The 282,728-nt window shown below is 48.5% G+C and overlaps 6 protein-coding genes, 14 non-coding genes and 1 pseudogene across 29 annotated transcripts; 9 read left to right on the top strand and 12 right to left on the bottom strand.

Annotated features, from left to right (window-relative positions):
• The first annotated feature begins 2,177 nt into the window (after nt 1-2,177).
• Nucleotides 2,178-2,249, top strand: TRNAC-GCA (transfer RNA cysteine (anticodon GCA)). The gene has a single exon. It is a non-coding gene; the product is annotated as a tRNA-Cys (tRNA).
• A 3,769-nt stretch (nt 2,250-6,018) lies between these two features.
• TRNAC-GCA (transfer RNA cysteine (anticodon GCA)) lies at nt 6,019-6,090 on the top strand. Its single transcript has one exon. It is a non-coding gene; the product is annotated as a tRNA-Cys (tRNA).
• Nucleotides 6,091-9,628: 3,538 nt separating this feature from the next.
• TRNAC-GCA (transfer RNA cysteine (anticodon GCA)) lies at nt 9,629-9,700 on the top strand. The gene has a single exon. It is a non-coding gene; the product is annotated as a tRNA-Cys (tRNA).
• Nucleotides 9,701-14,664: 4,964 nt separating this feature from the next.
• TRNAC-GCA (transfer RNA cysteine (anticodon GCA)) lies at nt 14,665-14,736 on the top strand. Its single transcript has one exon. It is a non-coding gene; the product is annotated as a tRNA-Cys (tRNA).
• A 6,730-nt stretch (nt 14,737-21,466) lies between these two features.
• Nucleotides 21,467-21,540, bottom strand: TRNAC-GCA (transfer RNA cysteine (anticodon GCA)). The gene has a single exon. It is a non-coding gene; the product is annotated as a tRNA-Cys (tRNA).
• A 6,372-nt stretch (nt 21,541-27,912) lies between these two features.
• TRNAC-ACA (transfer RNA cysteine (anticodon ACA)) lies at nt 27,913-27,984 on the bottom strand. Its single transcript has one exon. It is a non-coding gene; the product is annotated as a tRNA-Cys (tRNA).
• A 1,527-nt stretch (nt 27,985-29,511) lies between these two features.
• Nucleotides 29,512-29,583, bottom strand: TRNAC-GCA (transfer RNA cysteine (anticodon GCA)). The gene has a single exon. It is a non-coding gene; the product is annotated as a tRNA-Cys (tRNA).
• Nucleotides 29,584-30,537: 954 nt separating this feature from the next.
• On the bottom strand, nt 30,538-30,609 carry TRNAC-GCA (transfer RNA cysteine (anticodon GCA)). Its single transcript has one exon. It is a non-coding gene; the product is annotated as a tRNA-Cys (tRNA).
• Nucleotides 30,610-34,615: 4,006 nt separating this feature from the next.
• Nucleotides 34,616-34,687, bottom strand: TRNAC-GCA (transfer RNA cysteine (anticodon GCA)). The gene has a single exon. It is a non-coding gene; the product is annotated as a tRNA-Cys (tRNA).
• Nucleotides 34,688-53,023: 18,336 nt separating this feature from the next.
• On the top strand, nt 53,024-74,318 carry ZNF746 (zinc finger protein 746). 3 transcript variants are annotated; one of them, XM_078059698.1, is made up of 7 exons: nt 53,024-53,235; nt 56,211-56,510; nt 56,639-56,720; nt 57,661-57,774; nt 69,646-69,837; nt 70,324-70,449; nt 71,567-74,318. In XM_078059698.1, the coding sequence occupies exons 1-7, from the start codon at nt 53,212-53,214 to the stop codon at nt 72,643-72,645; spliced, it is 1,917 nt and encodes a 638-aa protein (XP_077915824.1). In that variant the 5' UTR covers nt 53,024-53,211; the 3' UTR covers nt 72,646-74,318. The 3 variants fall into 3 exon arrangements, with proteins under 3 accessions (XP_077915824.1, XP_077915823.1, XP_077915825.1); XM_078059697.1 differs by having other exon boundaries at nt 53,025-53,235; nt 71,564-74,318; XM_078059699.1 differs by lacking the exon at nt 53,024-53,235 and adding an exon at nt 53,802-53,945 and having other exon boundaries at nt 71,564-74,318.
• Nucleotides 74,319-85,157: 10,839 nt separating this feature from the next.
• On the top strand, nt 85,158-113,455 carry ZNF777 (zinc finger protein 777). Of its 2 annotated transcripts, none has more exons than XM_036122616.2 (6): nt 85,158-85,257; nt 90,153-91,004; nt 91,920-92,046; nt 94,370-94,483; nt 108,777-109,028; nt 112,008-113,455. In XM_036122616.2, exons 2-6 carry the CDS (start codon nt 90,168-90,170, stop codon nt 113,162-113,164), a joined length of 2,487 nt encoding a protein of 828 aa, XP_035978509.1. In that variant the 5' UTR covers nt 85,158-85,257; nt 90,153-90,167; the 3' UTR covers nt 113,165-113,455. The 2 variants fall into 2 exon arrangements, with proteins under 2 accessions (XP_035978509.1, XP_035978507.1); XM_036122614.2 differs by lacking the exon at nt 85,158-85,257 and adding an exon at nt 85,800-86,002.
• A 14,119-nt stretch (nt 113,456-127,574) lies between these two features.
• TRNAC-GCA (transfer RNA cysteine (anticodon GCA)) lies at nt 127,575-127,646 on the top strand. Its single transcript has one exon. It is a non-coding gene; the product is annotated as a tRNA-Cys (tRNA).
• A 12,018-nt stretch (nt 127,647-139,664) lies between these two features.
• TRNAC-GCA (transfer RNA cysteine (anticodon GCA)) lies at nt 139,665-139,736 on the top strand. Its single transcript has one exon. It is a non-coding gene; the product is annotated as a tRNA-Cys (tRNA).
• Nucleotides 139,737-141,312: 1,576 nt separating this feature from the next.
• On the top strand, nt 141,313-141,384 carry TRNAC-ACA (transfer RNA cysteine (anticodon ACA)). Its single transcript has one exon. It is a non-coding gene; the product is annotated as a tRNA-Cys (tRNA).
• A 3,087-nt stretch (nt 141,385-144,471) lies between these two features.
• Nucleotides 144,472-144,645, bottom strand: LOC118554804 (U1 spliceosomal RNA; annotated as a pseudogene).
• Nucleotides 144,646-148,263: 3,618 nt separating this feature from the next.
• On the bottom strand, nt 148,264-148,335 carry TRNAC-GCA (transfer RNA cysteine (anticodon GCA)). The gene has a single exon. It is a non-coding gene; the product is annotated as a tRNA-Cys (tRNA).
• A 1,017-nt stretch (nt 148,336-149,352) lies between these two features.
• On the bottom strand, nt 149,353-149,424 carry TRNAC-GCA (transfer RNA cysteine (anticodon GCA)). The gene has a single exon. It is a non-coding gene; the product is annotated as a tRNA-Cys (tRNA).
• A 12,945-nt stretch (nt 149,425-162,369) lies between these two features.
• Nucleotides 162,370-178,711, bottom strand: ZNF783 (zinc finger protein 783). Of its 3 annotated transcripts, none has more exons than XR_013442924.1 (8): nt 178,472-178,711; nt 175,487-175,888; nt 175,277-175,403; nt 174,984-175,112; nt 168,553-168,681; nt 167,355-167,447; nt 164,178-165,491; nt 162,370-162,694 (listed from the first exon to the last, which is right to left on the bottom strand). XR_013442924.1 is itself a non-coding variant. In XM_036121081.2 (7 exons), the coding sequence occupies exons 1-7, from the start codon at nt 178,493-178,495 to the stop codon at nt 164,653-164,655; spliced, it is 1,743 nt and encodes a 580-aa protein (XP_035976974.2). In that variant the 5' UTR covers nt 178,496-178,711; the 3' UTR covers nt 162,370-164,652. The 3 variants fall into 3 exon arrangements, 1 of the variants encoding a protein (XP_035976974.2); XR_013442925.1 differs by having other exon boundaries at nt 164,363-165,491; XM_036121081.2 differs by having other exon boundaries at nt 162,370-165,491.
• A 6,042-nt stretch (nt 178,712-184,753) lies between these two features.
• On the bottom strand, nt 184,754-200,209 carry ZNF212 (zinc finger protein 212). 2 transcript variants are annotated; one of them, XM_036121129.2, is made up of 6 exons: nt 200,028-200,209; nt 199,215-199,333; nt 190,739-191,128; nt 190,248-190,374; nt 187,790-187,879; nt 184,754-186,824 (listed from the first exon to the last, which is right to left on the bottom strand). In XM_036121129.2, exons 3-6 carry the CDS (start codon nt 190,988-190,990, stop codon nt 185,965-185,967), a joined length of 1,329 nt encoding a protein of 442 aa, XP_035977022.1. In that variant the 5' UTR covers nt 190,991-191,128; nt 199,215-199,333; nt 200,028-200,209; the 3' UTR covers nt 184,754-185,964. The 2 variants fall into 2 exon arrangements, with proteins under 2 accessions (XP_035977022.1, XP_035977016.1); XM_036121123.2 differs by lacking the exon at nt 199,215-199,333 and having other exon boundaries at nt 200,028-200,206.
• An 8,372-nt stretch (nt 200,210-208,581) lies between these two features.
• ZNF282 (zinc finger protein 282) lies at nt 208,582-238,490 on the bottom strand. Of its 3 annotated transcripts, none has more exons than XM_078059696.1 (8): nt 237,440-238,490; nt 228,574-228,993; nt 221,657-221,783; nt 221,015-221,134; nt 219,373-219,492; nt 217,332-217,445; nt 215,823-215,936; nt 208,582-209,362 (listed from the first exon to the last, which is right to left on the bottom strand). In XM_078059696.1, exons 2-8 carry the CDS (start codon nt 228,976-228,978, stop codon nt 208,587-208,589), a joined length of 1,776 nt encoding a protein of 591 aa, XP_077915822.1. In that variant the 5' UTR covers nt 228,979-228,993; nt 237,440-238,490; the 3' UTR covers nt 208,582-208,586. The 3 variants fall into 3 exon arrangements, with proteins under 3 accessions (XP_077915822.1, XP_035976994.2, XP_077915821.1); XM_036121101.2 differs by lacking the exon at nt 237,440-238,490 and adding an exon at nt 231,254-231,590; XM_078059695.1 differs by lacking the exon at nt 237,440-238,490 and adding an exon at nt 231,254-231,549 and having other exon boundaries at nt 219,373-219,486.
• A 655-nt stretch (nt 238,491-239,145) lies between these two features.
• Nucleotides 239,146-266,478, bottom strand: ZNF398 (zinc finger protein 398). Of its 2 annotated transcripts, none has more exons than XM_078059694.1 (6): nt 266,282-266,478; nt 262,251-262,646; nt 254,370-254,496; nt 253,702-253,815; nt 244,552-244,665; nt 239,146-243,253 (listed from the first exon to the last, which is right to left on the bottom strand). In XM_078059694.1, the coding sequence occupies exons 3-6, from the start codon at nt 254,401-254,403 to the stop codon at nt 242,100-242,102; spliced, it is 1,416 nt and encodes a 471-aa protein (XP_077915820.1). In that variant the 5' UTR covers nt 254,404-254,496; nt 262,251-262,646; nt 266,282-266,478; the 3' UTR covers nt 239,146-242,099. The 2 variants fall into 2 exon arrangements, with proteins under 2 accessions (XP_077915820.1, XP_035976966.1); XM_036121073.2 differs by lacking the exon at nt 266,282-266,478 and adding an exon at nt 265,859-266,176.
• Nucleotides 266,479-282,728: the final 16,250 nt, after the last annotated feature.

Raw genomic sequence — 282,728 nt, 5'->3', positions numbered from 1 at the left:
CTCCTTTCCTCCCAGTGCTTGCCTGGGACCGACTGGGGTGCTCATAGTTGTCAGCTGGCCCTCTTCCCATTTCCCCATTTAGCAAACTAACACCCAAAAAGGCTTCTACCCCTCCCCAATATGGGGAGACCTTGTTCAAGCAAGTAAAGGCAGACATGCACCTGTTCTCTCTGGAGCAGCCCAGGATGAGTTCAAAAGCCTAGTTTGTCTCAGCAAACTCAGGCTTGAGGGGGTTGCAAAATTATTCCTGTCTACAAATGAAGCAGAAGACGAGAAGGTATCTTTGGACCCGCAAAGGAAAGTATCCAGGTTAGAACGTGGAAATACGGCGTTCTCCTCCAGAGATGCAGCCGAACTTTCTTGTCTGGAGATTTCCTTCATAGAAATGTACTTCTTTCTTAATTTGCTATGAGTCATTTTTTTAAGCCATGAGTAGTGAGAAAGACAGATAATTAACAAAAATCTATCTTACTATAATGCAGACTGTGAGGAAAACAAAAACAGAGCAAGGGGATAAAAATGATGGGGTACAATTTAGACAGAACCACCAGAGACAGAACTCACCAGGCCTTGCTGATGAGCTGATGGTGGGCAGAGCCCTGAGCGAAGAGAAGGAGCACTGGGAGGTTCTGGAGGGGCGCCCTTGGAAGAACAGCAAAGACCAGTGTGGCTGGAGGCAAAAAGGGAAAGAGTTAGGGGAGGAAGCAGCCAGGGCCAGCTCCTGCAGGTCCATAGGCTGCAGCATGGACTTAGATTTTGTTCTCAGGGGAGCGGAAAGCTACTGAACAGAGCGGGAAACATGATCTGACCCCCCTCTGAAACGGTCGTCTCAGTGGAAATAGAAGTAGGGGAAAAAGGCAGGGGGAGACCTGCCAAGAGAGTATGACGACGGGTCAGGTGGGCCTGGACCACAGGTCATGACCACAAGAACTGCTGAGATGCAAATACGTCTCACAGCAGAGTCAACAGGACTTGCTGCGGGCTTCGGATGCCAAAGAAAGAAGTGACCCAACAGTGGCTGGCAGGGGTTTGGCCCGAGTCGCCGGGAGAATCATACCACTTAGGTGGGCAACACGGAGTGCGGCGGGGAGCTGGCTAGGGGTGAGAAGTAATAATTCTCTTCCTCCCATCTTTGGTTTGAGGGGCCTATTAGATCTTGAATGAGGATGTCCAGTATGAGGCGCTGGCTCCAAAAGGAGGCTGCAGGTCCCAATGGAGGGTCCATCATCCATGGGCTTTTCGTGTCCTTGTTTCTCCCCAGGGTTCATCTCTGTTCTCCGTCGGCTGTGGATTCAGTGAGATTCTGCTCTAATAAATGCTTTCAGATCTTGTTCATCTGAAATGTCCTTCCTTTGCCTTCATGCTTAAATATTAGTTTACCTGGGTCCAGAATGCAGGCTTGGAGGTTATTTTTCTTCATATGTAAAAAATACTTATTTTATAATAGTATGAAATATCAATAAAGACAACTTTATTATCCAATTATTCATCTCACCAAAGCATCAAAATTTTTTTAATTTCAAAATGCCATGGTTCAAGATCTACACAGCTAAAAGGTCATGTATATCAGTGCTTAATACTTTGGATTATAATTCTCAACTACAACTTATTTTTTTAAATAACATGCACAGTAAAGGAAGGAATTACATGATTTGGAAAATATGCATTTTAAACAACCTTTAATAATTATGACCATCCTGGGTTTAATGTGAGCATATTTATGTCAACAAACAGTGCAAACTCTACATTTGAGGCTGTGGCGATCTGAGTTATGGTTTGAATTTTTTACTTTGGGGGAAAATGTGGGGGGGGAGGGGGTTCCTACTAAAATATAGATTTGCCTATTAGATCTATTTAATTTTACTTTATTTATGTATATATTTTCATTTAAATATACAATTTTTTAAAATAAGAATTTTTCCTGATTATAATAAAGCAATAAAGACGGTATAGACCCACGGGACAAATGGATGACTGCTAACTAGTTTCGCATAGACGAAAAAAAAAAATCAGTCCTGCTGAAATATAGTCTGTAGAGAAGTTTGTAGGGGAGGTTGATGGCCAGAGGGATGCGGTTCTGCAGGCTCATTGAGAATGAATGGCAGTTAACATACCGGAGGATAGCCGGCTATTGCAACATAGTAAAAAGGTGCTAGTTAGGAGCATAGAACGTGTGTGGGGGTATAGCTCAGGGGTAGAGCATTTGACTGCAGATCAAGAGGTCCCCGGTTCAAATCCGGGTGCCCCCTGTCGGTTTTCTTTCCACCCAGGGCTCTGCTGACAGATAGTGGAAGGCGTGGGAAAGGCCATCTTCTGCTTCAGGAGATGGAAAAATTGCGCGTCCAGAATCGGAGGTTTTGTCCTGACCCTCTGACCTACGTGTATGTTTGGTGATCTCTCCTAAGTCCACAGGAGGCTGGGGGCGCACCCAGAAGCAGCAGCGGCGAGACCTCATAGGTTCGGCCGCGGGGGGGCGCTGTTCGTGCGCATGTGCCCTGGACCTCAGCCCCGGGGACCCGGGTGCAGGAGGCCGGGGAGGGCGCTTTTATTGTAAAAACGACGCGTACCTCTACCCTTCCTCCTTACCCCCTCCACCCCGATGCGCACTAGATCTGACAGGCGCATTTGGGGGAGGACTACGCTGGGTGATTCTGAAGGGCGCTTGGCCTAAACGTGTTTGGTTCTCAAAGCAGGTGCCCTCGGCAGGGGCCCGAGAAGCTGCCAGGTGCGGAAGGAGGCCTGGTAGCAAAGGGGTCCGTCCCGGCGCAGCAGACCCCGCCGGTCTCAGGCAAGCCCACGGAAGACGTCGGCGACTTGCTGTGTTAGAGCTCTGGATACGGCAGCTGGGGGAAGGCGCCCTGGCTCCTAGGCGGGTCATTTGAACACACATCACGCGGTCTCTGATCCGTAATCCAGGGAGCCCCCACCGGCTGTCATTAAAAATATGTATGTTGTAGACTTTATTTCTCAGAGCAGTTTAAGGTCACAGAAAAGCTGAGCAGAAAGTACAGAGAGTTCTCATATACCCCCTCCCCCCCACACACACAGTTTCCCTGTGGTTAAGATCTTGCACTAGTGTTAAAACTGGTGATCGAATATCGATCGATACATTATTATTAACTGACACCTATAGTTTACATTAAGTTCCCAACAATTTAATGGGTTTTGACAAATGCATAATGTCACGTATCCACAATTAACTAACATCATAGGGATAGTCCCACTGTTGTAAAAATCCGGCCTGCTATACCTAGTCATTCCTCTCCCCTCCCTGCCAATCCCTGGCCACCGCCGATCTTTTTACTGTCCCTAGTTTTGCCTTTCCTAGAATGTCATCGAGTTGGAAACATACTATATGTAGCCTTTCCAGATCAGCTTCTCTCACTTAGCTATAGGCTTTTAAGGTCCCTCCATAACTTTTTGTGGCTTGATAGCTCATTTCTTTTTATGGCTGAATAATATTCCATGGTATGCACCTGCTGCCGTATTTATTTAGACTTGTTGGCATTCCAGATAACTGCCTCTTCCTGCAAGAAGGGAAGAGAGAAATTAAGAGTACACTTATCTCGATAAGCACTGAGTAATATATATATAATACTGAGTAATATACATATAATATATGGAAGTGTTGAATCACTATACTGTACATCTGAAACTAATATAATGCCGGATGTTAACTACACTGGAACTGAAGAAGAAGAAGGAGGAGAGGGAGGAGGAGAAGGAGGAGGAGAAGGGAGGGGGAAGGGGGAGGGGGAGGAGAGAAGAAGCAGATCAGGCCTTTTCCAGAAAACCTCCCCAGGCTCTGGCAGCACTATACAATTTCCCCCGTTCCTTATTCTGGCATTGATCCAGTCTCACTTATGAGACTTGCGGTAGATAATATGCAACTATCTTTCTTACACCCCCAACATTTGAAATTCCTTTCCATTTGGGGGGATCCACAGCTGTGCATGACTGGTGGAAACCAGGACCTACCTGCACTACCAAAGGCAAAAGTACCAGGCTTTGCCCTCCCACCAACCCCAGCAATGCCCTCAGCTTAGCCAGTCACACACACATGATTGAGACTTGGAACATGGAATGAGGCAGGAAGAGTTTGGAATTTATTCCAGGGGAGCTCTGACATTTGGCGGTGGGGCTGAGGGCTGCAGCCAGTGTGCAGTGGGGGCATCACCAACCCCCTAACCAGGATGCTGTTTGGGGGCAAAGGATCCTGACCCCCTGGCTGTCCTTTAATTCTGGCCGTTTTCTGAGTGTAGATCACTAGGTTTCCTTGAGTGGTCTGAGATTTTTGTCTTCGTGCCAGTCATTTCCTTGTTTGCTTCAATTAGCCATTATCAGTTTCTATTTTTGAGACGGAATGCTGGCAGTGTGAAAACTGATCCTAGAAGTCACGTGCAGGAAGTGAGGGGAACATGGCGTTGGTTATCTGGTCTGGTTGGGGCTAAAAGCAGTGACCATCCGGCCAGTTATTCAGGAATTGGAACCTGGCAGTCATCAGTCACTGACACACAGTGACAAAGCAGGGAAGTTGACTATTGACTGGGTCACCTGGAACGCAGTGCCCAGGGAGGGCCAGGCCCTGATGTACTAAGTTACCATAGAACACCAGCAAGCAGCGTACAGTAGAGTGGCTAACTCTGTCGGCACGGGAACTTAGAGAAAACGAAGTTCAAATGTGTAAACCCTTTCCTCTAGCCAGCGCCAAGTGCAGAGAGCCTTAACTCTTACCCTGGAATAACTGAAAAGGCCTCCAACCAAAAGTGGGTTACTGACTTACAATGTCAGTTAAAGGAACAGTATCCTTGTCTCATGTGTGAAAGATAGGACACTAATCAGAAAAGAGTGGGATCTTCGCACCCACTCGGCGCTTATTCAATGGACTCAGAAACAAAGGTCAAAACCAGGCATGGAGGCCAGGAGCCAGCTCCACCAAGTGGATTTCATACAGCCCGCCCCCCAAACCTGGCCATGCCAGGGAAGGGCGCCCAACATTCCAATTACATCCCCTAATAAAAAGATGGTGTTTTAGAGGCCAGGCAAGAAGCCAGCAACATGGAAGCAGGTGGATTATGTTAGAAACATCATGGATGGGGCGCTGCTTTGTTCTCACTGGAACACTTATCTTGAGTTTACACTATGTTTTTGAAGTGAAACTGGTTACCTGTGTACAAAGGAATGCTATAGGTAAGCTGCACAGGAATGAGGAAAGAATCTCCCCTCCTCTACCCTATCTTCCATCGCATAGCTCAGTGTCCTCTGCGGTCTCTGGAAAGTGGATCTCCCCAGTCTCTGATGCCCCGAAACATCCCCTTCAGTTACTGCCCTGATGCCTCGTCGGAAGGACTGGTGGGTGTCCTCACTGTGTGAATGAAGGTCTGCGAGCTGGGAGGGAGGTAGGGGGTGGGGGTGGGGGGCACATGCAGGGCCTGGGCTCTCCTGCTATGGCGCAGAGGAAAGAGAGATCTCTGACCTTATAGCAGGGACCCTTGGGCCGGGGCTGTGGGCCCCCAAACAGCAGCCTTCTAGCTTCCTCGGTTACGCTGCCGGAAGGATTCAGGTCTCGCTGGCGCTGTCTCTCCTGGGTTCAACCAAGCCCCTCGGAGACTGCCTCAGGAGGGGACTGGGCCGGTGAGAAGGGTGGGGGGGAGATGTGAAGGAAAACAGAGGGCCAGCAAGGGTGAGGCTGGGGAGGATGGGGTAGAGCCGGTGGAGCTGAGGGAGGAGGGAAGGAAGGAAGGAAGGAAGGAAGGGCGGGGGGCGGGGTCCCGCAGAAACCCGGTGCCTCCCGCAGGTCAGGCGCGGCTGCCGCGGAAAAGCGCCTAGTAGACAGCGAGGGGTCTCTGGGGAATGGGAAGGCGGCCTCATGGCCACAGAGGGGTCCCTGGTGAGTTTGTGCTGGGCCTGCTAGTTTCATAGGCCTACCAGCAACGAACAGAACTCACCGGGCGCTATGGAATGCTAGGGTGTGGCGTCACAGGTGAAGTAACATAAAGAGGAGCCAGCCTGACGCAAGGGGGTATAGCTCAGGGGTAGAGCATTTGACTGCAGATCAAGAGGTCCCCGGTTCAAATCCGGGTGCCCCCTGCTGGGCCTCTGCTTTATTGCCGAACAGGGAGGAATGGCTTCCCAGATACCACAATCTACTTAATGTCGTCGGGTGCCCTCCCTGCCACTTTTCCCCAGACCCTGTCCCGTGCCTCTTCTCCCCCGGCATCTTGAAGTGTGGTGGACCCATTGGCTGCATTTCTTCACCTCGCGGTGTCTGTGGCTTTTGCTTGTGACTTTTCCGTTTCTCCCGCACAGGTGAGTGCGCCCTGCACCCCCTTGCTCTGGGCTCGGCCATAGGTATCAGTCTGGACCAACCAGGAGACAGAACCCACACAGTAACTTAAGTGGGAAGTTTAATATAAAGAATTATTGTGTTATGAAAAGAGTAACTACAAAGGTGCAAAGAAAACTCTAAAGTTATCCGCGGGGAGAGGAACCCAAAGAAGGACAAATTCGGAAGGGGGACCCCTCCCCAAAGCTGGGATTAGACCCAGGGGGAAGGTGTGGTTGCAGCCCACTCGCCAGGTTGCCGCAACCTGACCTATCCACAGTCTCCGGGCAAGCAGCAAGCAAACCTCTTGGGCACAGGAGAGGCACCTGGGGGTGTGAGGTCTGGAGCGTGCAGCATCTGCACCTGGAGGGCTCGGGGACCAAACCTCTGCGCGGCAGAGACAAGCGGGGCTGGCTGGCGCACGCAGGTGCGTGGGCGGAGTTGGGAGGGCCCAGGGAGGTGGTCGCCGGCCCCGCCGGGGTGCGAGGTCGCCACGGGACTTCATTCTCTGGGGGCCTGGCTGGGTCCTCACACACCCACACCTCTGACCAACCATGCAACAGAGACCAAGGGGAAGGGGAAAAAAACAAAACGAAACAAAACACCACCACCACCACCACCAACACGCAGCAGAAATTAGGGAGACAATTTCCTTTTCTCCAGCAACGTCCCTCCAGCGCCCTCTACTGACAGCTGCTCATATTACAGGAGAAACGCTTACAGAAACCAGTCGGTTATTGCCCGACAGGTGTGGGGGCATGAATTTGGACCCGAGAGTCAAAAAAATTGATAGCTGGCACATCGTGTGACTTGTTTCGGCCAACAGGATGTTAGCAGGTTATGCAGGAAGGGGCTTGAGATCAACTTGAAAGGTTGGGTTTGTCCTCTGGCGCTTCTGCTATTACCATGAGATGTGTTTATCCTGTGAGCGGCTGCCCCTTCAGCCTGGACCCCAGCGTGGACACACATGGCCCAATCTTCAGCCCAACTCATCAAGAGGAGCCAAGGCCGGCTGGACCCGCAGCTTGAAGCGGCCTTACCCAGACAAGCCCAGCCCCGATCAATTGATTCACATTCAATATCCTGACCCACGGGCATGAGAATAAATGCTTATTGTTGTGGGTCACCGGTTTGGGGTGGCTTGTTTTGCGACACTATTGTGGATTAGACTGGCAAATACTAAAAGTGACATACAGAAGGGGGCTCCTGCTATAACAAAAGCCCGAAGTACATGGCATGCCTTCGCAATGAAGCAATGGGTGGCAAGAGAGCTGTTAACAATCAGCTGGGAAAATAGGAAACTATTATTGGCAGGGAAATCAGAGGCTCATGATAACCCGGAAGGCAGAAAATATGCTTGAACTTGTAGTGTTAGGGGTAGGATATTTCAAGGAAAAACATTGAATGCATGAGGTATTTTGTTACAGGCTGTGTTTGATAAGGTACTACAAAAAAAGATTTGAGTCCAGAAGAGAACTTACTGGTTTGCGGTCAGAATTTAGAGGCAATCTAGATAGCTCAGAATTGCATAGCCAGAAAAATGAAACCATTCTCTCCAAAACAAAGGTGAGGCCATTCTTACATCGCTTTAGGAAAAAGACTAACTCCAGAGCCTTCCCGTAAGACATAGCCTCAAACCAAGTCAAGCTTAATACACTCATAGTCTGAATGCACTTTATTAAGAGCACTGAAGAATTAAACTGGTACCAAGGATATCCTCTCAGTTGGACAAAAGTATTCCGAGAAAGACTAAGGGTGTGCCCAAATACTTATAATTGAGCTGGAGGGAGAGCCTATGTCAAAAAGAATTGTGATCGTGTGGCTTTTGGCACATGGAGTCTAATAAAAAGAAAACCCACACGTTGCTTGAGAGAACTGTACTGGCAAAAGCATTACTAGCTTGGACGAAAAGATGCGAAGACTGGGAAGTTAAAAGGACCTGGGCTTCCAGCATTCTACAGGGGGAAGCAAGCTCAGAAGAAAGCTCAGCCACCAGAAAGGACATATTTTCCAATGATCTCTTTAAAAAATTGCAGAGGGGGCGCCTGGGTGGCTCAGTCATTAAGCATCTGCCTTCGGCTCAGGTCATGATTCCAGAGTCCTGGAATCGAGCCCTGCATCGGGCTCCCTGCTCCGCGGGAAGCCTGCTTCTCCCTCTCCCACTCCCCCTGCTTGTGTTCCCTTTCTTGCTGTGTCTCTCTCTGTCAAATAAATAAAATCTTAAAAAAAAAATAAATAAAAAATAAAAAATTGCAGAGAAGGCTGAAGGAAAAGGAAGACTTCTCAGAGTCATGCAAAAACAGTGGACGGGGAGCTCTCCCGAGGCAGCAGAACCAGAATCTAATCATACTGAGTTTTGGGGTGGTTTGTTATATGATATTATTGTGAAAAGCCTGACAAATACTGACATTGGGATCCAGAAGGGGGCTCTGGCTGGAACAAAAGGTAAAAGCTGAGTATATTATGCATGCAGGGGAGAGGTAAGTAATTAAGACCAAGAGGGCAGACCACAGTGGATTAAAATGTTGGCCCCAGTTCTGAGCTTATTCTGTGTGCACCCTTTGCCATGAGACTTTTCAGATGCTTGCATGTTCCCAAGGAACAGATTTCCCTGCCCTTGATGTAGGGCTTGGTCCTGAGACTCGCTTTCACTGATGGGATGTTAGCACATGGATTACAAGCTGAGGCTTGAAACCTGCTCGCATAGTTGGGCAGGACGTTTTTGCATTTCTGCCATTGCCAGGAGAAAAGTTCCCCTGCTAGCTGCCACTCTTCCAACTTGGACCCGGGAATAAACGGCCTTGCAGCAAACCTGAGCCCAACTCACATCAAGGATCCAAGCACAGATGGACCCCCACCTTGAAGCAGGGCCACCAGGTCAAGCCCAGACTAGATCCACTGCTTGCCATGCATGAAAATAAATGTTTATTGTTGCATTCATCTGAATTTAGGGATGATTTGTTAGGAAGCATTATTGTGGACATAGCTAATCCAGGCATGATTCTTACACTTCCTCTCCCTTCCCCTCCCACCAGGTACTGAGTGAGGTGAGGAGAGGAGACTGCAATTTATCCAAGGAGTTCAGGTTGTGGCTACAGAGTAGAAAGGGGCTATTAGACAAGGGAGGGTCTCTGGGGAATGGAAGGGCCAACTCCTGGCCAGAGGGTGATCTCCAGCCGGTTTGTGGTGGGCTTGCCAGTTTCATAGGTGGACCAAGAGAGAATAGAATGTCCAGTGCACTAGGGAATGCTTGGGTGTGGCAATGCAGGTGAACTATGCTAAAGAGGAGTATAATTCTAGCAAGGGGGTATAGCTCAGGGGTAGAGCATTTGACTGCAGATCAAGAGGTCCCCGGTTCAAATCCGGGTGCCCCCTGCAGGTGGCTTACCTTATTGCCAAGTGCAAATGAATGACCTCATTTAGGGTCCTGCCCGTTGTAAAGTCACCTACATCAGCACCCTCCCTGAGTCTGTGGCAGTTTCCCCAAGTGAATTCTGGGGCGAGGCACATGTCATGCTGCTGTTGTTAATGATGTGCATGTGGTAGAAGTTTCTTCCTTCCCTCTTAGAGTTTACGTTATGATCAGCTGTTACCCAGCCTGTCTGCACCGGAATTACTTAGGGACCATAGTAAAAATACAGATCAGCCCTAGGAATTAGGATTTAGTAGAACTGAGGAGGTGCCTGGGAGCTTCTGTTTTGGGGAGGCACACCCCCCACCCCCCCCCCCCGCTAACTTCGATGGTAACATCCAGTCATTCCGGGTGGCTGGAAAATTATTTTGGAACTTACAACGCTATGTCATTTTAAACATTTTGGTGATAAACATCAATGATTTTTCAAGTTAGTGCCTTCAGCCCAGGACCGAGGGAATTGTAAGAGGTGGGCTATAAGCACAGAGAGTGGCCAGGGGTGCAGAGGTAAGAGAATGCGACCATGGTAGCATGGTGACAGATCACACTGGCACAGTCCTGCGAGGTGTGGTGACAGCCCATAACTAATAACTTGACTCCGCATTGAAGTTCAAAATTGAAACATACTTATTAGACAAGACCGAGTAAAGCATTTGATTGACAACCTGGAGGTCCCTGATTCCAATTCAGATGTGTTCTTTTTCCCTCCCAACCTTTGAGCCCTCTTTCCATCTTTTGAGGAGCCCCAGTTATGTGAGCCCTGGTGGAAGAATTGGCTCTGCTTGCAGCTGCAGAATTAAAGGCTATTTCCCGTTTTCTCCCCCTAGCACTTCTGGCCAAACAGGTGTTCCTGACTCACACTACACTCAGACCGAGTGACACAAATTCCAGGGTTGGCAGAGCTCAAGCACCGTCCAGCAGCTCCCTAACTGGTGCCTGAGAGCCTAGCAGGCTGAGTCCCCTTGGATCGACCCTGCCTCGCGAACCTACAAGCCCCAACCTTCCCTTCAGTGCTGCGGGCTCCCTGCCACCTGGACAATGATTGTCTCATCTTTTCCCGTAGACAGAACCAGTTTCTGTTTCTGTAACAACGTGCCTAGGCTGATACAGCATCTGGAGTCGGTTGCAGGCAAAAGACCTTAAAGAAAGTGGGGTGGATGTAGGATTTCTTTTCTGCCCTACTCGGGATAGAAGAAAGTGGAAATCCAGTGGATTCTTCAGGGCTGGAAATCTGAGAACCCAAGGGCTCTCAGTGGTAAATGAGCTGATAAATCGATCACATAGATTCAACTGACCAATGGATTGGTGGCAGCTTATCCACCTGGCAGGCATTTAATGGCTGTTTATGGTTGACGTCCATTCTGGTCAATGTCCGTGCTGTAGAGATGGCTAAATATTTTGAGTATCACCCCTTCTTGGAATAGAGTTCCCACTGGAGCACAAAACCTTCAGGGACCAGCTGTTGTTATAGAACAGGATGAAGGGCCAAGCCAAGGCTGATAGTCTAGGGAAGCTCAATGTCATACAATGGAAAGCTCAAGTCTATATTCTCTTCCAACAAGGACAGACACGGCAGACTTCCTGACCACTGCGCTAAAAACTCAGCTCGTGCTGCTGAATGACTGAGATCCTGAAACACAAAGACAAGATCATCCAATGGCGAGCCCAGTTGGGTTCACAATTGCACCCGCCTCTTGGATGCATTGCCGCTTCACTGAAGCTTCCCGGGATGTCAGGGCGCCTCCTCAAATTCCACAAGCAAGTTGCTACATCTTGCTTTCACCTTAGGCCTTATTGGGGCTTTTCCTGTTACCCAGGTAATGGTGCCGGGGAAGACAAAATACTCAGGCGCAAAGGATCTCCCTGAATGGTCAGGTAGAACAAGGGGGATGGTTACTCCTTGCCAAATTCTACCTACGTGTATGTATGTTTTTATACTTTATAATCCTCAAAGCTTTTCTCTAATATTTAACTCACGTGCACCTGCGTGCATGCACACGCACGCACAAACTTTGATATCTCCCATTTGAATGAATGTGATGGCCTAGCCTTTCTGCTTTTTAGTCAGTAATGACCTGAGCTTTGTAATAAGAGAAACAGGCCTGTTACTTAGTCAAGGGGGTGTTTAGCAGATGCGTCAGCAAAAGGTAAAGAACAGGAAAACGCTGAGCTCCTAAAGTCCCTTTCTCTCCTATGTCCAGATGTGACAACTATTTCCATGGTCAAGTACAGCGGCCATTCCTACATACCTGCTGATGCACGTGTCCCAAAAAAACCGGTGTTGTGGGCATGTAGGAATTGCTTTTGGCTTCCCAACACCCATCTCCCATCCTAGGAACATCCCAGTTTTCCTTGGATGCAGGCTGGTAGAACGGGAATCTAGGACCTTCTATACCTTGGGGGTAGGCGTGCCCTGATGCTAGCTGTCTCATGTAGATGCTGTCCTCGGGATTCCAGCCACGGACAAGAGACAAAGCACCCAGAGTGGCTGGTTCTGGATCGTGCACATGGAGGTCCCTGACCACGCTGGCCTCTTGCCATGAGTCTCTGAGGCCCACGTGGCCATGTCTTTCCCAAGCTTTATTTTCTGCCTCCTAGCAATTCTGTGATGTGTTTCCAATCAGTTCTTTTCTTAAATTAAAAAAGGCAGTTTGCTGAAAAATACCACCTGATACAACTGCCTTCACCTTCTTCTTGCTTTCTAACAATTGGAATGTGGCGTGATGACATACTTGGACTGGCCCAGTGGATGAGGGACAGAAGCTTTGTAAGAAAAATCCATCTGGTTCTACAGAAATGCAAAAACTCTCCCAAATAATAAGACCATCGGAGCCACCAAAACGAGGTCAGAGATCCTGAATCTGGATGGCCCCGTGCCCTGAGACCACCAGCCTGGACACTGGGTCCTTGATGCAATATCATCAGGAAGAGAGCAGGTGGAATCGGGGCAGTTGGGACCTGTCTCCACTGACCCATTTTGAATCTTGCTGGAATCAGCCTCTTTTCAGATAAAAGCATCTCTTGTTTAAGGGACACAGACAATTGGAATTGTTGCCTTTTTTTTTTTTTTTTTAAGCAAAACTAACTTGTGTGGAGAAAAGTAAATAGGTCATTTCAGAGATAATACGTTTATAATGTGCATATCACTTCTTACAAAGATGAAACTATTCTTCTATGATGTTTTTAACATGAAAAAGAATTGATTACTTTTTCATGCCAATAAAAAAAAGCTTTTAAGACACCTGTCCTAGTGGCTAGAGAGGATTCTTCTGTATGACTGCTATGACTGCAATTGATTTAGCCAACCTGCCTTTGTTGCTCACCTAGGCAGTTTCTGACTTCCACCATACGGACAAATCTGCAAAGGGTCTTGTTAAAGATGCATCTCTGTTTCTTACCTAGCCTCTACATGCCATGCCCATTTGGATGATTGTCCTTTCTATGCATCCTTGGGGTCTCTGTGGTCTTTTAGTGTCATAGGGGTAACTTCCAGGGGAAACATCCACAGAGGAAGGGATCCCTGGTCACAGCCCAGGAGGTAGTAGAGGCCTGAGTCTGGTGCTCAAACAGCCAGTCCTTGTATCTGGTCCCAAGTCATCCAGCTGTGCTGAGCTGATGGTGGGGGGCCAGCATGGTGCCATGACCTCTCTGGTGAGGCATCTTCCCTTAAAGCCAAGGAGTAAGGGATGAGAAGAGCGAGGGGAGCAGAGGAAGCAATGTAAGGCAGCCCAGAGAACCCCATTGTGCCGAGGATGAGCGTCAGAGTGGGACCAGGGAGGGTGGGGCTGGTGAAGTAAAACCTGAGTGGGAGGGAAGAAAAGAGGGAAGATTCCAGCTCTAAATGATGATTTGTGCCCCCCCACGGAGACTGAGGAGGTGGCAGTGCTGTGGGCAGGGAAGAATTCCAGAAGTCTCTGGAGAAGGACAGAGTAAGTTCAGAGTCAGACAGGGGTCTGTCTGGATGAGGTTAGTCAGTCAGTTCCCCTTAGTTCACCAGAGATGAGGAGTTACAGGGCACAATGGCCCACAGGTGACATGGGGCCCATCAGCAATGCCCAAACCGATAAGGGGGCATAGTTCGGGGGCAGAGCATCTGACCACATATCAGGTAGTCCCTGGTTCAAGTCTATGTGTCACCTGTTGGCCCTTCCTTTTGTCCTGACCACATGTTTGCAATCACCCTGTCCTGTGTCTGGGCTCCAATGACCATAAGTCTCTCATTCCCACTTCACTGCCTTTCCATGCATTACACCCTCTCTTCAGGTTATGTCTTCCGTCCCACACATGGAAGCACGCAACAAACAGAATAAGGGGACAAAAGAAGATAGATGAAGGGGTAGTTCATCTCCTGCCCAGTTTAGCGCAAAGAGGCCTTTAATCATAAATGTGGATTCTAGTGGTAACTTGGTCATTAAACCAAGTGTGTTTTGTTTGGGCATGATTTTAATTGCTGTCATTTTTTCCCCAGATCTATACCATGTAGGGCAAAAAGTAAATCGATAGCTCCAAAATCATCAAGAGCTTGTTAGAAACTCCCGTCGTCCCTTGTCCCCTTCCCAGAGAGTCTGGTTTAGGGGGCCCAAGAACCTTGACTTTTCCCAGCCCTCCCCAACCCTACCTCCCCAACCCTAACTTCAGAGGGTCTGTTGAGCAGCCAGTTCTGAGCCCTGCTCTTTCTAAATGAGTCCAGAGGACGTTCAAGCTGCAAACCTCAATGTTTTCAAGGCTGGGGCCTACAGCTAGGGGCTGAGGGGAGGAAGAATGCTAGTTCTAAGTAGAGGTAAGAGGCGAGGGTGGGCGTAGCAGGTGGGGCACACTTACAGGGCTGTAGGACGGCAGAGCACTACCAAGAACACATCACAAGGTGGAGACAGTCAGGGTGTGGCTCCGCAGGATTAGAGTGCTTATTAGAGATGCATATACAAGTGGGGGTATAGCTCAGGGGTAGAGCATTTGACTGCAGATCAAGAGGTCCCTGGTTCAAATCCAGGTGCCCCCTATTATGCTGGCTTTTACCCCCTATAACAGCTGTTGTGCCCCCGACATTGAAACCTCTATGAGGAAAGAAGAGATGGCCCAGGACCCCTCGGTTTCACCTCCTGTGTTTCTCAGACTCAAGTGGGCTCCACCACCCGACCCCACTGTGCTGTGCTGGTCAGGCCCTCTCTGGTGGCTGCAGGTAGGGCTTTGTGTTATTCTTTGACTGCCCAGTACCTGAACCCCAAACCAAAATAGTGAGTCTTGGTGGAAAGCCCAGCTCTGTGACCTGCTGTACCAAACAGACGTGCCAAATACTGTCACCCCCTATCCCCCTGACTGCTGGCGGGGGGCCCAGCTCAGACTTTCCAGAGTGAGCTTCATTCCAGGACCGAGGGCTCCGCGCAGCTGTTGGTTCATCCAGCGCCCCCTGGGGGCCACAGTGCCTCCTGCCCCGCATGCTACTCCGCCGTGGCTCTGGCTGGGATTCGGGCCACTGGGGTCCCTCGGAGCCTGACTCTCCCACCGTCCCTCCAGGGCCATGGGCTCCTGACAGCCTGCCAGGGACAGTCTGGTCTGTTTCCATCAGACAGAGGCACATTCTGGGTTTGCACCTGTGTGCGTGACTAGTATGGGAACTGGTACCCAGAGTAATTTGCAAGCAAGAGATCCTCAGAGAAAAGCAGATATGTGGGGATCGGGGGTTAACTGCCAGATCTCGTTGTACTGAAGGCAGGAAAAGTCCCGGTTGGTCCCTCCTGGCTAGGAAGCTAGCAGACCAGGGTTAACAGACGCATTGTTGCCTGCAGTCAGCTGAAATCAAGTGCCCTCAGAGAGCAAGAACCCCGGTGGCTGACTCTAACTCCCCAGGAATGACTAGATCATACTACATGCAGTTCTCAGAAGGACACACGGGGCTTCCGACGACCGTGCCGAGAAAATCTGCCCAAGGCACCACGTGGCAGAGCCGAACACCAGAGGCAAACTTTGATCCAGCCGTTGCTAAATTCCCTGAAATTCTTGGTCTCTTGGGTGAATGTTGGGGCATTTATCAGGGAAGAACAGTCCTCCCAAAATTATAAAGGGGATTTATGAGAGGATATGGAGAAATCAATCCCAACTCCAAATGCCACCAATCGCCACGGATTTCCTCTTATATCCGGACTGATGGAACGGCTCACAGAGGGTCCAGCACCCCTGCCCCTGCCCACTGAATGCAGAAGCTGTCCATTCACTGCGGAAACTGAAAACACCCAGGGGGTTTGCTTTCCTGTCCATCAGAATCTTTGCACTTTGGAATCCAAATAGCCTGTGGCTCCAGGAGGGGACAGTGTGGGGTCCCCTCCCAGGGAGAGGCAGGTGTGGTCTGACTGCCCTAGGCAGTGGCTCAGCCAGCAAAGTCAGAGTCTCCATGCCAGTTCAGAAGGTCTTTAGGCTTTGGTACCCCAAACAGGCAGCCTTAAAGCCCATCCCTGCCCCCTCCAGATGTGCAAAGCCCCAGACATGAGGCCTTTCAAGGCAGATGGGGCTGCTTAGCGGGACGGTGACGTTAGCCTTCCTGACCAGATGTCTCCCCCAGGCTCAGCCCCGGGATTCGGCCTTGGGATGAAGAAGGGGAAAAAGAAGAACCATCCAGCCAGTAGTCGAACAGGTGAAGCTGAGGGAGAGGGGAGCAGGGGTTAGAACAAACGAGCCCAGGAGAGGTGGAGTGAAGAGGGAAGGCAGGGGAGGCAAGAAAGTGTACCAGCGAGAGACAGAAGGAGGGGAGGGACTGGGCGGGGCAGAGGGGGCTTCAGGGCACTCAAATGAGGGTCAGTGGGAAAGGGGAGGGAGCTTATGGCCAGGAGAGGGTGAGTCAGCCGGGACATGGGGCTGGCAGGAATAAACAGAAACTACTAAGTCCTGGGGGAGGAGGGTCCCTCCCTGGGGGAGGCCACAACCATGAAATGATGTCAATTAGGAAACAATGTGAAGTAAGCTCTGGGTCCGGGGAAAAGATCTGACTGTGGGTCGGGAGGGCTACAGTTCAGATTCCCAGGCTGCTGTGAGCTCATCCTGTTTAGTCCTAGATGTGGGGTGGACATCATTCGGATCATTATTTGGGAAGGCCTATCTCCTCCAGCCCAGGCCAGCCTCGGCTACGGGGGGAAGGAAGCAGCTGAAGGCAGTGGGCCCCGTCACGTCTTGTCCCAGGTTAGGGAAGTGGAAAGAGCCCAAGAGCAGCCATGTGGGATCTGGCCCCAACCCTATGATTAATCAGGTGTGTGTGCTTGGGCACATCTCTTAATTATGGCCTCTTTTCAAGCCTGTAACATGGGGCACCAAACTAAATTGGTGGTTTCCAATTCTGACACTCCACTGGGATCATCCCATGAGCTTGTTAAAAATAGAGTCCCTTGGCCCTGCGCCCAATTATGCTGATCCAGGCAGTCTGACCTGGAGCCTGTGAGCTGTATTTCCATGAAAGCACATGCCATGGCTCTTACCATCTCACATGCCAGGTGCTGTGATGTGCCATCCAGCTGGGGACCCTTGGCCTTAGAGAAGTCCAGAGCCCTCCACTGACACAGCCCTGCTTTGACACTGACGTCCTTGGCCAAGGATGGCTGGCGTAGGCAGAGGATGGTGCAGAAGGGGATGGTGGGCAGGAATGCCTTCCACCTGAAGCAGAGCAGGTCTCAGGGACTGACAAGACATGAGGGGGTAGGTCAGTGTCTGAAGGAGTTCTGGAATTAATGACAGAGGCCAGAGGTCTTCCTGTCAGAGTGAGGTGAGCTTTTAAGGACAGATGTTGCTTACCTGTTCTTGATTTTTGGAATGCGACTCCAGCTTCCTTTCCCTCACTGGAGCCCGTGATTCTACACCAAGGACAGAGAGAAAAGAGGCCCCGGAAGGTCTCTCTTCTTCAGCGTTTCCCTCCCTGGAGTCAGTCCCACAGCGCCAAGCACAATCCTGCTCTTCCCTGGGGGCGTGGGTCTGTGAGTCCTGAGCAGGCCTCAGGGGGAGCTCTACAACCTGAGTCAGGGAGCCTCAGGCCAGAGCCTCTGGCGGGCGGCCAGCATGCTGGGTTCAGAAAACTAAGCAGCTACCCTACTGCAGGGCTCCTGCTGGCTCAGCTACTCCTGGAGGACAGGGAGCCCACTTGTGATTAAAAGTTAAAGGTGGCACCCAGATTTGAACCAGGGACCTCTCAGTCTGCAGTCAAATGCTCTGCCCCTGAGCTATACCCCCCCAGCTAAGAAGATGGTATAAGTAACACCTTTTACCTGTGTTGCTACATCAGGATTCAGTTTTGCTGGTTGGAATGTCCTGGCCAGCTCTGCTTCTCTCAGCTCTGGACTTCCTCCTGCAGGAACCCAGCCCTTCCTCTTCCTGTGTCTCTACTATATGCACCTGGCTGAGGATGCGCCTGGTCGTGCTCGCACTCTCTCCCTCTCTCAAATAAATAAATAAAATCTTAAAAAAAAAAAAAAAGAATATCCATGATAATTTGTCAAGTGAAAAAGCAGGTTACAAAACCGTGGGTCTGAATGAAATTGTTGATGATCTCAGCTTTTTTTCTGTGCTTTTATTTATCTTTCAAGTTTTCCATGTTGAGTTTGTGGCCTTTGTAAAAAAAAAAAAAAAGTTACTTAGGAAAAATTATACTCTAGGAGAGTTCCACTCCTGGGAATTTATCCCTCAGAATTACTCATGTGAGTGCACAAAGACGCGATAGGTGGAGACTCGTTGCAGCTTTTACCTTTTTTGTTAGAAATAAATTGGAAACCACCTAACTCTCCACTGACAGGGAATAGGTTACAAAGCAGTCAGAGGATGGGATATGATGCAACAGAAAAAGATAACACAGGTCCAGAGTACGATGATAAGAAGACTCTTAAACAATATCATTAAGGGCAAAAAGCAAATTGCGTGGCATGTGTATGATATGAACTCATTTGGACTTTTAAAAAGATACCAGGTATATATATTATTATATAATAAGGGGCTCCTGGGTGGCTCAGTTGGTTAAGCGTCTGCCTTCGGCTCAGGTCATGATCTCGGGGTGCTGGGATGGAGGCCGTTGTAGGGCTCCCTGCTCAGGGGGAGGTCTGCCTCTCCCTCTCCCTCTGCCCCTCCTCCCTGTTCATGCTCTGTCTCTGTCTCTCTCTCTCTGCAATAAATAAATAAAATCTTTTAAAAAAAGATTATATACACATACAAAGGTATTTACGTATAAACACATATTAAATTTTTATATATATAAAACAATTTTTTGAGAGGGAGAGAGAGAGAGGTGGGGAGGGGCACAGGGAGAGGAAGAGGGAATCTCAAGCCAACTCCACGCTGAGCCCGGAGCCTGACACAGGGCTTGATTCCCCCCACCCAGAGATCGCAAACTGAGCCGAAACCAAGTCGGACACCCAACCAACTGTGCCACCCAGGTGCCCCTAAAAATATAAATTTAAATATAAATTTTTATATTTATTTATATGTTATATACTATAGATAACATATCTATAAAATATATATATCATCTCCTATGGGAGAAAATAAACCAGACAGCTACTGCCAACGAGGGGGTGGGGGATTCTTTTATTTTCCGATTTACACACGTAATAACCCAAATGTCTACACACTCCAGCCTTGCAGGTACTGAGTGGTTAAAAATAACTGAGCGATGGGGCGCCTGGGTGGCTCAGTCGTTAAGCATCTGCCTTCAGCTCAGGTCATGATCCCGGAGTCCTGGGATCGAGTCCTGGGATCAAGCCCCGCATCGGGCTCCCTGCTCGGCGGGGAGCCTGCTTCTCCCTCTTTCACTCCCCTTGCTTGTGTTCCCTCTCTCACTGTGTCTCTCTCTATCAAATAAATAAAATCTTTAAAAAAAAAATAACTGAGAGAAAGCACTACGAATATTCTTTCCTTTCCTGCCTTCCGCAGCTGCGCGCGTCCTGATTCCTCCTCTTCCCTAGATCCCAGCCGGCCCCAAGCCCCTCCCGGTCTGTCCCTCCCCCACCACCTCTGCCCCCGTGGTGGTGACAGGCATTTGTCCTTTCTGCTGGTTTTCTGCCCCCTCCCCTCCAGCGCTGTCATCGTGGTTTCACACACCGGGCGTCCACTGTCCACCCAGCCAGGAGGCACGGTGTCCTTGGTTGGCGTGAGGACAAAGGGCCAGCCCACTGCCCCCTGGGGACCCCAGCACCGCCCGGCCCCTCAGCCACACACCGCCTCTTCCACGCCTGCCTTCTCCGCCCCGACCTCTCAGTCTCCCCAGAGGCCTCTCGGACTCCAGGCCCTGGTGCAGGGAGGGCGCACCCGACGGGCGCACAGACCGTGTAGGAGTCTGGAAATCGTGAGAGCAAAGCTCGCCTCCCAGGTCAGTGGAGACTCACAATAAAGTCAAAGGGTGACATTTCCAAAGGTAGAGAAAGGTTTTCATATTCACACTCGGAGCAAGACAATCGAGGAAGGGACAGGCCCTGGCTCAGCGATGAAAATCGTACACACAGCCTCATTTACGCAGGCTCTCTCCCATAAGAGGGAGATGGTTAAATCAGGGGCGGGGGCCACTAGGGAGCCCTCGGGAAGGGCAAGAAACAGAGACAGCTCCTGCGCAAATCCGGAGGGCCCCACGGGGAGGAGGAGGACATGGACGGAGGCTGCCACCAGAAGTCATTTTCAATATCAGAAGGTGTCATGGGAGGGCAGGGACAGGAAAGGGACAAGCCACCCGGCTCTCAGCCAAAGTTCCAAGTGTTTACGAAACTGGAAAAAAGAAGCACTGAGTCAGAAATTTGAGTCTCTCGCTAACAAAAAGGAGTCAGCTTCAATGAAAGGGAAACTCCAAAGCACATCCCTGAGGATAAAAGAAGTTTTGTTTTTTCAGGCACTCATGTTGTATGCTGATAACGGAACTCAGGATAGAGAATCTTTGCAACCCGGGGTGTCAGACGGAGAGCTCTGGGCCAGCTTACCGAGTTAGACCAAGTCTGACCACGCTGTTTCTATGTTGCTCTTTCCCGCCGTCCGGTGTGAGGGGGTTGAGGCTTTCTTGCTGTCACATAATTTATTATGAGAACCTGTTTTTAGCCCATCAAAAGTGTAGATTTCTGTTGTTGATCGAAGCCTGGAGGGTGGGGAAATGGGAGAAAGGTCATAAAAGATGATGGGTGTAAAGCGTAACAGAAATCACGGCTTGCGCTTGTGAATTCCATGCCATATCTCGGAACTCACAATGAATTCTGAGACTGTCTACCAACATGCTCAGCTGCTCCTTCTCCGAACCACAGAAAGTCATTACACACTTTAGTTTTGAGATGGGTGATATAATTCACCGGTCCCTTATGCAGAAGTTTACTTGTAAAGCTTGAATAAGATATACGATTGTCTTTAATAATTCCTCAACGTGCACTTGAACACGTGGAGAGGGGCCCTCCCTCTGAGCCACAGATCCCAGCGCTTTGGCTTGGAAAGAGAAGACCCCTTCCACCCTGTTCACAGAATGCCTGAATTGAGAAGGGAGAGTATTGAGGACACAAGGCAGAGACAGTGACTGTCCCTGGAAGATACTGTTAACATCAGGTCACCGATGATGCCCACTTAGGGATGAATCCGAGGAGATCCAGAACACAAGGTGCTGGGCAGAGCGAGCAACTATGGTATTAAGCTTCAGCATTTGATGGTTTGGGTGGGGGAAAACAACTTCACATTGACATCTAATAAGGAAGAGGAAGTTATAAAAAATGCAGCATCAATTTAAGTTAGGGATAAATAGAGGGCACCCAGATTTGAACTGGGGACCTCTTGATCTGCAGTCAAATGCTCTGCCCCTGAGCTATAGCCCCTCCTGCTACAGTGTGACTTAATTAATATTCTTCATCTGTGTAGCCACACCCAGACCACCTGTAAAGTGATGAGTAACCCTTCGGAAGGACCTCTCTTGGGAACCGCCGGGCCTGCTTCAGTGAAAACTCACCAACATGCTGCATAATAAGCAATAGGCTCCTTCCTCAAAAGCCCCACAGCCTGTGTCCTCCTGGCCTACAGCCCGTAGGAAGGTGGGAGCAGTAAAAGGGTGAGGGGGCCATCCCAGGGACAGAGTCTCAGGCCCCACACGTGGTGGGCAATCTGAAACAAGACAGTTTTGCCTAAAGACAGCACTTAGCAAGGGCTAAGCTCTTAAGGAGCAAGTGATTTGAAGACAAGAAAGAGAAAAGCAACCCCGAGCATCCACAGCCCCTGGCAGGCTGATTTGGCGTGGGCCCTGAGTGAGCACTCTTCATCTGGTCTGGAAAGCTACAGGGAGTTATTTTAATTCTTGTTGGACTCGGGTGGATGGTGCCCCGGGCTCCTGGTCAAATGAAAATCCTCCCTGAAGGAATGCACCAGGAAACAAGCTTCCTAGAACTCCCACGGGTTGGGTTTTAACAAATCTAAGTGCGAGAAGCAGCATAGCATGGAGACCCACAGCATAGACCCTGAAGGCAGAGAGCCTGGATCCAAGTCCTGCCCCAGCTGTGGGACCTCTGGCCGGTTACTTCCCCTCTCTGTGCCTCGATGCATACGCTGTAAAATGATAATAGCATATGCTTGATGGACTGGTGGGTAGATTAAATGAGTTAATCCACATAAAACACTTGAACCAGGACTGGCACACAGGAAGCTCTATGTCACTGTTTGCTGAGAAAATTTAAAAACGCACGAGGAAACTAGCTAACATTCGTGAGAGTCGACAGAATAGGAAACATGGGAACTGGACCTGCAAAGACTCCACTTATGACATTATTTGAATAAATCGAAGAGTATCTTAAGAGAGAGAAATGAAATCTAAACTGAGGAGCAAAAGACTCAGAAATGGTCACATATATTTGAAAAACTAATCAAGACATTCTCGAAATGAAAGATGTAATTAACTTGTTTTTACTTCTTATTGCAGTGTAATTTACACAAAGCACACAAATCTTAAATGTACAGCACAATGAATGTTGGCATATACACACACCCAAAACCACCACCCAAATCAAGACAGAAAATTTCTAGCACCTCGTAGGGTTCCCTTGCACCCCTTCCCAACTGCCCCCTCTCCCCAAAGATAACCGCCATTCTGTCGCCATGGATTAGTTTTGCCTGTTCTTGGATTTATTCTTTTGAGTCTGCTTCTTTCACCCAACCTCAGTTTTCTAAGACTCATGCCTGTTTAGCCTCTGTGACAGTAATGTGTTCTTTTTGATTCCTGTTTAGCATTCCATTGCATGACTGTACCATGATTTATTTATCTACGCTACGGCTGGTGGACATTCGGGCTGTTTCCAGTTGGGAGCTATTAAGAGAAATGCTGGTATGAACCTTCTTATATGTACATGTGCACTCTAAAGTATATAGCTTGGAATAGATTTACTGATTAAGAGAGCATTCACATTTTCAACTCTTAACTGATAATGCCAGACAGTTTTCTGAAGTGGTTATATCAAATTGTACTCACCGACAGTGTAGGAGAGTTACCACTGCTCCATATCCTCACAATGCTCAGTACCATCAGTCTTCTCCATTTTAACCATCCTGGTGAGAATCTAGTGGTATCTCCTTGTGGCTCCAATTGCATCTCCTGAAAGACTAATGACGTTTGAGCATCTTCTCACATCCTGATTGGTCATTTGAGTGTCTACTTTTGTGAAGGGCCTGTTCAAATCTCTTGTTCATCTTTCTATTGGGTTGTCTGTATTCTTCTTATTGTTTTGCCCAAGTTCATTATGTGTTTTGGATATGAACCCTTCATCGGCGATATGTATATATGTATATCATGTATTTACAAGGAAGTTTGGAGGGACCGTGTAAGAGTAGAAGGTTTGGTGAAGGAAATGACCTTGTTGGGAGACAGGAGAGTGAAGAGCTTTGCCATTCATTGACTAGGAAGTTGGTATACTGCCACCTTTATCAGCTAAAATCGTGGATTTTTCCACTGACCCAGCTAAGTCCTGCTAAACTCACTTTCTCTATCTGTGTAAGTTGTATTGTCCTAGAAAATTTTCCATGCCATCTGAATATTATATTTTATTGGCACAAAGTCATTCATAATATAATCCCATGATCTTTTTAATGTCTTTGGAAATTGTAGTAAGGTATCCTTTCAAATATCTCTTTTATTGGTTATTAGTGTTTTCTCTTTTTCCTTTGTCAGTCTTGTCTGGGTTAACATTTTTTATTATTTGTTTCAAAGAACAACTTTTGCTTCATTGGTCCTATCTCTTATGTATTTGTTTTCTATTTAATCAATTTATGCTTTCATTAATTCATCTTTATTACTTTCTTCTTTATTTTTCCTTTGGCTTTATTGTCCCTTTCATTTTTTAAAATTTTTTATTTTTTAGAGAGGGTGGGGCGGGTGCAGAGGGAAACTGAGAGAGAATCCCAAGCAGACTCCATGCCCACCTAGCACGTGAGTTTAACACGAGGCTCGATCTCACAACCCCAAGATCATGACCGGAGCTGAAATCAGGAGTCAGTCACTCAACCGACTGAGCCACTCAGGTGCTGCTTTACTGTCCCTTTTATATCTTTTTTGGGATAGATGCAGAGCTAGTTAATTTTCACCTTGTCTCTTCATAATGCTGTGGATGCAAGAATTTCCCTCTGCACACTGCTATGGTTGCAACTGACAAGTTTCAATATCTGGTATTTTCATCATCATGTAGTTCAAATATTTTCTAACTTCTAACTCAATTGCAATTTCCCTTTTGGCCCCTGCATTATTTAGAAGTATAGTTTTTAATTTCTAAGAAGGTGGGGATTTTCTAATTATTTGTTAGGTTTTCTTGTTATTTATTGTTACTTGAATTTTAATTTAATTTGGTCAGGATACATACTCATTGTGATTGAGATACTTTGGAATTTGTTAAGACTTGCTTTACACTCAGAATATGGTCAATTTGTGTGAATGTTCCATGAGTGAATGGGGGAAAAAATGCATGTTCTCTAACTGCTGAATGTAAGGTTCTTTATGTGTTAATTAGGTCCTATTTGTTAATCATGTTGTTCAAGTCTTTTATATCTTTCTGATATTATCTCTGCTGTCCTATCAATTCACAAAAGAGGGTTTTAAAGATCTCTCGCACGCTTGGAGGGTCGTCCATTTCTCCTTTATAATCTGTGAATTTCTGCTTCTTATGTTTTGAGGCTTTGTTTTTAAGTGCATCAAATTTAGAATTGTGGTACTTAACTGGTGAGTTGAACATTATCAATACAAAATGACCATCTTTATCCCTGATAATGATTTTTGCCTCAGCAACTATTTTGTCCGGTATTAATATAGCTACAAGACATATAGTTGTCATAGTTACATCTCTTTCTGTCCTTTTATTTTCAATATATTTATATCCTTATGTTTTCTACCTATCTCTTGTGACCATCCTATAGTTGTTGTTGTTTTTTATCCAGTTACATTCTTTGTCTTTTTACTGTGGTATTTTATACATTTATATTTAATGTTAATACTGATAATATTTTGGTTTAAGCCATCTATCTTCTTTGTCCTTCAAGTTCTAGGTTCTTTTGCCTCCTTTACTGTCTTCTTTTGGCAACTATAGGAAGAGACAGCGGGAGTTGAGAGGAGATCCCTGCACCGTGGAATGGAACTGGTAAAAATCCACAAGAGTCCAGGGAGCTAACAGATTTCTCTTGCTGATAGGATCACACAAAAGATGGTTAGTGTGGGGCTGACAGACCTGGGAACCAGAGTGTAGGCAAGGGAACCAGCAACCTTGTCTGCTATTGAGAGTGACCTAGACTCCTTGGATTGGCATTTGCCTAGAATAAAAAAGAAGGAGCTAGAGAATAAAATCATTAGCACTTTTCCTGTGCTGACCTGGGTGGTGACAAGTGTCTCTAGGGGACAGCAATTTTCTCACTGTCCACAAAAGGTGGACTCACAGCGGTGCAGAACTCGACCACAGCTCCAATAAAGCTACACCCCTCCCCACAGCAGACCCTCTGACTCCTTTGTTTCCATTACAGGCTCATCGAGGACATACCTCCTTCCCTCACTTCTTCTCACTCCAGCACAAAAGCTCGTGGCAGAAGCAGCCAGACCGCAGCTGCTTGGTTTCCTGCCACACCTCAGAGACCCCTCTCTTCACCTCTCTTCTTTCCCATTCTTCTCAAAGAAAACATGCCTCTCCTCCCTTCCAAGTAAACGACTCCATCTCTACTCTGGTCCCCACAACTGAACTGACTCAATTCTTTCTCCATCTTATTCCTTCCCCTAACCAAAAGCCTGCTCCGATGTCTAGCCTAAATTAGATTAGGCTTCCCACCTTCCCTATAGCTACTCTGTATTTCTCTCTGGACAAAAGTAATCCTCATTATCTGATACTTTCTCACACTATTGCCCATCCCGTACATCTCATCAGCCAAGTCCTGTATATTTTATCCTGAGAGTTTCTCTGGAATTCCTTTTCTCCCCTGCTTCTGCTTCCTTACTCTGTCTGTGTCACTGGGCGAGTTCTTTAACTCTGTTAGCTTCAGTTTCCTCGTCTTAAACAGGGATGAGTTTCTTGCAAATACGGTTCACTTCAGATAAACTGCCCCATGTGGTACTAGCACATAGTAGGTGCTCAAAAAAAATAATACCAGTTAAGGAAGGGTCTTTGGGCAAACTCGGTCGTGTAAGCATTCTCTGTAATGTCTCCTAAGTGATGTCCTGAAATAAAGGGACTGGCAAAGAAGTCCTGCTTCTTTGCAGTCTGAAGGACTCCCTGTGACCCACAGAACAAAGTCTGAATTCCGAAACCTCCCTTACAAACAGACTCTCCTTTGTTGAACGTCCGCATCTGACATTAGGTCACGGTCATGTGCCCTCCACCCTGTCCCCTGCATAGTCGTCGTGCCCACACACACACTTCCAACCTCCTCCAGGTACACACACACCCCTGCACGCATGGTCGCGCACACATGTGCACCCACTCTGCACACACAGGTACATACAAACATGCATACCTTTTAGACCCAGAAAAACACTCCAAACACATGGCGCCTTTGTTTCTTTGTGCATGTGCTGCCCACACACCGCCTGATGTTCACTGTCCAGACCCAGCTGACCCGACCATCTCCGTAGAGCCCTCACCGAGTCAGCCCGGAGGCGCCAGGCTCCTTGCTAGCTAATATATTTTATGTTGCAAATCACTCTTCCCCACAAGAAGGAGAGCCTCTGAAAAGAGCGAGGAAGGAAAATGTCTGACTAGATTTGGCTCACCTCTGGACCCCCAGGCCTGGCCTCTTGCTCAGCGCAAGAAGCATTTGAGGAATTTAACTGAGAGGGCTGATTGCTCTCTGGGGTTTGGTCCTGCCCAGGGAGAGAGAGAGATGGGGGAGGGGAGGCGGCAGGGCTGCGGGCAGAGGGCTCACAGGTGACCCGGGGGGACCCAGGGGTAAGGGGGAGTATGCGGCAGAAAGACAGACGCATTTTCAGTGGGCAGGCTGCCTGCTGCCTACAGGTCACCCCTGCTTATTCAGGAGGGCAAAATCACCGCGTGGCTTCAACACAGAAAAGGTCCCTGCTGGGAAGATACACTCATTCCTCTGTGGGGTGACAGGACATCTAATAGCTTAGATCTAGTACACTAGACAGGGCACTGAGAGGTCTCTGGGTCACATCTCCATGCCCACTACTCACTCTCCATTCTATTCATTGAACTCTTGTTAAATGTCAAGATCCCTCTTGTGGGTGAGCAGTGGAGATCAGGAACCTTCTGGACCAAGGCAAGCTTCCAGCTCTGAGTCCTTGTCTGACTCAGCAGTCCATGGCCTCTTCAACACCAGGCGACTTTTCTCCCAATTCCACGGCTCTCCCAGGTGGGCAGAGGATCTGTTTGAGACATCAGCCCACAATTATTCCCACAGGCTAATAGACTCAGAAGGTCCCGCAGGAGGTAGCTGAGTCTTTGGCTTTGGAAACAGGAAAAAGAGCAGCAAAAAGAGAAAAAGAGGATTATTGGAAGTGTGTTATAGGTTGACTGGGTATGTGTGAGGCTCAGAGGAGAGAGCATGGCCTTGCACCGCAGCTGTGGGAAGCCAAGACCTCCCTCACCTGGTCTCTCCCCGAACACACCAGGCCCTAAGAGTCCTAAGTGACAGGAACCCAAGCCTCTGCAGGAACCCTGAAGGAATGCAGGATGCCATAGCCCATTGCAATCCAGTTGCAATGCAAAGCCTTGGCACATAAATAAGGGGGCACCTGGATTTGAACCAGGGACCTCTTGATCTGCAGTCAAATGCTCTACCCCTGAGCTATACCCCCAGCCTATATGTGCTACATAATTAATACCTTTCATCTGTTTGGTAACACTCAGCTCTGCAAAATGAAGTCATGGCCCCTTTCCAGGACTGTCTTTCTAGAAGTTGCCAGACCTGGTTCATGGTAAGACATCCTCCCTCAGCCCTGCAGCTTCCCAGGCCTCAGTCCCTGGTGGGGTCATTAGCGAGCAAAAGAGGAGAGAAGCCGCCTGAAGAACGCCAACCCATTGCCTTTTTGGTTTAGCCCTAGAGCTGACCAACCTGTCACCAAGGACAGGTTCTGATTTGCTTCCTTGGTTTTCACCAGTCACCAGAAGATTACCCTTTCTCCATCAAAACTGCAGACCCAGGCCTCCCTGGCCACTTTGATTCGAGGGGAGCAGGCAAGGTCAGGTGTAACCACACGCTTCCGTTCCCTTACTGTTTATAGGAAGCTGTAGAGGGTGGTCTCTATCTTTCGCTCGCCCTGGAGTCCACAGACAGAAATGGGCTGTTGGTTCAAATGCTATGAGTGCAACAGAGATTCAGGGGGTTTACTACATAAATTGGGCTTATAGGAACAATTCTTTATAGACTGGAAAGAAATTCAAGTAGTATAAGAAGCCCCATGGAATCCCTCCTAGTCAGGAATCATCTTATACCTATCATAACATCTCTGCCACAGGGAACAGAGACAAGTGCCCCACTCGCCCCTGGTGGCCCGGTTTTATGAACTTCTCCAGAGGACATTGGTCCTAGAGTTTCATATCCACTGGAAAGAATAACTCAACATCCACTAAGACCAAAATCATTGCCTTTAGCAGACACTCTCCAAAATAGTTCAATAATGAAAGGACTCACAACCACCATCTGTTCATTTACCTGAGGGCAGATTTGCAGCTAATAATAACAACTGACATCTGTGTACTAGGTGTTGTTCTAAATGCTTTAAATTCTCTCTCTCTCACATACACACACCCTATGAGGTGGTACTATTATTATCCTCCATTTTATAAATGCAAAATCTGAGGCACAAGGGAGACTGAGCAACTGACCTCACCCAGTGACCCTTAGAATCAACCAGACTTCCCACAGGAACTTGAGGTCTTCCTATTGTTGCTAGATGTATGCAAGGAACAACTTATCTTCACAACTCTGAAGCATGGAGAAGTGCTTGGCACTGACCAATAGTTGGTGTTCAGTGAGCCAATGAGTATAACTGGGCACTTTGCTTTTTAACTGGGAGCCTAGGATGGAAGGGGGACTGGGAGGCAGGGGGAAGGAAGACTGAGCAACTGACCTCACCCAGTGACCCTTAGAATCAACCAGACTTCCCACAGGAACTTGAGGTCTTCCTATTGTTGCTAGATGTATGCAAGGAACAACTTATCTTCACAACTCTGAAGCATGGAGAAGTGCTTGGCACTGACCAATAGTTGGTGTTCAGTGAGCCAATGAGTATAACTGGGCACTTTGCTTTTTAACTGGGAGCCTAGGATGGAAGGGGGACTGGGAGGCAGGGGGAAGGACTATCCGAACTTGCACATAAATAAGGGGGCACCTGGATTTGAACCAGGGACCTCTTGATCTGCAGTCAAATGCTCTACCCCTGAGCTATACCCCCAGCCTGTATGTGCTACATAATTAATACCTTTCATCTGTTTGGTAACACTCAGTTCTGCAAAAGGAAGTCATGGCCCCCTTTCAGGACTGACTTTCTGGAAATTGCCAGACCTGGTTCATGGTGAGACATCCTCCCTCAGCCCTGCGGCTTCCCAGGCTTCAGTCCCTGGTGGGTCATTGGCGAGGAAAAGAGGAGAGAAGCCGCCTGAAGAACCCCCAGTCCATCTCCCATTGCCTTTTTTATTTAGCCCAGGACCTGGCCAACTGTCTCCAAAACTACCCACCCCATCGGGGATCCCAGCCCTTCGCATTTCTCCCTTCAGTGAAGACAGAAATGGACTCTAATTCAGACAGTGTTGCAAAGCTCCAATAGTTGGGGGAGCAACACTGTCCGTCTCCCTTGTCAGAGTAGCTAAGCCAGGCTTTAGACCCCAGAAGTTTGAAGCAAGTACGTGAGTGAGCTCTGGTGTGGGAAAAACCAGATCCCCAGAGGGAAATGTATATCCCACATGGAGAGAACCTAGATGCTATGATTTGTCTCCATAGGTCTCACCACGACTCCACTGTGCCAAACTGTTTTTGCCAGGAAGGAGGGGTGAGGGTGATGATTTAAGATTACCATTTACTGTCTGATCCTGGGAAGTCTGTTGTATCTACTCTGGTCTGCCCTGGAAAAGCCCAGCAGAATTCCCAGCATGCGTCCCTGCCTTCTCTTTGAAGACCCAATGGAGTGGAATAAATTAGATATATGCAGAAAGGGGAAAAAGCTAGATGCCAAGAGAAGGAGGGATACCCAGAGCATTAGTATAGGCCAACATGCAAGGGGCAATCCGCCCAGATTGCCATTGTGCAAGGGCTGACCAGTGGCTTCCGATTTCAGGAAGGAGCATAATTAGCATGGATGAAAGGAAATTGGAATATGGGCAACAGCTGTGAATAGGAAAACCAATAGGGCAGGGGGCACCCGGATTTGAACCGGGGACCTCTTGATCTGCAGTCAAACGCTCTACCCCTGAGCTATACCCCCCTGCTTATTATGGATGTCTAATAAACACCTTTCAACTTCATAGTCACACCCAGAACTCCTACAACACATTGGGAGTTTCTACTTGTCTCTAGAGAGCTGATAAAACCAGCAATTTATTCCTCCACAAACTCACCCCAGAGAGGTCCTCCCCAGAGCCCCCCGCCTTACCCCTCCACGTGCCTGCATCTCCCCCTGTTCTTCAGTCTGTGATAACTGCAGCAACCAGAAGGAGCATTGACTTTAACTACTGGAAGGGCTTTTAAAATTTATTTGTCTGTGTTTCTCTTATTCTACACCACAAAACAGCAACTTGAAGAGCTCCTGCCTAACCTCTTTGGAGATGCATGCAGTACTTACATCTGAAGATGTCTGTCCAGTGTGTGCATCTATTCATCAAACCTGGGGGGTGGGGGTGGGGGCAGCTGGGGAGGTTAGTGAAATTTCCAGTCCCGACCTGGATCAAGGCATTGTCCTAGAACCATCATGGAGACATGAGGAGTACACATAGCTTCTGGATTCCAGCCGGGGAACTCTTGAGCTACAGTGAAAAGCTCTACCCTGAGTTACACCTCCACCCACAGAACATGGATGTTTTTAATATTATATTTTGTGTTTTTTACTGAAGTATCTTGTGCAATTATTTTTAAAAGTCAAATATTGTTTTTAAAGCTTATCAGAACAAACTCAATCCTTTGTATCTCCCTCCTGCCACCCAGAGGCAACCACCCTCTACTGTTTTGTCTGTTTCTTTTAGTCTATTTGCTGCCATGATTTCAAATAATATAAATATCTCATGATATGCAATATCAAACTTAATCAAGTTTAGACATCAACTGTTGTACTTTTATGATGAAGATTATGATTTATGTGCCTCCTTCCCTTCTCAGTTTTCTATTATAACTATATCTCGACTTTTGGTTAAATAATTTTCTATGTTTCTATGTTTAATATTTTCATTGGTATTAGTTAATAGTGTTCATAGTGCTAAGTGGAACTAAGAATTCTGGTAAAACTTTTGGTTTTTCCTGAAGTTAGTAATAACCTCATGTTTCAACTGCTTAGTTTTCTTTGAATATCTAAGATTTTCCACAAACTTTAATCACTCCCTAGCTACCAGAAGAGCCAAAATGAACTCCGAAGAAGCATTCTAGTTTCTCCATCCCCACTCCCTCTTGGCTGATGGGGATGTCAGGGATGAGGAGGGCCTGCTGAAGGCCAAGCTGGGGCCTGGTGCGGGGGGGGGGGGGGGGGGGGGCGGGGCGTGGGCAGGCAAGGAGGCTGCCTAGCAATGGAACAGGCCTACTGGTGAGCTGGGAGGCACACTGAGAACAAAGGAAAAGCAACAGAACAACAAGACCCTGAGTCTCAGCTTCTAGGGGAAGAGTGTGGACCAAGAGGTCTGCTTCAATTCCGAGTGCCCCTCTTGGGTCTGGCTTAACATCCACATAGACGGTTCTGAACTTCTCATTACTTTGCACCTGCTAGGTCCTGAATCTGTGAAGTCTACAAATAAAAACCATACTGGTTGGAACCTTGACAAAGCCCACTTCAGCCTCAGAAGGATGAGCTCCTCATGGCAAATTCCCTCAGCTCCCTCCTGGCCCCACTCACGGGCCCTCATCACAAACCATCTCTCACTGTAAAGTCCTGATGAATGCAGCTTCTCAGAGACTCCTGGCTTGCTTACCTTGAAAAGACACATTTATGCATTGGGCCTCAGGAAATAATGTTGATTAAATAGTACCACCTGGTGTTCCTCTGGAGGAGAAAGGGCAGAATGGTCTGGGGTACAATGCAGTGTCTTTCCCACCAGAGCAGAGTGACCTGACCTCAGTGAGAGATGAAAATTGATGCAGAGAGCAGAGGGGGAAAAGAAAAGTCTGGAGGGCTGAGAAACGATGGAGGGTTTCAGTGGACTAAAACCAAATTCTGAGTCCTGAATATAAAGCCCTTCAACCCCTGGCCCCTGCTTCCCTTGGAGCTCCAACCCACTCCCTCTGCTCTTTGTCCCCAGGCACTTAGGACACCTCTGGGGGCACTTTATGTCCCACCTTTGTTTATGCTCTTTCTCCTGCCCTGATTGCCCCTGCCTGCATCTCTGCAAGAACCAAGGAGGCTTCCTGGAAGAGGCACCAGCTTCCTTCCACAGTCTTCAAAACATGCAAAGAAACCACCTTACCCCTTACAGCATAATGGTATTTGTTTCTTAGGCTAATATTTTATGTGAGTAAGCAGATTGTAGCTACAATGATATTATTATTGACTATTATTATTCCTTTGTTTGCGGAGGGAGCCTGCCAGGGATTATGCAGGACTGGCTTTAGATTTTTACTTTTAGCTGTTGCCTTTGAGTCTATGGAGAGGTCAAACAGAGTGAGAGGTTTCCTGATGTCCTGAATAAGAATTTCAAGTGGAATAAAACAGCAGTAAATTGACACATTGAAGTCTGATACAGCTTGCAGGAATGACTGGGCGAGAAACACCCCCTGCCATATGATCATGATGTGGGCATATTGACCTGAAATGTGAACACCCTCGAGGGACAACCGGTCCACCATCTAGATGCTGGCACAGAGTATAACTGGGCACTAATTAGAACACAACTGAAACCACTGCCTTTCCAGTCTGCCTCCGAAATTCTACCAGCCAGCATTAAAGAACTCCCTAACCAGGTTACCTTGTTCATCTTCCTGAAAAACATGTTGCAGCATACTGACCCCCAAAGGCCCTGCCTGTCTCTGCTGCTCAGATGGAAAGCAGACGTCCCACAGTGCATTCCCGGGGTCCCTGTTCAAGGCAGGTGACTGGGGTCCCTGTGTGAATGCAGGGGACAGAGAAGTAGCCCCAGGGTGGCACAGGGCCTCATGAGCGAAGTGGCTCGCAGCCCGTCATATGTAGAAGCCAGCTCCTGGCAGTCAGCGTGCTTCCCGAAGGGCCCCCTCGCCACCCTTCCTTTAGACCCTCTGCTCTGTGCACTCCCCGCAGACGCAGCTCAGGGCAGAGCAACTGGAGCCCTAGGGGTCTGCTGCGGGCACAGCCCCGCGCTCAGAAGGGATGGAGTGCATGTGAGAGGAGTCAAAGCTCCATTCTCCCCGCCACGGAGGTGGCCCTGTGTGGTAGAGGTGGGACAACTCTCAGGAAGGGTGACATCTGCAAGGCTCTAAGGGTGTTAGCAGGGGGCCTCAGTAGTCCCGGAGAAGTTCCCCTGCAGCCCCAAGAAGCAGGAGAGGCTTTCTGGCAAAGATCTACACCGTCTGGGCTCCCTTCTCTCCTTGCAGGGAGACTCAGCCCTGCAGGACCCAGCGGCAACAAGGCAGTCCTTCGTAAATAAAAACCTGAAAGGGGGTACAAGGCATGTGGTTTGAATGAGAGACCACTTGATCTGCAGGTAGACCCCCTGCCTCCTCTTGTGGCCCTACTTGTTCTAGCTGGCTCCTAAACACCTATGTCGCCCCATCAACACCTCTCTTTATTTTTAGTCAGCCCACGAGACCAGCTCTGCCAAAGACTGGATCCATTCCTGCTCACCTTCTCCTTCTCTGCCCCAACCTCCTTCCACCTGGCAGTCCTGCAGTTTCTCCTCCCCCCCCGTGCATGACGAAGACATCTAAAGCCCCTGATGTTACCCTAGAAAGGCATTTAGAATGCCCCAGAACAGCAGTTGCTAAATGTGGCAGCCCAGGAGAATCATCTAGTGTTTCTGTGATGTGGGTGGATGAAAAGAAAGAAGGGTTTTATTGAGAAATAAAGCTCTTCAGGCCCCAGCTTAGACCAGTAAACCAGACTCTCTGGATTGGGGGCCTGGGAAATGGATGTTTAACCACGTTCCCTGGTAATTCTCCTGCTCAGATACACCTTGGGTCCATATATCACCTTAACAACACAACATGGTCATGGCTCGAACTACATTCCTGGTTCTGGAACTTTCCATTGTCCCAATCGGCCAAACATCAAGCGCCAGCCTGAAGGTGCCATTTGGTTTAGGTACGAAAACTAAACTTGGGTCAGGGGGCACCCGGATTTGAACCGGGGACCTCTTGATCTGCAGTCAAATGCTCTACCCCTGAGCTATACCCCCTGCTCTGCTAGGTGTCTAATAAATACCTTTTCACCCGTTCTGCAACACCCAGCTCCCCTGTACACTGAAATTTCTATTCACTTTTAGAAAGTCTGGAAATGTGGAAAGTTTCCCTTCAGGAAATCGGCACCTTTTGGCCCTGTCCCTCCACTTAGATCCCCCCACCTAACTCTGGCTCCCAGAAACTTCTTTGCTCACAATCTTGCAGCCTCGTTTTTCTTAGCACCACTTTGAAGACACTGCTCGAAAACTCATTGCTAAGAGCTGGACCACTTCCGCCTTCCTTGCTCTCCTCAACAAGCTGCGCCGCCTTGCAACTTGCCTTCTGCACCCTCCCTTCCCACCCTCATCCCCCACAGCGCTGGATGGATCCGGGGCTTTGTTGCGCATCTCCTCTCTGCTCTGCCCTCTCACCACAGCGACCTCCTGGATTTTGGCAGCATCCCGACTGAACCCAGACAAATTACTGGAAGTATTTAGCCGGAGAGGTCGCAACCCCCATCCTGGGGCCGAGGAAGCTGCCCCAACTGTCCCAAGGAGCCTCCGACCAGAAAGTCAGCTCAGCTGGAACAGCAGAGACTGCGCCCGAGAACCAGGACCAGAGATGCCTCTGCTAGACAGACCCCTGCCCTGAGACACAGCGCTGCAGCCTTAGCAAGTGAACCTGGCTGGCCCTGGCCAACACACGGCCAAGATCAAAAGGCCACTGATCTCAAAAGTGTAGAGAAAAGACAGCCACCCAGAGGCCGTGAGAGTGCCTGGCATGTGTGCGTCAGGGAAACCAACGCTCACGGTGCACAGAGATTTGCAAAGGAAAACCTGGGGAAGGGGAGTATCTCCCCATCATTCCTCCAATCTAGTTCAGTGCCTTGGGTTTAGTCCACAGGCAGTAAGTCCTCCTTGTTGAAAAAATAAAAAGCAATGTCTCCGCATCTTTCTACAGTGCCCACCACGACGTTAAGCATAAAAGTTAACAGGCGATAGATTTATTGGACGGTGGTACGGATAGCAAACTTCACAACGGCGTCTACGGGTGGAGTAAATACAGATTATCTGAGGTGCCATCAGCCAAATGAACACCGCTGGTGTTATGGTGTCTGTTCCTTCAAACTTCGGCACCCCCGTCCCCCCGAATTGGGGCGCTCCTCTCTGTTGCCAGAGATGAGCCGGTTCATGGCCACGCGATGCCCTTCAGCTCTCCCTTGCTGGTCTCCTGGCTCTCTTAGCAATATTCTCCTCTCTTACTGAGAAGGAAAAAGGCAGGGAAGGAATCTGAGAAATCCCCAAACTAAAATTCCTCTTGTTAAAAACAAACCAAAAAAAAAAAAAAAGGAAACCCATTAGGAGGGCATCAACAACAACAACAAAAACCCACCTCCACGAATCATGATACTCAGTGGGGCAATGTTGGAAACCTTCTCTCTAGAGCTGGAAACAAGGCAAGGATTGTACCTAAAACCAGAGACGGTGTATTAGGGCAAAAAAAGGGGAGGGGAATGGAATGGAAGAAACAAAACACCCATTATTCATGGATACTAGGATTATCTTGATAGAAAATAACCTACAAATTATTTGAATATCAAGTTTAATAAACTTCAAGATAAAACATAAAGTTATCAAAATCAAATCTACTTCTATACATCAGTAATGAAGAATTAGAAATAAAATATTTGAAAAGATGCCATTTAAAATAGTAACAAAAATGCAGGATCCCTAGGAATAAATATAAGCTGTAAAAAAAACCTTTTTTAAAAAATATTTTATGTATTCATCAGAGAGAGAGAGCGTGAGCGCACTAGCAAGGGAGAGAGACAGAAAGAAGCAGACCAGGACCCCGAGACCATGACCAGAGCCAAAGGCAGATGCCCAACTGACTGAGCCCCCAAAACCTTTGTTTAGACTATTTTAAAGTTTCCTTGAAAAACATTAAAGGAGACCTAAGTGAACGAAGAAATATGCTATGTGTTTGGATAGGACAAAACAATAATTTGGTAAAGATGTTAATGCTCCCCAAATTCATCTGTAGATTTAATGCAATTCCAATCAAAATCCCAATTGTGATTTTCATAGTGCTTGACACTCTAGTGCTAAAGGTTATGCGGGAAGAGAAAGAGCTGGGGACAGCTAGGGTTTTCCTAATGAAAAGGAGCTAGACAAGGAAACTGGCCCTATCAGATATGGAAACTTATTATAAAGCTGCAAGGCAGTGTAGTATTGGCACGAGGATAGACAGACAAGACCAATAAAGCAGGATGAAGATTCCAGAACTGGAGCCATTCCATAGAGAAAAACTTGCTATATGGGGGAGGAGGCGTGGCAGGCAGAGCAGGGGGGAAAGGATGCGCTTTCCAATACTGGTGCCAGGACAACTGGACATCCGTACACAAAATAAACCCCAGGTGGAGCAAAGACTTAAATATAAAAGACAAATCTTTTAAACTTCAGAAGAAAATATAAGAGAAAAACCTTTAAGGAACTTGGCGTAGGAGAAGAATGTCTTCCTTAAGACACACACATAAAGACCATGAATAAAGGATGGGTGACGCATTCTAGTTCGCTAAAATGAAGACCTTCTCTGTACTAAAAAGTTTCCAGAAAGAAAGTGAAAAGGTGAGTCACACATCAGGAGAGATTTGCCCGTGAAAGTACAGTCAGAAAGCAGAAACTACACTGGGCGTTTCAACGGAGAGAATGTAACGTGGGGAACTGGTTCGGTCGTCCTTAGGACGCGCAAGGAAAGAGAAGGAACGACAGGGCGACGCAGGCTTCTACCCCCAGGAGCTGAGAGGAGAAAGGGGAGGAGCTTGCAGTTATCAGAATGGGGAAGCCTGGAGGCGGGGCTCTGGAGAGGGGGGGCTCCGACTGGCCAGGATGGGGTGCTGGTGCCTCAGGAGCTCCGGGGGCGTCTCCCGGGGAGAGCACTGCCCATCAGGCTGGTTCAGGAGTGCCCAAAGAAAGCCGGCAACCAGAACCCATGCTGCCCGTATAGACAGGACCAACGCTGGGGCTACCCTGGCAGGAACAAGAGGAACAAAGCACCCTCTGATTGCCTTCTGTTCCGCTAGCTTACTTGGCATTTCCTAGTACGATATAAAAATGGAATTACACTTTATGTACTTTTTCGCCTAGCTTCTTTGACTCAGCATAGCTGTTTTGAGATTTGTCCCTGCTGTCGTTGCAAATTTAGCATCCATTAATGATTCTTACCAAAATCAATTATTACACTGATGCTTATAAAATGGTGATTTGATATTTCTATCAGTCCTTTTACATTTATTAGTTGACTTTTTTGGAAAGAACTCAATAGTTCTTTCCTTATCAATAGTTCATTGCCGGGTAGTAGTCGACCATAGGGCTCTATTAACACTCACCACTCACCTGTTCTGGTCTTTTGTGCTATTTCCAGTATGCGGTCATCATAAATAAAGCTTCTTACCAACATTCATGGGTAAATCTTCGGACATATACTTTCATTTCTCTTGGATAAATACCTCTGAGTGGCGTGACTGGATCAAAATGGTGGTGACATTTTACATTTTATTTATTTATTTTTTTTATTTTAAAGATTTTATTTATTTATTTGAGAGAGAGAGAATGAGAGACAGAGAGCATGAGAGGGAGGAGGGTCAGAGGGAGAAGCAGACTCCCTGCCGAGCAAGGAGCCCGATGCGGGACTCAATCCCAAAACTCCAGGATCATGACCTGAGCCGAAGGCAGTCGCTTAACCAACTGAGCCACCCAGGCGCCCGACATTTTACATTTTACATTCTGACCAAGAACATCTGTGTTCCCTCTAGCGGTGGTTCCCCATCCTTGCCAACACTTGGTATGGTCCGTCTTTTTAGTTTTAGCGATTCTGTTGGGTGTGCCATTGTATTAGGTGGTTTTCATCTCATTGTGGTTTCAGTTTGCATTTCTCTAATGACTAGTAATATCGAGCACCTTTGCATGTGTTTGGTATAGCTAGAACTACTTCCCCAGAACCAGTCCCTAGCGTAGGTGCCAGTGAGAGTTGGCCGACAGAAGAACTTGAGTGACGTCTGGGAGGCGGAAGTGAAGCGGGAGCCTTGACGCTCGGGAAGTCGTGGAAAGTTGCGGTGGTTCCGCAACTGGGACACACAGGCTCAGGAGTCAGCACCTGTGAGGGGCACCTGGGGGGCTCAGTTGGTTAAGCTTCCGCCTTTGGTTCAGGTCATGGTCTCAGGGTCCTGGCATCAAGTCCCGCACTGGGCTACAAACTTTTTCATTCATGTAGGAAACACAAAAATGCACAAATTTTAAGTGTTCTTCTTTATGAATTACCAAAAAAAGAAATGCACCTGTGTAACCCTACATCCAGATCAAGAAATAGAACATTATTCAGAGGTGGATGGAAATGAGATGTGGACGGCTGGAACAGGGAGTGGCTCTTCCCTGAGTATACATTTTCATATCGCCTTGACTTTGGAATCATTTTAATGTTTTACATTTCAAAAATCAAAACCTGCAATAAGTATGAGGAGATAAATCTAAAAATAAATATAAAGAAAACCCAAAACTCTAATGGTATATCATTTGATAACATGACCACAAAAAAGAAAACATTCTCAGTGCTATATATTCTAAGGAAAAAAAAGAGATTGAACTACAATGAGACATTGAACTTCACTTGGTAGGTTGCTTTGGTATAACTTACAAAATCTGTTTTTGAGCACATGAGAAAATATATTGATACTTGGGGGAACCAGGGCTCTAACTATGGGGGGGCAGGGGATATTAATGTGGACTGGAGGAAGGCAAGGAACTGGAACTCCCCCTAGAGAGGGACTGGAATTGTCAGCAGCAGTGTGAATATACACACGGATGTGCACACACACGTTTCCTGACCCTGCCCTCTGAAAAGGGCTAGAAACAACGACGCGGTGGCAATGAGCACTCCTAATGCTCACATTGTAGTTACTAAATACCATTAAAAGGAACCAGGAACTAACTCTTGGAGAATTGGATGATTCCAGGTCCGGGCAGGAAACCTAAAAGGTGAACAATGCAACATCGCGTACCAGAAAAGTGAGAGAGGACTCCAACACTGGTGAGTACAAGTCAACAGAATGCAGGGCTCACTTGAAAAGACCTGGTGACAGCTCAATTTGGGACAACTTGAGCATCCAAACAAATTAAGATAGGAAAGTGTGATAGCTCATTAAATTAAAGAATCCATGAATCCATGTTAATACTTTTTTTTTTTTAATTTTAGGTGGAGAAAGGAAAGCTGTTCTTTCCAAAAAAGTCAACTAATAAATGTAAAAGGACTGATAGAAATATCAAATCACCATTTTATAAGCATCAGTGTAATAATTGATTTTGGTAAGAATCATTAATGGATGCTAAATTTGCAAGGTGAGGATGGCTGGGGAACAGGATATAGAAAAATCTGTCAAACATCATTTTAACTAAATAACCAAATTCAATCTCATCAGTAGCGGAGCCAAGTGACATCATTGCCTCTTGCTGTCATTCACGGACATAAGATAAACATATATAACACACACATATATAACACATAAACATAAACGTAAAACCTGAAAAGGACATAGTATCACTTATGTAGTCATTTTGCCAAAATATTGAACTTCAAATAATGAGGAAACAGACAAATCCTTCTCTCCAAAAGTAAACCGCTATCCTAACTGTTAACACATTTTTGGGCCTATTTATGGACTTCACATACTCTTGGTGAGATCCAGCATACTGTCATGCGTATGTTGACCGCAGGGACAGTTCTGCCAATCACCCAGCATGGAGTCTTCAAAGCTGTCAATTTCACGAAAGAAAATAGAAGACTGGAGAAGTATTCTGGATAAAGCAATCTAAAAACACTTGACCACCACATACAATGCATGAGCCTCGACTGGACCCTATGTTGGAAATAAAAGACAACTAACGATGACATTGGGAGAACTGAGAAATATAGAATACGGATTGCATAATAAATGACTGAATCATATCATTGATAAGCCTCCTGCGTGTGTTGTGGTTATGTAGAATGTCTTTGTTCTTAGAAAATCCATGTTGGAATACTGAAGAGTGCCAGGATGTCCTCAACAAACTTTCTAATGAGTCAGGAAAAACCTCACACACACACACACACACACACACACACAAAGAGAGAGAGAGAGAGAGAGCACGCAAATGTAGCAAAATGTTAGCAACTTGTGACCCCAGTAGAGTATAAAAATTTTCATTGTACCATTTTTATAGCTTTTCTATAGATTTGATATTTTTTGAAATAAAAAGTTAGATTATGTTTACAATTTCCTTTATAAACAAAAAGAAGAAACATTACCAGCAACCCAAAACCCATGTCTGTGCCTCCTCCCAGTTGTTAACATCCTCTCTCCAAAGTAACCACTATTCTAACTTCTGACCCCATCTGTGTCCTATTTTTGGATTTTACATATCTGTCTCCCTTTATTGTTTGCAATATCCAGCCGCACTATTGTATGTAAGAAGGGTTTGTTTCCTTCCATAGCTGTATAGTATTCTGCTACATGAATATTCATTATTTATCTAAGCTACAGTTGAAGAAGATTTAGGTTGTTGCCAGGTTGGGGCTATTATGAATAAGCAGCTATGAAAATTCTTGTGCCCGTCTTTGATGAACTCATATATGCACTTCTGTTAGGAGCACAATTGCTGGATCATAGGTATGCAACCATTCTGTTTCATAGTTAATCACATACAATTTTCCAGGGTGGTTGTATGTACCAATTTATTGGCCATTTGGACAATGTCTTCTGTGAAATGCCTGCTCCGCTCCCATTTTTTTCTGGGGTTGTCTGTCTTTTTTCTCACTGATTGGTAGGCATTACTTTTATATTTGGATATAAGTCCTTTGTTAATTATATGCATTGCAAATATCTTCTCTTTGACCTTCCGCTCTCTTAAAGCTGTCCTTTGATGAACTGAATCCTTAACTACAATGGTCTGATTTATCAGGATTCCCCTTTATGTTTAGTGCTTTCAGCATTCTCATTAGTAAATCGTTACATTTTCACCAAATCACAAAGATATTCTTTAAAGGTTTCTTCCAGAAACATATTGTTTTATTTTTTACATTCAGAGCTACGGTCTACCAGGAATTGATTTGGGTGTGTGGGGTGAGAGTCTAGACCTTTATCCACATGTTTTATCCAACTAACCCAGCCTCGCACACTGGAAAAACCATTCTTTCCCTCACTACTCTGTGCACCAAGCTTGTCATAAATCGCATCCCCATGTATGTGTAGATCTGTTTCCGGACTTTCTCTTTTGCTCCATTGGTCTACATACTTACTCGCCCATCATTACCACCCTGTCTGATTACTTTATACAGTATATCTGGTGGTGCAATTCACCCAACTTCGTCCCCCTTCATGAGTGTATTGCTGTTCCTGGCCTTTTGCATGCCCATAAAATTTTTGGAATCAGCGTGTCAATATCCACACAAAAAAATTACATGATTTTGGTTGAGATTATTCAAATCTATAAAGACGGGAGGAGAACTGTTATTGTTGCTATATTAGCCCTTCATTCTACTAACTTAGTATATCCCACTACTTTTTAGGTCTTTAATTTTTCTCAGGGATGGTTTATAGGTTTCTGTAGAGAGATATTGTACATCTTTGATTATTTTTATTCCTCAGTAGTCGGGTTTTTGTATGTTATTGGAAATAGAACTGTTCACAGTTTTTCTACCTTTTAAATTTCTGTCATGTAGAAATAGAATTGATTTTTGTATTGTCATCTTGTATCTAGCAACCTGGCAGATCCACTTAACACCAATGGTTCATCTGTATATAATATTCTTTTTTTTTAATTTTATTCATTTATTTGTCAGAGAGAGAGAGCGAGCACAAGCAGGGGGAGTGGTAGGCAGAGGGAGAAGCAGGCTCCCCGCTGAGCAAGGAGCCCGATGCAGGACTCCATCCCAGGACCCTGGGCTCGTGACCTCAGCCGAAGGCAGACACTTAACCGACTGAGCCACCCAGGCGTCCTCATCTGTATCTTCTTTTGGATTTTCTGCACACACAATACTATCATCTGTGATTAATGGCAATCTCATTTCTTCCTTTCTTATTATTTGTGCTTTTTATTCCTTTTTTTTTCTCCTGACTGCACTAGCCAGGGCCTTGGAAACATAGTTGAATAGAAGTGGTAACTCTGGATGTCTTTTCCTCTTTCCCAGTCTCAAAGGAAAACCTTCCAGTATCTCATTAAATGTGATGCTTATGGGATCCCTGGGTGGCTCAGTCGTTAAGCGTCTGCCTTCGGCTTGGGTCGTGATCCCAGGACCCTAGGATCGAGCCCCGCATCGGGCTCCCTGCTCCACGGGAAGCCTGCTTCTCCCTCTCCCACTCCCCCTGCTTGTGTTCCCTCTCTCGCTGTCTCTCTCTCTCTCTGTCAAATAAATAAATAAAATCTTTAAAAAAAATAAATGTGATGCTTACTATGAAAGTCTTCTAACCCCCTTTATCAGGTTAATAACATTGCCTTCCACGGAGGGCTGAATAATGGCCCCCAAAGATATCAAGCCCTAATCTTTGAAACCTGTAAATGTTACCTTATATGGAAAAAAGGGTCTTGGCAGAGGTGATTAAGTTAAGGATATTGAACTGGGAGATTATCCTGGACAATCTGGGTGGCCCTAAATGCAATCGCAAGTGTACTTATAAGAGAGAGGCGGAAGAAGATTTGCGTGGACAAAAGAGGAGAAGGCAATATGACATGGAGGCCAAGACTGGAGGGATGCGGCCACAAACCGAGGAATGCTGGGCAGCCACCAGAAGCTAGAAGGGGCAAGGAATGGATTCTCCCTCCGGGGGCCCTGCTAACACCTTCATGTCAGCGAAGTGAAACTGATTTTGTACTTCCAGCCTACAGAAGCATAAAATAATAAATGTGGGTTGTTTTAAGCCCCCAAGTCTGAGGTTATCTGTTACAGTGGCCAGAAGAACCCTACAGTCCCCATGAATAGTATGCTAAGTGTTTCTAAATCATGAAGAGATGCTGAGTTTTTCAAATGCTGTTTCTGCATCTATGAAAATGATTGTGTGATTCTCCTCCTTTATTCTATTAATGTGATGAATTATATTGATCAGTGTTAAATCAATCCTGATTTATTCCTGGAATAAATCTGATTGGTCACGATGTTTTCTCCATTAAGATATTCTCAGATGCATCTAGTTCATAAGAAAGATTTTCCTATACTAGTCCATTCTTACCTCGTCAGGTATAAATACCAATGTTACATTGGCCTCATAAAACATGTCGGAAGTAACCCCAATTTTTCTAATTCTCTGGAAGCTGTATATGTGTTTAGTATTAGTTCTTCCTTACGTTTGGGAGAATTCACCAGTGAAGCCATCTGAGCCTCAAGCTTTCCTTCTGGGAAGGTTTCTAGTTCAAGAGTCTATTTAATAGATGTGAAAATATTCAATTTTCTATTTCTTCTTGGTCAATTTTAATAAATTATGTTTTTCAGGGAATTCAACCTTTCCTTGAAAATTACATCTAATTTTTCAGATGTCTTGGTATCGAGTTGTTCATAATATTCCTCTTATATCTCCTTGGTGTCTCTGGGACCTGAAGTCTAGTCAGCTGAACAAAACCTCCAGGGTTTTTAGTACCACAGAGGATTTTTACGTCACTTATTGGTGCTAAGAGATAGTCTGGGAAATGTAATTTGGACCCTAGCTCAAGAAAAATCTGGGACAATTTAACAGATTCCTGTGGATAAAAGGAAATATCTGAAATTAAAACCGTCCAAGGGGGACGCCTGGGTGGCTCAGTGGGTTTCTCTCATTTGTCATTCCTTTTTTTTTTTTTTAAGTAGGCTCCACCCCCAACGTGCTGCTTGAGCCTGACTCTGAGATCTGTTGACTGAGCCAGCCAGGGACCCCTCATTTGTCAGCCTTCATATTATCCATATGTATTTTCTCTTGATCACTCTTGCTAATGGCTTATCGATTTTGTTAGTTTATTCACTGACAAATTTTGGCTTTGCTGATCCTATCTATGAACATTTGTTTTCTGTTCTTTATGATTTCATTCCTTCTACATTTGGGGGGGTTCATTTATTGTTCTTTTTCTAATTTCTTGAAATGGTAATTTAGATTATTGATTTCTCAGCCTTTCTTCTTTTTCTAATATGTGAATTTAAGGATTTAAATTTCTATCTAAATGTGATTTGAGCTGTAACATGAAAACTTTGCGTATGTTCTAGTTACATTATCATTCATTTCAAAGTATTTTCTAATTTCTATGAGTTATTTAGAAGTGTGTTGTTTATTTTTCCACCTCACCCCATGCTTCAGACCTTCTGATTCCTGTCTGGAATGTTCCTTCCTTAACCTTGTCTGCCTAGCAAACTCCTGCTGACCCTTCACTGTTGGGTTCAAGCTGTGTGATTCTCCTCCTTTATTTTATTAATGTGATGAATTATATTGATCAATATTAAATCAACCCTGATTTATTCCTGGAATCAAGAAGCCTTCCCTGCACCCGCCCCAGGCAAAACGTAGCACTCCTTCCCTCTACTGGGTTTGTCTCCATATTCATCCTCTTTTCACTGAACAGGGAGCTCCTTTTAGGCAGTTATGCATCTGTCATCACTGTGCTGAGCCCTGAGCAGTTGTTTACTTGCGTGCTTGTTTATTTGCATGCTTGTTTTCCTTGGACAGTTTTGGGTTTGTTTTTTTTTAAGATTTTATTTATTTATTTGACAGAGAGAGAGAGAGAGCACAAGTAGGCAGAGAGGAAGGCAGAGGGAGAGGGAGAAGCAGGCTCCCCATGGAGCAGGGAGCCTGACGTGGGACTCGATCCCAGGACCCTGGGATCATGACCTGAGCCGAAGACAGAGGCTTAACCGACCGAGCCACCCAGGCGTCCCCCTTGGACAGTTTTAATTTCAGATATTCCCTTTTATCCACTGGAATCTATTAAATTGTCCCAGATTTTTCTTGAGCTAGGGTCCAAATTACATTTCCCAGACTATCTCTTAGCACCAATAAGTGACATAAAAATCCCCTGTGATACTAAAAACCCTGGAGGTTTTGTTTAGAAAATATGGTCACCTTGATTATATACTCTTCCTGCCCAGTACCAGGCTGAGAACCTGCTAGTAACTCAGTATGGACTTGTTGACTAATTTCTACTGAGTGGATTTTGTCCCTAGCCAAGCTAGAAATAACTTGGTGTCCCTATAAAATATTCCTAATTTCAGCTGATTAGCCTTTGATGTGACAGGATCCCCCCCACAACCCTCGAAAACCATAAGGCAGTATGGTATTCATTACGAGGTCACCCAAAATTGATGACTCAAGGGTTAGCCTTATAAAACTTCAAAATCTCTCGTAAAAATGAGTCAGAATCTAGTAATAAGCTTGTTTCTATTATAATTAATAATGTCTTTGCCGGGGTGGGTCATGTTCTGCACAGTAAGTGTTCTTTAATGTACATAGTGAGAAATCTAATTTTCCTATTTTCAAAAGCTGTGGGGAACTTAGTTATGGGGAAATTCGATAACTTCAGTTATTAAATGTTTAAAATAAATCTAAAAACAAACTCTGATGCTTGTTTCATATAAGTCTGGATTTTTCCACATGTGGAGTTTGCTTAAAGTGAGGCCCACCTACATTCTTTTGCTATACTCCTCATCTTTACCAGCTCTAGGTGACCTCACTTCTGCCCCAGAGAGTCCAGGCCCAGAGCCTTTCCCTCTGCTGAGGAAGCCTGGAATGTCCTAGGGTTCAAGCCTTCATTCCCAAGGCTCAGAGCTCTGTCCCCATGGGAGATGCCGGGGCCCTAGAATGGGTCACTCTCTAAGCTGTCATCAGTCACTGGCGTAGACAAGTTCTGACATCAGCATATTAGAATAACCGAGGCTACAGAAGGTTCTAGAAAGTATGAAGGGCAATCACGGATGCCAGGGCACTAAATCTTCCTCTACACATTTGCTACATGCCCACCTTACCCCAGCTCTCTTAAACTACCTTGGAGCTGACCTCCAGGTTGGCTGAGAATGGAAACTCAGGGGCGTCTGGGTGGCTCAGTGGGTTAGGCATTCAACTCTTGGATTCGGCTCAGGTCCTGATCTTATGGCTCATGAGACTGAGCCCCACGTTGGGCTCCACACTCAGCAGGAGTCTGCTTGGATATTCTCTCCCTCTGTCCCTTCCCCTGCTTGCTCGTTCTCAAATAAATAAATAAATCTAAAGAAAAAAAAGAGTGGAAACTCAGCAGCACCTGAGACCCCAGAGCTAGCTTTCTCTGACTGAGGCATGGACCTCCCCACCACCCCAAAGGGAGGCCCCGAGTGACGAGGGGTGTGGGAGCAAGAGAGAGGTGCTTGAAGAACCCTGAAGCATTGAATCATCATATTTTTTCACTAGCCAATAAGTCCAGACAATCTTTTAAAATTCAAACAAGCATGGAAGTGTTACAAAGGCACTACAAGATTGATGTGGATCGTTCGTGTATGACAACTCCTGGCTTGCTGAGGCCACTCGGGCAGCGTCCAGACCCACGGGACACGCCCTCACTCTGTTCTGTCTTGGAGAGATGCAGTGTGGAATGCTGCTGAGGCGCTGGTCCACAGCCACCAGGTCCCGGAGGCTGGCAGAGCGTCCTGGCAACAGAGCAGGGGCAGAGAAGCTCCTCAGAGCTGAAAACAACCCCCGCCCCCCACCTCCGTGCAGCTTTCCCTGAGCTGTTCTAGGAAAGGCCCCGGCTCGGCCCAGTGGAGGAGCTCCAGAGCCAGGGGGGAGTCAGGCTTGAACAGACACCCCCTGCAGCTGAGGACACCTGCCCTCATGCCTGGCCAACCTCCACCGGGTCCTGGTATCAGTCAGGATGGGCGAGGTTAAGCTGCGGTAGCGATCGACCCCCAAATTGTGGGACTTATTACAGCAAAGGGTTTTTTGTTTTTGTTTTTTTTTTTTTAATGCTCCCGTTACATGCTTATCAGGGTTGGCTGAGGGTCCTATGCAGTGTCTCCTCCCTCCAGGATGCAGGCTAATAGAACAGCCACCTTCTCAAATACTGCTGAGCACCATCGTGGTGGGAAAGCAATCTCTGGAAGGTCCCAACTTATAATTAAATGCTCAGCCCAGAAACGACAACTCATTGACCAGACCCAACCAGAAGAGGCCAGGAAACATAATCCAGCCACGTCCCTCAGGGGAGCCAACTGGAAATATTTGGTGGCCAGCAGTAATGACTACCACAACCTTTTTGAAAGGCCTAGCACTGAGATTCTGGGCTGTGTGCCTGGTCCCAAGAGAAAACCTTAGGCCTAAGGGAGCAGCTAGAAAACTGGAGGTCCCTGCCCACCGCTATACCTGCCCCAGCATAGCAAGCCCAGCGGGGCTCCTGGCTCAGCAGCCCCTACATTTGAACCATCTGAACCACACGCTTCAGGCCTCTCCAGTCCCCTGGGTTTACAGAGGATCTCATGTTCACCCGTCTCCCCACTCCTGCAGGGTGAGCTGTAGATAATCCATGACCACCCACCTTGGATTTTTCTGGGAGGGTGGAGGTGATGGGAGTGGCCATGGGAACGGACCAGCAGAGAGTGATGAGTTCATGAGACCCTCGCTCATCACACCACAGAAAACAATCAGTCAAGATTAATACTATGGGATTACTGCATGCTCTGTAAATCTACCCTAGCGAGCACGGTAGAGGAGACAAGAAAGAAGAAATAGCCCCTGCTATCAAGAAGCTTATAATCTATGAGGCAAGTTAGGACACCGTTACCTTGTGTTATCATTTTTCTCGAAGTGTCAAATGAATGGTACCAATATTAAGTTATGAGCTTGGCCAAGGCAGAGTTCACTGCAGACTTGATTGGAATAGAAAGGCTTTGTGGGAGAATTAGGGCATGAGCTGGTCTGGGACAGATTAGGGTGCTTCATGTGGATAAAAGGAGAGGAAAGAATCTGAGGAAAGGCACGGGCATGGAAATCCTCACGCCTGCTTCTGATGCATATACGGACAGACCGCACCAGCCAGTTGGAAATGGAGGGAGAGGTACAGGTCTTGCTTTAATCTAAGGGCAGGGGGAGAGGTAAAAAAATAATAATAATAAAGTTTAAAAAAATGGGGCCCCTGGAGGGCTCAGTCAGTTGAGCGGCTGACTCTTGGTTTTGGCTCAGGTCCTGATCTCAAGGTCATGAGATCAAGCCCTGTGTCAAGTTCCACGCTTGGTGCAGAGTCTGCTTGAGATTCTCTGCCTCTCCCTCTGCCCTTCCCCCCCTCCACCCATGCTTGCTCATGCTCTCTCTCTCTCTCTCAAATAAATAAATAAAGTTTAATCTAATGGGGAAAAAAAAAAAGTTTAATCTAATGGGGGGAGGGGTCATCTTTACTCTTTTTGCAAACAGAGGCTGGAGAGCCAGCTAGGGAGACTTTGCAATGGATTCCTGTCCTAGGTGGAAGTTTGGGCCAGTCATTCTTTCCCAAACTTGGCTGTGCATCAGAGCCCCAGCCCCACCCTTGCACCCACCCCCTACTATAAGCTTGTTAAAAATAGATCTTTTTAAAAAAGTTTCCGCCACAACACTCAGGACCTAGCCCCAGAGATTTTGCTTCTGTAGATCTGGGACGGGATCCAGAAATTCATACCCTTCACAAGATTTCCCACAGATGGAGCTGGTCTGAGAATCCACTCAGATAGGCAATTTCCACCCAGAAATGGCACATGTCGAAAGTTGGATTTTTAAGTCACATTCCTGAAAACTAGCTCCTGTTTGTACTCACTTTGTTTCTATTGGAGGTACGCCACCCCCCCACCCCCCACCCCCCCCACTTCAGACGCAGCAGCTCAGCGCTTGCTGGAATTCTTGCTCACATCAACTCCACTTCCTTATTGTGTATCATTTACAGCTCTCTCTCGGTTGTTCCTTCCTCCCTGTTCCCGCTCCTGCTACATTTGGCCAGAGGTTTTCTCACCTCACGCTTGGACTCTGCAGGATCCTCCCGGCTAATCTCATCCCCCTCAACCCTCCCCACACTTCGCCTTCAGGTCAGTCTCCCTATCGGCATCACAACTGGCTCATTCACGCTCAACCCCATTACCTGAATCCAGCTCCTCGGCCTGAATAAAGTTTGTAAAGCTTATCAAAATATGGCTCAGCCTATTTTCCCCTGTGGTTTAAAGTCCTAGCCAAACGGGACCATGACCGTGTTTCTTCTAAACATGCTTTGTACCCTCCTACCCCCATTTTTTTCTCGGCTGTTCCCCTAGCTAACATTTCTACTACCACCCTCTGGTCTGAAATGCTCTCTGCTTATGAAAATGCTGCCCATCCTTCAAGATCTGGTTCAAATTTTATCTACTTTACAAGGTCTGCCCTATTTGGAAAACACAGAGAAAAGTATATATGCGCATAACACACACATGTGCATACCCACACTTCCTTCTGCCTAGCAGAAGAAAGCGCATAACACACACACGTGCACACGGAGTTGCATGCTAGGCAGTTTGCCAGCCTGGGAAAGTACAAAGATGAATGGGTCCAAGCACCTTGGAGAGGTGTGGGTGTGGCTCTCCATTCTGCTCAGAAGGGGCACCCTTTGTTGGAGGTAGGAACCAACCCAATCAGCTCCTCTCTCCTGGGAAGAACTCATTCCCGAGACACAGGCTGGCCCTGCCCCACGCTGCTCACACCCTCCGTGAGGCGGGTGATATATTGCCTCACAGAAGCCCTGGGACCCTGAGGGGCCATATCACTGTGGAGGTAACACCTCTGTTTCCTCGAAAAGGAGGAGGCCCCCTTCTCCAAGGTAATCCAGGAACTGACCAACGTGTGGTATCGTGAGACTATAAGCAAGCTATGACGCAGAGCCCAGCACAGAGGCCGCAGTGGGAGCAGACACGGCGGTCTTCAGTTGGGTCAAAGCCAATCGGTGGTGAATGGAAGGCCAGGCCCAGGAAAGTCACAGAATAGCCCCATCCAATCTTCTCACTGGACATACGGAGATCTGCACCAGCTAATGGCAGAACTTTCATAATTTCTCTGACTCCCACTTCCTCCTGCAATACCCCCAGGGCACACGTCCCAACTTAGACAGGCTTTGGTATGTTCCCATGGCTGTTTTTTGTCTCGTTTTGTTTTTTAATCAAGAACCTCACCAGGAAGCTAATAAATCTTAAGATTTAGATCACCTGTCTTGCACCAGCTCTGTGCCTACCTTTACATTTGCAGTTCTGGGAAGTTTTTTTTCTTAATAATATTCTCTAAGTCATACAAAATGCAACTATTTCAAGCCCATAAAACGTGGGTCCACCCTGGCAGAGGGAATGTGTTATTTGGGAGGGGAAGGAATCCCGTGGAAACAAAGCTAGAAGAAAAAAAAATAGGAAAAGGACCATGGGCAGGTTTAGGAACATTCCCCTACAGTGAGTGGGTCTACTATATCCTTTCAGGGACTTATTCCAAAAGGCAAAAGGGTCCCATGGGCTGCAGCCTGGCAATCCCCTATCCTTCCCCCAGCCCGTCCCCACATTTGAGGGGCAACCTTCAAGAGCTGGGGGCATGCGAAAACAGCTGGCCTAGCATCAGTAAGAAAAAAGAAAATTAGGCTCAGGGAGCCCACTCCAGAGTAAAGTGCCGCCCCCCCCTCCTGGGGAGATTCTACTTTTACACATAGAGAAGAAGGCATCCTGGATGACCCCCATTCTGTAGCTTCAGGCCAGGCTGATGGAGAGAAAGCAAAGGGCATGTGAAGACCCCTGCGTGCTAGACCCCAAAGCCCAATAGAAGTCTAGACCACGTGGGGCACCGGTTCCTCTTTAGGAAAGAGTCCCACTTAGAGGAAATTCTGAAAGTTTGAAATGCATCTTTGCGACCACATGGGGGCCCCATTCAAAGGCTCCTTCCATCCGCTAGCCTGGGTTTGCCTCTTAAGGAGTTTTCCCAATTATTTATTTAATTTTTGTCTCCTTTTTGTTTAAAAATTCTGCTCTTATTACTACAAAATAAAAACAGGAATTAAAAAAAATGTTAGAAAATGTATAAAAAAACGGCCCGTGGTCTCACTGTTAAAGAAAAAAGAAGCTACTTTGTGTTGCTCTGCATGCTTCCAAACTCGCGCGTGTGTTTTTTCTTTTACACAAAGCTGAGATCATTCTGGACAGACTTTTCCTCTTAAAATACCACGAACGTCTTCCCACACCAAGTTCTTCATCAAAATAATTATAAATATGGTATTGTGTTCATTCCACTTAGAAATATTTGTTATAAATAATAAACACATTACAGAAAGTTCCAAGTGGCTGTCTACTGGGATTTACCGAACTATTTTCCTATTGTTGGAAGAATTTATTCCATTTCAAACCAAGACAGACGTGAGTTACAGCTGTCCAAATAAATAAATAAATACATGAAAAGCCCAAATTGCCTGGCAAGGACCTAAAGCAGCAAAGGCGACGTGGCGGATGCCCTGTGGGAGAAAGCACGGGTCTCTCGGGGCTGTCGCCGCGGTCACCCTGCCCGGCCCGGTCCGGCTGGTCCCTGGAGCCGGGAGATTCCTTTTAGTAAGCGAGTCCCTTGGGGTGCGTGGGGTCCAGAGTTCGAGGCGCGGCAGGCGGCAGGTCAGGCGGGGGTCCAGGCGGTGCCTCAGCGCACGCCCGGCCCTAGGCCGGTGGGTCGGGTCGGGGGGGGGGCGGGGAGGGCGGTCTGTAGGCCCGTGGGTCGGGGGGTCAGAGGCCAGTGGGGGGGGGCAGCGTTGGTGGGGGGGGCAGTGGGTCCGGGGGTCCAGAAACCCGTGGGCCAAGCAGCATCGGTGGTGGTTCAGGGGGTCGGGAGGCTGGTGGGTGGGCCGGCCCGTGGGTCGGACAGCGCCGGTGGGTCGGTGGACCGGTGGATCCACGTGGGTCGGTGGGTAGGGAGGCCGGTGGGTCTGTGGGTCAGTGAGTCAGGGTGTCGGAGGGGTCGGCGGGCCGGTGGACTGGTGGCTCGAGAGGTCAGGGAGGCGGTGGGCGGGGTCGGAGGTCGGGAGGTCGGGAGGTCGGGAGGTCGGGCGGTCGGGGGTCGGAGGCCGGTGGGTCCGGGGGCCTGTGGGTCCGGGGTCGGGCGGTCGGGGATTCGGGAGGCCGGTGGGTCGGGGGTCGGGGAGACCCAGGGCTCCGCGGGCTGCTGGACCGGAGGGTGGGTGGGTCGGCCGGCCGCGGGGCGGGGCGGGGCGGGGCGGGGCGGGCGCCGCGCCTGCCGTTCGCCTCTCCGGGCTGCAGGTGGGGCTGTGCGGCCGCGCTGCCTCCAGGAAGCCTCACGGGCCTGCGCCGGCTCCCAGGATGCAGTGTGGACCGGCCGGGCGCTGACGGCGGCGGCGCGTCTGCGGGCGGAGCGGCGCGGGCCGGCCAGCGAGGAGCGCGGCGACGCGGGCGGGGAAGGCAGGGCCGGGCGGGCGCCGCCTGCGGAGAGGCCGGGGGCCGACCTGCGTGGAGCCGCGCGCGGCGGCGGCGGCGGCGGCGACTTCCTCCGGGCCGGGCCGGACAGTGCACGGCCATGGCCGAGGCGGCCGCGGCTCCGGTAAGGGCGGCCCGCGCGCACCGACGCGCGGACTCGGGGCCCGGGCCCAGCACACGGCGCCGCAGGCCCTGGGGAGGGGCTCTGTGGGCCGGGCCGGGCCGCCGGGCCTGGGCTCCGGCGAGCGGGGCGCGGGGTCCGCCGGGGCCTACGGCGCCCGTCGGCCGGGCCCCCCATTCGCGGCCGAGCCTGAGCAGGGCGGAACCGGCCGACCCCGCAGCGGAGGCCGCCCCACGCCGAGTTCCTGCAGCCCTCCGCGGCTTCCTGCCCCCGCCCCATCCGCTGGCCCCTTCATCTCCGCGCCCCCCACCCCGCGTCTCCTTTCTCTGCCCACCGCTCTGCCTCAGCGTTCCCTACCCCCCAGCTCCCCCCAGCGGCCTGGTGGCACCTGGGAGGTGTCCGAAGCGGCTTCGATTCCGCACACACCGAGTGCCCAGCTCGATCGAGGTCGGGGCGGAAGACAGCTGCTCCCTCTTGTAGAAGCAGGCAGGCACCAGCCCTGTTAGGCATTATTTTGTCCTCACAGCAAACCTGTGGGGTAGGTGCTCGTTCCGTCATACAAAAGAAAAACCCGAGGCCTGGAGAAGTTAACTTGCCTAGGATCGCACAGCTAGAAAGTGTGTGAAAAGATACAGTTGGTCTGTATTCAGGGACACATTGTGTGTTGGGGAAGCAGACAGGGACCCTGGTGATAACGATGCAAGCAGAAAGAGGTGAGTGGTTCTTGCCTTGAGAAAGAAAGGTGCTCTGGGAAGGCAGAGGAAGGAGAGGGAGGGTCTGGCACCCCTTCCTGGCCTGGGCTTCTGTGATTTGAGCTGGGCTTTTGAGGAAGGCTAGGATTTCATCAGGCTGAGTGGACCAGTGGAGCTTTTCCGGTAGGGAGGTCGGCTTGCGCTCAGAGAGAAGGCAGTGCCGAGCGAATTCAAGGCAGTCCCTGCTCCATGGAAGATGGTTTTGGTAGGGAGGCAGTGGGAGGGAAGGCTGCAGGGAGAGTTGGAAGGGGTTTTAATGCCTGGACTTCATCCTATGGGTGGGGAGTCCTTGAAGGATTTGGAGTTCTCTTACCATCGGCTCCTCTCAAGCATAGGGTTTCCGCTTCCCTGGCAGGAGTCTGAGGACAGCCCCATATTATCCACCACCCACCGTTTAGTAAGGAGCTGGGCCTGAGCACAAGCGGTCACCACCTCCCACTAAATAGTGCAAAGGCCCATTGAAATGGTAAGCACACTGTGTGCCTTACTGTTTATAAAGGAGTTTATGCAGGTGTCCTTTTCCTGCAACGCAAAGATTGCATTCATATGGCAGTCAAGTGCACTCGGGGGCCGAATAGGATTTCAGTAGCTGGGGAGCCTGGTGACGAAGCGAATGGAGACTTCTGGAGCAAACTCTTGGAGGCTGGGGTCAGGTGGCAGGGACTGATCAGAAAGGACAAATGGGCAAGGGAAGGAATGGCGGCTGTCGTGGAGGGTGGCCCAGGGTGCCAGCCCAGCACAGTCCCTGCAGCCTCGGGGCAGAAGCACCTGCCTCCTGAGAGCAGGAGTCCCACCCACATCCAGTTGTGTCCCTCTAACAGCTCTCTGCCCATCCAGCTCCTTCCCAGCGAAAGCCCTTCCTTCTCCAGGTCAGAGGTCATCTGGTGCGGCCTCCCTCCAAACAACCTCAGAAGCGCTAGGGTGCTTGACAGTTGTTTTTGGCCTCTGCTCGCACACCTCTCACTATTATCCCCCCATGCTGTAGTTCTTGATGACTTTCTCCAAATGAGCCCACACTGCTCCCCACTAGTCACGTCTTTGTTTTGCAGATAGTCACCAACCATTTGTTTGGGAATAGTTTCCAGAATGTTGTAAGGAAACATGCGCCCTCAGGCACAGCCAGAAGAAGGCGCAGATATCTGGACCTCCTCTCTGACCCAAGGGGGCCCACCTTCACATGTGGGTGGGTTGAGTGGTTCAGCCCCTACCCAAGGCAAAACGTGCCCTTTCCTCGGGGTCTCCAACTGCCAACTGTCAGGTCACTCAAGCTACATGTGAACTTTCCAGCAACAGGGAAGTAAGTCACTGCTTGGGGGAAGCTTTATGACAGTTGTCACACGCATAAAAGTCTAACCTTATGGCATATGTTTTACCTTCCTCCCCAATCTGTAAGGTGCGTCACTGATCCCGGAGTAGCTACAAAAATGTCAGAAAATAATTTTCCCCTTGGGAGGGGTGGGGACAGTGCGAGAAACAGACTCTCAGGGGGCCCAGTGGACCCGTGTTGATTTTGTCCCCTTGACCCACCCCTGCCACATGGGTCAAAAAGTCTAACTCTTGGCTGGTGGAGATTTGCAGTAATGGTGATTTTTAGTTTAAGGAGGAGTAACTGGGGAGGGGACAAAATCAGATGGCACTGGGGGGAGAGGGACTAGCTGTTTGATTTTTATGTTTATTAAAAAGAGAGAGATGCTTTAAAAAAAAAAAAAAAAGGCAGTTGAGCAATGCTCATGTTTGTGCCGGTTCAGTGAACCAGCTGTTTTTTTTGCTAGGTCATCATCCGTAGACAGTTCCTGTGTGATTATGATGGGAGGTGCTGGCTGGGCTCTAGTAAATCTGCAGTTTACTATTTATCCACTGAAACGCCCCAGCAGTGCTAAGTCACTGTTTATTTAGCAGAATTGCACTGAGCACCTTCCATGGGCCACACACTGCTGCAAAAAGCTGAAATACTGCCTTCAGAGAGCCCGTGCGGGCAGATGCGGGAGGTCGCCTGCCGGTGCGTGCCGAGGCCTGGAGGGAAGGCACCTGCCCGGACGTCAGCAGTGTCTGAGTTACCCAGAGGAGCTGATCCTAGGCTGAGATGGGGCGTGTGGCCCAGGGCATCCCCACTTTCATTCCCAGCTCCGAGCCTCCTGGCCCAGCTCCCCGGCACCTAGGGGAGAGGGGCTCAAGGAACACAGTGGATGGAATGATTGATGGTGGACTTCTCTTTGTTTCTGAAAGATCTCCCCGTGGACGATGGCAGCCACAATTCAGGCCATGGAGAGGAAGATCGAATCGCAGGCTGCCCGCCTGCTTTCGCTAGAAGGGCGGACGGGGATGGCCGAGAAGAAGCTGGCGGACTGCGAGAAGACGGCCGTGGAGTTTGGGAACCAGCTGGAGGGCAAGTGGGCCGTGCTGGGGACCCTGCTGCAGGAGTACGGGCTGCTGCAGAGGCGGCTGGAGAACATGGAGAACCTGCTGAGGAACAGGAACTTCTGGATCCTGCGCCTGCCCCCGGGCAGCAAGGGGGAGGCCCCCAAGGTATCCCTCAGGCACCTGGGGTGGGACAGCCCGAGGGACTGTGCCTGTAAGTGTGTGGGTGAGTGTGCGCGACACTGTTCCAGGTGCCCGTGACCTTTGATGATGTGGCCGTGTATTTCTCTGAGCAGGAGTGGGGCAAGCTGGACGAGTGGCAGAAGGAGCTCTACAAGCACGTGATGCGGGGCAACTACGAGACGCTGGTGTCCCTGGGTAAGGCATGATACTCATTCTTCTGTTACATGTGACTTTGAAAGTCCTCAAACCTCTCTCTCCATGCGGGTGGTTTTCGTCGCAACAATGTGTAAATCACTAGAAACTCGGACCATGCAAGGAGTTACTTCCTCCTCCTATTGAAGATGAGCATCAAGTGACCGAGTCGAAAGTTCCAACAACCTGGTGAAGTTCATGGGTGGCCAGACAGAGAAGGATGGTGGCGTTTCTCCTAACCAGGCACGGAGGATGGACGTCTCTGTCCTGCTGAGACAGAGTCTAAAGCCTCAGGCTGCTCTCAGGTCCAGGCTGTAATCGACCCACATTCCTTTAGCCTTTTCTTACAGAGATATGTGGCCTGTAAGATACCTGACGACACTCCTCTGGGTTGGTGGAGAATAGGGGCAGACCATGTTTCCCGTGGCCAGCACTGTCTTCGTGCCTCGAGGCTCTGCTCCCTCAGACCCTGGGGCTGCGGTCACTCTCCACATGTGGTAGCCCCAAGAGGCTGTTCCTGCCTGGGCTGCCTTCCTCTTGCGATGGTTTCTGTGTGACCCCAGAAGGGAACAGGGGCAGGCGTGACGGTATATTTCAGTTTGAAGAAATGCACTGCTTCTTAAGGGAGAGACTCTATTAGAGTGTCTTCACCTGGGCATGGACATCTGGGGCCAGATGGTTGTTTGCTGTGGGACTACTCTGTGCAGTGTAGGATGTTCAGCAGCATCCTGGCCTTGACCCACCAATGCCAGGAGCACCTCACCCCCAACCCCCAGTCGTGACAACCAAAAATGTCTCCAGACAGAATTGCCCATGGTTGGGAACCAGTGCTCTATACTAATCTAGAAGTTTCGTTTCTTGGCCACTCGTGGATTCCCAGGCTGGCTGTCCGCAGCTCTGAATGGAACCACATGGCAAAAGCTAACCTTTCCGTCCTTCTCAGACTACGCCATCTCCAAGCCTGAGGTCCTGTCCCAGACCGAGCAGGGGAAGGAGCCGTGCAGCTGGCGTCGTACTGGCCCCAAGGTTCCAGATGTTCCTGTGGACCCGAGTCCAGGTGAGGGGCTGAGAGAAGGCCAGGGACACCAGGCAGCCAGGTGGAAACAGGAAAGTAGAGGGTCAGGGAGGGCACGACCTTCTTTCCAGGAAGAGCCGAGGAGAAGCCTCAGACTTGAATATTTTAAATCTAAGCTTTTCAGTAGTTGAGTTATGACCTGTAGCCTGTTCCCCTAACGCTCCAGGAATACTGGAGTGGAAAGAGACAGCAAACCTGGTCTTTTAGAAAAGAGATAGAGCCAGGGCACACAATTAGGGGGAGAGGGAGGAGGACACTCACAGGGAAGGTAGGAGCGTGGCAAAGACTAAATGTAATTCCTTCCCGGTTTTATGGAGAGCCAGCCTTGCCCCCATCCAGGAGCCAGTCCCATTGGCCGGCCACATGTTTCAACATGATTAGAATGACAGATTTATTTAAGGTGAATCTGGATACCTGAGATCACTGCCTCGGATTTTCCTGAGCCAGGCAGCACCTCTGAAAGTTAAGGGAGGGACAGGTGGATGCGTGAGAGAAGCCAGGTTACTGAAGTGAAGCCCTCGGCAGGTGTGGGGATGCACCTGCGACAGCCCATCCCTGACCAGGAGGACCCTCCCCCGCAGCGGGCTCGAGCCTGCTTTCCGCCCAGAAGCGCCGTGTCTGTCCCACCGGCCCCGGGTTCCCCTGGCGTCCGAACACCAGTGTCACTGAAAAGTCTCGCCATGTTTCGTTTGTGATTAATGACGTGCGTCTTCCGTGTTCACTGTTTGAGCGCAAGTGGGGTTTCAGGCTGCCGGAGCGGAGCCGGCCACACGGTCGTGCCCCGGAGAGCGCTCGCCAGTTTAGTCCCACAGACGTCCTTTGAGACTTTGCTAGGCGCCAGGGACAGAGCAGCAGGTGGAGGACAGAAAGATGACTAAGCAGGGCGATGCGGAGTCTGAATGGAGAACAGGACTCTGACACGGAGCCCGGCCTCCTAGCGCGGGGGACGGTTCATCTTACTTAGATCCTCTATGCGGAGGCTTTCGGGTTCCCGCCCCGGCATTCGTGAGAGCGAAGAGGGGCCCAGAAACACGGTGGCTGCTAGCGAGACCCCCACCACGCGTTCCCCTCCAACACACACTCCACTCTGCTTCCAGCCCATCAGCAAGAACCCTGTTACCCCCCACCCACCTCAGCGAGAGAAGCCGGACCCCCAGCTCGCTCCTCATCTGCTCCGGGCTTGGGCATCCCCTTGGCAAACGTCCTCTCCACTTCTCTTCAGCTCCTAAATTCTGCCTCCGTGTCTCAGGGAACTCAGCCCCCAGCAAGACCTCACATCCTCCGGCTCTTCCCCGAGTATCCCCACCCATTCTGGTGCAGATGAGTCCTGGTTCTTCCGGGGGGCCCTGCATCCGCTGCAGCCCACCCCTTCCCCCCCCCCCCCCGTCCCTCCTAACCCAGGCACGGAAGGCAGCAGTGTCCCTGCTCCATAGGGCCTCTGTGCTAGTCTCCCCTCCTCCCTGGAAACCCCCGCCTTTCACTCAGATGCCTCCCCTCTTCCTGCCGCCTCCTGCAGACCTCATCTCTGCTCCCACCATTGTGGCTGGCGAGGGCAGCATGCACAGACGGCCCTCTGAGCACCCCAGCCTCCACTCCCTCTCCACCACCCACTCTGAGGTCATTCCCTGTTGCTGACAGTGATGCACCCCTCCCATCATCTTATTTTGAGCTCGGCCCCTCCTGTCCTTGCAGATCTCTCTTCCCAGTGCCCCGACCCCAGCATCCAGCCCTTTCACTGCCCAGCTGGTCCTGGGTGCCCTCTTTGCCCAGCCGGGGCTCTGGTCCAGGGTCACCCTCGCCCCCTCTCCCCTGTTAGTCATTGTGCTCACCCGGCAGAAACATAATCCTGGTTAAATCTGTCTGCCTGTCGTGCACCTGCTCCCATGCAGCTGCACGTGGCTGGAGAGGACCCCCCCCCCACAGCCCTCTATTTCTCACCTACAGTCCCGGGGGTGTCTCCTTGGTCCATTCAGTTGCTCAGAGGTTGGCAAACTGTGGCCTGTAGGCCAAATTGCCCACTGTCTGTTTTTTGGCCCATGAGCTTAGAATGGTTTTCATGTTGAACAAATACTGTTTAACTGAAAAAAGAAACAGAACTCACTGCCCTTCCACCCCACTGGCCTGTCTGTTCCACCCATGCCCTGTTCTCCGTGTTGGCTGCCGTGGTCCCACCTCCCACTAAAGGCCTGCTCCTCTGGGCACTAGATCCAGTCCAGGCCACCTTGGTGAGGACTCGCCCCCCGTCCTTCCCATCAGCATCTGCCCCCGCCGTCATTTGCCCGGTTTGGACACCGACCACTCGTGACCCCACATCCCTGCAGCGGCCCCCCCATTTCTGCCCTCCTCGTGTCCCGCCCCCCAGGAGCGCCCTCCTGCAGTGCCTGCTTTCTCCCATTCCTCTTCCGCTCCGGAGGCCCTTCCGTCAACACTCCTGTCAAGGCCACAGGGGCCCCCATAGCGTTAAAGGTCTGGTCTTACCATCGGTGACATTTGCCACCATTGATCGCTCTCTTCCCAGATTCGCTGCTTTGACAGGATGCCTCCCCCTCCTGGTTTCCTCCTGCCTTACTTAACACCTTCCCTTTGCTATTTCCCAGTGCTCTTTCTGGCCTCTAAGTGTCGGGGTGCCCTTCCTCCTCTCTATGTGGTGGTCTCCGCCATCCCGGCAGTGGCTGGGAGGGCTCCGCGTGCCACCTGGGTGCCAACAGTTCCCACGGTGTGCCTTCTGCCTGGCTCCTCCCTGAATTCACACCCGGCTGCCTGGTCTGTCTCCACTCGGGTGGGATAGACGTCTCATGCCAAGCACACACCCAGCAGAGCTCCTCCTCCCCTCCACCCCACATCTCCCCTGCTGCAGTGGCCAGCTACCCACCCTCCAGTTGCAGGCCGAGACCCAGGGCTCAGCCCCGGCCCTTTCTCCCACCCACGGCCATCGGGGATCCTAGTAGCTAGCACTCCCTTCGGACTCGTCCAGAATGCTGTCACACCCCATCTCCTCTACCCTGCCACCCCAGCCCATCATCTCCTGTGGTCACCTCCTGACCGGCCTCCCCCCTCCTGCGCTGATCCCCCAGAGTAGGCCCTACGCCCTTTCCTTCAAATCCACTTACTGGCTTCCCACTGCCTCAGAGACTCTGGCTCATGTTTCTGTTTGTGTCTCACTCCCTCTGTTCCCGCCATACCATCCTCCCTGCCGCTTCCCCCAACACTCTGGGCTGCCCCAGCCTCCAGCCTTTGCCCTTGCAGCACCCTCTGCCAGGAATGCCCTTCAGGTCCTCCCCAGGCTCCACCCATTACCTCCTTCAGGACTCTGCTTATTTAACATTTAAATCATCACCTTATTTAAAATTGCAGCCCCTGTCCCCACTTAGAATTTCCAGTCTTCTTTCCCTGCTTTGGTTTGTTCTACAGCAGAGAGCATCATCTATTATGTGTATTTCTAGATTGTTATATATATTTCACATTTACAGAATCGATAGAGATCTAGATATTACATGTATTTCAGAGAGAGAGCTGATAGATTTCACGTTTGTAGATTAATATATGGCCGGCCGGGCTCTCCCCATTAGGATGTAAATTTCAAGAGGACAAGCACTTTTATTTCTTTTGTTCATATGATCATTCCAGGCACCTCGAACTGCCTAGCACAGAGTAGAAATTCAACAATTATTTGTTGAATGTATGTAGCGTACGTAATTTAAAATATTTTTGTGTTATGTGTGTTAAATTCCTTGTTAGATTTCCTAGTCTCATTCCTCCCCAGGGTAACCAGTTGTCCTGAAGTGGATGTTTACCCTTTCCATCCGCATTTGAAAACTTTCATTTAAAGCTATTACATACATACGTAGCCATAAGCAATATATAACATGGTTTTGTGTGTTTTGAGAAACGGTATAAATGTCATTGTATTTATCACTCAACATCGTGTACTTCAGATTTATCTCTGTTGGTGCAGATAGATCGAGTTCATTCATTTTAACAGATGCTTAATATCCCGAAAGCAACTACATTCCAGCTTGTTCTCCACTGGTCTGTTGATTTGCACTTCAGCTGTTTCTGATTTTCCACTCTCCTGAGTGGTGCCGCAGTGGGCAGTCTTACCGCTGTCTGTCTGTCCTGCGCGGCGGCCTCTCCAGGGAACAGACTGGGGTGGACCCCCTGCATCGCTGGGCATGCTTGTCTGCACCTCCACCATTGCCATGGTTACGCAGCTGGTCCTGCTCCCATCAGCAGCCACGAGTGCCCGTTGTCTTACATCCCTGCCCTCCTTCAGCATTAGCTCCTTGCCAATCTGGTGGAGGTTGAAATGGCATTGTGTTTTAATTCGCGTTTCCCCGACTCTTAGTGAAGCGGAGCATCCTTTTCGTGTTTATTTGGTTTCTTCAGTGGATTGTCTTTTTCTGTTTTTCTACCGTTGCTTTTCACTCTCTTACTGATTCAGACTTCTGTCTGTAGGTTCTGGATCCAAACGCTTCATCTGTTATTTGCATCACAAATGTCTTCTCCCAGCCTGTGGCAGGTCTTTTAACTTTGTCTTGCTTGTACAGAAGTCTTAATTTTGGGTACAATCAAACCTACCAGTGTTTTCCTTTATGATCTGCTTTTTCTATCTTAGGATAGCCTTCTCTTCCTCACTGCAGGTCAGAAAGACATTCTTCTCCATCTTCTTATAAAACTTTTAAAGTTTTGCTTTGCACATTTAAGTCTTTAATTTATCGAGAATTAGTATTTGTGTAGGTTACGAGGGAGAATTTAAATTTTTTTCCCCAGAAGGACATCTGATTTCCCAACAAAGGCTGCTGAATATTCTGTCTTTTCTGCAATGATTTATAATGCCAGTTAGGTCATGAACCAGGTTCCCATGCATGCACTTGGTTTCTGGGCTCTTTATTCTGGTTTTTTGGTCTTTGTCTCTACGCCAACACTCCCTGTTTTAGCTTCATAAGAAGCCCTCATATCTAGAAGACTAAGCCTTCCCTACTTGCTCTTCAAAAACTTTTCAAGACCCTGTTCATGAGTTTCAGAATCTTTATGTCAAGTTCTCAGAAAATCCTGCTGGAATTTTGATTGGAACTGCATTTACTTTATCATTTTATTTCTGGAGAATAAGCCTCCTCACAATATGAGGGGGCTCTCCCCGTGGGAAGACTCACTGAGTGAAGGCTTCCGGGTGGCCTGAATAGGCTTCACGGTTTTCTCCAATCGTTGTCTCTATCGTGAATGGCATTTTCATATTAACTACATTTTAAATAGTTATTACAAGTATATAGCTCTGCTGTTGACTTTCTTTAGTAAAAGACCCCTTTTGCTCAACCTCCTTATTATTTCTAGTAATTGACTTGTCAGTTTAGATTCTCATGGATTTTGTTCTGTAGACAGTTATGCCTTCCTCAGATAACACAAAAGTTCTCTCTTCTTTTAAAATGGTTATAACCGTATTCTTCTTGTTTGGCAGTTTGGCCAGGATGTTGTTGAGTACTCCCAGAGATGGCCAGCATCCTTATCTGTGAGGTGCTTTGAAGGTCTGGGAAGTAGGGATGGTTTTTGCCATAGACTTTTGATGATACTCTTATTATAAGTTTATAGACATGGGACACCTGGGTGGCTCAGTTGGTTAAGCATCTGTCTTCGGCTCGGATTGTGGTCCCAGGGTCCTGGGATCGAGTCCTGCATCGGGATCCCTGCTCAGCGGGGACCCTGCTTCTCCCATCTGCTGCTCCCCCTTCTTGTGCTCTCTCTCTCTCTCTGATAAATAAACAAAAATCTTAAAAAAAACATACGTACAGAACAAAATCCATGTAACCCTTAGAGAATAAGAGTTGACACCCACATTCTCAATACCCCAGCATCAGAAATAGATCACAACCCAGAACCTTCCATCGCCCCGTGGTCCCTCTCTGATCCCATTCCCCTCCCTTCCTTTTACAGATAACCAGAAAATTCAGGAGATGTGATCAGTCCCTTGCTTTTCTTTATATTTTAATTCCTTATATATATATATTCCTAAATAACACTGTGAACTTTGTAGGAATGAGCTCACACCATCCATATTCTTCTTTAGCTTGCTTTTCTCACCGGCCCTTGTTTCTGAGAGTTGTCCGGTGTTGACACAGTACAGCTTCCCCTTTTCCTTTTCACCACTTCATGGTTTTCTGCTTTACGATGGCGACACGGTGCATGCATTCCTTCTGTTGATGGGCATTTGCGCTGTTTCTAACTTGTTTGCTTTTAGGAACGATGCTGTTGTGAAAATTGTGAAGCGTGTGTCAAAGTTTCTCTAGGTGTAGACCCGGGAGTGGAACTGCTGGGTTGTAGGAAAGGTGCATGTTGGGCTTTTCCAGGTCACGTCTGAGTGCTCTGTAAAGTGGCCTGCCCACGGTGCCCAGCTGCCCACGGCCCCTCATCCTCGCCAGCCCGGGAACGCCTCCCATCCTCATCTCTGCCCATCTGGAGGGAGCGCATCGGTTTAAAATTCCTATTTTAAAATGTGCATTTTCCCAATTAACAAGATTGAACATTACAGGCCACTTGTCTGCTCTTCTGTGAAATGCCTGTTTATGCCTTTTGTCCGTTTTTCTTTTGTTTTCCCTTTACTTATTGATTTGTAGGAGCTCCTTTCATGTTCTGAATATTAATCTTTTTCTCTGACGGTGTATCGCCAATATCTTCTCCATTTATGGTATATTTTAAAGAACAGATGCTTTTGATTTTAATATACTTGGATTTTACCTTTATGATTTGTCCTTTTTATGTCATAAACAATTAAGAAATTTCCCCTACCCCAAGGCAGTAGTACACCATCTCACGTTTGCTTTAAAAGTTCTGCCTTTCACATTCAAGCTCTTAGTGGCAGAGGGAGGTTGGTACCCTGGTTCTTTCTCACTAGCGCTTTGGGTCATCTTTTCCTTTGCTCTGGGGGTCATCTTCCTAATTACCTTATAACAAGTTTTGTGAAAAATCCAGCTGGGATTGTGGTTGGAGTTGCATTCACTCTCTTAATCACGTTGGAGAGAATGGACCCCTTTGCGGTATTGAGGCACGTTACTGGGGAATGTCCTAAGCCTCCTCCATGTAGCTCATCTGTCTCATGTGCCTCAATGAAGTTTTAGAATTTTCTCCAAATTTGTTGTTAGATATATTCCTAGGTTCCCTGTATTATTTTTTGTTTTTATTTTTATTTGTTTTTAGATTTTTTCCTTGTATTTTTTTTAAAATTGCTATTGTCAGTGGTGCTTTTTTTTTTTTTTTTTTTAGAGAGAGAGCTTGAGAGCTGGGAGGGGAGGAGCAGAGGGAGAGAGAGAATCTTAAGCAGGCTCCGCTCCCAGCCCAGAGCCTGAGACAGGGCTCCATCTCACAACCCTGAGATCAAGACCTGAACGTAAATCAGGAATTGGAAGCTTAACCGACAGAGCCACCCGGGCACCTCTGTGGTGCCTTTTTTTAACATGCTTTTTCTGTTTGTTGCTGACATCTGCGGGGGGGGGCTGGAGGGGCAGGGAACTCCTTTTTCCCAGTGCCTGTTCTCATGCAGAAGGGGCTCAGTTCTGTGACGTCCCTCTCTCTCTCTACCTCTGGGCATCCTTCCAGGGGGCCCACCAGGAACATACCTCATCATCAGAGAGTTTGGGAGCAGAACTGGACAAGCACAGTCCTTGCCCACCCATCCTTCTCCCCTTGGGCAGCTGGCTACCCCCAGGGGCCAGGCCGTCTCTGTTGCTCTGCTGGGGACAGGCTCCTTCACTGTGGTCCAGCAGGGGGCACTTCCTACCCTAAAGTAGTAGAGTTGCACTGACTACTTGACCCTTAATTTTCTACCTGTCTTCTCCTTCGTAATATAAACATACAAGGTCATAAAATACCCTCTAAGTACCACTGTAAATGCAGCTCACACATTTTGATAAATAATATCTTTATTGGCATCGGGTTCCAAATATCTTCTCATTTTCATTGTCATTTGTCCTTAGAGCCTTGGATTATGTAGAAAACATACATATTTTTAAATTTTAGTGCGTATGAGGAGTTTGGGGATATCTGTTCTTGATTTCTGACCTAATGTTATAGTCAGAAAATAAGGGTATAAAGTACAAATCTTTTAAAATTTACCAAAGTTCAGGGGCACCTGGATGGCTCAGTCGTTAAGCATCTGCCTTCGGCTCAGGTCATGATCCCAGGGTCCTGGGATCGAGCCCCACATCGAGCTCCCTGCTCAGCGGGAAGCCTGCTTCTCCCTCTCCCACTCCCCCTGCTTGTGTTCCCTCTCTCGCTGTGTCTCTCTCTCTGTCAAATAAATAAATAAAATCTTCAAAAAAAAAATTTACCAAAGTTCATTTTATGGTCTAGAAAGTGTTCATTTTTCCTTACTGTTCTGTGTGGCTTGAAAAACTTGTGTTTTCCTTGTCTTTAGAGTCTACTACGTCCATTTGATCGGGTTTGTTAATAGTGTTACTCGAATTTCCTATAACCTTGAGTAGCTAGATTTATCAGTTACAGGAACGGGTGCGTTGAAACCCCCCGCTGAGAAGGTGGGACTTGTTTATTTCTCCTGGAGTTTTGCTTTATTATTTTGAAGCCAAGGTATTAGATTAAACATTTAGAATTATTTTCTCTTTCTGGTCAATGTAACATTGTACAGTGACCCTTTTTTTTATTTCTATGAATATTTCTCTTTTCAAAATCTATTTCCTCTGATATGGTATAACTACATCTTTTTTAAAAATGTCTTTATTCTGGCTTTTATTCTTTTACACTGCTCTTGCATCCTTTTGTTTTAATTGCGTCTTTTGCAAACAGCATATAGCTAGGTTTCTTGTTCGGTTTTTTGTTGTTGTTGTTTTTATTTTATTTTATTTATTTATTTGCCAGAGAGAAAGTGAGAGAGAGAAAGAGAGAGCACAAGCAGGGGGAGTAGCAGGCAGAGGGAGAAGCAGACTCCCTGCTGAGCAGGGAGCCCGATGTGGGACTCGATCCCAGGACCCTGGGATCACGACCTGAGCCGAAGGCAGACGCTTAACTGACTGAGCCACCCAGGCACCCCAGTTTCTTGTTCTTTTTTAGTGTGATCATCTTTACCTTTTAAATGTCCAGAACAGTGGGCACTAGGCACATGTGGTTGTTGGTCACTTACAAAGTGCTGTAAAAGGGCACCTGGGTGGCTTAGTCGGTTAAGCGTCTGCCTCTGGCTCAGGTCAGGATCCCAGGGTCCCAGGATTGAGCCCCGTGTCAGGCTCCCTCTCAGTGGGGAGTCTGCTTCTCTGTCTCCCCCCATTTCCTGCACTCTCTTTCTCTCTTACTCTCAAATAAATAGATAAAACTTAAAAAAAAAAGTGATGTAAAGATGAAATACATAAATTTTGGACATTTTGGATATATTGGGTTAAGTAAAATATATTATTAAAATTAATTTCACCTGTTCCTTTTTATTTATTTATTTTTTAACATAACTATTAGAAAACCTAGAATGAGCTACATGGCCTACACGGTTTCTCCAATGGACAATGCCGGTCCACCCTGCTTACGCTGATTGTGTTCGCTAGCATGTTTGGATTCTCACCCACCATCTTGACTTGTGTTCAGACCTTAGACCACCTTTTCTGTATTTCTTTTTTAGTACTCTTCCTTTGAGAGTTCTTCATTTAGATTCTTTCTTCCTCAAACTATTTTTTTCCTTTTTTTTCTTTTAAGATTTTATTTATTAGAGAGAGAGAGAGCACAAACGGGGGTCGGGGCAAAGGGAGGAGAAGCAGGGACCCCCCCAACTCTGGACTCGATCCCAGAGTCCTGGGATCATGACCTGGGCTGAAGGCAGACACTTAACCAACTGAGCCACTCAGGCGCCTCTCAAACTAGTATTATTTTTAATTAGTTTGGAAGTTATATGTTCTGTTTCTGTTCTTTTAGAAGTGACTTTAGGAGTTTTTTTTTTTTTCTTTACAAACATATCCCTTAGAAGTCTTTTGTGGGTCTGTGAGTAACAGACTCTCAGTTTGTGTTCGTATAGGAGTTTTTATGTGTCTGAAAATACTCTTATTCCATCCCTGTATTTGAGGGATATGGATTCTTGTGTGAATGTTATTTTCTCCTAGCCCCTTGAAGATGCTTTGCTGAGAGGGAGAAGCTGAGAAGCCATCCAACCGTCCCGCCATTGTGGCCTGGTGGGCGGTCTGCCTTGTCCTCCGCCAAGCAGGCCTCTGACTCTGGGGGCCTGCAGTCTTTCTGCATGTCCAGGCAGGGATTTCTTTCTCTTGATCCAGCTTTAATCATCAGTAGTTTTCAACAGTTTGGGAAATTTTGCAGTATTATCTCTCTGAATATTGCCTTGCCCGCCTCCTCCCTACTTGTTTATTCTGGAATGTTTTCATACTGTCCTTCATAACGGTGGACGTCTCTTCATATTTTCAGCTCCGTCCATCATTTCTTATCTGTCTTCTAGTTAGCTCACCAGCCTCAGCTCGGTTCTTTGCTTTCTGTTGTTTTGCCTATAAACTGGATTTTTAAATTTCAGTGATTTTATTTTACAATTCCAAAGTTATATTTTCTTCTTTTTTCAAAATCTGATTGGTCTATTTGGGTAGGCTCTGATTTATCAGACTCTCCCCCTTTTTACTTTTCCAAATATATTAAACTTTATATTCGGCGTATCCCAGTATCCAGCGTCTCTGCAGGCCAGATCCTGCAGTACATGACCTCTGACCCCCTGAGGTGGCCACTTTTCTTGTTGAGGTGGTGATCTGTAGTGGTGAGCTCAGTAACGCCTGCCAGCTATGTGGAAGATGCTGTCCTCCTGAGACTCTCTGTCCGCCTCTGCTGGTCCCCGGGGCCACCACGGTCTCAGCCTGGAGGATTTCAGGCCACTTTCAGGCCACTCTGTCATGTGACCTGGCAGGGGACAGCCTTGGGCACAGGCCGCCGTGCATCAACTCCCAGGGTGGTACTTAGGTCCCCACACCCTTCGGCTTGTTCTTTTTTCTGTAGTTCTTGGGAGTCCGGCCACAACTCTCATGTTGTTTGGCTCCTCTTCTGGTTGTAAGTTTAGTTTTTTCATAGGGACCTGAGTTGTGGGGGTGTCCCTGGGGGCAGGTTTGCATTTGCCTGTGCTGGGGGGCTTCATGGGTTGTGGTGGGGGGGTGGTCAGCCAATGTTTCTGTGGATTTCTCAGCTTCTGGTCTCTGCACCGTGTGGGTGGTATGAATTCAGTGTGGGCGTGGGGAAATTCCACTTTCTTAGGGTGGCTATCCCACCCATGGCCCTAGACAGGTGGCAGCTTCCTGGTAGTGCCCTCAGGTGAATGGAATTTTTCTAGTCCCCAGCTCACTAGGACAGAGCCTCATGGCTCAGACAGCTCAGCAGGGCTCTTAGCCCTCGCTTGGGCATCAAAGCCCAGTCCCTAAGGCCTGTCTCCTGTTCCAGCGACTCACTGGGTTGCTTGGCTCCTGTTCGAACTCTTGATTGACTTTGCATTTGCTGTTTGATTCTTGTATCTGGAATCTTTCTTTTATGCTCACTTATATACAGGTGGGGGAGTAAGGTTTTGGGGGATATTTGGAGTGACTTTTTATATAGCATTTCTGCGTTAAAAGTGAGGGCAGGACTTGCCCAGAGCAGCTCAGGCTTCTGTGTGGGCCAGGGGTCGCCCTGAGAATGCCTTCCCATCCTACCCTATGCTCAATACCATGTGACCTTATGCTTTGCCCAGAAGGCCCTGCCGTCCCCTCCGCTCTGGCCTTCCATTCCCACCAGGTTCTCTTGCTTTTTGACCCCTGTAAGCCCCTGTGTCCACGTCCCTGGCTGGATGTGTGTCCGCCCCAGGCCCGAGGGGCCCTGATGCTGTATGTTCATGCCCTTTCCCTTTCTTAGGCTCGGGGCCCCCAGTTCCTGCCCCTGACCTCTTAATGCAGATCAAGCAGGAGGGCGAGCTCCAGCTCCAGGAGCAGCAGGCTCTGGGGGTAGAGGCATGGGCAGCCGGACAGCCAGATATCGGGGAGGAGCCGTGGGGCCTCAGCCAGCTGGACTCCGGAGCAGGAGACGTCTCTACAGATGCCGCCTCTGGTGAGTGGCCACAACCGAGCAGCCACCAGGAACGAGATGCAGGGACTAAGGGTGGGGTGCAGGGCAGGAGCTTCTGGAAGCACTGTGGGAGCTGTGGGCTCCTGACTCATGGAGAAGTTTCCCCACCTGAAGGCAGGGGGCCGTCCCAAATGATATTTTGCAGGCCCCGCCATGGGTTGGATGATGCTCTTGTCTTGGCTTCTCTCTGCCTGCCCTTCGTCAGCTGCACTCCTGTTCCTGCCCCCACCATTGGGCATTTAAATTGCCAGGTGCCTCACATTCAAGAGGCCTGTATGAAATAAATAACATCTGAGCTTCCTGGTGCCTCAGAGAAGGAGCAAAAGAGAACTGGGTGCGGGAGAGGCGGGGCTGTTCGCTCCCACAAAAAAGGCGGGGTCTTAGGGTCTAGCCTGTCCTTCCTTTCGCACGGGCTTTCCGCGCCCTTCCTTCCCCTAACCCATGGGCTCTCATCTCTCTTCGTTGCAGGCGTCCACTCCAACTTTTCAACCACTCTCCCACCCACTTCCTGGCAGGCGGACCTCCCTCCCCACCATCCTTCTTCAGCATGCTCAGACGGGACACTGAAGCTGAACACAGCGGCCTCCACGGAAGGTACGGGGTGGCAGAGGACGGGAAAGGGTCGCGTCTTCCTGGGAGGCCGCCTCAGCCCAGGGTCCTCACTTTTACCAGTGAACTGCCCTGACCTTTGGGCCAACAGGCCGTTAGGTGTCTGTGATGTTCGGACTCGGTACACAGTCTGTCCTTTATCTCCTTCCAAGTTCTTACACTTGCACAGCCTTTCTTGAGAATGTTTCCGGCTGTCCCTTTCTCATACGGTCCGGACCAGTCAAGCCTGGTAAGCCGACCCGTTGAGAGGATGTACCTCCTGCCCAGGCTCAGCAATCCTGGCTCCTGGCTGGCATTGAAAAACCAAAAGCAAACCGGAACCGCTTCTTAGGTATCAGCGCTACCAAAGACAGGTGTCTGAAGGCCAGAATCGGGAAGAACAACTACCGAATTTATGTACTGGCTTTCTTTTCACTTCGGTTTTGAAGGCCAGTTGTCTGTTACTTTAATCATTTCTGTCATATTTTATCCCCCCCCAAAATGTGCTAAAAGCCTGCGTCCCTGATCTAAAACTTCAGGATGTGAGATTTAAGTGCGTTTATATAAAATCAAAAACATTTGTACTATTTCACTAATATTTTTATCATTAGCTAGCTGGCCACATTTACTGAATGCTTGCTGCCTTCCAAATAGCGTGCTAAGTGCTTTCAGACGTGACGTACAACCCTATGAAATAGGGTATTCATAGAGGAGCTGTTGGTCAGAGCGCTACCTGAAGCCCACAGCTGGCCTGGGGGGGCCGGCGGGGGGAGCACAGTACAATGATAGATCGGCCGGAGCCCAGCACTGGGCTTCTGCCCCTTGGCTACTTGGCCACCAGTGGTCAGCTTCAGGATAAACGCATGATTAGTCTTGATAGCCAGCGTGAACACGGAACGTGGTGAGCGGATACGTTGGCTTTACCTGTGAAGGGCCTCACCCACAGGCTGAGGCCGCCCCAGGCCCGCGGGGAGGATGCCCTGCTGAGCCGGATCCTGAGGCGGGGAGAGTAGGGCTCAGCGGTGGTCGGGGAGCTGAATAGCCCGATGAAAGTATCAGGCCTTCCTCCTCTAAGCAGGTACCGGGACAGAATGATACGGGGTCTTTCTGTCTTTCTCAGCAGATGTAAAAATTGTGATAAAAACAGAAGTCCAGGAAGAGGAGGTGGTGGCCACACCGGTGCATCCTACTGACCTAGAGGCTCATGGGACCCTGTTTGGACCCGGCCAGGCCACAAGGTTTTTCCCTAGTCCTGTCCAGGAAGGAGCCTGGGAGAACCAGGGCAGCTCCTTCCCCGGCCAGGACCCCGTGCTGGGGCTGAGAGAGCCTGCCCGGCCTGAGCGGGACATGGGTGAGCTCAGCCCGGCCGTGGCCCAGGAGGAGACCCCCCCCGGGGACTGGCTCTTTGGGGGGGTCCGGTGGGGCTGGAATTTCAGGTGTAAACCCCCTGTGGGCCTGAACCCGAGGACTGGGCCCGAGGGGGTGCCCTACACCTCCCCTGACAACGGAGAGGCCGTGCTGGACCCCACCCAGGCCCCGAGACCCTTCAGTGACCCCTGTAAATACCCCGGCCGGACAAAAGGCTTCGGCCACAAGCCAGGCCTGAAGAAGCACCCCGCAGCCCCTCCGGGAGGGCGGCCCTTCACCTGCGCCACGTGCGGGAAGAGCTTCCAGCTGCAGGTCAGCCTGAGCGCGCACCAGCGCAGCTGCGGGCTGCCCGAGGGGGCGCCGGGGGGCGCGGCGGCGGCGGCGGCGGCGGCTGCGGGCGGCGGGGCGCGGGACGGCAGCGCGCTGCGGTGCGGGGAGTGCGGGCGCTGCTTCACGCGGCCGGCCCACCTCATCCGCCACCGCATGCTGCACACGGGCGAGCGGCCGTTCCCCTGCACCGAGTGCGAGAAGCGCTTCACCGAGCGCTCCAAGCTCATCGACCACTACCGAACCCACACGGGCGTGCGGCCCTTCACCTGCAGCGTGTGCGGCAAGAGCTTCATCCGCAAGGACCACCTGCGCAAGCACCAGCGCAACCACGCGGCGGGCGCCAAGGGCCCGGCCCGCGGCCAGCCCCTCCCGCCCCTCCCGGCCGGCCCCCCGGACCCCTTCAAGAGCCCGGCCTCTAAAGGACCCTTGGCCTCCACGGACCTTGTGACCGACTGGACTTGTGGCCTGAGCGTCCTGGGACCCAGCGATGGCGCGGACCTGTGAGGCCCCCCCCCGGGCGGGCCGGGGCGCCCGGCCCCCTCGCCCCCACAGGCCGCGCGTGGCCGAAGTCCCACTTGCAGACGTCGGGGTGGTGGTGAAAGCGGAGGCGGGAACGGAGCCTGGGGGAAGCCGATTTCCAAGTTGCTGAACTGATCACTGGAAAAAGAGAAACTATCCGGCTTCCACCTCTAAACAAAGTAGAACTCTCTGATTGTGAAACTGAGCAGCATAGAATTTTAAGTAATTTAATTATGAAAACTTTTTTTTTTTTTATTCTTGACGAAAAAAGCTGGAAAATAGTCGTAGCACCAGTTTAAACTTTATAGCGTACTTTTGGTTTCCGGAGCGTGTTTGTGTGGGCTGTGTCCTTACCAAGTCTGACGGTGTGTGTGCCCGGAGTTGGCCGGCTGGGGACACAGGCCCCACTGATGTCTAGGGATGGGCTGGTGGTGGCACAGAGTTGGGGGGAGTTGAGACCACCCCCCCCAAAGCTGTGCTCAGCCTGGGGCGGGGCAGGGCTGCAAGCTCGTCCCATCACCACCTGCTCTACAAGGTGGAAACCCCCCCACTTCGTGTCAGCTGGGAGAAGGACTTGCCCACCAGCAGCCAGTCCCATTTCCCAGCTCTCCTCCATCTGAAAAGGCCCCCAAACGGGCTGGCCTATTATGGGCCATCTGTCACCCCTATCGAAAGGGGTCTGGGTGGTGTCACCCTGTTAGGTGACTCAGAGCCTTATAACAGAGAGTCATCTGAAAACCCAGCGTTAAGGCTGCAGAGGTGAGGCAGCTGAGGCGGGCAAGTGGAACCCTTCGATGTCACATCCCAGCAGAGCCAGGAACAAAGCCTGGCCTGCCCACCCCGGAGTGGGGCCGCTTTCCACTCCAGCGAAATGCCTCTCTTTCCTTTTCTCTCTGTGTGGTGTTTCTTCATTGTCAAAATGCCTTCACTTTGCATCTCATTTGATTACTGTGACCTTGTGAAGCACGCAGGACCAGTATGCTTTCTTGTTAGAGATGAGGAAGTAAATTCCTCAAGGGGGACACATCCCAGCCTCGCTCGGTGAGTGCAAGCTGCCGTGCCCGCAGTCGAGGAGGGGCCTCTGATTAGACACGGCTCATCCTCCTGGAGCATCAGTTTTGGGGGAGGGAAGGTTTTCGTCTTTGCCCTCTTAAGATTTGTGCATCTGCCGGAGCAAAGTCGTCAGGCGTCAAGATGTAGCTGAGCGCCGGCCCCTCCGGTGTGCGTGCTCACCACCCCCACCCGCACCCCGGGGGCGCCCGGTGGCAGGTCTGAGAGGCTGGGCAAGGGCCGAGCGCTTGCTCATTCCCCGTCTGACATCTCACAGGTAGAATTAGAAATGGCCCAGCTTTCTTGATTCTACCACAGTGCTGTCCCTCCCACACGAGTGTCCATCCCGTTTTGTTGGAACAGCCACTGGACTGGTTCCCTTCCCCCAAATGGGTCACTTGTTTCCCCTGAGGAGCAAGAGACCATGGCCTCCGTTCAGTCAGCTCCCTCATGCGTACTTTTATTAGGCAATAGACTAGTTAAGAAAATTGTTTCTATGTACTGTATATTTTGTACCTGTTTACACTTCTAATATTGATATAACTGATATTTTGAAAAACAAACGAAGAGGAAACATCCTGTTAAAATAAAACCTAACCAGCACCAAGGCGCTTTGGTCGGTTCCATTCTTAGACCCGTGCCTCGGCACCGAGGCCTCCAAACCCCTCTTGCTCGCGGGCTTTGTGGCCAGCTTCCTCACGCCCTCCGCCTGCGCTTGGTCACCTCAGACCCAGGGAGGCCACCGCCCCTGAGAGCTAGGAGTGGAAGAATCCAGAGAACTTTGACACTGTGGAGGGAAAACCGTAGCGCGTCCCGTCGCCGGGCTTCAGAATGTAATCATGGCTTGTGTAATTTGGCTTTATGTAATCTGATGTGATGTACGTGAAGATAGGTCTGGGGGGAAAAGGGCAGAATATCAGAAAACAGCGGGTGCTGGATGTTCTCTCCTCGCATCTTGGCTGGGCAGGGGCGAGGAAAGGACTGACCGTGCCTGGGGTGGTGGTTTTCCCAGGCCGGGAGTGAAGTCCGCCCGTGGCGTCTGAGCCGGGCTCACACCCACGTTCCCATCAACCAGAGTTAACAGTTGTTAATGTTTTCTCTCGTGTGTTCCGTCTCTTTCACATTTGGATCTTTGTCTTTTTAAGAAAATGAAAATGTAAAATAAAATCTGCGTAAAATTGCCCCAAGGGCACGGGAGTGGGACATGGAGAAAGAGCAGAAGTGGGTCTCAGCCAGGCCCATCGTGATGATGGCGTCACTCGTGACGGGCAGCCCTGACTCTCTCACGCACTGCTTGCCTACCTCCCCGCTCCCCCACTGGCCGTGTCTCCAGTCCTGGGCAATCAGCAAGGGACCCTTCTGGTGTCTGCCCAGCTCGCCATGCCTCCAGCCCAGCGCCGCCCTCGGCCGTTCCCACACGCTCTCCTGCCACACGCCCTGCGTGCGGGAAGCCCGGGTATCATGCCAAAGCCCCCAGCCAGAGTGGTTCACTCAGTGGCCGACTCCCAAGGCTCTGGCTTGGGTGCACTCTCAAAACAGAGAACGTGGGGAGGACAGGGTTGGGGGGGCGGGGGCTGGAGCTCAGTATCAACTTCCACAAGGGGCACCTGATCAGCAGTTAGGGCGACCAGGCGAGCGCCTTGGGCTGGGGACCCACTGCTGCCCCGAAGCAGCCTGCTTAGGCCAAAGCACAGCGGTCCCTTCTTGGTTAGTGTCCTCTTGCTGCTATGACAAATGACCACAAACTTGGTGGCTTAAACCAGTACAGATTTGTCTTATGCTTCTAGAAGTCAGAAATCCAAAATGAATCTTAGGGAGCTAAAATCTAGGTGTCAGCAGGGCTGCGTTCCTCCCGGAGTCCAGAGGAGAATCCATTGCCTCGCCGTTTCCCATTTGTAGCAGCCACCTGTGTCTCTTGGTTCGTGGCCCTCATCTTCCGTGGGAGTCACTCCAACCTCTGCTTCTATCATCACATCATTTTCTGACTTTAACTCTCCTGCCTCCCTCTCGGAATATTGCACAACCCTGGGCCCACCCAGATAACCCTGAATAATCACTTCATCTGAAGATCCTAATTTAATCACACCTGCAAAGTCCCTTTTGCCATGTGAGGTACCATCTTTTTTTTTTAAGATTTTGTTTATTTCAGGGAGAGAGTGCGTGTGCAAGAGAGAGAGAGTACAAGGGGGGGGGCCGGGCAGAGGGAGAAGCAGACTCCCCAATGAGCAGGGAGCCGGATGCAGGGCTCGATCCCAGGACCCCTGGGATCATGACCTGAGCCAAAGGCAGATGCTTAACCAGCCACCCGGGTGCCCCATGTAAGGCACCACATTCACAGGTTCTAGGGACTAGGATGTGGACATCTTTGGGGGGACCATGTTTGGCTTACTACACGTTCCAGCTCCCAGGCAATCCTCACCTCCTGTCTGAGGCCAGGCCAAATCCTCCGTGGATGCTCCTATGTTCTGGCACCAAAATAATGTGCTTGAGTGAGAACATTTGAGGTTCATCATGCTCATCAGCCACCCTCTGCTGCCCATAGAAAGGTACCCAGCTTATGTCCACCTCCTCCTGACATCTTTCTTTACCTTCATCATTCTACAACTTCTGTTCTATTCCTGATGCTTCCAAAGATGGCCCCCATCCCTTCCAACTTTACATTGTTCTGTAGCAGTGCTATGTATCTTTGTCCTGTTCCCAGGCAGACTTAAGACAAGAGGGTCAACTGTGCCGTAACCATTTCAACAGCAGCAAGACCTGTGAGGGTTGTGCTGGCCCCTTTAAATATTACTCTATTTCATCTCCATTCTCGGGAAGATACCCCTCCTCCTCTGAGGTTCCTATAACCTTCTCTCTCTCCTTTTCTCTGTCGTTCGTCAGTCTTATTCCACATCATTGAAGGCTTGTCAGAGTCCTCCTGGACCTCAAGGGTGTAACTCCCAGCCCATCCTGCCATCCCTCATACTGACCCAGGGTGACCTTCCTTACTGGGAAATCTGAGCACTCTCACTCCCTGGCTTAAAGTCCTTCAATGACTCCCGTCACCTACTGCTGAAAATCCAAATTTTAGGCCTGCATAGCTGACCCCTCATGAGGTGGCTCCTCCCTATTTTCATCTCCTTCCTAAACTGAACTGCCTGTCTTGCTGAGCACCATGCTGTTCCATGTCTCTGCACATGCTGTTCCCGCTGCAGCAGTGCCCCACCCCCCAGCTCCCCCATGCATCTGGTACACTCCTTAGCCCTCAGGTCATGGCTCAGCATCACCCAGCTGTCCCTGGTCTCTGCAGGTGGCACTGATGTCTCCCCTGTTTCTCATAGACCCTTGCTCGGGTTCCTTCTGTCTTCGTATTAGGCTCTCCCCTAATTTGTATATAATGTGTTCCTGGAAATGTGTATAAAGGTGTGTGTATAAAGATGAGGCATTACACTTACCCAAATCCTGAGGCAGCCTTCATTCCTGGACAGCTATAAACAAGATTCCTGATGTGACGTAATCATCAAGCTCCTTTTAACCCCGAGTGTTGTGCAATTTATACATGGTTATTTAAACACATTAAAAGCGCAATTTAGACATTAAACATATATACTTAAATAATCCGTCTTTAAAAATAGGGCAAAAAGGAATAAATGCAAATATTGTGGGTTGTATAACCTGATATAAACATCTGGAAATTCCAGATGGGATATAATAAATATAATTTTAAATACAGAGCTTAGAAAGGAATAAAGGGAAATCCTAGTGTACCAGAAATGAAGACAAAACAACACCCACGTTATAAGCACGTGAACAGCTGCTGCATCTAAGAGGGTGGGTATATAAGAGAAGGGTATATAGGCCTTGGGCTTGTGAAGGTCAGAGTTGGAGCTGACGCCTCCTCCAGAGAAAGTCCCTTGAAGATCTCGTCTTCAGAAAATACATGGTTCAGAAAAAATGCACCCCAACACTAAAAGATGATAGGCTGGTTGGGTCCTCAGGAAGCAGATGCCAAGTCACAGTTTGAAGTGCAGGACGTTTACTGGGGAATAATGCTATAAAAGGTAAAGGCAGGAGGAAGCAGGATTTTGCAGGCAAAGTCTCAGAACAGGACACAGACCTAACATCCATGAAAGGGAAGAGGAGTGCAAGCAGGTTTGGGCAGCAGGAACAGAACATACTGTGGTTCTGACAGAGTTTGAGCCAACCAAAGGATTCTAGAGCAAATAATTCCTGTTAGAGGAGTCCTGTGTTGAGCAGAAATGCCCAGGCCCTTGGACCCCACCTGCTCCCTCACTGGCTGGGGCTGCCCGAGAACAACGTGAACTTAGCTTGAAAGCCAAGGCATTTCCCGAAGGCGTTAGTGACCACAGCTGTCAGCTAACTGCACTCCTTATAGCTGAATGGTAAATTCTGGAAGATCTGAGTGGCAGAACGCCATGGCCGTCACAAATGACAAAAAGCTTATGCCTCAGGCTGGGCTTTGGGTGATGGCAGTGGGCAGGGTGATATATTCCTTAAGAATCTAAAACTACAGCTTGTATGTCATGGAGGCTGGGATTCAAATTTACATTACCCACAGGGCTGACCAATTGGCAAAAACTGGGGCCAATGGGCCAATGAGAGCACTTGAGGTTTCTGGCTGAAGGAAACCCCCAACCAGGAGGAACTATCCCACAATCCAGACCACGAGCCCGGCTCAATATAAGCTCATAATCGCAAATTGCAAAACCCACAAGGACATAGTCCGCCATTAGGGAGAATACAATAAACAGCAGGATCAAAATCCAAGAACCTGAATTCATGTACAGATCATCCAAAATAGAATGTAACAGGAATAGTTTTATAAGGCATAAAGCTAACAGAGGGCAGAAAGTAGAAGAAACAGCATGGGAAAAGCCTGGCAAATAGAAACAAATCGGACCTGAAGAAAAATCAAGATACTGTTAGAAAGAAAGTGACATTTGAAAAAACAACAAAATTTCTGGAACTAAAATAGTCACTGAGATTAAAAAAATTAAACGGACTGGTTAAACAACTTACCTGGACACAGCTGAAAAGAATTAGGGAAATGAGCTACAGATAAGAAAAATACCCAAAATGAAAGAGAAAATCATGGATGAAGAGATATGATATGTTTAAGAGCATAGACAAAAACACCTACCATACACCTATCTAATCAGATTTTCTCATCTAGAAAGAGATAATTAAGAAATTAGGAGGAAATACATTTTTAAAAGAATGGCTGACAATCTTCAAGACTTGATGGAAGACATAAATCCTCAAATTCAAGACGCCCAAAGGTATAGCCACACTTAGAAACATCGTGGTGAAACTAAAACCACCAAAAACAAAAGGAAAATCTTAAAAGCAGCCAGAGAAAGAGATTGACATGAAAGGAAAAGGTGTCAGAGAAGACCATAGGCTCTTCCAGGATGACAATAGAGTCAGAAGACAATGAGCTAACACCTGCAAAGTGGTGAGAGGGAATACTGTCAACCTAGATTTTGTACCCTGCTCGATTATCACACATGAGCAACGCCAAATAAAGACGTTTGTCAGAAGATAAAGACTGAGAATGAACCAGTTATAGATCCTCGCTGAAAACCTGCTGAGGACTGTCTTTGGGAAGAAGAAACTTGAACCCAGTACAGAGGAGGAGGAATCATAAGGAGAATCATGAGGGGAAAAAAATAGTAAATATGGGTGAATATTAACATATGTGGACTTCATAAGACAATAATAAAGATAAATTTGGGAGATACAAAACAAAGTATCTATGACACTAGACAGTGGGTAAGAAGGACGGAGCATGATGTCAGTGAAAGCATCCTACGGTCTTTGTAATTTCCAGGCAAGGGCAATCATACATATTTGTAAGTCAATCATACAAACTTAAATGTTCATCATAGCCTCTAAAAGAATAGGAGTGGCTCCTAGCAGAGGGAGGAAAGGTGAATTAGGAAAACTTGATTCATCTAATAGAAGGTGGGAAAGGGGGGGAAGGAGCAAAGTATGGTAAATAAAGATCACAAAATAAGGTGACAGAAAAAAAACAAATAGTTCTTGCTATTCACTATGAATAGAAAATAAGCTCTTTGGTCAAAAGACGCATTGTCAGATTATAAAACTAAACAAAGATCAAGCTCTATGCATTGAAGTTTTAGTGAGAAATATTCCTTGGGGCATAAATTTTCCTTTCTCCAAGACTGCCCCATAATCACATTATGTCAACCCTCCTCTTGCTGGGTGTTCTGTACCATGATGACATGTTGTCAAAATTCCAAAATGTTTCATCACTTTCCCTCACCAGAAAAGTCTCATTCCAGCCTCAGTCTGAACCATACTTGAACGTCAGTGGCAAACTCAGTCGGACCTTGTGTCCTCTCCACTCCAGTTCGGGCTAGATCTGTCTGGGGCCCCAGCAGCTTGGGGTGGGGCGAGCACAGGGTCTGCTCCTCAAACCCTTCCTCCTTTCTCTCTCCGGTCTTCCCACACTTCCTTCACCCAGACTCCAACTTAGGACTGCACAAAGCCTCACTTTTGGCCAAAGCGTGGAGAGTTCCAAAAGGACATGAAGGAGGATGTGCTCATGTGTGTTGGCATAGAGACTTCGTCCAGCTTGGCGCCACCTGGGACTGTGGGGCCCCTCTGGTACAGTGGGTTCCAGGAGTGGGGGATGTGAGGTTGTCTTGGGGTGGTTCTCAGCTTTACCCTGAATTCCTCTGACATGGAGAAGCATTTCCTGAGGGCTATCAAGAAATGTCTGCCCCTAACTCTTCCCAGGAGTAGGAACCCATTATGTGGCCTGTGGCATATGAGCACCCCAGGGGTCCCCCGCCCCCGACCTGCTGTGCTCCTATATAAGAGGGCAAGGAAACTGCTTGGGTCTTATTGCACCATTGGGGTTTGAGGGTTCGAGCAGGGTGGGAGTAGCCCCTCCTTTTCCCTGTGATGTCTTTAAGCCTTCAGAAATCTCTACATTAAAAGCCACCTGTGGGGGGGGGGAGCAGTGCCTGGGTGGCTCAGTCGTTAAGCGTCTGCCTTCTGCTCAAGTCATGATCCCAGGGTCCTGGGATCGAGTCCCACGTCAGGCTCCCTGCAGAGCAGAGAGCCTGCTTCTCCCTCTCCCACTCCCCCTGCTTGTGTGCACTTGCTCTCTCTCTCTCTCTGTCAAATAAATAAAATCTTTAAAAAAAACAAAAACTTTTAAAAGCCATCTGCTTCCATGTACCAGCATGCTCACAGACTTCAGGGGATACGTAGCAAGTGCTTCTCTTCTTCCCTATGACAGAAGAGGGAGCCTGGAAAGGACAATGAGCGAAGTCCTGGGCTCCACAGAGGACACTGAATGGTCTCACGTGGCAAGGGGAGGATGGCCAAGAACCGCCTTCTCTCTAGTCCTCTTTGTATGTGTGCGTGGGGAGGAGGTGTCAGCTCTGAGGGCGCGCTTCCTGGTAAAGCTCCTCAGGTGAGTGACTGTCCCAACTCCTTCTGGCCACACGGAAGTAAATTGTGGGGCCTTTGGTCCCAGCTTACGCCTTTGGTCCTCAGCTCTGGGCCTTAGCCTCGATCCCCAGACATGGACAAAATGACACTTGACATCTTGTCACATGCTGTTTACAAGAGACGTGCCTAAAACTTAAAAGTACAACATGGTGCAAAGTAAAGAGTTGGGGGAGAAAAGCTATACTAGCAAACACTCATCGAAAGGAAATGGACTAGTAAATACCTTTAGACAAAGCCGACTTTAATGCAAGAAGCATTACTAGGATAAAAAGGATCACTGTATTATGAAAAAAATAAGGTACAGTAGACCTAACAGCATGGACTCATAACATATACAGCAAAAAATGACAGAATTATGAGGAAAATTTTGAAAAAAAAATCACAAAAGGAGATTTCTACATACCTCTATTTGATAAACAAAAATTAGTAAAAATCTAGAATATTTGAAGAGCATATTTAACTAATTTTATCCAAACAATTAGAGATTTTATGTTCAAATACATGAAATATTTACAAAAACCGGCTACAAAACAAATTACAACAAATTCCAAATACCAATTTTATTCAGACCCCTTTTTATAGTCACAGCATAATAAGTTAGAAATAATAAAACAATATACAAGATGTTTGTAAAAGAGAAGAACCATTTAAGAAAAAAAAAACACCTTTTGATCACATTTTTAAAAAAAGATTTTATTTTTAAGTAATCTCTACACTGAACATGGGGTTCGAGCTCACAACCCCAAAATCAAGAGTTGCATGCTCTGGGCTGCCTGGGTGACTCAGTCAGTTAAGGGACCCACTCTTGGTTTCGGCTCAGGTCATGATCTTCCGGTTGTGGGATCCAGCCCTACGTAGGGCTCCACGCTGAGCAGGGAGTCTGCTTCAGATTCTCTCTCCCTCTCTCTGCCTACCCCCCACCCGCACTGCACACATGCAAGTGCATGCTCTCTCTCTCCCTCTCTCTTGCTCTCTCAAATAAATAAATAAATCTGAAGGGGAAAAAAAAAGAGTTGCATGCTCTACAAACTGAGCCAGCCAGGCGCCCCAGCTCTCATTTTAACACGGCTTTACATGTTTGGTTTTTGGGGGTGCCTGGGTGGCTCAGTGGGTTAAGCATCTGCCTTTGGCTCAGGTCATGATCTCGGGGTCCTGGGATCGAGCCCTGCATCGAGCCCTGCATCAAGCCCTGCATCGAACCCCACATCAGGCTCTCTGCTCATCGGGGAGCCTGCTTCTCCCTCTCCCTCTGCCATTCCCCCCACTTGTGCTCTCTGGCTCTATCTCTCTGTCAAATAAATAAATAAAATCTTTTTAAAAAAATACATGTCTGGTTTTTGGAACAATTCCTATTGTAAAAAGTTTATAGCAAAAAATTTCAGCTGACTACAGAATATTTAATATTAATATATCAAATATGCAACTAGTAATCTTGAGGGGGGAATATACTGAGAGGATATACAGTTATAAAAGTAGCTTCATGTTAAACATGTCAAATGGAAGGCATATTTTTATTTTTCCCTTTTCACATACTCTAGAAGACAAAGAAAAATAAATTCAAATCAGGTAATTAACTCTTCGGTGGTTGAAGTCTTTCATTTTATTTTGGTAACAAGAAAATCTAAAATTAATACTGAATTTCTCATCTTACATTCGTCTGAAAAAGAATGATCATATATTCATTCATCTAGGTGCTTCTCCATGGGATATTAGCTGATTAGTTGATTCCTGGGCCCCATCAAAATTCTAGCTGGCTTAGTTGCAGAAATTCACAAGCTGGCCCTAAAATTCAAAGGGAAGTTCAAGGCATCCCGAATGGCCCAAAGCAATTTTGAAAAAGAAGAGCAAAGTTAGAGGACTCACGCTTCCTGCTGATAACATTTGGAAACATAAAATGTATGCTACCAATAACACAAAGGATGGTGAGTAACCTGCTATTAGATTAAAGCACTGTACTGAGGGGGTGTAACTCACGTGAAATAGGCTATTAAAAATTAAAGCTGTATATTTTAAAACTTAGGGCAACCATTAAAAATGAGGTGTAACTTGTAAGTGTACAATGAAAATAGAATTACTAAAAAACAAATACTCTATCCAAATGCAGGCAAAGAAAGAGAAAGAAATTATCGAAGACTTGGAACACAAAGAAAACAACTAGCAAAACGGTAGATGAAAATGCAATCCTATCAGTAAACACATTAAGTTTGGTGACAGGGGTCATATCCACAATATGTTTTTCAAAAACACCTATAAACCGGGGCACCTGGGTGGCTCAGTCGTTAAGCGTCTGCCTTCAGCTCAGGTCATGATCCCAGGGTCCTGGGTTCAAGCCCCACATCAGGCTCCCTGCTCAGCAGGAAGCCTGCTTCTCCCTCTCCCACTCCCCCTGCTTGTGTTCCCTCTCTCGCTGTGTCTCTCTCTGTCAAATAAATAAATAAAATCTTAAAAAAAAAAAAAAAAAAACCTATAAACCAATAAGAAAAAGACCTCACAACAGAAACACTGGCAAAGGATATGGAGAGAAAATTTGAAGAGGGAGAAATCAAATGTCTAGTAAATGTGAAAAGATGTTCCATTCTCTTAATAATCAGGGAAATACAAATATCAACACAAAGTAAAATAATGAACTATCATTGCAAACTCATTGTGTGGACAAGGTTCCGAGTCCATTATCAGTAAGTGTTGGCAAGGCTGTGGAAACAGGACCGCACGCAGGGCTGGTGGGAGTGTCGCTGGGCACCATCTCACTGGTGAGCGATTTGGTGAACGTAGGGAAGAGGAAGGCGCCCCTGTCACCCACTCTTCTGTGTCTTGGGGTCTCTCCGAGAGAAACTCAAATATGGGCAATCAGACATGAATGCAGATGTTCCTACCAGCAGGTTTGTTTTCATTCCCCCGGGGAAGGGGAAGTAAACTGGAGTTTATTTATTCAATGAAATACTATACGGTGGTTAACATGAATGAACCAGATATTCTTGTTTAAACAGGACTATCTCTCAAAAACAATGATGCTTAAAAAAAAAAAAAAAAGCAAGCTGCAACCTGATATGGAGTGAATTACATCATTCACATAAACATTTAAAATACCAAAACCAGTGGTATGCACTGTTTACTGGTGCACGGTAGGAAATGCGCCAGGACATAGGTGGGATCTCCAACCTCTGGGAAGGGAAGGAAATGGATTGGCGCTGGCCTTATCTGTACCCATAACTTTCCCTTTTTAAAGAGACATCGGAGCTGACAGCATACGGAGTCCTGCTCCTCTTGCCTTCTAAGGCAGTTCCACCCCTGGCCTCCCTGGGGTCCCGTTAGCTGAACAAAGATATTCTACTTTTCTCCCCCACCCCCTTCCCCGCCCCAAGTTAGTTCCAGCTGGGTTTTCGGCACTTGTACCCAGGAGGCCTGTCTATACTTTCTTTCTTTCTTCCTTCCACCGCCCCCCCCAATTTCCTTTCTAGTTCTTGCCACCTGGTAGGTATTCCACAAATATGTGTATAAGTGAACCTGTCCAGGAAAGGGAGCCGCCAACTCTAAGCTCTACCATTTCTTTTGGGGTATCCCTCAAGGTTAGAAAGAGCATTCCTACGGGGACTGGAACTGCAACTTGGGGTAAACAAGTCCCTTCCCACCCGGCCTCAGTTTCCTCCCAGATGACGGGTCCGGCCCCTTCCAGCCCTAGCACTCTATGATTCTCGGAACTGTGTCCTTTCATGTCGAAAACAACACTCGGGCATTTCACAAAAGCACCCAACCCCCTTGCTACCCTTGGAACCACAGCCCGCTTCCCTGGAACCCGGACTGCACAGAGCTGGTCACATGAACTCGGGCTTTCTTTGGTGTGACGGGTTTCTTAGATCCCTTTGTGAGCGCAGGTTTTGAAAGGGAACGACCCGGGTTCTGGGTTTGAGAGGAGCAGGGGGATCCGGCGGGAGGAAGGCTGTCGGAGCCAATCAAGCCGCCTCCAGACCCCAGCACGTCGCCTCGGCTGCGCGCGGCTGCTCGTGCCCGGCTCCCCCGCCTCCGGGTCTCGCCCGAGGCTGCCCGGGGCGGCGAGGACCCCAGGTGAGAGGCCGGGGGGCCCGGGGGGGAGGCCGAGCGGTTCGGCCCGGGCTCCACGACGGGCTGGCCCGGGGCTCAGGGCGTGTCCGTCGCCGCCTGGCTGCTCGCTCGACACTGTTCGCTCCTACCGGCTGTAGATGGAGCTGTCTGGGTTCCTGCAGCCTCCGACGAGCCTCGGAGTGTTTCTCTTTAAACGGCCTGAGAGGGACATGCCTCCCAGGATGCAGTTTGTATCAACATGGCAGCTGCTGTGCAGCTCCCCTGCTGAAGAGGCGCCGGGACGGCAGCGCAGCTCGCAGCCGGGGCCGGGGCCGGAGCCGGGGTCGCAGCCGCGGCCGCACAGGGGCCGCGCGCGGGCCGGGGGCCGGTGCTGAGGGCCGGGACCCAGCTCGCGGCCGGGGCACAGCCCGCCCGGCCGCCCGCACCGCCGCGCGCCCCGCTCCGACGCCGCCGCCCGGCTCGGCCGCTCCGTCCCCGCCCGCCCTGAGCAGGCCGGGCCCGACGGCCGCGCGAGCCCGGGCGGGGAAGGCAGGGCCGGGCGGGCGCCGCCTGCGGAGAGGCCGGGGGCCGGCCTGCGCGGGGCCGCGCGGCGGCGGCGGCGACTCCGGGCCGGGCCGGACAGCGCACGGCCATGGCCGAGGCGGCCCCGGCTCCGGTGAGGGCGGCCCGCGCGCGCACGGACGCGCGGACTCGGGGCCCGGGGGACGGCCTGCGCGTCCCGGGCTCGGCGGCCCGGCCTGGGGTCTCGGTAAGGGACAGAAACGCCGCGACGTGGGGGGCGGGGGAGGGGGGTGCCGGAGGGCTCGCGCGCCCCTTAACGGGAGAGGGGGGTGCTGCGGGATGGGAGCGGGCCCGAGGATCCGGCCGCCGTCCGGGCGAGGCTGCGCGGACGCCGGGGCCTGGCACGCTCGCGGGCCGGGAGGTGGGCGCCCGGGGACGGCGCACCTCGCTCCCTGCGGAGCGGGCGCTGCGTCCGTCGGGGTTGCCGCCGCACGTTTTCCGCAGAGCTCGCCCCCGCCGAGCCTCCCGCGGCCGGAGCGCGGCGCTGACGCGGCTCTCCCCATTTCGCAGAGCGGAGACACTGAGGCACGGACACCTGGCGGCGACCTGCCCGGCCTGCCCCAAGGTCACGTAGCGAATCATCCGTGGCCCGGTGCCCGCGTCCCCAGAAATACCAGCCTTCCTGGGCTGCGGGCCTGGACGGGGAAGGGGCGGCTCTGGCGGCGGCCTCCCCTGGGTTAGGGGCCTGGCCCGGCGCGCGGTGGACGCGGCCCGTCGGGGGGGAGGTGACGGCGGGGTGAGAGGCTGGGCAGCGCCCAGCCCCGCGGCTGCGTCGTGGGGAACAGGTGACCCTCGGGCTCGGGCGCCTGGGCCTCCAGCCCCTTTCCTCTGGAGGGCCCCCCTGCCAAATTTTGGGTGTCCAGACGGATGGGGTCTGGGGAGCGAGCTCCTAAGGGTTTAGTGGCCGATGGTCCTGTTTAGTGGGCCATTATTTAAAAATCGGCACTAAGATCTCCCCGCAGACCTGCTCTTTGAGATGCAGTGGCTTGCGCTGGGGAGCAGGATTGCTGCATGGGGGTCAGCGCCTGTGAGCCTCAGTTTACTGCTGTGTGCAGGAGGGGGTCGGGATATATGCTTTCTAAAGAGCCTCCCGGTTCAACAAAAATAATAATCATCTCTTGGAAAAATAAAATAAAATGGAGATTTAAAAATGCCTACCTCTGGGCTTCGGTCTCCAGGGCCCCTGAATGGTATATAATTCTGAGTTAATCACACTGGGTCCTACAAGAAAATGGCACGGCTTTCTTTTTTTATAAGTTGATATGAATGGTTATGTATTTTTTCTGCTAAGGTGCATGAGTCCTGGAGACCCCATCCACTTGGGATGCGTGAGGTAGGGAGGGTCATTTAAATCCTGTGATACACAGTCCAGAATCCTCCCTCTGCCCACAACAGTTTGAGAAGGCAGGCTTATTAATCTTAGATACTATATTTACAGCTCCATCACTCTCTTGATGCTTAGGGTAAAATCGAGCCGTGGTTTACTGGTACGGAGGACATTATAGCAAGGGGCTTTAATTTGGGGGTAGAGGAGGGGTGTGTTCCTGGGGCCCCCTCATCCCTCTACAGTCCTCCAGATCTGGAAGTGGAGAGAGCCAATCTAGTAATAGCAAAGAAATGGCACTTTCCTTTGAGCTCTGATTAGACTAGTTGGTAAAGGTATCTTACTCTGCTGGCTTTCGGTACTGTACTGGAGCTTTTTTTTTTTTTTTCTTCATTGTTTTAGTTAAACCCCTGTATTACTCAGGGAGACTAACTTGGCCCCCGGGGATTTTTCCCTTCTTCCTATTAGTTGTAGGCAAATACCCTAATCCCCCTCCAAGGACAGGGCCATAATGTGCCTATTGTGTTGCGTTTTGCTAGTCATTTTCCCTGCGTCTGAGGCTCCTATGTCCTCTCTGCCCTTACCTGTGAAGAGAGGTAGCTTAGTTGTTGACGAGTCTTCAGGCTTAGGGGTCTGTGAACCCCTTGAAAGCGTTTGCAGAATTTTGTATGCACGCCCACATGTGGTTTTTTTGTTTTTGTTTTTGTTTTTTTTGAGGGAGAGAATCCACAACTTTCATCAGGTTTTCAAAGGGGTCCCTGAAATGTCTTTATGGACAGGGCCTTCCCCACCATAGAACCTCCCACAGGTCTTTGTTTAATCTCCAGGCCTCTGAATTTTAGAGGTAGAAAGGATTCAGAGCACTTACCTGACCTGCTGCCTCAGTTGACAGATGAGGCCCGGAGGCATCCTACAGCGCCCGCTGACGGCCGGGGCTCTGCGGCCAGCCCGCTTTGTGACCTTGGGCAAGTTGGTTGGCTTGGCCTCTCCAAGCCTCGGTGTCTTCATATGCTAAGTATGGGTAACAGTTTTCAGAGTCCCTATTTTTTTTTTTTAAGATTTTATTTATTTATTTGAGAGACAGAGAGACAGAGCACAAGCAGAGGAAGCTGCAGGCAGAGGGAGAAGCAGGCTCCCCACTGAGCAGGGAGCCCGATGTGGGACTCGATCCCGGGACTCTGAGATCATGACCTGAGTCGAAGGCATTTCATAGGGCTTCCTGAGGATGATGTGAGATAAGCCTTTAAAATGCTTAACACAGTTCATGGCGCACGATAAATGCTGACTAACTGTTAGCTGTTATCTGACTAATTAGCTCTCACATCTGGTTAGCTGCAGAGCTATTGGATCATACTACCTTCAAGAACATTCCGCCTGAACAGGCCTTCGGTTTTCAATTCTTGGCTTCAGAGTGTGGTGCTGTCTCAGTGAAGGCCCTCGTAAGTGAATGAATGAACAAATAAAGGAAAGAAAGCGGTAGGAGATATAAATAGGTTTAGATGGCTCTGATAGATGACCGAAGCCACGTCATTCTTCACCCTAACATTTTTTTTTCCCATGACCCAATAATTTCTACTGTTCATTCATTCAGCAGACATTTACTGAGCACATACTATATGTCAGACTGGACCCCAGGGAGATGCTCCCTTGCAAACAAAGAGAATGGGAATTTCAAGTTATATTAAAGATCACTTGTACATGGCACAGTGATGGGTCATTCAACAGATTCTCTGAAGGAAGATTATGAGCAAATGGACAAACATGTTATAGAACTTCAGTTCAGTTCCAATAAAGCTATTGATTGTCTGGATAAGTAAACCCAGAACTGGCCACTCAGAAGACCTTTGCTTCACCTTCCTAGTGACACAAGAATTCTCTCAACATGAATGTGGCAAGGTGGGGAACAGGGAGAGAATAAATAATGAAAATCCTCAAAGGAATCAGTCTTTATTTGGTTCTCATCCCCCTGCCAGTCTTGACGTGAGTCACAGAACTGGCTGACTTCCGCTCCATTTCCAGTCCCTCCAGGCCTTTGCTCCTCATCGCCCACCTCACAAACCACAAGGAGGAACTCAGACCACCAGCGCACACCTACCTCAGTGGACCATCTGCCCTGGGGACTTTGGCTCCCTTACAAGGGGCAAATTGCCGTCCCCTAGCCTGGCTCAGGCAGGGTCTCTCCTCTCTCTGGGGAAGCAGAAGGCAGCCTGGAATGCCCAGAAGCCCATTCAGCCTCTCCAGGAGGGGCTGGGTCCATGCAACATGTCTCACTATATACATACTCTGAGAAATTGTATTGATAAGTCCACAATTCAGCTTTTATCAGAGTCTGGGAAACTGAAGGTATTTGTGTGTCCTCGCCACTGGGGGACGTGAGGGAAAGACAGGGAGCACTGGGACTGCCTGCTGACACAAGCAGGAGCAGTGGGGCCAGATGTCAAGTTCACCGTCGAGGGAAGTCCTTTAACAGCGCCGGCCCCAAGAGTTGCCTCCCGCCTTGCTGGGAGTCTTGGGGTAGTAACAGTGCCCGGCACTGACAAAATTCTGCTCCTTCGTTTTACGAAGTCTTATTTGATGCTCAGTGCTCAGACTCAGTGAGGTGGCAGGCGTGTTAGATACTGTCTTTGTGTTATGGGTGAGGATACTGAGAATGGGGAGGCCCAGTAAGCCGGCCGCCGTCAGCGTGGACGGGACTGAGAGCCGAAGCTGGTATGCTTTCCCCTCTCGTCCACTCCTAGTCCTGGGTGGTCCCTGGGAGATGCGTGTTATGAAGAAAGAGATGGTTCTACCAACGCGGAAGGTGGCATGGCCACCTTTTCTTTGTTGTTAATAATAGTTTTATAATTGATGTCTAAATCAGCGCTAGGTTCTTAAGAAGAGACTCAAGTCCATGCAATGTATCTTATTGCCGGTAAACCCGCAACCCTTTTTAGGTGGGTGCCTATCTTTGGCATTTACTTTGCCAGCTGGAGCCTGTGGCCTTCAATCCTGTCCTTTCTTTCCTTGAACACAGGTCCAGCAGCTGGACATGGAGACCCAACGCTCATCACCTCCGTCATTCCCCAATGTTCTGCAAGAAGAAACTCCACGTCAGGCCCCTGCTGGACTCCCCCGAGAAACTCTGTTCCAATCCCGTGTTCTTCCCCCCAGAGAGATTCCTTCTTCGTCTCCCCCCATTCCCCAGCAAGGCTCCCTACCCCAGACTCCCAAGCTAGAGACCTCTGGCCGAATGCCGCATGTTCTCCAGAAGGGACCCTCACTCCTGTATCCTGCCGCTTCTGAGCAAGAGACTCATCTCCAGGGTCCCATGACTTCCCAGGAAGAGACCCAATATCCACCCCCAGCTGCTGCTGAACAAGAAATATCACTTCTCTCCCACTCCACCCCCCACCAAGAAGCCCCACTCCACTCGCCGGAAGTTCCTGAGAAAGACCCCCTCACCCTTTCCCCCACAGTTCCGGAGGCTGACATGGACCCCCTGCTTCAGAGCCCCGTTTCCCAAAAAGACACTCCCTTCCAGATCTCTTCTGCAGCCCAGAAGGACACACCACTCCCTACGGCGGAGATCACCCGCTTGGCCGTGTGGGCTGCCGTCCAAGCGGTGGAGAGAAAACTGGAGGCCCAGGCCATGCGGCTTCTGACCCTGGAGGGGCGGACGGGGACGGCCGAGAAGAAGCTGGCAGACTGCGAGAAGACAGCCGTGGAGTTCGCAAACCACCTGGAGAGCAAGTGGGTCGTGCTGGGGACCCTGCTGCAGGAGTACGGGCTGCTGCAGAGGCGACTGGAGAACATGGAGAACCTGCTGAAAAACCGAAATTTCTGGATCCTGCGCCTGCCCCCGGGCAGCAATGGAGAGGTTCCCAAGGTAAAGCTATCCCAGCTGGGGCTTCCTGGGGAGGGATCTGAATTGGCATGTGGTTTAGGAATTTCATATAAAAGAAAGAAGAAGAGCTGGTTAAGAAGGAAACAAATACAGTGATACCAACATCTCTTCACCAAGCACAAGATAGGCCAAAATCACATGATTTGTCCTCTTGGTAAAGCCCTCTTAGTGATCAGGGATGGTCAGTTTGGAAGGGTGTTCAGTTCACAAGAAGAGTGACCTAGCGGTTCACTGTCAAGGTGGACGGAGACCTTGGTGGAAGGTTCCGGGGCTCTGTCCTGCTCCACAGTTTTATCAGTTGACTTACAAATTATGTTAATGCCAGTAAAAATGTGATTTCAAGCGGTATCCTAAAAAACGAGAGATAGTTAGATTTTAATATTATTTCCCAGAAGATCCTAAAAGAACTTGAATGTGGACTGGTTTTCTTTCTGTTCTTTTGTGTGTTGTCCCCGTACACAGCCTTATGTAGGGACGAGACTTGGACTTTATTCTGTAGGCCAGCCCTTCTCAAATGTTAGCGTGGCGATCTTACTAAATGCAGACTCTGATTTAGTGGGTCTAAGATTGGGGCCTGGGGGTCTGCATTTCTAGCAAATTCCCTGGTCTGCAGACCATGCTTTATAGCAGCAAGGATAATCCCATTAGAAAACAGACTAGACAAAACAAGGCCCTTCTCCGTGGGGGCCAGGACAGTGGCTGAAGTCAGGCCAGATTTCTAAAGAGGTCCGTGGTGAACACCCACCACTGTGCCTTTGGGCCTTTCCCACTGCAGTCCTAAGAAGAGGTGTTTGAGCCAGGGGCCGGGGCTTAGAGCCATTCGTTGCCTTGGGATTTGGCAACTGAGGGCCTGTAACTGCCATCCAGTTGGTCCAAGCCGAGCTTGTGTGGTTTCAGGTCCCTGTCACCTTCGACGATGTCGCCGTCCACTTCTCCGAGCAGGAGTGGGGGAACCTGTCCGAGTGGCAGAAGGAGCTCTACAAGAACGTGATGCGGGGCAACTACGAGTCTCTGGTTTCTATGGGTAAGGAGAAGGTTCACCCACGCTGGGGGGGCTTCCTTGACACTAGCCTGAGGTTCATTTGAAAACGTTGGGAGTTTTGAACTCCAGTCCTACCAATAATCAGAAACAAGGAAAACCGAATTTTAGAGCACACAACCAGTTAGAACAAATGCCCCCAGGCAGCAGAGATGAGGACAGCTCGTCAACAGCACGGCTCTGCTGAGAAGCCTTGGGGACAGGTGGGAAGAAGACAGACGGCAGGGTCTCACCTCTACATTATTTCCCCCCTGGCCCTGTATGTATATATTTAATGAGTTTGTTCAGCAAACAATTACAAAGCAGAGTGTGAAGGGCTTTACGAGAATCAAGTTATTTAATCCTCCACCTCTCCCGTGAAGGCGCTGAGACAGGTGTTAGTGCTCGTTCCCCTTCGCCCATGCAAATGACTGAGCACTGTCACTGTTGGAGGGTCCCCCGGGGTGTTGTTTCCGCCATGCAGAGAGGAGGCTGTGACCCAGGAGTTTGATGCTCATGCTGGGTCCCACCAGCGAGTCACAACAATCTCACTGAGGACTCTCTTCCCCCAAAGTCTGTGCATTCTTGTTGTTTTCATTTAATAAGAGTATTTAAGGAGGAAAACCTGGGAAATATACTTTAGTTTTATGTGTATCCTTCTGTCTGGTATGGGGAACTCTTTGGGCACACAAAAAAAGTTAGAAAAACATTTACATATGCAAGTTGCGTAGAAACTTTGATTCTTGCTAGAATTGTTCATTGAATATACATATACCTCCCCATTAAGGCAACTTTTTCTTTTTAACTCATTTTTTCTTTTCTTTTTAAAGTATATACATAATTGTGAAAATTTAGATTTATGGCATAAAGAGCAATGCCCACCCTCCCACCAGTACTGCCCCCCAGAGGTAACCACCATGAACCCTTCGGCCTGCATTCTTTTTTCCTTATTTGTGCACATGCAAACATACACACTTGTGCACACGCCGTCTGTGGCTTGCACAGATGGGGTTGGTCACTTACTCTCCCGAAGGGTAGGCCCTAGACAGCCTTCCACGTCTGCACAGGTAGGCCTGCTCAGAAGGATGGTGCGGCATTCCAGATGAGCCACTGGGCATTTGACCTTTCTGCTGTTACTGAGCAGCACGCTGACCCCGACTCCTGCCTGTCACCGAGGGCCGTGATCGGCCTTGTGCATCCGTGTGCGCTTGCACGAGTGTTTCAGGAGGACGGCTTCCAAGGAGGTCTGCCGAGCGAAGAGGACGCACACTGACCATATCACGGCCACTTCCTCCAGAAGGCTGTGGACGTTCACGCCCCAGGGCGCGGCAGTGCCGTCCCTCCATGCCCAGGCCCGAACTGATGTTCTTCTGTTTGAAATATTTGTCTTTCCTGATGGGTGAAAAATGACGCCTCATTATTTTCATATGTATTTTTTGATGATGAGTGAACTTGTGCATCTTTTCCTGTGTTTACTGGCCATTTGCATTTCTTCTATGAATTACCTATTTATATTTGCTTTTTTATTTTTTACTAATTGTAGAGGCTCCTTAGATATAATAATGGATGTTAACCATTTACATAGAAGCTCTGCCTTCTAGACCTTTCGGCCCTCAGGAGGCCCAGCCTGGGGTGTTGCAATCCATAGTAGACCCCCGAGGGCTGTGTTAGCAAGCTGTGTGCAAGAAGGAAGCCTGCAGGTGCTGGGACCTGCCTGACGCCTCCTTGACCGCCCCCCCCAACACACAGTGGCCCAAGTGGCTGAGAAATAAGAATGCCATTGGGTTCATCGTCTTGGGGAGTTTCTGACATGACCCGTGCCTGTGCGCCACGTGCGTGTTTCCTCCGAGTTTCTTCAGCGGGTAACTTTATTTCCAAAGAGCTTTAAACTTTTTTAAATGTGAAGGACACTCTAAGTATTCAGTTTTTTAGCTTCTGGATTTTATCAGGATTTGTTTTTTACTCTATAAAATTTCAAATGTCCCGTGTGCCGCTGTCATGAGAAGCCTGAGCGGCCATTGGCAAGCCGTGAGTGACGGAGGGTCAGTTCCCGCTGGTGGGCAGGTGGCCCTCTGGCTCCCCCCGCGTGGGAGGCCGAGGTCGATGCAGACACACGCACGCGCCCCGCCCCCACACGCACGCGCGCACCCACAGACCCACACACGGCAGGGTCCCGAAGGAAGAGGGCTGGGAGCTTGGCCCACTTCTTTTCCAACACTGCCACTGGTCAGGTGGCTCCTCCTCGTGTCCCACTCACACAGGTGACACCTTTACAGCATCCAGTGTGACCTCACCACATAGTATGTCTTCTTTCCTTCCTTCCGCCCAGACTATGCAATTTCCAAACCAGACCTCATGTCGCAGATGGAGCGTGGGGAGAGGCCAACCATGCAGGAGCAGGAGGACTCTGAGGAAGGCGAGACGCCCGCAGATCCCAGTGCTGGTGAGTGGCTACTCGGTGGCCCAGAGCTCTGCCTTCTAGACCTTTCGGCCCTCAGGAGGCCCAGCCTGGGGTGTTGCAATCCATAGTAGACCCCCGAGGGCTGTGTTAGCAAGCTGTGTGCAGGAAGGAGGCCTGCAGGTGCTGGGACCTGCCTGACGCCTCCTTGACCGCCCCCCCCCAACACACAGTGGCCCAAGTGGCTGAGAAATAAGGATGCCATTGAGTTCATTGTCTTGGGGAGTTTCTGACATGACCAGGTGTCACCTCACTCTTGGCGGGAAACAAAACCGGAACTGAAAGAAACGTGGTCACTTGTCAGGGTGCCAGTGATGGTGCCTCGTGGAGCTCTCCAGAGAAGGGCCTCACCCCTGCTCCTGCAGCTGGTCAGTGGAGGGATAGGGACAGACAGACTTGACGTGAAATGTTGTGCGACGTGCAGAACAGTGTCTGGACGGGGCGGTTTGACGGAGGCAGCAGAAAGGCGTGTGTCTCAAGTGCAGACCCCAGGGTCAGGCGCCTGCACTCGAGTCCCGGCTTCTCGGCTCACTGGCGGTATGATTTTGGTTGACTCAGCCTTTTGGGAAGCTTATTTTCCCCATCTATGAGATAGGACTGGTCCTAGTCTCTAGGGCCTGATGGGGTGACTGGGCTGTACCGGCGGCCCAGTAAACACTAGCTGGTGTCATTCTGCATGGGTGTCGTCCCTCGCCAGCCCCATGTCAGTAGCCCACGTGCTTGCCCTGCGGGTGCTCTTGTGCGTGGTCTGTTTGTGGAGCTCCTGCTTTGGAATTGCCTTTGGACTTGAATCATCTACCTTGAAGGTCTGTGGTGGAAGCCGATCCTTGTCCTTTGCAGCCAGACATCATGGGTGATCCTATCTTTTGAAAAAGGATAATCTAGCTGGAGAACTCACCGGAGCCAAAGGCCAGGACTTGTTATGAAGTAATGTCATTGGTTCTGGGACCTATCAGCTGGCTCCTAGCAGGAGGTCCAGAAACATCTAGAGTAATGTCAGCCCCATGGATTGAGAGCTGTAACTGACAGAAGAGACAGAAGCCTCTGGAAAAATAAATGCTGGCATCTCGCAGAGCAATCCAGCATCCTTCCTTCCTAGAGATTTGCTAGAGATTTAAATTGAGGGTAGAGGCTGATCTGAGTTCATTCTGGAGACAAAAAAGGTGATTTAAAAGCAGGTGAGACTGGGGACTTGGGGACAAAGAATGACATGTGGCAGAAGGTCCTTTTGTCCACAAGGTTTGAGTGGCCACAGCCAAAAACAAGGGTCAGGTGGAAAGAAGAGAGAGATTCAAAGCAGAAGAAATAAGGAAGCAGGGGGCGCCTGGGTGGCTCAGTTGGTTGAGCGACTGCCTTCAGCTCAGGTCATGATCCTGGAGTCCCTGGATCGAGTCCCACATCGGGCTCCCTGCTCGGTGGGGAGTCTGCTTCTCCCTCTGACCCTCCCCCCTCTCATGCTCTCTGTCTCTCATTCTCTCTCTCTCAAATAAATAAATAAAATCTTTAAAAAAAGAAAAATAAGGAAGCAGGCCTGGGAGGCAGAGAATGAGAATCTGGGCGAGTGGTTCACGGTAAATACCCTAAAATCCAGCCTAATGTCCCAGTGGGGTTCTGTGGCCTAGGTGCTGCTCCTCACGCATTGTCTCGTGCACGCTGGGACCACAGCATCCATCCCCTTCCTCTGTCTGCTTGTTCACAGCCTCCTCGCAGACGGGCCTCCCACACAATCAAAAGCAAATAACCTCAGCCCACTCTGCCTCGGGCCGGGTTCCTCCCGGCACACGCATGTCCACGGCCTGAGCGGCTGTGGGAAGTGGCAGCCCCCCCAGAGGCTGCCTTGTGTGGCTGGAACGTGCATTTGCTCCACGGACCATCTCCAGCCGCTCAGAGCCCGGACGGAGGGGAGCACGGGGAGCACAGGGGCCCCCGCCACACAGGGCTGGCCGTGAGCTCGCACCTCTGTTTGAGGCCAGGGGTCCTGGCCGCTGGAGAGCAGGATTGTTCTGTGAATCGGCCCTTATCCGAGCCCCAGAGCTCTCGCATCTTCCTAGAAGGTGGCTGCAGAACCAGCTCTGCTACGATACTGACAGGGAACAGCCTAGCAAACTGAGAGTTCTCGTAGTTCCAAGTACACTGAACATGACAATTTTATGAACTCGCTAAGTGAATGTATTCAATCAACTATTATTTATGGTTTGGATCCCTAAGGGCAAGGAGATCCAAAAATGATTCCGATATTGACCCTGCTCTCAGAACACTTAGAGCAGGGGCTCCCATTCATGGCCCTTGAAGGGGGGTAATGGAGGTCTGGGGAAGCCAGGTCCCATTTTCACGGAACAAATTAGCAGAGAGTAAAAACAAACCAGAAGGCATGGCTGAAATCCAAGATCTCAGTCTTTTTGAAAAGCAATTTGATATTTTTTAGTCTTAAAATATGTTTTAAATATTTAAAACGTTCATATACTTGACCTAAGAATTTCCTTTCCTTTCTGAGAGTCTGTAGCATGGAAAAGAATCCAAACGATGGATTAAGATGGACAGATCCTATATTACATTGTGATAAATTCTTACACAGCCGCTAAAATCATCAATGAAGTTTTTATACCGTATGTTTCATTTGTATGTTTATTATTTAGGTCATCAGGCTTTTTGTTTTTGCTTTATTTAAAATTTTTATTTATTTATTTGAGAGAGAGTGAGAACCTGAGTGGGGAGGAGGGGCAGAAGGAGAGGGAGAAGCATGCTCCCCACTGAGGAGCCTGAAGCAGGACTCAATCCCAGGACCCCGGGATCATGACCCAAGCCGAAGGCAGACGCTTAAGCAACTGAGCCACCCAGGCAACCCATCAGGGTTTTTTTTTTTTTTTTTTTTTTTGTACCAAGTACTATGTCAAGAGACCGACAGTAATAACTAACCCCCCCCACACACACATACAATATTACAGTAAGGGAGGTGGTAGTGCTATGAAGGCGAGCGTCCAGGCCTGTGAGAGACACAGCATGGAGGACTTCACTGAGCTAGGACAGCAGAAAAGGCCTCTTTGAGGAAGTGGTGTTTTTAGTGGGAACCTAAAGGGCAAATAGGAGTTCCAGGTGCCCTGAGGAGACTCACTGGAGGGAAGAAAGTCTGGAAGCTGGGAGACCGGTTGGAGACTTTGTAGTCCAGGCAGATGACATGGCATAGGCCAGGAGAGAGGTGGGTATCCCCAGGGACCGGTTTTGGCAGTAGACGCTTGGAAGGACCTGCGATGGGCGGTGTTGACAGGGAGGTTCCCCATCTTGTGAGCGCAGTGAAGTGCTGGGGGAGGTGGAGGACCGCAGGAGGTGCAGACCTGGAGAGATGACAAGAACAGGTCGGGCTGGAGGCCCCCGGGGGAGCTCCAGTGTTGAGAAAGTGGCTGAATAGAGTTAAAAACCAACCGAGATCTGAGCTAGAGACAGACATCTGGGCGTTGGTAGCATAGACCCGGTCCGGAGAGGGAGAAGGGAAAGAGCACAGGCCATGCCCTTGGGAGCCCTGACTTTCAGAGCAGATTTGGAATATATTGGTCTGGGTAGGGGCCCAGGCACTGGTAGTCTTTAAAACGGTGCCAAGATGATTTTCATGCACAGCCAGGGCCGAGAACCACTATTGTAGGATTTGAAGAAGGAAGGAGGAAGCAGAGGAAATGGAAGGAGTGGTCAGAAAGGTAGCAAGACATGAGAAGAGTTGGGGCACCTGGCTGGCTCAGGCGGTAGAGCGTGCGAAATGAAGATAGTGCGTCAAGAGAAGAGTGTTTCCAGAAGGAGGGAGTGTGGTCAGCCATGCCGAATCCTGCAGTGTGGTTTAGTAAGGCGAAGACCCACGTGTCCCCGGGATGCGCAGCTGGGCAACACCAGTGACCTCGGCAGGAGAAGCACTGGTGGTGCGTGGGGTGGAAGCCGGTTGGAGCGGGCTGAGGGGGGAATGGGGGGTGAGGGAGGCAGCACCTGTCATCAGCTGTTTCAGGTTTAGCTGTGAGTGGGGAGTGGAAATATGGGGCGGTAGCTGGGGGGCAGCTGTGTTTGCCTCAGATGGGGATTGCTGACGCCGGTGTGAAGCTGATCGCGGTGATCCAGTCGAAAGGGCAAGTGAATGATGTAGAAATGGAAAATGGAAATGTAACATCAAGTCCGTGATGTAAACAAATGATAGGAAAAAAAAATTGAATGGAAACATAACGAAATCATATTTCTCTATGCTTTGTAGAAATATTCTCAAGTATTCTTATTCAGTAAAAATAATTAAAAAACAAACAAAAACAACACATGAAGAAAGGCTTCGAGTTAAAGATGGCAGGTTGAACATGTGTTTACTCCTGCCTCCCAGAATCCTTCTAAAGCAAGAGTGAAGGGGCTTTTTAAGGAATGAACAAGGAGACAACAGCAAGTACGTTCTGGAAGCCCGAGAGCAGATGGCTGGGTGATCACTGATTTAGAAAGCTACATCCAAAATTGATACTGGGGAAAGCAGAAAAGAAACTCGATCTGCACTCCACCCCCATTCCCTACTCCAGACTCGGGAATGAGCAGTACCGGAGACTCTAGGTATCTCTGGAGATGGGGGCAAAGGTGGGCTTAAAAACAGAGGATGGGTCAGACATCTTTCACCTCCCCTCCGCGGCCTCCCTCAGTCCCTCAGCCGGCATCTGCCTCTCCCAGCCCTGGTGGACAGCCAAGGCTTCTTCTCTGGAGAAGATGAACAAAACGATGTCTGAAGGTGGACACCGGGCACAGTGGAGGTGGGGCACCATGCCGACTACAAGACGGTAAGTGAAACATGACATGCAGATACTGAGATCTGCAGCCTTCCTCCCTAACCTGGCTCCCAAGCAATGTGGACATCCAGGATGAAACCCCCAGGCAGCATACTGGACGAGTCTTGCCTGGAGACTTTGGGGACCAGCCCAAGGGATCTCCCCAGGAAATGACTCAGCCAAGCCATCCTGTTGGGAAACGCATCATAGCAAGCCCTACTTAAAGGCACCAACCTTTCAATCTCTTTTGAGTATTCTACTTTTAATTATAGATAACCAAGACCACAGACATTTGGGAAAAGCCTCTAATATAGAGAGACAAAAGGAAAAGAAAGCAGAAAAAATAAATTTCAGAGAAACAGAGATCATGCAGAGAGATTTAAAAAACTATGTTTAAATACATATGTATATATTTATATATAGTTATGTAATATATATAACATATATGTATTTCACATTCCTTAAGGAGATAAAAGAAGTGAATACATCCATGACACAAAAGTATAATGCTTATTGGGGTGCCTGGGTGGCTCAGTGGGTTAAGCATCTGCTTTTGGCTCAGGTCATAATCCTAGGGTCCTGGGATGGAGCCCCACATTGGGCTTCCTGCTCGGCAGAGAGTCTGCTTCTCCCTCTGCCTCTGCCCCTCCTCCCTGCTTGTGCGTGCTCTCTCTCTCTCTGTCAAATAAATAAATAAAATCTTTTTTTTTAAAGTATAATGCTTATAAAAAAAAAAAGAATGAAAGGAACTCTTGGAATTTAAAAATAATACAAATTAAAAACTCAGTAGCAGTGTTAGAAGATAAAGTTGAGCACGTGTCCCGGAAAATAGAGCACAAAGGCAAAAAAGAAAATAGTGAAAGAATTTTAAAAAGTAAAGGATGAGGGGCGCCTGGGTGGCTCAGTCGTTAAGGGTCTGCCTTCGGCTCGGGTCATGATCCCGGGGTCCTGGGATCAAGCCCCCCATCAGGCTCCCTGCTCGGCAGGGAGTCTGCTTCTCCCTCTCCCACTCCCCCTGCTTGTGTTCCCTCTCTCACTGTGTCTCTCTCTGTCAAATAAATAAATAAAATCTTAAAGAAAAAAAGTAAAGGATGGAAGTCAACATCCAGATATTAGGAACATCACACACACACACACAAAAGCATAGCAAAAATAGGGAGGAGGGAATTAGCAATGAAATAATTCAAGGAAAATTCCCAGTACTGAAAGACATGGTTTTCCAGATTGAAAGAGCCCAGCAACTGTCCAGAACAATGGATGAAAACAGACCCATGCCTTAGATACTTCAGCAAGAAATTTCCGGGCAACTGAGGCCAAAACGATCCTACAAGTCTCCAGAAAGGGGGAAAAAAAAAAAAAAAGGTTCATAGAAAGGAACAAGAATTAGGATGGCTTTGGACTTTCCAACGATATTGGAAGAAGACAGTAGAGCAATACCTTTAAAATTATCTAAATTTCGGGGCACCTGGGTGGCTCAGTCGTTAAGCGTCTGCCTTCGGCTCAGGTCATAATCCCAGGGTCCTGGGATCGAGTCCCGCATCGGGCTCCCTGCTCGGCGGGAGGCCTGCTTCTCCCTCTCCCACTCCCCCTGCTTGTGTTCCTGCTCTCGCTCTCTCTCTGTCAAATAAATAAATAAAATCTTAAAAAAAAAAAAATTATCTAAATTTCAAAATTGGAAAATATTTTCCAACCGTTCTAGAGTTTTATATCAGCCAGACGATTCTAATTAAATGTGAGAGATGAAATCAAAACATTTTCAAGGTCTCCTGTGCACCCTTCCTCCAACTGGGGGAGGCGCTTTGCTGAAATGAGGAAGTACACCAAGAGAGGTGTTAGGAGCTCCAACAGAAGAGAGGTGAGGGGGATCCCCGGGATGCCAAAGGGGGATCCCGAGAAGACAGCTGTGCCCCTGGAGGCAATCAGTACAGACTGGAGCACATCAGAAGGTTGTAAAAATTTTCCTTCAAGTCGATGAAATTGAGAAATACCCATTATGTCCGAATGTTTTGAGGAGAGACTTACAGAAGAGGTCGGGGAGTTTGGAGCTGACTTAATGAAAACCGTAAGCTAAGCCAAGGAAAAAATTATAAATGCCAGGGAAAGCAAAAGACACAGACATAGAAAATAACTGTAGTATACTCCACCGTTCAATGTTACATAACATTTATGTAATCTAATACTGTAAATGCCCAATATTCATCCAAACAGAATTGCAAACTAAACTGGAAGGATCAGGGATTTGGAAAAGATTTGTCTGGATGGGGAGAGATGGTCCTCACCTCCAGCTCTTGGAAGTCATCGGGTGATGTTTACATTGAAAATTCAAGGGACTCCTGGGTGGCTCAGTTGGTTAAGCATCTGCCTTTGGCTCAGGTCATGATCCCAGGGTCGTGGGATCGAGCCCCGCATTGGGCTCACTGCTCAACGGGGAGCCTGCTTCTCCCTCTGCCCCTCCCCATGTGCACATACGCATGTCTGCTCTCTCTCTGACAAAATCTTAAAAAAAAAAAAAATTCAGGGAGTAGCAATAGGAGTGTGTTCCTTAGAGATATGAAGGGAAATAACAGAAGAATTAGCTCGAAGAATTGGAAGTGTTGCCTCTGGGGAGCAGGAAATATAGGTGGGGAGTGGAGGAGAGCTTTTTAAAAACAAGTTTTGAAAAATGTTAAAGCTTTCGTAATGTTAAAAAACTTCCATGTAAAAACAATACCATGGATATTAATGACAGAGTAAAGTTTGTGTGTCAAGGTTCGCTTTCAAATTTATCACTAAGAGGAGGATTAGCTTCATTACCTGAACTTATTTTTCATTATCCTAAAATGATAAAATAAATCCAAGGAGACCATAGCAGGCTTAAATTGATGTTACAAAAGCAATTCCTCTGTACTAATTTTGCAGTTCCTCTGTAACTCTAAAAATATTTCAAAATAAATGTTTATTTAAAAATATAAATAAAAATAAAAACAAGTTTTGAGAAACTAACCCTCAGCCTGTGTGCATATATAACTTTCTTTGTTAAGATTTTATTTATTTCAGAGAGAGAGGGAGAGAGATTACGAGCGGGGAGAGGGACAGAGGGAGAGTCTCAAGCACATAAATTGGAAGGAATACACTGAAGAGAATTATATGGGGCTTTCACTCTGTCTGCATTTATTCTTTTTGAATTATGCTGATGAAACTTTAGTTTTTCTGGAAAGTAAAACCCAGTGTTGCCCCATTAACCTTCTTCACCAGCTCAAAGCAGAGAAATCATGGTTGACTTGGCTTTCCAACATCTTTATGGCTGTACTTTCTGCTAGATTTTTAAAGCTTTTGGCATATTAATTTTTAAAGTCTTTCTTAATGCATTTTTCAATGTTTTATTCTTTATTTTTTTAAGTTTGTTTATGTAATCTCTACACCCAACCTGGGGCTCAAACTCAGGACCCTGAGATCAAGAGTCACTCGCTCTTCGGACTGAGCCAACCAGGTGCCCCAATTTTTAAAATCTTTTTTAAAAAGCTATATATGGGGGCGCCGGGGTGGCTCAGTCATTAAGCGTCTGCCTTCAGCTCAGGTCATGATCCCAGGCTCCTGGGATCAAGCCCTGAGTCAGGCTCCCTGCTCCGTGCAGCGTTTGCTTGAGACTCTCCCTCTGTCACTCCCCCTGCTCTCTCTCAAATAAATAAATCAAATCTAAAAAAAAAAAAAAAAAAGCAAATAGACTTTCTGGGTCAAAGGATATACCCATTTAAAAATTTGATACATATTTTAAATGTCCCTCAAAACAATTGTGCCAGTTAATACACCTCCAGTTTATACACAAACATGAGACTACCTCTTTCCCCATACCCATGCCGATAGTAGGTATTATTTATCTTTTTATTATTTGCCAAAGTGATGGGTAGAAAAGACAGTATTTTGATGCTTTCATTCAACTTCTGTAAGAGTGATGTTGAGCCTATTTTCATACCTTTATTGATCACCAGGATGTCTTATTTTACGAATTATCTTCTGAACATTGTCCTTTTGGATTATTCATCATTTTATTATCGATCTGTAAAGCTTTTTAAAAGTTAAGGATATGGGGCGCCTGGGTGGCTCAGTTCGTTCAGCATCTGCCTTCGGCTCAGATCATGATCCCAGGGTCCTGGGACGTGGGTGTGCATGCTTGCTCTCTCTCTCTCTCTCTCTCTCTCACAAAAATAAAATCTTTAAAAAAAATTTTTTTAAGTTAAGGATATTAGCTCTTTTCCTATGTATGCGGATATATTTTTGAATATATGGTTTACCTCTGTATTTAGTATTTGTGTGTGTGGTATGTTCAGATTTTATCAGTTTTAAGTTTCTATGTATTCAAATTTACCCATAACTTTCTTTATGGTGTCTGGGTTTCATATTAAGCATAGAAATACTTACTTAGCCCCTTTTATTCAGTAAACGTGATTACAGGTCTTGGGCCTATGAGGTTTTTAAAAACCTCTAAAAATATTTGAAATCTGAAATAAAATATTTCTTGCTCCAGAAAACAAAAAAAAATTTGCAAAACACAAATAGTTAAGTATTTTCACTAAGTGTCTGCAAATATAACATCATATCAGCTTCATTAACTATTAAATGTAGTGCTCACAAACACAGAATACATTTGGAAACAATTTGTAGGGTTGATTTTTTTTTCCCCCATCTTGCAAGAGTTCTCAGGAAGAAACATAATTGCAGAGATCACAAACCAAGCACAAATTAAATCAGTTCCTTGTCACCAATGTCAAGGCAAAGCTACAGAAATTCTTGCAAAAAAATGTACACCTAAAAATGAGAGTTGGTATGTGCTGGGCACACGTAATGTCTGCTGCGACCGGCCAATGCCTCCAGATCTGAAGTCCCAGGGGGCTAGGAATAGCCTGTTGCTCAGCTCCCGGTTGTAAAGAGAGAGAGAGAGAAGGAAAGAAGCTGTTTTTTTCTAATACTAGTATGATTTCATTATTTGTGTCTAAATTGTTGTTTCATCAGTGATTTATTTTAATGGGAAGACTGTTTTCTTGTTGCAAAGCAGTTGTCCCCCACTCCATTATTCCCATTCCATTTATTTAAAACTTTTCCCCACTGGCTTGAAATTCTCCCTTTGATCATAGCCTATATTCCTGCAATGTACGTGTCTTTAACTTTTTTAATGGGAGAACAAATGACTGCTTATAAATGCAATCTGGTTGTCAGTACTCTTTCAGAAGTTGTTTAGGGTGGGGAACCCTTTTTGGTAGGAGCCCACTGGTTTCCCAACTGTCTGACAAATGGAGGAGAGGCACGAAAATGTGTAAACACAGCACCTCCCAAAGGGAGAAGTAAACGCCCTGGAGGGAAGCACAGTTCCGTTCGGCGGAGAGCATCGGAGGTTTGGCGGAGCGAGGTGGTGAGGGAGGGGCGGGTACTGAAGGCAGTGATCTTGGGGCTAGAGGGCCAGTGCCCCGGGGTTCAAGGAGACCTCCCAAGAGGGACGTGGCATAGATGGCTTTGAGGGCTCAGGAAGTCCTTAGTCGATCTGTCTCATTCATAAATCTCATCAGTGAGAGCACACAGCACATGCAGCCCCTGCCATGCTGCTCCTCATCAGCCACACCCCTCACCCGTCCCCATCTCCTGAGGGAGCATTTCTCTGAAGTATAGAAAGCCCTCTGGGTTACAGAGACAGTCCAGAACGGAGGGGCACAGGACCACAAGTGCGGCGCCCTGGGGCCTGGATGGCAAATTCTTTTGCAAGTTAGATCACTCGCAATACTTTGCTTTCAACAAAATTGAAAGAGAACCTAATTAAGTTGTCAGCTAATAGGTCATTAGAAACAATTTTTGATGATCTGTTAACCATGTGCTTTCACAGCATTATAATTCAGAACAAATTCGGAGAATCAAGTGATGATTCTATAACAAAGCTCCTGCCAGCCCATCTATATATCTATGTAAATGAGCTTTGCCAATGCTTGTGTTTATGAAAATGAAAGATAGGAACAGATTTTATTCTGAACTCTTAAATCAAGTAATAAGAATATTCATTCTCAGATAAGCAAACTAATTGGGGGAAAAAATTCCTCCCCATCCTTGTAAGAGCCATTTCCAACAAGTTTTTAGTTTTCTATCTTGAGTAACTGTGTATCATTGTACAGTAATAATAACGAAGGATAACTTAAGCCAGGAAAACAGTCAACACTTAGAGCCCTGTGGTTATTAGAAATGAAAGCAAAATTAATCTTTCAATTGACATACACATTTTTGTGGCAGAGTGGTAGACGAGGAGATCAGTAAAAGGCTTCGAAGCATAAAAATATGTTTTACTGGGATAAAATTCTGTGGGCAAAGTGGGAATGGAAATAGAAGTTCAAGGTGAAAAGGAATGATATAAAAATTTCAACTATCAAAGAAGAACTTGTTCATGTATTTTTTAAGTGAATAATGGTGGGTTGAAAATTGCCGGCGTTCTCAGATCCCACTGGCGACATTCAAGAGTGACGGAAGAGTTTATTTTAAACCATCAATATTTACAGTACTCCAGAAATGACATCTTTTGCAGTTACTGAAGCATTTTATATGTTTATTCAAAAAAGTGCAAAGGGGTGCTTAGTTTTTAAAAACTGCTTTAGGGAGGAGGCAGGCAAAATATTTTCAGGAGTTTGTGAAGTCAGGGAAGGTATTTTTCTGATGCTGGGGTCACGGTCATGCTCGTGGCTCCAGCGCAGAGACAAGGGTTGCAGAGCGAGAAGCGGGTGCCGCTGGGGGTGCGTGTGGCCCCAGGAACGCAGCGGGGCTCAGGCAGCGAGCAGTCACCGTCTCCCCAGGTGGGAGACAAAGGGGGAGTCAGCGGGTGACTTAGAGCTAGAGCAGGAGCGAGGCAAGGATGTGAGGGTGGGTGACTTCATCTTTGTTGTGAGACCGAGAATAGGAGGAAGAGGTTTGGGAGACTTGGTTGTGGGGGAAGGCAGGCACGTCGGGGTTTAAGGCTGTGGCCCCGAGGCGTCGGGGACCGTCACAGCTGCTTTATATTCTGCTGCCCCACACGGCTGGCAGGAGATGGTTGGCTGCTCAGATGAGAATGAAAGGATTACTGGGCACCAGAGAGAACCCGGGGCATCAGCTGCCGGCCTACTGGGTGGGTCTGGTTTCCCGGCTTTTAGCTTGGGGATCACGAGTGGGTGTGGTTAACAGCGGGGAGGCTTCCCAGGGGCACAGACTCTTGGCTTTGTTTACCAGGTTCCCGGTGTCTTTTCTCTTTCCACAGCACTTACCACCCTCTGGCATCCCATATAATTTATTATGTTTCTTGCCTTGGGTAAGGTGTATGGGGGTTGGGAGCTCTGTTATGTGCACCGATGTATCCCACGTCATTAGAATACCCCATCGCACCTAGTTGGTGCTCGATAAGTAACCACTGAATAAATGAATTAAATGAAGGAATAAATGCATCTGTTGATGCATTACACATCTATAATTTCCTTAATTAACAACGTGATTTTCAAGCTGGGAGGGAGTTTCTGCTGGCACAGCTCTCTCCATAGGGGAAGAAAGTAAAGCTGAACCCCTACCTCACACTCTACACAAAATAAAAATAAATTTCAGATGGAGCAAAGACCTAAATGTAAATAATAAAGCAATAAAAACCTTGAAATAAACTCCAGGAGACCCTGTGAACCATCCAGGAGCAGAGGAGACCCTCTTAATTAAGAAAACCCAGAAGCCATAAAAGACAGAGGGACGTGTGTGACCATGGGAAGACTTGAAGAAAGCGGTCTGATAAGAGATGGCACAGAGTCAACAGACAAACGCTAGATTTGGGGACTGTCTGAAATGCTGATAAGAGAAAACGGGTTATCTTTAGCACAGGAACCAAAGGACTCTTACCAGTTTGACAAGAACAGAACACAGTTCATACGGAATCAACTTGAAAAAGCCAATAAGGAAAAGACAACGATACTCAGATGACCCTGGTCGGGAAAGTGGGATTAAAGTATCAGAAAATTATCAACTTACACCCATCTGACCGAGGAAAATATGAAAGAGCAGTGGTGTCAGTCTCTGGCAGGGAGGTGGGGAAGAGGCTGTGCTCCCGCAGGGCTGGTAGAAATACGAATTGTCACAGCCTTGTTCAAAAGCAACCTGATGACATCTATCAGATTAAAAATAACCACACCTTTGACTCTGCGGCCCCACGCCTGGGTCTCGCGTGGAAATCAAACCCCTGTTTTACAGTGGGACATGTAAATCCACCTGTGATTGTGGGATAGTTCATCATGCAAAACAAAAAAAAACACACGTTCCTCGGAGGGGGAAGGGCCGAGCACGCGGCTGTCCTGGCCCCGGGCTGCCTGCAGCACTTAGGACGAAGGCGGTGGCTCTACAGAAATTGCTTTCAGGGGATTTCTGCAAGACATCTGAGGGAGAAAAGGAATGGAGAGGACTATGTATATGCCAGTTTTTTTTTTTTTAAACCAATAATGGCCAGAAAATAAAAACAGAGAAACATAAAGGTGTTGCCATAAATACCTACATAAGTGTAGAGAAAACTACTAGGTTACTTACAGGGGTGACCTGGGGAGGTCGCAGCTGTGAAATGGGAAGGGAGGGGAGGAGGAAGGCCAATCAAAAGAGGAAAAATACCACACTAAAAGATTATGTGCTAAATCCCATTTATGCAAAATGATGCCCGTGTGTGTGTGGACATTCGAAATTACCTGCAGATCTATTGGCAAGTTAAAAAAAAAAAAGGGCAACGTGTGTAATCAGATGCTGTTTAAAAACAAAGCTGAGAGCTCCAAGTGTGTGCGTGTGTGTGTGTGTGTGTGTGTAACTGGGGGCCGGGAGGGGGCTCGGGGGTGTCTGGTCTGTCCGCATGGGACCCCGGGGGGCTGGGCTCAAAAGGTGTGCACGGTGAGGAGGTGATGAGCCTTTTCATTATTCAACTTGACTGTGAGGGAGGGAAACTGTCTGTTGACTTTGACTGGCCTGACCCAGGAAAGGGAATTAAGATCTCATTTGTTCAAAAAACAAAAAGCAAAAAAACAACCCTGACAATACTATTTTTTTTTTTTAAAGATTTTATTTATTTATTTGAGACAGAGAGAATGAGAGAGAGAGAGCACATGAGAGGGGGGAGGGTCAGAGGGAGAAGCAGGCTCCCTGCCGAGCAGGGAGCCCGATGCGGGACTCGATCCAGGGACTCCAGGATCATGACCTGAGCCGAAGGCAGTCGCTTAACCAACTGAGCCACCCAGGCGCCCAGACAATACTATTTTTAAAACTGTAGGGGTCATGGAATACAAACTCCACATCTATTTTAACTTTACTGCGGTTGGTACTGATGTTCAAGGCTACAGGATGTCCAGAAACTTCTGTGTCTGCTCACTCAACCCCACATTATCTTTCCTCATGGTCTCTAAAATGAGAATTTTTGAAATGTAAATCCCAGGCTGCAAAAACCTCGTGCAATGAACGTGTTCTGGGTTCTTCTGTCCTCTCCCCCCAACCCCTCCCTACCTTCGCAGCACACGACGGGATCGTGATCAAGATCGAGGTGCAGACCAACGACGAGGGCTCCGAGAGTCTGGAGACGCCGGAGCCCCTCATGGGGCAGGTGGAAGAGCACGGCTTTCAGGACTCGGAGCTGGGAGACCCGTGTGGCGAGCAGCCGGACCTGGACATGCAGGAACAGGAGAATACGTTGGAGGAGTCCACGGAAGGCTCCAGTGAGTTCAGCGAGCTCAAACAGATGCTGGTGCAGCAGCGAAACTGCACAGGTCAGTTAGAGCGGGTGCGGGCTGGGGGGAGCCGCTACCATGAGTGAGGCCTGCAGACGGGCCCCTGCCTGGTGGGAAAGCTGGGCTTCCCTTCAAGAGGCTCGTTTGACCTCGATGGGTTGACAGGTGTGACAACCCCAGGCACGGCCTCGGGGACGGGTTTCCTGCCTCTGGATTTGTACGAATCAGTCTCCAGGCTAGGAAGAGGGTATTACAGCCAAAGACGAGGTCAGATGTAGGCCCGAAGGGATCTCAGAGATCACCTCTCCAACTCCCTCCGTCTACAGGCAGAGAAGGTCACATAAATTACCCAAGGTCATGCCATTGTGGTGCGGCCAGAACTTCCATCTCTGCTGTGTTCTTGATAGTTCTTAGGTCACACTAGAAGCTTCAATGACCCAGAGGTCTCAGCCCTAGCCGAGCATGTTTTTGAAAATAATGGATGGCGCTGTCTCTTCCTGGGATGATCTAGCCATCACTTGTGTTTAATTATAAAACCTCTGGGTCACCCTTCTGCACACTCTTGGCTCCTCGTGAGTTCAAGAACAGTGAGGAAGTGGCCTCAGGACATCTTTTGTGGCTGATTGTGTGATGCTGAAAAGCCCGACTGTCATCTGGTGTACTTTTTACATACACCATGAAACTTAGTGAGCTGCTATTTATTCAGGGGCTTTTCAACTATATTCGTAAATGAAATCAGCCTGATCCCTCTTGAATCATCCTCATCTAGTTTTGGAAATAAGATTATACTCAACTTATGAAGGTGAACTGGGCAGCTTTTTCTCTTTTTTTTCTATATTCTGAAAATAATGTATAAGATAGGAATTAAGTGAATTCTGCCAAATTTTTAAGGAACACACTTAGGTTTTGGTTTTTTGTTTAGATGTTTTACTTCTGTGCCAAAGAGCCAATAACTATCATAGCAGTTTCTATACTACTTGTACTTAGAAATGTATCCACATCCATTTTATTTACTAGGTTTTTAAAAGTATTGTGCTGATGATTTTTTACATTTTTTCATTTTGCCTGTAGAGAATCCCTTTGCAATTGGCCTTTTCGCGCTTCGTAAAATATCACGGACATCTTTCTTGGTCAAAAGATGTGGATCTAACCCCTTGCTTTTAAATAACCGCATGATATTCCCAAAAACATTTTAATCTACAGGCTGTCTCTATAAAACAGTGGAAGGTGCAGGGCAGACCGTGAGGCTGGGCTGCAGTGGAGCCTCGAACTAGAAACGCCAGCCTGCCCACTGGGCACTCGCACTCACTCTAGTGGGAACCTCAGGAAAGTTCTGCATGGTACTTGGGGGGACTTTGCATCTTGGATTGCATCCCTTGCTGCTGAGAATCCCAACAGGGCCCAGGCAGCACTGGCCATGACAAGAGGCACACCTGTGTCCTAACTGTGACCCTGCTGTTTCCTGGGTTCAGAAGGGCAGGAGGAAGTGCCAAGGCCCAGCGGTCACTACCGGCTACTTTGTAAGACCTGGGCCAGCTCACGCACACAGCCAGCTTGTTTCCCTGTCAGTTGAGGGGACAGACTAGATGGACCCTAAGTTAGAAGCTCTGAAGAAGTCTGGCTTTACTTACTTTATTTGGAACGATCACTTGGTATCTCTGGGCTTGGATGCCCCACATCTGTGAAATGGGGATAAATTCTTTCCTGGCTTATCCCATAAGAGATTGTGAATAAAAAGACAAGCTCTAAGGCGAGAACTTGAAAAGTTCTCGTTTGTTTGCTGTTAAGAATTCTGCAAATGCAGACTGTTACAGCAGCCCATCTGACAGGTGGGCTCAGAAAAGCGAGTGGCTTTCTCCTGTCACACAGTGACTAAAAACAGAGCTCTCCAAGTAACAGTGTTTAGGGAGTACCTAAGTACAAGGCATTTGAGAAAATGCAGACAGGAGTCAGAGGGCACTCCTTTTCTCTAGGATTAACATTCTCAGGGAACACACTAGAACACCGTGTAGAACAGCTAATATCTTGGGCCCTAAAGGGCCAGCCTAGAGGATGGAGGGCCAGGGAGGAGGAGGACATCCTACAGTTGGGGTGTTCGTGGAGCCCTTCCTGGGCCAGGAGGGGGGGGTGGGGGCACTGCACACCAGAGCCTGGCGGAAAGGCAGGAGAAACCCTGGCCCTAGCTTCAGGCTTGGTGAGTCACCCACCTGTGTGGGGGTCGTGCTGCAGGAGAAGGCCGAGGTCCTAAGCCCTGGGCAGGCACACCAGAGTGCTGCGTGCCCAGGAGGGTTTGAGGGCCGCAGGTTGGGATGGTCAAGGAAGGTTTAAGGGCAAAGACAGGATTGGAGCTGGGTGGTATGTGGCCCGCGTGATTTGGAGGCGTGGAGAGGAGGGGCAGATCGCTGGAGGAGGGTGAGTACAGACACCTAAGGAGAAACCAGCAGGTGCCTTCAGGAAAGCGGCAGAGCGGTGAGGCTGGGGAGTTCGGGCGGAGGCGGCCTTGGGGCCCGGAAACCCGAGCCTGAGGAGTCAGGCCCCTTTCCATACAGGTGGTAGGAACCCAGCCCTCAAGTAGCTCCAGTGGAAAAGGGAAGGTCCGCGTCAGGTGATAACTGGTAGGCCCACGAGGCTGCCAGCTTCCGGCACCCTGAGCCCGAGTGCCCCCTCCCGGGGAGGGGGGGAAACCCTGCGGGCACCTGCCCGCCACCCGCTCGGGGAGATGCGCGCAGGCAGGGCCGGCGTGCCCCTTCTGGGCCGCAGAAGGTTCCCAGAGAGGGTTCCTTGCTGAACCGAGCCCGAGGCCCGCCCGGGTTACACATCCAGCCCCGCGGAGGCGGGGGGCCCGGGCAGCAGGGAGCGGAAAGGAGGATTCCCCCAGAAGGCGGCCCCGGGGGGGGGGGGTGACGATACACGGGCATGTGGGGGCGAAGGTGAAGCCACCTGCCCGGCCTCCGTCCAGGGTAGAGGCCCTGGGCAACGGCTGACGTCTGTCCGTCTCTCTCCCTGTCCCTGGAGCAGAGGGGATCGTGATCAAAACGGAGGAGCAGGGGGACGAGGAGGACGAGGAGGAGGAGGACGAGCTGCCGCAGCACTTGCAGGCCCTCGGGCAGCTGTCCGGGCGCTACGAGGCCAGCATGTACCAGACCCCGCTGCCCGGCGAGCTGTCCCCCGAGGGCGAGGAGAGCCCCCCGCCGCTGCAGCTGGGCAAGCCGCCGGTGAAGAGGCTGGCGCCGCCGGCGCACGGGGAGCGGCACCTGGGCGACAGCCGCGGCTCGTCGAGCCAGCAGCAGCGGAACCGGCGCGGCGAGCGGCCCTTCACCTGCATGGAGTGCGGCAAGAGCTTCCGGCTCAAGATCAACCTCATCATCCACCAGCGCAACCACATCAAGGAGGGGCCGTACGAGTGCGCCGAGTGCGAGATCAGCTTCCGCCACAAGCAGCAGCTCACGCTGCACCAGCGCATCCACCGCGTCCGCGGCGGCTACGCGTCCCCCGAGCGCGGGCCCGGCTTCGCCCCCAAGCACACGCTCAAGCCGCGCCCCAAGTCGCCCAGCTCGGGCAGCGGCGGCGGCGGCCCCAAGCCCTACAAGTGCCCCGAGTGCGACAGCAGCTTCAGCCACAAGTCGAGCCTGACCAAGCACCAGATCACGCACACGGGCGAGCGGCCCTACACGTGCCCCGAGTGCAAGAAGAGCTTCCGGCTGCACATCAGCCTGGTGATCCACCAGCGCGTGCACGCGGGCAAGCACGAGGTCTCCTTCATCTGCAGCCTGTGCGGCAAGAGCTTCAGCCGCCCGTCGCACCTGCTGCGCCACCAGCGGACTCACACGGGCGAGCGGCCCTTCAAGTGCCCCGAGTGCGAGAAGAGCTTCAGCGAGAAGTCCAAGCTCACCAACCACTGCCGCGTGCACTCGCGCGAGCGCCCGCACGCCTGCCCCGAGTGCGGCAAGAGCTTCATCCGCAAGCACCACCTGCTCGAGCACCGGCGCATCCACACGGGCGAGCGGCCCTACCACTGCGCCGAGTGCGGCAAGCGCTTCACGCAGAAGCACCACCTGCTGGAGCACCAGCGCGCGCACACGGGCGAGCGGCCCTACCCCTGCACGCACTGCGCCAAGTGCTTCCGCTACAAGCAGTCGCTCAAGTACCACCTGCGGACCCACACGGGCGAGTGAGCGCGCGCGCCGCTGCCGCCGGCCGGGGGTGCCGCCCGGCCCGCCCCCCGCCCCCGGACAGGTGCCTGGGCGCCGCGAGGCCCGAGCCGGGCGGGCGGGGCCGGGGCGCCCCAGCCCCTTTGCTGTGAGCCCCCCCCCCTCCTTTCGTCCCTCCTCCCAAGGACTCGGGGGTAGTGAGACCAGGTCGCTTGCTGCCGTGTTTACCGGGGGCCCCGGGGGAGGGTGAGTGCGCGGACCTGGGGAACCCCTTCGGGCTGTTAATTTCCTTGACAATAAAATGGATGAAACCAATCAGCACGGGGGGAGTGATTTGGCCGCCGGCCACTCGGAGGGGCGGTGCAGGGCCACTTAGTTGGGGAATAGAACTTTATAATTACCTTTTGGATACTGTGGTTCTATTTGATAATAATAGAGTAATTTTTAAAAGATGAGCGTTTCCTGTTTGCCGTTTTTGTTTGGTTTTGAAGGGGAGGGGTTGAGAAGGTGGCCGAGGGCTCTGTGCCTAGTGTCAGTTGCCAGGTTCCGTTGAGCCCGTCTTCTGTGCTCGTTCCCCGCGTTGGGCGGCGGAGGGGGCGCAGATCCCACCGACCGTAAGATCGAGAAGGAGACGGGGCTGACGAGCTTGAAGTAGTGAATTGGTGTGCGGAAGGGCAGACACGCTCCAGGCTGCGGACCCTCGCGAGGGCCGGGTGCGGGGAGGACAGGGGGCGCTCAGGGAGGAGTAGGGCCCAGTTGACGAGGATGCTCAGAGTTGACAGGTTTGGAATGCGCTGGAGAGACGGTTATAGGGCAAATCTACGCGCTTTGCCCAGGGCCACGTGGACTTCCCGCCCAGCTTGAAATGCAGCTGGCGGGCGGTGGCAGGGCCAGGGGTGCAGGGAGGCACAGGGAGGGCTAGGGAAGGGGTGCAGAGGCCCCTGGTGCCAGTCGTTGGGGAAACCACAAAAGGCTCCAGTCAGACCCTTTTTTATGTGTATGTTGCAGCAAAGCTACTCTCTTTGGATTTGTTAAATGCAGGAATGCACCCTCAGTCTAAGGATTCATTCGTTTCCAATGGCCGTCCAATGAGGCAGAGAAAGAGAAACGGCAGGCGCATTACATTGGCCACAGAGCGGCTTACTCTCACCCTGCTCCCGGGCTTGGCAATGACCCAGAGAGAATTCAGGCAATCGGAAGGGACAGCTCCTGGAAGCTAGCGCAGGGCCGGGCTCAGCCCCGGAACCTAGGGAGGCCAGACTTGGGCCGAAAACAGAAGAGCCGGAGAGACAAGAACTACTGAAGGGAGGTAGATTAAGTCCTGAGTCTGAGGGCAGAGAGGAGCGGACAGTGTACTTAAGTGGTTCAGAGAAGGGAATTTAAGAGAGAAGTTGCCATATTATTGACTCTGAAGAGACCAAGAGGTCACCAACCCCCTCCTTTATAAAGACGCACAGAAAGGGGAAGTGATGTTCGAGGTCTCACATTTGAAAGGATGAGACTTTTCTGTTCACCGAAAATTGCAAGGCTGGGAGGACATCAGAGCGAGCAGCCGGAGGAGGGGCGGAGGCCAGGGCTGGGATGAAGGGCTGGTGAGGGCAGTCTGGGTCCTGGGCTGCAGAACCCAATCCGGGAGCAGGTAGTTACACTCCCGTGCAGTAAACCTGAGGTGCCAAGCGCAGGAGTGGTGCTCTGCTCACCACAGAAGGAGGAGCCTGGGTGGGGTGGCATCATCTGGGCTGGGGAGGATTCCACAGATGAAAAAATGGGCAAGGCCTTCTCCATGCAGGGATTCTTAAAGGGGGGAGTGTGGAAAATGGGCTCCCATGTTAAGAGGCAGTAACTAATGAAACCCACGGAACTGGACAAGGGGTTTGTGTAGAAATCCAAGGTCAGGAAGGTTGGCTTGAAGCAGACTCGGCATGCAGAGGGGGTCTTGGATCTAGGATCTCTCACGACTGAGGAGTTCGTTTTGATCGTGTATGGTAAACCATTGCTGAGCAGGGGAGAGGCGTGAGGCAGTTGGGGGGCAGGAGACTGAGGCTGATGGGCTGGAAACCTGCCATGGTCAGCCATCTGGGTGAGCCAACCAGGTGCAATGGGCAGGCCACAGACCGTGGAACTGGTGGCTGGAGGTTGCAGGGATGAAAGAGGAAATGGGCCTTTGCCACACGGGGACATTGGAAGCCTGGAAGAGATGTCAGCAGAGGTATTTTGGAGATACTTGGTGGAGGGCCATTGCTGCCCAAGACCTTTACTAGTCCGGGAATGTGAGGACCAGGGAGTGCTGGAGATGTTCAGACTTGAGAAGGAGACCACGGTGGTCTGGGGAGGCTCAGAGTGACTTTGTTTGTTATACACGGTTACCAGGACATCCTCGGGGCATCGTGGGCCACGTGGGAATGGTAAGCCTTTCTTTTCCTAGGAAATCTGGTTATAAAGGATTAAATATAGTCAGAGACTGGTACTTGTGCGGAGCTGGGCTGCTTTGGGCTCCCTGTGGCTCTACCTTCCCTTCCTTGGCTCTGACCCTCTTCATGCCTCTCCCCGCCTCCAGGGGCCCTGTACGCCAAGGTGTCCTCCGCTCATCCCGACTCCCTGGCCCCGTGGTGATTCTCACTTCCCATCCACCATAATCTCCATGGCGCGAGGCCAACACCTACCGGAGGATGGTCACTAAAGCGTAGGCCGACTCTGGGTTCAACAGATGTGGATTTAAGCTTGACAGTTGTAGGCCTTGAACCAGTTAATCAACAGAATCTCAACTTCGTCATCTTTTCAGTGGGGATAATAAGCTTTCCATTGTTCTGAGGCTTCAATAACATGCAGAATAAATAGCAAAGACCTTGGCACATACTAAGGTCTCGATCAAAGTTTGCTAATTTCATTATTAGATCACAGTTAAAGACGACTTCATTTAGTGAACACGGACGTTCAGGTGGGTAGTGGGCTAGGGCTGCATCCTGAAAGAATGAATCTCTGAGAAGGAAATTTCCCCCACAGGCAGAAGCAGAAGGTATTTCGGTGTGAGGACGGTCAAAGCCACGGGCAACTACATCTTGGTCTCGGCATCAGAGCGGACAGGGATTTAAACTCACCTCTCAGCCACAAGCCAGAGTCGGCAGTGGGCGGCACCCCACCTTTCTGGGGCTCGGTACCTTTCACAGTGCTTTCTTAGGGTGCCCTTGATTTAACTGGAAGGCCAGACTTTCACACTTGTATTGCCAGTTACCATTGGCCCCCCCAGAGCTGTGTACCAGAAAGGGTAATTGCCATTAACCAAATGCTCCTTACTTTTATAGACATGACGTTATACTCATTGTATAGGTGAGCAGCTTGAGGCTCAGAGAGGTTAAGTAGGTCCAAAGTCACACAGCAACCAAATGGTACAGTCAGGATTTGAACTCCGATCTTTTTGTCTCCAAAACCCATGTGCGTCACTGCAACATTCTTTCCCTGGGACCTGAATGGTTACTGGAAAAGGAAATCAGCACTTCTTTCAAATTGCTTCATCTTATCCTCTGATTTAAGACAACATTTGAGGAAACCGTAGATCTACTGAGCAGAATGTGCTCTGAGCCATATATTTGCCAACATTATGAACATAGCAAGAGAATAAAAAAGAATTTTAGAGGCAAAAAAGGCCTCAGGGTCAAATCTGTGGCCTTGCAGCTGGAGAAATGGTTGTGCTGCTTCCTCCCTCAGGTATTTGTTGGGGGGACGGGGGATGCGGGCAGCCCAGGGAGCAGGGCCTGGGTCCAGTGCCCTAGGGGATGCTCATTGTCCTACAGCCCCGGGTACTTAGGAAGTAACACTCGTGTGCAAAGCGTGGTGCTGGGCTCCAAGGTGAAACGGGGGGATTAGGAAGCCATCTACCGCCCTGACAGCGCTTAGAATCGGGTGAAGACTCTGCGGCCTAGTCCTCTAGACCAAGCCTGTGGGGGTCTGGAAAGCTGGGACCATCACAGACTCATTAAGGCAGAAAGCAAGAGCCCCACCTCCATCCCTTCTCTGTCCCTCCTGTCCGCCAGGGCAGCTCTAACCAGCCAGGTGTCCGTGGGAGACCTTTCCCGAGGCACAATCGCGGAGGCTCCTCAGATTAAGGGATCAGGGACGAGGCCTTAGGCCCTACTGTTGCCAGGGCAACGGTGAGTCAGGCCAAGGCCTCTCCTCCAGCTCTGGAAAGCCGTTTGGCTACTGAAGCCTCTCACTGCTTCCCAGGCATGGTGGGAACGTCTAGATCTCAATTTTTAAAAAATCAGTTCTGCATTTACCACTTTTAGTTGGGTTCCTTGACGTGAGTATTGTTAGTTAAAATAGAATCTAACGCTTTTAGTTCTACTTTCTACAAGAGGTAACTCTTGGTTAAAAGGATTTTTTTTTTCTTTAAAGAAAGAAAGCGAGAAAGGGAGAGAGAGAAGAAAGAAAGGAAAGAAAGAGAAAAGGAAGAGAAAAATTAAAGCTAGCACTGACGGTGGCCTTACACGGGAACTTCCGGTCCGTCATGAGCCCCAGCCTTGAGTTCATGAGGGACGATTCATTGGGTCTTACCGTGTTCCGGGCACTGCGCCAAGTAAATGCTTTCATTGAATCTTATCCTGTGACGACCTGTGAAATCGGTATTCGTCCCCCGTTTTCCAGACGAAGTTCAGAGAGGTTAAGCAATGAGCCCAAGGTCACATGGCCAGAATTGAAACCTAAGTGTGTGGGGCCCCAAGTGGCTGCTGTTAACTGCTCCTACACACTGCCTTCCAATTTCTTCATCGTGGATCCTTAATAAAAAAAGGCAAAGAGTACTATTTCTCTCTGATTTGCAGCTCGGACTGTCCCGTGGACACTGCGGAAGTTCTGCAGATGGCTGAAAGCTGACAGCTTGCTGGACGGCCAGGCCCAGCCCAGCCCGGCCCAGCCCAGCCCAGGCCCCCTGGGAAGGCCCCGTGCACCTGCCGGCTGGTAGGGGCCGGTTCCTCCGTGGCTGGGCCATCCAGCTAGTCCCCGTTTGTTTGTTTTAATTTTTTTTGAAGATTTTATTGATTTGTTTACTTGAAAGAGAGAGAGAGAGAGCACAAGATGGGGGAGGGTCAGAAGGAGAAGCAGACTCCTCGCTGAGCGGGGAGCCCGATGAGGGGCTCGATCCCAGGACTCCAGGATCATGACCTGAGCCGAAGGCAGCTGCTCAACTGACTGAGCCACCCAGATGCCCCTTTTTTTATTTTTTAAAGATTTCTTTATTGGGGCGCCTGGGTGGCTCAGTCGTTAAGCGTCTGCCTTCGGCTCAGGTCATGATCCCAGGGTCCTGGGATCAAGCCCCACATCGGGCTCCCTGCTCAGCGGGAAGCCTGCTTCTCCCTCTCAGACTCCCCCTGCTTGTGTTCCCTCTCTCGCTGTGTCTCTCTCTGTCAAATAAATAAATAAAATCTTAAAAAAAAAAAAAAAAGATTTCTTTATTAACTTGAAAGAGAGAGGGAGAGCAAGGGGAGGGGCAGAGGGAAAGGGAGAGAGAGAAAAAACCTCAAGCAGACTCCACGCTGAGTGCAGAGCCCGACATGGGGCTCAATCCCATGACCCTGAGATCTTGACCTGAGCTGATATCAAGAGTCTGCTGCTTAACCGACCGAGCTACCCAGGCGCCCCTAGCCCCTGTTTTTAAAAATGAGCCCCTCGGGCGCCTGGGTGGCTCAGTTGGTTAAGCGACTGCCTTCGGCTCAGGTCATGATCCTGGAGTCCCTGGATCGAGTCCCACATCGGGCTCCCTGCTCGGCAGGGAGTCTGCTTCTCCCTCTGACCCTCCCCCCTCTCATGTGTTCTCTCTCATTCTCTCTCTCTCAAATAAATAAAATCTTTAAAAAAAAAAAAAAAAAAAAAAAAAAATAAAAATGAGCCCCTCTCCTGCTTCAGGCATTTGGGAAGAGAGAGCTGTGTGTTAAGGCCAGGGGCTCCCCTTCTGTTTCTGAAGTGGGGACCTAACAAGCCATTTGCTTAACAGAGAAGGAGCTGGGTGAGGGAGATTATTACAAAGAAAACGCACCTGCTAATAAAATCACACTTTCATCTTCCAGGCCTACACCACCTCTTGGTTCTCACCATCCCTTCCACCACCACCATGAGAACGAAACTCCCTTTTTCTTTGTAAAATAATATCCAGGTTCTCAAAATAACTCGAGTATAAGACGGGAGCACCACCACTGTCTATCAGCTAGAGTAATGCAAAGTTGAATTTTAATGACAAAATATACCAAGGAAAATTTCTATCCTCATTAGTAATTTTTATTTAAATAATGAATATCAGGATAACAAACTGTTTGATTTCAGAATCGGTATAGTCTAAGTATACACCCTCCTTAAGAACTATATTCAATCAGTTCTTTATTTACAGGATACACAAATACTAAGGTTGTGCCCTCAAAGAATTGAAATTGATTGGATTTAAGCTAAATTCAGCAGAAAATTAAACAGGTTATGAAATGTGACTTTTGCCATTCTCCCACTGAAGGTATGATCCAAGAGCCACACGGTTCCACGATCTGATTTTCTGCAGGCAATTTATTTATACAGATTCTGAAATCTAAGGTGTTAAAATCTAACATAAAATGTTTATGTGTGTATTGTCCTACTTGGATTAATCATCATCCCTAAAAGTCACATTAATTTTGTCCAAAAGCAAAAGCAGTAAATTGGTTTCCCTTGAACAATTTAATAACAAATACCCAACTAAAATTATTATTATTCCCTTCCCACTTTAATGCGGTGGTTTCCTTAGCTTATCTTGACTTAATTGATGATTTACTAAGCCAAAGGTTTGTAATATATTTTGAAATAGGTTTGGAAAAAAATGAAACCAACATTTCAGAGCACTGCTAAAAAAGCAAGTCAATATCCAGACCAAATTACACCAATCTCTCCAGTATATTTAATTCAAACAGTAGACATATTGAGAAGAAATAGACACATTTTTCTTGCCCGAATCTGTGCCAGCTCCTTAGAGTCTTGGAATGAGCATAAACTGCATACAAACATGCTTGGGTGTTCATTTTACCAAAAAGATGAACTCTCATTAGTATGTAATAATCGCATAATAGAATTTCAGAATTTAATTGAAAACCCTTCTCTCCCAAAAGAAAATAGCATTGTTATATTTTTCTGTGAAAGGAATTTCTGAGTCCCAACCAATAAAAGTTTATCTTAAAATTGACTGAGCCCTTTATTTCTTCAAGAGAAGGTATCAAGTCTTGTCCGTAAATGTAACAGAAGAAATCATTTCATTTACCACGCAGTATGAGGACGTTTAACCATCTCCACACCTGGGAAATGAAGCCATTTCTTCCTTGGAAGAAACTAAATAGGTAGGAACGAAATCTATAATATTTTAGAATCTCAGATTAAGGACACAACATCTTCATTAAATTTACCATGATCCGCCAAATGCTCTGTGCTTCATCCGTGTTTTCAGGCTTTTGTTTTTAGCCCCAGAATCCCGTTTAAATAAAACCATCTTCTGAAGGTAAACAAGTGAAATACCTGCAGCCGGGTGCCAAGTTGGAGCACCAACCCGAGGGGGGTACTAAGCCCACCTGCTCAGCCCTCTCCGGCCCTGGGGCTGCCCTGGGGGTCTCTAACCACCCTTCTCCCTTACTTCTCAGTTCAATCCAAACTCTGTGTGTTTAATGTATCCAGCAACTCATCGCACACTTACTTCGTTCTCTGATAGATCAGGGGGGTTCTTAAGTTTCTTTCTTCTTTTAGGGGGTATATGCATTTCTACTCTCTAAAACCTCTCCATCACTGGGCAGATGTTCTCATCAGACAGTGGCGAGTCATGGTGAAATCTAGGGAGGTGACACTCTCCAAGAATCCCTGGAAGGCGGGGTGTTGGGGGGGGGGAATAGCACAGATGGCCAGAAAAGCCCTGTCAGAAGCTGCAAGGATCCCCAAAGTTATTTTTACAGCAACAGCCTACACTGGGACGGCAAGAGGAGATCCAGGTGCAAGAGGCGTCTGCAGGACCCTCGGCCACACAACATGGCTGCGTGCAGCCTGGAGGGTCCCCCGGCTCCTCGGGGCTCCCCTGGGCTCCCCTGAGCGCCCCGGGCTGACCCAAGCGAGGGACTCAATGCATGTTAAGTGATGGGGTGAAGGAGCCACGGGTGACTCTGTGCAGGAAGGAACACAGGTAAACCACCCCCCCGCCCCTGCCCAGTCTCTGCCCGCTTGGGATGCAGACTATTTTCTTCATTAAAGCTAAGCCAAACCCTTTCAAAGATATGTATTTTATCATTCCCTCCGATATTTCAGCCTCGATATTAGGTAGAGCCCCCGGGTCACTGCCCAATCCTCCCACCGCAGTCGCGGGGTGCCCGGGGCAACGACAGGAACCCTCTGGGCTGCCCCCGCCTCGGGAGGAGGGTCACCCTAGTCCCTCCTGAGCCCAAGCCTGAGCGGAGCTGGGCTGCGGGGAGATGGGGCCGTTGGCGTCTGCCCGGCAGCCGGGAAGCCCTCCCACCCTTCCGCGGCCGGCTGCGAGCTGTCCTTGTCGTCCGTCTGTCTGCGCAGGCCCGCGGCGCCGCCGAGCCTCTCGGGCTCCCAGTCGGCCGGCTCCGCGGCGCCGTCCCGCTCTCGGCGGCCGCACGCTCAGCCCCCGCACGGCCGACGCGGCCCCCCGCGCCCCGGCCCCGAGCACCGGCCCCCGCCCCGCCCCGCCGCGCGCCCAGTGCCCGCGCCGGCCTCCGCTCCGGCCCTTCCCGCCCGCGCCCTCCTCGACTCCCCGGCAGCCCGGGCCCGAGCGCGCCCCTGGGAAACGGGGACCGGCGCGGCTAGCGTGCTGCGAGCGGATGGAGCTGCCGGAAAGCCAGCTTTTTATTTTAAAAAACGTTATTTCTATAGATTTATTTTAAATACATGTATATATGCGTTTTGTACATTTAATATTTAATAACTCGAATTTTTAAAATTGCTCGGCCGGACCTGCCGCCCGCCCAGCCGCGGGAGGCGCCCAGCGCCCCCGGGCCGGCCCGGGCCCTCGGCCTAGCTGCCCGCGCCCCCGCCACGTGGGGCGGTCGCGGCCGTGCTGCCCCCTGCCGGCCGGAGCCCGGAGCCGGGAGCCCGGAGGCCGCCGCGCGCACCTGGCCGCCCGCGGCCGCTCTAGGAACGCGGGCCTCTCGGTGGTGGCGCGGGCGGCCGCCGCTGCCCACCAGGGGGCCGTCCCCAGAAGCCCGGGGTGTCTGCCTGCGGGGCGGCCCGGAGCCGCGGCCTCCGCCGCCTGGGGCCAGCCCTTTCCCGTGTGCTCGTCTCCTCGCGCGCCCCGCCTGCCCGGCCCCGTTCCCCGAGCTTCGCGGGGCCCGTCCTTTGTGCAGATCGGGGCGCGAACACAAAGGCGAGGCCTCGGGGCTCGCCGCGCGGCGGGGGCGCAGACACCGACCCCACCCGGAGGGGCCGCGGGAAGGGAGTCGCGGGGCGCGGCGGGCGGAGGCCGGCCCCCAGCTGCAGGCCGCAGGGACGCGCTCGCGGGCCGCGCTTGCTCTGCCCGCTCTCCGCAGGCTCGGGGAGGCCGGAGGCTGGAGGCCGCAGCCCGCGACGGGGACCTCGAGAAGCACCCTGCCGAGGGGCTGCGCTTCTTGTCTGTTCTTTCATGCGTGTTCAAACATTGGTCCAGCTATTTCCGGGCGGTAGAACTGCCCTGGCACGGGGTGTGGACTTTTTCCCCTAAGGCTTTTGATGCGTGTTGCCGGACCTTCTCCCGGAAGGCCCACCGGCTCGTGCTTGTCCGCGGGACGCAGATCGGGAGTCGGGGACCGGGCGGGCGGCCGGCCGGGCTGGGAACCGGGAAGGCCGGCGCCTGCGGGGCAGGGGAGGGAGGTGAGCAGTCGCCTGGCATTTGAGGAACAGCGTGTGTGGTTCCGTGTGAGCCGGCAGGGCTTTGGGGCCGTGGCTGGGTCCTTGTGGGGCCCGATTCCCGACGCTCGATGGATTTGGATGCTTCGAGAGCACCTGGAGGGATCCTCTGAAAATGAGATTTGACCGTGGTCCTCTTTTACTTGTCACCCCCAGAGCAGTGGTTCGCCATTGCTCTGAGGGTAAAATCCAGAGTCCCGACGGGCCCACCAGGCCCTGCCTGGCTCTGCAGCCCTCCGCTGGGCTGTGTACCAGTTTCCCAGAGTTGCCCTAACAAAGTACCGCAGACTGGGTGGCTTTACACCCCAGAAGCTGAGGGGGAACCTGTTCCTCGCTTCTAGCTTCTGGCGGCTGCCAGCAATCCTTGGCACCCCTTGGCTTAGAAACGCTTCACTCCCATGTCTGCTTCACTCCAGTGTCTGCCTCTCTGATCACATGGCACCTTCCTTGTGTGTGTGTCTTCGTGGTGTTCTCCTGTGTCTCCATCTGGGTGTCTCTCCTTTTATAAGGACAACAGTCGGGTTAGATTAAGGACCCACCCTAATCCGGTATGACCTCATCTTAATTTAACTAATTGTATCTGCAATGACCATATTTCTTTTTTTTTTTAAGATTCTATTTATTTATTTGAGAGAGGGAGAGAGAACGAGCACAGGGAGGGGCAGAGGGAGAGGGAGAAGCAGGCTTCCCGCTGAGCAGGGAGCCCGATGCGGGGCTCGATCCCAGGCCCCTGAGATCATGACCTGAGCCGAAGGCAGACGCCCAACGGACTGAGCCACCCAGGTGCCCCTGCAATGACCGTATTTCTAAATAAAGCCACATTCTGAGGTTCCTGGGAGCACATGAATTTGGGGGGACCCCTTCAACCCACAGGAGGCTGTCTCCCCTGACTCGGGCATCCTGGCCTTCCCTGCTCTTCTGGCTCAGGCCTCTACCCGAACTGCACGGGGTCCTCGGGAACCACTCGTCTCCGCCTAACTTCCCTTTCTCCCGCAAGGTGAGATGGAGAAGCCCTCCGGAGCCCCACAGACTCAGGTCACCCCGCCCCATGTACGGGCTCAAGGCCATCATCACAATCACCTCTCAAGGAGTGCCTGAGTGACAGTGTGTCTCCTGAGGGACGGGTGTGCCTCCTCCACTAGAAAGTTGCCCCCACGAGGCCAGGAGCCAGATGGACTGAAGCAACAATGACAAACCTAAGTTCATGGCCAAGGGGACTTACAGACTGACACGGGGACGCCTGTTGCAGTGGGACTGGCCTGACACGGCAGGCCCTGGGCTGAGTCCCCTGCAGGGAGCCCATGAGAGGGTCTCAGAGGCGGGGGCCGCGGTCCATGGGCCGAGACAGTCTGCCTTCAGCCGAGGCTCCGCCCTTTCCTCGGTGGCCCGAGAAACAACGGCCACTGTCTGACCCTGTCCCGCCTCGCTGCCCTCTGTTTGAACCCCTGTCCCACACCGTCCCTTGGCTGCAGCCACACGGGCGCTGGTCACACTCCCCCCGTCCCGCCGAGCTCGTCCCTGCCTCAGAGCCCCGGCAGGTCTGTACCCACAGCCGGGAAGGTTCTGCGTCCCCATCTGACCCACTGGCTTATCATCCAGACTGGGGCTCGAATTGTCGCTTCCCTGAGCACTCCACTGCGCCCCATCATCTTCCATCACATCACCCCGCTCCATGTGACGCTCGTGCTTTCCGTATCTGCAATGATCTGCTTCCTTTGTGTTCTTGGCTGTCACCCCACACCTCTCAGAACATAGGTTCCTCCAGGGCAGAGACCTTGTTCGCCTTGTTCGCTGCTGAGGCCTCGCTCGGTGCTAGACTGGAACCTGGAACGGAGTGGGTGCTTACTAAGTATTCGTTGCGTGACTGAAAGTTATTTAAAACCCTCTAGTATTCTATTTCTTCATCTACAAAATCGGGGTCATCTTAGCTACTTCACAGGAGATAATAATTGTACCCACCTCAAAGGGTCCTTGGGAGGGTTAAATGGGAAGAGGTATGAGCAGGGCCTCGCATACTAAACACTCAACATATCCAAGCCATTATTAATATCTTAGGTTGACGCACCTCCTAACTCGCAGGGGGGCAAGATGGCGGCTGAGGTGGTAAGTCTTAGAGACCCCCAGTGAGCCCACCCTCAGGTTCTTCCAGTTACCCAACCGTTACCACAAACGGATGGAAGAAGTGTGGTATCATGGAAATAGCCACGGACTTGGACCCGGGAGGTCTTGAAATTGAGTCTCTTGGAAACTTTCTGAGGCTGTGTCCTCATCTTCAAAATGGAAGAAACTATTCCTACAAACCTAAATTATAATGCATATTTCCCAAATAAGTATTCCATTGATTCTTTTGATCTTAAAGCAATTACTTATTAATTATGTCAATAGGAAATTATATTGCTTATAATTACTAGAAGGGAATAGTTTTGTTTTTGTTTTGAGAGAGAGAGAGAGCACACGTGATTGGGGGGCAGGGGGGTTGCAGAGGGAGAGAGAGAATCCTAAGCAGGCTCCTCACCCAGCACAGAGCCCGACATGGGGCTTGATCCCAGGACCCTGAGATCACGACCTGAGCCCAAATCAGGAATTGGACACTTAACCAACTGAGCGACCAGGAGCCCCTAGAAGGAAATTTTTTTTTTTTTTAAAGATTTTATTTATTTGACAGAGAGAGAGACAGCAAGAGAGGGAATACAAGCAGGGGGAGTGGGAGAGGGAGAAGCAGGCTCCCCGCTGAGCAAGGAGCCCAACGCGGGGCTCGATCCCAGGACCCTGGGATCATGACCTGAGCCGAAGGCAGACACTTAACAACTGAGCCACCCAGGCGCCCCTAGAAGGAAATATTCTTAAATTTGTAATATTTATTGGTTTTTCTGATTTTGAAAGTAATACATTTTATTGTAGAAAATTTTTTTTTCTAATTTGATGGATGTAAAATATTATAATGTTTTAATTAGTATTTCTTTGGTTTTACTAAGGTTTATTCTGATTTATTGAGACTGAACACATCCTTGATGACTTTTGTCATTATATGTGGGCTCTTTACATGTGAAGGATATTAATTTGTAATATTTTGTCTATCATAAATGATGAGAATATTTTCCCAGGTTGCTATTAACCTTTTGATTTTGTCCACCTACTTAAACTTTTAATGCTTATTAGCCAAATCTATTGCTATTTTCTGTTGTGATTTCTTCCACGGGACTGCTTTCCTTGCTGTTCTTAAATCAGTTAGATATTCATTTATACTCGTTTGCTTTTATTTATTTATACATCATGCTTTTTTTTAAAGATTTTATTTATTTATTTGACAGAGAGACACAGCGAGAGAGGGAATACAAGCAGGGGGAGTGGGAGAGGGAGAAGCAGGCTTCCCGCTGAGCAGGGAACCCGATGCGGGGCTCAATCCCAGGACCCTGGGATCATGACCCGAGCCGAAGGCAGACGCTTAATGACTGAGCCACCCAGGCGCCTCTATATGTCATGCTTTAATCCACCTGGACTTTATTTTGATACACAAAGAGAAGCTTAGTTGCTACTTTAATAATTTTTCCCAAATGGCCAACTAAATTCTCCCAGCATAATTTACATAAATGGCCTTTCCTTTCCCTGTGCATTTGGGACCGCGGTTGCTATCAGGCAGTGTATGGCGAGGTGAGGTATGTGGGCGAGCTCGACCGCCTGGGTTCGCAAGCTCACTGACTAATCATTGCACGTTAGATTACTTATGGAAGATCTGGGCACCTCAGTTTCCTCATCTGCAAAATGGGGGTAACAATCACAGCCCCTATGGAATTGTCCCGAACATAATGACGGCTGGATAAACATCTGTGGTTATTTTATTACACTGTGGCTTTACATTGGCGGTTCCCCAGGTCTGGGATTCAGGTGGTCTGTCTGTCCTCAGGCTGTTTTCAGTCGTGTGCTTTAGTAGAGGTCTTCTTATTTACCAGGACGAGCCCTCCACGAGCCCTCCAGTGTTGCTCCTGTTATTTTCACAGTTCTCGCAGCTTGGGTCACCGATTCCGTTGTATTTACTGGGCCTGGTCTCCCATTCACAGCGCAGGCCAGGAGTTAGCTTGGGGGAAGACAATCTTGATTTAGTAAGGGCCCACGAGGTCTCGGCGGCTAGGAGAGGAGAGCGGAGGGGAAGGCCCTGAGTGACACCAGGGAATGGGCCGGGGGAGGAGAAGGGCAAAAGGGAGAAAGGACCCCAGGGGGGCAGATGAGAGAAGATGCTAGATGGAAAAACAAACAGGTGGCCCGTGCTCTCAGACCCCGTGCAGGGCGTGGAGAGGGGCTCCAGGAGGCCTGGGTTTTGGCGTCTAGATAAGGAGAGGTTCCCCGAACCTCTGCTGACTCCGGCTGTGGGCGTCTGACCCCTCGATCCACCTAACTCCAGGGAAGAGAGCAAGCTGGTGTTCAGAGCAGAAAGGCCAGTTCGGAAGGAAGCTGGAGGCGGGGAGGCCGCGGAGGCTGCAGAGGCCGGCAAGACCGGTTGCAGCTGTTGTGGGTAGAAGAGTGTGCGTGAGACAAGGCCTACATGCCTGGGGGTATAGCTCAGGGGTAGAGCATTTGACTGCAGATCAAGAGGTCCCCGGTTCAAATCCGGGTGCCCCCTGTGTGCACTGTGTATTTTATCCTGCGTTCTGGCTGCAAAGCTGATTTGCAACCATTCCCCCATCCTCTCTTGCAACCATTCCCCCATCCTCTCTTGCCCTCTGCCCACAGCATTGCTGAGAGCAGGCTCCCAAGAACCAGGACCAGAGAGAGCAGAGAGAAACTCACATCCTGAGCTCTGGGGTCCCAGGCGAGGTCAGCCTTGCCAGCCCCAGAAATAGTATGCAAGCTAACCACATTAAGTAAAGTAAAAAAAAGGGTGGGTGAAGAGTGTCAAAAGGTACAATTTCCAGTCATAATTAAGTCCTGGGATGTAAGGTACAGCATGGTGGCATAGCTAACAATACTGTGTTGTGTATTTGGAAAGTTGTTAAGAAAGTAGATTTTTTTAAAAGATTTTATTTATTTATTTAGAGAGAGAGAGAAAGTAGGGGAAGGGGCAGAGGGATAGAGAGAATCCCGAGCGGACTCTGCACTGGAGCTGATCTCACCACAGGAGATATGAGCTGAGTGCCCGACCAACTCAGCACCCCGGCTGCCTCTAAGAGAGTGCATCTTGGGGCACCTGGGTGGCTTAGTCGTTAAGCGTCTGCCTTCGGCTCAGGTCATGATCCCAGGGTCCTGGGACTGAGTCCCGCGTGGGGCTCCCTGCTCGGCGGGGAGCCTGTTTCTCCCTCTGCCTGCCCTCCCTGCTTGTGCTTTCTCTCTCTCTCTCTGACAAATCAATCAATCCATCCATCAATCTTTAAGAGAGTACATCTTAAAAGTTCTCATCACCAGGAAAAAAATATATAACTATATGAGGCAATGGATGTTAACTAGACTTATTGTGCGCTCATTTCACAGTATATACAAATACTGAATTATTATGTCGTGCACCTTAAACTAATACAATGTTAAATGTCAATTATATCTCAACAAAGGTGGGACATTTTTAAAAATATAAAGTAAAAAGCAATTGGTGAAACTGATATCCGTATTTTTTTAATTTTTTTTTAAAGATTTTATTTATTTATTTGAGAGAGAGAATGAGACAGAGAGAACATGAGAGGGGGGAGGGTCAGAGGGAGAAGCAGACTCCCTGCTGAACAGGGAGCCCGATGCAGGACTCGATCCTGGGACTCCAGGATCATGACCTGAGCTGAAGGCAGTCGCTTAACCAACTGAGCCACCCAGGCGCCCTGATTTCTGTATTCTAGTGCAGTAGATCCAAAACATTATCATTTCAACGTGTAATCAATATAAACATTTCTAAATGAGATATTTTATGTTTTGGGGGGCTTCTGGACTCCTTGAAATCTGGTGAGCACTTTCCTCCTAAAGCTCCTGTCCATCTGGACCAGCCACCTGTAGATGGTGGGCCCTCCTGAGCGGCGGAAGCCTCACCGGTTTCTGGCAGTTTTGAGGGGGTAGGTGGGTGTGCAGGTCAGAGTACAGAGAGGCTCCTTTTGCTCCCCACAGTGTGGTGGGCTGCTCCCCCAATTACAGGAAAGAGACGGCGGTAGGCAGGTGGCTCTGGGAAGGTGCAGGAAACCCATGGATTTCCAGGTCCCCGGACAGCCACCTTCAATTTGCTCTGCAGCCCATAATATATTTAGTGAAAATGCTCTGATACCAGTGCTGAGGTGACTGGTAAGCTCGGAGCAAAATGTGCTAATTAAAGAGTATTCTTAGTGCTGATTTTTTTTGTATTGCAATATGTATTTTGTTTTTTTTTGTTTTTTTTTTGTTTTTTTTTAAAGATTTTATCCATTTACTTGACAGGGAGAGACAGCCAGAGAGGGAACACAAGCAGGGTAAGTGGGAGAGAGAGAAGCAGGCCTCCCTCCGAGCAGGGAGCCGGATGCGGGGCTCGATCCCAGGACCCCGGGATCATGACCTGAGCCGAAGGCAGACGCTTAACGACTGAGCCACCCAGGCGCCCCTGCAATATGTATTTTGGTCACAAGATTTTCATAGGCATTGTCTTTTGCATTCCACTCAAAGCACATTTCTTCCACACAATATTTATAAGACAAATATTTCCACCAAAATACTTACAAGACAAAGCTCTGCAAATGAGTATGACGTATGAGCAAAGTGGTGGCTAGCTCTCAGTCTGTCACTTACTCTGTAATTTGGGACAAGTTGCTTTAATCCCCTGTGTCCGTGTCATCCTCGATGAGGATGGTGATGGTGGTGGTGGTGATAATACCACCAAGACGGTTTTTAAATCATATCTATATCTATATATATGTATCTATATTCTATATATATATATCTCTCTTAGAATAGTTTCTCTAGCACATTAAAAGTGTTCGATAAACATTAAGTCTAGTTCTCCCAGGTGTCTTGGGTGTAGCTACCAAAATGTGAAGATCTCTTTGCTCAGGCAGGGAGCGTAGCTCAGAGGTTAGAGCACTTGGCTGCAGATCGCAAGGTCCCTGGTTCAAATCCAGAAGTCCCCTGTAATTACCCGACAGTTCCCTCCAGCTGGCTGCTGTCTCACTCACAGCATGGCATGCACGCAGGGACTTTGAGTCTCTGACTCTGGGGTTTCCTTTCTCCTAGGGCTAGGAAGGGGTGAGTTCTTATTAATAAAGTCCAAGAGAGCCTATGCATTAGCTACATGTAGACTGGAAGACTGTAAAAGAAACTTAATCTGGCTTTCCTCCAAGCATCAGAAGAGGGAGGTTTGTCAGATGAGGAAGAGGGAGAATTTTGACTGCGTACCTTTTTCACATGTTATTCTTTAAATCTATTTATTTATTCTTGAGATTTTATTTTTTTAGGGGGCACCTGGGTGGCTTACTTGGTTAAGTGTCTGCCTTTGGCTTAGGTCATGATCCCAGGGTCCTAGGATATGATCCCAGGGTCCCGGGATGGAGGCCCCCATGGGACTCCTTGCTCAGCGGGCAACCTGCTTCTCCCTCTCTCTCTGTCCCTCCTCCCTGCTCATGCTCTCTGTCTCTGTCTCTGTCTCTCTCTCTCTCAAATAAATAAAATCTTTAAATTAAAATTTTTAGGGGCGCCTGTGTGGCTCAGTCAGTTAAGTGTCTGCCTCTGGCTCAGGTCATGATCCTGGAGTCCCGGGATCCAGCACCACATCGGGCCCCCTGCTCAGCGGACAGCCTGCTTCTCCCTCTGCCCCTCACCCTGCTCGTGCTCGCTCGCTCTCACTCTCTTGCTTTCAAATAAATAAAATCTTTTTAAAAAAAGATTTTATTTTTTTAGTTTTAGGTTTACAGCAAAATTGAGAGGAAGGTACAGGAATTTCCCATATACCCTTGCGTTCCACCCACCCCCAGCCGCCCCCGCTATGAACACCCCCCACCAGCGTGGTACGTCTGCGACCGTGATGCACATCATAATCACCCATGGGTTTGGACAAATGTACAATGACACGCATTCATGATTACAGTATCATGCAGAGTACCTTCACCCCCCGCTAAAAATCCTCTGTGCTCTGCCTGTTGATCTCTCTTCTCACCCCCAAAACCCCTGGCGACCACTGAACTTTTGACCATCTCCATAGTTTTGCCTTTTTCGGGAAGCCATACAGTATGCAGCCTTTTCAGATTGGCTTCTTCACTTAGTAATAGGCATTTAAGATTTCTCCACATCTTTTCCTGGCTCGTGAGCTCATTTCTTTTCGGCGCTGAATAATATACCTTTGTCTGGATGCGCCACAGTTTATCCATTCACCTCCTGAGCGACAATTGCTTCCAACAGCATATTTTTTGTACCTTTTGAACACTGTATCATATGAATTCTGTGAGTTCGGTGTTTATCTTTTTAAAATAAAATATACAATTTAAAAATAAATCATATAAGGTCTCACCCACCAAGACTGGTGGGGAATCCAGCATGGGTCTGTTTGAATGTCCTCCCCCTTTCTGCTGTGTTTTGCCAGAATCCCCAGTGTGGACAATCTGCACCGAGGCCCATCCTCAGCCAGGTCTGCTCCGGCCTCTTCCAGGCAAGCAGCTCCTGTGGGGCTTCCCCCCGCTAAGGCCTGAGCCCTTGGCGCTCCCCGGTTCTGCTGGAGTTCTCTCCCAAGACTCTGTGTTCTCTACCTGTCCTTCCCATCATGCTCCGGAGCTCCGGCCAACCCTTCCCCTGTGAGGCTCACCTTCCTCCACCTTGCAGACAAATACAAGTCCATCTGTGTGATGGGGCTTGATGCCTACTAAAGGCAGCCCACCCAGCCTGGCAATCTCATTTTGCTTGTGCAAACACACACCCTCACACTCACCCACACAGAAATTCTCAAAGACTAGTAGAAGCATGGTAAGTGGACATAGGAGCCAAATTAAACAAGTGCCCAGTGGCCAAAGGTGGGATTATTTGAAGATCAAAAAGAAAAATTAGTGTAACTGATTGAAACACAGAAAACATGCATTTAAAAATCCGTTAATCCATGAGGATATGTATATATATTTAAAGCTCTCACTGGTCAAATCTGGAGGTTGCTAAGGCATGGATTCATTATTCTGAAAATTCATAAATAAAAGGAAAGAATCAAGCATTTGTTCTATACCTTTGCTATTAACTATATTCCAGCAGAACCAAATAGCTGGTAAAGGATATCTTTCCTTATAAAAGAATTTGAGCTAATGAGGTAGAGGATGGGAATAAAACCATTTGCAGCTCCTAATGACATAAGAGATGTAAGCAAGTATCACCAATGCCTGCTAAAGCCATGAGATAAATGTTCGATGGGGAAATTGACGAGGTTAACAACCCCTCAACACACCACTTAGTCCCAATTCCACAAAAAGAGAAACAAGCAGACATGAGGAGCATCCTTATGCAAAGGAAGTACACAGTCCTTCCAGTGACATCTTCTTGCCAAAGGTTGAACTCTGGTCAAGCCTCTATCTCTAATGAGCTTGGCCATGTTGAAAATATGATGGTTAATTTTACATGTCAACTTGACTGATCACAGGGCACATAGATATTTAGATAAACATTATTTTGGGGTGTGCTTGTGAGGTATTTCCAGATGAGATTAGCATTTGGATCAGTAAAACCTAAGTGAAGCCAATTGCCCTCCCCAATGCCGATGGGCATCATCCAATCCATCGGGGGCCTGAATAGAAGGAAAAGGCAGAGGTGGGGCAAATCATTCTCTCCCTATTTGAGCTGGGACATCGGCTTCTCCTGCCCCAGACTAGAACTTACATCAGCAGCTCTCCGGTTCTAAGGACGGGAGGCTTGGACTAGAACCACATCACCAGCCTCCCTGGGTCTGTAGTTTGCAGGTGCGCGATCACGGGACGTCTCAGCCTCCACAATCACAGGAACCAATTCCTTATCATAAACCCCTCTCTCCCTCCACCACCATCGCCTCTGTTGCTTCTGTGTCTCTGTCTCTGTGGAGAACCCTGACCAATAACTGAATGATGGATGCCACTACTTTTGTATATATTTGAGATTTTCCATAATAAAAAAATTAAAAATCCCTTTCCCATAGTAAGTATTTTTAAGTATAACAGAAGGAAATTACACTCCCCAATTTAAAAAAAAAAAATACTATTTTCGTTTTCTGGTTCTGATGAGGGTTTGTATCTTACATTAATCAGCCGTGCATCCGTGTGTGAGGACGACAACTCTCTGTATTCCCCTTAGCACCATGGAGAAAGGCTGACTTCTAAGGCAACTTCACTGAAAAGCAAGGAGAAACAAAGAAGCATGCTCACAGAACCAGTTACTATGCTTTCGGGCTCATTGGTGGCATCAGGAGCATCACGAGCAACACAGGGTGAGGTCACGAGTGGATGGACGGGGCGATGAGTTCTAGCTGCTTGGTGTTCCTCCAGCCAGCTGGGCTCGCACCTCAGGGATTGGCGAAATGACTCAACTTGCCCAGAGGTTTGGGGGGTGGGGGGGTAGTGCTTCCCTCCAGCTCCTAGGACACGCCCACTTTGGTTTATACGCGGGCTGGTGATACCCCTAAAACGTGAAGATAATATTGCCCCGTGAACATGAAACTAGAATCAGCACGCAACAGATGGGATTGGCCACCAGCAGAAGTGACCCCGAGAGATGTGTTTTTGAGCAGGCGCACTCAAAGGGACTTCTTGAGACGGGAATATCGGTAAAAGGGAGCTATGACCTCACTAATTGCATCATAGCCTAATAGCCTACAGTATCGGGCGACGCACTGTTATCTCTCAAATATTTCAGAAGAGAAAGCACACAGTAAGGAACTGGCTGGTGTTTCATCTTGTCCTGCCACGCAGAGACCCGATTCACTCTGTGCGTTCGAAATTGCAACATGGTCCACAAGCTTTAGTCCCAGAGTTAGACTGTCTGGGCTCCTGAATTTCTCTAAGCCTTAGTTTCTTCATCTGCAACTTGGGGATAATAATTGTGCCCAGCTCAGGGGTGGACGTGAAGACTCAAGGTGACAATTCACAGAAAGCGTTCAACGCTGACTCGCAGGAAGGCCCCTGCGAGAGCTGTCTTGTAAGGATGGAGGGCCCTGGGGTCAGTGGAGGGGAGACAGGCAGCTGAGTCTTCCCGCAGTTCAGGTGCGGCCGGTCACAGTGGAGATGGTAACTAAGATTTCCTGCGCCTCTGGCTCCTATCCCCCCCCAGCCCCCGCCCCCCAGCCAGCCAGCCAGCCAGGGAGAGCTTGCGTCCTTAATACCAGGGGGAAGGGATGAGCCTGTCAATGCAAACTGTCAATGCTCAGCTTTCACGTTCCAGCCATCTGGGCGCTGGGGGATTCAGACCACACAGACTGGCACCTGCAGCCAACTCCGTCCCAGCACGGAAGGGCCACATGGGCATGGTGGCAAGTACCAGGGAGCCAAGCAGAAGATGCAGACAGGACCAGCATGGGATCAGAGGGTCCCAGTGCTCACACTGGGGTCAAGACCAGGTGGCAGACTAGACGCCCACCCTCCCCGACAGCTGAGGTACTCCGAAAGCCCCTTCAGAATTTAGGCACAGCACAGGGGAAGTTGTGGGGAACCCCAGAGTTGAGTCATTCAATTTCTGTCATTCAGCAGGATGGGACACAAAAGAGAGATCAAGCTGTTTTGTAGAAAAATGAAGTGACGTATCCTCTAGCCCTCCGTTTGTGAACCAAGACTCGAACACACTTAGCAGGTCGGAGAGTGGAGACACGAGGCGGGGAAGGGGTGCATGCGTTCAGGACATGGGGTGACAGGACTCAGCCACCTAGTAGGGGCAGCCGAGGACACACTGAGATGCCCACTCTGGTGGGTGTGAGTATTCTGGCCTCCAGAGAAGGGACAGTACTTTGGAATGGGAATAATTCATGAACAACTTCTGTGGCCTGAGCAGAAAACCCTCAAGAACATTCGATTCCATTTGCTCTGATTGCAGCCTTACTAAGCAACCTTCTGACAGCTAATTTGGTTTCCCGGGGAACCTGGAGGGCGTTCCGGCTTACTGGATCTGTATTTTTTTTTTTTTTTAAAGATTTTATTAATTTTTTGACAGAGAGAGACACAGCGAGAGAGGGAACACAAGCAGGGGGAGTGGGAGAGGGAGAAGCAGGCTTCCCGCGGAGCAGGGAGCCCGACGCGGGGCTCGATCCCAGAACCCTGGGATCATGACCTGAGCCGAAGGCAGACGCTTAACGACTGAGCCACCCAGGCGCCCCACTGGATCTGTATTGAGAGGCGGACTGGGGAGGTGTTGAGAGCCGGGTCAGATCAGGGGGGCCTCTTTGCATTCGGGGTCTGGCATGTGGGTCTGGGAGCCGAGCTCCATACCGGGACGACCACAATGAGGTTATGCCGGTTGGGGATTAGCAGACCCCGTTCCGAAGCGGATTGTTAGCACCCTGCTGAGGGGCAGAGTCTGTGTTGAGACCTGGGGGGACCACAGGGGAGGGATGTGAGGGGGGGACGCGTGACAGTCGCTGGGAGGGCCACGTCACTGAGCCACGTCCTGAGCCTGACATTTCACTTTGAGGAAGCCATCATAGGGAAATCAGGAGAAGTGGGCAACACGTGCGCTTATGTTCATCGAAGTGTTCATAATCCTGGAAAAAATTCATCCACTTTCCAACGCTCTTGACTCTTTTTTTTTTTTTTTTTTTTTAAAGAAAGGCGGACTGCCGAGTACAGCACCTCATCTGCTTGTGTCTGGAGTCTTGGGAGCTTGACTGCCTACATCCTCTACAGATGGACCCGAGAGCTTGTTTGGAGGGTCTAGCACAGGGAGCAGCTACTAGTAGACCCTCGAGCAGGGAACCATCCTCCTCTACCAGGGAAGGCCAATCTCACTTCAGAATCCTCTCAATACAAGAGCAGAAAATTCTATCCAATAGTACAGGACAACATAACCAAGAAAGATTCAACAGAAATGCAATAATGGCTCAATATTAGAAATGCATCACCGCCGAGCAGGGGCTCTTTGAGAGCAAGCACCCCATGCCCAACCCCGGCCCTCCCGCCTGCCGACACCTGGGCTGGTCCTTGCCCACTCCCCTCCCCCCACAGTTTGGGGCTGCAGCTTTCTCTGCCTGCCGGAGGCCGGGTGCCTCCCCTGGGGTAAGCCCTGAGAAAGCCTCTGATCAGTCCCAGGTCTTAGTCCCTGGGAAAGGAAAGCAAAACAGAGCGGGAGAGGCAGAAAAAGAAAGCAAGCATCTTAGATGTGGAGGGAATGGGTAGGATCTCTCCGGTACCCGGTAATCACTACCAGCATCATCATCACTGGCATCACCTGGGAAGAGGGGTGTTCACGCGGACACAGGTGCGCAGGCGGGAGGTGGAGAGCAGCTTCTGACAGGTGTGGAGCTGCGTGCCCAGAGAAGGCGCTCAGGCAGCTCCCCAGGAGGCCCACCGTGGGAGCACAGCTTGGCAAAGACTGGAATTATGGAAGTATCTTATTAAAAGGACAAAGGGAGGTGGGGGTACAGCTCAGGGGTAGAGCATTTGATTGCAAACCAACAGGTCACCAGTTCAAATCCCGATGCCTCTATGTGGAGGACCTTTCACTCCAGTGGAAGGACAGCTCCTTGCTACCCCTAGGCCCAGCCTCCCGGGATCTAGCTTTCCAACAAGTAGTGAAGACTGAGTGTGTCATGTTTATCTCAGCCATACTCATTTCCTGAAGGGATAGAGGAAACCTGCCCTAGGCTTTCTCAGTGTTTCCCTTGTGCCTAATTATTACCATCCTGATTTTATTTGTTTATACCAAGCTTGCTTCAAAAAAAATTGAATCTGAGGCAGCTCGCAATAAAAGATACATAAAAGTCCAACCGATCAAACAAGTATAAACAGGGCTGACTATATGAGGTTGTCAAAATTATGGTGACAGAAAGCAGAAGGGGGGATGTCAGGGGCTGGGGGCAGGGGGATGGGCAGTTATTGATGAACAGGGACAGGGTTTCAGTTTGGGAAGATGAAAAAGGTCAGGAGACAGATGGTGGGGATGGTTGCACAGCCATATGAGTATACTTAATGCCGCTGAATTGTACACTTAAACATGGTTAAGGCAATACATTTTATGTTATGTATTGTTTACCACAATTTTTTAAATTGAAAGGGGAAAAAAGGCAAGGACTGAGCATTCAGAGAGGAGGTAAATAATTATTCCTGAGAGCCCAGGTTAGGAGAAGCTACTATTGCTGAATATAAAACTCATCTCTGAGCTTCCTGGTAATCAAACAGGAGTGGAAACATACCTATTTATCAAAGGAGTGCAATATCTCATTAGCTCTGAGAAACAGCAGGCATTCATATGATAGGTCTTTATAGATGGAACACTGGAGAGATGGTTATTGACAGGGCAGCCAGGTACGGATGCACAGGTTGTGCATTATACAACTCCACCAGTTACATAGTACCCTGCAGTTATGCAGTATACTGACCCTAGATACTAGCCACATTTTCCCCCTTTACAAAAAAAAAAAAAAAGTAGAAACTGTGCAACACACACATATGTATACATGTGTGAGTGTGCGTGTGAGCGTGTGTGTGTGTGCATGTGTGTGTGTGGAGGGGGCAGAGCTCACCAGTTAACTACCCAATATACATTCTTCCCTCTTCCTTAGTAACAGAACCCTGATTTTATAGAGCAGTTATGTCCACCCTAAAGACCACATTTCCTGGCCTCTCTTTGGCTAGGGGAGGCAAAGAGGGATAAGATGCAGTCATTGGACAAGACTTCTGGGAAAACTTCAGAGAAGGACAAACACGACATGTCCTTTTTTTGGCCTTTACTCCTGCTTCTTACTTGGAGCACAGATGTGATGGCTGGAGTACCAGCTGCCACCTTGGACCATGGGTCAACCTTGAGGATAGGACCCACATTTCAAAAAAGGCTGACCAGAGAGCTAAAAGGAACCTGTGTCCCTAAAGACACCCTGGAGTGGCCATGCCAGTCCAGGTCTGCTCATCCGCACACACCCTTTGCAAAAGAAAGGTGTGTGTATCTAGCTTGTTTACACCACAAAGGAGATGTGTTTACACCACAAATCAACATGAGTCAGAAGGCTCCTGTCCTTTCCCCATCAACTACGAAGTATCAAGGACCTAGCTCAGTAGGTCTGAGTTACTCATTAGAAGGAGGCTCTTCTAAGAAGGCTACTTCCTTGACCAAGAAACTCCCACTGTTACAGTCAACTGAGCGCTCCTGAGGTCTTCCTAGCTCCCCCTATGACAATGTATAGCAGTGCAAGGAAAGATCCTTCTACAGGTGCACGTTTTGTGGGGCACCCAGCTCCACCTGGTCCAAGCCCACCTCTCTGTGGAATGAAGAGAGCTCAGGGCCCATGTGCATTTGGCTGCTTCCTTGCCTGTAAGCACCCCCAGGAACTTCCTGTCTTTCCCACTAGAAATGCACAGCACAGTAGTGAGCGAGTCTGCCCCCCCCCCCCGCCCCCCACACAACAGCACTCTCATTTCTGGTCATTTCTGCATTCTTTAAGTGAATGCAGTTTCTAACTGGTGGAGTATGACTCGCCTGCTGGTTGGAAAAGGTAGTTCTACAGAGGGCTTGCATGACTATCTCAACAGATAGTAAAGTCATCCCTCTATTCCGGAGGAGTTCATTGTCAGCTTGTCCTCGAGCCTGGTGCCCTTCAGTAAATACGTCGCGAAAGCAAGCACGAGCCTGGTGCCATTCAAAGTGTCGTCCATGAGCTCTCTGTCAATGCTTAGAAATTCTACAACAGTCTGACGTTAGCCAGCTCTGGTGTTGGCGGCAGGGGGCGGGGGGGGGGGTGGTGGTCTCAAAGTCCGCAAGTCTGATGCACTGTTATTGAGCCATGACAGAATTTTGGAAAATAAAAATAAAGCTGATCCTTCACTGCAGAAAGTTGGAAAAGCTTTGCTCGACTTCATCCCCCTTGGAGATGCATTTGTCAGCAGCGTGGAACATAAGGCACTTCAGGATTTAGCGCGCTGTGGCAGTCAGAGCCCTCGGGTCCAGCAACGGAAGCCAGATGGAGCCTCAAACGTTTATTACAAATATATATCTCACCAGGAAAGAGGACGGGGAAAGGAGACTCCAGGCAAGCTTTCTAGGAACAATGCCCCAAGCCGAGCTGCAGACCTGGCGTGCTGAAGAAACACCCACACCCACCGCCAGCCCCAGCGCTGGGGGCCAGTCTGTTTCCACCAGAACCAGCACACGCACCGCATCTGTCCCAAACACTCAAGGCACCATCCCGACGCCATCCTGACACCGCCCCCAAACCATAAACTAGAAAGGATCAATTTGCTTATATCAAAAGGTAAATTCGTGCAGGACTAACATGGAGAAGCTGACAATGAACATTCTAGTCATCGTTCAGTGGGCAGCACCTTACCCCGGGGCTTCACTTTCTGCCGGAATACCAAGCCGGGTACAGACATCGTGGTCTCAGATGGAAACTTCAGGGATCTTCCAAGCTGGTGCCGAGAAGGGATGGTGCCTTTTTGGAAAAGGAGGATAGTTATGGCATGTGAGGCCGCGTTTATAGTTGCCCAGACCTAGCAGTTCTGTACTGAGTCCGAATGAGCAGCCTGTGTGTGGAAGTGTAAGCTTATTAATTACACTTTCTTTAACAGGAGGGGGTATAGCTCAGTGGTAGAGCATTTGACTGCAGATCAAGAGGTCCCTGGTTCAAATCCAGGTGCCCCCTTCAAGAAGCTGCTTTTTCCTCCCTCACCTGAAATGACAAAATTGAGTTGAATAGCCACTGTCCTCTAGTACCCCAGACAGGACGAGGCTGGCTTGAGCCTACGATCCAGCACACTTATGGTCATTCCATAGACTCAGCACCGCCTTGAAGACCAAGGACAAGGCCGAATCCATCCCAAATGTCCTTTTTGAGGGTCTGTTTCCCCAGAGCCGCAATGGTCCCAATTTCAGCATCATCCAGGGACCAGTCCAGAGGCAAAAGCTGCCTCCGTTATTTTAGCAGAGAATTTAATATAAATAATCGTTAACGAGTGTATCAGTTTCCTAAAGCTGCTGTAACAAAGTACCACAAGCTGGTGCTTCAAACAACAGAAAGGTGTTGGCGCACCGCTCTGGGGCCCCGAATCGGAAATCAAGGGGTTGGGGCAGGGCGCACCCTCTCTGAAGAGGAGGGTCCTCCCTGGCTGTCGTCTCCCTGTGTGTGTCTCTCCTCTTCCTACCAGGACCCGGTCATACTGTGCCCCGATCCTCTCCACCGGGACCTCACCCCAGCTAGCTGTCTCCCCATGGCCCCATCCAAGTAAGGTCGCATCCTGCGGTACCAAGGGAAAGATTTCAGCAGATCTTTTTGGAGATCTGACCCATAACAACCAGAACGTGGAGAACTGACGGACGAAAAGGAGGGACTGAGTTTCACGGAGGGGGTAGCTGTCAGAAGCGGCTCGGGCTCCGGGGCCGGGGGGAACAAAGAGAGGAGGAGGAACTTGGGAAATCTCACGGGCGTGGGGGGGATTCTCTGCAGACCCTGGCCTCGGTTCCCTAAGGAGGCACTGGTGTCCCCGAAGAGTCGTGGCAAGGTGGGTCCTGCGAGCACCAAACTGCAGGCGGCAATCACGGCTGCTCCTGGGACGGGCTGTGGCTGCTAGGTGACCCCGACAGGAACCACCGCAGGCAGAGCAGGCTCCCACCTTCCCGTCTCCCTCCCAGAGCCCTACGGGGGACCAACCGGGAAGCCACCTGGCAAAGGATAAGCGTGGTTTACAGAGTCCCAGAGCCAGCATCACAGGGCAGAGCCCAGAAAGGGGGACTTGGAGCCTAGGGACAGTCATTTCTTCAGGTGGCTCATCTCACCCAGCAGTTTAAGGGTTGACTACGTGGAGAGCTGAGGCGATGAGAGAGGGCTCTGGCTGCATCCGAGGGTGTAGCATTGTGTGGAGGGCTCCGACCCACCGCCAGTCCGTGTGTCTTCTACCCTTCAAGTGGTGCGCATTCTGGGCATTCTGAGTCTGTTTTCAGGTGCTCAGCACAAAAACCACAATACAGATGTTACGACAGATCCTTCCAGCTGTCAGGGAATGCTTCCCAAGTTACTGCTCTCGCACAGGACCTGAAGATGGAGAGGTTGCCCAGCTGGGGGAGAAAGCAACCTGCTGCCGCTTCTCCTAAAGCAGGGAAATGAGTTAGCAGTAAAGCAGGTCCTGCAACTCAGCCTCCGTGCTGAAGGGGCCATCCGGGGCGGGAGTTCTGGGTGTGGCTGCGCAGGGAAAGGGTATTAATTGGATCTCCCTGGTATAGCAGGGGGTATAGCTCAGGGGTAGAGCATTTGACTACAGATCAAGAGGTCCCCGGTTCAAATCTGGGTGCCCCCTGGCATTTTAGCCACTAGCGGTGGTGGTGGTGGTGGTGGTGGTGGTGGTGGTGGTGGTGGTGGCGGTAAGGAAGTTCCAATTTCCTCTCCTCTTGCTGAATCTGGGTTCTGAGTTTTCTTGCAAAGGGTGAAGAAGCAGAGATCACACCCAAGCCGGCAGCTCTGCTCAGGTGGTGTGTTTGTCCCCTCCTCTGATCTCCCCACACTCCCCTCACCTGGTCCCTGCACTCACCAGTGTGTACTTGGTCTCCTGGCCGAGGGTGAGGACTCTGTCCTTTGAAGGTAGCCAGAAGGAAATCTGAGATCATCTATAAAAGGACAATATTTCAACTGCTGTATGACTTACCAACAGTTGCAAAGGAAGCCAGAAAGCAGTACAATAACACATTCCATATGTTGAGAGGAAATCACAGTCAGCTTTGAATTCTATTCCCAGCCAAACTATTCTTCAAGAACAGACAAAAGCTGAGAGAGTTTACTGCCAACAGACCCTCACTAAAGCAAATTTTAAATATATACTTTAGAGAAAAGAGAAGTGATCCCAAAATGGGAGATCTGAGACAAAAAAAGGAATGTTGAAAAAAGAAAATATAAGATATGTAAATAAATCTAAAAAAATCATTGACCATATAACACAATGCTAATGTATAATTTATAAAGTTTTTTTAAAAAGATAAAACTGGGGTGACTGGGTGGCTCAGTCGTTAAGCGTCTGCCTTCGGCTCAGGTTATGATCCCAGGGTCCTGGGATCAAGCCCCGCATGGGGCTCTCTGCTCCGTGGGAAGCCTGCTTCTCCCTCTCCCACTCCCCCTGCTTGTGTTCCCTCTCTCGCTGTGTCTCTCTCTGTCAAATAAATAAAATCTTAAAAAAAAAAAAAAAGATAAAACTAAAATACTGGTTAACAATAACATACAAGGAACAGAGTGATAAGAGTTAAAGTATCTTTATGTAATTTGTGAGGAGGATAAAACTATTGATTAACATTAGAACTTTAAGATTTGAAAGCAGAAATTTCTAGTGTATCATTTCAAAAGTTGTGATTTTGCCAGGCAAAAGGGGATAAAAGAATGCAGGGTATATGCTGGTAGTCTTGCTAAACACTCATTAATTCTAATAATTTCTTTGTTGATTCTTTTCAATTTCTTATGTATATGCTCATACCGTCTAAGTAATTTGCAAGTTTATTTCCCTTGTTCCAGGCCTTAAGATTTTTTTTTCTTACCTTATTGTACCGATTAGGACCTCAAGTGTAATGTTGAATAAGGGTGTTAATAGTAAATATCTTGACTCATTCTGATTTCAAATGAAAAGCTCTCAACATTTTACCATTAAGTACATATCGTGAACTATACTTTTTCTAAGTGATCTTTATCAAATTAAGGAATTTTTCTTCAATTTCTAGTGTGCAAAAAAAAAATTTATCATGGATGTGAAATTTTATCAAACCCCCTTTTTGCATCTATTGAGATAATCATATGATTTTTCCTCTTTTAGTCTATTTACATGGTGAATTACACTTATTGCTTTTTGTAAAATTAAACATACTTTGGATTCCAGATATAAATCCAACTTAGTCATGAAGCCCTATCCTATATCTCAGATATATACATATATATTTGTCAATTCTGTTAGATAATAATTTAATTTTTTGTACCTATGTTTATGAGTGAGATTGGCCTATGCATTCTTTATACTGTCCTTGTTGGGTTTTGGTATCAAGATTGCGCTAATCTCGTAAAAGGAGTTATAGAATGTATATATCTTTTCTATTCTTAGATTTTTATGTAAAAATAGTTACTGTTTATTTAAGGATGAGACAAAACTCACCAGTAAAACCATCTTACCTGAAATTTTTGTGAAAAAGTTTCAAATAACAGTTTGAATAAAGTAACTACTTAAAACTTAGAGGACTATTCAGCTTTTCTATTTTTTGTGTGTGTCAGCTTTATTAAGTTGTAGTATTTTTTAAGTTCTTGCTCAATTTCAGCATAGCATGGTAGCAAAGTCTTTGGACGCTTAACACATAATATGTGGGTTCAAATTCTGGGCTCTGAGTGGACTTAGTGAAATCGATTAACTACCTTAGCCTCAGTTTTGCCATATATAAAAAGGGCATGATTATAGAAATGAGCACAGTGATAATGCCTCATTTGTGGAGATGTAATGAAAATTAAATTAACATTAATAAAATAAAAATTAACATTTTTAAAGTACATAAAATCATGCCTGCCACACAGTTTAAGTTCTTTGTTCATGTTTGTTAGATTTTTTAATTTTTTGTATATTGTTTTTCATAATGTTAAATAATCATTATTTTAAAGTCTAAAGAATCTGCAGTTTTGCTTTTTAATTTCTGATATAGGTTTATTTGTTTCTGTTTATTTTTCTTATCAGTTTCACGAAAGGTTAGTCAATCTTTTCTTTTCAAAAACCAACTTTTGGCTTTGTTAATCCTGTCTACTGTGTGCTTGTTTTCTATTTCATTAATTTCTGCTCTTTTCTTTCTTCTCTCATAGTGTTCTTTTATCCAGTTTTTCTAACTTCTTGAGATGGATTTTTAGTTTATTTCTATTCTTCTTTTCCAGCATATTGCTCAAAGCTACAAGTATTTCTCTAAATGCTGATTTAATGTCCATCAATGGATGAATAGATGAAGAAAATGTCACACATACACACACACACAGTGGAATATTATTCAGCCATTAGAAAGAAGGAAGTCCTGCCATCAGTAACAACATGGATGAAACTGGTGGGCATTGTATTAAGCAAAATAAGCCAGGAACCACCCCCCCCAAACAAGGTAAATACCGTATGGTATCACTTATATGTGAAAAAAATTTTTTTTAAGTCAAACCCAGAAACAGAGAGTGGATTGGTCATTGCCAGGGGCTGAGGGGTGGGAGAAATGGGGGGATGTTGGTCAAAGGGTAGAAACTCAGTTATAAGGTGAATAAGTTCCAGAGATCTAATGTACATCGTGGACACTATAGTTAATAATACTGTATTGTAAACTTGAAAGTTGCTATGAGAGTAGATCTTAAGCATACACACACACACACACACACACACACACACACAAGTAACTACGTGGGGTGATGGTATGTTAACTTTTTTTTTCAGTCCCCTCTACCACAAATTATGCAGTCGAGTTTCCCACATTTGGGGAAATCACAGGGGTCAGCACATCCGGATTGCAATGAATGAGCCTCACCCTGGAAAACCACCTTCATGATCATGGTATCTCCCCTGCCAAGTAAGTATGGGTGTGTTAATTGACTTGATTTTGGTAATCATTTCACAATGTATATGTAAATCATATCATACATTGTACACTTTAAATATATTACAATTCTATTTGTCAATTGTATCTCAATAAACCTAGAGGGGAAAGAAACTAAAAATTTTTATTTATTCATAATGTTTTTGTCCCTTCTGTTAATTAATGAGAAAGGTTTATAAAAATTTTCCACTCTAATTCTAGGTATGTTTATTTCTCTTTGTTATTCTGTCAAGTTTTTGCCTTGCATATTTTGAAGCTATATTACTAGAAGCATAAAAATCAGGAATTTTTACATCTTCCTGTTAAATTCAGCCTTTGGTTATTAATAATTTATCTTTTTATCTCTAGTAATATTTCATGTTTTAAAGACTATTTTGTCTGATAGTAAGCTACACCTGCTTTCTTTTTGTTAATGTGTTGCCAGTCATTTATTTTTTCATCCTTTTACTTTTCAATCTTTCTGTATCCCAAATTTTAGATGATGTCTTTTGTAAATAGAATATAGTTGGTTGGTTTTAACCCCAGTATGATAATCTCTGTCTTTTAAACTGGGTCATTTAATTTATTTACTTTTAGTGTAATTGCTGATGTATTTGTATTCAAGTCTACCTCATTTTATGCTTTCAATTTATAGTGCTTATTTATGTTTTTCTCTCTTTCTCCCCTTTTTTTTTTTTGACTGAGATTTTTATAATGCTATTATTTTTCCCTACTGGTTTGAAAAATATAAATGCTATTTCTTCTATTTTAGTGATTATGCTACAAACTCCATATGCATAGTTATTTCTCAAAGTCTGTGGTTAACCAGTGGATTTATCTTCTGCACAGGTAATACAAACATCTTAGAATACTTTAAAAAATTTGTTTTGTTTACAATTTTTTTAAGATTTTATTTATTTATTTGACACGGGGCGGGGAAGAGCAAGCACAAGCAGGGGGAGCGGCAGGCAGAGGAAGAAGCAGGCTCCCCACTGAGCAAGGAGCCCAATGTGGGGTTCAATCCCAAGACCCTGGGATCACGACCCGAGCCAAAAGCAGCCACTTAACCAACTGAGCCACCCAGGTGCCCCAGCATCTTAGAATACTTTTTTTAAAATTATTTATTTGACAGAGAGAGACACAGCGAGAGAGGGAACACAAGCAGGGGGGTGGGGGAGGGAGAAGCAGGCTTCCCGCTGAGCAGGGAGCCCGATGCGGGGCTCAATCCCAGGACCCTGGGACCATGACCTGAGCCGAAGGCAGATGCTTAGAGACTGAGCCACCCAGACTCCCTTTAGAATACTTTCAACTGCACTTACTTTCCTCCCAACTTATATGCAGTTTTTGTCTTTTACATTATTCCATAAGTTGTGTTAACCTCATTATTGTTATTTTTTATACAATGTTCACTTAAATTTATTCAGATATTTACTATTTCTTGGCCTCTGTCTTCCTTACTACATCTGTCCTTCCATCCAAATCATTTCCCTGCTGCTTAGAATATACCTTTTAGAATTTCCTTGAGTGCATGCATGCTATGGATGAGTTATTTCAGTTTTTATTTGTCTGAAATTGTCTTTATTTTACCTTCACTCCTGAAGGATATTTTACCTGAGTACAGAATTTTACGTTAACAGTATTTCAGTAAATGCAATTCCACTGCCTTCTGGTTTTCATTGTTACTCTAGAAAACTCAGTTGTGAATCTCATTGGACCTCATTGAAAATAATGTGTCTTCTTTTTATGATGCTTTGGAGTTTCTTGTCTGTGATTTTCTGCAGTTTTACTACAGTAACTCTGGGTATGGATTTAATTTTGTTTCTTATGTTTGAGATTCACTGGGGTTCTTGAATGTCAGCATTAATGTCTTTCCTAAGTTGCAAAATAGTCTTAGCCTTTGTCTCCTCAAATATTGCCTCTACTTCATTCTCTCATTTTCTCTTCCAGGAGTCCATTTAAATGTACACTAGACCTTCCTACTGTATCCTCTAGATTTGTTACTCTCTATTCTGTGTTTGCTGGGCTTTTGTCTGCATGCTTTATAATGGATGTTTTTTCATCCCAATGTTCTAATTCACCGATTTTCTCTTTGGCTGAAATCATTCACTGACTATAACATGGACATACCTATTGAATTTTTAATTTAGTTATTGATTTTTAGATACAAAATTTCTTTGTTCTCTTTTCACATCTTCTTAGTTATTTCTTATGCTTTCCAGCTTCCTACTGAAATTTTCAAGCTTGTCTTTTATCTTCTTAAAAACAGCAAGCATTGTTTTTTTTTACAGTGTGTTTCTGGCAGTTCTAATACAAAAAGTCCCTGTGTTTAGTTCTGTGGTCTGTTGTTTCTATTGATTTTCATTGGTGGTTTTTGCCTCATTGTGTACATAGTTATTCTTGACTACATATTGAACACTGTATTAAAAAATGTATTTGTAGAACTAATCTGAAGCCAGGTGGAGATGATAGTATCCTTCATTTGCTTTTTCCGGGTATCTGAGTGGCTCTAGCAGTCAGGATATCTTAATATAATTTCAAGGCTTGAGTTTTCTGGGCCATCCAGATGTCACAAAGACCAGCCCCAAATTCTTTCAGGGACTGTTTTTGTTCAGTTCACCCTTCCTCCTCAGGGTCCTAGCCCAAAGCCAGAGTTGGTTTTACCCATGTCCCTATTCTAGGCGGGCCCAGAATTCTGACTTCTATCCCCCTGGTCCTGAGAGACTTCCAGAAATTCACTTAGCCTCTCCGCTGCCTCTCTTGGACTGAAAACCATGGTCAAGGCCAAAGCAGCCTCTCATGTGGAGCTTTATCTTTCTGTTTCCCATTTGTTCTGAATCTCCACTTTGTATTTCCTATCTAACTAGTTGGCCCTCTGAGGCTTTTGATGAGATGTTTGTAATATTTTCCCAGCTTTTTTATTTGTCCTCATAGGAAAGATTGGTTCAAATTATCTTCTTCATTAAGGAACATGGAAATTCCTCTGCAGGATTCTTTATACCATTATATGTTTTAAATCTTTTGACTAAATTTCTAAAAATTATTATATAAATTAGGGTCTACTTCTAGGCATTCTCACCAAGGAAATACTGATGCAGGTTAAAAAAGAAAGAGTGGTAAGAGACAAAAGAGGGAGAAGGGAGAATCAAGTGGTCTAAGTGTGTGGTGGAGGCAGCCTCTCTGAGAGATTCCCAGGGGGAGGACAGACGCTCTGCTTTTGATATGCTAACTCTCACAGTCACTTCTGGGAAGTAGGAAGATGTATATCCACACTTCACAAGCGGTAGCAGTAAGAACGAAGAGATAGTCTTCTCTCTGGAGATTATAACAAGGTTGAGAAAATGAGACATTAAGAGAAAGGAAGTGAAGTCTCCCCACAGGCCATGAAGGGCAAGAGTCTCCAGGTAGGTAGGAGGGGACTGAGCCAACTTCATCAGCCTCTTCGGTGAAATGTGACCCCAGTAGCTATTGTCTGGATGATGCTTAGGGTAAGATTCTGGGAGCTGGTCCTGGTGCAGATCCTGAATTTTTATCCCAAGACAAAGAGCATTCGTTTAATGGTTCTATGTGGGGAGAAGAGGCAGAAATGCCAGCACCCGCTTCAGTAATTTAAAAAGTAAGAAAGGGGGCACCTGGATTGGAAGCAAGGGCCCCTTGATCTGCAGTCAAATGCTCTACCCCTGAGCTATACCCCCTCCTGTTTATTGCTTCTCATTATCACCTTTTCACCCACGCATTGCACTCAGGACCTCTGTGTCTATAATTTGCTGGGTTTTTTCTGCATGTCCCAGGAGGTGGCAAGTCTCCTCCACTGTAGTCCACTTTCCTGTCTTCCCCTCTCAACCTTAACTAGTCCCCCTCTCTCTTGCTCTCTTCCCCAAGCAGTAGCAATGGCATCAACCTTCACACCTGGAAAGATCATTCAAGTCTGTACTAGTCTTTCTGCCGAGGCTGGCACATAGTCATCAGAACAACAGTGGTTGCTTCTGGGCCTTAAGTGAACCTCACGCTCAGCCCAGGGAGAGCCTCCTCCATACTCCAAGTCCCAGGAGGGTGCTCATTGTTTCACTCATTCATTTATTCACTCAACAAACCCTCTTGGAGCATGATAGGCACCAGGCTCCGTCATCCATGTTGAGGACACAGACTAATAAAACATTATCCCTGTTCCTCAAAGAGTTTTAGTCCAAGCAGGAGACAAACCCATGAACCAAAGTATTTCCACAGAGTGGCAGAAGTCCAAGCAGAGAGCTGTGAGAACAGGGAGTAAGAAGCTATGCTGCTAGGAAGTCAGGAGGGGCTTCCTGGAGGAAATGGACAAGCAGGACCCTGATAAAACGAAGAAGCTAGGGAGGCCAAGCAAGAATAAGGCCAGGGGAGGAATAAGAACCAAAATGTTTTTAAAAAGTGGGTCAAGTGTGTCTGGAGATCAGTGAGGTTTGAGACTGAGATCACAAGGAAGGTGTGTTCATCAAGCCAGGAAACATTTTGGAAGTCTGGATTCCTACTAAGGCAATGAGGGTCCTCCCAGACATTGGTGCTGGGGAAAGCCTGTGACACAGCATGACAGGCTTGACCTCAAGGAACCCTCACAACCACCCTCCCTGTTGTCCACTCCTAGAGATGAGGACAGAACAGGACCCAGGCACAGAGCATCAGAATTATTTGCCTCCTTCTTATTTACTACTTCACAGCCAAAAGTGACTTTAGCAAGGGGGCACCCGGATTTGAACCGGGGACCTCTTGATCTGCAGTCAAATGCTCTACCCCTGAGCTATACCCCCAAGCCTGCCTTTAAACCTTAATTGCACCCCCTGAACTGCGCAGTTGCCTTGTTTCTGGACTGCTACAGACCAGTTCCTGGAAGCAGGCAGCCTGCCCCACGACAGCCCCGCTCTCCCAGTCATCACTCACTCATTCATCCACATATAAACACCTACTAACCAGCTTCTACAGGCCCGGCTCATCCCTCCCTCTCCTTCCATTTCCTCTTCCTCGCCCTCTGGCTCACTTACCTCTGCCACCCCTGTTCCGTCTTTGCCGTGGTGGGCAGTCATTGGCTTTCCCATCCGAGTAGAGCCTCGGTCCTCTCCCCGCTCCCTGCACTGCGGTGCTGAGGAGAGAGGTCTCTGCACGGATGGAGGAGCAGGTCTGGGACAAGAACCTGGTCCTGGCACCACACCCGGAGACACAGGACCCCCTTTCTCCCTTTCCACCATGTGCTCATCCACTTAACCTGCTGAATACTGTGGAGGAATCAGGTGGACCAGTTCCAGATTCCTGCTCAAGGAGAAAACCCAGCTGAGGAGGGGTGGAACACTGTGATAGCTTGCTTGTGAGCCCCAGGCGTGGAAAACGGTGGCTTCCAGGACTCCCCAGCAGATGTAGGCAGCTCTGTGTGCTGTGAGCAGCGGGGAGTGAGGAGGTGGCCCGGCGAGGGGCTGCACTGGTGGGGGACACAGCCCAAGGAAGCTCCTCCCACCTCAGCCCCACCCAGTGATGGAGAAGCCAAAAGAGGGTCTGAGACCGTATCAACCCTTCCCAGTGCCCTCCCCGCCCCCTCCCTTGTCCCCTAGAAGCAGCCTTCCCTATAGTCTATGCGCTCACAGGACTCTAGGGAAGTAGCTCTTTTGTTCAGAAATACTGACGAAGGCCCTAGAGCCTGGGCTGCTGCGCCAAGTCACCTTGCACCTGAAGTGATTTCACACTTTTTGAGCTCTCCTCCTTTCTCCAGGCCGCCGGGACACACCAAAATTGACCACAGGCTCCTTCCAGTGGGTCCACTGGTCCACTGACCCAAGGGGGTGATATTTTTAGTTCCGACTGACTGGAGGGCAACGAGGTGGCAACCAGCGAGCAGGACCTGGCCCCTGACTGGTCCCTGCCCCCGGCCTCGGCGGAGAGCTTGTGTGAACCCAGGTGAGCCCGGCCTCGCGGGCTCCTTCCCCTGACAGAAAGCTGGTGTGAGGCTGCTGTCTGGCCCTGCTCCACACGGGCTCCCGGCCCTCAGGCTCCTCTCCCACACCCATGCCGCCAGTCCACCACTCCAGTCCCCTCTGGGAAGGAGACTTGTTTGAGCAGCCAGGCTTGGAAACAGGCCTGAGACGCTGAAGCCGCCGAGGGTGTGGGCCTCGGGGCTGGCAGGACAGGGGTGCGGGGGAGAGAAGCGTCTTGCTGGGCTTGGCCCCGTGGGAGGTGGCCAGAAAGGGAGACAGGAGAGAAGACTCTAGGAGGACAGTGTGTGGGAGAGGCAGGACTGCTGAGGCCCGGCGCTGGGAAGGGACGGTTCCCCGACACTGTTCTCATTAACCGTGGTCGCTAAGAGAGAAACCATAAGCAAAAATAGCCAGAATGTTACATTTCTCAGGAAAGCAAGAAATGTGCCGTGAGGTCAACGTGATGAAGTGAATTCTGGCAGAACGGGGTCACAGCAGCAGCGGGGAGAGAGGACAGGACGAGGGGCTCCCTGACCCGTTTGTTACACACGGTGTTCAAGGGGCACTGCTCCTGCTGCATCGTGTCGGGGAAGGGCTGACAACTTCCTCACTGTCGTACCGAAAACCAGAAATATTTGGGCTTTTACATAGAAAATTTCATAAAGTTTTTACTGATGTGTCGTATTGCCAACATTAAAGAAAATCGGTTTCCTTCTGAGATTGAGAGCTGGTGGCGTGACTTCGAGTTAGGCGAAAATTTCTTAAATGTGACACCAAAAGCTCACCCGATAAACTGGACTTCATCAAAATTAAGACCCTGTGCTCTTTGAAAGACACTGTTAGGACAAGGAAAAGGCAAGTCACAGACGGAGAGGAAGTATTTGCAAGCCACTTATCTGATACAGGATTGCACCAACAGAACCTTCAAAACTCAACCCTAAGAAAACGAACAAGCCAAATGAAAAAGTGGACAGAGGATCCGAGAAGATACTTCACCAAAGAAAACATACGATGGCAACAAGCACATAAAAATACCCTCGACATCGGCAGTGATGAGGGAAATAAACATTAAAACCACGATGAGAGACTACATTGTGCCAGAACGTAAGTCCGCAAGACGGATGGTGAGCAGTGTTGGGCAGGGTGTGGAGCGGCCGCGGCCACCCTGGGGAATCGTTTGGCAGCTCCTTAGAAGGCGAGGCGTACACCTTCCATACGACCGAGATATTATACTCCCAAGGACTTCCCGGAGAGAAATGAAGGCGCTCAGTCATGCGCTAGTGCATGAAGGTTCGCAGCAACTTTATTTCTAAAGGCAAAAACTGAGACCAACTCAAGCATTTATCAACAGGTGCAAGGATAAAGGGCGGTGTGGGCCTCGGATGGAATACTTCTTATGGATAAAAACGAAGGAGCTATTAATACTCAGAACCGTAGGGGCAGATCTCAAATAATTATCTTGAGTAAATGAAGCCAGACCAAAAACAAACAAACAAAAAAAAAGGGGGGGGGGGAGTACATATGCTCTGATTCCATTTATATATAATTCTAGAAAATGAAACCTGGTCTGCAAACACAGACAGCAGGTCACAGGTTGCCTGGAGTGGTGACAGTATTTTAACGAACTAGTGGCTGAGGGGTGCGAGATTCCGGGCCCCAGCTCGGACACACCGTCTGTTTCATCCCTGTCCCACCTTACGCTCCCTTCCCAAAGCTCTGTGGCCTCCATCAGCCCTCCGGGGGCGGCACCCCCTCGCTCTCCCCCGGCAGAGATCATTCGCTTTCACACTTGGGAGGGGTGTTCGCTGCTCCTGGACCACTCGTCTTCTTGTCCGGCGAAACTGAAGAATGCACAACTGATTCATCCAAGCCCCTGGAGTCAGTGGCCGTGCTGTGATCCAGTCCCCTCTCCCTCCTTCCCATCTCCCTGAGTCTCTTGGGAGTGCTCTGAGCAGCTACCACCAACAGCCCTCTCCTCTGACTGCGTGTCAAGCTACGTGTCAGTCTGCACATCCCTCTCACTCCCAGGACACGACCGCCACCTGGGGTTTTCCTTCTGGCCGTCCCGCTGTCTTTAAACACGGGGGAGCACCCCCTTGTGCAACCTCATGGCCGCAGCTGTGGCGGCCTCCAGGATGCTTCCCCACCAGCCCTGCCGGCTTAGGCCTCTGCTCCTCCGTGCTCTGCCTGTGCCTGGAGATCTCTGCGTCCATGCTGATGAGCCTCCCCCGTCCCTGGTCCCTCAGTGCCTTGACCTCGACTCCTCTTTGGCCAGAGCGCACCGCTGGGACCTGGTTATCATTAGAAACTGCCCCACTGGGTGGGAGGATGGGTTAGCCTGGTGATGGGTATTGAGGAGGGCACGTTCTGCATGGAGCACTGGGTGTTATGCACAAACAATGAATCATGGAACACTATATCTAAAACTAATGATGTAATGTATGGGGATTAACATAACAATAAATTTTTTTTTAAATTTAAATAAATAAATAAATAATAAATAAATAAATAAAAAAGAAACTGCCCCACGTCCACAAGTGTCCCATCCTCAGGGTGATCTCTAACTTCCCCTCCAGCACATGTGCACACCGCCCTCTGCCCTTCTTCCCTTTCCCCGCAGCTGCTCAGCTCTTCCCCGCCTTTCACCCTCCTACCCAACACAGATGCCATGCTTCGCCACTGTGCTGGGCTTTCTTGGCTGTTCTCACGGGGTCCCAGAGGGCTCGGGCGGTGGGGACCAAGGCTGCTAGAAGCTCCGGACTCTGGGAGAGCCTGTATTCATCATATTTTTTAATTTTCTCTACAGGCACATCTCATTTTATTGCACTTTGCTTTATTGTGATTCCCAGATTGTTTGTTTGTTTGTTTTTTATAAATTGAAGGTTCAGGATGTCCGTGGAGGAAGTGGAAACAGCAGGAGACAGAACGAGGAGCGCGGCCTGAAGCGGGGACCGACGTGCCGCAAGCTCGGGAGCACACGGGACCGGCCGAGCAGGTGCTGCTCCGGGACGAGCCAAGCACGGGGGTTCCCGAGTCCCCTGCCGGGGGGACAAAGGATCCGGCGCGTGACAGAAGCTCAGGTGATGCGGCGGCGGCGGCGGGGCCCGAGAGGGCCGACTCCCATTCCGAAGGCAGCGGTCCTGGGGGGGAGACGCGCCCGCCGCCGAGAAAGCGCGCTGCCGGGCGAGCCGTCGGTGCGGGGACCTGCACGGTTGTCCGGGGACCCCGCGCCCGGCACCCGGGGGGCTCAGCGGCCGCCAGCGCCGCCCCCACCCTCCAGCGGCAGGAAGACGGCCCCGCTGAGAGCTCCGGGGGCGGGGGGCCCGTCCGCAGGGAGGGCTCTTCCAGTGCGGGCCTGCTCGTGGTCGTGGCGGACGCAAGGCTGCCGCCCAGCCCGCAGACCACAGCAGCGCGCTCGTAACCCCCGCACTGGGAACCAGAACATTCCTGGGACCCGCTTTCTGGCACTCTTAACTTCCCCGCGGGGGTCGGAACCGAACCCGCAACGTCTCCCAGATGCGCCTGTGCGAGGGATTTCTGAGGTCAGAGACGGGTGTCGCGGTGGGAAGAGCCCTGGCAGGTTGTCGGAGAGCCGGGGAGCTCGGCCCACAGGTGACAGGCCGTGAGCGAGGACAGAGGCTGTCAGGCTGTCCTCCAGCACCACGGACTGCCTTCAAGTCACAGAACATTTGGGGCTTTTTGCTGAACATGCGACCACCTAAACAGGACCACGTTTCCAGGCCTCCCCTGCGAGCAGATGTGGTTGTGTGGCTGGTTCTCTTCAACGGGGTGAGAGGCTCTGCCTCCTAGGGCTGCGTTAAATGGGACAATTTATTCAGCCGCTCTGCGCCTTGGTCTCTTGATCCGTAACAGGAGTAAACAAAAGGTTGTAATGAGGCTTCAGTGGGTCAATACTGATAAAAAAAACATAAGTACTAAATATGCGTTAATTAAATAAGAAGTAAACACACGTGCTGTCCTTAAAGGGAAAGAGCACCGCGCCCCTCCTTGCCTCGCTCTGACAGACTCCGGACGGTAGCAAGCCGTCTAGAACCATGGCGACAAGGCCCCATCCTGGGAAGGGTAGAGCAACAAGCTGGAAGGAGCCTGGGTCTGTGCCACCAAGAGCCTGTCAGGGGAGAGCAAGCACTCACCACTATCATGTTGAAGCTACTAGTTCATTACTTCATTTTGTTTGTTTGTTTTTTTAAGATTTTATTTGTTTATTTGACAGAGAAGAGAGAGAAAGAGAGCACAAGCAGGGGGAGGGGCAGAGGGAGAGGGAGAAGCAGGCTTCCCGCTGAGCAGGGAGCCCAATGCGGGGCTCGATCCCAGGACCACAGGATCATGACCTGAGCCGAAGGCAGACGCTTAACTGACTGAGCTACCCCGGTGCCCTCATTACTTCGTTTTGTGTTTTCTCAGTCCCTGTTCTGGCAGCCAATCACATATCCTACGTAACATAGGGAACATGAGTCAATGTCCTTCAAGGGCTAAGTGACCTCCCCAAAGGCACCAATCTCTAAGAGCCCTCTTAAGAATAGGGAATGATCACTGCTCCTCCTTCCTGCCTCAGCCATCAGGGTAGGCACGATTCTTGTTAAATCAATGAACAAATGGAGAATATTCCAGGCCACTAATATCTAACGGCTACCCACATTGTGCAGCACTGAGCCAGATTCTGTCCCTAGGATGATGAGGGCTCAGCGTGTCCCTTTCTGCAGTGCCTGGAGGCACCTGTATCATGGTCATGCTGGGGAGACAGCCTGCCCAGCCCCCTGTGCCCGGTTCCCACACACCAGGCTGGCTCCATGATGAACCCGGGTCCTGGACACCAAGTTCCTATCCTGTAGTCAGCCCAGGCTCCCGGAGAGGGAAGTGGGTCAAAATGTGCTGAACCTTTACCTAAAGGTTCTTAAGACTTATTGTCAGGTGCAAACAACAAGCTGCAGGATGATAACGTGCACTATGGCATTCATGTCCTTGCAACCCTGTATTCTTCCAGTTCCCATGTGTATGAAAATGCATGAGAGGAGCCTGAAATGTCACATGCCACAGTGACAACGTGGGGACCCTCGGGAGGGTGGCCTACAGAGAGAAGCCTTCAGCTTCATCTACACCTTCTACATTTCATGGCGCAAATGTACTCTTGTAAGAATATACTTGCAGAGTCAAAATGCAAACCCTTTCAGAGGGTAGAGGCTGGTTAGTCTCTGTTCAGAGACATTGCCAACCTTGGTTCTCAAACGTGGACCTGCCCAGGGTCCCCTGAGGAACACCAGGGGAACATCCAGATTGAAACCCAGACCCCACCCAGACCTACTGAAGGAGAACCCACATCTACACTTTCCCTAGGACCCCAGGAGGAGGAGCCTGCCTGTGGAAGCATCCGGTAAATAAAGCGTCTCTGGGGCCTCTGTGTTTGCAGCAGAGGGTGCAGAAACAGCTCCTGGAGTAAAGCCTGTCCTGGGGACAGAGCTCTCTCCTGCTGAGTCTGGAAAAGCTTACAGAGAGGGGGCAAGGCAAGAAAGTAACCGTGAAAACAGCAGGGATGTCTCAGGCCACAGGACAGACCCCAAGTCCTCTAAGGACCTCATTCCCCCACCTCCCAGTGCTCGCCTGAGCCCAATTCAGGAGGAAACCCCAGCTTCCCAGCAAAGCTGAGCTGGGGTTGGGGGCCTCTGGCCCGGGGGCACGTCGGCCCAGAACTGTGGTGCCTGCCCTGGGCGAGGAACAGCCCAGTCCTGCCACCCCTGCCGCAGGGGCCCAGTCTGGTGGCCACAGGGACCCTGCAACAGCTGCCTGGGCTCCTGCCCTTCGAGCACTCACGGTGACACAGCCTCCCGCTCGCTGCCTCAGCCTGCTGCCCGGGGCCCCTATACTAGGCCTGCCCTTGGTTGTCTTCTGTGCGTCACTCAGCACCCGGTCAACACCCACCTTCTTTCAGCTCTGAGGTCAATGTGACTGCATTCACACACCCAAAGAACTTGCTCCAAAAGTAAGCCTTTCTCCCCAAATAAAATGTCTGAGTCTAGAAAACAAGGAACAGGTGTCTTGGCAGGACGTGTGTTCTGAGAGAACGTGTCCCTTGCTTCAACCAGAGTGGTCCTGCTTTGCCCTGTGTTAGAGGTTTCCAGCTGCCATTCAAATAAAGGGTTCCTCGCCTAAAAAAAAAAAAAAAAAAAAAAAGGCTTTGAAAACTGCATGTTGAAGACACTGCTACGATCTGAGAAAGACACCTGAGCTACTGTTGTTCATCATTCATCTAATTCTCCACAGGGCCGGGCGGGGTGGGGGTGGGGGCGCCGGGGCACTGGGTCTGGCCCAAACGGCAGCTCACTGCCCCCTTCTCTGTCTCTGTTTCTCCAAATGGGGGGACTCCTGACACCAGAATGCCCTTGCCAGGCGAAGGCGGAAGGCTGGGCCTGCACTCATCTCGAGGGGACAGGCTCTGGGGGCTCTCACCCTGCCCTGCCGCCTGCCTTGCCTCCCCTCTCCACTGGGGTCTGGAGCTCGGGCCCGGTGGTGGCGCAGTCTACGAGGGAGGAAATGGGCCTGGTCTGCCCTAAAGGCAGTGATGGGGCTCGGCTCTGCAGGCCTTGAAGGGAAAGGGTGCCTGCCAGGCGTTTAGAGTAGGATCCACCCCCCTTCAAGATGTGTGGAGGACAGCACTGAGTTTGGGGTGAAGCAGAGCCCCCCGTGCTCCCCAGGCAGGCAGTGCGGGTGACCAGGCCAGGAGGAAGGCATCCATCCTGCTGCCCCCACAGGGGACAAAGTGGAATCCAAGAAAGGCAGGAAGAACCCAAAGTCACCTAGTCCGGCCACCTAATTTGACAGATGGGGAAGCTGAGGCCCGGGAGAGGGAGTTTTTCACGCATGGAGGTCGGTTGTCAGTTTGTGCATCCTGCAGCGCAGGGCTCCCGCGGCCCTCCCTTCCACGTGCCCCCCTGCTTCCCCGGAGCCTGGCATCCTCCCTCACCCCGTGGCCTCGCAGCACACCGGGACCATCTTCTGCAAGAGAAAAATTGGTGGCCAGGCAAAAGGAAGGAAGGCACCTTGCTCTGGGCTTCAGCCTCCCAACTGGGGAAGGTGGACAAAAAGCTGACTGCTGAGCTCCTCAAAGCAGTGGGAGAACTCAGGTGTGCAAGCTGAAATGGAATAGGAGTGTGGCAGCTACAAAATCTGTTTAATCATGTCTTACACAAACACGCAAGTGCACACGCCCTGGCTCTTAATCCACAGCCTGAAGAACTTCCTGTTCCAGGACTCAACCTCCTTTTATGGCCCTGGGGCACCTTTAAGAAGATGCCTACAATATATCCTTCGTTCAGCAGTTTCTGGAGAACTCACAGTGTGCAGAGTACAGCTCAGTGAGTCCTAGAAGTGCAAATATAAATTAGGGGAGGCCTCAGCTCACCAGAGATAAACAGGCTGGCAGGTGAGAGAAGATGTGTGCGTAAGAGTTGCCCCTGGTACCACGGTAAGAGCAATATAGTGAGGAGCGGCTGCCAATTCAGTCAGTCTCCATGAGACCTTGGACAAGTCATTTAACCTCCCTGTATTTCATTTCATTTCATTAAACCTAAACATGGGAATTAAGGATACCTTCTACCTGCTTGAAGACAGCTGATCAAAGGATCTCAAAGTGCTTTCTGTTCTCAAATCCAAGAGGCTCTTTTGATTCAATAAAGGAATAAAGCCAAGGACTCTGGGCCTCGAAGCCCCCAGGAGCCAGCCTCTTACCAGGGAGACCAGACTCTCACGGTTCCCTTTCATGTGCTTACAGAGCTCCTTCTGCATCTTCCAGGCTGCTCCACTCCTGCTCGGAGTCACATGGCCACATCTTCTGTCGTCAGAGACACCTGGAAGTATAGGTACCCCCACACCAACGTGAGTCACAGCCATTTCAGAGAACAGTTAAAACCAGCTCCAGTCTCCTCTCCCTGCCCCCAGACCAGAAGGCATCACAGAGTCTGCTTGGAGATTCTCTCTCCCTTTGCCCCACCTACCCCCATGTTCTTTCTCTCTGAAATAAATAAATAAATCTTTTTCTTAAAGATTTTATTTATGTATTTGTCAGAGAGAGACAGAGAGCGCGCGCACAAGCAGGGGGAGTGGCAGGCACAGAGAGAAGCAGGCTCCTCACTGAGCCAGGAGCCCGATGCGGGACTTGATCCCAGGACCCTGATATCATGACCTGAGCCGAAGGCAGACGCTTAAACGACTGAGCCACCCAGGTGCCCCAAATAAATAAATCTTTAAAAAAAATGGGGCGCCTGGGTGGCTCAGATGGTTAAGCGTCTGCCTTCGGCTCAGGTCATGATCCCAGGGTCCTGGGATCGAGCCCCATGTTGGGCTCCCTGCTCAGCGGGAAGCCTGCTTCTCCCTCTCCCGCTCCCCCTGCTTGTGTTCCCTCTCTCCCTGTGTCTCTCTGTCAAATAAATAAATAAGATCTTCAAAAACAAAAAAAGCCAAGAGGTCAAGTTTTGGCAGACATGGCACCCCCTCCACTATGAGTCTGAGGACCCTGCTGAAGCCAAGCAAGCCCTCTCCACCCCACCAAGTTCCTGTACCTTGGGGGCCTCTCCCTTGCTGCCCAGTGGCAGCCTCAGGACCCAGAAGTTCCCATTTCTCCAGCCGCCTCTGCAGCAGCCCGAACTCCTGCAGCAGGGTCCCCAGCACGGCCCACTTGCCCTCCAGCTGGTTCTTGAACTCCACGGCCGTCTTATCGCAGTTGGGCGACTTCTCAGCTGTTTCTGTCCACCTCTCCTAGCTCTGAGGTTGGCTGTCCTGGGACTCCATCATTTCCACAATCTGAACGGCGTCCAAGATGGCCAGAAGAGAGACCTCTGCAGACTGGATCTGAGCCTCTCATGGGAGGCCAGTCCCCATATGCCATTCCTGCAACTAGACACAAGGAGGTGAGTCAACCACCAGGAGAGAGGTACCAGAGCCATTCCCAGCTACAGGGTCTTTTAGAATGGGGGAAACTTGTTCTGGATGCCAGAAGACCTTACTGGTCAGACCCCCAAACAGACCCTTGCTGGCAGACTTTCAAAGACAGCGGACACTGGACACCACAGAGCCCCCAAGGGAAGAATCTTGAACCAAGACCCAGGGGCAATGGAAAATGAATAACAAAGCATTACCATCATGAATGGACAGAGTGTAATGGATTCGAATCATAGCTCTACCACATAATAGCGATATTAGCTTAGCCAATTACTTAACCAAACTTTTTTTCTGCATCTGGGAACACAGCCCAGAATTGAGGAAGTGAGTGGTCCAGAAAACTTCCCAGGAGACCAATGCACACTCAGAATGCCATTTCAGTTGTCGAGTATTCTAGAGCAAACCCACCCCATTACTCAGGACTCAGAGGTAAGGTTCTGTTGTTCTGGCTTTGGTATCTCTAAGGCCCTTCCACCCCGACATTCACTGGCACGTGACCTTCTGACCTATTAGGGCCTTGTGACCCAGGTGCCTTGTTTACCAGCCCCAGGGTGCCCTTCACACTAGGAGGCCAGGTCCTAGCTGCCAGGAAATGGAGCCAGAGAAAGTTGAAAGCCAGCACTTAAGAGTAGTCAGAACAAGAAAATATTTCAAAAAATATCCTGCCCCAGGACATGGAAAATTTATCGTATATTACTAGAAGTAATAAAATAAGAAATTCAGGAATGCCTCCCTGGGGACAGCCGAGATATAATGGAAACATTCCTGGAAATGGAACTTAACTAGAACTTGACTCAATACCTCCCCTGCCATTTGAATCTTGCATGTTTTGGGGGTAGTTGTGAGGATGAAGTGAACTAAAGGTGTGGAAAAGCACTCAGTGTGTATTACTGCCCTTGGCACATGTTATTATTACTAAAACAAACATAAAAGCTGAGGGCCGATAATCAGAATGTGTTATGAACCAAAGACTGATAGCCCAATTCTGTGTAACTGAGGTTCCCTCAATACCTCCTCCAAAAAGCGCTTCGCAAAATGTCCAACACATACTAGTACTGGTCATCAGACACCTGTCCCTTCCTTTCTTTTTTTTTTTTTAAGATTTTATTTATTTGACAGAGAGAGACACAGCGAGAGAGGGAACACAAGCAGGGGGAGTGGGAGAGGGAGAAGCAGGCTTCCCGCCGAGCAGGGAGCCCGATGTGGGACTCGATCCCAGGACCCTGGGATCATGACCTGAGCCGAAGGCAGACGCTTAACGACTGAGCCACCCAGGCGCCCCAAGTCCCTTCTTTTCTTCTCTCACAGGGCAATTGTTCCATCTCTGAGTCTGGCCTCTGATCAGTACAAGGTGTAGCCTGGAGGAGGAAGATCTGGTCTGCACAGATTAAGGATGAACATCTTCTAGTCCTGTAATGCCCTGTAACAAATCTGGCACTCAGGGATGTATCTAAAACCATTTCAAAGCTATTTCTAGGGGCACCTGGGTGGCTCAGTCAGTTAAGCGTCTGCCTTTGGCTCAGGTCATGATCCCACGGTCCTGGGATCGAGCCCGCATCAGGCTCCCTGCTCAGAAGGGAGCCTGTTTCTCCCTCTCCCTCTGCCTGCCTGTCTGCCTACTTGTGATCTCTCTCTCTCTGTCAAAAAAATAAATAAAATCTTAAAAAAAAATAAAAATAAATTTAAAAAAAAGCTATTTCTACCGGGAGATGACACCTCTACCTTCGGAGATGTGGAAAAATCTCGTCTTGACAGTTCTTGTCATGCAGGCCAGGGACAGACTAAGTCAAACCTGAGCCTGAAGGTCTCAGATTTGAGAGGTCCTCTATAACACAGGTCCTCTATAACACAGACCCCCTCCCAGCAGCAGTAGGAAGGACTTCTTGGGGAACTTGGGAAAAGAGCAAGCAGGCCCTCAAATGCATCCTGACTGAAATCAGAGTTCACGCCTAGAAGAGTTTTAGGGGATCCTCACAGCCAGGTGCAAGACTGCTCCACAGGAGGAAGGCGAGGGCCTAGGTTGGCGGGAAAATAACCTCCCAAGACAACAGCAACTGGTCTCAGTATGGAAAAGGGGGTGACAATGGGGTGATGGTCTCCCTAAGATGTCAGTGCAGGGGGCGTAGTGGGTGGGCTGAAGGACAAGTCCAAAAAAGGAAAGCCCTGAAGGCTCTCTGGAGTGAACACGCTCACGGCCCATCCTCCCCCTCGCCCCGACCTCCCGCCCCCTCCCCCGACCCACAGAGCTGGCTCGGCCAATCGTCAGGGCCGGCGGGAACCTCGCAAATCTTGCGGCTAAGACCGCAGACTAGCAAACTGCAGCCGAGAAAGGAGAAGGTACTGTATCGTTGACCTCAGACAGCTCCCCGTGGCCGCTGTGGCCTCGAGCGTCCCGGTGGACATCATCCCCCCCGCTCTCCAGCGGCCGTGCGTCCCGGCCTGCTCTACGAGCGCGGAGCGGCGGACACGCCGCGGGCGAACGTGGCGTCGGCGTCGCGGCAGCCGGGGCAGGCGGCAGCTCTGCCCCGAGTGGGACCCGCCCCGCGTCCCGAAGCCGGTTCCTCATTGGCCAGCCCTGGAAGCTCCGCCCCCGGCCCGCGCGTGGCGGGTCCCCGCGGCCGGGAGCCGGTTTCCCACTGGCCGGGCGAGAGGCCCCGCCCCCGCAGCGGACGCCCAGAGTGGGCGGGGCCGGCGGCCGAGGGCGTCTGGCGTCGGGGCTGCTCTCGCGCGCCGCCGCCGCCCGGGAGTCCCGGCCTGTGTGGGGCTGCGGGCCCGCCTGCTGGACGGGCTCCCCGAGAGGGCTGACTCCCGGAGAGCAGGAAGGTCATGAGCACACACTCCTTCAGTTCAACATATTTATTGAGCACCGATGAAGGCAAAGGACCGCCACCGTCACAGTTCTTAAGAGCCTTTAGCACCAGGACCCCACCTTTCCTTGTTTACAAATGAGGAAGCCAAGACGCAGAGCTAGGAGCGAGTCGAAGGCCAAACCAGGTTCTAGCCTCCAGGGTTCTGGAGCACCGCTCCGCTCCGGCACCACGATGCGTACGTGCCAGGTAAACTCACAAGGCCTGGTAACCAGGAACCCGGCACACTGAGGGCTTTGGAAGAAATGGGAGGGCCTGTGTCCAGCGATCACTCCTGGCTTGTGCCGTTGCTGGAGTACCTGCGTTTACACAGGACATTAAGCATTAGAAAGGTCTAGGAACTTTGAGCCTTGAGGCATCCCCAGGAAACACCTGAGACTAGCTCTTAAAGCGAAGCGGTAAGCTCAGAGCAGCTCCATTTGCACCATATCCTGCCTGAACACTTGCTGACAGCCCAGCCCCGACTGGTGGGGCCCCTGGTGACGGTTGGGGATGCCAGAGCAGACAAGTAGAATGCACAGCAGGGGAGGGTGGCAGCTCTTCTTCCCAAGCCCAGGGGAACTTGGCTGGGCTCTCACCGACTTGCATACTCACTCTTGCCCCAGAGATGATGGTAACGTTCGCATCTGCCCCCAACTCTGTTTATGACTTTGGGAGAGGGGTGAGGGTCAGAGGGGCAACAAGAAGTGGCACAGCCAGGGACCCAGGCACCTGGAAGCAGGTCTGAATGCTTGCCACTTCACATAGTGCCAAGGCAAATACGACAATCAAAATAGCCGAGGACCCAGTACTCCAGTTTTAAATCACCCAAACCAAGGGTTGGTCTCTAGGCAGCACCCGAAGTGGTGTGATTTAAGAGGCACAAGATGCTAGCTGCCATCAAGACTTCTCCAGGAGGCCTGATGCTATTGCCCGAACTTCTACGGTTTGAACCTCACTGCTTTGGTAAGAATTTGTTCCACTGAAATACAAAGGGCTCCCTGGGGATATAGCCCAAGGGGAAAGTCTCTCCTCACTCTGCACCCAAGGGACCTTCCACTCACTCTAGAAAAGAAAGGTCCTTCCTGAGGGATTCTGACTGGGGCAAAGGGCTGGAGATGAACATGGGAGAGAAAGGGGGGGGGGGCTGAACTAGAAAAGAAGGACAAAAACCAGGCTTCCTATTTGGCCCACTGCCTCTAAATCTTTTATGACCCTGAAAACCCTAAGGTGAGGTAGGATGCACTGGGGTCATTACCCCCTTTGACAGGTGAGGAACATGAGGCTGGAGGTGGTTAAAAAAAATCCTGGCCTAACTCTGCTACCAGCCCCAAATTCTTGGAAACCAACTGCTCCTTTAACGACAACTCAGGCGTGGTAGCTCAGGAATCCAGCTTGGCTGAACGGCCTCACCCACATCGGGATCTTCCTCTCTGCGAGGAGCTTCCTGGGCTGGGTCTGCGTCTCCCCCATCCCTAAGGTGTTGTGCGGGGTCCAGTCCATGCAGCGTGCATACCCATAATACTGAGACCTTGGGGGAAGGGTCAGCCACTCCAGGCCTCAGTTTCCCCCTCTCAACTAATAACCAAAATCAATCACGGATGTTGGGATATTGGGAATCATTCTGGGCCAAAGAACGCATACCCAGGAAGGCACCTGATGTCCAGGGCAGCAGCCAAGCATCCCCCCACACCCGGGCTGATCTGGACAGCCCCTCTACCATCCCCACAAACAAGGAGGTGGCAGAATAATTCCTGACCCTCAGGGCTCCTGGTCCCCTTTGCAACCACACTTAACACTTACAAAAGCACTAGAAAAACTCCGTATGGAGGGAAAAAAAAAGTTTCAAAATAACACAGTAGGAAACTCAAATTTCCAGTGCCTACTCTTCAGACTGTCCACTCTGCTGTGACCTGCGTGGGCAGTAGCCCCGTGTCTCTGTCGCCCCCTACTGCAAGGGCCTCTATCTCCAGTCCTCTTGCTCTCACCGAAAGTTGGCATCCTCTAAGCCTTAAGGGATCCTTTCTAAGTCAGGAATGTAGAAGAGGCGGCAAAAAGTGACAAACTTAGGAAACAGGAAATTGAGGCATCTGGTCACACACACACTGTCACCAAAACGGCCGCTGCTTCCCATCTGAATGAAAAAAAGTTCTCTCCAAAGTTATTCCGGAACGAGGCACCGGCGTCAGGCACAAGGGGAAAGGCCTGCAGGCGGACAGGAGTCCTGCGGGGGGTGCCCCAGGAGAGCCGGAGGGTACCCCTGCACGCTCCTGCCGGCTCAGCCCTCCTGGCTGTGGCTGGGCCGGGGCAGCGGGGGACTCCCAGGGAGGGCGGAGGAAGCAGGGAAGTGCGGGCCGGCCTGGCCTCGGGCGTGAGTCTGCATGTGCACGGCCAGGTGGTGGTTGCGGTTGAAGGCCCGGCCGCACTGGGGGCACTGGTAGGGCCGCTCGCCAGTGTGGATGCGCTGGTGCCGGAAGAGGTCGGAGGGCCTGCGGAAGGCCTTGCCGCAGTAGGGACAGGCCGGCCAGCCCTGGCTGGTGCCCGTGTGCAGGCGCTGGTGCAGCAGCAGGCTCTTCCGCTGCTGGAAGAAGCGCAGGCACTCGCTGCAGTGGTACACCTTGCTGGTCGCCGGCCGCCGCCCCAGGCACGGGCGGCCTGCCAGGGAGCGGTGGCCTCCGGGCTCCTCGGGGAGCCAGCGGATGACAGGGCCCGGCACCACCACCTCCCCCGGCTCCAGAGCGGGGTGGGCCTCCCCCCAGCCCGGGGGCGGGCTCCCCGGAGTCTCCCTGTGCTCCTCCTCCACGTGGGTCCGCTGGTGAATGGTCAGGTTAATCTTCAAGCGGAAACTCTGCCCGCAGTCAGGGCAGGGGAAGGTCCGCTCTCGCCGGCGAGGAAGGATGCGGGGCGGCTCCCCCACGGCCCCTGGCGGCCGCGGGTCCCCCGCCCGCACCCGTGGCACTCCTGCGGCATGAAGCCGGCCAGGGCCCCCGGTCCTGCTCCTGGGCCCCTTGGGCATTCTACACACGGGCTGGCTACGGGACTCCCCCAGGAAGAGCTGCTCAGGCATCATCTCGTCCTCAGATTGGGCTTCTGTCTTGATGACCACACCACCACCACCTGGAGAAAGGAATCTCCATTGATTTCGAGTGGGCCACACTAGCCCCCCACCCAGGCCACTCCCCCCAGCCCTGGCCTCCAGCGCATCCCGAGCCACATCTGCACCCACCCTGCTCCTGCTTTCGCGGAGCCCTTTCTCCTGCAAGTGCTCAGAGCACACATCAGGGACCCCGTTCCCTTGGCCCTACCGAGCAGGCACGGCCTCCCAACATCATCCAGTCTGTTTATTGTCACGTGGCCCAGATGTTCCAGTGGCCCATTCCTGGAGGCCAAGCTTGGAGACAGGAGACAAAGCCGCAAAACCAGGATCCAGGGACCCGGGGGAGTCAGAGGCCAGATGGAGTGAAAGACAACAGGTGGAGGATGCAGTGGAGACCCTGGACCCTGAGATACACTGGCCGCACAGGATCCCCAAGAATTCTGATAACATTAGTTCCCATCAATGAATGACAGTGAGCCCTGGGGCCACTGGACTAGGTGAGAAGCCTCAGGCCTGGAGGTGGCGGGCGACTTAGCCATACTCTGAGTTACTCATCCACATAACAAATCAACACTGAGCATCCACTACCTGTCTCGCACCTGCTCTCAAGGGACAGGCAGGACGCACGAGGACCGAGGCTCCCTGGCTGGACCTCAGTGTGAGTCACACTTGACTCTGAGGTGGGGCTTAGGCATAGGAACTGCCAGGACATCGGAGAGAGGGGGGCTCTGAGGCAACACAGGGGTCCCTGATGCTGGGAAGGAAGGTCCGGGCCACAGGCCCTACCTGGAACACTGTGCATTCTTCGAGATCCTTCAACTGCTATTCCCCTCTGGGCTTTTCTGGAATCAGCCCTGACTACTGGCTTCTCTGACCTCCCCCAGTGCCCAGCAGCTCAGCTGCTGCAGCCCAAGGTCTGCTCAAAGGCTGACCGCGAACCTTACCCACTATTAAAACGAAATCTTTAGCCCCTTACCAGCAATTTCTATTCTTGCTGAAGCATGAACTTAAATCCCATCCCAGGAGACTGCTGCTAACTGCTGAACCTTCTGGACCAGCACCTGATGTCAAGACCTCGGGGTTCTTACTCAGTGCAGCTTACCGGCAACCCTCACAATAACTCCAGACAGAACTTTTATTTCTATGTTGGAAATGACCCAATGGTTTGTAATTTAGTCCTCCAGCTACAGAATCAGTAAAGAGTCTATAAGAATCATCTAAACTTTGCATCTAAACCGTTGCATTCAATGGGCTACCATGGTATTCCTAAACTTAGGGATTAGTGTGGGTCTCAGGCCCTATTCCATGTGAAGGCCAAGGTTCCCAGACCTCTTCATGTGAAGCCCATCTCCAGCTTGGACTCCCACCATGCCACTACCCCAAGGTGGGCCCAGATCTCACCTCTGCCTCCCACCAAAGCCGGTACCAGGATGGAACCAGGTGAGAACTGGATCCCTTTCTATTAGGACAGAAAACCACCCCAAAGCCAGAATGGGCGATAATTGCTTTCTTTTTTCCTGCTCATCAGGGTGTAAGCTGAGTTTTGTGGCCTCTAGGCGGGGGACCTAAATTTAAACCGTAAGCCACCATGTACAAACTGCAGGACACTGGAGGTTGTGCACCTGAGCCACTTCACAGGGTCGCGTGAGGCCTTTCTGTCACCAGACCGCAGACCTGGTGCGTGCAGATTGTGTTCAAGCAGCACGTTCCCACCAAGCCAGACGTGATGGGGGAAGACCAGGACCTGGATGGTCTGGATCGCCAAGAGCCCCAGGGCAACAATACCTGGGGATGAGGAAGGAACCCCTCTGGAAGAAGCCCCTCACCAGGGCCCACTGCACCAACTCCCAGCCCACTCCCAAGGGCCCCCTCCCATCACTCACCTGGCCCCATGCCGGGCAGGCTGTCCCCGGGAGGGGAGGTTGGAGACTCCCCACCTGAAGATTCTTCCTCCCGTTTAACCGAGGCTGGAGGCCCTGTGAGAGAGACACTGTGAGGGCCTTTCCCGACACCAGGCTCGTGCAGGACGGCACAGGCATCTCTGAGCAGACCCCGGACATGCTCGAATGCCAGCCAGGAAGAGGGGGCCCCAGGGCTCTGTCCGGAGGACTGCCCACTCCATGGCCTCCGCTTCAGAGGTGAGAGGAGAGCGGTGAAGGCCACGCCCCCAGTTCCCATCTGGGCCAGTGCTGACAGCTCCGTCACCCTGATGGACCTCCGAAGGACAGAGGGTTTGGGGAGCCTCTGGGGCACAGTGCCAGGTCTGCAGGGGAGCAGGGGCAATGAGAAGGTCCTCTCTCCTTACACACTGGCTGGGCAGCAGGGACACTGGGGAGGGAGGGAGGATCACCTCCACCCCCAGGGAGCTCATATTCATTGGGGGAGAGACACAGAAATTACTGGAGAGAAAGCAACCCACACTGAAAAGTCAAGCCCGCGGGAAGGAGGGGGAAGGAGGAGGCATGGGAACAGGAGAAGCCAAGCTAGCAAGGTGCAGTCTGGAGACAGACAACAACACTCTGGATTATATGCCACGTGTTATGCCAAATGCCCTCTGAGTTATACTTCATTTTTGTAAAAGGATGGACAGGAACTTCCTTTACACACAGGCAGACAGTTATCACTGGAAGGGGGACTGAAGCCACAGAGCCCCTCACGGGCCTCTAGAGAGAGGACATTTACTGAAGAAGGCACATGCCAGCACCGTGCTATAGGCATATAACAGACTGTCCGGTTAACGTGACCGTGGTCGGAAGCCTGAGGAGGCCCAGGACCCACCTCTGTGTGTCCCTCCCCTCACTCCAGCCAGGCCAGAGGGCCTGGCCCCCAGCAGGCCTCAGGGACCCACACTTTGGCTCAGACCGTTTTCTCCTGTGGAAAATGCCCTTCGTTCCCAGCCCAAATCTACCCTTCCTCTAAGGCCTGTCTCAGGGGTCCCCTTCCCAGGAAGCCCGTCCAGCTCAGCCAAGCCTGGTGCCCACCATCTGTCCCACCCTCACGCTTTAGCACTCGTTCTCAGTAGCACCTGTCTGGTCCTTGCTGAGATGCTGTTCACACGGCTACCTGGTGGCCCTCACTCACCCGTGGTCGCTCCGGGTACAGTTGCTCTTGCCTCTGAGTCTTGCTGGTGCTTGGGGACCTGCCCTTCTTTTGGCTCCTCCCGGGCAGGGCTGACGGGGCTGAGGGTGTGCTCTGGGTGTGGAGGGAGGCCTGGAAAATGCAACTCAGTGACACCAAGGACAACACACAGATCCCCCCGGGGGCAGGAGCCTCTGAGGAAGGGCTGACTGTAGTCACTGGGACTGACGGTGGGGGCACCAGGCCAAACACAGGCTAGTGGACTTCACTGATCCTGAGAGGCTAAAAAAGAAGGAAAAGGTATAGCACAGGAACATCTGATCGTACCAGACAAGTCATGACACAGCAGGGCCAAGGATGTGGCTTGTTAGGGCCTCCCAGCTCAGAACAACACAACAGTGCCTTCCAGTCCCGAGTCCTATACCAGGCTGATGTATAAGGATCCCCTTGGAAGCACCCCAAGATTCTCATTAGTAGTTCTGGGTAGGCCTAGGAAGTATGCATTTTTTGAAAAAGATTTTATTGTATTTATTTATTTTTAGAGATTTTATTTATTTGAGACAGAGTGTGTGCACACGTGCACACACAAGCAAGAGGAAGGGCAGAGAAGGAGAAGCACACTCTCCACGGAGCAGGGAGCCTGACATGGGGCTTGATCCCAGGGCCCCGGGATCATGACCTGAGCCAAAGGCAGATGCTTAACCGACTGAGCCACCCAGGAGCCCCTGCAGTTTTTTTTTTTTAAAGATTTAATTTATTTGAGAGAGAGAGAGAGTGTGCAAGTGCAAGCACGAGTCGGGGGATAGAGGGGCAGAGGGAGAGAGGGAGAGAGAAGCAGACTCCCTGCTGAGCATGGAGCCTGACACAGGGCTCAATCCCAGGACCCTGAGATCATGACCTGAGTCAAAGTCAGAACTTAACCGACTGAGGCACCTGTGCACCCATTAGTATGCATTTTAAAAAAGCTCCCTAGGGCAAAACAGATGAACAAAGAGTTCACAGAGTAAGAAATTTAAATGGCCCATAAACAAATAAAAAGATACTCAACCACACTCATGTAAGAGAGGTACCATTAAAAATATACTGTTGGGGTATGTGGCTGGCTCAGTCTGTTGGGAGTCTGCCTTTGGCTCAGGTCATGATCCCGGAGTCCCAGGATCGAGTCCCAGAGTCCCAGGATCGACTCCCACATCAGGCTTCCCGCTCAGCAGGGAGTCTGCTTCTCCCTCTGACCCTCCTCCCTCTCCTCCCCCCTCTCTCTCAAATAAAAAAAAAAGAAGAAAAAAAAAGAAAAGAAAAAACCCCTGTTCCCAGGGTACCTGAGTGGCTCAGTCATTTAAGCCTCTGCCTTCGGCTCAGGTCATGATCCCAGGGATTGAGCCCCACATTGGGCTCCTTGCTCAGTGGGGAGTCTGCTCCTCCCTATCCCTCTGCCACCCCACCCCCTCATGCTCTAATAGATAAATGAAATCTTGAAAAAAAGAAAAAGGATTAAACACCATGACCAAGTGGAGTGCATTCCTGGAATGCAAGGTTGGTTCAACATATGAAACTCGAACAATGGAATACACCATACTAACAGAATGAAGGGAGAACACCCCATGATCATCTCAACTGATACAGAAAAAGCATCTGACAAAATTCAACACCCTTTCTTGATAAAACCATTCAACAGACTAGACATAGAAAAAAACTATAAGATACCACTTCACGCTCATTATGATGGCTACTATTAAAAAGAAACAACAGAAAATATTAAGTGTTGGCAAGAATGTGGAGAAACTGGAACCCTTGCACACTGTTCGTGAGAATATAAAATGGTACAGTCACTGTAGAAAACAGTGTAACAGTCCTTAAAAATTAAAAATAGAGGGCGCCTGGGTGGCTCAGTCGGTAAAGCGTCTGCCTCCAGCTCAGGTCATGATCCCAGGGTCCTGGGATGGAGTCCTGCATTGGCTCTCCTGCTTCTCCCTCTGCCCCCTGCTCTTGCTCTCTATCTCAAATAAATAAATAAAATCTTTAAAAAAAATTAAAAATAGAATTACCATATGACCCAGAAATTCCACTTCTAAGTATATACTGAAAAGAACTGAAGACAGAGTCTCCAAGAGGTATTTGTATATCCATGATCATAGCAGCATTATTCACAATAGCTAAAACATGGAAACCCAAGTGTCTGTCAACAGCTGAATGGATAAGCAAAATGTGGTAGGCACAGACAACAGATTATTTAGACTAAAAACAGGAAAGAAATTCTGATACCCGCTACAACACAGATGAATCTTAAGGACATCACGCTACGTGAAATAAAGCCAGTCACGAAAAGACAAATGCTGTGTGATTCCACTTCTATGAGGTCCTTGGAGTAGACAAAATCAGAGGGACAGAAAGTAGTACTGTGGTTGCCAGGGGCTGGGGCAGGGGACCCAATGAGGGATTACTGTTTAATGAGTATAGAGTTTCAGCTCTACAGGGTGAAAGGAGTTCTGATGGGATTGCATCACATTATAATGTATTTAATACCACCAAAAAGTACACCTAAAAATGGCTAAGATGGTAAATTTTATGTTATGTGTATTTGACCAGGATAAAAAAAGAAAACAGAAATGAAATATTGATACACAGTACAACATGGATGAACCCTGAAAACACTATGCTAAGGGAAAGAAGCCAGAGTCAAAAGACCACGTATTATAAGATTCCATTTATATGAGATGTCCAGGCTGGCAAATGTATAGGTATAGTCAGGAAGACCGGTCATTGCTTAGGGCTGGGGGAGCTGGGAAGGGGCCTCTTTCACAACACTGAGGGAGGTGCAAATGATACAACCTCCATGGAGGGGTATTTGGTGATAAATTCTCAAAAATTTATGTGTTCATTTACCTCTGACCCAGCGGTGCAGCTTCTAGGAATCTATCCCAAAGATGCACTGGCAAAAATATGAGCTGCCTTATGCACAAAGTAGCCTCTACAGCATATTTATATCAGCAAAATACTGGAAATACCATAAGTGTCCACCAGCAGGGACTGGTTAAACAAACTATGCGATCTCACACCTTGGAACATTCCGCATCCACAAAAGTAAAGGAGGAAGGTCTGTGTATATATATACATATGAAGTGATCTCCAGGACAAATTGTGTAAGACAGGGATGGGGGAAAGCAAATATATCTGTTACTGATCTTTTCGAAAGGAAACACCGGAAGTATAAACAAGACGCTAATAAAAATGGTTATCTATAGGGAAAAGGAGGGGACAAGAATGGAAATAAGACTTCCCTGAATGTATCCTGTTAAACCATTTTGACTTTGCAAACGTAACATGCCTTACATATTCAAAACGTTCAATGAAAAGGTAAAAAGAACCATTTCTAAACATCTAAAAATAGGGGTGCCTGGGTGGCTCAGTCGTTAAGCGTCTGCCTTCGGCTCAGGTCATGATCCCGGGGTCCTGAGATCAAGCCCCATGTAAGGCTCTCTGCTCAGCGGGGAGTATGCTTCTCCCTCTCCCTCTGCCCCTACCCCTACTCGTGGTTTCTCTCTCTCTCAAATAAATACATAAAATCTTTTAAAAATAAATAATAAAATAAAAAATCTAAAAATAAATAGAAATAAATGAACTTAACTGTGTATCAAGTTGGTGACATAACCCCATAGAGAAAATAATTATTTCAAGTGACTTAAAAGGCATTACTTTGTCTATAAGTCCTGAATGGAATGCGTTCGGAGGACAAAAAGAACTGCAGGGCGCCTGGGTGGCTCAGTTGGTTAAGCGACTGCCTTCGGCTCAGGTCATGATCCTGGAGTCCCTGGATCGAGTCCCGCATCGGGCTCTCTGCTCGGCAGGGAGTCTGCTTCTCCCTCTGACCCTAACTCCTCTCATGTGCTCTCTCTCATTCTCTCTCAAATAAATAAAATCTTAAAAAAAAAAAAAAACTGCAAAAAATCTCAGCCTTCATTCAAAAGTCTAATTGTTTAAGATTTCCATGTAAAAAGAAAGTGATATTCAAGTATAAGAACATTAAATTTGAATGAGAAATATCACTATGAGCTCATGATTTTTTCCTTTTCAAAAACACATATTTTCTCAAAAAAAAATACATATTTTCTGAAAAACCTAGAAGTAATGTCAAAAATTAGCAACTACTAGCACTCATATTGTGGTCTCCAAATATCATTTGTCACTGAAAGGAATCAAAACTCCTTGGAGAAATTTGCATTCTAGGTCTGGGGCAGGAAATACACTAGATGATTCTAGAACATTTTATGGTATCTGAGAGCCACTGAATTCACATCAAGATGACCTAAGAGCCAACTTGAAAGGGCTCCCACGAGCTAAAGATGGGACAATTTAAGCACAAAAAATAATGGCTGCAAACGATTGGCATATATAAAATATTCAACAGTCTCTAAAGTCATTAAAAAGTAAAAAAAAAAAAAAAAAAAAAAAAAGCCCAAGTAGTGGTCACCTTTGAAGGCTCCTAAGGCAGTAACTCTTCACTCTGAAAACAGATGAAGGAAAAGAATTAAGCTTCTATCCTGCCTTTTCTGTACAGACTATATTTCAGGGAAACTAAGAGTTGATTAGGGAAATTATTCTTTATAAAAGAATTTCAGCTATGCAGTGCATACGTATGACAGACTCTCACTATTTTGCAACCCCTAATGGAATAACAAATCTGGGCAACACTGGGCAATGACTACTGAGAGGATCGAGCTCAGGATCAGCAGAAGGCAGGCGGACGGAGCCTCCGTGCCTCGTGCCGTGGCCTGGCAGGGAGTACACAGCACCACCTCTGAAGCCATGCTGCCCATAAGGTTGAAACTGAATCTGAAGAAGCCTCCTGATCTACCAGTTTATAGGAAATGGAAGCAACAGAAGAACAATAAATGACACCAAATCCAGAATACGGGAAAGGATGGCATTTAAAAAGATAAATGACATTATGGGGCGCCTGGGTGGCTCAGTCGGTTAAGCGTCTGCCTTCAGCTCAGGTCATGATCCCAGGGTCCTGGGATCGAGCCCGATGTCGGGCTCCTTGCTCAGCGGGGAGCCGGCTTCTCCCTCTGCCTGCCCCTCTCCCTGCTTGTGCTCGCTCGCTCTCTGATATAAATAAATAAAATCTTAAAAAAAAAAAAAAAGATAAATGACGTTAGAATGTCAACAAAGAAATGATACTAAAGAGGGGGAGGCGAGGATGGTCCATCAACCGAGGAGCGGAGCACCAGAACGTGGTAACGTGTGCATCCACAGAGGTCCTGACACAGGCAGGGTGGGTAAGGCTGGAGCGCGCGCTCAGTGAAAGAAGGCAGTCACTAAAGGTCCCACACAGTAGGACTCCATTTCCGTGAAATGTCCAGAAGAGGCAAATCTAAGACACAGAGAGGAGATGAGAAGTTGCCTAGGGCCGCGGAGCAGGGGGAGGGAAACAGGAAATTAACGCCCACAAGTACAGGTTTCTCTTTGGTGGGCAAGGAAAGTTCAGATTGTGGTGATGGTCACAAAACTGTGAAGAGAGTACAAACAATGAGCCGTATACTCTAATCCAGGAATTGGCTGGTATGTTAACTCCATCACAATAAGGCTGTTAAATGCGGGGCGGGGGGAAGCTTTCACAGGCTTTTTAACAGACTTTTTATAAATCGAATGCAACAGGTGGACGTCGGTGTCCCAGCATTAGGGACCCAACACCTACAGAAAACAGTTTTGAGATAATCGGGGGGGAAAAGAGAACATGGACTCGGGATGAGATATTAATCTGCTGGGTGTGACACTGGTATTTCGGTTACATTCAGAGAAAAGGAAGAGACAGAGGAAGCCAACGTGGCGACTCCTGATCACTGCTCCACGTGTGCGACGGTCACTTGGAGGTTTGCTGGACTCTTCTCCCTACTTCCGTTTATTTTCTTAAATTTTATTTAAAAAAAAAAAAAAAGCCTCCCAGACGACTCTGATGTGCTGTCAACTCCGGAACCACTGTCCCTTACCACACCAGCTCTGGGGACGAAGTCGGGGCTGCTCCTCCAAGAGGGCCGTTTCCACAAAGGGAAGCCAGTTCACGACAGGCCTTAGAGCCGCGGGTTCACGTCAGGGAGCAGAGGTGGGAGAGGCAAGCAAGAGAGGCAGCAATATGCTGCTGTGAGCAGGGTCACCCGCGTACACAGCACTCGGCAAGTCCGCGCTGACGTCCGCCGCGTCCCGGAGGCCGCACAACACCCAGCCACACGATGCTAGTACCGCCGGCCCCTCACTCAGAAGCAGAAACCGGGCGGCTCTAAGACAAAAGCTCTGCGCCCCCCCTGACCAGGCGGGCCTAGGACACAGTGGGCCCCACTTCGCCTTCAGGGCCTGTGCCCCTTCCTGGCCTCCCAGCACGTGTGGAAAGCCCAGGAGAGCAGCGTGCCCCACTCACTCCCCGTCTCGCTCCCACTCACCAGGGCTTGGCCTCCTTGGGCGTGCCGCCTCCCTCTTACTTCCCTCCTCCTGGCCCCACGGGCCTTCAGGACAAGGCTCCTCGCCCCTCTCCATCCGGGTCAGGATGTCTGGTTTGGAGATGGCATAATCTGCATACAGAACGGAAGGGGAGCTGGGTCAAGACTGGACACCCGCCACCCAGCTGCCCACAGAGCTGGAGAGACGTGAGAAGAACAGAAGTCAAAGCAAAGACACAGACTGCTGGAGGCCAATCTGCGGACACAGACCCAGATCCCCACCTACGCAGCCTTACCCAGGGACACCAGCGTCTCGTAGTTGCCCCGCATCACGTGCTTGTAGAGCTCCTTCTGCCAATTATCCAGCTTGCCCCACTCCGGCTCAGAGAAATACACGGCCACGTCATCAAAGGTCACGGGCACCTGGAACAGTGTCGCGCACGCTCACCCACACACTTACAGGCACAGTCCCTCGGGCTGTCCCACCCCAGGTGCCCGAGGGATACCTTGGGGACCTCCCCCTTGCTGCCCGGGGGCAGGCGCAGGATCCAGAAGTTCCTGTTCCTCAGCAGGTTCTCCATGTTCTCCAGTCGCCTCTGCAGCAGCCCGTACTCCTGCAGCAGGGTCCCCAGCACGGCCCACTTGCCCTCCAGCTGGTTCCCGAACTCCACGGCCGTCTTCTCGCAGTCCACCAGCTTCTTCTCGGCCGTCCCCGTCCGCCCTTCTAGAGAAAGCAGGCGGGCCAGGCAGGAGTCCACCTTCTTCTCCAAGGCCTGGATGGCGGCCACCACCGTCCACAGTGTGATCTCCGTGGAGTACAGGTAGGAGTTCTTCTCAGCAGCTGGTGGAGGCGACAAAGAAGGTGTCGAAGGGCTTTCGTCCTCTGTCTGCTTGTCCCTCTCTGGAGCCTGTCCACAAGAAGAAAAAGGGGAGATGGTATCAGAATGACACCATCAAAATGCGTACTTCACAAAGCCTCAGAGTGACACCTGCCCAGGGAAAGCCCCAGCCAGGATCCTACGGGCCAGTCAGGCAGGTGTGGGAGGGAGGCAGGGACATCAGTGAGGGACAGGAAACACTGGCTGGACCAAGGAATTAGCAAGTGGAAAACGGGAGGAAACACATGGCCAAAGACAGAAAGCATCTGCGGTTCTCAGGTGGCTTCCATCTTGGATCTTAGTCTCCTCCTCCTCTGCAAATGAAGGGACAGGCTTGGAAGCACAGAGAACATGAGATCTGCTGCCAGAGAGCCCAGGTCCAAGCAGCAACCCCGCCACTCCCAAGCTGGCTGACTTTGGGCAAGGTTTTTCACACAGCTTTCAACTTCACTTCCACATCTAGAAAATGGTACTCACACAAAAAGATTGTGAGAACGAATGACACAATCTTTGTTGAAAGCACAATGTCTAGCATGTGGTAAATACTCAATGCACACAAGCCCCATGTTGATTCAGCTAAGATGATAATGATAAGGATGTTGACGAGGCTGCTGCTGATGGTTCAGGCTCAGGGACGCAGCAAGAAGCAGTTCCCATGGGCTTTTTTTCTCCACCTTTTTCATTCCATTGTCCTTTGGCACCTTGGAAAGAGCTTCTAGAGTGCCTCAACTCACCCTGGTGCCTGAGGCATGAGCCGGAGCATGTGCAACAGCCCAGTCCCAGTACCTCGTGCTAAAAGCCTTGCTGGGGGGTGCCTGGGTGGCTCAGTTGGTTAAGCGTCTGCTTTGGCTCAGGTCATGATCCCAGAGTCCTGGCATCAAGCCCCGTGTCAGACTCCCTACTCAGCTGGGAGTCTGCTTCTCCCTCTCCTCCCTGCTTGTGCTCTTTCTTGCTATTTCTGTCTCTCTCTCTCAAATAAATAAATAAAATCTTAAAATAAAAAAGAAAGAAGAAGAAAAGAATCCAGGACGATTCCATGCATCTGCCTGGGTTTTGGTTTGTTTCCCCCAGAACATAAGTTCCCCGAGGGTGTGTGTGATTCGCTGTTGTATTCCCAGCTTCTAAAAGAGTGCCTCTCTCACTGCAGACGCTCAATGAATACCTACTGAATGAATGAATGACCACACAATTAAACAACCTTCATTCAGTAACAACTACTGACCACCTGCCATTGTAAAGGTGCAATGGGGGAATGCAAAAAAAAATTATGTGGTTCTTCCTTCTCCAGGAGAAAAATTCTGTATAGAAAGAGTTGGGGGCAAATCCGTCCTGTTTGACTCTCAGGTCCTGTAAGCTGGTAGAGGGAAAGGAGTGAGCGGATAGAAATGGTCAGAAAAAGTTCTGAGGGAGTGGCTCCGGGTTCGGTGGGAGCTGGTGATGTCACCACCGCAGTTACAGAGATGCCTTGGAGGGTATTCCCCGGGGGACAGGGCCACAAACCACAGTATTCCCACCCCTTTTCTCTCCCTTGCACTCAGGGACTCCTAAGGGAAGCACCAAACTCATTAATGAAAGGAGAGGGAGGGGAAGCTCCTACTTTAAAAGGATCCACAAAAATCAAGGTTTCAAAAACTTCACTAAGTGGCGCCTGGGTGGCTCAGTTGGTTAAGCGACTGCCTTCAGCTCAGGTCATGATCCTGGAGTCCCGGTATCGAGTCCCGCATCGGGCTCCCTGCTCAGCAGGGAGTCTGCTTCTCCCTCTGACCCTTTTCCCTCTCGTGCTCTGTGTCTCTCATTCTCTCTTTTTCAAATAAATAAAAATAAAATCTTTAAAAAAAGAAAAATTTCTAAGAGATATTAAATAGTAGAAGCCACTTACTGCATTCTGTTTGCAAGAGATTTTCTGGTGTGTCAAAAATAGCCAGAGGATTCTTTTCTCCGAATTGGGCATACTGCACATTACCGACCAACATTCCAAAATAATCCAAATAATCTAATTCAACATGCTAAACTAATCTTTAAAAAAAAAAAACTACCTACCATCCCTCTCGTAAACAGCATTCCATACCTTTCTCTTAGGTAAAAGTAGAACCCTGGGTACCTTCATGGGGGTGGAATTCCAAAATTCTGGCCTAGACCTCGGACTACGGCCTCGACTAGGTGAGTGACCTTGGGCCGGTCCCTTCCCTGAGCCTCAGACTCGGGTTGTCAGAACCGCACGGGGCTGGGCGACCCTGTCCTCCCTGCGTGCCACCAACCAGACAATGGACGGGGGGAAACAGCCACTCCGTTTCAATGCAAGGCCTGTCATCTGAAGTGTTGCTAGGAAGCCTGGCCTGTCCCCCGCCGTCGGGGCCGCCCCGCCGCCCCCGCCGCCCCGCCTGCCGTTTGGGCCGCCCGGTCGGTCGGCCCGAAAGCCCGGCCCGGACACGAGACCGGGGTGGCGGGCGGACCGAGCTGGCACGACGCGGCAGGCGCCAGCCTGGGCGGAGGCGGCGGGCCGGGAGGCCGCGCGGCGGGGCCGCTCCACGCCGGCGGGGAGGAGACCCTCGCGGGCCCTGGCGGCGGCGGCGGCCCCGGCCCGTCTGGGCGTCCGCGGGCCGGCGCGCTTACCCGGGCGGGCGCCGCTCCGGCCATGGCTGCTCGCGTCCCTCTCTCGGCGGCTCTCCTCGGCCTGGCCTGTCGGGCCTGGCGCGGCGCGCAGGCGGCGGCGGAGGCGGAGCGGAGCCGCCCAGCCTCGGAGCTCCTGCCGGGCGGCCGCGAGCTGCGTCCGAGCCACGTGCCCCGTCGGCCCTTTAAACAAGAGCTGCGCTCGCGGCCGGGCCCGAGGGTGCGCACAGCGCCCCCTGCAGCCCGAAGGACCGCACGCCCGCGGCCCGCGGCCTTCCGCGCGCGCCCGCCCACCCTGGCGGCCTCGGGGCACCCGTGGGGAGGCCGGCCGCCCCCCCCGGCCTGGGCCGCGGGAGTGGACGCCGGCGGCGGGCTCCCCGCGGGCCCCGTGCAGGGGCAGCTTGCTGGGCCCAACCCTGGCCCCTACCCCCACCCCCCACCCCAGGACGTTAGGGCCCCAGCGTCCCACTTGGGAGAATCGAGTGCAGGAGCTAATGAAGCAGCCGTGCAGGACACTAAGAAAATGTGGGAATTCCCCTCTGTGTGGGAGAAGAAGGGCAGTCCTTGCCGGGGAATCTAAAATATATGTAGATTTACCGGTTTAACGCCTCTAAAGGACCCAAAGTGACTTAGTTTGAGTATACACGATATGCCCGGCGGTGGGGTAGGATGGGACAGATAAAGGTTTTAAAACTACTTGTTGGGGCGCCTGGGTGGCTCAGTCGGTTAAGCGGCTGCCTTCGGCTCAGGTCATGATCTTAGGGTCCTGGCACCGAGAGAAGTCTGCTTCTCCCTCTCCTCCCTGCTTGTGCTCTCTCTCGCTCGCTCCCTCTCAAATAAATAAAATCTTAAAAAGTAAATAAAACTACTTGTTTAGTTTTCCAGAACAAGTACACCTCAGGAAAAATTTATTTCATTAAAAACAAAAAAAACCTCTCTCCCCCTTCCCCAAATCCTCTTTGGGAATCCTGGGTCTCCTCCTCCTTCCCCAGCTGACACTCTGCTCAGGGATGCTTGGCAGAGTCCTCTGGAGCCTTCTATGCCACACCCAGTCTCCACTCGCCCACCAGCCACCAGGCGGGGACCTTCTGTAGCTTTGGCTCCAGGCTGGGAGTGCAGCAAGAGTAAATCCAACACTTAATTCAGACCCTCACACATCTCGAATAAACCACTCAAGCTGGGACCCAACTTCCTCATCTGTAACCCAAGAGCCTTACTTTGGAAAACCAGAGTTAACCACTGAATATAAAGTAAAACGTGCTAAGTTTTATCTTCTATCTTTTCTAAATTTCTGTTCATCCTAGTCTTAAGAGCCTAGAGCCTACAAACTCTTCCCAGGAGAAATTATTCTGCAGTTTCTCCTTTTTAGTATTTTCTCTTTTTGGAGGAAGGGAAGAAAATTATTAGCCCATATATTTGATGCAAGCAAAAGCGTGGTCAAATGACATATAATAAACTGATACCTTCTCCAAGTAAGGTGCACCCTAGTCTTTAGGGCAAGCTTAGGAAGTTTACTTTAAGAAATACAATCAATATATAGCATCATTCACTGTGGAGATCTTTGTTGAAAATAACCCAACCTAATAACTTGCAAATGTGTGCTGAAAGCATTAAGAGCATCCTTAGGATCTCTGGGGGGTCGATCAGACCAAAATATTAAGGATTATAAAATACTGGTTAAGTTGTGAGCTTATAAGATTTAATGCCCAGTGCAAAGAGTCTGGAAAATGGATTGGAGAGGAGGAAAACATTAGTATTTAACAAGCTCTATTCAGAGGGAGTGCTCTAATTTTTGACAGCTGTCTTAGATTTTTTAGACAGTTTTTGTAAGTCAGTGGTACTCAGACTTGAGTGTGCATCATGCTCCCCTGGTGTGCTGGTTACAACACAGACTGCAGGGCCCCTGTATCAGAGTGTCCAGGTCTGAGGCTGGAGGGGGTGGCAGTGGCCAGAATTTGCATTTCTAACTAGTTCCCAGGTGATGCTGATTCTACTGGCATGGTGATCACACTGAGAAACACTGTGTTCATCAGGTTCCTACAGCTGCCTCCCATTCCCATGCTCTGATTTTATATTTTAAACAAAAAGCACAAAACCTTTACACCACGATGTGGTTTGCTGAGCAGACCAGCCTGGTATAGCTCGAATATAAACTACGATTACCTGCATCCTTATTTATAAATGTTTCCTGTGTTTGCTCTTTTTCGGATAAGACCTCCTGAGCCTGAATACCTCTCGGTGAGCTGACACTGGATTACCAAAGTGGAGGCGCAGACCCTGGAGGAATAGGAGTGACTCCACCAAGGTGCAGGTCACTGAAACAGCCCATCATCAAGCCTCTCCTGCAGAAGGTGGTATCATTAGAAGTTCAGGGTCAAAAAAACACCACCTAGGGTCACTCAAGTGGGATCAAAATACTAAAGCACTAGTGTCCCCACCAGCACATTCTCAGCCAAGAGACAGGGGCAGCTCAGAGAAAGAATGCCTAGGACACCCCTCCAACCAATTTCCAGGCATGTAATTTAGATTAGAAAGTGGACCCACCCAGAATTATAAAGCATTAGGAAGGGAAGTCTTAGCAGAGGAAGACCAGAAGTATAACCAAGTCCCTCTTCCTCCATGGAGCTTTTCCTAGTTCAGACAATCCTGAGCTCCCTATTCTGTGAATACCCATTATACATGTTCATTCAACAAATAAGGTGAGCATCTATGTGCAAAGCCCCAGTGCGCAGAGCTGTGGAGTCTGGTCCCTGTTCAAACAGCATCACATCCTGTTGATTCTGCCTTGGCGGTCTTGTCCATCCATCCTTGTCCGTGGCTCTCTTCCCACTGCAGCTGCACCCAATCAAGTACTCATTGGCTCTTGTTGGTCTCACTCAGAAACCTCCTAACATCCCCCATCCCAACCAAAAACAAACAAAAAACCCACATGATCGAACTCTCATTAGGTTACTATTCCCAAATCACAGCTAGAATCAGGTCACCCTTCTGCTCAAACTCTCAGCTCCCCATTACTAACTCAATAAAACGCAAACTCCTTAGCCTGATCCCAATCTATCTTTCCAACCACATCCCCCACTACGCCCCTTCTTGCATCCTATCCTCCAGCCAAATCAAATGAATTATTTGTATATGCCCCACGTCTCCTCTCTTGCTCTTGTTGCTCCAACTACAATGTCCTTCTTCCCATCCTTCCCATCCTTAAAGGTCCAGTTCAAAAGTCACCTCTCATAGTCTTCCCCAACACCTCACAATTAAATTTAATTGTTCTCTGAATTTCGACCTGTTTAGCCTCACTTGGGACATGTAATTTTCTAATTGTATTAGATTCCCTTAACAGCCTGTAAACCCAAGAGGAAGATCTCGGATTTAACCATGTACTCCTCGGTAGACCTTGCACGTGGGGGCTACTCAGATACTTTTGAGTGCACACACACTCAAACAGAATGGAATCTTCCACTAGTCTGGGAAAGGGTTATGCAAACGTGCAGCACAGGGAAGAAACAGATTTTGATAGAATATAAATTCAACTAGGGCAAAGATCTGTTTTGTACACCTATGTATCCCAAGTATTTAAAACAGTGCCTAGGGTGCTGCCTGGGTGGCTCAGTTGTTAAGTGTTTGCTCAGGTCATGATTTCAGGGTCCTGGGATCGAGCCCTGCATCAGGATCCCTGCTCAGCGGGAAGCCTGCTTCTCCCTCTCCCACTCCCCCTGCTTCTGTTCCCTCTCTTACTCTGTCTGTCAAATAAATAAATAAAATCTTTAAATAAAATAAAAAACAAACAGTGCCTAGGTATCAGGTGTTTGATAATTTGTTGAATAAAAAAGACAAATGAGGGAAGCTTTCACAGAAGGGCGTTTATAAACTGAGCAGTGAAAAATAGAATTTGGCTCACAGAGAAGGGAGTTCCTGGAAAATGGAAAGCATGGCTTATTCACTAAAGAGCAGGAAGCCCAACGTGGCAGCAGCACAGATAATTTAGAGAGTGAAAGGTGAAGAAATTCGGAGCAGGTTAGGTTTGTCAAAGTGTAAGTTCTATACTAAAAAGCTTGCTCAGGGGCGCCTGGGTAGCTCAGTCGTTAAAGCGTCTGCCTTCGGCTCAGGTCATAGTCCCAGGGTCCTGGGATCAAGCCCCGCATCAGGCTCCTTGCTCCGCGGGAAGCCTGCTTCTCCCCTCTCCCACTCCCCCTGCTTGTGTTCCCTCTCTCACTGCGTCTGTCGAATAAAATCTTTAAAATAAATATAAATAAATAAAATAAAAAGCTTGCTCTTTACCAGTAGCCAGTCACATCCTTGTAAGGCTTGGAGGAAAGCCCATGTCCAATTCATATGCCAGGACATTAACTCTGCTAGCAAAAAGGATGTGGTTAAGGGTAGGAGAGCAGTTAGGTTATTGGAGTTTAGGTGGGCAATGATCAGGACCCTACCTGTAGGAACAGGAAGAAGCAGAGATTAGAGTCACTGATGTTTGGCATTGAATTCTTCCTCATGTGTTGATTTAATCTTTCTAATTTGATCATCCCTGTCCACATAGCTCCATTTCCTGTTTCCTTCACAGCACCTAGCAGAGCTGGCTTTTGATGGACAGCTGAAGCAGGCAAGAGGTTGATAGTTTGTTCTCTCTCAAGAAGGTATTTCTGGGTACAGAGACTGACCTGAAGATCTAGTTAAAATCTCGATTCTGGGGCACCTGGGTGGCTCAGGTGGTTAAGCATCTGCCTTCAGCTCAGGTCATGGTCCTGGGGTCGAGCCCCACGTTGGGCTCCCAGCTTGGTGGGGAGTCCGCTTCTTCCTCTGCCTCTCCCCGCTGCTCCTGCTCTCTCTCACTGACGCACACTCTGCTCTCTCTTGAGTAAAATCTTTTAAAAAAAATCAGTGGGTCTGAGTCTGCATTTCCACCAAGCTCCCAAGATATGCCGATGCTGCTGGCACAGGGTCCACACTCTGGGTAACAAGGACTCAGAATCCAGCCTGGACCCAAAGTGCTTGATTGCGGTCAACCAGAAGCTACAGCATCCATGGTCAAGTGTGCGGGATCTGGAGCAAGATGGCCTGGGGCCCCAGCTGCCTGCACCTGCTACTTCACCTCTCAGCATGCTTCCCATATCTTATGTGTAAAACGGAGTATAATCATACCCACCACATAGGGTTTTGTGAGGATTAAGTTCATTTTAAAAAGAGTGTCTCACACATTGAGTGCTCAGTAATTATTAGCCATTATTACTATGGTCCAATTGCCTAATTCAATTATTCTCCTGCCTCAAAGAAAACAACATTGCCAGAGAACCAGAATCCTACCCTGTATTTCGTTTTTCTCCCCACAATGCAAGACAGACTGGTCACATTATAACACTCAACTGGGGGGGTGCCTGCGTGGCTCAGTCAGTTGGGCATCCTGCTCTTGGTTTTGGCTCAGGTCGTGAGATGAGCCCTATGTCGGGCTCCACACTCGGCACGGTGTTTGCTTGAGATTCTTTCTCCCTCTTCCTCACGCCTTCCCCCCACACATGCTCTCTAAATACATACATACACACATATATATACGTGTACTACTCAATTGGGACGTAAAAATAATCAAGGATGGGGTACAGGGGAATCTATGGTGCAAAAGACTGAGGGTAGGAGACTGTAGAAGGAATTTAGATTAGCTCCTTAGGTTTTCCTACATCTGGTGAAGCCGAACACCTCAGCTGAGCAGGGCGCCTGCCCTATGACTTCCATGTTCAGTTGCTACACCAAGATAATCGATACATTACAGCGACCCAAGTTTATTTTTATCTGTTTATTTTATTAATCCTTTTTATTCCCGTATCCCACTCACTGCTCCCTCACACGCAACTCTAATGCCTTAAAGGTGTAACTTTGGGTTTCTACATGTTCTCGCCAAATGTTTTGTTTTGTATATGTGCATTTTTAATGTACATAAATAGTACTGACATAGATCTCATTCAATCTCTTGTATTTTCCCACTCAGCATTATATGCTTCTCTAAGCCAATATCCCTAAGTGCTACTCAGTAGTCCCCGGTGCACCTACCATAGCTTACTTACCTGCCCTATCTTCCCACCATCTCCAACGACCAACACCCAGACTGCCTGCAGCCCTCGACCACCACACACAGGGTCCCAGGAATACTCTCATACATGCCCTCTGCTCGTCTGTCCTAAATTTAAGTAAAAATGCAGGTCAGGCTGGGACTTCAGGCTTCTGTTACTGCTCCCTGTCAGCCACCTTCTCCACCTTGGTAATCTTGACAAAGGGAGAAAAATATCCAACATGAGCTTTTTTTTTTGCTAGTAGCAAGTTTTATTCTAAGCAACTGTAAATCATCAAAGGGGACATTCACATAGGACCCAGGAGCCCACTCCCATCTCCCCAAACAACAGTGGGGCAGGCATTCAACACTCCTGAGAAACAAAGCATTTTTGTGCTTTTTCTCCATCCCCTCTGGAACAGTCAATCCCAGAACTAATTTGAAAAATGTGTAATCTACACAATCTCAAGAAACAACTGGTGTAATAAGAACAAACTCCAATACCCACTGGAACAAGTCAGACAACCATAAGTAACAAAGCAGTCTTCTACCCTGGGCGGCGGCAGAACCCAGCGAGGACCACGTTGGAAGAGGAGGAGGATTATGGTGAGAAACCTGGATTCCCGAGCAGCAGCAACACGCTCTCGGCTCCAACACAGCATTCTTCGTTCTCAGCAGGGGTTTTGAGGTCTTCCCACTCCCCTCCTCTTGCTCCTCTGGACTCAGTTAGCCCCATGTGAGCAAGGACCCCCACAAGGAGGAGCTCAGCAATCTGCCCCCGATCTCTGACCTAACTAAGCGTGGATGGGCTAAAAGAGCCCCATAAACAAATCCCTCGTAGAGGGTAGGCCCAGTCCCCGTGTTAGGAACAACTTCTACAATGCTGGAAATTTAAAAAAAACAAGTGTCAGACTGTAATTTTTTAAGTCAACTAAAATCTAATTCCAAAAAAGTTTCCTCGGAACAGGGTAAGCAGTCATTTAAATTATTTCTTCGACTTGTTTTTAACAAAGAGACTACAAAAGAAGAGGAAAGACCGGGTTAGGAGTCCCAGAACTCTTCCACATACCTGCTCGCTCCCCTGGCCCGACCCAACCTCATGGGAAGACCTGAAATGCTGGGACAGGACGTGGAACCAGCCACCAGTCCCTGCAGGGTCAGAGAGCCAACCCCAGCCCATGAATATCAGCCCTGATGGGAAAACCAGAGACTTGAAGGTGCCAGAAACAACAAGCTCCACAGCAGGGTAGAGACAGCAGGGAGAGGAGTGGCCCCGGACTCCTCCTCTTCCATAGTTTTCACAGCCTCTGGGCTTGGCCTGGTGCTTGGCCAAGGGAAGGCAAATCAAAGTGACTCTCCTCAGGAAGCAGTCAGTCCCTGACTCTGCACAGTGTCTCTTCGGGGGGACCAATGCCAGCCCCTTCTGCCCCCCACCAAGACGGACAAGGGGCTGGCACCCTTAAAGCAGGCCGTTGGGCCTTCCCGGCTCCAGGGCCAGGCCCCGCTCCCGCTGGTGGATCTTCTGATGCTGCAGAAGGTGCTGCTTCTGGACAAAGCTCTTCTCACACTCCGAGCAGCTGTAGGGCCGCTCACCCGTGTGGATGCGCTGGTGCCGCACCAGGTCAGAGGGATGGCTGAAGCTCTTACCACAGTAACCACAGATGAGCGAACTCCGGCTTTTCCTCCAAGGGATGTGGCCGGGCAGAGCAACCAGGCTATTGGGCGAGAACCTCTCCTGGACACAGTGGCCAGCACTGGGCCCCTCCTGCAAGTGGCAGCGCTGGTGGGTTACCAGGCTCACCCTGCAGCTGAAGCTCCTCATGCACACGTCACACTGATGCATCTTTGCCCTCTTGGACTGGGGCTTAAGTTGTGGCCTGGGTCTAAGGCTCTCCTCTGGCTCCGAGGCTGTGTAAGTCCCCCACCCTGAGTGGGTCTGCAGATGCGCAGCTAGCTGCTGCTTATAGTGGAAGCTGATCTCGCACTCGGAACATCCATATGGGCCAGAAGTGTCCCTTTTCAGCTTTAGGCCCTGCCCACATTCCTGACCCAGCTGCCCCTGCCTACTAGGTTTCTGCTTTGGGGGGCAGCTCAGAATTCTGCCACTGCTAGGGTCTCTACTGCCCTCAATGGGATCCTCCAGATTAGTGTCCCTGGGGCCTGAATCCAAGAGGACAGAACCACCCTGACCATCCCAGAGTTCAGTATGCTCTGGGCTCAGGAAAGCCTGCTCTTCGGCAATGCCTGAGAACTCTCCAGGAAGATCTGCAGAGCCTTCCTGAGCGTACTGGATCTCCTGCTTGATCATAACCCCTTCGGCTGCCGAGAAAGAGAAGACCAAAAAAGATCACATTCTAGCACTTTTGGTTTCTTCAGAGCTAAACAAACATCTGTGAATTTCAGAAGAACTCAAATCAAAGCACCCCAGGATAAGGGCATTAGGACACCCTGGAGAAGGAGTCTGGGTTCTAAGACCTGAAAAACTAAACACATATTCAGGTAGAGAAATCTGAATAGATTATTTTTCTAGAACAATGTTATAAATGATAGTTCTCTAAGCTTGTCCATAAATTTGTATTCAATTCCTGTACAAAATGGCAAATTGGGGCGCCTGGGTGGCTCGGATGGTTGGGCATCTGCCTTCTGCTCAGGTCATGATCCCAGGGTCCTGGGATTGAGCTCCGCATCAGGCTCCCTGCTCAGCGGGGAGCCTGCTTCTCCCCCTCCCTCTGCTGCTCCCCCTGCTCATGCTCTCTCTCTGTATCTCTTTGTCTCGGATGAATAAATTAAAAAATCTTTAAAAACAAATGGCAAATTATACTATAACTAAAGAGTTTAAAATAATAAATGTGAACAATTAAAAAAAAAACCCAACCACCCTTAAGCCTAAAGCTTAAATGTTCACGTATCCAGCCCCAGTCTTCCTGCACATTCCCCCAATACCTGGCTTATAAATGCTCTGCCTGCCTCTCACCCAGACAACTTCACTCCTAAGATGTGACCAACCCTGTCCTCAATCTCCAGCAGGTTTTCACTTGAGCCATTCTACTCTGTACAGTAGCACAGACATGAAGTAGGATATGTCACAACACTTAAGGACTCCACAGTGGTAATAAATGGAGACACATATATGTTAGGTGAACTAATGAAAATCATAGAGAAATCTAAAATAAATAACACCAGATGAGGTTGCTGATAATCAGTGTTTGGCAGTTTAGCAGTGGGAAAGCTCATTATAGGCTGCAGGAGTGGAGAGAAGGATGGAATATTCTGGATCCACTCACCTGGGTGGACATCACCAGGGCCTTCCTCCTCCAAGTCACCCAGCATCCCTGCACCCAATTCCGCTTCTCCTTCTGTCTGGCCAAGGACCTCTGGGTTGGAATAGGCACAGTGTGAGCCCAGGAGATAGTAAAAGCTCACTGCACACTGGTCAGTTGCCAATGAACAAGGTGACCAATGTCAGAGGGTTGATATTAAAAGTTCCAAAGATTAAAAGGCCACTGTTCTTCCCACTTTCCCACCAGTGGCAGCTTGGGACCACTAGAAAATTAGAGCCAATTCGAAAAATCTATTCAGTCAGCTGCTGCCTTCAACGCTCCTTCATTAGTCACTGTGGCTCCAGCAGTCAGGCTCCCCAGCCACCACCCTGCCCTCACTTGTACATGGTCTCAAGTGCTGCTTCCTTTCAGCGTATCGAATTTCATCCACACTGACACGCTGCAAGGTGAGGGGTGCACCATTATCCCCAGCTGGGACAGAGAAGGAAACAGCCATTAGCAGAGCACAGAACTCGGCTCAGGTCACACAACCCCCCGACCCTTCTGCTATTTCCCTCTCTGCTCTAGTCACACTGGCCTTTTGGACACTTCTCCATGCACCTCAGTTTTAAAAGATTTTAGGGGGCGCCTGGGTGGCTCAGTAGTTAAGCGTCTGCCTTCAGCTCAGGTCATGATCCCAGGGTCCTGGGATCGAGCCCCGCATCGGGCTCCCTGCTCGGCGGGAAGCCTGCTTCTCCCTCTCCCACTCCCCCTGCTTATGTTCCCTCTCTTGCTGTGTCTCTGTCAAATAAATAAAATCTTTAAAATAAATAAATAAAATAAATAAAAGATTTTATCGGAGGCGCCTGGGTGGCTCAGTCAGTTGAGTGACTGACTCTTGGTTTTGGCTCAGGTCATGGTCTCAGGGTCGTGGGGTCGAGCCCCACATCAGGCTCTGCGCACTCTGCTTGTCTCTCTCTTCTGTTCCTCCCCATGATCACTCTCTCCAATAAATATATAAATAAAATCTTAAAAAAAAAAAAAAAGATTTTGTCTACCAAAATCTACTTACTAATAAGCTAATATTTTATATATAAAAATGTGTATCTATTAAGCAGCACTTCTGATTAACACAAAATAGACACTGAGCTCACAGGGACTGAATGTAATTCCAGCTAAGGCCAAGAAAAATTTTTTGGTTAACCTGGGCTGCCTGCCTCATCTCAGGTAACAAAGGATTTCTTGTCATTTTTTTTTGTTTTTTGTTCTTTAAAGATTTAATTTATTTATTTGACAGAGAGAGAGACAGCGAGAGAGGGAACACAAGCAGGGGGAGTGGGGGAGAGAGAAGCAGGCTTCCCGCAGAGCTAGCCCAATGTGGGGCTCAATCCCAGGGCCCTGAGATCATGACCTGAGCCGAAGGCAGTCGCTTAACAACTGAGCCACCCAGGCGCCCCTCTTGTCAAACAGTTTTAAGTACTGGGACGCCTAGATGGCTCAGTCGGTTAAGCGTCTGCCTTCGGCTCAGGTCATGATCCCAGGGTCCTGGGATCGAGTCCCACAATGGAGCTCCTTGCTCAGCGAGGAGCCTGCTTCTCCCTCTGCCTGCCTCTCTCCCTGCTTGTGCTGTCTCTGACAAATAAATAAATAAAATCTTAAAAAATAAATTAATTAATTAAAAAAACAGTTTTAAGTATTAAAAACAGCATAAGGAATCTTGGTCACATTACACTACAATATACGTTACACTATAATGATAACATCTTTTCTATTAGTAAATATTATCAAGAACTATGTGACCACAGAGAATACAAAACACACAACACCAAGACCTTTCCAAAAGTCTTCATGAATTGAGGACCTAAAGACTCCCATTTCTCTTATTTTTCAAATTTTTATTTAAATTCTAGTTAGTTCACATATACTGTAATATTGTTTTCAGTAGGGGCGCTTGGGTGGCTCAGTTGTTAAGTGTCTGCCTTCGGCTCAGGTCATGATCCCAGGGTCCTGGGATCGAGCCCCGCATTGGGCTCCCTGCTCGCTGGGAAGCCTGCTTCTCCCTCTCCCACTCCCCCTGCTTGTGTTCCCTCTCTCACTGTCTTTCTCTCGCTGTCTCTGTCAAATAAATAAATAAAATCTTAAAAATATATATATATATTGTTTTCAGGAGTAGAATTTAGTGATTCATCCCTTACATATAACACCCACTGCTCATCACAACAAGTGCCCTCCTTAATGCCCATCACATATCTAGCCCATACTCCCCACCCATCTCCCTCCCTCAACCCTCAGTGTGTTTTCTATCATTAAGAGTCTCTTACGTTTTGTTTCCCTCTCTCTCTCTTTTTTGGAGACTCCCATTTCTCAACCCAGCCCAGACCAACAGAGGAGCCAAAGCCAAGTGTAGTCTGAGTCACACGCTACTTGGCCAGGGATGTAAAGATGTCTGAAAGAGAATTCTCGGGGGAAAAGTACTACTTACTCAGAGAGACCAGAGTCTCATAGTTGCTCTTCATCACATTTCTGTAGAGCTCCTTCTGCCAGTCCTCCAGATTTTCCCACTCCTGCTCTGAGAAACAGACTCCATCATTTTCAAATGACCTGGATACCTGAAATCACAAATATCGTACAATGAGTGCCTCCCGTCTAGCCACAAAAGAAAAGCCAGCAACTTACAATCTTAAATAATAAAGGGGAGGGCTCCCCATTTAGGCTTTTTTTTTTCTAAAGAGGTTGCTCACAGGTGACCATATTTTTTTTTTTAAGATTTTTATTTATTTGAGAGAGAGTGAGCGAGAGAGAGCACGAGCAGGGTGAAGGGCAGAGAGAGAAGCAGACTCCCTGCTGAGCAGGGAGCCCAATGTGGGACTCGATCCCGGAACTCCGGGATCATAACTTAAGCTGAAGGCAAATGCTTAATCAACTGAGCCACCCAGGTGCAGTAGGCTAACTCTTAATCCCCAAGGGGACTACCTTGGGAACCTCTCCATTGCTGCCCGGGGGCAGCCTCAGGACCCAGAAGTTGCTGTTTCTCAGCAGGTTCTCCATGTTCTCCAGCCGCCTCTGCAGCAGCCCGTACTCCTGCAGCAGGGTCCCCAGCACGGCCCACTTGCCCTCCAGCTGGTTCCCGAACTCCACGGCCGTCTTCTCGCAGTCGGCCAGCTTCTTCTCGGCCGTCCCTGTCCGCCCCTCCAGGCTCTGTAGCCGGGCAGCCTGGGACTCCATCTTTTTCTCCACGGCCTGAATGGCGGCCACCACGGTCCAGAGTGAGAGCTCCGTGGTCTGCAAATAAGAGCTTTTCTCTGTTGCTTGTGGGGGTGGTGTGGAGCAAGTCAAAGGTGTGGAGCGGCGTTTCCTCCTGTGCTGAATGAAGAATCAGACACAGGGTCAGTCGGTGTCATTTCCAAACATCAAGTAAAGAAAACAATGGGTCTAGTGGGTCCAAGCGTGCTTAGAGCTACCTAGTTTCTACCCTTTTTTTTTTTAAAGCATGCTCTTTTATACTCTGATACTGCAAATTATACACGTACATTATAGTAAGAAAGTACTGAAAAGTAGAAAGAAAAAGTTATGTAAAATACCACCATTCAGAAATAACCTGTCAGAATTTTGGTATATTTACCTTAAGCCTTTTTTTTTTTTTTTAATATTTTAACTTATCTGTTTTCCACAAAGTTGAAATCATATTGTACATAATGTCTTATTACCTGCACTTCACACTTGACATATTCTCTAAGACAAACAAAGACACAATTCCTCAGCAGGACCTATAGGGCTCAACTCATTTACCTTTGCACCCAAGCAGCTGGTACAGTGAGTAACACCAACTAAATCCTTTTTTCTTTTTTAAAGATTTTATGTATTTGTCAGAGAGAAAGAGAGAGCACAAGCAGGGGGAGGGGCAGGCAGAGAGAGCACCAGGCTCCCCACCAAGCAGGGAGCCTACTCGGGACTCGATCCCAGGACCCTAGGATCATGACCTGAGCTGAAGGCAAACACCTAACCGACTGAGCCACTCAGGCATCCCCAACTAAATCCTTCATAAGTGTTTACTGACGTGATCTGACGAAGCCTACTGACAGTTTCCTTACACAGTTCATTTTTATGATCTGTCCCTAAGGAGGAAAATCACTACAGCTGAAGCTCAACATTACTAAAGCCAACATGTGGGGAGTCTCCCCACCGCTCCCTCTGACCCCGATGTACCACTGCATGTTCATTTCAGTCCTCAAGCCCCAAAGCTTCATGTTCTTTTCTATGGCATACACTTTCTTCAAGGCTGCTTCTCTACCCACAAGAATAGACAGAGAGAGGAAAGAGCTTTGAAAGAACTGCTAGGGCCAGGACTTAGTGTCTGGAGAAACGGGACAAAACGAACCCAATTGGCAAAGAAATGAACCCGTAAGCTTGGCCATGACCTACTCCAGTGACTCAATTCAGTTCATTATCGAACATGTGGGTTTAAAGCTTAACTGTCCCCCCTAAAAAAGATTTAAATAAGAGTTTAATGTAAATTTTTCTTTTACATTAAAAACAAATACGAATGAAACAAAACAGAACATCAGACTGTTGGGCAGGCTCCTTTCATCCCACGTTCTGCTTTTCACTTTCAGTTGCTCATCTCTAGCTTTGTAGAGCCTCCTCCCGCCTTTCTGTGGCCCAGCATTTTGTTGCTTGCTTAGCAAAGGAAGGTGGGTCAGGATCTGAGCACTAAGCAAAAAGCTAAGAAAAGAGGTGTTAAATAAAGCTGCTTCTTCTGTTTTGAACTACCTATTGAGATGGAAACAATTCAAATGTCCATCAACTGGTGAATCAATAAACCAAGGTCCATCCACCTGTTATGGGTTGAATTTTATTTCCACAAAAAGATATGTTGAAGTCCCAAGCCCCAGTACCTCGGATTGTGATCTTATCTTGAAGGAAGAATCTTTAGAGGTCATCAAGTTAAATGAGGTCATCAGATGGGCTCTAATCAAATATGATTTGATGTCCTTATAAAATAGGGGAGAGATCTGGACAGACAGACGTGCACTTAGGGAAGACGATGTGAAGACACAGGGAGAAGACAACTACGTGACAACAGAGGCAGAGGTCGGAGTTTTGTTGCCACAAGCCAAGAAAATGTGTGGGGCCATCAGAAGCTGTAAGAGAAGCCTGGAACAGATTCTCCGTCGTGGCCCTAAGAAGGCATCTGGCCCTAAGAAGGCATCAAGTCTGTGGACACCTTGATTTCAGACTTCCAGCCTCTAGAACTGTAAGACAGTACACTTCTGGTGTGTAAGCCCCTCAATTTGTAATATTTTGTTACAGGAGCCTTAGAGTACTAATACACCATACAACAAAATACTGTTACATTATTAATGTATTAATAATTAATGTGTTAAGCACACATTAGCAATAAAAAGGGAACAAATTATTGATACACCTAACAATATAGATCTCAAAATGACTATGCTATGTGAAAGAAGCCAGACACAAAATGTCACCTACTCTATTCCATTTACATGACATTCAGGAAAGGCAAAACTATAGGGACAGAAAACAGATCAGTAGGGGTGCCTGGGTGGCTCAGATGGTTAAGTGTCTGCCTTGGGCTCAGGTCATGCTCCCAGGGTCCTGGGATCAAGCCCCATGTCAGGCTCCCATCTCGGCTGAGAGTCTGTTTCTGCCTCTCCCCATTAGTGCTCTGTCTCTCTCTCTCAAATGAGTAAATAAAATCTTTAAAACAAACAAACAGATCAGTGGTTACCAGGGGCTGGGGGTGGGGGAAGGAGAGTGAATGCAAAGGAACACTTTCTGGGATGATGGAAATATTCTATATTTTGGTATTATGATGATGGCTGCACATTTATCAAAACCCACTCAACTGTATGCCTGAAGAGTGAATTTTATTGTATGTAAATTATCTCAGTAAGCACGACTTAGAGTATCAAGATAGAAGAAAATGTTAGCTGCCATGAAAAATGCCATAAACTAAACGTAAAAAAACAAACGGGGAGAGGATATTTATAAACAAAATATGAAATGGAAAGAAAAAAATAACCCTAAATAAAACTGTAAACTGTAAGTAATTATGAGAGCAGAAATGCAAGTGGTCAAGAAGCAGTTAGGAGTGCAAATACAACCCAGGAAAACCACTTTTCACCCACCAGGCTGACACACTTGAACAAGAGGGATAAGGAACTACATTCAGAGGTGAGTAGGATATAAAACTGGCATTTTCATTAACATTCCCTGAAGGAATGAAAAATATTACAAACTTTATGGAAGGAAATCTCATAAAAGTCACTAACAATCCTTTCACCTAGCAATCCCACTTCCGGGAATCTATCTTACAAAAACAAATGGCACTGGGGTGCTTGGGTGGCTCAGTCGTTGGGCGTCTGCCTTCGGCTCGGGTCGTGGTACTGAGGTCCTGGGATCGAGCCCAACATTGGGCTCCCTGCTCAGCAGGGAGCCTGCTTCTCCCTCTCCTACTCCCCCTGCTTGTGTTCCCTCTCTCGCGGTCTGTCAAATAAATAAATAAAATCTTTTTTTTTTAATTTTTTTAAGATTTTATTTATTTATTTGACAGAGGGAGACACAGCAAGAGAGGGAACACAAGCAGGGGAGTGGGAGAGGGAGAAGCAGGCTTCCCGCGGAGCAGGGAGCCCGATGCGGGGCTCGATCCCAGGACCCTGGGATCATAACCTGAGCCGAAGGCAGATGCTTAAGGACTGAGCCACCCAGGCGCCCCAATAAATAAAATCTTCAGGAAAAAAAAAAAAAGGCATTATTTACTGACATCCATACAAAAATGATTACTGGTAATATTCTTTGGAAAAGTCAAAACTTGGAAATAATCTCGAGGTCTATTCATAAAGGAATAAATTATGGCACAACCAAAAACGACACTATACTACCTTTAAAAATAATGACCTGTATGTATGGTTTGGAAGAGTTTTCATCATACCATGCTGGTTAAAAATCCAACTTTTAGGGAAATATATTTATTATGATCCCACTTTCCTGAAGAAGAGAAAACATATATGTTTGTTTCAGCCCACAGAAAGGTCTGGAAAGATATTCACCAAACTAAACTGTTAACATGACTTACCTCAGGGAGATGAGAGGGAGAGATTTTAATCTTTCCTTGTAAACTATTGCTTGCTTGACTTCTTCAATAAACATGTATTTTTTTGTAATTTTTTTACATAAATCCCATATTTAATAGTATCCCTGATGGCAGTGAGAAATACAAAAAGTACACTTACATTCCCCACACTTCTGGATTTTTCTGGGGCAGTCCCGCTTGGATATTCTCTCATACTGTCAGATCAAGTATCCTACAATGGGCCTGCCACTACAGTCTGAAACCTGTCACCGTTAAGTATAAGACACGGTCCCTGTTGCTAAGAAACCTTCAATCTGCTGGAGTAAAATACAAAATAAGTAACATTATAAAGTGGTATCTGACTAAGGTGGACTGGATAATATTTAAAGTCCCTTCCAACTCTGAGATACCATGACTTTCTAACATTGAATAGTTAAAAAAGAAAACAAAAACTTAATACATAAGATGTGTAAGGTAATGGCCACAAATCTCCATTAACTACCACTCAGTTATACAAATATTGCCTCTGAAGTCCTCTGTACAACTCCCTAAAGTAACTACTATCCTGAATTTGATTTTTCACTAGTAACTGTCTTTTTCACATTTTCACCAAATGCTTTTCTCCCAAAACAATACGTGTTCTTCAGTTTTGCCTATCTTAGGACTTTATATAAATAGAATCCTTATTCCACAACTGAGACTATCCTGCTGTTGCAGATGGCTATAATTAATTTTCACTTCTGCATAATATTCTGCTGTGACAATATCACAATTTCCTTTTCCATTCCATTATTATGTCCCCATCTTTGACATTACAAGTAGAGTTACAACGAACAGGACTGTGCACGGCTCCTAGTAGACATGGGCAAGTTTCCTGAGGGTATAGTCCTAGGAGGGAATTGTTGGCTAACAGGGTATATACACAACTTGAACTTCAGTAAATAATGCCAAATGTTTTCTAAGTGGTTGTATGAATTTCACTCCTGTCAGAAGTATGTAAGTATTCTGGATGTTTCCCAACTATGTCAACACTTGCTACTGTAAGACTAAAATTTGGTCCCTCCAGGAGGTCTGAAATATGTCATCATGGTTTCCATCTACACTTCCCTTGATTACTAATAAGGGTAAGCATCTTTTAAATATTTACTGGCCATTCAAATACCTTCAGTGAACTACCTGCTCAAGTCTTTTATCCGTTTATCTTTTGGGTTATCTGACTTTCTATCTCAGAATTTCTCTGAAAATTCTGGATACTAATCTTTATCCATGCTATACGTGTTGCAAACATTTTCTCCTTATTTGTGCCTCATTTTTAAAATTCACTGTATTATCTTGTAATAAAAAAATTAATGTAGTTGAGTTTCATCAGAATTCTTTTATGGTTTGAACTTCTGTGTCAGGTGAAAAAAAAAATATCGATATCCCACAATATTGTCTTCTAAACACTCATAGTTTTGTTTTCACATTTGAGTAACTCAACTAGAACTGATATTTGTGTGTGGTGCAGGGCTCAATTTTCATACGGGAAATCAATAGATCTAATATTATATGATGAAAAATCCATCGATATACCCAAAGATTTATAATGCTATCTCTGTCATGAATCAAATTTTCATACATAGAGGGCGCCTGGGTGGCTCAGTTGGTTAAGCGACTGCCTTCGGCTCAGGTCATGATCCTGGAGTCTTGGGATCGAGTCCCGCATCGGGCTCCCTGCTCGGCAGGGAGTCTGCTCCTCCCTCTGACCCTCCTCCCTCTCATGCTCTCTGTCTCTCATTCTCTCTCTCTCAAATAAATAAATAAAATCTTAAAAAAAAAAAAAAAATTTTCATACATAGCAATTTGTCTCTGGCATCTCTAGTCTTGTTCTGTAGGGTATTTTTCATATTGCCTTACCAATACTATAGTTTTAACAACCACAGCTTTTTAAAAAATAATTACTGATATTTGGTAAGACAAGTCCCACTTCCTTGTTTTATAGGATTATCTTGACTATACTGGATGTTGATATTCTTTACACACTTGAAAGGTCTCACAGGGGCACCTGGGTGGCTCTGTCTTCGGCTCAAGTCATGATCCCAGGATCCTGGGATCAAGCCCCACTCAAGCTCCCTGCTCAACAGGGAAGCCTGCTTCTCCCTCTCCCTCTGCTCCCCTCCCCTCCCCCCCACGTATGCTTGTGTGCAGTCTCTCTCAAATAAATAAAACATCTTTAAAAAAAGAAGTCTCACAAAAATGTCTTTAGAGATTTTGTCTGTATCAAATCCATAGATAAATGTATCCATACACAGTCTGCCACTCCTTTTTCAAGGTATTTTTAATAACTTTCAATATTTTAACATATTCCCTAGGTACCTGTTCCAACCACTGATCACTACACAACAAATAATCCCAATATTTAGTGGCTTAAGACAACAACATCTACTTTGCTTATGAATCTGCAATTCAAGAAGGGTTTGTCAGGAACAGTTTATCTCTGCTCCATTCCATGTCAAGTGGAACAAATCAGGCAGGCAGGCTCTGGAAAACACCTGAAAAATCCCAAGCCATATGGAGAAAGCACGCGGAGATACTCAGTTTAACAGCCCTACCTACGGTCCCAGCCTACAGTGAACTGCCAGAACACACTTTCATTTCTAAAAGGGCTCTTTTGGGGGCGCCTGGGTGGCTCAGTCGTTAAGTGACTGCCTTCGGCTCGGGTCATGATCCCGGGGTCCTGGGATCGAGCCCCACACTGGGCTCCCTGCTCAGCGGGAAGCCTGCTTCTCCCTCTCCCACTGCTTGTGTTCCCTCTCTCTCGCTGTCTTTCTCTGTCAAATAAAAAAATAAAATCTTTTAAAAAATTAAAAAAATTAAAAAAATAAAAGGCTCTTTTGCTCTCTTCATTTTTTCTTCATTAATCTCTCTATACAGGCATACCTCACAAACATTGCAAATCTGGTTCCAGAACACCACAATAAAGCAAATATCATAATAAAGCATGTAAAATGAATTTTTTGGTTTCCCAGGGCATATAAATTTACTATAGCTTATTAAGTGAGCAATAGCATTGTATCTAAAAAAAAGTACATACTTTAATTTAAAAATACTTTATTGCAAGAAAGAAAAGGCTAACCATCATCTGAGTTTTTAGCAAGCATAATTACTGATCACAGAACACCATAACAAATATAATAATAATGAAAGAGTTTAAAATATTGTGAGAATTACCAAATTGTGACAGAGAGACACAAAATGAGCAAATACTGTTGGGAAAATGGCAGCTGAGAGACTTGACACGGGGTTGCCACAAACCTTCAATTTGTGGGGGAAACAAAAGGAACGAAACCACAGCATCTACGAAGTGCAATAAAGCAAAGCTCAATAAACTGAGGCATGCCTACACGTTGATATTATGTTTTGACAAGATATATGGATTAAAGAAATCTCTATCTGTGCTGTCCAAAAGCCCACTAGAAACACATGGCTATTTAAATCTAAATTAATTAAAACTGAATTAAAAATTCAGTTCTTCAGCCATACTACCTACATTTCAAGTACTTAATAGCCATATGTTTCTAGTGACTATATTGAACAGTGCAAAGCAGATTATTTCCATAATCTCAGAAAGTTCTATCGGATGCACTACACCCTAATTTTTTTTTCTGCTTGATAAAAACTTAAGGTTTTGTTAGTCTTCTACCGTGCCAGTTTTCCTTGTAGTTGTCAGTTTGTTTTATATGTTTTGAGGCTATATAATTACATGTAAAACATGAGAATATCAAGCTGATAAATTGAGTCTTACCATTACAAAAGTAGTAGTAGCCTCGATCTCCAGCAATATTAATACAGTTGAACCAATTTTCTTTTGATTAGTCGGGTATGTTTTCATATCTTTTATGTTCAACCATTTCTGTAGTTTTGTCTTTTGTATCTCTTACAAACAATATGACAACTTTCTGCTTTTTAACTAGAACATTTACTCCATTTACATTTATTGTAACTGTTGATCTATTTTTCTTGATTTTTTGCCTTTTTGGTGCTCGTCTTTCTTGCCTTCCTTTAGGTGATTTTTTTTCTTATTCTACTATTTCCTCTTCTAACTTGTAAGTTTTACAGCCCATTTCTAGTCTTTTAGCAAGTATCCTAGATATTACGGGAAGTATACTTACAAAGACCTTTAAACAAATGAATTCTGATCTCTTCCTAACCTTTACACCAATGCTGCCATGTATTTTAATTTGCCTTTGTTTTTAACCTCACAAAAGATCATTACTGTTTCATTCAGTCAATATTTGTTCAGATTTACCCATTTCCACGGATCATCATACTTGCTTACATTTTCAGACTTTACGTTTAGGATAATTTTCCTTTTACCTGGTATATCCTTTACATTTTCCAGCTGCTAGGTGGCTCAGTCAGTTAAGCCACCGACTCTTGATTTCGGCTCTGGTCATGATCTCAGGGTCATGAGCTGGAGCCCGGCTTCCGGCTCCCTAATGGGCATGGAGCCTGCTTAAGATTTTCTCTCTCCCTCTGCCCCTCCCCCCACCCCACCCCACCCCCGCTCTCTCAAAAAAAGAAAAGATTCTCTCTCCCTCTGCCCGCCACCCCCCCGCGGGCTCTTAAAAAATATTCTCTCCCCCACCGCTCGAGCTCTCAAAAACAAAACAAAACAAAAAAACGGATTCTCTCTCCCTCTGCCCCTCCGCCCCCGGCTCGCGCTCTCTTAAAAAAAAAAAAAAAAAAAAAAAAAAAAGATTCTCTCTCTCTCTGCCCCTCCCCCGCCCCGCGCTCGCTCGCTCGCTCTCCTCTCTCTGAAGAAAAAAAGAAAAATCTCTCCCTCTGCCCCTCCCCCAACTCGTGCGCGCGCTCTATCGCGCGCTCTCTCTCAAAAAAACAAATATACTAAAAAAAAAAAAAAAACCAAAACAAAAAAACACGAAACAAGCCTCGGAGAAGTTTCTCGGCAACGGTGTGTGGCGCCGGGGCTCCGGCCCGACAGGGAAGGAGCCGGAGAGGGGGAAGGCAGAGCCCTGGGGTCGTGGGAGGAGGCCGGTGTTCGCTAGGAGCAGCCCGGGAAGCCCCGGGACCCCCAGCCCCACCGGAGTCCCAACCTCGAAGCCCCGCCCCGGCCAGGAGCTCCGCCATCCCGAACGCGCCCGCGATCCGTGCCGGGGGCACCCTTACCCGAGCAGGCGCCGACTCCGCCATGGCCGCCAGTCGCCCCTCAACACCCAGGCCCCGCCTGATACCCCTCGTGCTGCGTGCCGGTCCGGTGGGCGCCCCCTGCCCCTCCTCAGAGCCGCCACCAGGGCCGTGTTGATACAAGATGCATTGTGGGAGTTCGGCCCTCCCGCGCCAAGAGCGGCTCCAGCGGCTCGTCCTCACCGCACGGGATTTCCAGGGCGCCGCCGTGCGGCAGGAGGATGAACAGCAGCTCGGCGCTCGGCGCTCGGGCCAGAGTGTGCGACCGCAGAAGGGCTTGCTCCCTCCAAGTCAAGCGCGGCTTGAAAATGTAAGACAAACGTGGGCCTTGTGTGTCTTCTTCGTGCCTAGCACTCGGCGAGGTGCTTTGAGGGATTCAAAATGTATAAAAGTCAGACTTTGCTCTGAGGGAAGAATATGTAATTTAGTTGGGGAAAAAAGATATGGTGCCAAATGACATGTGGTTTTGTTCCATTTGTTCATCTGTTATGTGGCTTTCTAGAAACCAGAAATACATGAGGTTCCTGGGTGGCTCAGTTGGTTAAGCTTCTGCCTTTGGCTCAGGTCATGATCTCAGGGTCCTGGGATGGAGCCCCACATTGGGCTTCCCGCTCTGTGGGGGGGCCTGCTTCTCCCTCTCCCCCTGCCTCTGCCCTTCCCCCTGCTCATACTCTTATCACTCTCTCTTAAAAAAAAAGAAAGAAAGAAAGAAACTGGAAATACACTTTCTACATCAACAGTGTGGGGTCAAGGTGCCCAGGCCAACCCATTGTATCCTGTTAATTATGGTAATCGCATGCCTTGGAAAATCCAAGATAGCCCTGATTTCAAATGTTTAATCCAGTCCACATGTTACTGTTAAATGATGAGTTTGGAATTTTGATTTGGAAAGCATGGCTGCATTTCCATTTGATCACCCAATACAAAACACTACTACAACCATACTTGCCTAATTTGCACCACATGGTCTCTACAGAGACAGGCAATGAACTTCCACTTTGAATTACAGTCCTGAAGCACTTCCCCTGAGAACTAAACTCTTAAGATCAACAGACTGGGGGCACCTGGGTGGCTCAGTCGTTAAGCATCTGCCTTCGGCTCAGGTCATGATCCCAGGGTCCTGGGATCGAGCCCCGCATCGGGCTCCCCGCTCTGCGGGAAGCCTGCTTCTCCCTCTTCCACTCCCCCTGCTTGTGTTCCCTCTCTTACTGTGTCTCTCTGTGTCAAATAAATAAAATCTTTAAAAAAAAAAAATCAACAGACTGGCTCCTTCTTAGCACGCAGGGCTCAGTTCAGACTGCATCTCCTCAAAGAGACATTTCCCGTCCACTCTGCCTACAGCCCAACACCCTTCTCCATCCCAACACTCAATCCTGATCCTCCGATCAAAAGTTTTCACAGCATTATCACTAACCAAAATAACTTAATTTTTTCATCAGTTTACATGATAGTGATGTGTCCCTTTCACTAAAATGTCCCTCCACAGTATATACCATCTCTTGCACACTGAAGTGCTCATAAATATCTTTGGATGATTGAATGGTGAACCAGAGAATAAGGGTAGGTAAAGCCACCTCCAGGAGAAGGCATAATGTCCACAGCAACCAGATCAACAGGAGACTGACCGGATTATTAATACATCTAAAGAAAAGATGGGGGGCGCCTGGGTGGCTCAATCGTTGGGCGTCTGCCTTCGGCTCGGGTCATGATCCCAGGGTCCTGGGTTCGAGCCCCACATCGGGCTCCCTGCTTGGCAGGAAGCCTGCTTCTCCCTCTCCCACTCCCCCTGCTTGTGTTCCCTCTCACTGTGTCTCTCTCTGTGAAATAAATAAAATCTTTAAAAAAATAAAATAAAAAATAAGGAAAAGATGGGTCAAGCTGAGGAAACCAGTCAGCCACTGAGATATGTCTAGGGTCTGACCTACTTTCTCAGACCAACAAAAACTTACTGTCAGACACAGAGAAAAATGTATCATATCTGTGGAGACAGACATATCAGGACATAGGATACTGGGTACTGGGGTCATTAGCAGTTCAGTTCTAGAACCCTCTATTCTGTTTCTGTGTTCACCAGGTAGTCTGATGATGCAGGTTCCCGTGTAGTTACTGGGAGACAACGTGCAGGTCAGGCTGATACAAATGTCCAGTCCACCCCTGGAAATGATTAAACTGATGCTCTGGCTTATCCATCAGTCTCTTGAGAGTCACCATGATTCAGCACCCCTGACTCTGAGCCTGGAACAGTGGGAAAATATTTAGATCAAATTTCCAGTGTGCAAAGGAGGCAGCACCAGGCACTGGTCTGAATTTCATGGGCTTGCAGAGATGGTGTGCATGGTGCTTTAGAAAGCGGAGCCAAGGATTGGTGAAATAGGTGAAGAGGATTAAGGACACACTTATCTTGATAAGCACTGAGTAATATAGGGAATTGTTGAATCACTAAAAAGAAAAGAAACGAAACCATTTTTTCAAATTGCAAATGTTTTAAAAATTGGGGCAAAATAATAGTGTCTATACTGGTATCGAGAGAGAGAGAGAGTGCGAGAGAAGAAGGAAGGAAGGAAGGAAGGAAGGAAGGGAGGGAGGGAAAAGCGAGACCATTGGTCTCTCCCACTTACTAGATGTGGACAAGTCGTTAACTTCTTGGCATCTCCATTTCCTCATTATTAGTGAGCAATAATAATAGCACATAGCTCACAGAGTTGCTGTGCAGATTAAATGAGTTAGTTCAAGTGCTTAGAACAGTGCCTGTCAGGTGAAGGGTTCAAAAAGTGCTCCTGATCACTATTAATCTTTGTGTTCCGGCTCCTTCCCTCACTAAGTGGTGTGGTGTATGCTCCCTCGGCTTCAGTGTCTTCCCACTAAGAATACAAACATCACATCCTCGGGTTGTTGATGGGATTAAAAGAAATCACAAGTGTAAGTCAAATGCTCGCGTCACTGAATGCCTGGCGTATAGCAAGCACTCAGTGACCAGCGATTTCTCATTTTGGTTTGTTTTGCTGTTGCAAGGTCCAAGCCTTGAGCTGCAGTGAATTCACCAACATAAATGTTACCTTGTTGTGTCTCTTAGAAGCTTCCCATTTGTCCTTTCCCAATGACACTCAGATCTTGACATGGGCCTTTAAATAAACTTTTAAATAAGGCTCATAATTATTCCCATTGGTGGCAGTGGTATTAAAGGACTCGAGAAAATGTACTTAGTACTTGTAACCTGTCATCTGTGTCTATAAAATATGAACGTTAACATTCAGAGCTGAAACTGACCTTAGACATTATCTTACCCACATCCTCGTTTCTAGTGACAGGAGAAAGTATCCTTTGAATCACATATAATACAAATTAAGTTTAAAATAATGCTTTAAAAATATTTCTCTTGTCCTTTAAATGTTCTATTGTGCATATGATTTATAGCATACATATTAACATACATACGTACATATATGTATGCCCAAACTTTTTTTTACTCGAGAAAGTTTATGGACCATGGTTTTATTCTAGTTGAAACCCTTTCTATTCTCTTCCCCTTATTATCCCGCAAGTCTCTAGATGGCAGGGACCAGGTCTTTTGTGATCCTTCTCTCACATAAATAACCTCCTGGGGAGCGTGCCCCCTGCAGGCCTCCAGGTCCGTGAGACTCCTAGAATGAATCCATCTTGGTTCCAGCTGCACACCACCCCTGTCCCCCATATATGTGTGTATGGACACAGCGGACAGTTGACAGTGTGTCCACAGGCAGTGGACATCTGTTAGCTTTGTCAACCTAGCACTTTTCCCTTCTCCTGGGCATAGATGCACCTCTTTCTCTTTGGGGACAGCTCCTCCCTGGGCTCTAGCCATGTACTTAGAATGGGTGCTGCCATCTTGTTCCATGAAGGGTGGGCATCTGACTCAAGCCAGTCCAATCATAGCATCCTAGCCTCCTGGCCACGGTAATTGAGCCAGGGGTGGGCATATGATTAAGCTGAACCAATCAGAGCTCTTCCCTGGGATCTTTCTAACTAGAGCTGAGGGGACAGGTTAATTTCCTCTGTAGTGAAGCTATAAATGTATGAGTCAGGAAGAGTCTTGTCCCCATTTCTTGGAGTTTAAGTTGGTTTTAAAGAATGATCCCAACATACAGAAAAGGAGCAGAGATAGAGACACATTATTCTCTGTCTAGGATTGGTTGTTCAACTGTTCCTTTGAATCTGTGAAGGATTCCAGCTTCCTTCCAGCAACTTCCCCTTTCTCCATAGTTGACTAGTCAGCGTCAGGTAGAGGAACTGGGTGACTGGGTGACAAGGAGTTTTTTTGTTTTCTTCTGCACATCCTTTTATCCATTTTGAATTTTGAATGTATTAATGTAAAATCTAGGGGCGCTGAGTTGTTAAGCATATGCCTTTGGCTCAGGTCATGATCCCAGGGTCCTGGGATCGAGCCCCGCATCGGGCTCCCCGCTCAGCAGGAAACCTGCTTCTCCCTCTCCCATTCCCCTCCTCACCCCCACATCCTTGAGATATGGGGCAGGGGCTGCTGACTGGGGACTCAAGTCATTTTATGGTCAAAGGATATTGGCCCCATAGGGATGGAAGTTGTGGGGACACCCAAGTAACCTACACTGGCTTTCACTTCTAAGACTGGATATGGGATCTCCCTTGAATCTTGAATGGGATACAAATCAAAGGCAGTTTTCTCTTATAACAGGAGAAAGAAAACCTACAGAAATTCCTATGCCGGGGGATGATGTTGGTTTAAAATACATCTCAAGAGATTTGAATAGAGGTGCTCAACCTTTAGGATACAGTGCCAGCATCACACTAGAATTAAGACTCTTATGGAAGGGGACCTATGGGACCCTCACAGGATGGTGTGGGCCGGGAGAGGGGAGCGAGATTCTCACACCCAAGATCCCTCTTCTCAAGAACTACTCTTTTAGGGGAGCCTGGGTGGCTGTCGGTTAAGTGTCTGCCTTCATTGCAGGTCATGATCCCAGGGTCCTTGGATCCAGGCCTGTGTCAGGCTCCCTGCTCAGCAGGGGGCCTGCTTCTCCCTCTCCTCCCTGCTCATGCTCTCTCTCTCAAATAAATAAAACCTTAAAAAAAAATTACCCTTTTAGAAATATCCCTCCACAATGGCTCCCTGCGTCAGCGGCAGATGGAATGCCAGCCATTGCATCCCCCAAATGGTCCTGTTCAGGGCCCCAGGCTGATTGGATGCTCTGTAGCATGTTTTTCTAACAATCGGATAAACCAATACCGTTAAATATAGTCATAGGCTAGTTCATCTTGAGCCCAGTGTGAAGTTCCCTCCTTCCCCTCACTCTCCAACACCCAATATTCTGGGACCAGATCTGAGAGAGCCAGTTATGGTGCCCAAAACCTTTATTGTAAGAGAACTGTTCCCTTGTCATTGTTCATTTTCAGTGGTGTCTAGCTTAAACTTGCTGTCTCAAGACTAACATTTTCACTCCTCTGACCTCTCAGAGCTATACACTCTGGGCATCTAAAGATTTTTTAGGGGCGTCTGCCTTCAGCTCAGATCATGGTCCCAGGGTCCTGGGATCGAGCCCCACGTTGGGCTCCCGGCTCAGTGGGGAGCCTGCTTCTCTCTCTTCTGGCTGCTCGTGCTCTCTTTCAAATAAATAAAATCTTAAAAAAAAAAGTTTTTTAAGTCACCTCTACACCCAACATGGGGCTTGACCCTGCAATCAAGGGTCACATGCTCTACCGACTGAGCCAGCCAGGCACCCCTGGGCTCCTAAAGAGTTCTAAGGGGGCTATGAGGGATCTGTGGCACAGCAGATCCCAGGCTAATTGATAGCTTGTCTATGGAATAGTCTTGGCATTCAAGGCCTTCCATGGCCTGGCCTTGACTCACCTTGAAACCACATCACCTACAACGTCCTCACATCCTGAGTATGACCAGGCCAGTCTCCTGTCTTACAATCCCAATTACTGCCTCCCTGCCATGTTTCATCTTCATCCCACATTGCCTCCTGTCTCCTCTCCCTCTGCCCCATCCAACTCATCCTCCGAGCCTTGACTTCTCCAGTTCTGGAAGGACATATAAGAAGCTCTTAGCATGGGTATCTCTCAACAGGGAGTCTGGTAGGAAAGAGTTTTACTCTTGTGTCTTTTTTTGTTTTTTTACCATTTAAATTTTTACTGCATGCATTTTTTAAATTAAAATAGTTAACTTTAATTAACACATTATCAGAAGGAAAATAAAAATCCACCTTCAAAGCAGGACCCTTGACCTTTGTCCTGCTTCAATAAGGACCTCTGCTGCCTGGTAGAGGTCCACACCGAGTGTCACCACCTCTGATCAGCTCCAGGGGTGGAGCTCACTCTAGGACACGTCCAAAGCCAGTGCTGGAGGCTGGGGTATCTCCCAGTGTAGCTGAGGGACACTTGGTGTGGCAGCATCCGCCAGACCAGGATGTGGGAACCAGACGGCCCTGGCCCTCTCTCTGGCTCAGTCACTAACCCTCTTTGGGAATCAGCTCCTTGAGGTTAAACTAAAGGGAAGGACTCCAGCTGTGTTCAGGTGTTCCAAACCCACGTCTCAAATGGAATTTCTCCCCTTTCACACTCTCAACAGCCACAAAAATAAATTAATTTTAAAAATTAAGAAAAAACTGTTGGTCTTATTCTCTGTGATTTAGATTATGAAAATATTGATTTCCTGCATATACTTTTTAAAGCAGAATACTGCCTCCTCCCAACCAAAACACTGGACTAGAGTGTTCCCTTCTGCTCTAAAAAAAAAACCCAAACAAACAAAAATTCCATTGAATTTGTCTGTTTAACTTCTCAACTCCTCTTCTTAGAAAGCAGAAAGAAGGGGGAAAAAAAAAATCCCAGTTAGTTGGATTCCAGCTCATTACGGAGCCATGCTGCAGAACCCTCTGGCCTTGTGAAAATGCAGTCTGCAATCTGGACACCGTTTATTTAATTTTGAGAATTCCCTTTGCATGGCAAAAAGGGGTCTGAGGAAAGCAGAGCGGCGCAGATGAGGGGAAGGGTGGAAGCAGAATGCTCACAAACGTGGCGCCGGGTGCCGGCTGCTCACTGTGCTCCCTGAACTGGGAGAGAAGCAGGATCGATGGGAGGAGCAGGAAAAGTCATTCTTGACACAAACAAGGGTCTTGGGGCACGCCACCCCATCCCAGTGCCTGGTCATGCAAGATGCAGAAATGGAGACCATGGCCCCTCAGGACCACGGAGCAGATGCACCAACTCAAGGGAGTCCTTTGGGCGCCTCCCGAGGCGCCTGCAGGGTCTGGGGCAGAGTAGGGTCTGTGTCCATGTCCTTGAGCATGGTCAGTTAACAGATAGCACCAGTTGGGAGGCTCAGGGCAGGAGACTGAGGCTCTCAGACTCTAGCACCCACTTGCCCGGCCCTCCTGGGAAGAGACTCGCTTCCTTGATGGCTGCTCCGGCAGCAGGAGCCTCTCCCTCACCCCTTGGCCCTGGGGAAACTGGAATAAATCAACAAAGTGAGGTCTGACCCAGGGCACCAGCTGCCTCGGAGGGCTGGGTCACTACTGGGCAGTGAAAAGATGCTGCACCAGATTGAAGGACTGGAGGTGGGAAGGACAGGCTGGGGGAGGGACCTCCTGCCCAGGAATGCCTACACAGGAAGAGCCTTTCAGATGCACAACCCAGGGCATTGTGTAGCTGCTGATGGGTCCCCCAACCCCCAGAAACCCGGGGAGTTGGCCCCCTGCTGCTTCTGAGTTTTGGTGGCTCAGGGGAAGGAGACAGGAGAGAGAGACCAAGAGAGGCCAGGCCACAGAAGTCTCTCAGACATGGGAGGTAGGCAGTGCGTGTGGTGGGGGACACTGCACTGGGGTCAGGAGCCCTGGTCCCAGCCCCGCGGCTCTCTTCTTGTGTCGTCCTGGCAAACCATCCACCTGGGTCTTTTTTCTCAGTAGGGACAATCCTACCCCACGTACCTCAGAGGGACAGGCTAAGGGTGAAAACGGATAACGGATAGAAAACACGTTTAAAAAAGTCTAAAGCGCTATTAGAACGCGAGGCAGTGCTGTCACCAGAGATGTTACCCCTTAGCTCGTTCCTCATCTCCTCGTCACACTTCTGCTTCCTGACTCAGCATCCCTTAACCGTAGGACCTCATTTATCTCAGAGGGCCTCTGAGACTCCCTAGTTGCTTCCCCCGATCACAAACCGGGACTCCAGTGGCCAAACGGGCACGCTAGGTGCCTGAGGGGGATGCCCGAAGCCTCTCGCCCCCTCACTGTCCGTTCTGGCACCTTCCCTGAGGGAAGACGCTCAGCCGGCCCCTTGGTCCACCCTACGAGATGAGCTGGCCATCCATCTAGGCCGGACAGGTCTAGGGGGCCTTGGGGGACCCTGTCTGGAGTGCAATTCCTCTTCCCAATTTCCAGCAGGTGGCAGACAGAGGGAGGGAAGGCGCGCCGAGAACCAGGGGCAGGATCAGGGGTGCTGCGGCCGCCCCCCTCCCAGGCCCGCCCCCCACCACCCCCCCCGCACCCCTGCTCCCGCCTCCGGGCCCTCCCCTCCCCCAGCCCAGCCCTAGTCGTGCTCGGGCGGCGCCTGGAGCTGCCGAGGGGCGCCGAGCCCGGGGCCGCCGCTGTGCACGCGCAGGTGGTCCTTGAGCGACTCCTTGTAGCGGAAGCTCTTGCCGCACTCGCCGCACGTGTAGGGCCGCTCGCCCGTGTGGATGCGCTGGTGCTTGAGCAGGTTCTGCTTGCGGATGAAGCTCTTGCCGCAGAGCGCGCACTGGAAGGGCCGCTCGCCCGTGTGCAGCCGCTGGTGGTTCTGCAGGTGCTCCTTGCGGCTGTAGGTCTTCTCGCACTCGGAGCACTTGTAGGGCCGCTCGCCGCGGTGCGTCATCTGGTGGCGGATGAGGCCCGAGTGGCAGTTGAAGCTCTTCTCGCACTCGGCGCACTCGTACGGCCGCTCCTTGGTGTGGCTGCGGTGGTGGATGATGAGGCTCTTGCGCACGCCGAAACTCTTGCCGCACTCGGGGCACGAGTAGGGCTTGCTGCGCGCGCCGTGCAGGAGCAGGCTCCGCCGCAGGCCGCCCGGGCAGCAGCTGCCGCAGCCGCCGCCCCCGCCGCCGCCGCCCCCGGGGCCCCCGCCCGCGCCCCCGCCGCCCGCGCCCCCCGCCTGCGCCCCGCCCGCGCCCCGCTCCCGGGCCAGCGCGGGGAAGCCTTCGTCGGGGGGCCCGGCGCCCGCCGCGTTCGCGTTCTCGGCCGCCGGGAGCACCGGCAGGCTGGGCGGGGCCGGCGGCGGCGGCGGCGGCTGCGGGCCGGGGGGCGGGTTCTTCACCAGCAGCAGGCTGTCACCTGGGGAGGAGGACACGCGGAGACGTGACATGCTGACTGCGCTCGGCCCGGGCCCCGCACCCCCGCCGCCCCGAGAGGGGCCCAGGTCCTTAACCGATTTCCCCTGCGGCTTCGTGCGAGTCGCAGGCAATCTGGGCCTCAGTTTCTCTGAAAAGTGAGGGGATTGAGCTAGGCCAGAGGCCGTGTTCCCTGTGGCTCTGGGGCTCCTTGACCCTCTGACCTGCCCCAAGCCACCTGGGGTGGGTGGGGGGTGGGGAGAAGCACCGGAAGTGCGTGGGGCAGGCAGCAGGCAGTTAGGAGAGGGAACCCCTCCAGAAAGCAGGGGCAGGGAGGCGGGGATGGGGGTGGGGATGCAGCTATTCGGAAGTCCCGTTGGAAGGGAACTGGCAGGAAATACTAAGACTTAATTGCATTCTGATGTTCAATGCTAATTTATCCAAGGAGAATCTCTCCACTGGGGGGGAAAGAATGTACCAGAACGTATCCAAGGTGAAAGCCAGACAGGAGGCCCACAGACCAAAACCATGCTGCCATTTTCAGTCAGGTTTCCTCTAAGCAAGTGGCCTTCAGACTTGAACAGCAGCATGGTCCCGGGCCCACCCTGGAGTCTGACCCCATCTGCACCCTGACCACAGGGGACCGGGGCTCTCTCCACCCGGTGTGGAGGCAGCTGCCCTGTCAGCCTCCCCAGAAAGCGCTGTTGTGGCCCACACACTGCGGCCTTTTCCTCGGACCCTCGGGTCCTCCACTACCTCGGGGTCAGCGGGGCACCCAGTCCAGGCTCTGAGCAGCAGAGCAGCGTGCCAGGCCCAGCCGTCCAGACTTCTGCTTGCAGAACTCCTTTGTGTGCCCACTGTATTTAGGGGTCTTCTTACTCCTTCACCCCCCGCCCCCTCAGTGCCCGTTCACTGTCCTCTCTCCCTGGAGGAGCCCTTCCTCCACTGAGGGGCAGCTGGTGGAAGAATCTTTGTTCCCACCTCTTGTTGGCATCCTCCGCCCAGGTCCCATCTGCTCCCTGGAGGCCATTTCTCAGGCCACATCTACCATGCTCCCACCCCCTTCCCCTCCATGCTCATCAGTGTCTGACTGAGGCCTGTCCTCCTTACACGACACCCCTAAGTACATGGGGCCCAGCCTGCCCTCTCCATCCCCATCAAAACTGAGCAGGCAGAGAGCCCCCTCCATAGGACAGGGGCCAGCAGCCGAGGCTGAAGTAACTCTCCTGGCCTCGATCCCGGGTGCCAGGCCTTCAATCCTGGGGGACCGACTGTGGGCCTTGTTTGTCCCTCCACACGATCTGCGATTCTCACTCCTTCATAGGTGTTATTCTCAAAAGGACTCCAAGGAAACCACATGCATAGGAGCCTCCATCTCAGGGGCTGTTTCCCAGGAAACCCAGCCTGAAACGGTCCTAATCCTACCCAGATAACTCTTCAGACTCCGTGTGCACGTCAATCCACTTTTCTCAACCTTTGATCTCCCTTCCTGACCCAGCGTGGCTCCCGTGGTCAGCACTGGGGTCACTTGCCATGAAACGCCCTTTATGACTCTGTTCCTCTCCTCTCCTCTGCCCTGCTTGCCTGGGGACCCCCAACCGTGCTCAAGCAGCTGAAGACAGCTAGAGAAAATTGCACAAATCTCAAAAGCACACCCCCCCCCCCCAGCGAGGCACCCTACTACACTTCTCAGTGTGCCCTCCTTTTCCATCCTTTGCGAGAATGTCGTCATACCTTCTCCTCCAGCCTCTAAAGTGAGCACTTTTACTCTAGACCTCACTGGCCAGGAACTGATTCAGACAGAAGCACAGGACCTCGTTCTGGCTGATGACATTGAGAAGGAGGCTTCTGGGAGTTTCCTCACTCCTTAGAGTGCAGGAAGGATGGCCCTTCCTTTCCCTCTGGTCTGGAGGTGATTGCTTAGAACAGCTGCCGCCATCTTGCCCCAGTCATACCAAGGGAGCGGAGCCGAGAGCTGGAAAGAACCTGGGTCCCGGATGATGTACTGAGGCTGAAACTGAACTGCCTCTTAGTTCTATAGGAGAAAACAGGTCTTTGTTCCTCAGGGCAGTTTGAATCAGGGTTCTAAAGCTAATGGAGAGCAGCCTACTGGACAGAGGTCCAGTTATCCCCCAACTTAAAAGAACACTCTCCCTGGACCCCACGTGCTCCCAGGCTCCAGCTACAGTCTCACCTCATCTCTGACCTCATCTCTGTTCCTTTTCATACCAATATTCCTGACGAGTGCTCTACCCTTGCTTTTACTGTTTGCTTTCAAACTCTGACAGTCAGGCATGTGTCCTAGCATGTCCGAAACAACTTCTGTCAAGGTCACCAACAACCTCCAACCTGCCAAATCAATCCACCTGCCTCTTCCCAATCCGGCATAGTCAACCCCTCCTTGTGTTTGAGCTAGTTGACCCCTTCCTCTCTTGAGAGAGTTTCTTCTCTTAGCCTGGGTGATACCCTTGCTCCTCTGGATTTCCTCCAGGCTCACACCTGGGCCTCTTTCATTCTTTGTCTACATTCTCCCTAGATCTCAGAGAGTCCCCAGCCTTAAAACAGCCTCTGTGTAATAATTTAGCAGGCCTTTGTCCTTGGTTCCTAGGAGGTAGCCTCTAAATCCTTGGAATTTCCAGGGTGATAGGAATGTCTTTGTTATTCGTGGTAGGCTCTGATGTTTTATGCTGACGGGGTAATTCACGGTAAGTGCCTCAACAGTTTAAGCTAACTAAACAGTTTAAGCTAACGGGAGGACTCAGGATGGGGGCTGGGTATGCCAGAAAGACCATCCACAGACAGGATTAGAGGGTTGGGGCTTTGAGCCCAACCTCTGGAGAGGGGACGGGCTAGAGAATGAGTTCACCTCACGGCCAGTAAGTAGTTCAATCAATCATAAGTACGTATGGAAACTCCAGTACAAACTCTGGACACAGAAGCTTGGGTGAGCTTCTCTAAAGGGCAATGCTCTGTGTATTGTCACACATCACTGTGCTGGGACAGTGACACTCCTGATCCCACAGGGAGCAGACAACAGCTTTGTGTTTAGGACCCTTCTAGAATTGGTCCTATGGATCTCTCCTTTTGGCTAGTTCTGATTTGAATCCTTTTGCTCTAGTAAAACTAATTCTAAGTATAGTAGCTTTCCGAGCCCTGTGAGCTGTTCTAGTCAACTGCTGAACCTCAGGGGTTAATGGGAACCCCTGGATTTGTAGCCAGCCAGTCAGGAGTGAGTGGGCTGGGGACCCTCGAACTTGCAGCTGGTGTGTGAATAAGAGCAGTCTTGTGGAGCAGGGCCCTTCACCTATGAAGTTTGGTCTAATTCCAGGTAGTTGCAGTGAGAAGTCGTTGCAAGCTACAATCCCCAAATTCATGTAGCCCCAAGCTCTCCCTTGAACTTCAGACCCCGCTACGTTCATCTGCCTACCTGATGCCATCTCAGATCGACAGGCCCAACGTAGAGCGCTGGGTTTACACAGTAACCTGGCTCTCTCCCAGGACTCACCATTTCAGTAAAGGGCGCCACTGCTCTCCTGGTTCTTCAGGGCCCAACCCTGGGTGTCACTCTTGACCGCTCGCCCACCACACATAGTCCCTTAGCGACACGTCCAGAGTCTGTCCTGAATCCCGTCCACTTCTCTCCCTGAGCACTGACCCCATCCCAACTCTGACGGATGGTCATCTCTTCACCTGCTCTGTACCAACCACTTTAGCTTCCTAAATGGCTTCCCTGCTTCTGGCTCATGGTTCCCCCCGCACTGCAGTCCGTTCCTGAACTTATCTTTTTAAAATGTAAACCCGGGGGCACCTGGGTGGCTCAGTTGGTTCAGCGTCTGACTCTTGATTTTGGATCAGGTCATGATCTCGGGGTCCTGGGATCGAGTCCCAGTCAGGCTCCCTGCTCAGTGGGGAGATTGCTTCTCCCTCTCCCTCTGCCCCTCCCCCCTGCTCTCTCTCTCTCTAATAAATAAATAAAATCTTAAAAAAAATACACATTCTTTAATATACCATTGAGGAATCCCTTTTACTAAAATACATCGTCCAGGGCGCCTGGGTGGCTCAGTTGGTTAAGCGACTGCCTTCGGCTCAGGTCATGATCCTGGAGTCCCTGGATCGAGTCCCGCATCGCTTCTCCCTCTGACCCTCCCCCCTCTCACGTGCTCTCTCTCTCTCATTCTCTCTGTCTCAAATAAATAAATAAAATCTTTAAAAATAAATAAATAAATAAATAAATAAATAAATAAATAAATAAAATACATCGTCCAGCTAGGCTGAAGTCAGATAGGACACCAGGTCTTTCTTGCATACCCCCGGGCTGGGGAAAGGAGTTTGGCAGGGACGGGTACCTGTGTTTTACAGGTTCTGTGTTTAACTCTCTCCTCCCACTACCCTCTCTCCTTCCAGCTCCTCTCCAGAAGACATGATTCCATGTCTTTAAACTTCAAAGAAACCACAGGTGAGATCCTAATTTCAACATTAACAAGTGGAAGGCAGGCCCACTTTGGGAGAAAGTCAAGAGGCTCCGGTGACTGGGCCCGTAGGAGGAGCATTTCCAGATGCTTCTGTCGCCCAAACTCTGGGCACTGCCTCCCCAGTGCTAAGGTTCGAAGGCCTCCCAGAGATAAAACGTGAAGCAAATCATTCTATGACTCGGTGTATCCAAATTGAGGAGGTAAAATGATCCGGTCACTCGCAAAGCCTTGCAACCTCTGCACGGACTCCCCTAGATCCGTCCCCACAACCGCACAGGTCTCCAGGAAAAGGCTTGTCCAGGCCCACGTACTCCTAGCCGACTTGGAAAAATCAGATGGTAGCATCGAGGGACAAAGGTGTGGGCAGAATTCCTGGCATGAGGTTGGATGAACTAGTACGTATGCCTTCAAGGCCAGAAATAGTGGCCTGAGCACCGTCAAGAAAGAAGTGGAGGGCACCTGGGTGGCTCAGTCGTTAAGCGTCTGCCTTCGGCTCAGGTCATGATCCCAGGGTCCTGGGATCGAGCCCCACATCGGGCTCTCTGCTCAGCAGAAAGCCTGCTTCTCCCTCTCCCACTCCCCCTGCTTGTGTTCCCTCTCTCGCTGCATCTCTCTCTGTCAAATAAATAAATAAAAATCTTAAAAAAAAAAAAATAAATAAAATAAAATAAAAAAAGAAAGAAGTGGAAACTGCTGGCACTTCTTCCCGTCCTCACAGACAGTGGCCTGGCTTCCCCTGTCCCATCCCCACCCCAGCAGCAGGTCAGAAGAGGAACCACTTTAAGTTCTATTTGAAACAAGGGCACACTGCTCCTTGCCCACTCCTCCAGCCCCGGCCTGCCCTTCCAGACTGGACTAAATTTGTCTCAGACACTGGGATCCACTTACCTGACTTTTAAATGGCTTTCCAGATCAGAAATAATCTATGTCCTCAGCTCTGCCCTGGACTTTAAGCTCCCGGAGGGTGTCAGGAGTGTGCACAAGGAATATATTGTTTAGCTGCTCCTTCAACACTCTGACCAGCAGACGCTAAGTCAGCCGTCTTGAGAACAAGGAGATGGTAGCGGGTCTGGCAAGGAATGCCAGCCAGACGCTAAGTGTTAAATAATCCACGAACATATGCCTAAGGTCCGTGGCCAATAAGTGGAACTTCAAAAAAAGACCCAGGAGACCCAAGTCAGGTGAGACGTTTGGTCCCATACCTGTTGTGGGTAAACAAAACAAAACAAAACCCTTCTCCCTATCTGAGCTTCAGTATCTTCGCCAGCTACTGTGGGGTGCCCGCTCAGGGCTGGCTTGGGGCTCCGGCCAGTGTTTTCTGGTACGTGAGCCACCCACCAGCATCACCTCCTACTCAGGTGCCAGTGGGCCAGCTCCCTCCCAGCCCACCCTCCCTGCCCTGCTCTTAGGGGCTGAACTACGTCCCCTGGAAAGATGTGTTGAAATCCAAACCCCCAGGACTGCAGAAAATGACCGTATTTGGAAATGGGATCTTCACAGAAGTAATTAGTTAAGATGGGGTCAGACTGGAGTAGGGTAGGCCCTGAAGACAGCCAGGTGAAGACACAGACACGCAGGCAGAACACCACGGGGGACAAAGGTAGAGACGGAGCGACGCACCTACAAGCCAAGGGAACGCTAACCCTTGCCACAAACACCAGAAGCTAGGGATAGGCAAGAAAGGGTCCCCTACGGCTTTCAGAGAGGGCACGCTCCTGCCGACCCCTCGACTTTGGACTTCTGGTTTCCAGAACCGGAAGAGACAACACATTTCTGTTGTTTTAAGCCACCCAGTTTGTGGTACTTTGTTAAGTCAGCCCTAGGACAGAAACACACCGGCCATCCTCCAAAAGGAAAGGGGACAGTGGTCTGATACAGATGGGCGAAAGGCTGGCATGACAGAACATCACCTACGGGGGGGCGGGGGAAGCGGAGGCAAGCAACCATCCCCGCAGATGAAAGACCAGGGGCCCCAGGGGGCGCGTTACTCACTGGGGCCAGAATCTAATCCGAGCTCTCCTTCCATTGAGTCGCGAGGGCCCCATGGGTACGGCTGTTCCTCCTGCTTGATCCATGACAGAATGTCGTGCGCCGAGATCAGAGACTCTGTTGATGGAAAGAAGGCAGTCTGAGATGCTGTTCACGTCCACTGAGCCTCCCATCAGAGGTTAGAGAACCATCACGTGCAAAGGTCCCTGCTGGCGCTCGCAGGGCACGTGGCGGTAGTGGTCTCGCGTTTCATACTGGCCGTCCTCACCCTCCCTGCCCTCAGACGTGGTATCTCGCTCGTGCTCACTACATCGGGAGTCGGCCAGGGAGGAGGCGGCCCGACCCAGTGTCTGCGCGGACGCAGAACCGAGATCGGAACCTGCGTCTCCCAGCTCTGTCCACGGAGCCCCAGAGCAAACTCTGGGTCCAGAACAGGCCAGAGGGCAGCCTGCTGTCTGACGGCCCGCGGGACCAAGGGCTGAGTGGTAGGACTTCAGAACCAGCAGCCAGAGAAGCGGTGAACAAAGGTCTCGAGAGAGCTGGAGTGTAGACTGCTGACTCTCTATCAGGAAGCGCTGGCTTCCCCTCCTGGCCTGGACCCCTTCAGTTTCTCCACTGTGAAGTTGTAGGGTTGAAACAACAAGGAATGCTAGATTTTATGTCTGATCTTCTCTTCCTGGTATGTGGGGGAGGATGAGACTATGGGTCATAACCAAACGAGAGGACACTGGACTTCCCCAGCTGTGCAAGCACATGCGTGCGTGCGTACACACCCACAGATACCCACATGGACACACACCCCCCACACACACATGCACACACACACACACACACACATGTGTGTGCAGGCCCCAGACGGGTGGAGCTTCTTTACTGTTCTATATGCCTGGACCCTACCCAGAAGTTTCTTGGAAGACATTTAACTAGTGTTCACCCAGGAAAACTTGCAGAAAACGTAAATTTCTTTCTTTCTGTCACAGAAATATACCCAACTTTTAAAAGCCTTTCTGGTTATGTTTATTGTTCAAAAACTGTTGTTGCAGAAATAATTTTAGTATCAGTTACGTTGACACAATAAATTATCAATTTAATGATTCATTTAGAAAAGTCCTCTGTTGGGACGCCTGGGTGGCTCAGTCGTTAAGCGTCTGCCTTCGGCTCAGGTCATGATCCCAGGGTCCTGGGATCGAGCCCCACATCAGGCTCCCTGCTCAGGCAGGAAGCCTGCTTCTCCCTCTCCCACTCTCCCTGCTTGTGTTCCTGCTCTCACTATTTCTCTCTCTGTCAAATAAATAAATAAAATTAAAAAAAAAAAAAAAGAAAAGTCCTCTGTACTTTACGAATGGTTACATTCCAAAATCCGTACGAAGTTCCTAACTGAAGAACATGCTGTATTTTATTCTCTGAGCCTTTCACTGGCCTTTAACCAAAAGTGATCAGATTGATTTCCCCGCATACAAAGTTCAGTAAGAGTCTCCTTGTCCTTGATATTCATCCTGGTATCTTGCTCACCTGAATTGGGGTCCGTTGGAATATCTCTCTCTGCCAGATCCTGCTGATCCCATACGCACGGGTGCTCCTCCTGTTTAATCCGGGACAAGAGGTCCTGGGCAGAGGCCGGGGAGTCTGTGGGAAAAGAACAACGGAGGCGTCAGGGGACACGAAATGCCTGCAAGTTTGTGCACTGAGTAAATCTCTCATTTCCTGCAATTATTTCTATTCCTTAAAATTCAGGCATAATTAAAGTATGCTAATTAATTAAAGGTTTAAGTCGGCTTGGCCCCAATTAATGGAGCTTTTGCTGCAAATAAGGGTATACTATAGGGGAGCGTCATTCACGGTGACTTCGAGAGAGTCTTGCTGTGCTTTGGGAACTTCAGTCCTTAGACTGAGACTCAGCTTGAGTACAGACCACCACCATGGACAGAGGTATTCTTAAGGGGATTTTCCAGAACAGGATGCCTTCCATGGAGCCGTTTAGATCCACCATTTTATTGGGATTTTTCTTTCTTTTTCTTTTTAGATTTATGTATTTATTTTAGAGAGAGAGAGACAGACAGACAGTGAGCACACGAGCAGGGGGAGGGGGGAGGGAGAGGGAGAGAATCTCAAGCAGACTCCGTGCTGAGCAGAGAGCCCCACGCAGGGCTCAATCTCACGACCCTCAGATCATGACCTGAGCCAAAACCAAGAGTTGGACGCTTAACTGACTGCACCACCCAGGTGCCCCTTATTGGGATTTTTCTAAGGTGTATGCTACATTTTTCCTCTGCGGTCTGTTAAAACTCATTTAACTTCATTGCCTTCTTATCTCTTACAGATTTCTTTGAAGATATTAATACTGTGCTGCCGTCCAGGAGCATGCTTGATGGAAAGGGACCGGCCTTTCCCCCACTCAGATGCCGCTATCACTCAACCTGGGAGTGTGAGGCTCTGACTAAGAGGGGCTAAGGCTTGTGGAGCTCTAACCTGTGGATAAGTATGTTACTAGATCTTGTGATGGGTAATTCTGTGACAGCCAGGCCACAGTACACACATAGTTGGCCAGACATTATTCTAATTTTTTTTTTAAGATTTTATTTATTTGTCAGAGAGCAAGAGAGCACAAGCAGGGAAAGCAGCAGGCAGAGGGAGAGGGAGAGGTCGACTTCCTGCTGAGCAGGGATGTGCGGCTTGATCCCAGGACCCTGGGATCATGACCTGAGCTGAAGGCAGATGCTTAACTGACTGAGCCACCTAGGCACCCCCAGACATTATTCTAGAGGGTTCTGTAAACGGATTTTATTTTTTGAGAAGATTAATATTTCAATCAGCAACCCCTGCCTTTCATAATGTGGGTGGGCCTCATACCAACAGGTGAAGGCTTCCATAGAAAAAGACAAACCACCCCCAAGGAAGAGGGAATCCGGCCAGAAGACTGTGCTGGGTCTCCAGCCTGCAGATTCTGGACATGCCAGCCTCCACAATCACTGAAGGCAGTTCCTTAAAATCAGTCTGCCTGGCTGTGTCTCTCTCCACACGCAGATACATACCCACACACCCTGTGGGTTCTCTGGAGCACCCTAATACACATATGCTCTCAGAGGCTTCTCACACAGAGTCCAGCTGGAACGTCACCTAAGAGGAAACCCACCTCACCCCCCCGAATACCCCACGGGCACAGAGGCAACAACCCATAAATACTTGTTGAAAACAACGAAAGCTCTTCCCAGTCAGGAGCAGGTCCTATGGACTGATATATTCCCAGACCACAGCGCTTCATCATAAAGTTTCTTACACTTAGTACTTCTGCCCTGGTGCTCCTCTTCAAGGGGAGGAAGGAATAGTTAAAAACTGATATAAAAAGAGAGGTAACAGGACGAGCTAAGCCCAGATGTGCTATGTTTGTGCCCTACGGGAAATCCTGTCTCTCTGCCCACTCCGGACCCAACTCTTACATTTCCAGCTCTGGCCTCTGGTCTGCCACACACGACGGATGATGCTGGGGACCTGCAGACCATGCTGGCCCTTTCCGCTCCCTCCCTGGCTTAGGGCAGCTACTGGGCTCACTCACCAGTAATGGACTCCGTGGGGATGGCTCTTTCCTCCAGGCCCCGCTGACCCCGGACACATAGGGCTTCCTCCCGTTTCACCTGCGAGGATGAATCCTGTGCAGACACCAGGGGCTCTGCTCCTGGGGAGAGAGAAGGATGTCATTTGGGGTTTTTTCTGAACAATCATCACCCAGGTGTTCTCAGGGTCAGGAATACAGCTGACAGCACATATATGCACAGGAGCCTTGGGCTCCTGTGGGCAACTGCGGGAAGCAGAAGGTTCTGGGAGCAGAGAAATAATCAGTATTCAGGACAAAGGGGTAGGCCAAGCCGCGGGATGCGATGTAATGAGGCCCGGAGAGAGTTCCAAAAATGGCCCAGCCTGGGCTTGGTGCTAATCAGGGCAAGGCCAGAAGTTTGACCTCTGTGTACAAGATGTTCATGTTCATTTTTCACCCATCAGAGAGAGGTAGCCACACACACACACACACACACCATCACAGCCTCCTGCCTGGCCCCAACCTGGATGGATAATGCAGTGTCCTCACACATACAGGACAATGATATATCCTCTCTGTAGACCCCAAGATGTGACAAACAGGGTGTGTCCTGATGTTCTGTGGTGTGACGTACTAGCCCTGAGAGCAGGCGGCTCAGGTGGCCGGGGGGAGATCAGAGGAGGAACCGGAAGACTTGGATCCTGGTTTCCACTGTGCCCCCAGCCCAGCAGGTGAGCCAGCCGACCTCTCTGGTTCTCGGCCTGCTCGTTCCACCCACAACACGGGCACAGCGGTCACCATGCCAGCACACGCACAGTGATGGATGACAGCTAGGTGACACTGCTGAGGTCCAGGGCCGTAAGCATGAAGGGCTGCCCCAGCTGCTGACCTCAGCCCCTGCAGTGCTTGAAGATGGGGAGCGGGCCGCCAGATGAACTGTCCGCAACACGCCAATGTGCAGAGACAGAGCTGATCAGTGGTGGCCAGGGGCTGGGGGCTGGGGGGAGGTAGGAGTGACTGCTCACGGGTCTGGGGTTTCCCATGATGAAGAGGTTCTGGAATTAGATCATGGTGATGGTTGCACAACTTTGTGAACCCCTGAGTGGACTTTATTTATGGCATATGAATTATATTCCAATGAAGAGAACAGACTGGAAAGGAAGGGGCTGCCTCTGAGTGACCTTCTAAAGGAACTTGCTGAAGTGGGGTGCCTGGGTGGCTCAGTCGTTAAGCGTCTGCCTTCGGCTCAGGTCATGGTCCCAGGGTCCTGGGATCGAGCCCCGCATTGGGCTCCCTGCTCCGCGGGAAGCCTGCTTCTCCCTCTCACCCTCCCCCTGCTTGTGTTCCTTCTCTCGCTGTGTCTCTGTCTGTCAAATAAATAAAAAATAAAAAATCTTAAAAAAAAAAAAGGAACTTCCTGAAGAAGGGCAGAGTTTGTATGATAAGGCAGAGAACACAGTTCAGGCTCGGCTGCACTAGGGGCAGCACCACTCAGGAGAGCTGAGGGCCTGACGAAAGGCCTCCGGGGCACAGCCAGGACTATAGCCCTGGAACCTTCCATCCCAGCGAGAGCTGACCAGGGAACAGTGCTGTCAGGAACTACATCTCCTCAGCTCCTCTCCTGCCCTGCCCTGGACCTGGGGCTCTTTTCAGCTGCCATCACCTGTGTCTGGATCCATTAAGATTTCTCTCTCTTCTGGGTCACGCTGCTCCCACACGCAAGGCTCTTCCCTGGGCTCCACCTGGGATGGAGCATCTGGCTTGGGCACTGCACCCTCCGTGTCTGGAATGAGTTGGAGGGGAAGGAAGGACACACAATGAAGTTCACCAACAGATCCCGATCAAGGGCAGCCGCAGAAGTCTCCCCCACCCAAGACCCCCTCCCCAGCAGAGAGCCCCTCTCGGTGGTCGCCGATACCTATGTCAGCTCATCTCTTAGAAGGAACCCTGAAAACAAGCCAACAGATGCCCAATTTCCAGCATAGAAAATAGCAGGACTCCGAAAGCCAACAGCAGACAGACTGTGGCTCATCCATGGGGAGGTAGCGTGTAGTCACATGCCAATGATGCAGTTTGGCCGTATTCCAGAACAAAAGCAGTGCAGTGCTCAATGCTATAGTGACAGGCCCTGTTACTGGGTTTCTAACTGTCATCTTGTTATACTCATTCTTTCTTTATAGCGTCATGAGCAGATAGTTCCTTGCATTTCCATTAGGGATGAACACAAACACTTTGCCCAGGCTGATAAGCGTTTTACTGCTCTCTGCACAGACCGCTTGCCCTGGAGGAGGGAAGGGGCTCTTACCCAGGGACATCAGGGTTTTATAGTTCTCCTTAACAAGGTTGTTGTAAAGCTCCTTCTGCCATTCGTCCAAGTTCTTCCACTCATCCTCAGAGAAGTAAACAGCGATGTCGACAAACGTCACGGGAACCTTGGCCAAGAAGAGTTTTAGTCTGACACCTGCTTGCTTCTCCCCACAGCCTCCCCTCCGTTGGCCATGGGGCCCCTTCCACCCTAGAGCCTGCTTCTGCTCGCCATGGCTCCCTGTCCCCCAAATCCCAGCCCAGTCCACAGGAGTGGAGTCAGCCCACTCTATTCCTGATCTTCTCGTGCTCCCCAAACAAGGATGGTCAACACTACCTTTTTTTTTTTTAAACGCATTTAACCATATCCTCTGTAATTCCACGTTTAGGGAAACTGGGTCCCTGAAGGTAAAGCCAAAGTCAATGTGCTGCTTTCGGCACTCAGGGTGACAGAGGTGTGGAAGGTTCTCCGAGAGGGGATCAGTGAGCCGAGTACAGTAAAACCCTGTTACAAAACCTGTCTTTCCAGTCAGGTTATCTCAGTAAGGTACACAGTTACATTTTTGTCATTAAAACATGTAAATCTAAGGGCATGTGCTAGAGCTCCAGGATCTTGATCTGTTTCGTTCACCGCTATATCCCAAGCATCTAGAAGCAGAGAGTCTGGAGCCAGTAAATATTTGTTGAATACGTTGAGCGGCTGGCTGTTGCCAATACTAGAAAGTTCCACCGCAGCCTGAGTCATCCATCCCAGATGCCGGGCCCCTGTTATTTTAGGCGGTCTCGTCTGTTCTATAAAACTGTTACTTCGGTTTGACAAGGGTCCTCTGGACTCATCTCGGATGCTCAGCAGTGTGGCCTTGCCTTGGCCCGCATCGTTCAGAATGGTTTCACTTCATGACTTCAACATCTGAACTTCCCTTCTCGGACACCCAGCCCTGCCCCCACCCACCCCCCACTCTCACACCCACAGGACCAGCCTTCCACTCGCACTCAGAAATCCAACCCCTCCCTTCTCCCTGGCCCTAATTTGAGTCCACTGGTCTTTGCACCTGTACACAGGGCCAAGCCAGCCTATGTGGCACCCATTAGGAAAGGACCAGCCCTCTGGGCTCCAGGCCCACTGGTGTCCAGCTCAGTGAGTGGGCAGCGCCTTTACACAAATTAGAAATGTCTGCTCTCGGGGTGCCTGGGTGGCTCAGTCGTTAAGCATCTGCCTTCGGCTCAGGTCATGATCCCAGGGTTCTGGGATCGAGCCCCGCATCGGGCTCCCTGCTCGGCGGGAAGCCTGCTTCTCCCTCTCCCACTCCCCCTGCTTGTGTTCCCTCTCTCGCTCTCTCTCTCTGTCAAAGAAATAAATAAAATCTTTAAAAAAAAAAAAGAAAGAAAGAAATGTCTGCTCTCACATCGGGTGCTCATGACCCTACGGGTATCCTCTGCAGGTGTGGTGTGTGCACTGTGTGTCACCCACCGACTGAGAGCTCACCCACCACCCATCTTCAGAGACAGAACAGAACTTTTAATTTCCTGGACCTTCCACCAGACTGGGGCATATCCCCGAGCCGCGAAAACCGATACAGACCACTTTCTTCATTTTCATTTCCTGCCCCTAGACAAAAGTCACACAATTCTGCAGGCGACATCCACCATACGTTCATACCACTCGTCCCAGGAAGCCTCTGGTGGATCTTGTGGACCTCTCCTGTGCTCTCTGGGAGGCTTCTTCCAAACTCTCCCCTCTCCCCAACCCTCCCCAGCCCCTCCCCCGTCTTCCCCATCTGTCCTGGATCCTGATCCCAGGTAGCTGCTGGCAAGCTCCCTTGCCCTTCTCACCAAGCCAACCCCCCGCTAATGTGCCCTTCATTTCTCCTCCAGCCCCTGCCTGTGAAACTCGACTCAAACAAACTTTTGTCTTTGACATCTCAGGCTCTCCCTCTCCAGTGGCTTTCCCTTGAGGGTCATCCAACCTAAGATGAACCGCCACTCAACTCTGTCGTCTCAAGCGACTCTACTCTCCCTCTTCACTTAAAACACCCCAAGAGACACGCTTTGTGTTTCCTTCTTCACAATTCATGCATCCTTCAACGCCTTAAAATCTTGTCTATGAACTCCCCATGCTCTGAAACCACACCCTGGAAGGCTGTCAGTAGCCTCCTGTTAACCCTTACCCTTTCAGACCTCTTTGCAAGGCCAGATCGCCTTTCTGGAATCTCCTGCTTGTCTTCCACGACTCTGCTTCCTCCTGCCCACTCAGCTTACTGCCTTCTCTTCCTCCCCCAACCCCAAGGCTCTGCCCTTACCTTTCCCTGTCCCTTCACTTTTTCCTCAGCAAGTTCACTCTTTGCACAACTTCAGTGGTTACCTCTGTGCGGATGATACTCTTCAGTTTTCCTTGTTCCCTATAGAGTTCAGATTTCAACAGCCCTCTGAGTGGCTCTGTTTAATCGCTTCTTAAGTACCTCAAACTAAATGTATCCAACACCAAGTTCAGCATCTTTTCCAACATGCCAACTCCTCTGCCTCACCTCACCATTTCTATGAAGAGTCACAATTCTGGAATCATATTCCCACAGTTGGAAAGAGCCATCACTACATAAAAACTTCCCTGTGCCAGGATACAGCACAAGTCTGAGACCGGCCAGAGACGGCAGGGAGCCTACAGTCTAGCTGGACAGAAAAGACTGCCTGTGAATTATCTGTCAGCCAATTAACAGGCACACTAGAATCCAGGAGGCACAAAGGATCTGAGAGACAACAGCCTTCCTTGAATCTGACAAAGAGAATGCACTTAGCATGGCCAACAGTACACAATGAATTATAACTATTAAGAGCAACATTAATGAACTCTCTCATGGTGCTTCATGGCGGTGGGTTTTAAAATATGTCCACAAATTCTTTGGCAGTCCCTTCAAGAAAGTAGAGCCTAATGTTCCTCCCCTTTGGCATGGGCAGGATTTAGTGACTCGCTTCTAACAAACACATTAAGGAGTGATGTGTACAATTTCTGAGACTAGGTCATAAAAGACAGGACAGCTCCACCCCGGTCTCTCTCTTGGCTCACCCACTCTGGGGGGAGCCAGCTGCCATGTTGTGAGGATATTCAAGCAGCCATGTTGGGAGGTCCACACAGTGAGGAACTGAGGCTTTGCCAACAGCCAAGTGAGTGGGCCATCCTGGAGGCAGATCCTCAGGCCTCAGCCAGGCCTTCAGATCACCACCAACTCAGTCAATAGCTTGATTACAACTTCATGAGACTCTGAGCCAGAATCACTCAGCCAAGCTGCTCCTGAATTCCTAACCCACAGAAACTGCAAGATGACAAATAATTACTTTTTTTAGGCTGCTAAGTTTTGGGAGTAATTTGCTACACGGCAATAGAAAACTAAGATGACAGGGGCTCCTGGGTGGCTCAGTCGTTAAGCGTCTGCCTTCGGCTCAGGTCATGATCCTGGGGTCCTGGGATTGAGCCTCACATCGGGCTCCCTGCTCAGTGGGAAGCCTGCTTCTCCCCCTCCCTCTCCCACTCCCCCTGCTTGTGTTCCCTCTCTTGCTGTGTCTGTCAAATAAATAAAATCTTAAAAAAAAAAAAAGAAAGAAAACTAAGACGACAGGGTACATAGTGTTGTACATCCACAAAATCAGTGAATCCTCACAACCCGTGTCATAAATGTGTTGTCATCTTCATCTTACAGATGAGAACCCTGAAATTCAGAGTGACCAGCTGGGTATTTACTTACAAAATTATTTACTTATACTTTACTTCTTTCCAAAAGATATGGAGACCTAGAAGACCCAGTCCCTCACATGAAAGTGTGAGCTCTCCAGCTGGACAGAGTCACTCAGCAAACACCTTCTGGATACTGACCGAAGCCGGTGCAGTTATAGACAAGGAGACACAGCGGTGAACCAAGCAGAAATTACATTCTGGTCAGGGAAGACCATCCAAGAAGACACAAAAAGAAGTAAATATTTAAGGTGCCCGATGGCACAGTGCTTTGGAGAACATGGGAGCAGGGACGGGGAAAAGAGAGTGCTGAGACTGGGGGGATGTAGTTCTTTGGTGTTGGGGGGCCATGGAAGGGCAGACCCCTGATGGAAGCGATGGGGATGGAGCCAGGCAGGTTCCCAGGGAGGGAGCTTTCCCGTGGAGGGAGGTCCCTGAGGTGAGACTGTGTGGCTGGAAAGGAGTGGACAAGAGGGGTGGAGGGGAGATGAGGTCAGAAAGGTGGGGCCGGAGAGGGGGCCCCTGACGGAACAGGGGCTTTTATGCTGCATGAGGTAGGAAGCCAGTTGGGGGTTTTAAGCAGAGGTAACTGATTTATATTTTTAAAGAATCACTCTGGCTACTCTGCTGAGAACAGATTGTAAAGGGTGAGGGACAAGGACGGGGACAAGGAGACCAGGCAGGAGGCCATGGCAACTATCAGAGGCGAGGTGACGGAGTCTCTCACCAGATGATGGTGGGAGCAGTGGAGGTGGAAAGGAGTGGTCAGCCTGGGGACAGTATTTTGAAGAAAACTCAGATGGCATTTACTAATATATCGGAAGGAGGGCTGAGAAAGAGCAGAAGCAAACATGACCCCAAAGTTTTTGGCTTGAGCCACTGGAAGGGTAGAGTTGTCTTCACGGAGACGAGGATGGGGTAGAACAGGTTTCAGGCGGAATACGGGAGTTCAGTTTGGTCGTGTTAAATCTAAGATATTTACCGAGTCCTGCTGCATTAGCAGGTAAGCATGTGAATCTGGCATTGAAGAAGGAAGTCTGGGCAAGAGACAGGGAGAGAGTGGGCGGGGGAGACTGCATTTGGAAGCTGACAGCACACAGGCTGCATTTAAAACCCCGAGACTGAGTGAAATCATGAGGGAGGGAGTGTAGATAATGAGCCAAAGGTCATTACCCAGCCCTGGACCACTCCAAACATAAAAGGTCAGGAAAAGAAGGTGAAGCCTGTGAAGGAGACTGAGCAGGAGCCACTAAGAGATAGGAACAGAATCAGGAGAGGTCACCTGGAAGCCCCGTGAAAAGGTGTCTCAAGGAGGGGGTGGCCACCTGCATGCAACGCCACCTTCAGGGCAGAGAAGATGAAGGCCGAACTGAGTGTGGACATCATGAGGGTGTTGGCAAGACCAACAGGATGGAGAGGTAGGAGCAGAAGCCTGATTGGCAGAGACTCCAGAATGATCCAATCACAACCTTACTGGAATGCTGAGAATAGAGGAACACGCTCAATGAGACCGTGGAGGACGCAGCAGCAGAATCCAGAGAGTCAGAAACTCAAAGAGGATGTGAGGCCTAGTTTCTTCTACAGATGGATTTCAAGGAAAAATGAAAGAGATGAAGGAGGAACTGACAGATTTAACAAGACTTAAAAGACATATCCCCTTCTTAAGTTCTGATTCAGACAAACTAATAGAAAACAAATTAAACTGTGTTTGGAAGACAAGAACATTTGAACACTGACTGGATACCTGAGTAGGCGGAGGCTTTTGTGGTGGCGGTAGTAACACTGAGGTCTTATTTCAGAAAAAAGAGTCTCTACCTTTCAGAGCTACACACTGAAATACTACCAGAAAAAAAAAAAAAGAAAATAGACTGATGCCTGAGACTGGCTTCAAAATAAAACAGGAGGGGATGTGGGGGGCGGGCTTTAGAGCAAATAAGACTGGCCGAGAGCCAACAGCTGCGGAAGCTGGATGATGGGTCCGTGATGGTTCCTCACGCTATTCTATGCACTTGTGTGGATGTTTGAGTTTTCTATAATAAAAAGGTTAAAAAGGACAGGGAGAGAAGGAACTGGAGACAGCAAATACATGTTTAAGGAATTCTGCTTAACGAGGAGAGAAATGAGGCACCAACTGCAGAGAGAGGTCGAGCCTAGGGAGGTTTTCATCACAGAGACGCGTGATGTTCTAGGACGTCTAGAACGACCAGTAGGGGGAAGAGCTGATGACACAGAGGGGAATGGGGGGAAGGCGGGTGGGTGGGGGGAGTCAGCAAAGGGGGGAAGGGTGGGCCGGCGAGGCCACGGGAACAGGGAAGGCAACAGGCTTGAGGCAGCATCGGGTGGGTGAGGGTCGTGGCTGAATGTGTGCCTCTTTAGTGACTCCATGTTCTCCGTAGACCAGAAGGCTGGGTCATCGATTGACAGTACAATGTTGATGATCCGGGGGTGAGGGGGCGGGGTGGGTGCAGGAGGCGAGGGAATGGAAGGGGGAAATGGAACATGAATTCTGAGCTGCAAGAAAGCCAGCAGAGGGGATGGTCACAACTTCCTAGCAATTCCAGTCAGCGTGGTTTGCCTCGGCCGCGTTCCAATGAGCACGTACAAAGATAACCAATGACAAATGGTCCTCTGTAGGTGCCAAGTGGAAACCCAAGCATGACGAGCAGCAGGAGTCTGCAGACACCCAGATACCTCGGGGGTATTGGGAAAGGTGACAGGAAAGCCTGACAGACAGAAGCAGGCAGATTCTGTGGGGAACGGGTGGAGGGCAGCCTCGTGGAGGTAGAACATTCATGACTCAGTTGTTTAAGTGGAGGCAGGCTTTAAGAGACACTGAAATAAGGGGCACCTGGGGGGCTCAGTCAGGTGAGCGTCCAACTCTTGATTTAGGCTCAGGTCATGATCTTGGGGTCATGAGATCAAGCCCCACGTCCAGCTCCACGCTCAGGGAGTCTGCTTAAGATTCTCTCCCTCTTCCTCCGCCCCTCCCTCCCTGCTCCCCCCATCCCCCGTGTGCGCACTCTCTCTCTCTCTCTCAAAAAACAAAAAGAGAGAGAGAGAGAGAGAGAGACACTGAAATCATACAAGAGGAAGCCAGAGAATTTTGTGGGAAGGACCGGCCAAATGAAATTGAGAGTTTCGTTGACATGTGCTGGTCCTCACTTCCATCCCTGTCCCTGGGGACCACCACGTACCTTGGGGACCTCCCCCTTGCTGCCTGGGGGCAGTCTCAGGACCCAGAAATTTCGGTTCCTCAGCAGGTTCTCCATGTTCTCCAGCCGCCTCTGCAGCAGCCCGTACTCCTGCAGCAGGGTCCCCAGCACGGCCCACTTGCTCTCCATGTGGTTGCTGAACTCCACGGCCGTCTTCTCGCAGTCGGCCAGCTTCTTCTCGGCCGTCCCCGTCCGCCCCTCCAGATTTAGCAGCTGGCTGGCCTGGGCCTCCACCTTCCTTTCCACGGCCTGGATGGCGGCCACCACGGTCCAGAGTGAGATCTCTGCCGTGGGCAGCTGGGGCTCTCTCATCATGCGGTCAGGGAAGACAGGTGCCCTGTCTGGGAAGGGCGGGAACTGGAAAGGCATCGGTCGCCGGGCATCCATGTCCCACTCTTGAGCCTGTGTGCAGGGGGAGAAAGTGACAGCGGGGGCTGAGAGCCTATGTGAGGCGGGGAGGGGGGCCTGGGAACAGAGAACAACTAACCAGATGCCGCAGACTCTCGCCCCTCCACCGTGCCCCCCCCCCAGGCTATGGTGTTCATTCCTGGCCCCAGCACTACCTCGAGGAGCCACCCGGCCAACCTTCCCATCAAGATCGGTCACTCGTTTACCCACGTGACCCTTCGTAAGCCAAGGCTGCAGACCCCCGCCCGCAATGTCACCTGCCGCTTTCACAGCGCAGCTGTCTCCTCGGGGGCTAGACCTGACGATGAACTCTCTCGAAAGTCACCTAGTGCCTTCTGATTCAAAGTAAGAATTCTGGCCTAAGTCACCTGACCCTAATCTCCCCTGCAATCTCCAAGCAGGTTAGGGCAAGAATGATTATCTCTGCTTTAAAGATGATGGAACTGCGGCACAGAGATGTGGCTGGTCATTCCGCGGCTCCTGGTGTCACCGCCCACCGGAGCAGAGCTAGGTGCTACACGTAACAAAAGCACGGCTCAGGTAAGTGCTGCCCCCATACCCGGCAGCTGTGACCAAGGGAGACCCCAGAGAGCCTGAGTGAGCAGATGAGCAGCCTTTTTTCCATATCCAACTCCTGATTCATATTTTCTAAAATGAAAATAGGTTTGCCAAAAAACGTCATTCACCGAAGAGGGGACATGCCTGAGAGGAGAAGACTTTCTAGTCCACTTCCTGTCCCTGGAAGGTGAGGCCCCATGGGTCCGCGTTGGGAGCTGAGCCCTATGACCAAGAGAGGGTGGTCCCAGTTCACTGGTGACCTGGGAACTGTCCCCATACCGTATAGCAGTACCCAGGGCTTCCTGGCCAACAGCAGGGCTGATAACCAACTCTCCTGGCCATGTGGGATGGCAGGTGTCATTTTCTTTCCTCCCTGTTGCTGCTGACGAGGCCCTCGGGCTGGGCAAAGCGGAGGCCTGCTGCTGAGAGGTGACGTGGGCAGGCCAGGGACACGCACGCCAACTGCCCTAACTCAGAGCAGCTGTGATAGCCACAGAGGAACACCCCACAGCTTCCAGGGACTCGCTCCGAGACGTGGGATACTGGGAGCAGGGCCCTGGGTGCCAGACCCTGCTAAGTAAAGAGACCATGTTTCCATCAAAGCCATCCATCTGAGCTCATGCAGGCCTTGCTCCTGACGGCCCAGAGAAGGAGACAAGGGCTGACAGTGGAAGTTCAGAGCGTCACCAGGCCCAAATGACTTTTGGAAGGTCTGGAGAGGTAAGGCTGAAAAATGATCCCACACAGCAACTCCTGGCTCACTGGTCAGAGCCGGGGGAGAAGCAGGCTAGGAGCAGAGGGGGCTTCTGCGGGGCCAGCCCCGGGTCAGTTCCCACACTCGCCCGGGGAACACGACTCCGCTCTCGATCAGCACCACCGCCTCACGCTGTACACGGTACACAACTCCAAAGCACTGACTCTCAAAACTCGGGCGCACACTGAGATCCTTACGAAGCTTCAAGAACTGACGGGTGTCTACTCTCCACCCAGAGACGCCGATTTCACTGGCTGGGGACGAAGTTTGGGCGTCAGGAGTCTTAAAAGCTGCTCAGGTGACTCCAGTGTGCAGCCAAGTTTGCCAACGGCAAAGTCACCGCTCAATGGCCCCCTTCCTCCGTCACACCCGGTGCAAAGGAAAAGTGAATGACACGTTGTACTTGGTGAGAGATGGCAATACAACATTAATACAAATCTTTTTGTCCAGGTGGCTAGGGTGTGAACCCGATGGGGCACTCCGGTGCGCACACAGCCGGGGCCCGGGCACAAGTGCGCGAAGGGGAGCCCGGGCCGGGGTGCGTGCCGCGGTCACGGCTCCACTAGGTCCCCGCCGCCTTCCCCGCGGGGCCTCCTCTGGGCGCGGGCACCGGGCCCGGGCAGCACGCGGCCTCGGGGCCTGCTGCTCGGCGGCGCGCGCGGGCCGGGCCTGCTCGGGCGCCGGGGCCGGGCGCGGGACTCGGGGCCGGGCCTGCTGGGGGCCGCTGCGCCCCGCCTGCCGCGCGAGTCCGCCCGCGCCCCGGCCCACCCCGGGCCTCCGATTCGGCGCCCGCACACCGAGGGCCCTCCGGCGCCGACGTGCGCCCCCCCCACTGCCCCCCGGCGCCCGCAGCCCCGCGCCCGCACCCCCAACCCCGCAGCCCCGCGCCCCGCCCCCACGGCCAGGCGGCGCGGCCATGGCGCTGGGCGGGGGTGCACCCACCTGCATGGGCGGCATTCCCTCGGCCATTTCCCCGCGCAGCGCCGGCTCCTGGTGGCAGACCTCCTCCGGGGGCAGAGCCTGGGCCCAGCTCCAGCTCCCGCTGTCCAGCCCCAGGCCCTGGATGCCCAGCTGCTGAGGCTGCGGCCGTGTTGACACAAACTGCATCCTGGGAGTGCTGTTCCCCGCTCGGGCCGGCCAGGGAGAAGAAGAACGTTTTCCAGGCGCCTTCCCCCTCGCCGGGGCCGGACAGCTCCATCTACAGCCCGTAGGAGCAAACAGTCCCCTTCGGCGGCGCTCCCCGCCCCTGCGCAGCCAGCTCGCCAGCCAATGGTCTCCGAGCTCCTGCCCGCCTGCGGGGACCGGCGGGGGCCACTTCGGGGCCCAGGCCACTCCCACCGCCGCCCCCAAAGTGGCCCTGGGAGGATATGCTCGTCAGAGCCCTCCGTGTGGGATGGCCTGCCCCAAAGTCCCAAACAATGCCAGGTCCCGATTTCTGTTAATTCTGCAAATATGTATTGGGCTATCCCAAAGGAAAATGGTGCCTGACCCTTTTGAAAAATTTGCAAGACTAATTGTGTCTGCGGACTCTATCTTCTGGCCTTTGCCCTTCCCTCACGCTTTTGCAGGCTTGACCTCCCACTCTCCCTCCCCAGTCCAAATACACCGGGACCAATTCCAGGTCTTCGCATTGGTCTGGATGCTACAGAAGGGATCTGGGCTAATGTGTCAGAAGAGGGCCGAACTCCTCCTCCCAGGTAAGGCGCACCGCATTTCAGCAGCAGCCTCTTCCAAAACCTTTAAATGTAGGTCAACGTCACTTTGAAACATTAAGCCAAATCAGAGGAGGAACCAGGGGAAGGCTCGGGTAGGCTGATGCAGAAGATAGGGTGAGGGCGGGGAAATTCACTCATTCATTCCACAAATATTTACTGAGCAGCTACTATGTGCCAGGTACCACTTAGATGGTGGGCTTTGCATTTGCATATACCTGAGTTTAAGTTCCAAAATCACAGCGCTCTAGCTGTGACTGTGAGCAATTTAACTTCTGAGCTTCCGTCAGTCTCTCCAAATAGAAATGAAGCAAATAAGGTCTACTCCCCAGTTGTACAGTCAAATGAGATGAGATCAGTGCTTAGCACATAGCAGGCCCCCAACAAAGGTAGTTACTCCCCAAAGGTAAATCTTATAATTATCCTTAAAATTGTATCTACTTTGCTTTCCTAAATGACTGGGTCCTATCTTCTTAAGACAGAGACTCCAGAGCTCCTTACTGCCCTGTGTAGAGGAAGACCTGCCGCAGAATCAGCCCAGACGGGTACCCTTCTGTCTCACTGCACTTAGTAAAATAAAAGGCATTATCCCCCCAAGTGAGACATGTGCTTAAAGCAACATATTCAGAACAATTATCAAGTGCTTTCTCTGTTAGGCATCCTTCCTGGATACAGAAGGAGTATCTTGTGGACCGTCTTATCCTCAAGGAGCTTACAGGCTGCTGAAGGTTATGTTCCCAGAAGCTAGTGATCTCCTTCCCTCCATTCCCTGGCCACAGGCTGTCCCTTGTTTGTAAATATCATGTCCACTGTTGTTAGGGGAACCAGATAAGCAGAGTGTGAAAAGTTCCAGGTAAATTCATTTCCACGAGTGACACACATCAGAGCACATATTCTGACCCACCAATCATCAATCATCCCGCTTTCCTAAAAGTGGGAGAGGCTGGGTTAGCCCCAAAGGTTTAAGCCATCTTTTCAGTAAAAGGCAGTTAAAACTACTCCCCTTAAGCATTAAACTAGTTATAATACTAGTTATAATAACTGGCTTACACAATAAGTCACCATCATAGCATATCCGCTGCACGTTTCTCCCTTCACAGAGGGTGCATTTTCACAAAGCCAGCCACACTTGAAACCCCTGCAGCCAGAGTGGCTGCCCAGGGCCAGAGGCTGTGTTCACTGCTATGACATGCGCAAAGCGACTCAACTCAAACAGAATTTAAATGCACAGTTGCACTGTACTAGCATGGTTTCGTAACTGCCATGCCTAGCAACCATAGGCCACAAAAACGGGTTAGTGGCTGCGGCAGGGGGAGACGTGAATGGGGGGATTAGGGGACACCTCCCAGAAGGAAAACAGGAAGGGTGTGGGGAGGGGGCTGTTGTAGCTGCACTGGCCGTGGACCCTCTGATGGGTACTCCAGTGACTGAGGGACTGGCGGGGCTGGGAGCTGTGCTAGGGAGGGAGAGGTCCTGTCCTGGGAGAGCTGCCGGGTCACTAGGCTCGTTTCTCTGAATCACGGGGTAATTGTGAGGCAGTTACCTGAATTACTGAGGAGCAGAGTCAGCAGCTGGGTAATGTGGATTATAAGATGTCAAGTATCATCGTTAATAAACATCTCCTGAAAGGGAAGGACCCAGGACTGCCCCTCCATGCCTCAGGAGGGAGCTGCTTTTCATCTCCTCACTAGGAATTCTATAGCTATGGCTCTGGACAGGGTATTTGAAGTGACAGATGCTGAACCAGAGGATGTGAGAGAGGCCAGAGGAGAGGGGATGCAGAAATGCCAGAACACTTATGTGTCGTGATGGTTAATTTTATGCATCAGTTTGACTGGGCCAAGGGATGACCAGTTGGCTGGTAGAACACTTTTCTGGGTGTGTCTGTGAGGGTGTTTCCTGAAGAAATTAGCATTTGAATCGGTAGACTGGAGAAGGTGCCCTCACAAATGTGAGTGAGCATCACCCAATCCCTTGAGGGCCTGAATAGAACAAAAAGGCCAAGGAGGGGCAGATTAGCTCCTCCCTGGAGCTGAGACATCTATCTCCTCCTGCCTTTGGATGCCAACTGTCCTGGTTCTTGGGCCTTACACCACTGGCTTTCCTGGTTCCCCAGCTTGCAATGGCAGACCATGGAACTTCTTGACCTCCATAATTACATGAGCTAATTCCTAGAATAAATCTCCTTTCATATATCTCTGTATATCATTTTAGTTCCGTTTCTCTGGAGAACCCCAATACCTGTGTCCATCGTTTCTTAAGTCTTCCTGGTGCTCCTGTGCACTCCATGCCCCACCAACAACTGCAAGCTTTATTTGAGAAAGGAAACCTCCAGATTCACTCAGCTAAGTGAACAGGGTAACCAGATTAGCACTGCTATCTCGGTGTCTCCCATGCCTAATTTAACAAGCAGGCTTAATAAGGACAACAGTGTAATCCATAGGACGGAGAAAGGAGAGCAGCTTCAGCTCCCCTCATCCACTGGCATGTCTGTGGTTCCAACTTCCTGTCTTCACTTGAGGATCTAAGTTATGTCAACCTCCAAAGGAAGGGTAACCTGTAGGTGGCCAAGTCACTGGCATCCTAAGTGTGACTAAAAATCAGACAATGGAAGAGGGAGAAAGTGTTGATGTGGGGATCACAGTACAATATTTTGTATCACACAGTTTTTAGGTCAGTTTGCTCTTGCTAATGAGTCTTCAACATGCTTGCCTTTTCAGATCCACCTTTTGCCAATATTTTTATTCAAACTTAAGTGTGCGTGTGCATGTACATACACACCCGCACACATACATTTTCCCTCTTTCCCACTAACTTCTGAAAATTCCTGCTTTTCAGAAAGTTTAGAGAAAATACTACTTTTTCCCTCCTGAGTTTATTCTCAGCCTACTTTAATAGGCATTTCATCACCTTTTTCACAAGTCTTGACAGAGTAGACAAGTGAAGTTTGTTGGCTTTTCTTCAGTTCTTAATGACTGTGTGGTACTTTTGCTCAATCTTAATAAACATGTAATTGCTTGAGTGACTAAGCGAGTTAGCTACTCAAGAGTTCTACAGCAATGGGTAACTGGGGCTTAGAAACCCTGTATGTGCAGACAGGTTTTGTGTTGGGAATTAACAATTGCACTATGTTCTCTTGAATCTTCTCAATGGGTATCCCTTCGATTTTTAAGTGTGGATTTGATTACTAAAAATGGCCAAAATTCATTCAAAATGAAGTCCGGAGTGCATACAGAATAATACTGGTTTTTCTAAATGCAACAAATAGGGTGTGAAACCACATGTTATTGTTAAATCCAAGCTGGTAATGACATCACCACGGTCCCTCTTCATTCTTCAGCAAACTGCTAGCGTCACCAAAATAGAAGTCAGGGTACAGCGCAGGAACCCGTGCGGCTCCCGTCTGTGCGCATCCAGGATCCTGCCCGTGTTTCACAGACCATGTGTCTCTGGACAGCGCCTGCGGTGGGCACAGCTGAACTGAATGCTGCTTTTCCCACAGCCTCTAGAGGTCCTAACTTAACTACGGAGATCAGTCAGAACTTTTTCAACAGCAATTCTCATAGCCTTATTTCCTACTAAATTATGACGTCCCATGGTGGATTCATCTGCCTTTTATTAATCTCCAGTCCACAGCCCCCTGCTCCAGTAAAGCAGGCTAACTGGTCATTTCCAGTCCAGTAACTCACTTTCTCATTCTCTGATCTTCTAAACTTGCAGGCACATTAGAATCACGTGGGGGAACTTAAAACAAACAAAATGCCCAGGCTCCGCCCCAGGCAAATTAGATCATGCCAGGGTGGGCCCTGGCATAAATATTTTTCTCTAAGTTCCCCAAGTGATTCTAATGTTCAGCCAAGAACCCTCCCCATGTGCTTGTCCCAGCCTCACGGGATCACCATGCAGAAATGAACATCCTGAATTATTACTTAGCGGCTGTTAAATATAGGATTGATTTAATAATTGTTCATTGTTTTTATCTTGCTGTTTATTCAGTGAGGTTGGCTTGTAGATATTGTTTCTCTTACACAATTTTTTAAAACTATAATTCAAAGCCAAGAACTAACACACACACACACACACATACACACACACACACACACACACACACACACACACACACACACTGCTTTCTGTACTTTCTGCTTGCTTAACCCAAACTCTCCAGTAACATGCCTGCCTTCTTAACTTGTTATAATTCCACAGGTACATAAAACTGGTTATCTTGCATAATAAGTTGCTGGTAGAAGACAATGCGTTAAATAGGTTGACCCGACACTTTCTGCAGCACTTTGCTTTCGATCTCTGCTCACACACACTGCTGTTGTCCTATTGCTCCCCAAATGACAATCTAGGGCTAGCTTCTCCCTAGCACAGGCAAGCAAACTAGAAGCAAAGGAAGGACCACTGCCCAGTCTTGAATGAAGAGAAGCACTAACAACATCCAGGAAATTGTTTAACCGGTCAATAATTCTGCATTGACTATGTCAACACTTTCACAGGCCTGCGATACGTTTCAAAGCACTTTTGAAGACCTATCCTCATTTGAGCGTCCCAACACCTATGTAAAGTTGATCAAGTGGGTATTATCCTCATGCTAGGAATGAGAAAAATCGAAGCAAGATTAAAAAACTCTGGCCTCCTGAGTCCTTTCCAAGAACTTTTCCATTTCAATAATCCTTATTCTTATAAAGTATTATAAATGCTGTATATAAATATTTTACATTATAAACACAAGGGAAAAATAACCACTGAATGACCCCAGTACCCTAGAACCATCATTATTATTTTGGTAGGTCTTTTTATTTTCCTATGCTTTAAAAAAATGCAATGAAATGCATAGTGCATATTTAAAACATTTTATAGTTTTGCTAAAACTCTGTCAGTTTGTGTGGCTTTGGAGTAATGATAATATGGTTAGAATGAGATTCTAAAAATGCATACCTCTCCAAGGTGTTTATTCTGCTGTGTCAAAGCAATCTCTCAATAGGGCAGAATGTGGGGAGAAACCAGACAAGGAAAACAGGACCCAGACATAAATTCTTAAATTCCAGGATTTTAGAGCTGGAAGGGATTGGATATTACCATCATGTTCTATAGGAATTAGGAAAATGAGATCTACACAAATTTAGTGCCTTGCTCTGTATCAAGTAGGTAGACAGTGTTCGGCTAGGACCAGAATCCAGTTCTTCACCCCTACTCCGGTGGTCTTCCCACTATGCAATCATGCACTGAGCACCCACATCCCTCCAGCACCGGGCCCATGAGGGATACAAAACAAGACATGGCCTCTGTTCTTGGGTAGCTTACTTTTTTGGACCGGTCTCAAGATTTTACAATAAATACTGGCTTTGCTGATAAACAAACACAAAGCCACACAGATCAATGAGGTTTTTATCAAATATTTTAAATGTACCTGGCAATGTTTGAGAGCGTGGCAGCACACTGCTTTCGAGGCTTCTCTGACTGGGCTGTATTGATCTGCCTTCTTCAGTGGTTGATTGGTCCTAGGGGTGAAATACTTTCTTGTTTTGAAGAGGCAACTTGACCAAGTTGACAAAAGTCATTGTGGATGTGGATGTGATCATGGCCAGAGTTACACGTTTAAAAAGAAACTAGAGAAGGGTCATAAAGGGAGGAGTAACACCCTAGAAAGTGAGAGATTGCTCCTTTTGCAAGATACATAAATAGTACCTTCCAGGTCCTTTATGCTAAGGACAATAAGCTCTGGTCTATGATAGTCCTAATGAAGTAGAAGTCTTTGAAGGAACCCTGTCACAGGTGGGGAAACAGATTTTCGCCTATCCTACTGTACCAGAAGTGCAATCTGGGCTACCATTTGCCATTCCCAAGTGAATCTACTGGGCCCACAGGAACACAGGCCCTTTCCTCCTGACTACAGCTGACCCAAGATGAGCCTGTAACCCGAGGGCCGCCAATCCAAGGGTTGGCTGGAAACTTGTGTGACCTGGTATAGGAAGAGGAGCTGGGCCAGACCCCCTGCTTCAGAATCTGAAGAACACCAAAAGAATCAGAGCCACATGGTGTCATGGTACATAGAAACTTGTGGGAGCCACAAGTACAGAAAAGATAGGATACAAGAACAGGTTAAACGGAAGCAAAAGATGGCAGGCAAAAAGCTGAGACATCCAGCAATCATGCGCTTCCGTAGAGTAGCCCGGATGTGACCGTCTCTCTGGTCAGGCCCGGACACCTTTGGTGATAGCTGTCGTTGTGACGCCTTCTGTGTCCGGCTCTGCGCTAAGGACTTCACACTGGCTTCCTTTCCCGCTGAGACACAGATCTCGTTCTCACCACTTTACAGATAAGTAAACTAGGCTCCTGATGGTTAAGTAACATATGTTACATCTGATGATGCCAGGACCTGAATACAGGTCTGACTCAGAGTCTAGGCCCATGACGCTGTACTCACCCACATGTGTCCTTAAGTTCAGGTTCTTTGCACTCCCCAATCCTCCTCCTCCTCCTCCTCCTCCTCCACTGCCTACCAGTTTGATCTCACTTGAGGTCCTTTTGCTGCTAAGAGTCTGACACTTCCCTAGTCTAAGACTGTCTTGTATATAGGCCCTGTGAGAAGTGAGTGCTTCCTTTGTAGAGTAAACAGAACAGGGTCGAGGCGTCCACCAAACACATAGAAAAAACAAATCTGATGACAAAGAGTTCCTCATCTGTAAGCCATGTGGGGAAAGACTGGCTTTTACTCATTGCTGAGCAGCCCTCAGACACCTCTTTGTTGTCTAGGAAGCTGCGATATGGGGTGATAGGTGGGGAGAAGGACTGGGGTATTCTGACTCTCCTAAGAGAAAACCGTGAGCAGAAACTGGGTGTTCCATCCCATTTGGAATGGATAAAGGAACTGAGACAGTGAACATTTGTTATTCCCCAATAAGCCGTAGGGTCTGATCCTGGTTGGGATAGGCATGGTCACCCAAGTCTCTCCAAAATGCTCCAAAAAGAAGCCCCGCAGAATCTCCCCCACCGGAACTTTGCAGTCCTTATTATTAATGACAAGAAAGTTACGTAAAGCACTGCTCTAGCCAGAGCCCAGCTATGGTGTTTCCAATATCGAATATCCAGCAAAAAGGATCAGAGACCTCTCACTTTCTAGATAAGCAATCAACTTCATTTATTTTCACATCTGTGGCTGAAACAGAGGCTCATCTAATGGTGACAATGAAAAACTTAGTAAGCAAAGAGTGAATCTGGTTACAGTCCACATCTGGGTCTACTCCGAGGAGATAGGCCTATTTGTGTGTGACAGACTTCTTAGCCCAGGGGCAGACTGATGAAGGGCACATTCCTGGGTTCTCCTCTTTCCTGCCTTGTCCTGACAACCAATCCTCAGGTACTTCAACTGCAGTTAAATGCATGGTTTCTCTCAGGAGCCTTCGATGGACCAAGTTTCTCCGCACGCTGAAACCTTCCCGGTTCGACTTAACTTTTCCACTGAGCGCATTTTATGTATCCACCCTTGAATCTTAAGCAAACAAACTCTAGAGCTGGCCTGGAGTTCTACATGGTAGAGGATGGGTGCCGGGAAAGGAGGCCAGAATGCACAGCTGAAACCCCCTGGTGTGTATGGGGCTGAGGATTAGGAGAACACCTACTTGCATCTTTCCGGCATGGCCCTGCCCATTCCCTTTCACTGAGCTTCGTGGCTCTGGCCTCATTGGTATTTGAACCGTGTTCACAGCCTGACAAAGTTTGGGCCCCTGCTGGCTACAGTTCCTTGCAGAAAGGACTGTGGGCTCCATCTGCAGCCTTTTAACCCACAGGTCTCTTTCATTAATAAGCTCTGTGTCCTCATTAAATCTTTGACTTAAAAAAAAAGAATTTCTGATGTTATCTAGACCAACATCACACCTCATGTTAGGAATCCCTTTCAAGCACACCCTGGCAAATGCTTAAATGCCTCCAGAAAAGGGAGCTCACCACCTAAAGATAGTACTTTGATTCTTCTCCCTCTTAATTAGACCAAGGTGCAAACCAGAGCTGGGTCTCACACCAAGTTCCTAGTGGGTCAGCAGTGAAGCTGGAACCCTGGCTTTGGGAGCCCCAGAACCCCCCCGTTTACGCGTGGTACGGGTCCAGATTCTAGCTAGAAAGCTCTTAATCCCAACGTGCCAGGGTTCTGTTCGTCAGTTGTCTTGGTTTGTTCTATACTGGGATTTTTTCATCACCTTCAGACTATAAATTACGGCAGCAGACTACGTCTCACACCCATTTCTTAGGTCTCCCATGACCCCTGGTATTGTGAATGTCACAGAGCAGATGTTTCATAAATGCAATCATTCTAAAGAGCATGTTCAGACAGAGCCTTCCCAGGAGCAAAGCTAGCTGGGGTAACACTTTCCTAGTGTGTTTAGGCAGAGCTAGGCTGGGTGAAGGTTGGGCTAGGTGATAAGGAAAAAATGGGTCTCTCTGTTATCATTTCATCAAGAAAGTGTTCTAAGTACTTGCAGACCTTGTTTCCAGGCATCTTGGAAAGATTCAGGGGAAACAGAGTATAGGAATAAACAGCTTTACTGCCCAAGACTTAGGGCTGTCTTTGTTTCCCACCTCAGGCTCCCAGCAAGAGTAACACAAATCGAGTTCCATCAAGTTTCAACAAGAAATGTCTCTGCTTTGATTTAGGGGTCTTATGTGGCTTTGCCTGGATAGAAGCCAGAGATAGAGAATTCTGGCAGAAGAAATGTGTCACAAGTTTTATGATTTTTTTTTTTTTTTAATTTCTAGAGGCTCACTTTTTTCCTTTCACCAGCCTCATTTTGCAGATGAAAATTTGCAATTTCTAAAGGGAAAGGGAGTTATGTCTAACTGCAAAGCCACTGAGGAGTAGGACCACACTCATACTCTCCTCTGACCGAATGTCCCCGACAAAAGAACACATGGTAGCCAAGGTCCCTAAAAGCAGAACAAGCAGCAAGAGGCTGTCCTTGTCTGTATGTGGTGCTCAGCGCTCAGGGATCTACAGAGTTCCTCACTCTGCCCATTGCCCCTGGGGAGAGTCAGAAGGGGTGAACATACACTCTGATGGCTCAAGAAAGCTGCATTACAGCACCATCATCTCACAACTGAGGAAATGAAACCTGAGATCCACTGGCACTTTCTGAAGCTCCATAACACTTCCGGAAAGTGCTGTGATCTATTCTGCTGAGGACTGTCAAGAATATGAGACACCAGGAACGGAAAAATCAGCTTATTAGCTTGGAAATACGGAAAAATTTGATGTAAATGACTCCTTCTAAGAAACATGGTTCAGGCACAAATCTTAGGCTGTTCTGAAATTTCTCTGGGCTCTCTAGATTTTAAAGCTAGTGCTGAGAACACTGCTCCCACTTTTTTAACCAGGACCTCGGCAAACGTTCCTAGCAGTTTAAATGCCAGTAAGAGCCTGAATTCTGCAAATCAAACTATTCAAAGAACTGTTCTCCTTAAGAAGCTTTTAAAGTCAAACTTCTTGCTCCCCCAATATTAACCAAAATGGATTAGAAGAATTAATCTAGGAAACCTAGGAAGGCAGTCTTGAGTTACCATTCCGGGAGAGGCAGTGCATGAGCACAGGGGCAGACCTTAGCTCGTGCCAGGGAGAAGCAGTACCATGGCCCGAGGCTCCAGCACTCTCTTCTAACAACCATCTTACCATCAGGGAATTAATGAGGTTCATGCCTCGTGACGGGCTTCGAGTTCTGGAGGCTCTTCCCATGCACCTGTCCCCACCTAGAGCCACAATCATGATCAACTTATCACCCTGTGATGGAGTAACAGGGGCCAAATCTTGCTTTCCAACCTCTCTGCAACCTTCTTATATAACTTCTGCTCAGGTAATACTTTTGTAAAGATCGGGATGCTGGGCTTCCTTCCAGGTCTTTCTGGGTTTCAAAATGTCGTGTTCTTGTGATGTTATGAAGTTCCAAAATTCCAGCAATGTCTCTAGTCAAGTGTCTAAGATCCCAAATTCATCGCCGGGCCACCTAGCGATTACTGCAGGGGGGTGGAGGGGCTCGCGGGCATAGGTAACCGGAGAACATAGATAACCAGGAAAGGAGCGAGGTTTACAAAACCCCCCCTCCGCTCCCTTCCCCATACCACTGACTGGTCTCTAGCCCTTCGGTGTTAACGGCGAGGCCAGAGGTCTCGAGCCCAGGGAGGAGGGGCCCCGGGGGGTCAGGCGGCTGTCCGGCTGGGTCACCGTCGCCCCCGCAGCCCCCACTGTGGCCCGACCGCAGGTGGTCCTTGAGCGTCTGCTTGTAGCGGAAGCTTCGGCCGCAGTAGGCGCAGGGGTAGGGCCGCTCGCCCGTGTGGATGCGCTGGTGCTTCATGAGGTGGTGCTTGCGGATGAAGCTCTTGCCGCAGTGCGCGCAGCTGAACGGCCGCTCGCCCGTGTGCAGCCGCCGGTGGTTGAGCAGGTGCTCCTTGCGCATGAAGCTCTTACTGCAGTCCGTGCACGGGTACGGGCGCTCGCCCGTGTGGATCATCTGGTGGCGAATCAGGGCCGAGTGGCCGTTGAAGTCAATGCCGCACTGGGGGCAGGAGAAAGGCCGCTCCTGCGCGTGCCCCCGCTGGTGGAGCAGGAGGCTGATTTTCAGGCTGAAGCTGCGGCCGCACTGCGCGCAGCGGAAGGGCCTCTCGCTCGCGTGCGCCCGCCGGTGGCTGGTGAGTCGGGCCTGGTCGGCGAAGCGCTTGGGGCAGTCGGGGCAGGGGAAGGGGCGCTCGGTGCTGTTGTGGACCCGCAGGTGGTAGGTGAGTCTTGACGGGTGCGTGAAAGTTCTGGCGCAGTGTGGGCAGGTGGGGGGTGTCTCGCTAGCATGGGGCTGGGAGCTGCCGCTGAGCTCGGCCTGCTGGGGAAAGTGCTTCGGGCACTGGGCACAGGACAAGGGGGGCTCACCCGTGTGGCTACACTGGTGGGTCAGCAACATGTCTTGGCTGAGGCTCTTGCCACAGTGGTGGCAGGAGAATATCTGCTCCCCGGCTGGAGGCGGCAGGGGGTAGCTACCCAACTGAGTAAAAGTCACTTGGCCCTCAGAGGCTTCGGCCAGCTCAGTGGCTGGACGTCCAAAAGGCGCCATGGATGCGGACGGCTGGCTTTTGAAAGCCACATCTGAAAAAGTATCCTTTGCCGCTGGTGGTGGAGAAGAGAAGGTGACTGGAACCTCTGGGCACAAAGAGGCTCTGGCGAGGCTTTCGGCTTTGATGACAAGCTCTTCATCTGAAAGAAAGGACTCAGAGTCACACCTGTCAACAGCTGTCTCGTGGCAACTGCCGGTAATCCTACCCAGCTCCAGCAGACTGCACGGAGCTCTTAATTGGCTCAGATAGGAAGCTCAGTGGAGGTCTGAGATAATCATCAAGGCATGTATAGTCCCTGCGGCAAATCATCAGAGGGCTCGCCGCTGCGCCTCTTCAATGCTCCCTGCTCGGAAAAGGAGAAACCCCGGCATCCACCTTTGCCAGCTCTCCTTTCATTCGGTTTCTCCTCTGCTCCAGGACTTTGATTCTGTTGCCTTTTGTGACAAGGCCTAAAATTACGCATTCACCCACTCCTACTCCCCTTCAGTCTGCCAGATAAATCCTTCCTGTTAGCTCTCCGTACTTTCCCTGAAAATTGAGTCCCTGTTTCTGCCTCTGCTCTCTGCTCAGTCTGCCCTCCCTTTTGTAGCCTGCATCCCTTTCTTCCCATCTTCCCAAAGTATGCCCAACCTTGTCACACCAATCTTGCAGGGCCCAATTCTGGCTTCACAGCCTGCTGTGGGCCTTATCTAGACACCCAAACTAAAACTGACGTATGTTCTCCAAACTCCTCATTTCTTTTATAGAAGTCATCCGTCCCACTCACCCTGGAGACTTAACAGTAGGCACGCCCAGTACTGATGTGTGTGTGCCCGATATAAATATCCCGAGGAGCAGAAACGGCTATTTTTTATTTCTGTTTCCTAGAGTCTAAAAGAACATAGGGAATAGAAGATATTTAAAAATAGGTTGCATTAAGTAATATAAATGACTGGCTTCCTTCTGGCCTTGAGGTTCTCTTCTACAATTCAGATGGCAAAATATAGATGGTGCTAAGGATCTTGGAAAGAAGCTGTTTGCTTCTTCTGCCATCACTGTCCTGAGGGAGAGCTCTTGGTCGACATTTGTGCCTCTCCAAGGACACTCTTGTCACTATGGCTAGTCTCCTCCCATTTTTGTTCTATCCTTTTCTAAATGATCCTCAAATGTTCTTCTGTCTTTCCCCATTCTCATACCTTTGGTCCCTCTGTGTGCACTTGTTTTTCGTCCTCTAACAAACCTACTTTGTCTTTATACTTAAGAGAGTGTTTTCTCACTTAAAATATATCTTAGTTTGATTTCATTTTCATCTCTAACTTATGTGAGCCTGTCTTTTCCCCCCTTTCCCCATTCTTCTTCCACTTCCTTGCCTCCATAACCCCCTCCTGTCCTCGGCTTCCTCTGTTGGTTCTGGCCTAAGCGGAGGCTGGGTGTGGGCATCTCTGATTCCTCACTCACCAGCATAGGCGCCCTTGTGCATGTCGCTCTCCTTGGTCTCCTGTGGGGCCCCAACCTGGGGCTCTTCCTCTTGTTTGATCCAAGACAGAATATCTGATGTTGAAATGCCAGGCTCTATTTGGGGGAAAAAGAGAATGGCCTTCAGGGCTCGACTCAGAAAGAGAAAATGATCACGTTGGCTTGTTGAACACTGTCTTGCCCAAATATTTATCTCTGATTACAAAACCAAAACTGAACCAGCCTTTAAAAAAAAAGGCATACATCTGAGAACCAGTTCAAAATGAAGCCAGATTTAATGTATTTTTACATGATATAATCAACGTCAGTGATTGTTTTCATTTTAAAACAAATCAGTTTTTATTTTGGAGAGGATGCCCTGACATGCATCTAGAATTATCGGTGCCTTTCATTTTGTTAGCACTCTCGCTTCCAAAATGTTTTTACTTTCTCTCACAGCTTTGTTTATGAAATAATGAAGCAGGGACTCTTTTCTCCATTTCAGCAGAGAGGGATTATTTTCTCCATTTCAGAGGTTAAATACATTGCCAGTAAGGAAGTATTTATGATGAAACGCCATATTATCAAAGGCCTGCTTTAAAATATAGCAGGAAAAAAGCAGAAGAAACCAAGATTGACCAAAAAAGTTTTTCTGAGATGTTAATTAAAAAACAAAGACATTCCCAGAATTACAAAGTCAGGTCCTTTTAAACACAGATCTGACTCCTTAGAAACATACTTTTCAGGTTCCCAATTCTGGGCTCTAAAAGATCATATTACTTCTGCCTATTAAATGATATAGCTCATTGTTTCCTGAACCCCCAGGAGAGGGGATAGCAGTCTTTGTGAGTCCCTCAGGCCTGGCGGCGGGGGTGGGGTGGGGGGGTGGTTCTTTTGGAAAGAAAAAAGAACAGCCTCTCAAGGCTTTGCACATAACATGGCTCATTTGGTCAGTGCAGAAACAGCTGTGCGAGCTATCCCAGCCAAGGCCTAGGTAGCCTTTTTTTGACCTAAGAGGACAAGCTGGTAAGCTGACAAGGTGCGGAGAGTAAGTTCAAATTGTACGCAGGTTCTGGTTTTATGTGTAGCAGATAGGCAGAACTCAATGTTTTTGCCCAATGCCTTTTAAATCAGTTAGAGACCACTGAAATCTAAAGGTGTGCCCAAAGCAGAAATAGCAGGTTTGACAAGACTGAGGCCCGAAAGACTGGCAGGTTGTGCGGTGAGACTGGGGAGACACAGGTTTGGGCACATGCGGCAGGTTGCCTTACCAACTCCTGACTTTAAACTACAGGATGAAATGTATTAAACATTGTCCAGCCTTTTCTTTCTTTTCTCCCAGATTTTATACTCACACATATATAAAGAGAAAAGCAGGAGGGGACAGACTGGGTTTGAGGAAGAGGGTCTTCTCGCAGATATCCAGAGGAGGAACTTTCTATTCATTAAAACTATGAGACTTTTAAAATGCATAATTGATTCTCTTCATTAATTTTCTGAATGAGTTAGTGCTCTAGAAACCTCCAAATGTCATTCAAATGACTTTTTTTTTTTTTTGGTTTAGCATTATGAACTCATAGAATGTTATCTATCTGATGAGTTTCAGTCCATTGCTCAAATTGTCCCTTCTTTGGCCAGCAGGAGCCTCTTCAGAGCAGCTCTGTCTTTTCACATCATCAAACATGTAGTTTCCTTCATTTCTGGGGTGACAGACTATCCCAGGTTCATCCTGTACATTTCCTGCTCCATGCACACAATCACTGATCTGAGAAATGGAATTTAGAGAATGCAATCTGGATGATAAGGATGCTAACTGCTCATAGGGTGTTGTTGCTTCTAGCTCCTTTCCATGGACAGAGCTATTAAAATACATATCTTTTAGAAAAAGTGTCATGAGTTTATATTAATATTTATGATTCATATTTAAGATTACAGGGTTTTAATTAAGTCCTTTGATTTTATACTTGTATCTTTTCTCCCTAACCCTGAAAATTTTGGTTCCTGATGACATTAACATAATCTTTGCTTTATCTGAATACTTGTGTCAAAGTAATACCAATATTATAAACAAAAATATGAACTCAATTTAAGATTATTTTGTGATACTTTTAGTCTTCAGGATCTATCCCTCTAGGGATATATAGTTAAAATATTGTTTTAGTCAGTTGGAAGAAATCTATTCTATGTATTTATGTTACATATATATCATACAGTAATCATTTCAGCCTGTGCCTGATTTTTAAAAATTTTTGTTTTTTAAATTTTGTAAAATATTTATAAGGTTCCGAAATCAAAACTATAAAATAAGATACATTCAGAGAGGACTAGTTTCCATCTCAAATCTATCTCTCCTTGTATAGGTAGCCATTCTTACTGGTTTTTGTTTCAATTTTCCACTGTTTCTTTGTAAAAATAGAAGCAAATATATATACATCTTCATGTTTTTCTTCTTTATATGGCATACTAATCAAACTATTCTGTATCCCAGTTTCTTGACAATATATTCTGGGCATGTGTATAGCAGTATAGAGATCTTTCTCATTCCTTTTTATAGCTGTACTATGTAGCGGTACCATTGTTTATTCAAGAGTGCCCTATTGATGGGTATTTGGATTCTTTCCAATCTTTTGTTACATTAGTCAGCAGCCAACCATAAAAGCTTTGGAGTGGTTAAAAAAAACAACCCAGTTCTCCAGAAATGTAAATGGCTGTTGTTATTAGAACCCACTGGCTAAGTATATCTTCACTGAACTTGGGAAATCCCAGGAAGCTAACCCTTCCTGTTGAATAATGATGCTAAAAGTTCCTCTGGTCATTTCACTAGATCAGTACAGCTAAGGAAATACTGATTTGATTAAATAATTGGGGCTTGGCACTACATCATAGGATGCACAGCATACTGTAGTGTCTACTGTAATTTGGTGGGAGTGGTGGGAGTATAGCCTGAGGACCTTTTGGAAGTGAAATGAAAGGAACAAGAGAACTTGAATACTGTGATGGCCTGATAGACACCTGCATGGGGACAGAATATGGCAACTGCTGGCCAGGCGACCACAACAGCTTTCAAAGCACATCCCTCACAGGCCTAAGGAACCCCAACAGTGGATACTTACGGAAACATAGAACGAAAGTAAAATCATGGGTTCCTACCAGCAGCAGGCTTTGGAGAAAGCCAGAGAATAGAGAAAAACTGAATACTAATCAGATAGGAGGAAATGGAAAAATGCTGAGGTTCTAGATTTGAGAGGAAGTTAAAAATAGAAAAGCTGAGGGGCGCCTGGGTGGCTCAGTCAGTTAGGCGGCTGACTCTTGATTTTGGCTCAGGTCATGACCTCAGGGTCATGAGATCAAGCCTTGCGTAGGGCTCTGCACTCAGCAGGGAGTCTGCTTGAGATTTTCTCCCTCTGCCCCTTCCCCTGCTTGAGCTTTCTCTCTAAAATAAATAAAAATCTTAAAAAAAAAAAAAAATAGAAAAGCTGATGACAATTATATATAAAAATTTAATGTCTACACTGGTTGAATGTCATTTTAACTATGAGGAAATCTGATTTTGTGTGTGTGTGTCTGTGTATGTTTTTTTTTTTTTTTTTAAAGATTTTATTTATTTATTTGAGACAGAGAGAATGAGAGAGAGAGAGAGCACATGAGAGGGGGGAGGGTCAGAGGGAGAAGCAGGCTCCCTGCTGAGCAGGGAGCCCGATGCGGGACTCGATCCAGGGACTCCAGGATCATGACCTGAGCCGAAGGCAGTCGCTTAACCAACTGAGCCACCCAGGCGCCCTGTGTATGTTTTAAACAGGTAAGGACCCATGCTGTCTGAAAAGAAGCTGGAACCTTGAGGTTCTGGGATATGTACAAAGGTATAAACCGAGTTAAAATGGTGCTGAGATTGGACTTTTTAAGCAGACAACAAACAATACTTAACACATGAAACAACCAATGGTAAAAATATAAAAACTTTCTTTTGAAATTTTCTGTGAAACAGGTGTGGGACTAAAACATTGCCAGGTGAATGTGGTAAGTATTTGTGTAGTAAGTTAAAACCTCAAAGTTTTGTCATCCCCAGGATGATTCTTGTTCTCAAATAGGATAAACTAAAATAAAAGGATTATCATATTGGGATATGCCTTAATCACTGGCTTTGTTTAGGAAGAGATGGCCTTGCTGGACCAGAGTGAACAGACGCAGATAGGGGATCATGGAAATGCACATGAAACAATGACCCCGAAGTCTCCCCACAATTGCAAGATTTAGAAATAAATTTGCTTTACTTCCAGGTCATTCTACAATCTTGGCGTGAGTTCATGGCTTCTGAACCAGAAGAAAGACAAAGATAATGGACTTTCAGTAATTATTCCATTTGAACTTCCTGGGTCAAGTTTTTCTCCAAAGAATTCTAAAAACTTGGTAGTTCAATATTCAAACTATAAGTGACCAAATAGTGGCCCCACACACAGCTGGTCTGCATGAGGCCCTGGTGATATAGTTAAAGAATCCCAGAAAATCTCAAGATTATATTTTTTTGTGTTCTCCCATTCACTACTATTCTCCACTAATTGTATGCAATTTTATCTAAGACAGTAGGCATCAATGACTATTCCCTAGGGAGATATAATAATTTTTCTTTCCCTTCATCGGATTCAGATGATGGGGATAGAGACAGAATGTAAAATTAATTCCAAGATATTTGGACATAAAAGGAAAGGGGTGTCACATGGTACCATTACTATCCTCAAATCCATTCTACCCATTCTACCTATATATTTAATTATAATGCACAGGTCTTCTAAAGCTGCAGAATGAAATATGATAATAAATTATGGGCTTCATGTTATAAGAAATATGGATAAAATCCAAATGTATTTTAGGAAATTAAGGTTTCTAAAATTATATCAATATTCCAACATAAACACATGAGTCTAACAACAAATTACACAGTATGTGAAAATTGATTTTTAAAACTACGATGTTTTAGAGAAGCTGCTTGCTGAAAAGCAAAAAAAAAAAAAAATTTGATTCTTTGCGTATAGAAACTACTTTTTTTTTTTTTAAATTTTGTGTCTTGCCTTTTTTCTTTCCTATTATTATTTTTTTTTAAGATTCTATTTATCTAGGGGTGCCTGGGTGGCTCAGTTGGTTAAGCGGCTGCCTTCGGCTCAGGTCATGATCCTGGAGTCCCGGGATCGAGTCCCGCATCAGGCTCCCTGCTCAGCGAGGAGCCTGCTTCTCCCTCTGACCCTCCCCCCCTCATGTACTCTCTCTCATTCTCGCTCTCTCAAATAAATAAATAAATCTTTAAAAAAAAAAAAAAGATTCTATTTATCTATTTGACAGAGAGAGAGAGACAGCGAGAGAGGGAACACAAGCAGGGGGAGTGGGAGAGGGAGAAGCAGGCTTCCCCCGCTGAGCAGGGAGCCCGACGCGGGGCTCGATCCCAGGACCCTGGGATCATGACCTTAGCCGAAGGCAGATGCTTAATGACTGAGCCACCCAAGCGCCCCTAGAAATTATTTAAAAAAAAAAACAAAACTGTAAATGGAGAATAATCTATCAAAAAGACATTTTATTAGTTACATCACTAAAGTGGCCTAGAATTAGTACCCCTGCCTCATATTTGTGTGGAACAATCTGTTATGAGCCCAGGGTGCCTGGGTGGCTCAGTCGGTGAAGCGTCTGCCTTTGGCTCGGGTCATGATCTCAGGGTCCTGGGATCGAGTACTGCATCGGACTCTCTGCTCAGCGGGGAGCCTGCTTCTCCCTCTCTCTCTGCTCCTCCCCCTGCTCGTGCTCTCTCTCTGTCTCAAATAAATAAATAAAATCTTAAAAAAAAAAATCTGTTATGAGCCCTAATAAGCAGACAGTTTATTACTATTCTCCACTGAAAGGAATCAGGATTTTTCGTGTGTTAGGAGAAAGAAAATCTGGCTGCCTATCCTCAGAAGGGCCTGCCTGCAAGGTTTACATCCCTATGCTGATAGAAAACTTCCCCTCAATGTTAGGAGTGCTTCACCAGGCCTAAATTGTTTGTGTAGTGTAGTTGATGCTGAACATTTGTCTTCTTTCCGGGAGTCTAGAATTTTGGTATGTGTGAGGCAGAGGATGCCTACATGACCAGCTCACAGTGAAAGCCCTGGATGCTGATTCTCTAATGAGTTTCTCTGGGAGACAACACTCTGCACATGTTGTCACAACTCACTGCTGGAGGAACAGCATGTGTCCTGTAAGACTCTACTGCAAGAGGGCTCTGGAAGGTTGCCCCCGGTCCCCTCCAGACTTTGCCCTGTGTGCTTTTTATCTCTGCTGGTTTGCTCTGTGTCCTTTTGCTGTAATAAACCTTAACCCTAAACATGACTTTATGCTGAATCCTGTGTGTCCTCCTAGTAAAGGACCGAACCTGGGGGTTGCACTGGGGACCAACACAGCCTAGAGCATGTATATATATATATATATTTTTTTTTTTTTGAAGATTTATTTATTTGAGAGAGAGAGAAGGAGCATGAACGGGGGGAGGGGCAGAGAAAGAGGGAGAAGCAGGTTTCCTGCTGAGCACAGAGCCCAACTTGGGGCTCGATCCCAGGACCCCGAGATCATAACCTAAGCCAAAGTCAGACACAACCGACTGAGCCACCCAGGTGCCCCTGGAGCATATTTTTAAGGAAAACCAGTACTGAGGCACCTGGGTAGCACAATCTGTTAAGTGTCTGACGCTTGATTTCAGCTCAGGTCATGATTTCAGGGTCATGAGATGGAGCCCTTGTCAGGCTCCACGCTCAGTGGGGAGTCTGCTTGAGATTCTCTCCCCCTCCCTCTACCCCTGCCCCCGCACTCACACATGCGTTCTCTCGCTCTCAAATAAATAAATAAATCTTTAAAAAAAAAAAAATAGGGTTGCCTGGGTGGCTCAGTCACTTAAGCATCTGACTCTTGATTTTGGCTCAGGTGGTGATCTTGGAGTCATGGGATTGAGCCCTGCACTGGGCTTCTTTCTCAGAACAAAGTCTGCTTGTCCCTCTCCCTCTGCTCTTCCCCCTGCTCACTCTCTCTCAAATAAATAAAATCTTTATTTTTATTTATTTTTAAAGATTTTATTTTATTTATTTGACAGAGAGAATGTAAGAGAGGGAACACAAGCAGGGGGAGTGGGAGAGGGAGAAGCAGGCCTCCCGCCGAGTGGGGAGCCCGATGCGGGACTGGATCCCAGGACCCCGGGATCATGACCTGAGTGGAAGGCAGACACTTAACGACAAGCCACCCAGGTGCCCCTGCTTGTTTTAATTTTATGTAAACATGTATTAACATATTTGGTTGACCACCCACAAATGGAGTCTTAAAAACCATGGTAAAAATGAACTGACAAGATGGCAGCGAAATGAAACTTTCATATACTATTACAAAACCAAGTTACTTACATCTCTGCCATTTGTCCCCAAAAATAAAATGACACACTGATTTATACTAGCTGAAAACTATGTCAGATAACTAATAATGTAAACTAAGGAGTAATTTCCTTTTTTTTTTTTTTAAAGATTTTATTTATTTATTTGAGAGAGAGAGAGAGACAGCAAGAGAGGGAACATAAACAGGGGGAATGGGAGAGGGAGAAGCAGGCTTCCTGCCAAGCAGCAAGCCTGATGCAGGACTTGATCCCAGGACCCTGAGATCATGACCTGAGCCGAAGGCAGACACTTAACTGACTGAGCCACGCAGGCGCCCCTAAGGAGTAATTTCCAATAATTACTGTAATCAAGTCACCCAACTTTTTGATATGATTTCAGATTTATTATTTATATCCCTGATATAAAGTTAATCAAATTCAATCTGTTACATTGCTTAATACAATCACCCATAGATTCTTTTTTTTTAAATTTTATTTATTCGTTAGACAGAGAAAGAGAGCATAAGCAAGGGGAGCAGCAGGCAGAGGGAGAGGAAGAAGCAGACTCCGCACTGAGCAGGGAGCCCGATGTGGGGCTCAATCCCAGGACCCTGGGATCATGACCTGAGCCGAAGGCAGACACTTAACTGACTGAGGCGCCCCTCACCCACACATTCTTAAAAAATAATATGTGTGGGGGTGCTTCTCCCTCTCCCTCCGCCGCTCCCCCTGCTTGTGCTCTCTTTCAAATAAATAAATTTTAAAAAATCTTAAAAAAAAAAATGTGTGGCAGATACATGCATTCCTCCAAAGTCAGAATGTTAAGAATGTTAAGATCTGAAAGGTTCATTGTATGTAAAATTTACCTCAAAAGAAAAAAATAGTGAACTCTAGGTTAATGATATTCATACTGAACTATTAATGGGGAAATGTATTAATGTCTTTATTGATTTGGAAATACAATGAAAAGAGGATGGATTGACAGGGATGCAGAGATGGATAAATACGTGCTAATGGAGTAAAATATTAGTGGTAGAATCCAGGTAGTAGGTATCTAGGTGTTCACTGTAAAATTATTTCAACTTTTCTGTTTGGAAATTTTCATAATAAAATGTTAGAAAAAAATAACAGTGTATGGGAGAGGGGGTAGGTTGTAAGAAAAGTTCATCTAATAGAGATGTCTGAAGGATGAACTTTCTGGGAGCTTTCTATCCAGCAAAGAACAAAATGATGAGCTTTTTCTGAGAGCAGAGGTGGGACTTCAGAGAAAATTCAACTGGACTTGGGTGAGCAGTCTTTCCCACACAATATGAAGCAGCTACCAACCAGATAAACAAGGGAGAGTTCATTAATGCTGGCTGGCTCCCAAACCAGGCAAAATCCGCTTGGCCCAGGTGGACATCCTCTGCTGGTTCAGTGCGTCTCCGAGGGACCGTGTGGACTCCCAGCCCACCCCCAGCACTTCTGAACAATCAGGTGTACACTCACTGAAGCCACTTCTCCTCATATGAGCATAATTGCTTCCCCTGCCATCTAAGGATATGTTTATTTTGTTAAATAATTAAGTCTCAGAACTTTGTCATGGAATACCATTAACAGCCTCAGATTCGTGGTAATGACGGAAGAAGGCAAAGGACCAGTAATCTCTAAGTACTCTCTCCTAGCTGCTTCAGCATGGAGAGGCTCTGGAAGCCCTAAGCCCTGCTTACTCAGTTCTGAGCCACTGTCTCTGACCAGGAAAGGGAGACAAGGAATGGATAATCTCTTCTGCTACTTACCTTCACTGGGGTCTGTGGGAATCTCACTTTCCTCTGGTCCTGCCTGCTCCTCTGTATTATGTTCTCCTTCCGGCTGAATCTGAGATAAGACATCAGGTTGATTCATGGCATAATCTAGGAGAGGAAGAAGGGAAAGGGGGGATGACCAAGAGATCAATGAGGATGACAACGAACTGCCATTAAGGCTGAGCTATAGGCTTTGAGGTCCATGGTCCCAGAGGATTCCTTTCAGAATCTCTACCACTCGGCCCCATCTATTCACCTCCTGTATGGACGCTATCTCTTCGGAAAGCATGTAAGAGGAGAGGTAACGTGTGGGAAGGCACACATGCCTCGTTAGCACTGCTCGCCTGCTACTTTCACTGAGGGACAGGGACAGTGTGCCTCAAGGTGGAGAACAAGGCCGTTTCAAGGTGAAGGACGCCCATGGAAACCACCCTGCCGGCCCAGCCAGAACTCTGAGCTGCATTCTCCGTCCTGCAAATTGGCAGAAGGAGAGATTATGATTTTCCATTTAGCAAGGGCAAACTGGAAATCTTTGGTTTGCGATCAGAATGTCAAGTGTGTGAGGACAGAGTGAAAATGAGAACTGCTGGAGGACAAGGGCCTGTACAAAGTCCCCTTAGTGCTGCGGTCACCTCATTCAAAAGGTGACAGCGTGGCCTCACCCATGGAGATGAGAGACTCGTAGTTGCCCTTCATGATATTCTTGTAAAGTTCCTTTTGCCATTCTTCTAATTTTTCCCACTCTGGAGTGGAAAAGTAGATGGAGATATCATCAAATGTCACAGGCACCTGAAATTATAATCACACTGGGGTTAGTCCCTCCTGCTGCAATTCAGTCATTCCGTTTATCTGAGCACCTACTTGTCACAAAAAACTGTGAGTTGCTGGAAGGACAGAGGAAAAACTTAAGGCACAGATCCAAGCTCCAGGAGTTGAAGATGTTTTCAGGGAGAACGGTAATAAACTTTAGGGTTCCAAGTTTTGGGAGTTGGAGGATATTACTTGTAAACAGTTCCTCATAGATAGGCACCAATGCCAAGCAGTATTTAATTCACATAATACAACATATTCTGAATATCCACTAAGTACAAGGCTTATCCAATTATCAAGATTATAAAAAAAATGGTTTCTGCCCAAAATAAGCACATAATTATATTCAAATTAAAGACATGGACCAGAAATTTTGGATACCAAGCTATAATGGGGCTGGGATGAGTCTAGAAGAGGTGGGGCTCTGGCTAGTCCTAAAAGACAGACAGGCTTGATGGGAACAGGAAAACATGTAAGCACAGAAGACTGGAGAGTACTTTTGGAGGAGAATTCCGAAGGTGGCCTAGTTGGAATTCAGGCTTCGTGTAGAGAATGGTCATATGCAGAACAGAATCCCCCGACCCTCCAGCATAGTTTTGTCTAAAGCTAGGTACTTTCCCCTGGGTAAAAACTAGAAGGTTCTTCTGTAAAGAAATATAAGAGTTGCCTCCCCAGGTACCTAGTATGGACACTATCACCTAGTATAATGCTCTCCTCATTCTGGTGTTCAGCTGCTCATCATCATAAGGCCAACTCAACCTCCTATCACTGACAGCTTTCTATAGTTAAACTCTTAAATAAGAGCTAAGCACTAAGTCTCAATGACCAGTTAGAAAAGACTGCCACATGAACAATAAAGACTGAAATGAGGGAGGAGGGATGCCTGGGTGGCTCAGTTGGTTAAACGTCTGCCTTCGGCTCAGGTCATGATCCCAGGGTCCTGGGATCGAGTCTTGCATTGGGCTCCTTGCTCAGCGGGAAGCCTGCTTCTCCCTCTGCCTACTGCTCCCCCTGCTTGGGCTCTCTCTCTCTGACAAATAAATAAAATATTTTAAAAAATAAATAAAATAATATGAGGGAGGAAAATGTGTAAAGAACAAAAATACCTAGGCAACATAATTTAAAAAACAAAACCATACCACCACCAACTCCTCTCTAATTAGTATCCCCACAAAGATTTAAGAGATATAACACCACCCATAAAATAAAACAGGATGCTATGAAAAAAGAAAAATCAGAGAACAAGAAAGACTCTTGGTAACTACTACACACACACACACACACACTCTTTTTCCCAAAATTAAAAAATTCATACTTGGGGCACCTGGGTGGCTCAGTCAGTTAAGTGTCTGCCTTTGGCTCAGGTCATGATCCCAGGGTCCTGGGATCGAGTCCCACATCAGGCTCCTTGCTCATAGGGAGCCTGCTTCTCCCTCTCCCTATGCTGCTCCCCCTGCTTGTTCTCACTCTCTTAAATAAAATCTTAAAAAAAAAAATACATACTCATCTTCATAAACTTAACACAGCCATTGAGAAACAAAGGTCTATACAAGACTATGAGGTAACTGGCTTTATTTTCCAATTGCTTCATTTCTGGAATTTTTTGCCTCCAACTAGAAATTTTGTTCTTAGAGACTAGAACTATGATTATTCATTTTACACTTTGCTCAGCATCTAAAGCCAGGGTGGGGACAAATGTAGATACTCAATAGCATATTTTCTTTTCTTTTTTAAAGGTTTTATTTATTTATTTGACAGAGAGAGAGAGAGCGAGAGAAGGAACACAATCGGGGGGTGGGAGAGGGAGAAGCAGGCCTCCCGCCGAGCTGGGAGCCCGATGTGGGGCTCGATCCCAAGACCCTGGGATCATGACCTGAGCCGAAGGCAGACACTTAACGACTGAGCCACCCAGGCGCCCAGGACCAGAGTTTTTGATGAGCTTCTCAGTGAGACACAGAGGACGGGCATGCGCTGGGGCCCAGGGTGCGTGAGGAAGCTGCAGCTCTGCGACCACGCACAGGAGGGACTACAGTTGAGGAATCCAGAGAATTCCAAGCTCAAAGCTGGCAGAGACACGGAGTAGGAATAAAAGTGATTATAGACTGCAGTCTGAAGGTCTGTCTTCGGAACAGCAGGCCCTCCACGGTCCTTTCAGCAGGCCTGGTAGAGCGACTAAGCAGCAGCAAGCATTGACCCCAAAGCTGACACCGAAGACATCACCTCTAAGGAAATGGAACAGCCTCCCTGGAGACGGCATGCGGTCCCAGGGTACTGGGTGTTGACAACACAGCACTGCCTTACTCCTGGCCTCTGGGTGGCCCCTGCACTCCCTATTTGCTCCTTGCCACAGCACCTCAAAGTGAAGCCCACCTAGATCTAGCATCAGTGGAGACAGCTCTCTCCTGTAAAGGAAAGATCTTTTGGCTAAACAGACTCACATGGGGGCGCCTGGGTGGCTCAGGTCTGGGTTCGACGCAGGTCGTGATCTCAGGGTCCTGGGATCGAGCCCCATGTCAGGCTCCTTGCTCAGCAGGGAGCCTGCTTCTCCCTCTCCCTAACCCCCCCCCCCGCTCCTGCTCTCTGTCTCTCAAATAAATAAATATTTTTTAAAAATCGTGGTAAAATAAATACAACATAAAATTTACCATTTTAGCTATGTTTTTTTAAATCTTTTTTTTTTTTTTTTTTTTTTTTTTTTTAAGATTGTATTTATCTGTGAGAGAGAGAATGAGAGACAGAGAGCATGAGAGGGAGGAGCAGACTCCCTGCTGAGCAGGAAGCCCGATGTGGGACTCGATCCTGGGACTCCAGGATCATGACCTGAGCCGAAGGCAGTCGCTTAACCAACTGAGCCACCCAGGCGCCCTAAATCTTTTTTTTTTAAGATTTTTTATTTATTTATTTGACAGAGAAAGAGACAGCGAGAGAGGGAACACAAGCAGGGGGAGTGGGAGAGGGAGAAGCAGACCTCCCGCTGAGCAGGGAGCCCAATGCGGGACTCGATCCCAGGACCCTGGGATCATGACCTGAGCTGAAGGCAGACGCTTAACTGACTGAGCCACCCAGGCGCCCCATTTTAGCTATGTTTAATACAGTTTAGCGGCATGAAGTCCATTCACATTACTGTGTGACCATCACCACTGTCCATCTCCAGAACATCCCAAATTGAAACTCTATCCCCATGAAACACTCACCCCAGCCCTCCTGCCCCAGCCCCTGGCACCCACCATTCTGCTTTCTGTCTCTGTAAATTTGACTATTCTGGGGACCTCATATAAGTGAAATCTTTGTCCTCTCGTGACTGGCTTATTTCACTCAGCATAACACCTTCCAGGTTCACCCATGTTAAGAGTGTGTCAGCATTTCCTTTTTAAGGCTGAATAATATTCCGTTTCTCTCAGAACTTTAAGGGCATTCGTCCTTTGTCTCGTAACATCAAATGCCATTGATGAAAACCTTAGGGCCAACTCAATTCCAAATTAATATTTCGGTATTCCAAAGAAATACCAAATCCATTTGTAAGAAGTCTATTTTCTTCTTTCTGGAAGTTTTCATCTTCCATTTGTACTTGTTTTTCTAAAAGGTGTTGAGGTTGTGTCTGAGGTAGGTCTTTTAATATTTGTGTCAGAACCTTGGTATGAGCTTTCAGTCAGAAAATGGGTGTCTTTCCAGCTCTGGGACCTTTTCTTCCATAATTCTATTTTTATAATATTTCATCCCCACTTCTCCTTTTCTTGCTGGAAAGATGGATCATCTTTGTCTCTAACTTTCCCTTCTTGTTATTCACCTTTTTAGAGTTCCCTGACCTTTCTTTCCAGCCTTTCTCATTTTTATTTTAACAATTTAATTTTCAAGAATATTTATTTCTAGCTCCTTTTTTGAAGCAGCCGGAATTTTTTCAAATGGATGCAATATCTGAATTTCTCTGGGAATATGTATTAGAGGTTTGTCTGTTAGTTCACTGTTTGTGTTTTTTTTCTTCCAGGATTGTAGTTTGTAGTACTTTCTTCTAGTTTGTAGTGTTTGTTCATCCTGGTGCTGTAATTTTTTTTTAATACTGAGTAATGCTAGGTTATATATTCATAAGTGAAGGATTTGACTGATTAATAGGTTAACTTTAGGAAGCTGGCCTGTTTTCTCTGCCACCATGTGAATCTGTTTAAAAGGGTTTTTTAAAAAGATTTTATTTATTTGAGAGAGAGAGAGAGCATGCATGAGTGGGGGGAGGGGCAGAGGGAGAGGGAGAAGCAGACTCCCCACTAAGCAGGGAGCCTGATGTGGGACTGGATCCCAGGACCCCGGGATCATGACCTGAGCCGAAGGCAGACGCTTAACCAACTGAGCCACCCAGGTGCCCCAATTTTACCACAATTTTAAAAATTGCAACTAATAAGAAAACTGTGGGAAAATTATTCTGAACTTGGCCCTCAAAAGTAAGGACAGAATAAGAGCATTTTCAACAAAGTCACAAATTTACTTCCCATATTTAAAGCTAGTAAATCTTCAGTATATTCTAATTTCAAGAAGAAATCTTTAAGAAAAATCACATTTTATATATGATTTTGGAGTTTAAGATGGAGAATTTACTTTTTTTTTTTAAGAATTTATTTATTTGGGGAGGGAGGGGCAGAGGGACATTTAAACTCCTGGGGCGCCTGGATGGTGCATGACCTGGGCCAAAACTGAGTCGTGTACCACCCAGGCACCCCAGGAGTTTAAATGCACCCCAAGAATTTAAATGTTATCCATTTATCCAGGTAAGATAATGGATACACACTTTAATTTACCTTTTCTGCTAATCTTATGGCAAATATTAAGTCTAAATTATCCCACAGAACTCCGGGAGAGGCTGCAGACACACAAGTGAAACATACTGGGGAAGGTTCTCTGTCAGATGTGGACTAATGTCCCTCCCTGTGATCCTGGACAGAGAAGTCGGTCACTGTTCTCTCTTCCCACTCACTCTTCAACCTGCCCCCTTTCAGATTTCTATCCCCCACCCCACCCCCGGACACACATGCATGGGGCCAAGAGAACTCTGGGCAAGGTCACCGGCTGGGTCTGTGTTGCCAAATCATACTCTGTCCTCATCTTTCCAGACCTCTCAGTAACATGCAACCCGAACGACAACTCTCTCCTTCAATGCCTTTTCTCCTTGTCCTCTGACCCCACATACTTTCCCATCTTGTTCCCACCTCACTGGCCACTCCTTTTCAGCCTCCTTTGCTGGCCCTGCCTGCTCCTGGAGCATGATCCTTGGACTCTTCCTCCTGCTTCTCTACTTTCTCTCCTGAGGCAATGACTTCCAGTCTCATGACTTACAATATGATCTGTGCACCAGTGACTGCCAGATACTTCTCATCTTTGAGCTGCAGAGACCACTTAACATCTCTCCTAAATGTGTCACGGGCATCTCAAACCTAATACTGCCAAAAGAGAAGTCCTCATTCCTTCCCACTCCTCAAGACATTCCCTATCTCAGTAAATGCCACCACCATCCATCTGGTTCTTCAAGCCAAAAGCCTAACAGTCAGTAAACCTAAGGTGGGTAAGAGCATATGCTCTGGAGCCAACTGGGTTATGATACCACTCTATTATTTGTATTTCCAAACTATATGATCTTGAGCGAGTTAGGGTTCTTTTTTTTTTTTTTAAGTTTATTTTAAAGATTTTATTTATTTATTTATTTGGCAGAGAGAGAGAGAACACAAGCAGGGGGAGTGGCAGGCAGAGGACAGGGAAAAGCAGCCCAACGTGGGGCTCGATCCTAGGCCCCTGGGATCATGACCTGAGCTGAAGGCAGCCGCTTAACCGACTAAGCCACCCTGGCGCCCTTAGGGTTCTTATGAAAATAACCAATTGTTCTAAGTGTGTTATCATACAGTAAATTTACAATGATCATTGTTCTTCGTTCCTCATTCCCTAATTCCCATCAGTGACTCCTACCCATCAATTCCACCCAACGTCCTGAATCTGTCCACTGTCCGTCTCCTCCACTGCTACCCTCACCCAAGCCACTCTCATCCCTCCCACCATTACAGCTGCCTACTGGTTCTCCCTGCTTCTGTTCTTACCACCTGGACCAGTCCTCCACAAAGCAGCCAAAGCGATTCGTTCAAAATATAAATCAGATAGAACTCCTCTGCTTAAAACCTTCCATTTCTTTCCATTACACCCAAGATAAAACCAATTCCTTACCTTGGTCTCCAGACCCCTATATCAGTGACTCACAGCCCCAATTGCATATCAGACTCCACTATGGAGCTGTAAGAATTATTAACGTTGGGGCGCCTGGGTGGCTGTCAGTTAAGCGTCTGCCTTCAGCTCAGTTCATGATCACAGAGTTCCGGGATCAAGCCCTGCATCGGGCTCCCTGATCAGCGGGGAGTCTGCTTTTCCCTCACCCCCGCCACCCCCGCCTCATGCTTGCATGCTCTCTCTGAAGTAAATAAAATCTTAAAAAAAAAAAAAAAAGAATTATTAATGTTTAGACCCCATCTGGGACCCACTAAGTCAGAATCTCTAGCTCTGATGTCCACCAAAATGTAAAAAGTCAGGGCTGAAAAACATTGCCCTGAATGACCTGCCCCCTACCCACTTCTCCAGGCATATGCCTATCTCTTCACTGCACACCAGCTAATGGGCCTTTCCCCTTGCCCTGAGTGCTGCATGTTTGTTTGTGTCTTCAGGACTTTGCACTGGGCATTCTCTCCGCCTAGAAAGCTCTTCCTCAGATCTTCTCACAGCTGGGTCCTTCCTGTCATTCAGTCTCAGCCTAAATATTAGCGCCTTTATGATAGCTTCTCTGAAATCCCATCTAAAATAAATCACCAAATAGCACTTTTATTTTTATCTACGCACTTACGTGAAATATTTTGTATGTTTATATTTATTATCTTTCTTTCTCCACTAAAATTTAAGCTCCAGGGAAGCTTGTATGAATTGTTCAATGCTGTGCCTTCAGGATATAGATATGGAGCAAACAGTATGTGCCCAAGGAAACTAGATGTCTCAAGGCTGTATTCCATAGCTTAGGAAGGATGTTTATCTTCTTTTGGTTCATGGGCTACTCCCTGCAGCAGAGCCGGTCCCTAGCACCACAGCACACTTCTGTAAAGGATGCTGAGGGACAGGAACATGTCAATGCTGGATCTACAGAGCCCCAAACCCTTCTATTAACCCTTTACTCTACAGCTCTTCCCTTGTCCTCCTCTTTTTCTCCAGAACTACCAAAAGATTCAAACAGGCTGATTTAAATGATATTTAATTTAGTTTCCACACCAAGATTGAAGCAAGCAGGTTAACAAAGAAAAAAGTGACTCAGGGGGCGCCTGGGTGGCTCAGTCGTTAAGCGTCTGCCTTCGGCTCAGGTCATGATCCCAGGGTCCTCTCCCACTCCCCCTGCTTGTGTTCCCTCTCTCGCTGTGTCTCTCTCTCAAACAAATAAATAAAAATCTTAAAAAAAAAAAAAAAAAAAAGTGACTCAGAGGCAAAGGATAGGAAAAAGCATAAGAGAAAAAAATCTATCTGCCAGGTAGTCAACTTTGAACTGGAGTTTTCCATTCTTAAGTTTGACACTTCAAATCATCGCTAAATTGAACATGAAATGCTTCCCAAATGGATAAACAAAAAAATACCTTCATCTTTCCTTTAGCCTGATTGGCCAACACTATCCCTTCCTCCTCATCTAAGGACTAGTGGCACCACTTTCCAGCCAGAAGGGAGGGCATTACCTTTGGGAGATCTCCTTTAATGCCCGGGGGCAGCCGCAGGATCCAGAAGTTCCTGTTCCTCAGCAGGTTCTCCAAGTTCTCCAGTCGCCTCTGCAGCAGCCCGTACTCCTGCAGCAGGGTCCCCAGCACGGCCCACTTGCCCTCCAGCTGGTTCCCAAGATCAGCCACTGTCTTTTCACAGCTGGCTAGCTTCTTCTCTGCTGTCCCCGTCCGTCCTTCTAGGTGTAGGAGTCGCCGGCTGTGGACCTCCACCTTTCTCTCTATCGCCTGCACGGCTGCCACCACGGTCCACAAGGAGATGGCTGCGGTCTGCAGGTGCGCCTCATTTGCTGCTGGGGGCGCGGGAAGAGGAAGGGGCTGCAGGGATGTAAGGCATTCAGAGTCCCATTCAGAAGTCTATATGCAGTGGAGAGATGAGACAAGACATTGAGTGTTGGAAGGAGCCCTAATCCAAACTAAAATCAAAGCAGGACTGGTTAACTGGTTAACCAGCTGAGACGACTTTAAATATAGTTTTCATACTGCCTGCATAAGCTTCATCTTTGTGGAGCTCATCAGCATCAAAAGCCAAGAGAAATTGCTTTGGTGGTTCAGAGATGAATTAAGTAAGACAGTGAATGAGTGAAACTGGATAGAGAACCAACCTGGCATATTCCCTGGGATGCTAGGCCCTAGAGCCAACTGTCCAGGGGCTCAGGTTGCTGCTGTACCCTCTATTTCTGGAAAAGGCCTAAAGTGCATCAGATCTTTCCAGGTTTCACTGAACTCACTGCCCTCTGATAAACCCTTTAATGACATATGCTCTGGCCCTGTCCACCACCCTGCTTACAAACCACCACCACACCATTCAGGAATAGTTAATTAAAGCTGAGAATGTTGAGTATGGAGAAAACATGATGGCTACTGTCAAATATTTGATGGCTATGAAACAGAAGGCAGAACAGACTTGTTTAATATTATACTGCGTTTACTCCAGAGGGCAGAACTAGAACCAACATGGAATTTTCAGGCAGGCAAACCCTGGCCTATATAAATAATTTTTGAAACTAGATCTCTCCAAGAAAATAACAGGCTGCCTCGTCACTGAAAATGCTGCGAAACAAAAAGTGTATTAAAAAAAATTCTGACAACAAATAGGAGGTTGGACCAGAATGACCTCTACAAAGCCTTCCAACTCCATGAATCTGATAATGCCCTCCCTGGCCACAACCTCTCATCTCTCCAGCTCATCCGCTATACTTGCTCTTCAATCCTACTAAACCCCTCACCATGCCCACCATGCCTTTTGCTCCTGGCTTACTAGCCTGTTCCAGGCTTTGTTTTCTTCCTCAGTTGATCATTTCAACCACCTTCAACCCCCTTCTGTCTCTCTGCCTCACCGGCTCCAGCTTTGAATCTGTCTAATTGTTCTTCCTCTCTTCCTATAAGCAAGCTGGTAAACCCTACTAAAGGAAGTCACACAACAGGGAAAACTGGTGTCACCACACACCAATGGTTTCTAAGCAAAGCAGGAACTCAGTGCTGCCTGGTGTCCCCCCCCCCCACCCAGTGCTTCTCTTCCCATTCCATAAAGTGGCCACTACAAACCCCCAGCACACTCCTTAAACTTTTAGTACAGCGCTTCTCAAAGTAATGTGCATAAGAATCATCTGGAGATCTTGCTGAAATGCAGACTTCGATTCAGTAGGTTTGGGAGGAAAATTGCGATTCTGCATTTTGATGCTGATATTGCTGGTGCTGGTGCCAGGAGCATGCGTGGAGCACTAAGACTCCTGTCCACTGCAGGCCCCCGCAATCTCAGGGGACAACATGGCCTCCTACTTTGAGAAAAAAAATTAGAGTAATGAGACTGAAACTCTCTCAACTTTCTCCTTTTTTTCCACACCCCTTGCCACTTCAAACTCATCAGTAGCTTAACCCATGCTTTCTCCCTTCCCACAGCAAAAAGTTTGATCCTATTTAAAACTAATCTCTCCACTTAGGCTCTGAATGTCAACTCCTTCCACATTTTTAGGGACATTGTTCTTTTCTCTTTTTTATGGTATTTCAGTCTCTCCTGGTTCTTCTCTGTAAGAAAGACCTGCACTATTCAATGTGGTAGCCACATATGGCTACTGAGCACTTGAAATGTGGTTATTTTGATTGGGATGTGCCATAAGTATAAAATACACACCAGATTTTGCACACTCAGTATGGGGAAAAAAATGTACAACTTCATTAAGTTCTTAACATTGGGGTGCCTGGGTGGCTCAGTTGGTTAAGTGACTGCCTTCGGCTCAGGTCATGATCCTAGAGTCCCGGGATCAAGTCCCGCATCAGGCTCCCTGCTCAGCGGGGAGTCTGCTTCTCCCTCTGACCCTCCCCCCTCTCATGCTCTCTCTATCTCATTCTCTCTCTCAAATAAATAAATAAAATCTTTTAAAAAAAAAGTTCTTAATATTGGTTATGCACTGAAATATTTTGTATGCATTGGGTTAAATAAAATATATTAAAATTAATTTCATCGATTTGTTACTTTTTGAATGTGACTACTAGAAAATTTAAAGTTCAACTTGTAGTTTCCATAATATTTCTTAGATAGGATTGGCATTAGAGACAGGATCACCTCTACCACATTAAAAAAAACAAACTCGGAAAAAGGAAAATAGGTCCCAGGATAGAGACAGCATTCCCCTCTGCCCTACTGCCCACCCCACTGCTACTGTTCCCTCTTTTCCTTCCCTTCTCACTTTCCAGCACTCCTCAATTGCCCATTCTGGCCCCTGACCCATAAAACGGCTCTCCTTGGGGTGACCAAAGGCTTCTTCGCTGACAAACCCAAAGCATGTTTCAATCCTGTTACTGGACCCGTCCCCATTGGTCCTACGTGGCTCTCGTGCGCAGGGACTCTCTTGGTCATCTCTGCAGCTATAGCAACTGGGAGAGGGCTTGGCACGCCGCGGGCCTGCGGTAAACACCCGCGGAATGAATAAACACACACAAGCTTATCCCATCCTCGGAACCCGCGCCAGTCCGTCCTTCAGCAGTCCTGACCGAGGGCCCCCTGCGTGGCGGGCACTGTCAGATACCGGGCCCTGGGGATCCCTGGGCTCACGCAGTCCCTCCTCCCGCCTCGCCGTTACCGTCACCGCCGCATCTGCGGCTGTGCGAGGCTCAGGTGGACTGCACCGAAGGTGATTTTGTGCGGACGGCTCCCGGAGCCCAGAGCCGCGGATGCAAAACCCAAACCGAGCGAACTGCCCTAGGTCTGGCGGCGGCAGGGGGCTGACACCAAGCGGGAGGAGCCCCTCTCCACTCATTCCTCTTTCATTAGCGGAAGAGGCGCTCTCCGCCACAAACGTCCAAATGGGAAGGGGGAGCCCTGGGCCTCGCACCCGAGGCGCGGGGACTTCGCGATGGGGGAGGGGACGCGCCCTCCCGGCCCTGAGCTCGGCGTCGGCGTCCCACCCGGCGCCTCAGGCCCCTCCCCGCCAGCGGGACCCCGGGAGCGCCCGGCGCCTGACAGGCCGGCCGTCCCGTCCCGCTCCCCTCCCTCGGGTCCGCGGCGCAGAGCCCTGGGCGCCACACCGTCCCGGGCTCGCAGCGCTCGGCGCGCGGGCCGCCCTTACCGGAGCCGGGGCCGCCTCGGCCATGGCCCTGCGCTGTGTCCGGCCCGGCCCGGAGTCGCCGGAGTCGCTGCCGCCGCCGCCGCCGCGCGGTCCCACGCAGGCCGGCCCCTGGCCTCTCCGCAGGCGGCGCCCGCCCGGCCCTGCCTTCCCTGCCCGGGCTCGCGCGGCTGCTTGGGGCGCGGGGACTCAGCGGAGGCACGGCGGCCGGCGGGTGAAGCTGGGTGGCGGGCAGGCTCAGCGGCGCTCGGCCCGCAGCGGCCCCTCAGCTGGCGCTTTGTGGGCACCGAGCGCACCCTGGGAACAGCTTCGGCCTAGACGCGCCGCAGGCCCGCACCGCCCGCGCAGCGCGCCCCCTGCCGGCCCCGGCGGCCACTTCCGCCCCGGCGGTGGTTGTGCGGCGCCCGAGGGTTGTTTTCTCCTTACCCCCGGAGGCTTTAACAGAGAAGAGCTCAGGGCCCAGCCCCGAATCGGGGCTCTTTCTGGGGAGCGCTTTCTTCCTGAAGGCCCAGTGAGCAGGCACCGCCCGAAGGGAGGCGCTCCGGCGGGAGGGCAGCCCAGCTTGGAAAGGCGGCAATGGGCGGGGTGCGAGCGGGCCGGTGCGTTACAACGAGTGGCACAAATCTGTGATGGAGAGACATTCGTCATTTGCAGAAACAGCAAATGTGGCGAACAAGATGAAGCGGCTCGCGTCTCACGTGGCCCGTGTTAGGACCCAAACTGAAATCTATAGTCGTCTTTACCTCTCGGATTATCAAGGTTGTAGTTTGCTGGGTCTATACTAATGGACAGGGGAGAGCCAGGCGTTATCTATGGGGCTTGTGTGTTTCGTGTTGAGAGTGTGTGTTACGGTTACGATAACCACATGACCCTGAGTTTCTAGCTCAGTCCTCATTTCAAACATGCTCAGCATGAAGGAAAATCCTCCCAAACCTGTATTTCTACAAATGAATCAAATCAATGTCCATAACCGTCAAAGTAACAAATCACAAAAGTGTGAGAACCACCCTGTTGGGGCACCTGCTCTGGAGCGCGCAAGCTATTTTTAGACTAGCTATATCTGTAGTTTGAAGTCTGCCGGGAAATATATTTTGGTCAAATGGTGAATGTTTGATAGTTAAAAATTGCTATTCTCTAAATGAGAATGTCATCGTAACAGAATGAACTTGTAGAAAGAAAAGATAAAACACGAACTTTCTTGGAAAGGAAATTCATTTTTGATTTTATCATTAAAAACGTAGTAGTTAAAATGTTAATGTTTGACCTTATAAGGTCAAGAACAGTAATTTCTCAGCTCTGGCGACTGCTGGATGCTCTTATGGACAATAAATAGGGACATTTACATTACTTAATAAGATACTTTCAACTGAGCTTCATGGAGTAGCAAGGCTACTTCTGTCAGCATAATATGGTAATACTGCCACCAATTTATTGTGTTTCTTCCTCTCATAGGCAATTATTATGGTAAAGAGTTTGTTCCTTTTTAATTCTTGACCCTGATAATTTCTTGGGCGATGACAGGATTCCAGTGAAACAATTTCACCGACTGAAGTTTTCTGTACTTTCAAGAAGATGCATATTTTCACAAGCAGATTTAAGATGGTTGTATTCATATTTTTAATTTCTAATATTCTTGTCTGTTCTTGCCACTATACACAATCACTAGAGAAAAAATTTGTCCTTAAAGTTTGGATTTAGAAATATGACAATGAAGCAATTTAATTACTTTTCAAGTTAAGAAAATAATCGAAGTTTCCATCTGTAGCAGCTTTCCTTGTATGCACACCAATTTCAGCTTCTTCCCGGAAGAATCAAAGGAAGATCTTTTCAGCAGGAATCACTGTGCAGGAAATACACTCTTAAGGCACATCAATTTACTCATCATGTTCCAATAAACAAACTGCTTTCTATATAACCAACCATTCATTATTAGTAAGTTTTGCTACTTTGGTAATGTTCTCTGGGAAATACAAAATTAAGGCCTTATTAATCAGCCTTTGAAAGACTTAATAGCTTGTTTAAATATCTTGTATATGTATGTGACAAGACAATTTCACAATCTCTTGTGTATTGTATAATTTGTTATTGGCTGAAAAAAAATTATGGAAGGGGTCTACAATCGTTCTGCTCGCAGCCAGTCATTTTTTACTACATCTTTTTTTCTTTTTGTTTTTGGTGGGCAGCAAAGCAAGGTTTATTGAGCAATAGCAAAGTGATAGTACAAAGCTCCCAAGGAGGGAGGGGACCCGAAGGGGTTGCCCTTTTATTACATCTTTTAAAGCTATAACCATTTTCTGAATATAAAACTGAACGGTGCAAACAAATTACAGTATGTTTGTGCTCACAGCCTTTACCATATTTGTTGTATAGTCAATGATAATTTTGTGCATTTGTCTTTACTGATTTTATATTCCATAAATATTTCTCAAAGTCAGATTCACTGTGTGAGACACAAGAATCTTTCTTTTTTTTTTTTTTAAATTTTATGTATTTATTTGACAGAGAGAGAGGGGGAGAGAGAGCACAAGCAGGGGGAGAGGCAGGCAGAGGGAGAGGGAGAAGCAGACTCCCCGCTGAGCAGAGAGCCTGATGTGGGGCTCCATCCCAGGATCCTGGGATCATGACCTGAGCTGGAAGCAGATGCTTAACTGACTGAGCCATCCAGGTGCCCCAAGAAACTTTCATCAAGTAAGGAAAGTAATCCTCTATGTTGTCAAACCTAAAAACTTAAGGTTGATTCTTCCAACCTTGTATCCAAACGTCACACCATATACTTTGGGAGCACATTTAACATTTTCATTAAGCTTTTTGTGTATAAGAAAATATAAACCAGGAGAAAGTTTTTAGGAACGTTTTCTAGGGGCACCTGGGTGGCTCAGTCAGTTAAGCCGTTGCCTTCAGCTCAGGTCATGATTCCAGGGGCCTGGGATGGAGCCCTGCATCGGGCTCCTTGCTCAACAGGGAACCTGCTTCACCCTCTCCTTCTTGTGCTCTCTGGCTCTATCTCCCTGTCAAATAAATAAATAAAATCTTAAAAAAAAAAAAAGGAATGTTTTCTAAAATAAAGCAATATTTAGAATCCATAGCTTTGGCAAATCTCAAAAATTCTTTCTCTTCCACTGCTGAAATGGTTTAATTAATCTATTGCAATTATTTCTACAAGCTTTAAAAAGCATTTGTCTTCACAGATACTAAACCATGACATATTGCCTTATTAAAAGCATTCTTGAAAAGTTCATTGTTTAGAGAGACAAATGTATTTTGGGTGTCTCATTTTATCTAAATGTTCTTTTTTTTAATGCTGTCTCTATACTTTTAAGTATAGAGTACATGACTCAAAGATGATTTATCATATCTGTGTTATACATGAGTTTTTTTTTGTCTTTGTGAAATATTGAGGTAGCCGTGTTGACATTCTGCTTTTAATTTAACCTCCTACGTGAAAAATTACAAAATAGGGCTTTTTAAGATTCATAGACTAAATGGAATTAAGTAATTAAACATTAGTTTCTATATATTTTTTATAAAGTATTTTTTATTTTATTTTTTTAAGTAAGCTGTATGCCCAACATAAGGCTTGAACTCATGACTCCGAGATCAAGAGTCATATGCTCTGCCTACCGAGCCAGCCAGGTGCCCCTCTACAGATTTTATTTAAAATGCAATTGCATCAAAGAATTCTACAGTAATTAGAATTATGATATAATCTAAACTTTACTATTTTGCCCTATGGTAGTATTTATATGTTTATAAATACCTGTAGGCTCAAAAAGGATATAATATTCTTCCTAAAGCTATCTGGATAGCATTCTTTCAATATTCACATTAACTGTTAACATATTTATTTAACTACTTGAAAGTTTTTTTATTACATAGAACCAACATCTTCCATAATCCTCAATAATTATTGCAACATTTTACTTTTGCAATATTAAAAATACAATCATATATACTTCAACCAACTGTTAGCAGTTCAACATATAAAGCACATCGTCAAATTTAGCATTTCAAGTTACCAAGTTATCTAGAATTTAGAATACCTACATTTGAAAGTAGATATTCAGATATTAACAATAAATATGAATGAGATGCCATGTTTATGTTATTGAAGATTGATGCACCGATGGGACATGATAGAAATCTACCCAATCGCACAGCCATTACTCTTGAATAGGTCTAAGAACACCAGCAACGACACTGAGTGAGCATCAGCTATTCTACTTTGCAATGGTCAAGGCTGGATGGTAGAATTTGGACAAACTCTGAGTCTGAAGCCAAAGGTCGGAGCACCCCCAGTACACGGTGCATGTAGCTTTCATCTAGGCACACGTGAAAGATCTGGCAACTGTGCAGTGATCAGATTACTGTGGTTGTAGATGAAAATCTCCATAGTTCCACCCACAACAGATACAAACATGAAATGAAAGTAGCTGTCGTAAGTAGGACATAGGAAAGAAAACATTTCTATGTCTTGGGAGTTTCAGGGAAGGCTTCCTGGAACAGGTGACATGTAGCTGAACCTTGAAGGAAAATTAGAAGTTATCAGACATCCTGGGGCACCTGGGTGGCTCAGTCAGTTAAGCGGCTGCCTTCGGCTCAGGTCATGATCCCAGGGTCCTGGGATCGAGCCCCACATCAGGCTCCCTGCTCCGCGGGAAGCCTGCTTCTCCCTCTGCCACTCCCCCTGCTCGTGTTCCCTCTCTCGCTGTGTCTCTCTCTGTCAAATAAATAAAATCTTTAAAAAAAAAAAAAAAAAAAAGAAGTTATCAGACATCCTGAGAATGGAACACGGTCATTCCAATCATAGTCAACAGCAATGCAAACTCCTAGAGGTGTGCTCAGCACGGGATAGTCAGAGAACTCTACATGGGGCAGTGCTGCTAGATCTTAAAATGTGGAAACGTGGGGAGGAGAGCACAAGTGCACAGGATTAGAGAGGTTGGCAAGCTAAATGAATTCATAGAAGGTTGACAAAAGGGGTTTTGAAAGAATTAAAAACAACAAATACCAGTCAGGTAGTAAACTAACATTGAACTGGGGATTAGCATTTATTGAGTACTTTACACAATCATCTAATTGAATCCCTACATCAACTACATGAGGTAGATGTTGCCAGTTTTTTTTACACCTCAGTTTATGTGAAATTTTGCTGGGCAATTCTCCATGGCGTTTCTACATGTGTTGTGACAGCTTTTATCCTGGACAAGCTTTCCAAGGATATTTGTTTGGCAAACAGCCTGGGAAAACAGAGGTAGTGTCTCCCTCTGGGGGAGAAGGCAGATTTGTTTCTTCACCAGGATAATAAAGATACCGTCTTCCTCCAGGTCAGAGGTTGCACACGTATGCTAGCATCACCCTAATAAGATTAGGATAGGACTGCCAGGTGAAATATTGGATACCCAGTTAAATTTGAATTTCAGATAAACAAGTGTGCCCTACACGATACTTTTTAAAAAAAATTTATTTATCTATTTGAGAGAGAGAACGAGCGAGCACAAGCAGGGGGAGTGGCAGAGGGAGAGGGAGAAGCAGGCTCCCCGATGAGGACTCGATCCCAGGACCCTGAGATCATGACCTGAGCTGAAGGCAGCGGCTTAACCGACTGAGCCACCCAGGCGCCCCTGCCCTATACGATACTTAACACTAAAAATTATTTCTTGTTTATCTGAAATTCATATTTAACTGGACATCTGTATTTTTACTTGCTAAATCTGGCAACTCCATGTTGGGAGTTTCCTTCCTAAGCTTGCTGTCCCTCTGCTGGGACACAGATCCACTGTGTGTGAAACAGACACCTGGGCCATAATACACTGTCCTTATGGGCAAATTGATGGAACATGAAGTTCATGCTGCCTACTGCTCTGGGAGTAATAAAGTCCTTTGTCTCTGACCCAGGAGTCTCCTGCCTTCTCCAGCATCTCTGGAAACTATGGCAGGCTAACTAGTGAATGTTTAAGTAGAGTAAAACTTCAGAGCCCATAGTTCCTTACTTGACACTAATCCCTTATAGAGGAACACTGAGATTGTTTCTAATCTGATTAGACACTATTACTATTATAAGCAATATTGTCACAAATACCCTGGAACATACTTCTCTGTGCACAGGTACAAAAACTTCTGTTGGAAAATTTCCTGGAAGTGGAAATGTTGGGTCAAAAGGTATGTACACTTAAATGTTGAAGTATATCAACAAATTGTTCTTCATAGAGGCCATATCCATAAACCCTCACTAACGATGCATAAGAGTATCAGTTTCATTCCCCACTTGAGTCGACTATATTCTGAAGTTTTTTGATCTTTGCCAACCTAATAAGTAAAAAGTGGGATCTCATTTAGTATTACTTTGTATTTCTCTTATTATGAGTAAAGCTGAACATCTTAAGCTTAAAAGCCTTGTGAATTTCCTTTTCTGTGAACTGTTCACATTTTAAGCATTTTTCTGATGAGTTGTTGATATTTTTTTTTCTTAAGCTTTTATTTATTTATTTATTTATTTATTTATTTATTTATTCATTTATTGGGGGGGGCACCTGGGTGGCTCAGTTGGTTAAGCGACTGCCTTCGGCTCAGACCATGATCCCAGGGTCCTGGGATCGAGCCCCACATCTGGCTCCTTGCTCAGTGGGGAGCCTTCATCTCCCTCTCCCTCTACCTGCTACTCCGCCTGCTTATGCTCTCCCTCTGTCAAATAAATAAATAAAAATTCTTTTAAAAATAAGTTTTTATTTTAATCACCCAGTGCTCATCATGACAAGTGCCCTCCTTAATCCCCATAACCTATTTTACCCATCCCCCCCTTGTAATTCCCATCAGGTAACCATCAGTTTGTTTTCTATAGTTAGGACTCTGTTTCTTGGTTTATCTCTCGCTCTCTCTTCCCTCCCCCCCCACACTTTGCTTGTTTGTTTTGTTTCTTAAATTCCACATGAGTGGAAAAAAGAAAAAACACAAGAAACAACAGGTATTGGCAAAGATATGGAGAAAAAGGAACCCTCTTGCTCTGTTGTTGGGAATGCAAACTGGTGCAGCCACTCTGGAAAACAGTATGGAGGTTCCTCAAAAAGTTAAAAATTGCATTGTATCGTTATAAATTTCCCTCTTAGAACTGCTTTTGGTGCATCCCAGAGGTTTTGAACCATTATGTTTTCATTTGTTTCCATGTACTTTTTTAATTTCTTCTTTTATTTCCTGCTTGACCCATTCATTAATAGCATGTTATATAACCTCCATGTATTTGTGCTCTTTCAGATTTTTTCTTGTGGTTGATTTCTAGTTTCATAGCATTGTGGTCAGAAAAGATGCACGGTATGACTTTGATCTTTTTTGAGTTTGTTGAGGCATGGTTTGTGGCCTAATATGTGATCTATTCAGGAGAATGTTCCACGTGCACCTGAAAAGAATATGTATTCTGTTTTAGGATGGAATGTTCTGAATACATCTGTTTAAAACATCTGTTCCAATGTGTCATTCAAAGCCATTGTTTCCTTGTTGATTTTCTGTTTAGATCATCTGTCCATTGCTTTAAGTTGTTAAAGTCCCCTACTACTGTATTATTTTTGATTAGTTCCTTATGTTTATTAACTTTTATGTATTTTGGTGCTCCCAAGTTGGGTGCATAAATATTTATAATTGTTTTATCTTCTTATTGGATTTCCCCCTTCATTATTGTATAGTGTCCTTTTTTGTCTCTTGTTATAGTTTTGTTTTGTTTGTTTTTTTTAAAGTAGGCTCCATGCCCAGTGTGGATCCCAACACAGGGCTTGAACTCACAACTGTGAGATCAAGACCTGAGCTGATATCAAGAGTTGGACACTTAACCGACTCAGTCACCCAGGCACCCATATAGCCTTCATTTTAAAGTCTATTTCATCCAATAAAAGTATTGCTACTCCAGCTTTCTTTTGACCTCCACTTGCATGATAAATATTTCTTCATCCCCTCACTTTCAATCTGCAGGTATCTTTAGGTCTAAAATGATCTCTTGTAGGCAGCATATAGATGGATTTTTATTTTTTTTCTTTTCCGTTCTGTCATCCTATGTCTCTTGATTGGAGCATTTAGTCCATTTATATTCAAAGTAATTATTGATAAATATGTATTTATTGCCATTTTATTATTTGTTTTGGGTTGTTTTTGAAGATTTTCTCTGATCTTTTCTTGTCTAGTCTCTCATGGTTTGCTGGTTTTCTTTAGTGATATATTTGGATTTCTTTCTCTTTATTCTTTGCATATTTATTAGTGGTTTTTGACTTGTGGTTACTATTAGGTTTGTATATAACATCTTCTGCATATAGCAGTCTATATTCAATTGATGGTCATTTAAGTTTGAACCCATTCTTTTTTTTTAAGATTTTATTTACTTATTTGACAGAGAGAGACACAGCAAGAGAGGGAACACAAGCAGGGGGAGTGGGAGAGGGAGAAGCAGGCTCCTCACCCAGGAGGGAGCCCGATGCGGGGCTTGATCCCAGGACCCTGGGATCATGACCTGAGCCGAAGGCAGACGCCCAACGACTGAGCCACCCAGGTGCCCCAGTTTGAACCCATTCTTTACTCCTCTTCTCCCCACGTTTTAGGTATATGGTGTCATATATTATATCCTTTTTTATATTGTGAGTTCCTGACTGATTTTTTACAGAAATATTCATTTTTACTGCTTTTGTGTTTCCTACCTTCATTCCTATCATTTTTGGTCTTTTTCTTTCCACTCAAAGAGACCCCTTTAATATTTCTTGCAGGGCTGGTTTAGTGGTCATGAACTCCTTTAGTTTTTGTTTGTCTGGGAAGCCCTTTATCTGTCCATCTATTCTTAATGATAGCCTTGCTAGATAGAGTATTGTTGGCTGTAGATTTTTCTTATTCAGCACTTTGAATATATCATGCCACTCCTTTCTGGCTTGGAAAGATTCTGCTGAAAAATCTGCTGAGAGTCTTACATGGTTTCCTTTTATGTAACTGTCTTTTGTCTTGCTGCTTTTAAGATTTTTTCTTTATCGGGCGCCTGGGTGGCTCAGTCGTTAAGCGTCTGCCTTTGGCTCAGGTCATGGTCTCAGGGTCCTGGAATCGAGCTCCGCATCCGGCTCCCTGCTCAGCGGGAAGCCTGCTTCTCCCTTTCCCGCTCCCCCTGCTTGTGTTCCCTCTCTCACTGTGTCTTTCTCTGTCAAATAAATAAATGAAATCTTAAAAAAAAAAAAAAAAAGATTTTTTTCTTTATCACTATATTTTGCCATTTTAATTACAATACGTTTTGGTATGGATCTGCTTTTGTTGATTTTGTTGGAGGTTCTCTGTGCCTCCTGAATCTGGATATCTGTCTCCTTCCCCAGATTAGGGAAATTTTCAGCTATTATTTCTTCAGATAAATTCTCTGCTCTCTTTTCTCTCTCTTCTTCTTCTGGGACTCCTATAATAAGAATATCTTTACATTTGATGGAATCACTGAATTCCCTAAGTCTATTCCCATTTTACATAATTCTTTTCTCTGTCTTTTGTTCAGCTTGGTTACTTTCCATTACTCTGTCTCCTAGGTCATTAATTCATTCCTCTGCTTCCTCCAGCTTGCTATTCATTCCATCAAGTGTGTATCTCATTTTGTTTATTGAGCCCTTTATCTCTACTATGTTATTCCTTATCTCTATGTTAATGGCCTTGCTGATGTCCTCCACTCTTTTCTCAAGTCCAGTGATCAGGCATGTTACTTATATCTGTTTTGCTTAGATTTCCTGCCATGGCCTTGTCTTATTCTTCCACTTGGGACAAATTCCTTTGTCTTCTCATTTTGTCTAAGTCTTTGTGCCTGCTTCTCTGTGTTAGGAAACTCAGCTATGTCTTCTGTTCTTAAGGATAATTGCTTTATGAAGAAGAGGTCCTATAATGCCCTGCTATGTAGTGTCCTCTGTTCCCCGGGGCCTGGCACTTCTGGGAGTATCTCCAATGTGTGCTGTGTGTGCTCTGCTGTTGTGTCCTGGCTGCTTTATCCTTCAGGCCAGTCATCTGCAGAGGCTCTCTTTGCCTGTAGTGGGCAGTATTTGGTCCTTGGCCTGAATGTGCCATATTTTGCACTAGGTGTGCTTGTGAAAGGAGACTTGTTGCCACCGCCACCGGAACCAAGGCCTTGCAAAACTCCCAGGTTGGGAGACACAGTGTTGGCAGGGATTTGGGCTGGTCTTCTGAGGAAGAGGGCCCACTGCACTGGGACTGGGAAGGGTGGTTCCACCAGAGCATGGGGGGGGCGGGGTTTGGTATAAGCAAGTTAAGTAGTGAGTGTTGGCCCTGTGCCCTGTGTTTATAATGAGGGCCAGGGGAGGGAAATGGCTCCCGACAGTTTCTTTATTCCTGGAGGGGTCTCATGAACGCTGCCTCTTTGAGGCATGCTCTGAGTTGAGCAACTAACCTCCCCACTGTGTGCCCCATGAGCTCTTCAGATTGCTGTTTTCATACTGTGTGTCTGTGGGCTGTTTGCCCTGCCTTCTCTCCAAAAGCAGCCCCAATGTCTTCCAAGCTCTCCCATAGCCAAGCATGCTGACCTTTAAAACTCCCGGCTCTAAGCCCCTCTCACTTTCCAAGCCAATTGCTATAGGGATTCATTTTCCCCATGTGCTCCCCAGTGTGCCAGTCTGTCTCTTGGGCTTCTTTCTCTAAGACCGCAGCTCCCTCCTCATTGCAGCAACCAGGATCCATTTCTTTCCCAAATTACATCTCTGTATTTCCTACCTTCTTCTATGCAGCCTCTTGTCTACCTTCAGTTGTGGAGTTTGTTCTGACAGTCTTCAGATCAATTCCTGGGGCATTTGGGATGATTTGATAGTTATCTAGTTGTAATGGTAAGACAAGGTGAGCCTAGGGTTCTCCTACTCCTCCACCTCTTCCCCTCCACTATGAGTTGTTGATATTTTCGAGTTGCATGAGCTCTTTATATAGTAGATAAATTAAACACTTGTTTTTCATGTTATATATACTTTACCTAGTAAAGACATCTGCCATTTGGCATCTTGCCAAATAGAAATTTAAAATTTTTATGTGAACATTTTCAGTGTTTTATGACTTTTGGTTTTGGCGCCTTGCTTAGAAAGGCCCTCCCCTCTCTCAGTTTTTTGGTTTTGTTTTTTTTAATCCTTCACATTTTTTGAAGAAGTCTTCATGAAGGAAACAATGACTCAAAACTTCAGCCTGGCTTTGGAAGCATTTTATATCTCTCTAAGATACTTTTGGTTCACTGGCATTTTCACAGTACAAAGTACTTACTAAATTGGCACACTTGTGGGACCTCTCAGCATTGGCAAAGCAGAGGCTATTTTGAGATTCATAAGAGGAAACTCTTGACCATGTCTGGGGTGCTGCAAGTCCCAAGGAAGCACTCTCTGTTACTTCCAAAATGAGACTTTGACACTGGATTTCTCCAAGTTTCACTATCCAAGAAATAGAAATTTTCATACCACGAAAGCAAAATATAGCCAGAACAACAGACATCATTTAATTCAATAAGATGACGAGGCAACAACAGGGTCCCAAGGCTTCCAATGACCAGTTTCTCCACATCTTATAAATTCATATATGCCTCTGGGGGTGTTATTTTAGGAACTCCCTAATCTGTTATTATTGTTACATTTTCTCCAACAGTTACAGGCAGAGAACTTTAAATTAACATATCTTTTTCTTACATTCACTATAACTGGAAAAGCTTCCTCGACGTAAGATTAGGACTGCCAGATCTTTAGAAAGGGAAGGGTAATTTGACTACCAAGTGATGCATTTTTGCCTGTTACGCACGTAGGCATAGCTAATATGGTTTCCAAACAAAACGCTATGACAGGGTTGTTAATGTGCAACTAGGGGGGATGCCTGGGTAGTTCAGTTAGTTAAGCGTCTGCCTTCGGCCCGGGTCATGATCCCAGGGTCCTGGGATCAAGTCCCGCATCGGGCTCCCTGCTCACTGGGCAGTCTGCCTCTCCTCTGCCTGTAGTTCCCCCCTGCTTGTGTGCGTGCTCTCTCTCTCTCTGACGAATAAATAAATAAAATCTTTAAAAAAAAATAGACTCTGCTTACTCTCCTGTGGGAGAGTCTTCATTTAAAAAAAAAAAATGCAACTGGGGACCAGACTGCCACATTCTCCCCAAATTCCTGCATTCAATACAGACACCCCCATTCATTCCTGTTTGGAAAACAAGATTTTGCTTCCTGCTTATTAAGGAGAAAACATCAATGTTTGCCTATAAATAGTGATTCAAATCAGACCTCAAACTTGACAAATACAACCATTACAGTCTTAGCTGCAGTTTAGAGTGTGTTTTCTCTTTGGGGGTTAACGTACACCTACCTCCTCATTTCTAGCACCTACTGGATATAAGAACAGTGAAAAGTGAATCCTAGTAACTTAAACAGATCCTGGCTTAGTAAGCCCCTGGAGAGAAAAAGTAGAAATAAAACTTTACAGAGTACTATAGGTAATTCTAGGTAAGATTCTTCCTCCTTGTATGAGTGTATGTGTGATTTTTCAGAATCTCGGGTTTCTCTTAACCACATATTTAAAAAAGACTAGTCGTATATTTTCTTTTAAGTGTATATGATGCTTCTCAGTGAAATGAGAAAGGCAGTTTTCCATCTGGTTCTGTTATTTTAGATCCTTTAACTGTTCCTTTTCAAGAAGATAATAAAAACAATTGCTCTTATGTTCAATGCTTACTACATGCCAAGCACTGTGTGAATAAGCATATACACTGTAGCTTTTAGTCCTCATACTGCCCCCATGTGATAGATACTTAAGTCACATCTTGTGTTTAGTGGAGTAACCCTCTCACTAAAGAAGTCTATTGACTATGTTAAGGTTAGATAGGTTTAATTTTTTTTTTTTAAGATTTTATTTATTTATTTGAGAGAGAGAGAATGAGAGAGAGAAAGCACATGAGAGGGGGGAGGGTCAGAGGGAGAAGCAGACTCCCCGCCGAGCAGCGAGCCCGATGTGGGACTCGATCCAGGGACTCCAGGATCATGACCTGAGCTGAAGGCAGTCGCTTAACCAACTGAGCCACCCAGGCGCCCGATAGGTTTAATATTAATGTGGAATGGAGTAAGTCCAATAGGCAAGCAGCAACACTTTCGATTTCTCCGTTTGTTGCTTCACTATCTCCAGAGATCTGAATGGTTTGAATGCATAGACATCTATCAACGGACTTTCATTTTCTTCCTTCCTTTGATCTAATTGAGTGGTTCTGAAACATTGATGTATGTAAGAATTGCTGTACAGAGTTGCATAAAACCATTTTTACTGAACCTTATACTTTAGGAGCAATTTAAGAGATGTTCAAGGTGATTTTAACGATATATGATTTTTGCCTAATATGTTGGCTTTATGCTGAATCATCTGCAGGGAAATGACACATGACCAAGAGAGAAAAGACGACAGAAGAGAATCAAGGAGACTTCTACGTAGGGTGAAAGAGTGCCTATCAGTATACTGGACAATCTGAGGTCGAGGGAGGTGGGAAGGAAGCAAGGTCAAGAGGAATGAATGCCAGATACTGTGGTGAAAATGTTTTATCTATGTTACCTCAATTATTATAGTAACCCTACGGATGTGGAAACTAAAGTTATGGGTGTTCAAATGACTTGCCTGGTGTCACAAAGATGGCAGATGGTTAAGTCAACATCCAAACCCAGGTCTTTCTCACTCTAAAATTCAAGGTCTTCCTACCATAGCTGGCTTCCTTATGGGTTAGGACTTCCTGAAGTCAGCCAGAAAGAACTCTGGGGAATGGAGATGTGTTGGCTTGGGATGACCTAAAGCTTGGGGCAAGATTCTTGTAAGGCCATGTAGGGAAATATTTTCAATCCTCATGGAGAACAGACAGGCTGACCTGGTATGAATAGTTTAGGAAACTAAGCAGAATTTTACAAAAATAGCTGCATCCTTGCCTATTCATGATTTCTTTCCTTCTAAAAACATGGAAGGGACATCAAGACACTGGGCTTTCATGTACACAGCAAGTGTGTAACACGTGGTGATTTCTTTCAGGTGATCACTTCTCTGGTCCCCTGGGAATATAATTTGAGCATCCCAGTAAAAGACATTAATTAGGCCAAAAACTGTAATCACTCTAGAAAAAATCATGCCCCCAACTTTGAGGACCTGCTAGCAGCTTTAGAAGAAATAGCCATGGGCTACAATGACAACGGTGGAGATGTGTAGCTAACCCTGTGGTGCTCATTGGCAGGGGAGAAGGCAGAACACTGGAGACATGTAAGAACCACTAAGGAAGTCAGGGAGTGCCTCAGACACTCATAAAGAAGAAAGGGCTCCATTGACTTTGAAGGCTCATGAACACTACTAGTTAAGGGTGTAAAGTGAATTTCACTATAATAGAACAAAGGCTGTCGATGTAGTAAAACTGGATATTAGAATAAATAAGAACTAGTTTACATTCACAACTAACACCATATACTGTTATAATTATACATAGCCAATGGTTTTACTCAAAGAAAATAAATGTGATGTGATAGGAAATTTATATAAATATGTAAGATCATTTTCTAGGATCCACCAGCGAATTATCAAATAGGAAATGAAGAAACAGTTTACAGAGGAGGAAAAAGGAATTAATGCATAGAAAAGTCTATAGCCTCATAAAACTAAACACACACACACACACACGAGTACTAGTATTCCTGTATTATTTCTTATAACTCCATGTGAATCTACAATTGTATGAATAAACTTTTCTATTTAGAAAAGTCTACAGCCCGGGGTGCCTGGGTGGCTCAGTCGTTAAGCATCTGCCTTCGGCTCAGGTCATGATCCCAGGGTTCCGGGATCGAGCCTGGGTCTGGCTCCCTGCTCGGCGGGAAGCCTGCTTCTCCTCTCCCACTCCCCCTGCTTGTGTTCCCTCTCTTGCTGTCTTTCTCTGTCAAATCAATAAATAAAATCTTTAAAAAAAAAAAAAGAAAAGTCTACAGCCTCAATAGTAATTAAATGAATGCAAATCAAAACAAAATTAAGTTCTGGTTACATAACATGGATTCCAGAGCAAATGAAAAATGTTGGCAGGGGCTCCTGGCTGGCTCTTGATCTTGGGGTTGTGAGTTCAAGCCCCATGCTGGGTGTAGAGATTACTTGAAAATAAAATATTTTTTTTAAATGTTGCAAAAAAGATGGGAAACATGTTACACTCTTACATTGTTAATAACATTGCAAGTCAGTTCAATCAGTTCTGAAAAAATCAGAGTTTTGAATTTTCTTCAGTTAGAATTTTGTATAGGTCATTGTGCAGTTCTTTTTCCCTGGATTTTTTAATTTTGAAAATCCTGCATGCTTCTTTTAATATGGGAAAGAAAGGGAAGATAAGGGAGTAATGAGAACTATCCGTACTTAACACTCATTTTTCTGTAAATTTAAAACTGATCAAAATAAGTCTATTAATTTAAAAAGAAAGAGGAATGCCTGGGTGGCTCAGTCAGTTGAGCATCTGCCTCCGCTCAGGTCATGATCCCAGAGTTTTGGGATCGAGTCCTGCATGGGGCTCCTTGCTCAGCGGGAACCTGCTTTTCCCTCTGCCTGCCACTCCCCCTGCTTGTGCTCTCTCTCTCTCTCTCTGACAAATAAATAAATAAAATCTTAAAAAAATAAAAATAAAAAAAGAAAGAAAAAAGGAAGAAGCTGTGAATACACGAAAAGTCATTGAACTGTATGGTTTAAATTGGGGAACTGTATGGTATATTAATTACATCCCAATAAAGCTGCTTTCTTTAATAAGTAAAAGAACATGAAATGTGTATTTTGTAGTTCCTAAAGCAACCACAAAATAAAATATAAAAAGATATAGTGAAAATTATAACAAGTAACTTAAAATGCAATACCAAAACAGGTTCAAATAACCCAGAAGAGGAAACAGAGAAATGAAAAATAGGAAAAGCAGAAGACTAATAATAAAATGATAGATGTAAATCCAAATATATCAACATTTAGTGTAAATCACCTAAATACAAAACAAAAGAGGGATTATCAGAGTAGTAGAGCAAATTGCTGGCAGCTCTATTGTAGAGTGGCAATTCCAAGGTTTGGGTTCCTCATCTGTGACACAAACCCATCATAGGTGCAACATGCATCTGGGTCACCCCATATCATTCCCACGGGACTTGGGGGCAAGCAAACGATGTGAACATAAAGCTCATGAGCCTTGTGTTTTGCCAACATGAATGAAAATATGGCAGGTGGATCTGTTAGCTTGTTAGAGGAGTGGCATTTCAGACCCTCCACAGTTTATTACTGTGAGGTTTATGGCAGGAATGCAAGGCTGGTTCAATGTTCAGAAATCAATCCATCTAATCAACCATATCAATTGCTTAAGGGAGAAAAACTACACAATAATAGAAATCCAGGGAGAAAAACTACACAATAATAGAAATCCATGCAGAAAAAGCATTGGACAAAACAAAGCACCCAGTCATAATACACACTCTCAGCAAACTAGGACGATACATAGGACGATACATCATCCTCAACCTGAGACGATGTATCTACAAAAACCTACAGTTAAGTATCAGCTCGGCTGTGTCCAAGGTAGACCAGAAGTGACCTCACTGAAGAAGGGCAGGATTTGGCGGTGGATGAATTCCCAGCCTCCTGGCCCCTGGCCCGTGGTGGGAGGATTCTGAGCGGGTCTGCACACTCTCAGAGTGCCCGGCACCACAGACTCCCCATTGCCACGGCGGGGACCTGCTCCTTGACCCCCTTGGCCGGTTCACCGCCCTCGCTCCGTTCCCGGGATGGCCTCACAGATGATCCTACCCTCGCCTGGGGTCCGCTTCGGGGAGGAACCAATCCCGCACCCCCTCTCCGTCCAGGGCTCAGTGAAGAGTGAGTCTCCTCCCTACTTGCAGC

The sequence above is a fragment of the Halichoerus grypus genome, chromosome 12, assembly GCF_964656455.1.
Source record: "Halichoerus grypus chromosome 12, mHalGry1.hap1.1, whole genome shotgun sequence".
In the NCBI taxonomy this organism is placed as follows: domain Eukaryota; kingdom Metazoa; phylum Chordata; class Mammalia; order Carnivora; family Phocidae; genus Halichoerus; species Halichoerus grypus.
The sequence above is the reverse complement of the archived record's forward strand: the minus strand, read 5'-3'. Positions and strand labels throughout refer to the sequence as shown.

Bases quoted from the DNA above. Each gene is read 5' to 3' on its own strand.
- ZNF212 (XM_036121123.2), bottom strand. From the start codon at position 200,051: ATGGCGGAGTCGGCGCCTGCTCGG. The intron at 187,880-190,247 runs GTAAGTAGTACT...ATTCCAACCCAG, and splicing joins TGAGACTCTGGTCTCTCTGA to AGGTCCTTGGCCAGACAGAA. The intron at 186,825-187,789 runs GTGAGTGGATCC...CTTTCTCGGCAG, and splicing joins CCCTGGTGATGTCCACCCAG to CCGAAGGGGTTATGATCAAG.
- ZNF783 (XM_036121081.2), bottom strand. From the start codon at position 178,495: ATGGCCGGAGCGGCGCCCGCCCGG. The intron at 175,113-175,276 runs GTAAGGCTGCGT...TTCTGTATGCAG, and splicing joins CGAGACGCTGGTGTCCCTGG to ATTATGCCATCTCCAAACCA. The intron at 165,492-167,354 runs GTGAGTGATGGG...TCCTTTCTCCAG, and splicing joins CCTGCCCGGCATGGGGCCAG to GTGGTGGTGGTGTGGTCATC.
- ZNF398 (XM_036121073.2), bottom strand. From the start codon at position 265,882: ATGGCCGAGGCGGCCCCGGCTCCG. The intron at 262,647-265,858 runs GTAAGGGCGGCC...CACTGCATATAG, and splicing joins CCGAGGCGGCCCCGGCTCCG to ACTTCTGAATGGGACTCTGA. The intron at 254,497-262,250 runs GTAATGCCCTCC...TTATAATTTCAG, and splicing joins TTAAAGGAGATCTCCCAAAG to GTGCCTGTGACATTTGATGA.
- ZNF746 (XM_078059697.1), top strand. From the start codon at position 53,212: ATGGCCGAGGCGGCCGCGGCTCCG. The intron at 53,236-56,210 runs GTAAGGGCGGCC...TGTTTCTGAAAG, and splicing joins CCGAGGCGGCCGCGGCTCCG to ATCTCCCCGTGGACGATGGC. The intron at 56,721-57,660 runs GTAAGGCATGAT...CGTCCTTCTCAG, and splicing joins CGAGACGCTGGTGTCCCTGG to ACTACGCCATCTCCAAGCCT.
- ZNF777 (XM_036122614.2), top strand. From the start codon at position 85,886: ATGGCCGAGGCGGCCCCGGCTCCGGTGAGGGCGGCCCGCGCGCGCACG. The intron at 86,003-90,152 runs GTAAGGGACAGA...CCTTGAACACAG, and splicing joins CGGCCCGGCCTGGGGTCTCG to GTCCAGCAGCTGGACATGGA. The intron at 109,029-112,007 runs GTCAGTTAGAGC...TCCCTGGAGCAG, and splicing joins GCAGCAGCGAAACTGCACAG to AGGGGATCGTGATCAAAACG.
- ZNF282 (XM_036121101.2), bottom strand. From the start codon at position 231,418: ATGCAGTTTGTGTCAACACGGCCGCAGCCTCAGCAGCTGGGCATCCAG. The intron at 221,784-228,573 runs GTACGTGGTGGT...TTCTTGGCCAAG, and splicing joins GCAAGGGGGAGGTCCCCAAG to GTTCCCGTGACGTTTGTCGA. The intron at 219,493-221,014 runs GTGATGGCAGCT...CTCTCTCCCCAG, and splicing joins CTTAATGGATCCAGACACAG to GAGCAGAGCCCCTGGTGTCT.